The sequence below is a fragment of the Pungitius pungitius genome, chromosome 21, assembly GCF_949316345.1.
Source record: "Pungitius pungitius chromosome 21, fPunPun2.1, whole genome shotgun sequence".
Taxonomy (NCBI): Eukaryota; Metazoa; Chordata; class Actinopteri; order Perciformes; family Gasterosteidae; genus Pungitius; species Pungitius pungitius.
In genome coordinates this window covers 12,335,525-12,582,210 of record NC_084920.1, presented here as the reverse complement: position 1 = coordinate 12,582,210, position 246,686 = coordinate 12,335,525, and the positions used below count along the sequence as shown (strand labels likewise).

General features: G+C 45.8%; 14 protein-coding genes and 1 long non-coding RNA gene across 25 annotated transcripts; 5 read left to right on the top strand and 10 right to left on the bottom strand.

Moving 5' to 3' along the window:
• Nucleotides 1–7,036: 7,036 nt before the first annotated feature.
• LOC134107888 (uncharacterized) lies at nucleotides 7,037–9,107 on the bottom strand. Its single transcript, XR_009942869.1, has 3 exons — nucleotides 7,704–9,107; nucleotides 7,456–7,575; nucleotides 7,037–7,257 (listed from the first exon to the last, which is right to left on the bottom strand). It is a non-coding gene; the product is annotated as an uncharacterized LOC134107888 (long non-coding RNA).
• Nucleotides 9,108–9,272: 165 nt separating this feature from the next.
• spata20 (spermatogenesis associated 20) lies at nucleotides 9,273–31,796 on the bottom strand. 2 transcript variants are annotated; one of them, XM_037464104.2, is made up of 16 exons: nucleotides 31,422–31,702; nucleotides 30,470–30,648; nucleotides 30,329–30,393; nucleotides 29,958–30,112; nucleotides 29,699–29,842; nucleotides 29,322–29,523; nucleotides 29,100–29,230; nucleotides 28,781–28,885; nucleotides 28,412–28,486; nucleotides 26,942–27,154; nucleotides 26,634–26,826; nucleotides 25,029–25,197; nucleotides 22,832–23,040; nucleotides 18,464–18,663; nucleotides 17,568–17,648; nucleotides 9,273–10,228 (listed from the first exon to the last, which is right to left on the bottom strand). In XM_037464104.2, exons 2-16 carry the CDS (start codon nucleotides 30,577–30,579, stop codon nucleotides 10,034–10,036), a joined length of 2,247 nt encoding a protein of 748 aa, XP_037320001.2. In that variant the 5' UTR covers nucleotides 30,580–30,648; nucleotides 31,422–31,702; the 3' UTR covers nucleotides 9,273–10,033. The 2 variants fall into 2 exon arrangements, with proteins under 2 accessions (XP_037320001.2, XP_037320000.2); XM_037464103.2 differs by having other exon boundaries at nucleotides 9,274–10,228; nucleotides 30,470–30,592; nucleotides 31,422–31,796.
• Nucleotides 31,797–31,884: 88 nt separating this feature from the next.
• Nucleotides 31,885–34,617, bottom strand: LOC119213077 (PI-PLC X domain-containing protein 1-like). The gene is made up of 7 exons (XM_037464107.2): nucleotides 34,376–34,617; nucleotides 34,177–34,284; nucleotides 33,831–33,955; nucleotides 33,567–33,698; nucleotides 33,062–33,229; nucleotides 32,220–32,403; nucleotides 31,885–32,121 (listed from the first exon to the last, which is right to left on the bottom strand). Exons 2-7 carry the CDS (start codon nucleotides 34,274–34,276, stop codon nucleotides 31,889–31,891), a joined length of 942 nt encoding a protein of 313 aa, XP_037320004.2. The 5' UTR covers nucleotides 34,277–34,284; nucleotides 34,376–34,617; the 3' UTR covers nucleotides 31,885–31,888.
• Nucleotides 34,618–35,084: 467 nt separating this feature from the next.
• LOC119213076 (pepsin A-like) lies at nucleotides 35,085–37,365 on the bottom strand. The gene is made up of 9 exons (XM_037464105.2): nucleotides 37,282–37,365; nucleotides 36,995–37,145; nucleotides 36,783–36,900; nucleotides 36,554–36,672; nucleotides 36,133–36,329; nucleotides 35,924–36,040; nucleotides 35,683–35,824; nucleotides 35,453–35,551; nucleotides 35,085–35,361 (listed from the first exon to the last, which is right to left on the bottom strand). Exons 1-9 carry the CDS (start codon nucleotides 37,335–37,337, stop codon nucleotides 35,224–35,226), a joined length of 1,137 nt encoding a protein of 378 aa, XP_037320002.1. The 5' UTR covers nucleotides 37,338–37,365; the 3' UTR covers nucleotides 35,085–35,223.
• A 747-nt stretch (nucleotides 37,366–38,112) lies between these two features.
• Nucleotides 38,113–61,387, bottom strand: pkd1b (polycystic kidney disease 1b). Its single transcript, XM_037464415.2, has 42 exons — nucleotides 61,197–61,387; nucleotides 59,649–59,829; nucleotides 59,370–59,566; nucleotides 59,123–59,241; nucleotides 58,538–58,685; nucleotides 58,190–58,455; nucleotides 57,340–58,092; nucleotides 56,431–56,562; nucleotides 56,138–56,283; nucleotides 55,888–56,021; nucleotides 51,744–55,399; nucleotides 51,458–51,610; nucleotides 51,094–51,234; nucleotides 50,405–50,687; nucleotides 50,185–50,287; nucleotides 49,937–50,065; nucleotides 49,614–49,764; nucleotides 49,283–49,420; nucleotides 48,650–48,794; nucleotides 47,850–48,566; nucleotides 47,213–47,366; nucleotides 46,859–47,117; nucleotides 46,525–46,720; nucleotides 46,251–46,418; nucleotides 45,678–45,818; nucleotides 45,395–45,605; nucleotides 44,964–45,087; nucleotides 44,425–44,568; nucleotides 43,978–44,335; nucleotides 43,624–43,732; nucleotides 43,324–43,532; nucleotides 43,035–43,237; nucleotides 42,761–42,958; nucleotides 42,527–42,681; nucleotides 41,708–41,908; nucleotides 41,453–41,627; nucleotides 41,160–41,342; nucleotides 40,567–40,705; nucleotides 40,372–40,506; nucleotides 40,090–40,276; nucleotides 39,583–39,694; nucleotides 38,113–39,504 (listed from the first exon to the last, which is right to left on the bottom strand). The coding sequence occupies exons 1-42, from the start codon at nucleotides 61,267–61,269 to the stop codon at nucleotides 38,611–38,613; spliced, it is 12,420 nt and encodes a 4,139-aa protein (XP_037320312.2). The 5' UTR covers nucleotides 61,270–61,387; the 3' UTR covers nucleotides 38,113–38,610.
• Nucleotides 61,388–62,420: 1,033 nt separating this feature from the next.
• Nucleotides 62,421–64,972, top strand: asb12a (ankyrin repeat and SOCS box-containing 12a). 2 transcript variants are annotated; one of them, XM_037463974.2, is made up of 3 exons: nucleotides 62,421–62,503; nucleotides 63,349–64,119; nucleotides 64,698–64,972. In XM_037463974.2, the coding sequence occupies exons 2-3, from the start codon at nucleotides 63,357–63,359 to the stop codon at nucleotides 64,892–64,894; spliced, it is 960 nt and encodes a 319-aa protein (XP_037319871.1). In that variant the 5' UTR covers nucleotides 62,421–62,503; nucleotides 63,349–63,356; the 3' UTR covers nucleotides 64,895–64,972. The 2 variants fall into 2 exon arrangements, with proteins under 2 accessions (XP_037319871.1, XP_037319872.1); XM_037463975.2 differs by having other exon boundaries at nucleotides 62,427–62,503; nucleotides 63,352–64,119.
• Nucleotides 64,973–65,110: 138 nt separating this feature from the next.
• On the bottom strand, nucleotides 65,111–132,224 carry LOC119213002 (zinc transporter ZIP11-like). 2 transcript variants are annotated; one of them, XM_037463972.2, is made up of 10 exons: nucleotides 132,136–132,224; nucleotides 130,977–131,094; nucleotides 130,086–130,124; nucleotides 115,701–115,859; nucleotides 91,845–91,986; nucleotides 76,220–76,387; nucleotides 68,275–68,344; nucleotides 66,302–66,400; nucleotides 66,035–66,193; nucleotides 65,111–65,917 (listed from the first exon to the last, which is right to left on the bottom strand). In XM_037463972.2, exons 2-10 carry the CDS (start codon nucleotides 131,082–131,084, stop codon nucleotides 65,839–65,841), a joined length of 1,023 nt encoding a protein of 340 aa, XP_037319869.2. In that variant the 5' UTR covers nucleotides 131,085–131,094; nucleotides 132,136–132,224; the 3' UTR covers nucleotides 65,111–65,838. The 2 variants fall into 2 exon arrangements, with proteins under 2 accessions (XP_037319869.2, XP_037319870.2); XM_037463973.2 differs by having other exon boundaries at nucleotides 91,866–91,986.
• A 3,461-nt stretch (nucleotides 132,225–135,685) lies between these two features.
• LOC119213432 (somatostatin receptor type 2) lies at nucleotides 135,686–138,416 on the top strand. The gene has a single exon (XM_062560263.1). It carries the CDS (start codon nucleotides 136,005–136,007, stop codon nucleotides 137,037–137,039), a length of 1,035 nt encoding a protein of 344 aa, XP_062416247.1. The 5' UTR covers nucleotides 135,686–136,004; the 3' UTR covers nucleotides 137,040–138,416.
• Nucleotides 138,417–148,396: 9,980 nt separating this feature from the next.
• LOC119212787 (somatostatin receptor type 2) lies at nucleotides 148,397–158,738 on the top strand. 6 transcript variants are annotated; one of them, XM_037463536.2, is made up of 5 exons: nucleotides 148,397–148,800; nucleotides 149,103–149,449; nucleotides 151,431–152,111; nucleotides 152,953–153,278; nucleotides 153,915–158,738. In XM_037463536.2, the coding sequence occupies exons 3-5, from the start codon at nucleotides 151,724–151,726 to the stop codon at nucleotides 154,338–154,340; spliced, it is 1,140 nt and encodes a 379-aa protein (XP_037319433.2). In that variant the 5' UTR covers nucleotides 148,397–148,800; nucleotides 149,103–149,449; nucleotides 151,431–151,723; the 3' UTR covers nucleotides 154,341–158,738. The 6 variants fall into 6 exon arrangements, with proteins under 6 accessions (XP_037319433.2, XP_037319436.2, XP_037319437.2 ...); XM_037463540.2 differs by lacking the exon at nucleotides 148,397–148,800 and having other exon boundaries at nucleotides 148,809–149,449; nucleotides 151,431–151,582; nucleotides 151,682–152,111; XM_037463541.2 differs by lacking the exon at nucleotides 148,397–148,800 and having other exon boundaries at nucleotides 148,809–149,449; nucleotides 152,953–153,090; nucleotides 153,223–153,278.
• Nucleotides 158,739–161,375: 2,637 nt separating this feature from the next.
• Nucleotides 161,376–164,562, top strand: LOC119213031 (tumor necrosis factor receptor superfamily member 13B). Its single transcript, XM_062559871.1, has 5 exons — nucleotides 161,376–161,431; nucleotides 162,268–162,387; nucleotides 162,497–162,622; nucleotides 162,867–163,115; nucleotides 163,635–164,562. The coding sequence occupies exons 2-5, from the start codon at nucleotides 162,273–162,275 to the stop codon at nucleotides 163,892–163,894; spliced, it is 750 nt and encodes a 249-aa protein (XP_062415855.1). The 5' UTR covers nucleotides 161,376–161,431; nucleotides 162,268–162,272; the 3' UTR covers nucleotides 163,895–164,562.
• A 1,042-nt stretch (nucleotides 164,563–165,604) lies between these two features.
• On the bottom strand, nucleotides 165,605–176,962 carry usp22 (ubiquitin specific peptidase 22). Of its 3 annotated transcripts, XM_037463056.2 has the most exons (13): nucleotides 176,347–176,907; nucleotides 173,794–173,926; nucleotides 171,718–171,831; nucleotides 171,523–171,624; nucleotides 170,428–170,594; nucleotides 170,161–170,308; nucleotides 169,710–169,812; nucleotides 168,514–168,669; nucleotides 167,890–168,016; nucleotides 167,715–167,806; nucleotides 167,496–167,558; nucleotides 167,054–167,203; nucleotides 165,612–166,961 (listed from the first exon to the last, which is right to left on the bottom strand). In XM_037463056.2, the coding sequence occupies exons 1-13, from the start codon at nucleotides 176,464–176,466 to the stop codon at nucleotides 166,919–166,921; spliced, it is 1,518 nt and encodes a 505-aa protein (XP_037318953.2). In that variant the 5' UTR covers nucleotides 176,467–176,907; the 3' UTR covers nucleotides 165,612–166,918. The 3 variants fall into 3 exon arrangements, with proteins under 3 accessions (XP_062415854.1, XP_062415853.1, XP_037318953.2); XM_062559869.1 differs by having other exon boundaries at nucleotides 165,609–166,961; nucleotides 171,523–171,831; nucleotides 176,347–176,956; XM_062559870.1 differs by lacking the exon at nucleotides 168,514–168,669 and having other exon boundaries at nucleotides 165,605–166,961; nucleotides 171,523–171,831; nucleotides 176,347–176,962.
• Nucleotides 176,963–177,140: 178 nt separating this feature from the next.
• cops3 (COP9 signalosome subunit 3) lies at nucleotides 177,141–184,508 on the bottom strand. The gene is made up of 12 exons (XM_037463057.2): nucleotides 183,986–184,508; nucleotides 182,880–183,009; nucleotides 182,089–182,201; nucleotides 181,548–181,597; nucleotides 180,543–180,635; nucleotides 180,110–180,289; nucleotides 179,769–179,909; nucleotides 179,101–179,274; nucleotides 178,865–178,951; nucleotides 178,504–178,617; nucleotides 178,310–178,390; nucleotides 177,141–177,971 (listed from the first exon to the last, which is right to left on the bottom strand). Exons 1-12 carry the CDS (start codon nucleotides 184,038–184,040, stop codon nucleotides 177,918–177,920), a joined length of 1,272 nt encoding a protein of 423 aa, XP_037318954.2. The 5' UTR covers nucleotides 184,041–184,508; the 3' UTR covers nucleotides 177,141–177,917.
• A 381-nt stretch (nucleotides 184,509–184,889) lies between these two features.
• LOC119212546 (5'(3')-deoxyribonucleotidase, mitochondrial-like) lies at nucleotides 184,890–188,974 on the top strand. The gene is made up of 5 exons (XM_037463058.2): nucleotides 184,890–185,885; nucleotides 186,473–186,573; nucleotides 187,195–187,255; nucleotides 187,354–187,468; nucleotides 188,220–188,974. The coding sequence occupies exons 1-5, from the start codon at nucleotides 185,607–185,609 to the stop codon at nucleotides 188,357–188,359; spliced, it is 696 nt and encodes a 231-aa protein (XP_037318955.2). The 5' UTR covers nucleotides 184,890–185,606; the 3' UTR covers nucleotides 188,360–188,974.
• A 19,949-nt stretch (nucleotides 188,975–208,923) lies between these two features.
• Nucleotides 208,924–210,669, bottom strand: LOC119213423 (dexamethasone-induced Ras-related protein 1-like). Its single transcript, XM_037464706.2, has 2 exons — nucleotides 210,213–210,669; nucleotides 208,924–210,013 (listed from the first exon to the last, which is right to left on the bottom strand). Exons 1-2 carry the CDS (start codon nucleotides 210,652–210,654, stop codon nucleotides 209,484–209,486), a joined length of 972 nt encoding a protein of 323 aa, XP_037320603.1. The 5' UTR covers nucleotides 210,655–210,669; the 3' UTR covers nucleotides 208,924–209,483.
• Nucleotides 210,670–214,438: 3,769 nt separating this feature from the next.
• On the bottom strand, nucleotides 214,439–243,219 carry pemt (phosphatidylethanolamine N-methyltransferase). Its single transcript, XM_037464122.2, has 7 exons — nucleotides 243,005–243,219; nucleotides 240,814–240,921; nucleotides 229,652–229,767; nucleotides 225,980–226,125; nucleotides 223,064–223,175; nucleotides 216,961–217,035; nucleotides 214,439–215,338 (listed from the first exon to the last, which is right to left on the bottom strand). The coding sequence occupies exons 1-7, from the start codon at nucleotides 243,104–243,106 to the stop codon at nucleotides 215,284–215,286; spliced, it is 714 nt and encodes a 237-aa protein (XP_037320019.2). The 5' UTR covers nucleotides 243,107–243,219; the 3' UTR covers nucleotides 214,439–215,283.
• Nucleotides 243,220–246,686: the final 3,467 nt, after the last annotated feature.

The following is a 246,686-nucleotide window of genomic DNA, read 5'->3' as shown; positions in this document are numbered from 1 at the left end:
CCAGCAACGCCACTTGGGATAGGCCCAAGACCATTCTTATTAAGGCACGCAGAGCCGTTCACCAAATCAGGGGTCAGAGACCATAAGATAATTATAAAAATATAGTTTTATTTGTTTAATACTCTTTTAAAATGGCAATATGTTCAATGCGATAAGGAGTTTGAGGACTATAAAGAAAATAAACAAACAATTCAAATCAATAAACCAGCATGCATAATAAAGAAAATGCAAACAAAAAAAAGTAAAAAAACCCACATGTAATATGTCCAACCGTTCACCCAATATAGAGAGCCACATTTGTACCAGTTCTTTAGGTTTTTAGCCAGTATCAAGAACAGTCTCAGTGAGGGGGGGGGGGGGGGGGGGGGGGGGGGGGGAGCGCGCCGGGGAAGATTGGCCCATTAATTGGTCGTGGCACCAGGATAGCCCCACAACAGCATGTCCAAGGCTGCAGCCCGGTCCAGCTATGCGAATTACCGGTCAAGCTGCCCACAGACCCCGGCGGTGGCACCCACCCTGCGCACACACTCACAGACAGCGGCCTACACTATAACAATTAAGACAATTTAGATTTTTATAATAACGCCCAAATGTGTCGAAAAAGGGAGGCATGCATCGTACCGAGACACCGAACACCAGCAGTCCAGGCATTCATCCACCCACACGGGGACATCCATGACCCAGACAGGGTCGCTATATGAAAGGACGCACATTAGTGCCGCATACACGGCGACACAGGAGAATAAAAGCGCACGAAAGGTGGAAAAATTGCCCTTACCGCACCACAGCAGAATGTTGACCTAGGGCAGCGGCCAAAACGTAAAGCGCGCCTCCCGGAGACGTCTCCACAGACACCCAGCAGGAGAAGACAACAGGACGAGTCCACACACCAGAGGCTTAAGTAATATACCCGCCTCTCCCAATCAATTAGAATTAGCCCCAGGTGTGCTGGTCCACACCCCTGTGTACAGGAAAGAGGGAGGGGAAAACCCTCATCCGGTCACACTTGCAATGACACAGTTAGTTTAATAATAACAGCCTGATATAACAAGATACAACTACCAAGTAGTGGTGAGGCTCATTCGTCTCCCTGATCCCAAAGTTTTGACCTGAACAACAATGACACAAAACACTTGTTTAATTGTGCGTCTAACTATTTGCAGTTTTTAAGGATTTAGTTTATTTCTTTTGAAAGCATCTGGCCTTTTCAAGTTTGACATTTAGTCCGATGGTGGTGCCGGCTCACCAGCTACCCCCGAACATCGGGACCCATGTCTTCATGAGCCGTGCACTGACCCGTCTGACATGCTGCCACCAGTCAAACAGGCCCCGACATTCTTTACCCACACGAGCGACTTGGATCCAGAATTGGATTGTGTTTCTTGCTGGTCCAGCTATTTGGGGCGAGATTGAAATATTTCAATAACTATTTGATGGATTGTAGTGTTTTTTTTTTTTGCAGAGACCAGCTTCTGTCATCTGAGGTCATTTTTTGTGACCAGTGACTTTTTCGTCGAGCACCACAAAAAAATCATCAACCAATGGATGGATTCTAAAAGAAATGGACTCTGTATTTTTATTCTAGTTCATTTTTATAGCAGCTAAATAAAATATGTTACATTTGTTTAGCATACCGACATTAGCATTTGATTTAAAGAAAAACTGTTGGCTTGCTTCTCGCATTAAGAAAATTCCTTTCTGAACCATTAATATGCATAAGAATACTTAATTTCCCTAATAAATATCTTCACATACTTTATTGCACGTTAGCCTGAAGGTGCCTTTTTTCAACCTCAAAAAGATAGAAAGTCTCGGAGAGTTCAGAAAGGCATTCACAGTTCAAGTGGTTTCCCTTCGTTACACCGTCTCAGAGGTTCATTATGTAAATGAGGCCGCCTCATCCACCACGGGGCTGTGATGAAACTGGCCAGACAGGAATGTCATCTGGATGCAGATCAGAGGGAAGAAGCGCCGTGGTACCAGGGGAACAGATGTAGTCTCGTAGATGGGAGAACATTTCCATAAGCCACTGAACACACACACACACACACACACACACACACACTCACAGGTAACGCCATCAGATAGACTGAGTGGAGGAATGCCTGAGTGGGAATGTGTGTGTGTGTGTTTTATTTGGAAATATGGAGGGTGAAACCTCCTCAATGGGTTTTCTGAGCAAGTCCCTCCTGTCAGAATAAACACATTTCATGAACCTGGGAGAGCGGTAAGAGGGAGTCGGAGATGGTCTGTGTGTGTGTGTCCACAATTTGGCCGGCCTCGGGCTTTTTTTCTCAACAGTCTGGAGAGAGTTACGGCCACAATAGCGAGAAGCCACGGAAGGGTTGGCTCTCGGCGGCCAAACGTCCCGAAGAAAAATGATCTGCAGCTTTCATCCATGTTCTTTGTGGTCACAGCACTGAGTTTAGATGTCTCATCAAAAAAAAATTCCACTTCCCCTTCATCGATCTTACTCCTAGGGGCTGGGATGCTGTGCAGTAGGTCGCCGTTGCAGATGTCGGGTGAGGTCTAAGCCGTGGATACGTCATTGACTACAGCAGCTATTATGCCACGGGGTATCTGTGTAATTAAGGGTTTGTGTAACTTCCTGGAACAGTGTGGGTAACCCACTTACCCACCGGGATGCAAAAGGTTTAAAATATGAAAATAAATCAGGAGACATGTTAAATATGAGGAATGTTGCAGCTAAAGAGCACCAAAACAGAGCAAAAGGAGAGCAACCAAAATGTGTCTTAACTTAACTAAATGACGCTTCTTGATATTAAAACATAACATTTTATGGTCAATAACAACTTAATACATCGTGTCTTCTACCCGTTTCTTTGCTGCATCAAAAAATGCAAATGTTTCATGAAGGAATAACAGTTGCCTGTATCCACATTACCTGGAAGAGAAGACCCATTGTCTCCATTCCAGCCGTACAGCAGCACGGTGGATCACACAGGGGTTGAGATTCAACAAGCAGTCCGTTTGCATCCTGTGCACTGGAATCACGTGCACCAATAGCGATCCGGCCCCTGGGCTTACGGTTAACATCGTGCACTAAAGGCCGGACTTAGCAGAGGCGGCAACGTGGCACAACTCGATCCCGCTCGCTTCGCCGCGGCCAACTCCGGTGCATCCAAATGGACAGAAGGCCTTGAACTTGTAAAACCGCTCGCTCGATGTTAAAAGGTTTCAGTCAATGATGGAAACGATTTGGTTAACGCCCAACCTGATCCAGATCTCCATCCACCCATTCGACCATCCCTCTGCACTTTGATCAAGCCACATCCAGGATGTTGATCAGTTCCCTGCCTTTCTCCATATTATTATTGTATTTCATTTCTTAAACTGCAACTTATGTTCTGTTTATAGATTCTTTAATGTTTCAATCAACGTTCTCTTTTTTTTTTAAATGTCCTTTTGTCTGCCATCATGTTTTGATGCTTTGGATGGTTTTAATCAGAAGCACTTTGAACGCCTTCTTGTTGAAACGTGTTATAGGTTGGTCATCTGTAGCAACTTAAAGTCTTAAATAAATGGATGGACAGCCTGCCGGGTATATTCCACTACTGCTTTGGGGCGTTCAGCATCATTGTTTAGTGTGCCAGCATCCCGATATCAGCACTATACACAAACAATCTAGTCATAAAGTATTCACCCGATGAAGGTCCCGGCAGGAAAAATAAAGGGGCCAGAGTCAGAGTCGTCAACATACGTAGACTAGAACTATGAAAGATTGGAATTGGTCACAACTAGTTTGTCGCCTCTGTGTCTGTCACACTGTTACACGTCTCTCCATTTCAAAGCTCTACAGGTTCCTCAGCTGATCCACCATTGGTCCATCGCTCGGGCAGAGCACCACATGCTAACGATATTCATCGGTCCAGGCATCTGTCATATGAAATCTCCTAAAAGTGTTTCCATCCTGATCTGTTTGCAATTTCACTGACAGTGTGGGAGGAGCTTTTCCAAAGGAATGCAGCTGATAAGGAGCCTCGCATGAGGCTCGCATGCAAGGCTAAGCTGCATTAACTTCCCCCGCAATTAAAATTATTACAGCAATCAAAAGTTATAAATGGTGCCGGGGCCACATGTGTGTGTCCACGTGACATCTAGCTAGTTGTTATATTCTCAGGGCCCTTTACGAAATATTCTTCTGATTGTTCCTTCCTTCTGAATGTTCCACCTTCGACTCAGACCTAGTTTGGCTTCTAAGGCAAAGACCACTGGACAAAAGACAAAGACCCCCTTGATGTTGACGTCGCGTCCAGGTTCTTGGCTGCGTGGTGCAACCTCGGCGAGCAGCAGCGTGGGCCCTTCGGCTCGGCGCCGGAGCGCGGCGGCAGATGGCCGCCGCCCGCGGACATTTGGCCCACGCTGACGTCCTCGTTCCATTTTTGTGATAAACTGTTAAAAAAATGCAGTTTCACACGTGTTCGCGAATGTCATCAAATGTCAACGGAAATGTCAAGGGCTCGCACATAAAGATGGAGGGCGGTCACGTGGAGTTTGTGCGCGCGCAGCCAATCCGGCAATGTTTCGAAATCTTCCTCACCGACTATTTCCCAGTTTTTCGATTGGGCCGATTTCTGTTATTTAACCAGGTCTCAGTGAGAAAAGAGCCTTTTACAACAGTAAGAACAGTAAAAAGAAAAACCCAGAGGGACAATAAACCTGTCACGCAAGGCACAAGCAGTAGCTTCATTGATCACTCTGTTGACCCTCCGTCACAGTGTGACTCGCGTGAAATGATCCGCCGAACAGAACCCGTCGGGTTCAATGAACGGCAAAACCAGCGATCACACCCAAGACGCTAATGATGATAATTGAGCCTTTCACAACCATTGATAATCATTCCAATCGAATGCGGGGAGAGCAGCATTCAATTACCGGGTTTCTCTTGCCAAGCAGGGGCGCTAAAAAAAAAAAAAAAAAAAAAAAAAAAAGGTGACACTGCAGGGAAGAGGAAGGAAGAAGGAAGGAAAACAGAGGAGGGAAGGATTTAATGAGCATCCCTCTCCTTCTGCTTTCATCTAACTGGGCTAACATGATTAACCTGTTCCCCCCCCCCCCCCCCCCCTCAGCCGGCATCGCTCTAGTTACCTCCACAACTCCACCACACAAACTAGGTCCACCAACACATGATCAACCTGGAGAGAAGGAGAGGGGGGAGGGGGGGTCTTCCCCTGCTTCTTCTCCTCCCTTTCTCTGCGCCGTCGCCCATCAGCGACGAGGAGAGTGGGAGTGGAAGTGGCACCTTTTTTTTTTATTTTTTTTTTTTAGTGTGAACCAAAAGCTGAGCTACTCAAATCGCAATGACACTCGAGCGTTCTGTTGGTCACACATCAACAACAAAACCGACGGACTGAGAAAATATGAGGTGGATTTCCTCCATGACACACATCCCCCAAATGGACTTGCAGATTACATTCATTTAGCTTTCCCATCACTAACATTTTTACAGCAGCACTAATTAAACGAAAAATGCAAAGACAACTTATACGATATGTGTTAAAAGATGAAAGCCTTTCAGCAATTAGAGCCTGAACACCAGTTCTAACCGGACTAAAACGCGGTGGGACGTCTCTTCTGCTCAGTCTATGGACACGTGTGGGCTGTAGCAGATCCCGTTGGCGGTCGACTTAACAATAGATGGTCTCAAATGCCGCTTTAAGTCTTTCTCACACACACACACACACACACACACACACACACACACACACACACACACACACACACACACACACACACACACACACACACACACACACACACACACACACACACACACACCACAAAACACCAGCGGCGAGTGTGTTTCCTGCCTCTTTCCCTTTGTGGTACCAAGCCTCCCTCCAACGAGCCCAATGCCCTTTTGGAAACTCCACCTGTCCGAGAGAAATTCCGCTTCAAGGTGCAATTCATAGGCCTGCAAATCGCCTCCGAAATGGGTCTTTCTCGCTCTCGTGAGAGGCAAAGGGAACTTCACGTTGTTTAATAATACCTGTACTGGAGCGGTGCTTTATGTCCACCAGGCCGCCGAGCAGCTGGTAAAACGCAGCCTGACGACGCGCGGGCCGGCGATAACCTTCACACAAAGTGACTGATCGGGAGCAATAAGGCAAAGTTACAGGCCCCCCCCCCCCCCACTTCAAAAGGCCCTCAGCCAGCACACACAGCGCCGCAGCCCCAATACAACGTGTGCTGATGGACCACCAAGCTCATATTCCTCTGCTTCGCTCCGACAATGAGTGACCAGTGGACTATTTCTCCCTTCGTTTGCTCCACTCTCCTCACTCCATCCCATAGTCTCAGATGATTACTGTCACCTGCACCGGGCTCCAAAGGGAGGGGGGGGGGTGAGCTGAGCTGCTGTTAACTGGAGCTGTCCCATTCCGTGTTACTTCACCAGGGAGACAAGGGGACACGCTGTGACACACACTAACCCCCGAGGATGTTACAAAAGGGGGATTTCATTGGCTTTAAAAAAAACAGCAAAGATCCACGAATCAAACTGATCAGTGCAACAATTTGAGCCAAAACATTTGACAGATTTTGATATGTTGGTGCTGGATTAAAGAAAAGTCGAGGGGATCACCAAAGTCAGTAGATGTCGTCCTCTGGGGACCATGAATGTCGTTACGAAACTTAAATATTTAAGGTTTTTTTAAGGTAAATCAGTCTCCCCCGCCTTCACATGGACAAATACACACTATGTTTAATGGAGTCACCTTTCCTTTAGGGAAGTACTTACGGTGCCACCAGAACAGCAACTAGCCAAAGGTGGAGGTTGGTGTTGAAATGTCAAGGACCAAATCAGAGGTTCTTCCCTGCAGACTGCGAGGACAACTCCGTTACCCGCCCCGTCTCTGCTCCCGGGCCGCCGGGCCCGGACGCCCTCCGCTGCTCTCGACGCCGCCCCCGAGCCATGATCCAACACCCCCGCCTCTGTCGTGTTCCAGAGATTGAGACAGGTCACATGAGAGTGAGAGAGGGAGAGAGAGGGAGTGAGGAGAAAACGTACCTTCTCGGGAAAGTACCTTCTTTGCCATGTACTGGTGGGATGCTGGTGTTTTCAAAAGGACCCTGAAGCTCAGACACCAGAGGACAACGTCAGCCTCTAGTGGCCTCGGCAATGATGGCGCGAGCAGGAGGAGGAGAAGGCAGGCGTGGCACAAAGAGCAACTTTACTTCCACACCAAATTAAATAATAGGCATGCTGGTGATGGGAACTTGTGATGCTTGAGCTGCCTAATTTAAGAGTGATGGGGGGGGGAGAAAAAGGTTGAATTATGCCAGTGTTCTCTTCAGAAGGGTTTGTGATGACCAGCTCAAAGTGGGGTAGTTTATTTAAGTTAAGCATGAATCCATCGTTGCAAAAAAAAAAAAAAAAAAGGACTGAAGTGAGGTGTGGAAGTCCTCTGGACTGTATGGTACTGCATGGACTACCTCCTTTGTCTCGGTTTCAGGTGTGGGAGTTTCATCTGGGTGTAATCGCCAAGGTTCCACAGGGAGAGGTATTGATTTTTCTGTCTTGGGCTAATCAGTAGTGGGGATTCCACACAAAACCTACCACACACACACACACACACACACACAAATAAAAAGGATTATAAAACCGGTATATAAGTACATGTATCTTTGCCTGTTTATTACGATGAAAAAGACTAATTGTACACCTTGTACAAAGGGCTTACCACAAAATAAAGTTGATAGTCCTGAGAGCAGAGAGAAGCCTCTTTCCTCCGCTCTCCATGTTAGAGAGACGCTGTTCTCGGCACCCTGTGGCCTCATTACCACGGGGTCAGACTGAAACACAGCGGCCACGTAGCACACATGCAACCTGAGGCAGCCTTCCCTCCTCACAAACGCCGCGGCTTGGCTCAATGACGTAACCATCCCAGAAACACAAAGAACTACATCGTGAGATCAACATGCACAAACTCGCTAACGTGCGCTAACGTTGGTTCCATTTCAAATTGATGGAGATGTACACCATGCATGTGCATTTACAAACTTGCAAATACAAGCCTACTCATACTTAACAGATACATACAGCAGAAATTAAACGTGTGCAAAAAATGTGTAGCATTTCTAAATGGTTTATTAGTGCGTTTGAACCCTTCTATAGTTAAGGACTTTGAGTCCAGCCTGGCCTCATGGTTGCATTTAATACTGCTGATTTTATACAATTTCAATAGACTTTAGACAGAAAGAGTTAATGAGTCAATGCAGCTGCACATTAACCAAGAGCCATATAAATACTATTTACCACAAGAAATGTAAAATTCTACAAATCTAATATAATTCATTCTAAAAACAAGTAGGATTGTAGTCTGTATTCTATCCAGCACAACTGAGAGGAAAAGTTATTTCTTCTTCTCACAAACACTCATTTGAACAGACAATGCTTTCCTCACCCAAACCATGTGGTGTGGTTAGAATTCATGCTCGGCTGATGCCTTAAAAAGGGACCGGGAGGGGTCCTGACCCGAGATGGCCCATTCAAAGAGGAACACACTTCGGTCGGCAGAAATGGCTCCACTAAGGCTGTAATGGGAAAAAGAAATTCACAATTCTATCTGAAGAGCATTATATTGTTTAATTTTCTATTTCAGTAATATTAATTAATGTGTAAAACGTAGCCGTTTGAATTTTGCAATGAAAACAGCCACACGGATAAAGCCATCACTAATATCTTCTCTCATTCGTGGCACTTAAGATTACTTCACAATCAGCGGGTCAATAAGTTCGCCACCATTAATCTCAGTCAGCGCTAATTAAGGTTTGTGGAGCCCATTGGGACAATCAGAGCGGAACAATAACGAGAGCAGGGGGTGGGATTCCCAAAGGAAGGGGGATAACAAATGGTGCGCGTGAGGAGAAAGACTGAATACAACCGAGAAGACAGCGGTGCAGGCCCTCAGCGAGGCAGAGGTACTGCTGTGGAGAGACCCGTGAGTCTCTAAGCAAAGATGCAGGGGTCCCAATTAAAGGGTGACGTCAATGTGGAAGAATTTGGAAAGGCACAAGAAGGAGCCCCAAATATGTCAGAAAGTGTGACTGTTCGATCCTGACAGGTTAAGAAAAGTGGAACAGAGTGATCCCTCTCCTTCTGAACTACACCTGTCAATCTTCCCCTTCACCCACCCCTGTTTACGCTACCTTCATGCAGGGAAGAAAGAAACAGCATGTACAACAAGATATTCAACACGTGCCTTAAAACAGTGTGTTTGAGTAATCGCACTAAAGCCGCCGCTCCAAGACACCCAGAGGATCCGAACTGCAAACAGAAAAGAAGCATCCATTTCAAGAAATGTACCGGCACCGCATTAAAGGGAGAAATCCATTTATTATTCAGGGCAGTGCGTATACATGCTGTGCATTGCAGTAAAGCTCCAGAGAAAAGCCACGAGACCCAAGTCTCTGCAGCAGCGGAGAGGAGTCCTCTCCAACGCTGACTCCGAGACAGCGAGGGGGGGGGGGGAGCAGATGGTGGACGGGGGGGGGATCCTGGGAGAGCGCCTCCTTCACTGTGACGTTGCTTCGAGATTGAAATCAAATGCACACTGAAACTTTCGAAATTGATGCGCATGTACGCATACAAACCGGCTAACCAACCTTGATTCCTTTTGACACACACACACACACACAGCTTTTCCAAGTGCTCGTGTCTGTAGACTCCGGGGGCAACACAAGGATTTTTGGACATGTGTTGAATATATTCTCAGTAGACCGTCGCTGTTGCTGTACATATATCTTTACATATTTCTTTACATTAAGGATATTTAGATACCTGAATTGGAATATGGCTCCACTGAACGAAGGTCTCTAAAAAGCCACATAGGAGGTAAAAACTAGCTGGTATTTTACTGCTAAAGTGGGAGTTTGGATTGAGGAACAGAAGTCCAAGTGACCTCGTGGTACTGTATTGTTTTCTACCAATGTAGCACGTTGACATGCGTAGTCCACGGGCCAGAGAGCGCTCTGCGAAGCGCACAGCCCTCGCGGGGACAGTTCTGAGGGGTCACTCTGCCCGTCTCTCCGGGCTTCCGTCCAGCAGTAGCCTGCGTAGTTCCTGGGGGTCGGTGACGGGGGGGGAACAGGTGAAGTCCTGGCAGACGTAAGCGGTGGCCACGCCCCCTCGCCGGGACATGGAGGAGAGGACGGGCAGCCGCTCGCGCAGGAATCCGTCCGCATCGCCGTCGGTGTGCACCAGGAGCTGCCGGGGAGAGAGTGAGGACGGTTAGAAAGATCTATATGTCAAATAATATTGAATTGATTAAATTGACTTCTGGGTAACTGGTAACACATTTGTTACACTTCATTCGGTTACATTCTTCAAAGTAGTGGCTAATTATATGCTTTACTCACAACACTTCGAGATGATATTATTTAGCTTTTTCTGTAAAGAATATTTGAAAATCACATTGGTCAGGGCACCAAACCAATGATCCATGAACCTTTTACAACTCAATCATCCATAGTCCAAGAACTGGATTTCCATCCATACACAAAAAAAGTTTGAATAAAAATAATAATAATAATAATAAAAACTGTGAAGTAAATAAAATATTACTGCAAGTTACTTAATAAAGTATAATGTATATAAAGGATTTGACTTTTGTATTCATCAATCAGCTTGTTTTATTTTCCAGAAAAATTAGCTAGCTAAATTCGCCTTCTTAGTATAATGGAAGAAACATTAAGTGACACACATTAACAGATATCACTACCAGGTCTGAGACAGTTGTCCAATGACGTTCTTGATGGAAACAAGACCCAGCAGCTTGATAACATACCTTTAGACATACAGCATATGGAGTGACAGTTAGCTGTAGCTATAGCTAGCTGAAAATGCTAATGCTAGTCATTTCCTGTCAAGCTAACGATTCACAGTCCCTTTCAACTGATGGCCCACACACACACACACACACACACACACAAACTTCCACCCTGGGCTGACATCTATCGCATTATCTTCTCCACTACCAGGACCATTCTGTGGAGCATCCACTTCTCTCAGCGCAGGGTGGATCCCAGTTGTGAATCGCTTCCACTGCCACGGCCCGATGACTACAACTGGAGGGAGACAGTGGCGTGTGGATGGATATGCGATTCACGTGTCCCTGCAGAAGTGGTTCCCAAATGGCCCTCAACCTTGACGGCTGCTCCGGTATTGGCCTTTCAAGTCTCTGTATTGGCTAAAACGTGTGTGTGTGTGTGTGTGTGTGTGTGCGTTGGTGCTGTTGGACAGGCAGCGGAGCGAGACGTCGAAGCCCCGTTTGTCCCCAAGGCAGCGTCCCGTCAAGCACGTGTCACTTCCTCCTGGCCCGCCTACACCCCTGGTTCACAGCGGAGCGAGAAATAACAACGTCAACATCAGGCACAGACCGAGGTGATGCGACGGGGGAGAGAGGCGGGGGAGACAGGATGAGGAAAGATCTCCCGAGACACACCTCGCCCCAGGTGAAGCTTTGGTTGGAGAAGGGTGACATGTTTGACGGATGGCAGAGCGAAGGTCAAGCCGAATGCATCAGATGCTGAATACTGAGTGTGATGGATCTTTAGAGCTAGACACAACGCAGGAAATCCATCATTTCAATACACCTCGGGCTACACACACACACACACCTTCACAGCCATGAGCTACTGCCGTGGTTGCCCCGTGGCACTTGGGACCGACCGTAGATCCTTCTGTGTTTTCTGCACACAAACAAATTTAGCATCTTGCTTAAAACCGTAAAGCTTAACAACTATGCCACGACAACTCTTACTGCATGTGTTGCTCGTAATCGTAATGAAGCCACAGAATGAGTACGTAACAGCGCGGTGAAGTTTGGCGCGCCTCTGTAGTAGTCGAACCTTCTCCGCCTGTCAAATCGCTTCGTTGTCAGTCCAGACTGAAATGACCATTGATATAATAATAAGCGGCTTTGTGCTTAGTAGCTTTCTGCCTTGCTAAACTTACAAGTCCCCTGTTAACATGACATCTGGTGACATCTTTAAAATGCTACTAAGGATGTGGGTGCGCTTGGAGCCCGAAGTCAGCTAACCGTGTTATTTGTGGTTATTGGGGACCCTCCTCTTTCTGTCCACATTACTAAATGTGATGCATGGTAAACGGCCTCCTTAGGGGCTGACGGCGGGATGCTGCTCCATCTCCTCTTATTCTCCACAGGGATGCAGCGACACCACTGGACGCAGCTCGGGGCAGAAATAACACGAAACACTGGAAACTATGGGTTCAAACTGATTAGTGGGGACATTTTCAGTGCTTTAACACGCTCACTCTGTCGCGCGCGCGCACACACACACACAGGAGAAGACTGGCGAGGCATGTGATGAGGAATATGGTCATAACTGTATGACCGTTGCTATGGAGACGGGTGCTAACCACTTCCTCCGTCCTGACTCTTCTGTTGGGCCGTGGGCTTCATGCGGTCCCTCCGTGCCCAGAGCACGCCGTCAACCCAAAGGTAGCGCTGTAGTCGGCCCCGCGTGACCGCACTGGGGTGGGTGGGTGTGCGACAAATAAAGAGGGCAAATGGGAGACAGATTATGTGTGAATGTGATCAAATGAATGCAAAGTCGGTGGTCTTGAATTTGTGAAATGTGTGTGTGTGTGTGTGAGAGAGAGAAGCTTCAGCAGACTGTGCAGTTGGCTACACATGAGAGCACAATCAAACTCCCACTGGGTTAATCCCTTCATACACTGGGCAACACGTATAGGACTCCTCTCTCTCCTGCTCTTCTTCTCTCATTCTGCCAGAGCGTTCAAAGAACACAGCGCACCTGGGCTGGAAGTAACCCAAAGGAAACTGAAGCACACACACGCGCACACCGGCTTCATTTGTTAAGGTTGACATTATTTATCCCATTGATTGATCCAAAATCGGTCATGGTTTCAGATTTGGAGAAGACAGGCATTCATTATTCACTGGATTATTACTCTGCTTGTTCCTCACAACTATGTGTGTGTTCTCTTTGATGATTATTCATCTGAAAAGGAGCACTTGCATGCGGACTAATATTTATGACCATATAACCCATAGGGTCAGAAACCTGATGAAATTATTTTTGCGAACAAAATACACATTTTTGTGTATGTGTGTTACATCAGCACTTATTAAATGTGTATTATTTACATGATAGTAATCCTGGATTATTCTATACACGGCACAAAAGCCCCACGGAGAGGTGTGGAAATAATTTGGGTCTGTCTTTCCAACTCAAACTTAGGACCCCATATGAGCTGTCCTCTCATTATGCACGTCATATGGCATGTGACTTGATTGTGTGGTTTGCCACTGAAAAAAAACTAAACCGATGAAGAAAATGTCTTAATAATACGTAAATTCAACTACAAACACCTTTTTCATTGGCCCTTTACAAACAACAAATGAAGACACAGACACACACGTCCCTCATGTGTCTTCCGACCTGTCCCCTCTCTTCAATTCAAATGTCCAATCTTCAGGGACGTCAGTGGAACAGAGCCGAGTGATTTATTAAATGCATCTTGCGGTGCACCTGCACAGGGGACATTTAGTTTGGAGTAAACTCGGCCCCTCGGAAAGCGGATCGATCCCGGTTGAGTTTTATCAGTTTGGCTTTCCACCTGCATTGTGTTTATGTGCTTTACTATGTTTTATATTCATAATTATTTCAGAGCTGACCCCAAATGAGGGTACAAAATAACAAACTGGTGATTTAATGGCAGCCAGAATGTGACCCAAGCTGCCAACGGGATCATCGCTGTGACATAAATCACCGCGAACGCAGGTTAACCAAACCACACGCGCCGCGCGATTGACTGAATCAACACTAGATATGTGAACGCAGATGTAATAAACCAGATCGACTGGGGCCCCGTTCCATTTAGGAGCCCTGCATGCGGGCTCTACGGGTAAATAGGACCGATTCCTTCATTTCATTCATTTTATTAATTACACCTGCGTGCTATAACAAGTCCAAATGGCTGCTGGGAGAGCGCCGTGTGCAGGGCTCCCGCGTCAAGAGCCACAAGCTGCTCCAAAAAACAGGAAGCTCAGCAAAGAGCGGTGGCGTGTGTGACATCAAAGCCGGCTCCACTCCTCAAAAAGTTACAAGGTTAGAGTGAAACCGAGCAAGAAACCTGCAGGCATCTCAGGGGCCAACGGGCGTGAACGGGAGGGAGGGAGGGAGGGAGGTGGAGGAGCAGCAGGGCATTTCCCAGAACACAACACTGCATTAGCGGCCTTTGATGGGGGAACACAGGGGGGGGGGGGGGCGCAAGCTGGGAGTGCCGAAAGGGTCAAAAGGTCGCTGAGGATCTCTGAGATCGGATGGCTGTGATCCTGCTCTGTACAGATCCCCCCCCTCCGCCTCCTCCTCCTCCTCTCCAAGCTTGAGATCAAGCGAGGCGGAGAAAACATGTCCATTTACAGTCCCCCCCCCGCCCCAGTGTTGTTTATTAAAGCCTCCAAACAACTGTTTCTGCCTCCCCCTGGAATATTCCTCGGCATCTCGTGGTCCTCCTCGAAACGCGGCGCGGATGACTCCCCCCCCCCATCACATCCGCTCCATTTCCTCACTTAAGTGCACCCCAGAGGAAAAAAAAAAACCTAAGGTCACTCTGTGAGGCCTGACGCTTAAATTGCACCACGCGGACGGGGAGCGCTCTCTTTGGTAGTTTCAGGGGGGCAGAAAGATAAATAAAGTACAGGGCTGATTATTAACCAGCGCTGACATGCGGAGGAATCCACAGCGGGAATTAGAATCCTTGTCAAACACTCTTGGGGGTGGGGGGGGTGGGGGGCACACATGCAGGAATTTATACTTTGAACCAGGCTTCGGCCAAGATGCATTATGACCAGAACGACCTCGGAGAACACAGAAAAGTGCGCTGCGTGACTGTAAATCACTGAAGAGAAGGAGGAAACCAGATGGAAATCTCGTGTGTGGTGAGAATATTATTTTTTCAAGAATCGGAAATTTTGTGGTCCATTACTGAAATTGGATCGGCTACAATGCAGCTGTTTGTTCTCACCACATGGCCGAAGGATGAAGCAATAATACAAGAAAATGTAGTACTTTGTATTTGAAGAAGCAATTTGTGACAAATGTATTCTTAGTCATCCTGGAAAAAGAAGGTAATAGTATTAGAAGTATTATAGATGGTAACATTGGCTTTTACACCACAGCTAATTTCCCCCATTCAAGTCCCCCCCCCTCCCCGCCCCCACCGAAATAAAAACCGCAACCTCAGGAGAGAACCGCATTGTGTTCTGACCCCCCATCAGAACCCCGACGGCGCTCGACTGAATTCTAATCAAGCTACATTTCTGCTTAATAGAAAAATTAAGCCACAATTTATTCTCAATTACAATCCAGGAAACGATTGGCTGCGACTCAAAATGATTGATTACAACAAGCAAAAAGTGCCGGGGTGAGTTGAGCGAGCAGCACGCAGTCCTGTGGTGAAGTCAAATAGTAAATAACAGGAGTTGGGGCTCCGAGCACGTCATTCAGCGCAATTAAGAGGGCTGTTCCCCGCTCGTGGTAACACGGAGACACACTCCTCGCTCACTCTCCCCTTCTGCCCCCCCCCCCCCCCCAGTTATCTCCTTCCACATCCCTTAGTGGCCACAGGATCCAGCCTTGTGGCTCCCACCGTGCGCTGCGTTATCTTCCCCGTTCCCTCGGTTTTTCCTCAAATAATCTGATCCATCATCTCTATTTTCTGATTCCTACCAGGAATTAATCGCCGGCTAAATTCATCTCATCCAACGTGTTGCACCCCTCGTATGCGCATATGTTTGCGTGTTGCCTCTAGTGCTTGTGGACACACTGCATCTGTATATTTGTGCATGTGTGTGTGTGCCAGCTCATCACGTCTCAGTCCGGTCCAGGATAGCTGGTCCCGCCACGGTGCCAGCTGTTCACACATCTGGACAGGCGCACACAGACTCTCTCCTCCGTCTCCTTTTCTCTCCAGCTCCCTCTGAGACTCCGTGAGGCTCATTAGAACTAAATCTGGATCTGTCTCGTCACACTCTCAGACCTATTCAGAAGGCTCTTCTCTGGCTTCTGTCCCCCATTTTTAAGTGTGTGTCTCTTTCACCTTGACCATGTCATTGGTCCCAGGGGTAAAGACCAGTGCATCTCTCTCTCATCTCCTTTTTTCATCCTTTACTGGGGGGGTGTGTGACGCCCTCAATCAAGCAGAGGTCTCATCGCTTTGATGAATTTGATGCATACAACAGCTGGATGGAATAATAATTAAAATAACAACTTGGAATTGCATTGAACACCAATTTGAACTGGAGACCCTTTTCTAAGGCCAGACGGACTGCTCAAACATGAGATTAGCCCGACAGTGACAGGGCCCAGCATGGGACTGGTCTCAGCCGGGTGTGATAGCACACGGCACACCTCCCCTTTAATAATAGATCCATCCTGATAAAGGCTCTATCTGGCTCCTCTTCTTGGTCTCTGTCTCTCTGCAGGCCTGATACTGCTCAACTCATCTATATTTTAGTGTGTGTGTGTGTGTGTGCGTGTGTGTGTGTGTGTGCGAGAAGGAGAGAAACAGAAAGGTGGGCAATCACTGCTTTAATTCACTGATCTAATTTTGCTTCAGGGGGTCTGCTCCAATAAACAGCGAGGCTGTCTATCAAGGACGGCAAAAGTCAAAATCTCGATGAACCCTGAGCACCCTGAGTTTAAAAAAAAAAAAGTCAGTTTTACCTTTCAAGGTTTGTAGCGCAATAGTTTTGACTCAAACATGTAAAGGTTGTCTGTCCATATGGCTGATGAGGTATGATTGATGCCTCCTACCTGATGCCCTGACACCAAGAGCACCAGCAGCTTGTGAAGGTCCTTCTCACAGCGGTGAGTCGGTGCAAAATGACGTCGCATAGCAGCTGGCGCTAGTTGAGAGTACGGGGTCTCTTTAAAAGTGGACGTCACTACAGAATATCGGTTTGCTTTTAGATGCTTTAGAAACAGGACGTCTTAAAAATCTTCATTTGTGGTTATATTTTGGAGGCAAATCGTGTCGCCCGGCGGCTATTCAACCCTTCATTTCTTTTTTGTGCGCCCCTCTAGCATTTCGGAGAGTAACGCAACCAACAACGAATACAAAGCCAAACAAAACACACACAGCTGAAGTGAAGAAGAACCAACCATCTGGACGTGAGGAGGGCCTGTGAAGTCAGCTGATGCATGAAGAGAGATATAACTGGGATGTTAATACACGGGGGGGGGGGGGAGGAGACGACCTTTACACAACCACACCTAAACCAGCCAACACCCCGGGCATCGAGCTCGGCATCTGTGTGCGTCTGTGATCGTGTCCGTTATAAAAGGTTACTGGGAATCTGCTGCTACTGAAAAGCAATGTATTCAGAAAAAGGGGCTGATGTTGGATTTGATGAAACGCGCGTCTTTGCGCTGCAACTTGATCTTTCAGGGCGCCTTTTGGTTTCTGATGACACGTCGGTTTGTCAAGATGATGCATCGCTTCGTCACAGGAACACACACACACACACACACACACACACACACACGCTTTTTACCTTATGGGGTAGAAAGAGGGAGTGGACCGCTGCTAGCAGACTGCTGGTGTCCGGAGCATCCCTCTGGCCACAGATCACGATCTAAATAAAAAAAGAAAGAAAAAGAAACACAAAGTGACGGGCGGAGAGTGAACGAGATGAGTGAAGAGAGCGAGAGAAGAGGGCAAAGGTGACGCAGCGGCGGTGGATTCGCGGCAGTAACAAGCGGAGGCAGGTGTTTCCTCGGGGACTGCCTCGCCCCAGAGCTTGTTAGCCGCGCCCCGTAGCCCCCCCGAATTGTCCTCCGCGGGACATTTATGGCTGACAGAAAGCTCACGACCCTCCTCGCGGTGAGCCCACTCCTGAACTTTTGGGGGGTGGAATTCACTTCTGTGCAGGTTTCCGTGGTTTCAGGCAAACTGAGCGTGATGCTAATTCAAATACGATTAGGTAACTGGGGGGGGGGGGGGGGGATGAAAAGATATGGTGTGCATTATGTGGCGAGCTGAGACAATGCCACTGTCCTTTGACGGTCCTCCTTTTCCACCACTCGTATCACAGTGTTTTCAGCCTGTGACTCAAGTTAGAAGTCATAACCGTCATCAGAGATCCGAGCCCAGCGGTGGTTCTGTTCAGACATGCGACGGTTACTGATGCTTCTTGAATGCACGTTTATTTCCAATCGCTGTGAGACAGAATGTGGGGATGCTCGCGGTTTGGCCAGCCTCTTGCTGAGCTTTTTGAGCAGTTGCCGTGTATCGTTTGGTCCACTTCTTGGCAGTAATTTCTATCTCCACTGTGCTCGGGACGGGCCGGATACAATCGCCTTCAAACGCTTCGCCTGAACGGCACGGCACGCGAGGCGTGGGCCCGATACAGTAAATCCCCGCGAGCCGGTTGGTGGGTGGAAGACTAACCTGTTGAAGCTTGTAGTGCTCGGCCATGAGGGCCTGGACCATTTGAGGCAGCGCTATGGGCACCCGGGTCAGACGGTCGGAGAACGCTGCCAGCAGCTGCTGGGACCTCTGGTGCCACTCCAGCCGGCCGCAGTAGTGGGACAGACGCAGGAGATTGGACGCCGACACGGAGTTGGCGCTGGGCTCAGCGCCGTCCTGATCTGCGGGAGGGACACACACACACACAAACCCACTCGAGTTATATTCTGCTATAAGCTGCCTTCAGAACAATACGGCATCGCGCAGGGGTCACCGCGGTGATTTATGTGAATAGACTTGGAATGGGAAACGCTATTTGCTTAGTTAAGGCATGACTTAACTCAAAATGGGACCGATAAGTTTGGTTTGCCTTCCATCTACTTTGCCAAGTTGTACGGCCTAATGTGCATTGATTGGTGTAACTGGAACAACAATTTAAATATATCTCCGTCTTATTATAGCTTGGGCTAACGCGAAACATTAAGCAGATTCACATCAACAGTTGCCTTTTATATGACAACATATTCCCACACCATTTAGGATCAGGTTTGGTCTCCACTACTCTGTAGCTACTCAATTGGCTCATGGTGGATAGAACATTTGATTCATTTTGTGAACATGGATCAAATGCTACCTCAATCGTCTCACTGTTTGGGCAAATATTGGGTTTCTGACAGAAAACAAATAGAAAACAAAGCCAGTTTACTGCTTTCCTTTCCTCTTTTTATGTTGTGTGCGGATAACAATCAGCCACAGAACATGTGTTCTCGATGATGATCCCTGACTTCTCCTGAGTAAATAACCATGCCAGTCTATGAGAGGTGTGTGATGAGACTAACAGATGACCTCATGGCTTAGCCCTGTTAAGTGATCCGTCTTTAGCTCCTATCAGTGTCCAATGAGTGCCTGCAGGTGATCTTCTTATGACCCGTGACCTTGCTGCGTGTCTGCTTGCCAGCAATGCTGTGGTGCCAGAGTCTATCAATGTGTAAGTGTGTGTGTGTGTGTGTGTGAGAGAGACAGAGAGCGAGACAATCTCATCGATAGCAGACACAAGGTAGCCAGGTTTTAGGTCAAACTGCAATTTTAGATTGAAAATAATTAAAATAGCAGAGAACCCTCCTTAGAAACCGTCGTGTCCATTGAGCATACAGTGCGTTTCATGACAAGCACTCATTTGTAAACCCATACCGAGGGTTAGTGTGTTTCAGCTCTCCTTGAGCCCCATGGCAAGGACGCTTCAACATGCGCTGTATACTGAGCGAGCATCTCCACTATACACACATATTTATTCTGTTAAAGAGCCCCATGGAACGAGGTCATCTACACACAAACAACGGTGACAAGACTGCCTTCTAAACGCCTAAACGGTACAACAACCACATGTGGACTGCTGTTTCTATTAAAAGACTCTTCCAAGAACACTTCCATATTTCTAACAATAAACTGTTACTGCTGTTTCTTGTGAAATAAAGAACTTTAAAAAAAGAACAGAAAAGTGTTTTCTAATAAACACAATCACACGCACATAAATAAACAGACTCATTAGTCACCCAGAAACTGCACCGAAAGCACTACTGGGTTCCAAAGTGTTCACTATAAAGTAGATAAAGAATCCTGAAAAACACATCACCATAACATGGGTCTCTACACACACACACGTATCCCATTTCCTTTACTTCTGTCAAGTGGGGCTACATCTGAATCCACATTTATGGCAAAAAGCCACAATAAATATTTGCACATACAAAGCAGCGTTTAAATTTTCATTTTTTTTTAAAGCTATAAACCGCCAGCGAGGAAATTCCATATATTATCTTAACCATACTCCAAAAAGCTAAACACACAGAGGGGAGTACGGCGGGGGGGGCGGTAGAAGGCAGTGCGGTTGGGGTAATCCGTCTTGCGGTGACAGGCGTCCACGCTGCCGCGGCCGCAGCGTCACTAATGGGCTTCAGCGCCGCCGCCATAATGGCGCAGTCAATCCTCTCAGATGAGAAACCTCTCACACGTCAGCTCCGATAAACACACGCCGATGCAGGTGTGACGGCGCGCGCGGACGAGCACTCCCTTCCCAACAAGAACAACTATTAGCTCCCCCCCCCCCCGCCCTCGCTCCTGTCTCAACCACTTGCAGCGAGCTATCTGTCAGAGGCACATGAGGGCTGAAGTCTTCCCTTTTTGGGAGGGAGAAATATCGCACCGTGACAGCTGGGACATTACACCTGACAATCTACTCAGTTTAGAGTTTACACATCAGTGTTAGTGTGGTGAGTCATGAAGTGCGTTCAGTATTACTTCGATTATCCCAATGCATGCACTGTGGATGACAAGTTGCATGTGTGACGGAATGAATTTGTGTGTATAGTTAACGCTTTTGCTGCATGAAATGAACACCAAACGAAAAGAACTTAAAGATCGCTTGTCATTTACTTTAAGAAAATTAATTCAGTGTGTCTGCAGCTCAATTGGGGCTTAAAGTTGGCTTAAATAGACTTCTGTACAATGTGACATGTTTTTTGCCATCAGAGGAGTCGCCCCCCCCCGTTGGCCATTAGAGAGAAGCACATTAATTACCTGGAGGCCATCGCAGTTTCACAATCAACATGCGATATGTCTACACTTGTCAACATTTGAGGCAGTGATTTCTGTCCACTAGGCGGGTCAGGGATGGACCTCTTGACTTGCTCCATCTGGCTGAGAAGAGGCCCTGGGTTGAAGGGGGCTTTCTCCCCTGAATAAGGCCCAACAGTCGTCCTGGGTAGACGGGCTTCTGTGCCACTAAAGGTCAAAGTCCGAGTCAAAAAGGAGGACGGGAAAAATGGTGGGAGAATCAAAATAGACGGTCCCTTTTAGAGTGGCTCGGAGACAAAACCAAAAACAAGCTGCCAACACCTGGATCCAGATGGGAAACTTTGGCCTGACAGATCAAAAGGTAAACGCCTCTCTGAACTGCCAGCAGCCATCAGTTGAACAAGTGGCCCGGCAGATAAAGGAGAGCCATTTCTATTTATATCTCATCAATCCTTTCCTCCCTCATCAAAAACTAAAAAAAAAAGTCCACTTATAATAAAAATGGTTGCATCATTTATTTAACTTACTACCATTCCACTGTCTTATTTATACCTTTTATTCACATGGTGTATCGAACAACTGAGCTCAAAGCGGTGTTTTAAGGGCAACCAAAGGTCAAAAAAGAAGGAAAATAAAAGTTTTTAGACAAAAGGATCCAGGATGAAATAAAGGTGCTATTGAGACAAGGCAGGAAGTGGATTTCAGTTTGCCAGATGGAGTCCCAAGGGAGACAGATTGACATGTCGGGCAATAAAAGTAGCTGAAGAATCACAAAATCAGGCTTTGAGTGCTTAATGGTGGAGAAGTTCAGCTTGAGTGAGAGACAGTTGCACTTTACTGGAGGGAGATGGCTGTGTGTGAGGGGGGGGGGGGTGCTCTCTTCTATCCACTCCCTGTTCATCAGTCCATCCACACGCTCATCCTTGCTAATATTGATGAACTGTCTGCAGGCCTAAAACTCTGTATTTGTTCATCTGTCAGAGCTATCCATCCCTGTCTAAGCCACAGCGTTATGCTCCAGTGGCATCGTTAATCCGTCATCTGTCAATCAATCCATCCCCAAACCTCTCATCGGCAGCATCAAGGCCTCATTCATTTTATACAGGTGAATGATACGCTTTCTGTACGGAAATATCCCGACATATTATCATGGTGGACGGCGCTTATCTCTTGCACCACCATGAGGCGGACATTTGTTTTTTTGGTACAAATGTCTCGACAGCTACTGGATGGATTGCCACAGAATTCGTTAAGAGTGGGATGGCGTTGATGCTGGCTTAACGGTTCTTCTCACCGTCTTCAGCTTAAAATGTGTAATCGTTCCAAACTAAGGACTCAATCACTACCTACCACATTCAAAGCTGACTCAAATGTTTGAAAGCTTCAGCAGATGCCATGGTAATCAACGTCTAAGGTTTGTTTTTTTGTATTTCCCCAAAGTACCAAATAGCACTTCAAATAGGGGCCAGTAAGGTCACTAAGGTCACAGTAACATTATTTATTGTGAATTCTCAGGAAGAAGTGAGTTTTTATTTCTTATATTGGCATAGGCTACAGAAAAGCTATTTTATTCATCAATTCTAAATTGGCCTATATAAGACCAATTTGTCAATGTAGGCCATCCCTTTAAATAATTTGCACGTTTTCAAGCTTTTGTTCCAATAATAAAAAAAAACAAAATAGCGTATCAACAAAGTAAAGTCTAATGTGACTTGTGTCGTATTTTTTGATTAATTAATTAATTAAGGGCTGCGTGTTCAGCCTCCCTCCCCTCACCCTCTTTGAGCTGCAGCAGGACCGTGCCGTCGCTGGGATCGCTGCAGAAGTAGCCCCCGCCCTGCTGGTCCCAGAACAGCGCGTCCTGCCGGAGCTGCAGCTCCTCGGCCCACTGCAGCCACTCCGTCTGCAGCGTGGCCTCGTACAGGTGCAGCGCGCCGCAGACCACGAAGGCGTAGTCGTCGAGGAAGCCGGAGATAGGCGGAGATCTGGAGACGAGAGAAAGAGGGGGGGGGGGGGGGGGCGGCGAGTCAGCGATAAAGGAGGACGCTCGTCCCTAACGATGAGTCGATAGATCAGTTGAGACGGGTTACTGTTTCAGCTTCTTGTGCCCTGCCCAGAAGAATTGGCGTGGATAATAAAAAGCCCCCAGTAGTTGTGACAGTACGGGGGCTTCATCATGATGCGCGTGGAGGACCGAGTGTAATGTCTCCCTGCAGCATCTTTCTCAAAGTGAAATCACTCATCTGCATTCTCTTTGCTCGGCATGGATGAGACATTTACATAAGCGCACACTATAGTGTGTCTTGCCTGCACCGTATCGAGCGCCTGTGGACCGTCCAACCCCCCCCCCCCCCCCAGGACCCCCACTTTATCTGCATCTCTGACACTCTCAGGAAACTTTCTCACCCTCCGGTTCACCTCAAATTCTGCTTTTAGACAGTCAAATTCACAACCTGGTCACAGTAGCATTGATTGAAAGCGATTTACAACTCGATCACACCTACACCTCAAAAACAAGGCACATCAAGGTTCTTGTACACCCCACAATCCCTCCCACCATAGGGTTAACTCCTAACCCTAACCCGGCAGCAGAAACTCTGAATTTTAATAATAAATAAATAAAAGATTTATTTATTTAGGAGAACTGCGAAAAGGGGAAGAGATGACACAGAAACAGTCAGTAAGATTTCCCTATTTGAGCCATTAATCATGAATATGCTTCTTTCCTGTGACGCGCAGACCTTTGGATTCAACTCGCATTCCTGCGTTTCTCATCGACTTGCTCTCTGTGTGCGATGAAACCTAAAATATTTCATTTTTCTCTCGCTTGTCTTAAACGGGCTCAACAGTCGTCAGGTAGAACAAACCGGTTGAACTCCCACTGCTCCTCCACGACGGAATTCACCACATCAGTTTCTACAGCTGGCACCGGCTGAGCCAAACAAAAGCACCCGGCCAGCAAACAAGGAATCCCTAATGAGCACAATGCAGTACCACCAAACGTGTCGACAACTCGAGCCAAGGACGAGCGGAACATCACCGGCGTCCCACTGGTCCCAGAAGAGTTGCGAACATCCAGCTCCAGAGAGAATATCCCCAACACCTCCATTATTACCTCACTTGGTCTCAGCACCCGCCGTGCCCCCATGACGGAGGGGTTCGCCCCACAGGCGGCGGACCCTAAACCAGAGCCCCGTGAGGGCTCTACATGCCGGCGCCGGACACTTGAATGGGCCGAGATCTGCGGGAAGGAGGCCGCCCTGTCTTGGCAAAAGTGTAGCGTAGCACTTTAAAATGTAATCTGCTGAGTCGGTGGAATTTCACACCCCATCACACCCGGTCTACTGTGTGAGTTTATGTTCACAGGCTTCTAGCTTAGTCTGATCCACAGACCACTAGATGATCAGGGCTCTTTGCGCTGGGTTAAAAACAAAACAAAAAATATGAATACAGCACTAGGAAAACATTTAAATTCTGATCAAGGTTGATCAGGACGCTTTTCAAATGAAAATGCATGCCACCCTGCGTATTCTCTCCCGCCACAGAGCCTCTCCTCTCCATGTGCCTTGTGTCCAAAAAATCCCATATCATTCGACAGCTATCTATAATCCATTTAGAATCAGGCGCATCTCGTCTCTAATGAGGTTTGATGGAGGCTGGAGGAGGAATCTCATTACCGACATGTAAATGCAGATTTACACTAACCGGGTTACTGCAGTGCATGGGAACATGTTCTCGGATTTCCTGCCATAACCTGATTCCAAACCAATAGCCTCGTTTCCTGTTTGAGCATAAACAGCCAGCCGACCCCCGGCACAAAGTGCTCGGAGGTTGTTACACTTACAACGTTGTTTGTGCAGAAAGAAAGTCACAGAAAGATGTACCAACGCATTGCGTCGTTTCTAAACACATGAATGATGTGTCGACCCAGGGTGACCCGGGTGGTGCGAGCGCACGGCGGTCATTCGCTTACATCTGCTGCACCTCCATCTCGTCTCCCCGGTAACAGGACCTGAGGATCGTCTGCCGCTCGGCGTCCCATAGGTGCTCCCTGAGGAAGTTGCCCGCCCGCACCGCCCTCTCCAGCAAGGCCTTGTCCCCCAGCACGGCGCCCACAGTGGCGTAGGCTGACAGCATGAGACCTGAGGGGGGAGTAGTGAGGGAATCGTTCATTATAAAAAGACTTTGACTCATCCTAAAACATTGGGTCTTCTGTCGGCACAGGTTCAAGTGGGTGCTCCCCGCTCAGTTACTTCTCCCCAAGCTTTGAAGTTTCCCCTCTTCCCGCTCTATATTCATTCCTCCCCCCTTTTCCACGAACTCCTCTTTCATGTAGCGTATCAAAGCCTGGTTGACTGCACAGCCTGGTCTTCAAAGTGTTGGCAGGGAACAGGTGATTAATGGAGAGGGTTTCTTCATTAGAGAAGAGAAGGGGAGCCTCACGTCTAATTGGAAAGTTCTCTGTGTCGCAGAACATCATTTCCTCCTTAACGAACTCTGCCTCGAGACGTCAGCCCTTGGAGCAAAATGAGCTGGCTGCAGTGTGTGTGTGTGTGTGTGTGTGCGCGCGCGCCTCAGCTTTGTGTTGTAGAAATTATCACCTTTGAGATAATGTGATGGACCAACAATGTTCAGGAGGCTCCAAACTGGCATCACGATGATGACAAATCGAATGCAAATCTATCAAGATAGTTTGACTACTGTGTGTGTGTGTGTGTGTGTGTGTGTGTGTGTAATCACACACACACAGTTGATTTGTCAACTGGCAAGAAGGGTGAATAGCATCCAGGTGTCGTATTTATTCAGCCTATTTATCCTGCAGAATAGATGGACAAACTTCAAGGAGGTTTTTGGTTGTTGACACACAACTCAAAATATAAACCATTAAAAATGTACAGGGGAAACCAAAAGCAACCCCCTCTGATCAGAACCGGCAGGCCCCGTTCAGCATGAGCCGACATTCATTCACACTAAACTGAGCTGGCCCGTCAAGTAAAGCCTCAAGTTACCATTAAAGTATCGTTATTGGGGCAAGGATGGATCCCTGAGCGGGCCTAACGTGTCTGGAGCCCCTCTGTCACTCAAAGTGACTAATAAGCCTATGTATCAGGAAGAGATTCAAAATGACCATGAGGAATCTTTAAAGGGGACAAGGAATAACAACTAGAAAGATGCAATAGAGCTGCTATGAGACTCCCGAAAAGGGACAAACAACCACAAAGACACAACATGGCTAAAACTACGCAAAGAACACCTAGAAAGCAGCAAAACAGCTGCAAAGGGACACAAACAGACTCACTAATATAAAATGGAGGTAAAACCAAAAAGAACAAACAGTCCCAAAACAACTACAAAATAGACTCAAACAACTAGAGACCCAAAACAGCTGCCAAGAGAAAAAGTTGAAAAATAAATAATAAATAAAAAGTCATACAATATTCAATAAAAGATAATACCATAATGACCCTGAAGCAACACAAAACAAGAGACGCAACAGCACAGAGACACAGAACAACGTGTGCGTCTTCCTGCTACATGACGCCCCCCCCCTCACAACCCGCCCTCATCTGGGCCTCACCGTTCCAGGAGGCCAACATCTTGGTGTCCAGATGTGGGCGCGGCCGACCCGCCCTCGCCGTGGCCATTTTGCCCCGGGCCTCGGCCAGGAGCTCCTCGGCCCGCTCCGCGCGGAGGCCGAAGCGAGCGGCCGTCAGCTCCACCGAGTAGCGCACGATCAGCACGTTCTGGCCCTGCAGCTCGCCGTGGGGGTCCTGGCAACAAACGCATCACGGGATGGGAGGCAGTTGTGATGTAAAAGGATTTGACATCACTCAAACGTGGAGCCCGTCGGACGGACCAATGTGACGCGGCGCCACTCAAGCCGACCTGTTCCGGAGCGACGTTGCCTTGCTCCTTGACCCCGTAGTGGTGCGAGAAGATGTCCGCCTGCGTGGCGGCCCCCGTGGCGCCCTCCACCACGTCCGGCAGCAGCTCTCGCACTTCTGAGGCGGTCCAGACACAGAACGCCCCCTCGCGCTTCTCCGGGCCCCCCGACGCCGCGACGGAGTCGGCGTCCTCGGCACTGTAGAAGCCTCCGGACTGGGTCACAGGCGTGGAGAGGGATGGGGGAAGGGGGGGGGACCAGGTGCTTACTCAATCATTTCCTGCTCAGAGGTCTTTCGTAAACAATCCGTGGTCACATGGTTCATATATAAGATGGAGAAAACAATATTTGACCGTAATGGGGTGTATTGTAAAGGATAAAGTAAATTGGTTTTTAAAGTTTCAACTGCGTATTCCAGCGCTGCACATCTAACGGCTGAGTGAAGCAGGAACAGGGTTTTTTCGGGGGTGTGAAATTAAAATACATGAATCTCAAAAATAAAGAAATAAAATAAACTACATGATGACTCTTCATCTCTGGACTTAATTTTCACTGAACAGCTCACAAGAAACGGTTAATGTGAAGACCCAAAACGACAAATGTGACACTAATCAAGGAATCAATCAGCACCTGTGAAGGTTCTGACAGCTGTGGACCTCATCGGAGGCCCCTCTCAGGACTTGCATCACGGAGACAGCACATCAATACCTCTGAAGAACCTCATTATAAAAGTCGTCATGGGAGATCAGAGCATCTTTTACAGCCCTGCCGGAGCGGACATCCCGACACACGCACGGTCTGCAGGGAATAACCTTTGAGACGTTAATTCATTGCCGCATAATTACATAATAAATCTCGGGGAATATAACGATTATGAGGAGTGTGGTATTAATCGCGTGCTCCGTTCATGCTGTCGACTCATTAATTAAAGGGGAACACACAAAAAAAATAAAAAAAGTCACCAAGGGCGAGTTTGCTGACCCCCAGTGGCTTTACTCAGTGGGAGAAGATGTGCGGCACTGGAGATGAAACTAAAAACAAATACGATTCAAAAATCTTTACTGTAAACCTTTTCACAGGCCAACACACACACACACACACATAATCTTCCCATGAATTTATAGTGTACAGCAGATACAAATAAAAGCAGCATTTTCGACAGCTCAAGTTTTATTGACTTGCCCTTGAAGGGATAGTACGGATCTGTTTAATGGAGCCCAGCAAGTAAACAACAACATTTTACCTCTGTTGTTGTGTTCTGCGAGGTCAAGAGATTAAGAAATGAACAACATGTACACTCAACAGCAGCATATTGCTTTGTTTAAGTGCGGGTTCTTCTGGTTATCCAGTCAGGTTTCTACAAACCGGGAGCGTGATAACGGTCAACTAATGGACTGGAAAAGAAAGTACTTCAACCAGGCATCCTTAAAAAAAAATCTAAACTAACTGACATAACTCGGTAGGTAACTCACGTTGTCACTCAGGTCTCTGGAGACGTACAGCAGGATGTCCTTAGCCACGTCTGCAAAGAGCTGCTCACCGGATACCTGGAAGAGTTCAGATATCGGCTCATAGTGCTGCCTCATATTCAAAACGGTTCATTCAAGTGGAGATCGGGTTTTAATCTAATCGAATGGCCCTTTGAAACTTTTTTATTTTGGTAATAATTGAAAAAAAGAAAGAAAAAAAAAACTGACAACCTTACAAATGTGTGTATTGGCTCTTTCACTGTCATTATTTACCCAGGAGAAAAACTAAATGTCTCAAAACTACTGTTGACTACAGCAGACCGTATGATGGAGGGAAAAATCATATAAACAATAAGGAACACACACACACACCTGGGAGGCAGTTATGTAGGCTACAGCCAGCTGGGCCTGGTCGTACAACATCTTCTCAAAGTGGGGAACATGCCAGGAGGAATCTGTAGAGTAGCGATGAAAACCCTGCAGAAGAGGGACATAAAGAGAAATGCAGCATAACTTTTTCACACTAATACAATGTTCAAATGTATCTGGCCTGTCAGAACAGAATATGTCCTCACACGAGATAACCCTTGTTATCTATTATATTGATTTCACTTATTGTTTAACAGAGCAGTGATGGAGGCAGATTGTAAATTCTCCAAATTGTTTCTTTTAAAAAGAAAATGTCTAAGACCTGAGCCACGTGGTCGTGGATGCCGCCCAGCGCCATCATGCGGAGCGTGTGCAAAGCCATCCGGAGGGCCTCCACCCCTTCCGAGGTGGAGCGATTCACAGACCAGTAAGACATGAGGAACATCAGATTCACTGAAAACAGAGTCACATGATGAGTACTCGGCGGCGGCGGCAGCAGAAGCCCGACTCGTGCTCCCAGGGCGGCTCCTGCGGGGGGGCGTACCTGGCGTGGGGAACTTGGGAGCGTCTCTGAAGCCGCCGTACTCCTCCTCGTAGGAGTGCGCCAACTGCTGGAAGCAGCGCTTGGCCACATCCGGGGCCGGCGGGGGGCTCTCTCCTGGCTTGGCGGCCACGACCGTGCCTTTCTTCAGTTCTTCGAGGATCCTCGCTCCGGTGGACTCCAGAGCGGGGCGGTTATTCTGCCACTGGGGATCAGAAGGCACACGTGCTCTGTTTGAAGACTGGTTATTTCTACCCACAGATAGCTAATGGGCCCGAATTCATTTTGCTGATTTCTTGAGTAAATTCATCTTTAAATACCCCCCCCCCTCACTTGTAAAATGGAGCAGGGTACAGATTAAACAGGGTTGAAACTTTTACCTGTTCAATGATTCGGTTGAGAACCGTTTTGAGCCCGGGTCTTCTGGCATGGTCCGTGGGAGGGAAGTAGGTGCCGCCAATGAAAGGTCGGAGGTCAGGGGTCAGCCACACGCTCATGGGCCAACCTCCGCCGCCGCTCGTAGCCTGTGGACATCAGGAAGCAAATATCACAAGAGAGTAACAGCCGGGACGTGCTAATGCTTGAGCAGGAACACCCCAAAGTGGTGTGCACACGACTAACACACACACACACACACACCTGTACAAAGGTCATGTAGACCTTGTCCACATCAGGTCTCTCCTCTCGGTCCACTTTGATGCAGACAAAGTTATCACTGAGGATTTTGCCAATTTCCGTGTCTTCGAAAGACTCCCTCTCCATGACATGGCACCAGTGGCACGTTGAGTAGCCCACTGAGGGTCACACAGATGTACCGCGATCATATGAGCCATTTCCAAAAGGACAAGCAAAACTACTGCAAGTCAGCGTGAAAGCGTTGTATCCCATGTGTAAATGTTCGATCTACACGGCGTTGTTTCTCTTATTTTCCTCACTGAAAGCTTTATTCTGGGAGAGGAGGCCCCAGAATGAAATGCACAATACAGCCAGGGGTGAGAAGCGCTTTCTACCTGATAGAAAGATGGGTTTGTCTTCATTCTTTGCTCTGTCAAAAGCGTCTTGTCCCCATGGATACCTGAAACAAGGGCGACGTTGGTTTACCTGCGACAACATACCAGCTTTACAGAAATGTGTCTCGATCGGTTCTTCACCAGTCAACTGGGTTGTGAGCGTGTTGTAGCAGGTAGGGCGACCTCTCCTCGGCCAACCTGTTGGTGTGTTTGTGGGGGGTGGAGGGTGTCCCTTTGGACGCCATGCTCATGAAGACAGATGAGCTGGATGCAAAAAAAGCATACTTACAATTTGATGAAAACTGATTGACGGTAACTACCTGCAAAAGAAAAAAAGCTTACAAAAGGGTTATTTTAGTGTGCATTTAGTTACTCTAGGTGGCAGATTGATTATTGGTGCTTTAATATGTCTCTAAGCCTGGCTGCTCTTAAAAAGGTGCCATTGGTGTGACAAGGTGGACGCGAGTGGACTTTCATTTGATGTTTAAACCAGCGTGCATAATAGTCACACTCGGCTGCTGCAGCCGCGCGCTCTGGCGGTTAGCCCCGCCGACTTCCGCTTGAATATTATTCAATTTCATGTCCTATCGGTTGTAGTCGCAAGCTAATGCTCCATGACCAGTAACAGAAAACAGTATCCAATACAAGAAACTACGTCCTACAATTCGGCCGAAATAGCTGTGACGCACGGACACACAGTGGACTAGAAATGTACGTCATTTACGTTTAAGCTAGCTTAGATTTGTACACTGCGATTCTGGGGTTGCCAGGCAAACCTGATGGGAAACACGTAATGAGTGTCTTAACTTGTTCCACGGAATTAAAATAACAGTCACTTGGATCGCCATCAAATGTATTTTCTCACAGTGGCATGCCACCTGGTAGCAGTTCATGTAAGGGGCATATTAAATAGTGTAGTCTGTCACACATCTTCCGTGTGTCTAAAGCGGTGCTACAGCAGACGCAGCACGCAACATGACGTCCGTCGACGTGCCATTCATTTAACACGGCTAAATCAGACACGTTGGCCAGGACGTTAAGTACCGCACATCTAGTGTTAGCGTTAGCCACCTATTAGCCTCGGCGGCTTTACCTGAGGTAGCAGGCCGTCTGCGGATGGTGGTGGAGCGGTGACCTCTCGCCGGGTGGGTGGAGGACTCGTCTGAAACGCCTAACGTGACCCCCGGAGTTCAGCGGAGGACTCTCGGCTCTCAGAAAAGCCGCGTCGAAAAGGCGTGCGCGCTCCACGCGGCTATTTGTGGACGCCGACCGACGCCATGCTACTCTTATCATCCTAATCCTCCCAGGGTGTTGCTTGGGGACCAGCCGGGCTTTAGTAAAGTACGTTGTTGACGCGCACCAGCCAAAACTTTCAGGCAAGAGACGAAACATTCAGTTGCAATACCACAAGATGACGCATGGTGGCGCGCGTCAATCACATCAGTGTTTAATGAGGGAGCAGTACAGCAAAAAAAAAAAATATATATATATATATATATATAATATGATGAGAAATCACTTCTATAAATAACCAAATGAGATGTGTTTCCTCTCATGGTTTCACGCATTTGGATTATTGAGCTTGATAACGGTGGATACAAAGCCGTTACGGGTCACCACGTCCGAGGCCACAATGTTCATGGGCGTCTTGGCGGATTGCTGTTCCACCCACCGCAGCAGCCTCGGCAGACTCCTGCGGATGACTCCGACCAGGTGGTCAAATGGGCGGAGGATGTACAGGAGTACCCTGGCGCTCTCTGGCAGGGTCAGGTTCAGGCCGCACACGGAGAAAGCTGCAGGGCCACGGTGGGGGTCAGTCAATGGTTTCATGCAACGTGTTTTACAAGACCTCTTATTTCAGCCGCGTTGATCCGCGAAATGAGAAACTCACACTGGACGGGACTCGCCTTCTCCAAAATGTGACGCAGTTTGGATTCAACTTCGCTGGTGTCCATACTATCGCCGTAGTAATACGGTATTTTACTCCATATCTCGTTGGAATGTTGCGTCGAATGGTCATATGAGACTATGACGTTTCTGCCTTTGCCCCAGCAACTCTTCAGGCTAGGAGTTTCCTGTCAAAATACATTGAGAGCTTTTAATACCTTCAAATTAAAACTTTTGAAGGGATATTTCAGATGTTTAGCTGTGGGGTTGCATGAGGGAACTCCCCTAGTTTGGAGAAGCAGACAGGAGCAAGGTAAAGTACTGCCGTGTGCGCGATACTCCCCCCTTTTGACAGGGTATCCATTTAATGCTCTCAGACCACAAGACTCCTTTTACTTTTAAGTAAAGGTCATAGCTGGTCTACTTCAGCCTCAAACTGTTAGTCTAGTTTTTTTTTTGTGGGACTTGGGGGCTTTTTTTTAACTTCAGATTCACCAAAGTCCTCCGATTACACATTAGTAACCGGTTGAAGAACCGGGTCACCAGCAACTCGATGTAGAATTACTGGTTTTATCCGAGGAGTCTTGTAAGGCTTTGAAGAGAGCATAGACAAAGGAAATGCAAATATATAGACAATTAAACTATTGACTATATCATGTTGGTATTTTTTCAGGTTTTGCTGCTGACCTTCGTCCACAGCAGTACACCTACTTTCCATGCAGGTACTGCCGTCTGCTTCTCCAAAGTGGGGGCGAGCCAACAACAACCCCACTTAAAAAAAAGTGAAATTACAGTTTCATGACAAGATATGACTTGACACAAGCGGAAGCATTCTGTATACATCACCTTTGTATGGATGAGTTTGGCTCCAAACAAGGTCATGATGAAGCTGATGAGATGTCTGTGGAGGTGCTCGGCGATGTTTTTGTCGAACCCATGGAAGTGGGACAAAGCCAGGATGAGGATCTCCTTGGGGTGCCCCCCTGCCCAGTCATTTACCTCCTCCAGAACCGTCTGTCACAGTGGCAAGATGGAGGTTCAAATAAAGTACTCCACTGTACTCGTTTGATGTAGAGGCCCATTTTCATTTAGGATCAATTTTCCCCCAATTTTCATTGCTCACAGTAATACATGGTCAGATGTAAATTAAAAAAAAGCTTTTTTCAGGATATAGCCTTCTTTTATTCATTATTTTTTAGGTTTTAATTATTCGATATAGTGTTCAGTGACATTTTCTGTGAGTTATTTGTTCATTTATTCTCACAGCTATTATAATTTCCTCCTAAATATTTATTGATTTATTGCAAATAAGCAATGTTCTTACGGTAACGTAGGACTCCTCCCACTTTACCTCCACATCGGTCTTCGTGTACAGCCCATGGTGAAAGTAAAGCCTCGTGGGGTCAGGGTCATGTGCCTTGCGCGCAATCCTCAGATCAAAGTATCGAACTCCTGCATCCAGCTGCTTTGTGATGGTTTCCTCCTGCGGGCCGATCCATGTCAAGAGTTAAACAAATATCCCCCTTTATATATATAGATACAAATAAAACATATGTTTGTGTGTATACAGCAACATAGATAAAGTGCATACTGACAGGTTTTAAACACCATTTACCTGAGTGATGGCCCATTTTTGCACTATTTTACGCGCACAATAAATCTTGCTCAATTTTTTAAGTCTATCAGGTTCCATTATTGAGGAGTTGATGTCCAAGTCATAACTCATAGAGTCATGGCTACCTAAACAACACACACACACACACATAGGTGTCATAGACATGTCACAGATTTAATAAACGACCAATTGATCCCTTCTAGATAAAACCGTATGAACATATAAATGTATGCATGACAGCATAAATGAATTTAAACGTACTTAAACGGTTTAAAACTTGACAACGTGCTGTGTGTTAGCGTAATGCAGTAGCAGTGTGAGCGGCTACATCCTGTCAGCTTCATACCCGGTATGGCAAGTTTGAAGAGAGGAATGTCGTGGAGTTCAGGTGGTAGTTGCGACATCCAGTTGCAGTAGCTTTTGTCTTCGTTTGCAGTCATTGTCATCTCAAATTCTATGAAACAACAACTCAACCGTCACTCTCTAACTAATACAGCAAATTCTGGCAATAATAAATCGGTTGCCTTAAATAAAAACACACTTACACTGCCACGGTGATTCTCATCTTTGCTTGACCTCTTTCTTCCTTCAGATTTAGCAGTGCAGGAGAATACCAAGAACTGGGAGTCTCAAACACTGCCGCTGATTGGTAGGCTGCCTGAAGTTACTGCCTTAGCTTGCTCGTCAGAGACAGAAGTGTGTATCCAGCAAACTAAGTCGTTCGTCGTCAGGAAGCACGATCAGCAAGAAATCTAAAAATAGACACCATTCAAAGGGTGATAGAAAGTTCTTCCTCATTCCATCCCTGGATTTATAAAGCTGCACCCTTGAAGATGTGTTTGCTTCTCTCTGGCGCTGTCTGTGGCAATGAGCCGTAGTAGCTGCATGTTTGTGGAAGTTAGGGTAGTATTGTTCATGAGTTTCACTGAGATGTTAAGTATTCAGAACCAACGACGCAGTACGGTGCACAATATGTATCAGCGTGGTTGCATTTTAGTACATCCTTGTAAATTGGTATGGGACGTCTAAAAGACTGCTGATCCATCTTTGTTCTCTGTGATATTATGTTTGATTTCCCATACTATTTAGTGACTTCAGCAAAAGTCATTGTGAGGTCAGGAAGGTTCCATTTATCGGTGCATGTTTAGGTAACACAATGATGTTATATTCAGTCAGCATGTGTGCTGCTGCATCGCAGTGTGTTTCCATCTCAAATTGTCACGTGTTGCCCAGTTCAATAAAACACCAATTACATTGATTTGACTCTTTTTATTGGATGTGAATACATGTGATCAAGGAAGGAAAACAGTTTCAGGCATGTTGGAAATTTCCCAATCACCACAAGATGTGCACGTGATTGTCTAAAGGCTGTTTGGGATGGGTGACCTCCGACTTATCTAGCCTTGGCCAGACCCACCATGTTCTGGGCTCTGTTGAAGATGGAGTAGTACTGTCTGATGAAGACATCACCCAGGATCCACAGGCTGTCCCCTCCGTTGCCGAAGCCAGTACGGCAGCCATAGTACTTGGACTGTCGGAAGGATTTTAGAGAATCCTTTAATTTTTCAGTACGGAAAGATGAAGAATAAAAAACTAAATCTAGCTGGGAAACAAACACATACCTGACGAACGTAGGCAGAGGCTGGAATGGTGAATTCCTGTCCGTGGATGTGGAAGACCACAGCTGGCATTTCGCCAATGATGTTACAGTTGACAAGGTACTGACGCAGAGGAAGAGGAAGAGCGATAAGGAAGTGCAGGGGAAAAGGAAGTAAAGAGGGCTCAAATTGGTTCTACTTATCAATTTCTACGTTTTTGAAGCGACAGAAATCTCCCTCCCTCTCGCACTCACGTCTCCGTTCTGACTGACGGTTCCCACTTGGGCGTTGATGTTGCTGATGCTGCTCTGAGGTCCGACAATCAGAGAAGTGCCGGTGTCCACGATCGCCTGGCAGCCGCCATTACAAGCCACAACCTGACCATTGACCGTCACACTGAAAGGGGACGCACAGAACACCACGCATCAGAGGTGATTTGCAATTTGTCTCCGGTGCTGTTTGTGCGGGGGGGGGCGCAAGGCCACACGGTCATACCTGTCCACAGTGATCTGCCAGTACAGCTCATTGGACAGGGGGATCCAGGCGATGGAGCCAGAGTAATGGTTAGGGTCGACACCACCGAAGGTCACCACGCTGCCCTGCTGAGAGTTGCTGCAGAGGAAAGCGAGAACGGACTGAAAACCTCTCTAGGTATCAGGCTCCGTATCAGTATTGGCAGACTGCGAAGCCATGGCGGTCCTTACGAGCTCAGGTACACGGAGAAGAGGTCCTGGTTGACCAGGTCCTCCTTCATCATGTTGTCAAAGACGGGTGTGGCGCCGGATGCTGAGAGGCGTGGGTACGCCAAGCCCAGGATACCATCGGCACGCATGTACTGCATGAAGGGAGCCTCCGACTCGCTCAGGCCAAAGATCTGGTTGGTCACAGGGAGTCCACCCACCTGGATGACAAACACAAAGACGCCACTGTAAAACCCTCTCAAATCACAATAAAGTCGCAGTTCGAATAGCCTTTCCTCTTTCAACACACATCCAAGCCAACAGATTTGTAATTGCGAGGGAATGTAGGTGTTCCATCATGCCTCGAACATTTTGAGACACCATTATAATCAGTGGATTATGAGTATACACAGTTTCCATTGATACTACATTTTTTTACACTCACCGTCACGGTGTCGTATCCAAGGAAACCGGTCATGCTGCCAGTGCCGTATTTGATACTGAGAGCGCCGCCGTTGTTTCTGTAGGTGCTGCTGGTGCCAGGGTTGAACTTGGCATGGTTATCTATGAAGGAACAGGTGTGGAAAACAAACACAAATCCATGATTTCGAAATTTGACATTTGACATGAAATAAATGTCCTATTGCTGCAGGTTTGCAGTTAGTTTGACATACTGCAGGCTGGACTGTTGCAGTAGATGGAGGGCACCCACAGGTTAGACGAGCCGGAGTCAAAGACGACCTTGAAGGACTGAGGAGGAGTTCCAATGGAGATGATTCCGTAGTAAGCCAGCTGGAGATGAAGAGGAGACGGCAACGTCACTCATGGTTCAAAGGCGCTGTGAGTCACAACCCGGCCCGTTTGAGCTTTGGCAACTGATACTCACATCAGCGTCGTTGGTCATGGGCTCGCCACCCACGGCAAAGCGCTCGTCAAACTTGGCCATGGGGTTGTATGGGTACTTGAGTCTGTACTCGTCCCATTTACCCTGCTCCTCCAGGAACTCCCTGGCGGACTGACCTTTCTCCAGAGGGACCCTGGGTGTCACAAGAAGGAGCTGCCTGAATCCTGAAGTTTCTTCCAAAGGTTTTCACTGACCCTTAAGGTGAACCAAAGCTAAAATCTAAACGACGACAGGTGTAAGATGTTGTTTCAGTGGCGAGTCTGACTTACTGGAGGAGGCACTCGGACACTGCCACCATGGCGCACACAACAAAGGCCCACATCATTGTCTTGGATAGGCTCAACTGTGGAAGACAACAAGTGTCAGTCGCTAAAGTTAAAGAATTATACAAACTGCAGTAGTTATAGAATGATACAGCAGGTCTATGACCCTGTAGAGTACTCACCAGTCGAGTCCAAAAGAAGAGTAGCGACACACCGGCATGCACCCTCTTTTATACAGGTGGATTAAAACGTTACCGGTAAACAATGATAAGACAATGCACACACAAATTGATAAGATAAGTAATGGTCAAAGTGCCCATTGACCTCGGGTGAATGTCAATTATGTGATTAAGAAAAATAACACAGACTTGTTAGATAAAGCGGCCCTAATCAAAATATTTTCAAAGTCAAACAGTTATGCGAGATACTTTGATTTTATCAAGAACTTTTAGCTATTGCATATACACAACCCACATTAATGCTATCTATGCTTTGTTGTAATCATCTTTTTTAGTGTTAACATCCATGTTTGAGAAAGTCAAGCAGCTTTAATGTTTCATGTCATTTCATTTGAAACAGGCAATCACCCTTCAGTCTAGATCTTGAACTCCCTCTTGCACTAAAAGTGTTTGCTGCTGTGTTATCATGTGTTTACTCATACGTCAAGGTATTTTCCTTCCGGCAATAATGGGAATTACTGCTGATTAAATATTCATAGAGTTGTGTTATCATTTAAAGTAAACACAAGAACGAGAAGGCACGGTTGGAAGACAACACTGGTTTCATATTCCAAATAAAATGCTTAAAGAATTGAAATCCCTTTCAGACAATCTGTTCACTTTTCTTTAATTGTCTGCAGAGTAAAACCATCCAGTCTCATACAAACATGTAACAACATACAACCACATTTACAGATATGAAATGAAGTAAGGAACACAGTTATGTGTCAACTTTCCTAAAGTAAGATTACATTTTTTACAAACAGTACATTCATTATTATTATTATTCCTTCATCGCAGTATAAAGATCTGCCTGTCTCTCTTCTCCAGTCTAAGGTCATCAGGCTTTTTGGCCAAAATAATTGCGTCTTGCGGGTTTCTTTCAAAAAACTAACCAAAATCTTTCAGAACCACAACTCAAGTATCTTCAGCGGGCTGAACGCTTCTTCTCATGAATTCATACTTGTGTGCCACATGAGAGGCCCTTTAACCCTTTCCTGCATGGCCCATGCTAGCGAACAAAATGAACACATCCAACCAGATTTTAATCATGCAGCTCCAGAGAAGCAGAAAATACTGTAGATCCCGTCAGTCTTCTCCCTGTCCAAACCCAAAGTCAGCCTTGCTCAGTCCACGCCTTCCTCTTTACGGGGACTCCATCACTGAGATGCTGTCTTGCCCCTTCTTCGCTTCTGGGTCTGCTGTCATTGAATGCGAAACAGTCTCCTCTGTTGTCACATGGAACAACTTCACCGCGTGCACGGAGGATCCGCTGGGCTACGTCAGCTGAATGAGAGCTCCCAGAATGCCACGCTCTCCTGCGAGGGAACCCGCTGTCTGCAGAAGAATCGTCCAGATACGGACCAGAGATTCCAGATGCAAGCTTGGCTGCTTCAGAAGCAGGGTCGTTGCTGGCGGCGTAAGGCTTGAATGGCACCAATTCGGACTCAGAGTAGGTGCTACGTGTGCGGGTATTCCTGCAGACCGGGGCAGCAGAGCAGTGGGCCGTGGAGGGGCCGAAGCAGGATGGAAGGGAGATCCGCGGCTTGGGGTGAAAGGCGCTTTTCTTCCTGCGTCTAACTTCTCCCGTTTCGCGTCCTTCTTCCCTCAGTTCCTCTGGCCTGTCTGGTTGTCCCAACATTTCTCCCACTTTGTCCTTGCTACTGACCCACTTCTTCCTCCTGCTGGTCTGCGCCTCTTCTAGTTTCATTTCCAGGTTGTGAACGTCCTCCATCACCTGATTGACCTGGTCAAAACGAGAGAGCAGTGCACTGACGCAGGGCAGCAGGCGGTCCAGGTGGGGCCGGACGTCGAACCCGCCCTCGGACACTGACGAGTCGTCAGACCTCGCAGAGAGAGACGAGGACAGGGGACGGGGGGACGAGAATGAGGAGGACAGGAAAGGGGAACTGGAAGAAGGCAGGGTGGAAGACAGAGTGGAGAGGTGGGACTCTCGTGAAGACCTGGAAGGAGGGACGTCTATACCTTCGAACTTCACCCGGTGCCTGAACTTGAAAGGAGAAAGACGGGCGCGGGATCAGCAACGTGACCCCGGCTTTGGAAGCTATGCACCACAACTAATGCCTACCTCTTTGGCTTTGGTGAGTCCCATCCACAGTTTGAGCCTCTTAATGAAGAATTCCACCATCTCATAGTCCTGAGGTTCACTCGTTGGAGAGTACAGCTCAGCCTGCTCTTCCCTAAGGATACAGCAATAGCAGTATTACACAATGAAACTTACCTAATGTAACCTTTACCTTACCAAATATGAAGTCATTGTTGCCACTAGGAGAAAACGTGTGAAGCTTCCATGGTAATATCATGGATTGCCATGGAATTATGTTTAACCTTTCATGCCCCCAATTGGATGAACTGTAATCACCGGGGATCCCTTAATATTTCACAAAGGACCCTTATCAAGTAACATTTGTGTGCTTTCCTTTTGGTCTCCATCCAAAGATCTACAAAAGGAATGACCTCCCCGTGGGGTGGAGTTTGGTTGGTTGGAGTTTGGGTCACATCTGCCGATTGACAGTGCAGTGCCGCGTATCCACACGACCATGCAATGGTAATATTAGGCACCCACATAGCGCACCTGTATGCACGGATGAGAACAGCTCCCCAGAGTCTGGCTAAGAGCCAAACACTTCCCCCCTTCAGTAGCAGCCCATAGATGGGGCCCAGGACTGGGTGGAGCCTGCACAGTCTTTGGAGAGCCATTCGGCCACGCGGGATGGACAGCACTGACAGCCCAGTCTGACACGGGGACAGGAAGCCCTCCACTGAACGGGAGAAGAGCTGGAGGAAAGACACAGGCATGTGGAATACATTTTGTCTCAAGGAACCCTTGATTCAGCTGGACCCGTCCTTATCGTACCACGTTCCCGAGGTGAGTGCCGGACAGCAGCAGCAACAGCAGCAGGGCGCTCAGGGCCCACAACTCCCTCCAGGCCCTCTGCAGCACTCTGGCCAACACCACCGACCTCCGCGCAAACCTCAACGTTCCCAGCAGCTGGGGGACAGGGCAGCGGAGATGACGAGACATTTATCGGAGTGGGGAAACCACGGGAACCAGTGTGGAGATGTGTAAGGATGAGGGAGCTTACCTTTAGAACGAGGAGGGTGAGCAGGACAGCGGCGCACTGGGAACAGCGCTGCGCCAGGAGGGCGGCAGCGTGGAAGTCGATGAAGCTGTCCGGTTGGGATCGAAGCTGAGTGGCAGATAAAGGCCCTTGTCATGAAAAGCAACACATGTTTTTACTAAAGGGGTGGTTTTCTTTTATGATTGCCAGGGTTTGGGTTGCATCTACATGAGGGTTTTCTTTGTTTCCTTTTTATTATTTTCATGCTGAGTTTGGTTTGTTTAAATTAATCTATTTATATATAATATATTAAATCTAGTCTATTCTAGTCTAGTTTTGAATGTCAATACCCTTGTTTTGCGTAATGCCCTTTCCACCAATTAAACAAAACATTGCAGGGCACAAGGTTGGACGAATAAAGAAAATATCGTGCTAATTTGACAAGTGAAGTAACGATATGGCTTTTCAGACATAGTTTACCACCAATAGATCTAATGAGGACCCATGGGGTTATCACATAACAACGGCCTGCTCAGGTGACACTAATGTTGGAGGTAATGGATCTTCTGGTTTTTTTTGTTACCTTGGAAACACAGCAGGTGGCCTGGGACAAGGAGCAGAGCTGCATGATTGCCGTTGCCAGCGACAACAAGGCCAGGAGAAGCTGGGACCAGTGTCTGCACCGAGGAAGATACTGGGCATGCTTAGTGGCCATGGACCAAAGCTCTCCACACAGGATGAGGAGAGCAGAGATGAGAAGGAGAACCTGCGGTATAAAGCAAGTGGATTGTGGACACTGGAATTAATCCAGACTATTCTGCCACATAAATGTATCAAGTCTGATTTCTATTTTCATTTAATTGTGGTCTTTGTTACCGTGAGGGCCACCTGCAGGTCCAGTCCAGAGAGGGATGAAGGGATGTGGAGCGGAAGGATGGAGAGAAAGGGGATGACTCCCTGGGACTGAGCCCACTCTAGTTCCATGGACACGCACACAAACAAGCCAGACTCTCTGTGGTAGTGTGTGAAGTGCATTGAAAGGGTTTTAAACCTGAGAGGGAATGAAAGAAAATATCATAATATATGTATATACGTATATGCAAGCACCATTGCCGTCACTAATCCACCTACTGTTTCTTGCCCCGGTCAGCCATGTGCAAGTCAGCCAGGAGCTGTCGTGTTGCTGCACTGCTGTTTCCCAGGAAGACACTTTGCATGGGAATGAGGAGACGTGTGAACTGCAGCCGGGGCGATCCAACGAGGCGCAGTGTAGGGTTTTGGTGCAAGTGCTCCACCAAGGTGTGGTTGATCCACTGCTCTGCGTCTGACCAGCTGGATGGAGAGAGAATCAACAAAAGCTTTGGGTTTGTCTCCAGACGACTCAATTCAGTCAAATGGGTTGACTTCTTTATTCTTTTTCCATGTTAATATGCAGATATATTTTTCTGAGGACGGCAGATTAAAGACAAGCTGACTGCACAATGAATGTGAACTAAAAGAAAATCTGGTAGCTACCTCCACAATGTATATGACTAAAAGAGTTTTGCTGTGATAATTATTCCAGGTTCCCGTGGAACAGGTTTGATAAAAAGTTTCCCAGGGTGAAAAGCGTTTTTTTTCTTTAGACACTACATACATTTCTAGTACATTGAGAATAATACATAGTTCAATATAGTTGTATATTATGTTATTGTATAATATACTTGATCACGCAGGATCACAGCAGGATCTTGGCTATTATATGACACTGATAGTTACTGCTGTAATCAGTGATTCCGGCACCTCCTAATCTTAAAACAATGTGGTTCTCCCCCGCCCCTGGTGAAAAAGATACAAGGAGGCCTGACAGGGTCTTGTGTGCACTTGATGAAGACCTACTGTGTTTATGACGATGTCTAGAGGAACAAGCAGGGTGCTGTGGTGGTGTGTGGCTGAACTGGGTGCCCTTACCCTCTGAGGGAGGTGAGGTTAGGGACCCCCGAGGGCGCCGTGTACAGACGGCGTCTGACGGCGGAGTGCAACAGCCTGCCCTGCCTCTGCTCTGCGCCGTCCTGGTAGTTCACCATCAGCACCAGCAACAGGAAGAACAGCTGGCACACGCAGTGCTGCAGAAAGGATGCACATGACAATCGACAGAGAGCCGAAGCACCGATCGTCTCTGATAAAGTTCCCTGTGGTTCTCACCCTCATGAGTGATCCCAGAGCTCGGACCTTGCGGGCCTCCACTTTGGCCTGCAGCAGCCCGTAGCCACACGGCGGCCGGACCTTCCCCCCCGGCTCACCAAACGCCCTCACCACAGTGCCCTCCTGGGCCAGCTGCTCCTCCACCTCCGGGTCCACGGGCCTCCGCAGTGCTGTGTGGACCAACGCCTGCACACACACCTGAGCAAGACGAGGACGCTGAAATCACACCTAATATCCACTAAAGGCCCGCAAAGGGTTGAATAGAAGAACTCACCTTGAGGGGTTCAAGTAGCAGAGCTGAGGCCAGAAAGGCAGAGAGAGCAGACACGAGCCACATGAGCACCACTGTTCTGGACCAGAAGCTCCCGTAGAGTCCGACCACAGCCAGGCACGCTCCCAGCAGCAGGGCCACCAGGGGGTAAATCACACGCAGGGCCCAGGGAGGGAGCAGCCAACTGGGCTGAGCCCGGGCCACCCCTGGGACCGAGGGGATTGAGCAGCAGATATCTCAAACATATATATATATATACCAACTGTGCGTGTAATAGGCGTTATTATCGTACCTATGCGCGTGGTGAAGGAGGAGCGCGTGGATTCAGGGGAAGGGCTCGGCAGGAAGGTGCTGGCCACGGAGTCTATGGATAGCACAGAGGGACACTTGTAGAGTCCTGCGCCATGCAGGCCGGGACAGGACTGTGGACCCGGCTTGTAGACCTCTGCACCGTACTTGTCCTCACTCTGCTCTGACCAGCTGCTGCAGGAGGTACTGCGGCTGGAAAGGGGGGGGGGAATCACAGCGATGCAGGAGGAACACGGGAATGCGGGAAATAGTGAATTGCATGCCGCACAGAGGCACTCCTCACGTGCTAGAGAGCAAGGAGGTGGCTCTGGGGGAATCCCAGCCGCTGTCTGAGTTGCTGTTTGTTGTATCTGCCGTGTTCTCCGCCGCTATAGACATCAGTAGATCCTCCTCTGGCGTGAAGCACAAAAAACTAAGTTTACACAGAGCATCCACGAATGGATCCACCCTACTCTTTACATTATTACTCAAAGTGAGGGGTTTTGTGTGGTAAATCCCTTTAATTTTTCCAAAATCCTGCCTGCAATAAATTTGTTTGAGGCGATCATTTTGTATATGTGGAACCATACAAAATGGCATCATATAAACCGATGGCATGGGACGCAAGACTTTTCAGTTTATTTCAAGAGTTTCTCACCGGACAAAGTCAGAAACGTAGTGAGATTGTTGGAACTGGAAATTTCTTTTGAAAGGGAATATCTGCGCGAAAGAGCAGCAGGCGTGCCAGGGGAGGAGGGCGAGGCCAGCTGGAGCTGCATCAGGGCCTTTTTCCTCCTCAGCTGGCGTGCAGGACCCAGAACAGGGGAAGCCTTGCAGAGGTTGTGGGCGGGGGTCGTCGTGGTGAGGCCTGGGTCCGCTGGGAGGTTGAGGAGGCTGTCGCAGGACGGCCATGTGTCCATTCCCACCTCTCGACGGGCTCCATCCGCCCGAGGCGCTAAGCCGGACGCAGCCCAAAAGTCCAGAATACTGGAGTCAAGTGCCTTGCTCTCCAGTAACTACAGGAACAAGAAGGACCCTTTGTGAGACAGGGTGAGGAGAGGCCTTTATCCGTATTCTATGCGTGTGCATGTTTCTCTGCGCTCACAGATGAAGGGCTGTCTCGCACCCGGCCTGAGGAGTCTGACAGAGACAGGAAGGAGGATGCGGAGAGCGGCGATTGGCCGAGATACACGTCCATCTCCACAGAGTGACAGACGGGGGAGGGAGGAGCTGAGGTGTCCACGGTTACCTGTGTTACAACCGCACACAAACGCACACATAAACTGCTGCCTGAACATTTCCGAGGACACGTTCATGATACATGGAAAACTCTCACTTGCTCCGCTTCCACGCTGAGATAAGACTGTTTGACAAACAGACGCACGTCTAACACAGTCCTCAATGACCTCTAATGAGCAGCACGCAGGAGCACAAGAAAAGTCCAAACTGAGGTCAAACTAAGAAGCTCATATGAGGCAACACAATGACGTAGGTTAAGTGTGTGAAATAACTTGCTTTATGTTACATCACATCACGGAGGACAGAGGAACATTTTTGCATAAACTTGGATATTGTTTGCCCAGGCTGCCGTGTATTTGACGAGTTACATTGTATAATGAAAAGAAAGTATTAGGATTAAGTTACCGGACTGTGAGTTTTTCTAAACAGGAAACAGAGGAAACACTGGAGAGGAAACACTAGCACGGCGACAGTCATCCCCACGGCAACCGCCTCCACATCAACCAGCAGGCGGGCTGACACCGGCCCACTAGTGGGAGAGATACACAAATGAGGTTCCTGTCAACTCAATATACACAATATACTCACAGGCTGGTGCATGTCAGTAAAAAATTCATGAAAAGTGACATGATGATGCCTTTGAATAGTAGAAAACATTACATTTTGAATTTCATTGGGACACATAAATAACCAGTGACATTATAGTGAAATAGGTATACTAATTTCATTTGTTTTTAACTATTTTACATAATCAGGCATTTGTTAATCCAAATAATTGATTATGGAACTAATCCCAATGACATAGGCGTCATGTTCAGGCTCATAAACCCTCCTACCTGTGCCCCTCTGTGCCAACAGCCCCGTACCACAGAGCCCCCAGTGCCAGGTAGAGGTGCAGCACTAGCGCGCTGCATGTCACCCTCTGACCCCGGCTGAAACGGCTGTGGGCGGGGCGTTCCCATAGCGACAGCCACAGGTGGTGCTCGACCATCCCGAACGCCAGCTGGGAGGTGAAGACCCGTCGAAACTGAGAAAGCTCCTCGGGACCTGCCCAAGGGACAACACACACAGTAAGCAACAATGGAAAAGAAGTGATCTGTTGAAAGTGTGCACGCTTACATGAGGCCAGAACTTCTTTCTCCATCGAGCCGTTCTTCTGATTCTCCACAGAGAGCCAGTCCTCCAGCAGGAAGAAGAACATGTGGTCTGTCTGAAGGTCCCAAACCACAACGTGCTTAACGTACCACGATGGCTCCAGACCTACGATTACATGGAGGATCTTCGAATACATGCACATATATGGTCACCTCGTCTACTAACAGTGATGGACAGATTATGACAATGGGCCTCCTTTGTTTTTCTGTCTCTATGTAGTTACTTTGTGGTCTTTTTCTGTCTCAGTAAGCCAGGATTCCTTAAATGCTCAAATAGGGGACTTTGGTTTCATTTCTTAAAAGTGTCTCATCTTAATCACTATTTTTTATTGTACTGGAATATGTGTCCAATGCAGACATATATTCCAAAAATCTGAATTTCAACAAATCATTTGGTTTCGAACTACTACACTAGGATTCGAAATGTTATTTTTAGTAAAGCAGGAAGTAGTTCTAATTGCTTACAATATAATGTCCTATAATGAGGACATTGTTTCAGCATAATCAAAGAAATACCAATAACTATTTTTCCACATACCTGTGTTATCATGCCAGACCCGAATTTTCCAAACTTCTCCCAGGTTGTTGTCTGTCTCCAGGTGAAACTGGTCCAGGCTGCCACGCTGAAAAGCTCCATGCCTCTGCAGATGGCGAGAGCCGCTCTTGTTCACACCGTACAGGCTGATGCCAACATGTGCTGTGGTGCCTGATGGGTACATTCATCATGTCCATCATATGCAGTTAGAGGTTTCATCAGTGCAATCATGGTTCATTTTTCATTTCCCCATCACATTGACGTGTCCTTGGCTGACCTGCTCCCCGCCTCCAGCCGGTCTTGACCAGTACTCTGTACCGGTACAGCCCCGGTCGCCCACACAGAGGGACCTGGCTGAGTCTCAAGCTGTCCAAGTGGTCCAGTTTATGGGCGATGAGCCCCACCAGCACGTGAATCAGCACCAGGACAGCACACACAATCCCCACCACCATGTTACGCATGGGACCGCCTGGCTGCACAGATAAGAAACAGATGGAGGGAAGAGCCTGATCATGACTGCTCTCCTTCTCGTCCTGAATTTGCATTTGGGGAATGGATGACATATTTATATATTTTATCTAAATAACAGCTGCCTTTGGCTCCTCACGTACTGGAGGCAGCAGAACAACAGCCCCGGGACGAACGAATAGGCTGGCCCCAAACATGGTGAGGTGCCGGGTGAGACAGTGTGCCGAGTGGAGCGTGCTGCCCTCCAGGGGCTGCAGACCCCGGCTGCTCCAGCGCCTCTCCTCCACGCTGTAGTAGCGGCACAGCGAGCTGAACACACACACCGCCGCGCGCGCCGGGCCGCCGCCGCCGCCCAGAGACGAGGTCAGGTTGACAGAAAGGGTCTCGCCTGTTCCGTCCAAACTGTAGGCGAAGAAATGTCGGTCATGCGAAGCACTTCTTTGTGCGTCGAAAATGAGCAATCAGACTCCCGGTCACAGCAGAGAGCCACGACTTACAGTGGGGAGAGGAATATGGTTTCCTCCGAGGAAGTGGTTGGAGCAGAGAGAGTGAGAGGCCACACTCTGACCAGGGGATCCTGGGAGCCATTGGTCCCCGGCACTGTAGAGCTCACTTCTATCTTTACATGTCCCAGACTCACTGGAGTAGCTCCTAGATATGAACACAGCCTATTTTAATTCATCATTTAATGCAAAACCATATACAGTAAGGTTAATTCATTATTATGTAGGCTCTGCATGATCAACCTTAAAGCTACAGTCGTTCACTTTCATTACTAAAACCCTATGTCAAACTAGGCAGCGCTGATTAAAGGTTTTAACACATTTTTACTGATGGAGAGAATAATTATTTAATTAAATGTACCAACTGAAGCTTAAAGATAATTCACTCATTATTTACAGATGACTTGAGGGATGAACACATGAAGACAAGAAGTTGGTTGTGACCAGAAACAGAGCTGATAGAAGAATGAGTTGGTTACTTTAACAGGTTTTAATAATCACATGGACGTCCTACACCTATGAGCTTTAGATAGCAAATTATCAGCTTTGTATCCATTCGAAGTGTGTTCATCGATTAAGCAATTATGGTCAAATGGAATATGAGTTGTGAAAGAAATGAAGTTTACTGTACCTGGTTCCAGACTGAAGTTGAAGGAAATATAAAGACCTGCATTTTCATGGAGTCCATCCACAGCTTTGACTGTGAGGTTCAAACTCCCTCTGTTTGGTAGGGCCACAGTAAGACACGTCCCATTCCCGGCTTCACCCACCCTCCCATCCCCCCGCCTATCGCCATGTCCCAAAGGGTATTTGTTGGGCAGGGTGACCCGAATGGCCTGTTTGGGTTCCAGGTCCTGGATGGGTATGAGTTGGCCCTGAGGGGTGGTGAGCTCCATGCCAAGCAGAGCGGTGGAAATCGGGGGCTCGGCCGCAGCCAGTAACGAGCTGGATCCCAACTCTGCACCCACACCAAACAGCACTTGCACCACCTCGGTCTTCTGACCCTTCAGGTGATCGGTGAGGGAGGCGGGGATTTGGAACTCACACGGGCGAGGAGTCGTCGATCCGCCATTTGCTGATGACTGAAAGGGGATAATGTGGTTTTGGTCGGACCTTTGCATGCAGAGGAGGTCGGAGGGGTCGCCATGGAAACCCACCGCGTTGATATAAGCAGTGGAAAGCGAAAGGGGGGCCTTGCCATGAACATGCAAATGCACCAGAGAGCGCATTAGGGCCCTGGCGTGACCCAGCGCCGTCAGGGTGATCTTGGGAGCCGACTGCAGACCGCCGGATGCTGGGGGAGACCTGGAAGCACTGGCAGACTGGGACACAGCCGCCAGGGTGCCACCTGGAAGAGAGGAGAACGCTAAATATCCAGCAAAGTTCACCAGAGTACTGTTTTCCATGCAGGAGACGGTGGTGGACAGGCACCTATGATGCTGAGAATGTTCCTCCCAGTTTCCAGAGCTGAGAAAACACCAGGACTCATCTGCTCCTCCATGACATGGATCATCTTCCCCACAGCTTCCAGAACCTTCTGCTGGCTCTTTTCACATATCAGTTCACTGGGAACTGCCTGGTGAAAACAAAGCAAATACGACGGTGTAAGATGAGTAAAAGTCTCCATCCCTTTAAAAGCAGACCGTTTTTTTCACTTCTATATTAACAACCAAAGTCATCCATTCATTTTGAAAATCAAAACCTTTAAATACCATCTGATTGTCTCAAACAATAAAATCTATGATTTAATGCTTCATTTTGGAATTTAAAACTGCCGTTTTAATGGGCTTCAATGGGAACTTTTATAGTGTCTACATTTTGGCTGGATAATTTATTATTAAAAATACACTATTTATTATGTTCAAAAAATTGCACCCACACACCTACCCATTCTTAGGCCATATTCGTTAACACGACCAAAAGAAAAAGTCAACACTGTCTAAACATTGGGGCATATTTCACATCTTTTTGGTCTCATTGTGTATGTGTTTGCTAAAGCATTTCTAACATACCAATCTTCACTGATCTAGTAGCTGATAATGGTGAGGAAACCGATTTACTCACAGTAGACTGTGACAACGCAGAGCTGATTTGATCAACGTTCAGCAAGGAGGTCACTGGGAGGGAGGCCAGGGCTTGAGTCACGTTTTCTCGCATCTCCCTTCTGTCCATGAGCTCCGAGGCAGTCCGTCCGGACTCCATCTGAGGACCGGGGGTTGAAACTCTCTAGACCCGATTCTTAACAAATACAAACCTTCAGAGATTCTTACTTCCACCGTGCTTTTAACTTTGAGTTTTTATAGTTATTGGTATCTTATTTTCTACTATATTGGTATAACTAGTCACAAGGGTAATTTCATGCATTGGTTAATGAGATTTGATGCTGACACACAACCTGATTGAGCTGGCTGGTGAGGGCAATGGAATAAGGGATGATCTCCTGAGGGTTGCCATGTTGGACCAAAGCCCACAGCTGAGTCCGGCTCTTGTTCCTCAGCCGCCGACTGGCAACTTCGTCCCTTTGAGGAGTTTTAACCGTCAACTTCCTGGAGAGAGAGAAGCCATCAGGGAAACATGAGATGTTTACTGTGATTTGTAGTAACCTAAATGATCATTCTAACATTTGACTGAAGAATAATGTATGGTGGCAGTTGATAAGATTACATAATTGTGCTGCATGATATTTTGATTCCTCTGCATCGAATCGTGGTAGCTTACCTGTTTAGAGCAATGACCTTTGCCCCCAGGTAGTCCTCTATTAGCAGTGTAACGGTGATCACTGACTCATTTCGTTCTCGCCCGGGGCTTCCCATTGGAACCAGACTGCCAAATGTTGAACGAGTACCCCTGGGGAGAGAAACGAAGGCATCCAATATAAAGCAACTGTGAATAATGACTTCCTAATATTCAGGGAAGCCCCGTATTTCCTAGTTTAAAAATAGCTGTAGGTCGAGGCTCGTGTTCACCTGTATAAAGTGAGCAGGGGGCACGGGGTGCCAGTGGACCTGCATGGTGCTGCTTGGAAGGTATAGATCAGCTGAGAGGCCCCGGCTCCTCTCCCTCGCCACCCTGCCGAGAAGGAGCAGATTTTAATGGAACGCGGTTCTTGTCGAAGAAGTTGTCATTATTATTGCTCAATTGGAAAGAGAAATAAATTGGTCCTCGTGGGAAGACCACAGCGTTAACCTGAGCAGCTGTAGGTGACCACTGTCTCCAGCAGACGTATATCTGACTCTGGACTGAGATCACACAGGCCTCCTTGTGGTGGATAGTGGGGTCGTATCGTCAGGCTGCCGCTGCCCCACAGCTCTGTGCCAGGCTGGGACGCATTGAGAGTGAAGGTATAAGTCTGGCCTGCCTGCAGGACACCCGAACGCACCACCAAGTTAGGAGAATGTCTCCCTGTAGAGGTGGACGCCTCGTTAAGGTCAAGGGTCATGCCAGTCTGGTCCTCTGCACGCCATTTGAACTGAGAGAAGAAACATGAACAATATTAATGCAATAATAAATGTCTTACTGTCTGTGAATATTTGTTTCTTGGCCGCAAATGATGAATCATTCCACTGATTGAATCTATATTAAACTCGGCATTTATGAATGAATTATTGAAGCCAATTAATACTAAGATTGGAAAGACTTCAGAAGGGGGAGCACAATATGTTGTGATCTTTCAATCGTCAATCAAGTTCTGAAGGGCTCATTTAAAGTCTGTAAATTAGTCAATGTCTTTGTTTTAAAACTTTCGCAGTATTTCTTGAGCACCGAAGCGGCCTTTCTAAATAAAGTAGAAAAGGAAATCTCACATTCTACAATATGGGACCTTTGCTTTCAAAATGTAACACATGTAACCTGAGAGTATTTAAAAGAATCATTACCTGAGTCTGGTCATCACACTGTGCACATTGACCAGACAGAATAATGGGGCTGTTGTAATTAATGTAGTGATGGGAGGACAGGACAGCGCAGGACACACACTCCACAATCACAGGAAGCACTGGGTCTTCACACACAGTAACCTTAGGATTAAAAAAAGGACAAAGTATGTATGATAAGCCACTTCTTTCTTAAAATGTGTACAGTAAATTCTTCCTGTTTTACCTTAGCTCTTAAAAACTAGCAAGAGATATTCAAAATAACTCGAGTCATTTCTGCCAACGGAACGGCTGGTAGAAGTAAAAGAAGAGAAACTAAGTGAAAAAGTAATCTTTTGCGAGCTAATGGATTATGGGTAATCCCCACCGTCTGATTGACAAAGGCAGGCTTCCTCCCTGCCTTGTGTACAGTGAGGGTGAAAACATAGCTGGTGCCTGGTTGTAGCTGAGTGCTCAGTACAGTCATTCTGCTGCTGTTACTCCCAATGGGTTGCTTCACCAAATCAGAACCCGTGGAGTTCTGAAAACAGAAGCAGCCAGGTGCTGGTACCACGTAAAACAGAAGATGTATGACACATGCATACATACAAATTCATAATAACAGCAGTTAACAGCACTACATTCAGATTGCTTCAACATCAAGAGGTCTTTACTGCTGTCATGAAGGTCCAGTGGTACTGCAATGTGTCTTCCACCCCAGGCTCCACATCAGGGTCTTGGGAATCAGATCCTTCCAGGATGAGGTCACTGAGGCTGGGCCACATTCTGTGTGCTCCTCCCTTAATTACAGCTACGAGCATTGAGTGGACCACTGCGACGCTGGTTTTTCGTCTGACAACTAGAGGAGTTCCCTGAAGTGCAACTGTGAATACCAGACAATACTGTCCCATACCCAGAGTATGCTTCGGGAGGAAGAGAAAAGGGGAGGTTGCATCTACCTGACTTCTAAGAGCCACTCTGTTAACAGGGGAGTCTAAACTAGTGCAATCCGACCCTTTGACTATCTCCCATAGGTATGTGGCTTTGTAGGCGGAGCAGTTTATGTCCACGCTTGCCTCAAAGAAATTCTGTCTGGAGCTGAAGATAGTAGACTGGCTCTGAACTATGGAAGCTTCAGGGCTTGGACACTTGAGCTCCTCCACATCTATGTGTATTTGCGCGGACACATTGCTGACACTGTTCAGAACTTCGACCGTAACACTGTATTTCTCCGGACTATAATAAGTATGACTGACCGTGCTCAAGTCGGTCACCAATGCTTCAACGGAGTCTCCAAAAGACCAGAGGTACCTGGGACTGTTACCTCCAATCACTTTTGCAGTAAACCTGACAGCATGTCTAACAAATATTCTTTCTGAATGGCAGACGAGTTTGACCTCCTTAACAGGCCACTGGACTGTGGCAGTACTATTTAAAGTCTTTGAGCAGATTCCATTGGTTGCCAGCACGCTGAAAGACAATACACCACTCTGTGGTGGTGTAAAGATCACTTTTTGTCCTGTGAGCCAGGCGGGGTTAGACCCAGTCAAGTGAAATATCCAGGTGTAGTTGACCGGAAAACCACTTTCAACCTCTGCCTTGAACTGGAATCCTTTCTGAGCCTCTAGAGGATCAGAACAAGAGTTCACAAGTCGCAGACCTTGAATATGCTCAGTCACCAGAATGCTGGATGATACCTGCGCACTACTGATGTGGTTCCAACCTTTGACCGTAGCTACATGCGTCCCTGCTGGAAGGCTCGACGTGGTGAACCTACCTCCAAGAACGCCCTGACTATGGATCCAGTCGTTTGTAAATGTTATGGCAAAGCTCACATTGCTTCCTTTGGAGATTGTTGGAATAAAAGTCACTTCTTCTTCGGTGCAGAAAGAAGACTCAGAAACTCTCAGCGTTAGTCCTTCGATCGGATCCTCCACCGAGACACTGTGTGAAACCGTCTGCCAATTTATACCATTGGAGACATTCAAAGACAGCTGAAAGATGCCTTCACATGGAAACGTATAGCTAAAGACTTGATTAGAAGCATTAAAGAGTGTAGCAGCTCTAATTTTCCAGTTCCAGTGCAAATCACTACCTTTCTGTGTGAGCCCGCGGAGTTGAACGGCAGCACTTGTGGGGACATAAAAGGGATGAGCCTTTCCTTCAATTTCAAAGTCCACCTCTTGGACCTCCTCTTGCACATTAAACTCTTTGGTGACATTGACGCAACCGAGGGCATTGTGAACCGAAACTTTAAAAAGACAACGACCAACACTTGCAAAAGTGTGGAGTAGAAAGGGCGCCTGGGTCTGCAGGGGTGGAAGATCAGATTTCACGTACCAATGGTATTGTAGGTCTGAACCGGTAACCACGGCTACAGATATATTCACTAATTTCCCTAATGCCACGATGTTTGATTGTGCTGTAACGTGTGCGCCTGTTACAGGCTGTACGGCCACTAAAGAAGCAATGCTTGTGGCCTCCCCCAACTTGTTGCAAGCTCTCAGCTGAACTGAAATCCCACCAGGAGTTTCAGCGGACATATGGAAAAGCTCTCCATCCCCAGAGATCTGTTGGTTTACTCCGCTCAGTGTAGCAAACCAGTGATAAGTGACATTGGAGCCCTTGGCGATGGAAGCAGTGAAGAGCAGTTCCTCTTGGGTTGGTATGTATTTCATGTTCGTTAGACTCTGACATTTGATCTGAAGACCTTCTATTCTTATGAAGACCTCAATCAAAACAGCTGCTTCCTTTCTACTGACCAGGTTCTGTGCAATAACCCTCACTTGATAAACCCCTGGTTTCCGGAAAACAAATCTAAATTGATAAGTCCCCTGTTTCGTCGAGGTTATACCGTCAACAGTCCAGTAGTAGTTTGTGCTACTGATGGCACTGCTAACTGCTGAGATAATGATTTCTTCTCCCGCAACAGCATACGGCTTGTTGGTGTAAAGGGAAATGTCTGAAATAGGAAGTAAAACGCTGACATTAAGTGTTACAAAATCACGACTAATGGCATTAAAAGCTGTGGCAGTGACTCTAAACTGACCCGCCAATGTAAAGGCGTGTGAGACATTTAGCCCGCGTTCTGCCGGGGATCCGTCTCCAAAGTCCCACAGTACGGACACATTACTGCCAGTGCAAGTGGAAACCCAAAATGACACCACTGTATTTGCTGTCAGCGTGCCACTTTCACTGTCATGCGCCACTGACAGCTTGCTCACGGGGTTTAGAACGGTCACAAAGGCCCTGGCGGTTTTGTTACTGACTTTGTTACTTACTAGTACCGACACTTCCTCAACACCTTCGTCGTCAAAGATAAAACACTTTTGAGCGCCTTCTGCTTTGGCAATGACGCTTGATGTGCTGCTAAACCATTGAAAGTGGTAAGCGTTCATGTGTACAGGTGAGACTAACACCCTGAAGCATGCCTCTCCTCCTGATGCTACCACTTCCTGTGACGGCAGCACTGTCACGTTGGTTATTGGCACTTCAACACAGATAGTTGAATTAAAAGACACAGATGCAACAGAGCTAAACACAGTCAGGCTGATTTGAGAAATCCCTTGGCTTTGAAATGTGTGCGTGGCCGTCGACCGTCCCGTCACTACGGTGGGCGGGGATCCATCTCCAAACGTCCAATGGAAAGTCAGATCGGATACGTTGCCATTCACACAGGCGCTAAGCTGTGCGTCTCTTCCGCGCGTGACGCATTCTGCAGGCAGAACTCCACAGACTGTCAATCTGTAGACTTCCACACCAACGGACTGATGAGCTTGGCTGAGACAATTGGAGACAGTGACATGTGCTGTATAGTTCCCCGGCAATTTGTAGACGTGGGAGATGGTACCCTCTGTACGGTTTCCCTGTACGGACCCATCACCAAAGTCAAATTTCCACACGAGACTCGTACCGGTGGCCGCTGTCGCTCGGAAATCTGCTGCAGAGCCCAGCTCAACGGGTCCGTCGCTGCCCAGTGTTAATCCAGAGATTTCCTCCACCACTTCCACCTTGAGCCAGGTGGTCATGGCGGTAAGGGTGTTGTTGGCGCACACCGTGACGTTGTATGCTCCCGCAGATGCGAAAGCGTGGCCGACCCTACGGTGGGTGCCTTGGACGGCTCCGGAGCCGTCGGCGAAGTCCCACGTGTAGAGAGCAGCGAAGGGGGAGGGCTCTGCGGAGGCCTCCAGAAAGAGAGTTTGTCCGACGAGGGCGGCGGGAGCGGAAGAGGAAAGGAGGAGGTGGTTTAATTGCGGCCGGACGCTTATCTTCAGCGACGCATAAGTGACGTCGCTTTGGTCCGAGACTTGGACTTGAAGCGTGTAGTCGTCTGCATAAAACAAAGACGGTTGAAGAATGAATACGAAGCAACTGCGTTTAAAAAAAAAATGAAACGTATGTTTCTGAATGGCTGAATGTTGAGGTGTAAAATTCTTTGCATGTTCATTTTAGTTTTTTTTATCACACTGACGTTAACATTTTAAAACTTCCAAGTGCAACATACACACTCCCTTTTACTTTCGGTCTGCTGTGAAGCCAGAGGGCAAGCGCCTTTTACGAGGTGAAAACACAGTCTAAAGCCGCAGTAAATTGAAGTAAAGACATGCTTTCCAGGAATTTAAATGCAGTAAATGCAGTTTTGGGAGCTGTCAATTCTGCCACTCCTTCAGGGCAAATATGTGGTTGCTAACTTCACCATGTTAATAGTGCTGACTAAGGATCCGGTGCTGGGCGGGTAGCATGCAGTGGGCTTCCCTCTCTCATAAAATGCATTTGATCCCATGTACATGAAAACAAGTTGTAATCGTTTGTGTTTACCTGGGATGAGATAGGTATAGTTCACCGAGTCCTGTACATATACTTGCTTATCTCCCCTCGTAAGCCCCCCTACGCTCTGACACGGAGCAGAGTGGTGGTGGATCACCTCGCCGCCGCCATCCCCAAAATCCCACCTACGTGACACACAGCGCATGGAAGTTTAGAATAACATTACTCTTGGTAGTCGTTTTAAGGTCAAGCATCTAAACTAAAGCATGCCATCCCGAGGATTGCCTCTGCGGCGCCTTACCTGATGCTGACTGGCAGGGAGACGTGCACTTTGACCCTCACGCTGTAGCCGTGTGCGGCGTCCACAGCTACGACCGCGCTGGCTAACAGGAACTCCGGCTCAGCCAGCGGGGTGAGGTCATCACAAGTCACGAGGACTTGTTGGCTCTGGGAGCTCACAGGGTTAGAAGCTGTCACCTAGCAGAGAGAGAAATGGTTGTGTTTTGGGGGGTAGAGGCTCAGAATGTTATTAAATGTAATTAATCGTGGGTTTAAACGAAATAACTCATTACAGAGAGCAATAAACTGTCTCACCCGGAGCTTATAATCAGCTGGCTTCTTGAACACAACACTGTAAGATTGTCCTTCATGGGAAAACTCCTCCAAGTTGTCGATCACCCATGTGAACTTCACTGAGGAACCACTCTCCACTTTGGCTGTAAAAGTCTAAAATGTCAAAAAGAAATACTTGTATAATCCTCTCACACTATAAAAAGCAAAAAAAAAACTTTTAGGTTCACAGGTCAACATTCCTTTATGAAAGAGGAAGGACCATTAATGCTTTGCATTACAAACATTTGCAATGTCAGCACGATAAAAATTAGCCACAAGTCAAAACGGGTCAGTCTTACAAAAGAATTTGTTCTTTATAGTTCAAGAGTTGCAGGAGTTTTGACCTCCTCAAGGCTTACCGGTTTGCGAACCTTTGCAAAGCGTAACCAAGTCCAAAATAAACCTTTGTAGGAATTTGGCCATGAGCCAAAGCATAGAATATACAGAAAAAAAGTTCTGACCTGATCATTGCATCAATTGAAAAGAGGGACACCAAAGTTATTACAAATTATCCTGTCGAGAACACATATATTTATATTTTCAAACTTTTCCAGATATTCATCCAATAGTTATGAATACATTTCACTGAAAAATACAAATTTCCACCTCTTGCCTAACCCCTAACCCTAACCCAAAATCATAAAGATAGCTTTATCATTGTTTGTACCAATTGCCTTGCCAATGCCTCTAGATCACGTGCGTATATTTTACATGAGGAGTGAGTCATTGACCTCATGGTTCACACATCATCAATGGAAATCCGTCCAATAGTTTTTGAGGTATTTTAGGTAGGCCTGGAGCAACAGAGCCGTGCTGCGGACATGCACACTTCGTGTTGACATGTTGACTAGCAGAATGTGTTTTTTGTTTGATTCCCTTTTGCATTCTCACCTGTGGAGTGTCGCAGAGCGCCCTCCAGCATCCATGTGGCTCGACACTAAGCCCCGTCACTGCCTCGTAGCCACAAACCCCCACACTCACAGTCTGAGAGCGCAGCGCATCCGTCACACTGATGTTGAGCGTTCGAAGGCCGACTGAGGGCAACACCAGGATCGCAGAGGAGAACCAGGCATCCGGGGGCCCTCTCTTACAGCCATCCCAAGACTGGGCCACCTCTTCTGGGCAAGATGGCAGGAAGGGGACCCCGGTCTGGAGAACTGGAGCTGACCATGAGCTGCTGGCCTTCCCTCCATACAGGACCTTGATAACAATCAGTTTTGGGACGTAGACCTGTAAATGAATCTGGTTCTTTGCATCCGGCGCGGGGTGGATGACGTGAAGGCCGAGTGGGGATGTCGGGGTAGGACCAGTCGCCAGGGCCCGGGTCTGCGGGGCCGCCGTCGTCTCTTTGTGGGCGGAGCCGAAGCGGCCATCATGATCGGTGTGGAGATTGTCCACGTACAGCATCCTCAGATCACACACCACCCCGTCCACCCACTGCGCCCCCTGGGGCAGGGAGGTGAGGCCCCCCTCCCACCAGCCTCCCCACTCTGGCCTCCTCAGGGACACGTAACTCTGGCGCCAGGAGGAGTTTGAAGAGGCTTCACTGTTCAGGCAATGTAGGAATGTACCCGGGTCGCGAGTGTGCTGTATAGCAACGACATCATCAGGGTAGACCGTGATCGCTCCATCCGGAAGGAGCAGCTGTTACCACAGAAAAGCAACAACAGGAAAAACATGTGAGGAATACACTCAGATGCTGCGTTAAAAGCTCATTCATCTCGGCTACAGGTGGACTCACACTTAGACTGTTGAGTTCGGAGCTCGGGTTCATTCTCAGGGGCAGGTCGGCAACCAGGTGGTAAAAGGGGGGCATCGCGAGGTATCTGGGGGGCAAAGCGAAGCCGCGGGCCCCCGCTGCAGAGTCGTACGGGCTGCACGGACTGGTGTGGGGCGCACAGCCCTCCAGCAGGTGGCACCAGTACTGGCCCACGCTGCAGCCCCCTGTGGTGTTACACAGCGGTACGGCCGAGCAGCAGCTGAACGGGTTGAGGAGAGAGCTGCATCCTGGGAAGAAAAGAAGAGGAGACGGTTACCGGGCGGTGAAAGGCGCTCCCAGGACACCCCCATAGTGACCGGCATACTGTACCCGGAGGCACCAGGTGTTGGTCGGGGTTGCAGTAGGGTCGGAGGATCTGGACCCGGGCCAGAGAGGATGCCGGGCTGGGCCGGACCACCAGCTCCACTGACAGCAACTGCCCTGCGTGGCTGAACCACATCCCCGGGAACAGCTGCATCTTCGGGGGTTAAAGGAGGATTTAGCTTTTCACATCTCTCTCCAGCCAGTCAACCATTGGTATCAACAAGCGAATTCAACTTTTATTAAAGAATTAAAGATGACTTTGGCTGACCCAATTTGCATGGTCTGTTTCATGTTCCATTATCTTTTAGTGATGTGCAAACTATTTTTCACTCACTTTCGTTTCTCCTGCTACTGTTCAGACGTTACAGCAGACTCAATTTGTGGGTTTTTCTAAAAATCCTATTATTCATTACAACTTATTTATAATTAGTTTAGTTGTCTACCATTTTCCGGCAGAAACAACCAGTCATCATTGTAACATCATTCTGAGTTGCTGATGTCTTTATTCTTTATTTTTCCGTTGGACATCTGGCAACCCATAGGGATCGATCCCCTTGGTGGGGAGGCAGCATTTCACCAGCAGTCACTGACCTCCACTGAGAGCTGCCCGGCGTCTGGGACGCTTGGGGACGGGGGCATGTGGGTTTGAGCATAGATGCCGCTCATGAGAGCCAATCCAGCCAGGTAACTGTCCGCCGGAGGTAGAGAGTCTGCATGAAGACGGATTGACTCAAATCACCCCGTTGCACTTTCAAGACCCCTTTCTAGTAATGGGAGCCACACACGAGGATCAGATAAAAGAGCCAAAGGTCAAGCTCGGGGGAATATTAAGTCTTACCAGTTAGTTCTTTTTCACAGAGGAAACGGTGGCGTCCAACGCACTGAGACTCTCTCCACTGTCCCCGCGTCCCCAGGGCCATCTGAGGACACGCCCCCTGCTCCTCGCCGCGTCCGGCCGCCAACGCGGGACGAACCGGCCCCACCGCCCGGTCGGACCCTCTCTCTCTCCTCAGCCATATCCACACCGGGGTCTCCCTAAACCAACGCAGAAGAGAGCATCAGTACAGACAAGCAATGACAGAAGGAAGAAAGAAGGACGTTGGTGTGTAGCACTCACACTGGAAAGGAGTAATGGAGGAAGTTGAGCAGCTTGAGACCACCGGCGGACGCCAGCTCGCCTCCCGGAGTCTCCCGGCATGAAGCGTGAGCCTCGGCCCACGGAGACGTCCTCTCAGAGAGCCAATAGCATCGCAGGCTGGCCAGGTGGATCCGGCTACCTTTTGGACAAGGAAGGTCCCCTGGAGGACAGCGAGCCCACAGACCTGGAGTCAGAGCAGTTCAGTGTATTCCACTTTTATTGTTTGCACGTTTTTGTTTGTCGCTGCGCAGTGACTAATTTTTCATTTGTTTTGTCTACCTTGTTCATTAAGTGTGTGCCACTCTGCACCTTTTTAGGGAGCCTGGTGTGAAACGGGGGACAGGAGGACCTCGACACAGTTGTGACCAGTGGGATTTTTAGATGCTTTTAGAAATCTGTCATCCATTTAGTGTCAGGTGTCGAGGGTGCAGGTTGAAGGCAGGCAGGCAGGACTCAAATGCAGGATTCAGATTTCCGGAATGTGCTCTTTATTTTGCACCAAAATGAACACGAGCCAAAAGAACGTGCACCAACAATGACTGACATTAGACAATGACGCGACAAGGGACAACAGGCACACAGGGCTTAAATACACAAGGGAGGTGCAGGTGATTGGACACAGGTGGAAACACTCAGGCAATCACAGGACAAGGCAGGAAGTGAAGTTAACCCAAGACCACAAGGAACATGAAACTTCAAACTAAAACAGGAAGAGAGACCAAACCGTGACATTTAGCTTTTTATATACGCTTGGTAAGCAAAATGTCCTCGGGTCTTAATTACCCAATTGAGCCCTGTCCGTGCTGGCCCAATCTGGTGCCCCTTTGTTTTATTTGTCCTTTTCAAATAGAGATGCATCTCTTTTACTGGGTTTTTATGGTGGGGCAGAACCTCTGGGACTACTTTTAAACATTGGTTTATCTTGAGCTTGACTGTTTTTAATTCGTAGTCTGTGATTCAGAGTGCAATAAAATGTATTGTAAATTCACTTGAGTGGTTACCTACTGTGGCGCACACACACACCACCTCACTAAGAAACCCACCTTTTGGTTACAGAAACACTGGAAGGCTGAAACCCCCAGATGTTAATTACTCCCGATGTGACACGGTGCAAAAGAAGTCAAGTTTTAGATTTAATAGAGTCTGTGGCACCAAATTGCAAAGGTGTTATCAGAAAAACATGTTAATGTACCAAAAGTACTCCCTATGCAATGACTGATACAGTATGTGGGGAAAAAAGTGCTGGAATTTTGTGCCACAATAATGGCCAGACTAATGTTTGCTGTTATTTGTGGAAATATGGAGAAATCACTCATGGAAACTATTGAGTTGTTGTACTTGTATGACATCACCTGCATAACCACAATAGCCTGTCTTCACTTCTGCAGTCATGACCATGTGACACATCTACACTGAAATAATGACGCTATGGCAGCAGTCCATTATGACTGACTTCCCATCACTCTGAACCCAAACCACTGTTTTTTTTTTTTTCCCCTTCATCGAATTCAAAGAGGAGCTTCTCACCTGCCGAGGCCGCGATCCAAACCACACAAAGAATCCACAGCGCCTGCCTTTGTGGCGCAAGTGTACCTGTCATGGCGCAGAGCAAATCACATCGTTCAGAAGAGAGAAAGCAAAGCCTCGGCCACAATCACCACGCGGCATCGCCAAAGTCACCCATTAGGAATCACGCAGATTTTTCGCTTCTTCGTCCTTCCGTCAGCTCCACGAGGCTCTCCGCGGACCTTCCGCAGCGCTCTTGCACAAGTCAAAAGTTGTCCCCTTAATCCCTCTGCCATGCCCTAACTCCCCTTCACTCAACCCCCCTCACCCCAACCTCCCCTCGTCTGACAAACGGACCGTGAGTTATGGTGCTGGGGCGGTTTTAAAGGCCTCCTCTAAACCCTCTGTGAGCGCCTGGGTGACTTCTGCTCTGTATCACGGCAACGGCCATAGAAGCAAAGTGGACCGAGGAGGCCGCCGCCGCTCATTACCATGTTGTAAACCCCCGGGCAGCTCAATAGACACAGTCAGACTGACGCAGCTACGGATCCTGACAGAAACCAGGACTCGGAGACCACTGAGGCATTCAAGCGTCAGCGTGGTTTAGGTACAAATTGTGTCTTTCTGTTGGTTTTAGGAATATAAAGGGATCATCCTTTATCTTTTTGTTGTGGTGGATCCACACCTGAAACTTCTCCCTTCAGCATTGTCTCGTTGGCCGTGAGCTAACTCAAAGAACTCATCACTAACCAAACAAAGGCTCAGCTTTAAAGGAAAGGTTGCCTGGAGAGGGACAGATGAAGTTGAAGTCAGTGATAAGGCAACCATAGCTGAGTATTGTATGGTCCATTGCCATGGATACGATTGGATTTCTCTTTGTGAGGAGCATCTTCCCTCACGAGAGAAGCAAACTCAGCAAGTGGCAGTCGTATTGGTAACTTAAAAAACAGTACCAAATGCAATAGTGGACGTATTTACCTCTAGAAGTGTACTTGGTACACTTTGAAACAACTCTGTTTCCTAAAAAAGGTGTAGTGTTTTTTTGGTGTTTAAAACAACCAACAACATTTAGTCAAATCACCCTTTAATTCCTAGTTTGGTTGGTTTGTATGGTTATTTAAGAACATTCTCTGAATTCAAATTAAACATTTTTATTCCATTTGTTCTTCCGTGTTATTACAGAAGGAGGACACATGGGGGCGCCAGTGCGACATGAACGTGAGCCACAACACCGAACACCACGAGGAAGAAGAAGAAGAGGAAGAAGAGGAAGAAGAAGGAGAAACAGGAAGATGGAGAGGGCAGCTGATGGTGACACATCTTAGAAGGTACCCTCTTATTATTACACTTCGGAAACACGGTTACACGCTTCTTTTGGATCGACACGACTCAACAAACCAGGATAACGCGAGATTTGCGACTGAGCGTGCAGTGTGACACCTCGCTCCGCGTCTCCGCGCCTCGAGAACCAGCGGAGCCCTTCCTGCCGTTAGCATGACGTCACCGTGAACGTTACCGTGAACACCGGAGCTCCTGGACGGTTCGGCATTTATTCAGTGACGTTACAACAAGTTATATCCGGTTTATTCCGCCCATCACGTCACACATGGTCCCTAAAGGTTGATTCCAACATTATCGAGATGATTAAACGTTATATGCGAATTTTCCGGTAAACCGTGATCCTCCTTCCACGAGAGTAGGTTCTGTCCAGCTCGTTGATACGCCATTAAAGCTCAGTTTGTGAAACATCTTGAAGGCAGTTCTGTTGATGCAGCGATACGGTGACCCAATCGGCCCCTAAACCCAAACCCGTGGCACCCAGTAGATTCTTATCAAAGTAGCTTCAATGAAAACATGAGTAAATATACTCTGATTTCATTATATTGTTTGTGTGTAAATGTAATGCTCAGTGGGCCGTCCTCCTCGTTTTCTTTGATGTCTCCATACTTTCACTGGTTATAACGTCGCATTGCAACGACTTCCGGGTAGTTTCCTTTAGCACCTGATGGGGTTTTGGGGCATTGGGCCTAAATCCTCCAAATCTGCAGCCACCTCATTCTCCCTCTGATATCCTCCTACCGAGCAAACTGTTCCAAGAAGTCCCTGCACATAGTTTAAATCCAGCCTTCACGCTAACCGGTGCTTTGGGTTCATTCTTCTCTCTGGCTTCCAGCAGGTTCTATGCTGCGACTCAGGACCTCTGCAGAAGAACGAAGCAGCTGTGAGATCGCCCGGCTCAGACAAGCGGTTTTACAAAACGATGACCGACTCCTCGATGAGATGCTCTGCCAAGAAGTCTACAAGAAGGTCATCAACTGCAGAGGCGGCTGGGGCATCGCCGGCACGCCCCTGCACGCCGCCGTGTCCAAAGGCCACCTGGGCTGCCTGCAGGTGCTGCTGGGCCACGGCGCCCTGGTAGACTGCGTGGACGTGAAGGCCCAGACCCCCCTGTTCGCGGCCGTGCGCGGCAAATACCTGGACTGCGTCTTAGCGCTCCTCGGAGCCGGCGCCGACCCCAACGGGAACGCGTCCAACAACTGCTCCCCGGTCCTCACCGCCGCCCGGGAGGGCGACGTGGAGATCCTGAAGGAGCTGCTGCGACGCGGCGCCGAGGTGAACTCGCGCTCCAAGGTCTTGCTGTGGACTTGCAGCGCCCGGGTGTCCAGCGGGCCGCTGTACCTGGCCGCCGTTTACGGACACATGGAGTGCTTCAAGCTGCTGCTCCTCTACGGGGCCGACCCGGATTACAACTGCACGGACGCAAAGCTGCTGGGTTCCATCAAGCAGCCCAAAACGGTGCTGGAGATGTGCCTGAGGCACGGCTGCGGCGTGGAGTACATCCAGCTGCTGATCGACTTTGGCGCCAACGTCTACCTCCCCACGCTGATCATCGAGAAGTCCACCAAGCAGAACGAAGCCGTGGAGCTGCTTCTGGAGGAAAGAGGTGCGCCGTAGTTGGGCCTCAGAGACGGGGGGGGGGGATGGGAAGTCTCTGCTCAGGCTTAAATATAGTAATAAAATACCTGCTCTTATGTGTAATGTTTGAATAATGGAATAGAAAAGTTTCCAAGGAAGGGCAATAGAATGTGCTTCTAATTTGTTGGGACGTTTTCTTAAACTTAATCTGGACAACCGATGTGATCAAATGAAAACAAGTCTACATATATTAGTTTTAGAGCCAAATAATGACCAAATTATTCACTGTGTTTAAATCATGTCGCTTTCATGAACAGGTGGGACACCCGGGGAGAAATAAAGGACCAAATTACAACCGCAAGACACGGGCAATGTTGTCTTCCTCTGATAATGAAATCTACTGAATAATCCCCCATTAATCAGGCACGCTACCCTACTGCTACCCAGGATTCGATTTACACATTGGCCCCTGAACGTGGACATGACTACTGTCTCCTTAATGACACACTGAAGATCAGATTGTCTAAAGAATGTGTTTTTTTTTTCTTTCCTTCATGATGGCTGTGTTTGTGTTCACCTCCTGACTCTCCTCCTGTCGTCCCTCAGGGAATCCAAAGGCCTTGACTTCACAGTGCCGACTCTCCGTCCGAAGATACCTCAAAAAGATCAACAGGATCCACCGAATCGACCAGCTGGACCTGCCGACGCGTCTCATTAACTTCCTGCAACACAGGGCGGCCCCCGTCACGCTCCCGTGGCCCGCCGAGCCGCAGGCCCCCCGCTGTGAATTAATTGTTATTTAACTGTGTGACTTAACTCTGTGAAACGCGTTTGTTTTAGATTCCGCCAGAGGGAGCATTAAATGTGTGTGTGTGGATACACGGCGTGCTCCCGTGTCTTATTCTTATTAGCACCTCCCCCCTGGAGCTGCAGTTCTTCTTTGTCACATGTCTGTTGTTTCAGGAGAGATTCAGGGTTGGCATCAATAACCCTCTGTGTGTCGATGACATTCAACGAGCCGTCGGATTCCAAACACACAGTAGTTCTGTTGTTTTGTTTTGCTGCGAACCTCAGCATGTGACTACGATGCTGCATGCACCAACAAGAGAGACACAAGAGAGAATCACTGTGTTTAATTGTGTAGAAACTTCTTATGTTATTCAGCTTTTAAATAATTAGACATGAACCACAACATGTGCCTCCTCACACTGGCCAGTGGGGGGCAGTAGATTATTGCAAGAAGAAGGCACTGCGTTTTCAAAGAGGATAATGAACTATCAACAAGTAAACGAGTTACTGTAATCCTAATGAAACTCAAATTGTGTAGACACACAAACACAAAAGAATCACAAGGAGAAAATCAAATCATTTGTTAGCAATCCCATAATTCACCAAATTAACCACACATCACGTATCGCCATCATGAATGCAAAAAGCTGGAAGAAATAATTATTTCACGTTCATGACTGGGAATGTTTTCAAATGAAAAGCCGTATTCTCAAACTTTGGAACCAAGAGGATTTTCATTAAATAGTCATACATTCATTCCTAAATTGGATATGAAAAAGAAAATAAAAATGATTAATGTTTCAAGTAGACTCCTCCTCTGCTTTGCTAAACGACATGTTTCTGTCTTCATTTCAAGTAGCAACAATTCAAACTAACCGGATAGTGTTTCACAATAAAACACTTTAGCCCCTTTTTAAAAAGTAATTATCAGCAGCACAGCGACGACGTCACCGCGAGGTCAGCCCAGCCCGACGTCCAGTGACATCATCACTACGAAGCCCAGGATGGACGTCCAGGATGCCAGCTTCCCGTTGCCACTGGCAACACCGGGTCGGAGCGAAAAAAACAGAGAGATTAGTTCAGCATCGATGCTGAAAGCCCGCTCATGTGTGATTGGCTCTTTGACCCGCCTGTCCTCCCTCCCCCCCTCTCACCTGAGCTGGGCCTCGGGGATGATGTCATCAACCACCACGTACACCATGGCCCCGGCGGCGAACGCCAGCGCGTATGGCAGGAGCGGCTCTGCCAGCACGACGGCGACGGCGCCTAGCAACCCGGCGATGGGCTCCACCATGCCGCTCATCTGGCCGTACCTGGGGGGGGGAAACAAAAATGGGTCGGGGGAGATGGGGGGGGGTGTAGACGGTTTGAAACGGCCCGCTGACTCAGCACCAGCCTCTGCAAAAAGTGCCCCTTCTTACCAGAAGGCTCTCCATGTCGACATCCCCGCACCCCGCAGCGGAAGGCTCACCGCTAGGCCTTCTGGGAAATTCTGGATGCCGATACCGATGGCCAAGTTTCTGAAGGGGACAACAAAAAGAAAAGACTCTTTATGACAAACAGCACCCTGCTTCTTGAAGTTTCTTGATTTAGTTCAATTACTAACCAACTGATCACTCAATGTATGATGCGAGAAAATGTCATGGAAATCCAGACAATTCACTAGAAAAATAAACTGTCATACTCGAGTGAACCACAGAGACATCCTCAGGGCACCATGAATGCCTTTGCAAATCCATCCAGACCCAGATCCAGATCCACATCAGGAGGGGATCAGAAATCCAGTGGACCACTTTGTGGTCCTGCAGCTTCTACTCATTAAAAGGAACCAATGACCACAGACCACGTTGCTGCTTGATGTTCCGTTTCCACGAGGTGAGTTATGACCCACGAATGGTTTGCCACTCTTTTGTTGATGTTTTTTGTGTTCATTGTCCCTCGGTCGTCTCACAGAAAGACAGCGAAGCAGCAAATGGGCCAAGCAGTGTCCCCCGAGCGGCGATTAGTGGAACTCAACAAGTCCTCGGTTTTTCAATTTGGAAAACATCTGAAAACATCTTTATACATTAGAGTAATGCTATAAAAATCTTTTCTTTTGTTCGGACCGGCCTTCCACACCCAGATGCTGATCCATCAGGCCCATGTGGAGGAGCCATGCAGGCAGCAGCTCAACCTTCTTCTGGGGAAGCACAAGAGCTTCGTGGAAACGGTTGTATTCCTGAGTGATGGCGGTTTGACGGGTCACTGTTGGGGATGTTTCTACTGTTGCCTGTATTACTTCCAGAACCTAGTATCATCCGGGCTAGTCGAGTGTTTCACCTGGGAGGAATCTTTCAAGTGTGCCCCTGAAAGGGAATTAATTGAATTTGTTCCAACTCTCGTGAGCCAAAACGGAACCTTTAGCGTCCGCACATGGCATTAAACACATGTTTTTGAGCTGTGAGGACAGCGGAATTGAAGCTCTGGAGTGGTTGACATTCATCGCACACACTATATTTTAACTTCAGATTACTGAAGTGATTACTGACTGAATTTTGTTTAAATAAAAGTTTTTAATAAAGTCTTATATTGGCCATTAGCTTCAAAAAAGTGTGAACAAACACCTGCCACCTCTCTCAATACCACTATCCAACCACTAGATGGCGGCAGCATACGTCACCTGACAGCTGTCCATGTGGCAAAACCTTGGATAAGACCTCCTCAATCAGAGTTGTCCATTAAACAATTAGAAAGATGAATCCTGGTTACTCTGTTTACTGTGTTATGTTTCATACAAATGTGTTGTGGTGTATGACTAAAGACTAATGACATTCTCAGAATGCGTAACATGAGAGATGAACAAGAAGAGAACACAGAGACGTGTTTACCCCTGCAATGATGATTACACTGTAAATCATGGGCTGTGTTGTTGTGTTACGAATTATTTTTAATCCAATGTTTCTTTTTTGTTCAAATGACAACCCTGCTCACTTTGAGTCTCTCTAATGGGTCCAAGGGGAGAGCAGCCCGTCAGTCTGCTCACATTGGCCGAGCGCTCCAACCAACACGCCGTCACGTGCTCCTCTTTCTGTAGTAACACAATGTGGCCACTAGATGCCACACGCACATCACACCAGCGTCCAGCTGTGAAACCTGACCACAACCCTCAAACACACCAAGCCATTACCACATCTCAACCCCAGTATTCACAGGTTTATAAACCTCATGAAACAAAAACACATTTTATAAACGACCACTAAACGTCCACGGTTTTTGGGAAACCAATTACGGCGCTGCTAAACGGGTCATCTTGGTGCTTTGCTGTGCAAAATGACAGCAAGTGTCTGTTCCACATTCAAAAGTGACAACTCATGTGCACTCTGTGCATGTTTCTTCCCGTCTATACTAATCTTACCTGGCGCTTTCAAAGGTAGCCGATGAAGTCTTTCCAATGGCTCCGAATCCAACCCCCACCGCCAAACCCTCTGCAGGGAGAAACAGAGGCAATTGATCCTTTGGCTTCACGGGAGCACGCCGTTACAGAGGAAAAACAAGCAGTCTGTGAAGAGGAGGGAACCAACCAAGCGTGGACAGTAAATAAGTAAGTCACCGAGAAGATATGGGGTGAAACTGGGTTTAAAGATACAAAATGGTGCCCAGAAGATTTAGTTCACACAACACCAATGTGATCTTCTGACAGCAGCAGTCTGCATGGATCTCTCAGAGGAATTCGATTATTTTTTTCTTTATTGTAAAGCGGGTTACGACTCATGCAACCCGCTCCTGAGGTTTCATCAGTAGAAGCCTGAGGCCTCCCTCGAGGACTACCGGACAAAAACATATTTGCTGAAGTATGGATCCATCACCGAGGATGGATTTGACCTTAAGGTCTACATAAGAGTGGTACAACAGTCAGTCAGAGGGATCTTACAGTATGCAGCTCTGATCCCTCTTTACATGCTCTGTGCATCGTGACCACCATCCCAAATTGAATGTGAAAAGGGCACACAGTGCTAGATGTATCTACGGTATGAGTGTAATCCTGTGTGCGTGGGCCTGTGTGCACACGCAGCCGGATCCGCGGCCCGTATTGCATTTCACACCGAAAACAGCCGTTGACAGCTACGGCGGGTTATTAAAATGCTAAAACATGCTAATTTACACCACACAACAGCACGCTCAAAGGCGACGTGTCACTAATAGTTGAGTGGTTTAATCCCCAGCCTCTGGAATTAACGCAGTGAAAAATCCCCATTAAAGGTTTCCATGAAGCAGGAGCTTATCTTCTAGTAATGTAGTTGAGCCCATTAGCATGCTAACTGTGATTACCTTTCGAACATGTGACCTCTGAAGCAACCCTAAGTCACTTTGTAGCTTCATGTAGCCACTGATTAGCGAACACCTTTCACAAAAAAGCTTTGCAATTCCCGTGTGGCATATTTACTGACATATTTTATATTGTAGAACAGACAAGCTAAAAACCATCCCAGCGTTAGCAAAAATGCTAACCAAATTGGAGGTAGTCAGCCCCAACCCCAACACGCTCGCCAGATGTTCCCCCGGTTCGTTATTTGTGGTGGTAGCACTATAAAAATGTCCTATTTTAAATTCTACATTGCAAAAGGCCATGTGAAAAATTCAGAGGCAATTTGGCACGGATTCATTAGCTTAAAAAACCCCAGGCGTTTGTCCCTGGTGTTCTTCACCGGCTTTAAAAGTGATTTTATTTATTATTTTATATTGTGCTTTGAGGTGGTTCTAACCTATGCTCATGTTAAGAGTGATTTGTGTGGTCACGTGACCAATAAAAGGAGTTTTAGTGTTGTATTAGTCTTAATTTGGAGTTGTGCTAGAGGGAGTGTCTAACTGGGTTAGTCCCATTAAGCTTCAGTTTAAAAGCCTGGGGAGGTGTCTTTACAACCACAAACTTTAACTTTCTCTCAAACTATTCCTCGTTCCCTTTGCGAATGGAGTTAGCAGTGGACCCTTTAAGCCTCCAAAGTGTGTCCATCACATCGTAGACATGTACCTGTCCTCTTTTATGCTAGAACAACTGATCTCTTTCAGCACTTTCCTGTGGATTCTCGTCTCTCTCTCTCTCTCTCTCTCTCTCTCTCTCTCTCTCTCTCTCTCTCTCTCTCTCTCTCTCTCTCTCTCTCTCTCTCTCTCTCCCTCTCCCTCTCCCTCTCCCTCTCCCTCTCCCTCTCTCTCTCTCTCTCTCTCTCTCTCTCCCTCTCCCTCTCTCTCCCTCTCTCTCCCTCTCTCTCCCTCTCTCTCTCTCCCTCTCTCTCCCTCTCTCTCCCTCCCTCTCCCTCCCTCCCCCCCACATATGAATCAGGCTCTATTGCCTTTAGCAGAGGACAGAAGGCAAAGGTAGAGATGAGGTTACGAGCAAATGAGAGAATTAAGAAGAGGCAAAACGGATGAAAGAAAGCACTGAGAGAAAATGCCAAGTAAAGTCTACCCAGATGGCCCGGCAGCTGCAGACTTGAAAAGCCCCCCGAGCACTTTTCCGTGTAATCCAGCGCCCGCCACGACCTCCGATAACAACGCGCCAATCAGCTTCCAAACACACCAGACAGGCTGTGGAGCATCAGGGGCAAAAACACCCTTCAGTTACACTGCGTGTCCCCTTTACAATATTCATCTCGATCCCGTGGAACTGTCTGTGATGCTGGGGGGGGTGACGGGGGGGTGCGTTAGAAACTCTATCTGCGCTGAAAAACCTTCAGCTGCTCATGAATAAAAACCCGAGCCGAGGGCGAGTGCGTGTTTGCCGCCCGGCGCAGCTGGTGCGGGGCTTCGGGGGGGGCGCCGACAGGTTTTTAGCTGATTAGAAGACACAAGACCTCCACGAGGAATTTTCCCGGTGAATGTTCACCCAGGTCACGCATCGTCGTTTCATCTGCTCAAGGACACCTCAAGGGGGTGGGTTTTTATTTTTTTTATTTTTTTATATTCCGACAACAGCTGCTCACCTGTGGTACCGCTCCACAGCTGGAAACGCGAGCTGGGTGTTTGGGAGCAGAAAAAAATGTATATTGTTATATCCTCATGAATAGTATTAGAATATTATTGATAGTATTGTTGTTTGCTCCTTATATACTCAATTCCCACAGCATAATGTGGCAGCTCTCTCTCTCTCTCTATGTGTAAATTATAGCACGGACAGTTCCACCATCCTGACTCCCAGCCATGCTTTCACTCCCATATGAGAAACCAAAATGCCACCTGTCAGAGTCTTGCTCTGCTATCGTGACATGATGACCTTGTCATGTGGATTGTGTAGCAGGGGTGTGCACGCCCCTGGTGTTTCTCTATCGGTTATATTACACAGCACGATGCATCACCATTGAAGCTACTTTGCAAAGAATAACGCTTTAAAAGCTTATGAACTCACGCTGGTGGGATTGGCAATTGGTGGCGGCGGAGACGTGGCTGGACCGCAAAGTGGTTCTACAGCGGGGGCCCAGAAAAATGTCGAGTGACGTTATAGACTTGACCCAGAACCTTTGTGAACACTCTAGTGTACGGCTTAGCCATTATGGCTGGATTGGCATTAGCTGCTATAACATGCAGGTTGCCCAGAGGGTGAACCCGGCAGTCTTTGGGGATCCCATGACCTCTGCTCTGGCCCCTCCACCTGGTTGGAATCTTTGCTTTTTTTTCGGTGAGACATGTCAACAGTGGCCGGACGGATTGCTGAAAGAAATCCACGGTCCTCCCAGGTTCAATTGCTTTGGTGATCTCCTGATCTTCTGTGTCCAGGGAAATTATCATGGAGATGATGTCAAACAAATACATTTCAGATGGATGGTGTTCAGCCAGTAGAGATTTGGACAATCTTTTCCGAGGAAGGTGGAGGCTTTTGTGGGGCAACACCTCACCGAAACGTCATCCCGGTTGGAATGTGCTGGGGTTATTTAAAAAAAAAACTAAAGGGCAACCATTCGTTCATGAAATGTGTCTGAGGGTTTTTCAACCAGCTCCTGCATTAAAGAAATGGGCGAGACTGTTGAAGATGTGGTTCACCATGGAGTCAATAGAAATGTTTATGTGAGCGCCTCTCCATCTTTTCTTCTTCTCCACTTGGTACGGGTTGTTGGTGTGTGTTGGTGTGCGTGCGTGTTTGTACCTGCAGGGCAGCTAATCCTACTTGATGTTGCATGCCGCTGACATCTCTTTGTCGCTTTGTCCATTCTGCTCTCCTTTGACCTCGTCTCCTCGCACGTCCACGCCAGCTGTTTTTTTCCCCCCCCGCCGCGGCGCCTCCTCTCGCCTATCCCCGAGGTTCAGTCCATTCTCCCATGTGCGAGATGTCTCCCCCCGTGCTCTCCTGGCTGTCTACAGGAGTCCGCTTTCAAGAGGCACAATAACCTGCATCGTGAAATACATGTGACGTCTAAAGGGATATTGCTCTAAGTCCTCACTTAGCAATCCAAAAGTTGCCGCTCAACTCCTATGTTATTCTCCTTTTGCCACAAAGACTTTGCATATTTTAAATACGGTACGCCAAACGCCGCCGCCTGGTTTCTGTGAGTCATCAGTAGAAAAAGGTCCTTGTCAACAAAAGAATATCAGAAAATGAAGAAAAAGGCTTATTACAGTCTCCCTTTGGCTTGTTGCCTTTCTGGATCATCTCTCACCCTCTCCTTCAGTAATCCGATAACACGGATGCTTCTCTCTTATTCGGCTCGGAGCAACTCGTGGCGCTGGCTTTCGGCGACCTCGCTCCATCGATCACGCTAACAGGGATCCAGTGTAATGGGGGGGGGGGCGAGCGCAGCAATCAATCTCCTGCTCGGTCGGGGCTGGAGACACAACTTTGTGCGGCAGTTCTCTCTCCTCGGGGTCCCGGAAAAGACCGGTAAATTGTTACAAAGCAGCAGATTGCGGTGGATAACAATGCACTTAGGCCGCCGTGCTAAGGGCTCATTTTTGCACACCAAAGGTCTAAAAAAAATTAAATAAATGGCACTCCAGGGGGAAAAAGCACTCACTCGACAGCCCATTTGTCTCTACAGAAGCAATTACAAGAGTGAGTGTTAAAGTCAAACACTTTGCGTGTAAAACTGACCTCTTCTTATCGGCCTCATCACAGGGTGCAGCCACTAAAAGCTGTCTCCAGCTGATGTTAAATTGCATGATGGCTGGGTGAGGAAGCCCTTCATATCCCTCTGCTCTCAGGAAGTGAGAAAAAAAGCAGCAGGACGGTTCCCATGCCATGCCAACGCGTGGGGAATAGTACTTTTTTTTAATCATTAATCACACAAATTGAGAAATTAGCATGAAAAACGTATCCCCTTAAAAGGCACAGCGTGAAACATCTTGGAGGCTTCTATCGGCAGAAATAGAATATAATAATTAATACGGCTGTCAATCGATTAAAAGAAATAACACATTTTGAAGTTCATTCATCTCGATTAATGTTTTTTTTAATGAATGTTTGTTTTCTTCTAGACTAAATCTTACAAGTAATGAGTAATCAATAACTAAATGTATTTTAGACACCGTTCATTGTTAATGTTATTTTAAACACAAAAATACACATCATTATCTTCGAGGCAGAACATGTTTAACTTGCAACTCAACGCATAGTGGTGCCTAAAGTGGTCTGTTGGCCTTCTGTTTGACACGTGGAGGAATCCCTCTGCACAGTTCTGTACGTCGCGCCTCTGCTTGTTTGACTTCCAATGCAATTTAAACAGCGCAAAGCGCCAATCTTACGCCCTTCCTTAATATGCTTTTAAGTCAGGGCTCGCCCGTCCTTGTGTAGGTCCAAGTTTAGAAATACTACCGTATTCGAGTGACGGAATGTCATTTTTGGACTTTTTCAGACGAGAAATTAGTTGTTCAGGCAACATTTCTGCGGTCGGTTTGTCAACATTCAGCCTTGGTAACAATCTGCTGCGAGGATGTCGGAGACGTGAGGTGTAGTTAACGGGACCATCTGACGCCTCCAGCACCGGGTCGTCAGCCTCTTCTCACGCCGCAGACAGCAGCCTGTTCTCGGCCAGACTTCTGTGAAATGTACCACTTCGATCCACTTAAAAGCTTGGCGCTTTGCGCGGTTCAAAATGTCACATTTTTTTTTGTCACATTAATCTCGGTCACGTTAATCGCATGAATTAACGCGCTTATGTTGACAGCCCTAATGATGAGTAAGTATTAAAAATACAGAATATTGAATACCTGTCCAATCAATTCAATGTGTTGCAGTCTGTGCTCAGAGTGCATTGGTGCGTATGCATGCATGTGTCTGACCTGAAGAATAGAAATCAGAGTGGTTTTCACACAATGTGACATTTATGAGAACTTGAATACAGTGCCCTGTAAACCGTTCTACCAGTGGCCTTTACATTCATATTATGATATATATATATATATATAGCACCACCGTCTATTCTCCTCCTACACCCAACATGTGTCCATAATTTGCTTTGTATCCACACTTCCTGTTGCTAATGATAGCGCCGCCCCCCCCTGTATGAACCCATTGATGCTGTTACTCACTGAATTAAAGGAAGTCACTCCAAAGTGTGTGTCATTGTGAAACCAGTGAACTGCATTTTGTCTTGATGTGTGAAATGGATAATCTCCATAGCTCCATGCTCTGCTTGTGGCACATATAATAAATAATATAATCCCTAATTTGATCAAACATCATGTGAATGTAGCAGAGTAGACGATGCAGCGGTTTCCTCAAAGGCTGCAGCAGTAACAATAGTTTGGATGTTAAAAACATGCAATTATCATCAAATGTTTTAATAATTTAAAGGCTTGCAAATCAGCCGTTCCTTGGTAGGATTTCATTGTATTGCATAGACCTGAATCTTATGGATCCCTTATTCAATTAATTTAGCATTCAATATCTCTAAGAAAGTCACAAATAATTAAATCTCAAAACTCATTAGAGATCCGTACTCATGATGCATTTATTGTTTTTAGTAGTAAATAAGAAGCAATAATGAGCCTGTATTGTGATGACAAGTTGACAGCATTTCACATTTTAAATTAAGAGAGGAGAAAGACATGTGGGACTTTTTATAAGAAAAAAAGTTTCACCAAGATATTCTGCTGCAAAGCCAAAGCCATATCGTGTTAAACGGAGGCTCCAGTGAAACATAGAGCTTCCCACAGAGATGAAACAAAACAGAAGGGAATCAAGTTTGATACAAGAGGGAAGTCGGTGTGAACCTTTTGGACGAGCTCACACTCCACCACCGGATCAAAGGCAAGCCCATCGCTCTGAGAAATGACCGCCCGGTTAATTGCTTTCCGGTTGTTGGTCATTTAAAAAAAAAAAAAATCGAAAGGTCTTTACTACCGGACTCAAATGTGTTGAGCTGTGTGGCGCTCTCCTGTGGGCGTGGCCGCCTGACGTCTGATTGACGCGCCATTAGTTTGCTGCGGCTCATTAGTCTGGACAGCGCGGCGGGCGGTCGATAACGCGGTGCCTTCTGTGAGGGGGAAACGCGCCCACTATGCGGGGAAGTTATCCAGACAACTTATTTTTCTGGGACATTTAGTGATCCTTTCAGCCTGAACTCTGAGCAAAACAACCCGAGCGGAAAAAAAGAGCTTTAGTGCAGCATTGGTTGCTGTCCCCAGCAGCAGGTGAGACTATATAAAGAAACTGGAGATGGTTTGGCCTCGATCGAGTTGTTTTTGGTTATGATTTAGTGTATTCGATGTAGGAACATATTTGTAATATTATAAATGGAAAACATGAACAACATGTTCTTCTTTGCCCATGACTAACATTGCGTTTCTGTTGTGCAAATTTACAAAAGTTCTAGGCTACAACCTTACGTACTCATTAGAAGCCCTTACTCGTCATTTTTGCAGTTATTCTTCATTTACTGAGTGGCACGTGAGCGTTTAAAGCGAAAGCTCACGGCCATCAATCCAACGGCTGTGGAGGCGTTTTACTCAAAGCCTCACGGCGACTGAAGAGCAAAAGAAGAAGGATCCACGACATGATTCAGAGAAATCATCTTATCATTTCTGTACAATGTTTTGTCCCAATCCACCAGATTTAAGCGGTGATATCCCCCTGGATAAGTAAAAATACTGATGACGAGCGGTGCATCTCGACGCTGAATTGGCTTTTGCGACAGCGCTGGCCAAATTTTGGGGCGACGCCGCCCGTTGAAAACGGGCCTCCTCCGCAACCAGTCAGGTCCGTGCATCGACTAGTGACTTGTGAGCGCAGCATTGGCCTTAACAAGGCCTCACCGTTAGGCGCTGGCAATTTCTGCACACTGGCCCTTTAAATCCAAGGGGATTTCAAGAATGGGTTTAACCGGGCAACTGCGCTCAGCCGCCACTTGAGGCCGCGCGGCGTGGCTCCGACTCACCTGGGATGTTGTGGATGGTGATGGCGAGGATGAGGAGAACGATTCGTCGCCAGCTGCTAGTCGCCTGGCCGACGCCTTCCTGTTGTCTACTTCCCGTTTCCTGTCCATCTGAGGCGGCCGAATGAGGTCCTCTCCTCCGCTGGTACACGTCACCGTTATCGATTTTATCTGCACGAGAAGGGGAAAGTGCGGCGTGAAAAGAACGGAATGCAAAGATTGTTGAATACTTGTACAGACACAGCGACATGGATCCGACGTCAACAGACAAGGCTCCAACCACGGAACAAATATAGTTTGAGATTCTCCTTCGATCTCTCTGGCTTTTGGGTACCACAACAAGAATATCGTCAAAGAGAGGAGCCTTTGGGGGGGGCCACTGTCAAACACAGTGTTATTGCACCGATCACCATCACTTCTTCATCTTCTTTGAGAACACTTCACCTGTCTGACACACCGACAGGAAGGCGCTTTGAAGGGGATGTGAGTTCGCACAAGGACTAAAGTGTCAAGAGTTGCAACCAATGAAAGAAGCCTCTCAACAATCTAACTGTCTGTGACACGATGACAAGATATTTCAATCAAAGAACTCACGGGGACAAATGGGTTTGTGATGGATTCAAAGAGAGGCCCCCGAAGGCCGCCTTGAGTCTGAGTACGATGTCTTTGAAAGCAGCCCGAGGGAACAAAAAAGCTACAATAAATAAATGTATGATGTCTTGTATAAATGGATCTTTTGTACCCTTCTCATTCCAAAGGAAAAAAACAGGAAGCAACCAAATACACAACATCTGCTTCACATCTAATTATTTTGTTCATCGCCTCGAAATTAATAAAACATTTATGGATGCTAAATTCAATTTCCCCACACCGCAGACTAGTGGGCCAATCACACGTCACATGGAATCACAAACGCTCGAAGTAAAATATACTAATAGAAAGGACTGAATGCATGTCGTGTTTTAGATTCTGTCTGATGCTACTCTGATATTCAGTGATTTCATCAAGATTCACCAAGTTCCTCCTCTTTTTGATTACAGCACAGCTAATAATGTGATACATTTCTTAATATATTTAATTGGAGGCACTTATAAAACAATGCAAAAAAAACTTTCAGTTCTTAAAATCCAATCAGTTCTAATTGCCTTTTAAAGGTATCCTTTTCCTAATTGACCATAATTAAACATCTCATCATCGCGGTGGAACCACTGCGGACTCTTTTACCTGAAACCTGACCGATCTAAACACCGTCTGCCTCCAAACACCCCCCCCCTTTCTATTCTCCTCACAAGCATCAACCTCTATCACCACATTCCAATTGTCTCCTTTTACCGTGTAAGCAGCTATAAATTGGAATAATCTAATTATAGCAAAGGTTACATGATGTGGATTATTGCTATTATTGCGGGGAGGCACTCATCAAAGACTACCACAGTCCGCTTCCTCTCTCACAGGTACTCATTATCAGGCGGACTTAAATCGGTGGGCAGCCGCACCAATATTTTCATTTCTTGCTCATAAGTAACTTTTATCAAGTTGTATGGATCTTGAGGTCAACTCATCCCAGTCTACTGAATACGTTGGTCCCGAAGTCTGTGCACCCACAACACGTTTCATAATCAGCTGCAGAGGCAAAACAATGCCTCGAACAACGCCTCCATTGGGAATGGATTTAAAGGTGTTTAGCCATCGGACGGGTTATGGGTGGAGAAAACACATTGGTATTGATGTATTCACTGACTTGGCACCCTGTGGCAGTGGTTTAACTTTAAACGATAAATAGTCAAGGACTTAGATGTGTCGTCCACCAAACTGTGAAAACATTTAATCAACAAGTTGTCGCTTCATAAAATAAAATCCCAAGAATTAATTCGTCTCGAGTCAAAGGCCAGGCCTGTGCCAGAGGAAGCCCCTGGTGGCGTTTCTGAGACACTGCGCTCGCAAAAACAACGGCGCAGACATTTAGGCAGAAGGGCAGAGCGACACATAATCCCTCCCGTCACGGCTGCTGCCGGCGCGGAGGGACGACGGTGTAAAGGTGGACTGGAGACGCAGCGAATCCTGATGAGACGCCACACACACACACACACACACACAGCGGTGGGGGACACACCACCTGAGCTCGGGACATCGGTTGGGACTCTCTGAATGTCAACAGATCAGCGTTGTGTCCTGAGGAAAGTCAATATTACCACGGCTACTGAGCCTGTTCCAAGGCTCCTGCTGGGGGGGAGGGGGGGGGTTAAAAACAGGGAAGACGTGTCAAAGGACAACAATGGAGCTCAAGGATACAGTGGGATTGGACGTACCGGGCACTGGCCTCGTTATTTTTTCTTCTATTATCTCTAAACCTGGCATGGTAAAATAAAAAAATTAGCTCCTAAAGTCTCCGTAGCTTTAAACGGCATCCAGGGTAATTATTTTAAATTGTTTTTCCAGGTTGTTAAGATAACAGAGATATTGTCCCACCACCGTATCTAAATAATGATTCAATTAGTCTTGTACCCCCCATTTGTAAAGTCAGTAATTTTAGCAGCATTTGCAAAAACACTGCAATAAAAATCACTTGAGCTAAGGTTTATCGACATTGTCCACCTCCACTGTTTTTTAAATCCAGATTTCTTATTTGATGAAAGCACAAGGCTGCTTGCTTGGGGGACCTTTAAGGTTCATTAAACCTTCGTTAGGGGGCTATTTGATGAAAGAGAGATGGCACAATACTGCAGGTAAGATCCTTTTTCCAGCCTCTCCATCAACGCTAAACTATTCAAAGTCCATCTACTTCACCTTGTCAATAACAGCAGCACGTGTTTGCTTTCATTTGTATAGTAGTCGTTCTTCTCCCCCTTGGGATTTGGTGAATTTGCCTCATGTTTGTCTGGCTTCTTCTCACTAGGCCGGTGAATGGAGCGTGGATGGCTGACAGACTCGTGCTTTCGACCCGCGCTTGGTGTATAACGTCAATGGCGGCCTCCTCCTCCTCGCCATCAAGCAAAGTCGGTGAACGAATGTCATCTGCAATCTCAGGAAGTTAATTACTACAAGGGGGTCGAGGCAGTAGCTGGGATTTACATTACTGACACACTTTGATGAAGACAGGATGGAAGGTACATCCATGTTGCTTGCACGCGCGCACACACACACACACACACACACACACACACACACAGGAGCTTATTTTTCGGTCGCCTCCAAAAAACAGCACAGCCCGTTACTTTGATTGACAGGTGGGTGGAAACACTCTGTTGAGATGATTAACATTCTGAAGTGGAAGCATCTCACTGACCTTGGAGTCGCGCACGTTCTCCTTGACAGGGATTATTTTCATGGAATATTTCATGTCTTCCTACTTATCTATTAAAGGAAGCATCCTCATCCACTTTCCTGCCACGTCCCCCCCATGCGTTCTCTCCCTCACACACACTCTCTGACTCAGTGTCTCTTCCTCTCTCTCCCCATAGCCGCCACCCCCCCCCCCAAAGTGCTGATTAGGATTTGCACCTCCAGAATACCCAAGTGAAAGGCTTTCCTGCCTCTCTCTGGCACAGGCCTGCTGACCCTAAATCCATCATTTCCTTCTCCTCAACACCCCTCAATAATCCCCCGTCCCCCGTCCCCCCCTCCATGTCCTCCTTCTTCATCTCGGGTTCTTGTCGGTCACGTTTCTCCCACACAGCTCTGTCCTCGCTTTCTGCGTCATTCTTATTATTGAACACGTTGGGCTCCCGAGGAGAGGTACAATCGATTCTAGCGAACGTAGAATCAATTCCAAACAAACAAAGAGGGAACAAGCGTATGTGGACATCCTGTCTGGGGCTTTTTGTGGCCAATTGTGTTTTTTGGACCAGGACAATTATATGCATTTTAGTCCCTTTTGCTGTATCAGACATCCAATAATTTGCATGTGTGAATGCGCTCTCCCACATGGACACCGTCAGGAGCAGCGGCCCGCGACATCGGCTCTGCTAATGAACAGCAGTGTCAACAGTCACAGATTTATCACCAGCCAAACACTGTCAAATTAGTCCTGGACTCGAGCTCCAGCCACTCATGTCGGCTGCGGTTACCTTGACAACACAAAAAACATTGAATCGGTGGAATGAGATTGGCTCGGGTGACCCTGCCTGACAACAGGCCGCGGTGAGACAGAGGTGGCGGCTCCGCTCATGCCGCCTCTCCAGCTTTATTCTCCTTTTATGTGGATCTCTAACTTGCCTCAGCAATGCCCTTTCGACGACACTGGTCATCCGACACGAAGAACTTTGATTGGTCGATCTGTTCCGTTTCTTTATTTGTTCTAGCGGATCTTTTGTAACTCATCACACAGTAAATATGTGGGGATGACTTAGACTGTAATGTCTAACTGCAGAGCGCAGTAGATTTAGGGACACGTCCTGCATGGCGTCGTGTCCTCCTGAGTGTTTCCTCTGGGTGAGAACGCGTCGGACGCAGACAATCTCCTGCTGTGTGACACGTGTGCAAAGGGCAAACCTGTGAGACACAATGTTCCCGTCTGCTTGGTAACGAGTGCACCAAAAAGGCTTCTCTGCCAATTTCCCACTGCACACCTGACACGTGGCAACACCTGAGCCCATTCCACTTGGCAAACCTGACAAAGCAGACCTCGGGACGCGCTTCCTCTTTTTAGCCGGTGACCCCCAGCCGCCCGTCGGCGGCGACCCGGGGGGCTGCCAGGTGTAATCAGAGCGGCCCCCGACGACCTGCCGCGACCCGAGCAGCTCTGGGGCGCGAGAGTCATGTTAAAAAGGTCACTCCGCACAGGCTCCTCCCACCGATTTGTTGTGCTCAGTGGAGCAGCCGAAAGCACGTTCTGTCGAGAAAAAAAAGAAGAAGCACAGCCAGACGCGGTGCGGAGGGATCCGACGACGCGCCTTAATGAAGTTCAGACGAGAGGGGCGGCAGAGAGACTGCGGAGGGGGGGGGGGGGGGGGGGGGGGGAAGGTGAGAGAGAAAGATGAACTTCTGCTGCGCTGCGAAATCAAAAGAAGACGGAGCAATTAGAAGGAAGACGGAGGAGCAGCGTGGGGTTCTTTGCTCGGAGGAAAGATACTGAAGGAGGAGGAAGGGAACAGCACTCTAGCTGCTCGAGTGACCCCCGGCTGATACTCACTCACTGGCCAATGACAGAGCCAATAGAGCCATCATTTCATGGTGGTTTGTGGTCTCATCCCGTTCCAAGCTACTTCCTTTGAATGCATATTCTCCCATTAGTTTATGGTGCTGCCATTATTCAACCTGAGAAAATACCAAATCCAACAGCGGTCACACACCCATTCAAGTCCAACACATGTAAATGTCATTTTGAAATGAATTCAATGCACTCGTTTTGTAAAGGCACGGCTCGATCTGGGCATGAACACACAGATTCATGGCGTACAACACGAGGGCTGCCGGCACTCGTCTCATTCAAGACCAAAAGGAGGAGAAAAGAACCTGAGCCTCCATAGCAAGAACACAGCAGAGCAACATGCGCTTGGTTTGTACACCTCGAAACTGACTTTACAATCCCTCCGCATCGTCGTGGAAGTTGGCTTATGGCATTTTGCAGGGTTACGCTTGTTGTCAGTTCTTGTTGCTTTTGTACGTGCCTCGGATAGTTATGCAGTAAAAAAAAAAAACTCCTGAGTGCCAGTCAGCTCTAATTGGTTGTTCTTTTTTGGGCTTAGGATGGTGGAATCACACTAATTCCACCATTAGCCCTAAAAGCACTTAGAGACACTTAGTTAGCTTCAGACCAAAAGTGACAGTTCGACAACACTGACAAACAACGAACTTGGAGACGGTAAACAACAGCAGATAGCCGCCGTCAAAACAATTCTAAATCCCGTCTAAAATGGATTTCGAGCTCGCTCTGTGCGGGAGCCCAAACAGCGGCACTTTTGTATGAACTGCTTTGCAGCACAAAGGCGGAAAGGCACGATTACTTTTTGTCAGTTCATCCTCCTGCTTCCGTTGTTGTAGCAACGGCAGAGGTAAACGTTCACATGAGACGGGACGCAGAAACACATGTTGTGAGAAAATGCGGGCAGTACCATTTGTCATTTGTCAATCGCTTTGAGTGTAATGGTCGAACCCAGCGTCCCAAACCCGCACACTGCCAAGCTGCTTGTTCCTCCCTCACCGAGATCGCGACTCTTCGCTGTCCCGGCTCCTAAATGGCGTGAACGAGCTCTCTGATGACATCAGGACCGCAGAGAGCCTTCACACCTTCAAACTAGAGACACACCGCTTCAGACTGGACCTGGACTAGAGAAAACACTAACAAATTGTAGCACTCTAATTGTTCTTATAATGGCAAGTGGTAAATTGGCTTATTTGATGAAATTGCACTTTTGTGATTAGTGTTTTCTTTGGCACACGCAGACCACAGAGGGAGAAACTAGATGCAACTCGGATGGCATCGACAGATGCACGGCCCTGGCGTGTGATCCCTTCGTTAAGTTGGGGCGGTGGTGGCAAACATCCAGCGCTGCCATCACGGTGGGGCGGTGTTTCTGGATTAAACCAGTAATCTCTTTAAGCTCGGATCTTCGCCGGCTTTTGTACTAGCAAACAACGTGGGGTTTTATGGGTTCATCCCTACCGAGGAGTGGAGTGGCAAAAAAAAAAAGGCTCCATATAGCGCAGACTTTTGCGGTGTCATAGACTATGCATCCCCTGCCGTGTCTGTCTAGTTATTGTAACAACGTTGAATATGTCGATGCAAAGTCCACTCAGAGAAGGAGCCATCAGTCTTCCTCCTGTGATCCAATACCAGTAACACGCACTAACAGGCCGGCAGCCTGTGAGCGGCAGACAGTGGCAGCGTGTGAACGATAAGGGGCCGCTAGCCACAGCCAGAGAGAGGCAGAGAGTCGACGGCAAAGCGTCCACGCGTCCGTCCACCGGTGTTGCCGAGTAACTGTCAGACCCTGATCATGGCGGTGTGAAACACACACACACACACATACACAGTCCTGTTTGACTTAAAATGAGCCAATCTTTCCCGTTCATGCAGCAGAGCTTCCTCTTGTGCTGCCGGCCCCGATCTGGCCGTTATTTAAAAGTGGCTCCAAAGCCCGGGGCTCTCTCGTGGGGGGGGGTTCGCCTACAGCAAGCTGCCGCCAGAGACCACTGGTCCATCGAGGCTTCAAAACGTCACATTCTGGATCCTTTTGTGATCTCGCCCCTCTCCGAAAATGGCATACCATGATGAAAAAAAGTCTAATAACTGGAACTACTTTGTCTATCTGGACCATTTCTTTACTGTCAGGATGAAGGGGAAACCCTGCGAGTGTTTTGATGTATAAAAATCTGTTCATATGTTACTGGTGAAGAAATAAACCAATATTACACACAAAAAAAACCTTCGAATTTTAAGAAAAATCATTAAAAAGGTATAAAGCCCTATAAGACATTGAGATACCATTCTGAAAACACATTTTACTTTGAAAGAGTGGGGACAAAGTGGGAGAGGCCTCAAGGAGGAGAAACTGAAGATCTGAATTTTTTTCCTAGGTCGGTTGGCCGATTTGCACGTTTCAACCACCTTTTAGAATCGTCTGATCCCATTGGCTCCGACTAGGAGGGTAGGGCGTAAAATGACGCTCGAGAGTGACGATTGGCTTAAAAAAGAAACTCATGACCACACAAATCTGCACGGAAGGCGCTGAAATTGTCTGTGAGGGCGTATCTGGAAAAAAAAGGCGGATTGATTCCATAATTTTGTATAAAACGTCAAAGGTAAGGGACATTTATGATTCATAGGCTCGGATGCTTATTTTGTGATGAGTACGGGATATTCCTGTTGGAAGTTCGGACTCGGTTCTGGCTGGGGTTTTTTTTACCCGTGTGAGTCATGTCATGTCTCCTTGGATACCTCTCTGCTATTAATATCAACTGATCTCAGACATACATTATTATTTCTCTGACAGCAACACGCAGTGCTTGATAATTGCTTTGAAACTGGGATGACAAAGGACAATTTGATCTCAAACCATGTTCATTATAGGCCTGATAATAGACTGGAGCCACTGTGTGATGTATGGAGCTTACTCATATCATTTAGAGCTAAAGTTAATCTGAATGTTTTGCAACTTTTTATTAGATAGATGGTAATGTTGTTCAGTTGCACTGAGCCACTGGTTCCCATTACATTTGTGTTTTTTATGGAAAGTTAAGGAATAGTTTGACTTTGAGTCAACTCTCTTTTATGTCCTCTCTCTATTTGGTGTTTAGTGGGAATTTGTTCAGTTGATTGTTTTTTTTCTCATTCCTTATTACGCCCTAACAAATCCCATTTTATCATTTTATGGTCCACATTTTGCTAACGTATAAAAATAAAAAAAAGTTTAAAACCTACCAACCATGCAAAAACCCGTTTAAAATGACAACCTATCCACTTATCACTCACTACAAAAGAATACTGAGAGATGGTGTCTTCATGACCACGTGCACATCTAGAATATTCAATCTATTTGAAAGCATGTGATGTTTATTGTGTCCCTCGTTCGTCTCCCCCGGTACCCGGATGTAACCTCAGTGCACGTGTGAGTGAAGACCTAAACATACCTACGCCGAGAGCAGATTGAGTGTCTGATGTCATCCACCCGGCCTTCGTTGCCCACATATTCTGGACGTGACAGTTTAAGCAGTCACCAGATTTGGTCTCGCATTTGATTCATTATTTAGGTTTTTTTGTTGTTGCTGCTTTTGAAATGTCCATCTGCAGCACAGTCTGTTGCTCACTCTGTAATCCTCCCTAACTCTTACGCTCGCTGTGTTTTACCCCCGTCTTTTAAAAAGCACCAAATTGCAAATGCCAATTACTGGGCATGCAAACACGGACAAGAAAGCAAAATGCTGCCGGGGAGAATTACTATCTGGCAACGAGCGGTTTTTCGATGTCAGTGAAGGTTGATTTAATTTCGTGTCCCTTTGAAGACCAAAAGGATTTTGATTTCAGAGAAATAAATAAGGACGTGGACCCGAAGCATTGCACTCTCATCGCTGACCTTTATAGTAGATAAAGCACCAGTGTTAATGATACCATTAAGAATGAATCCCTTGATTTGAATTGAACAAGTAACCCTGACACGGTGAAACTGAAGCAGTTAAAAGCGGTTTAGCCTTTATTCTTTTCATTATTATTTACTTCTCCTGGAAATCCTGGATCTACAAGATGCACAATGGAACCTATGAATAATGATGAAGCGTAATTTGCATAACATGTTATGCACACTGGTCGCTTTGTAGGATATGTGTAAGAAAAGAACAACAGTAGGACGTTTAGAAGAACACCGTTAAATCCTCCATGCTTCCTATCCGGCCTCATGTCTACATTGCCTCTCACCTTCCTCCTAAGCCACAGCCGCTCACTGGACCCCAGCTGCAGCGTCTGTGTGTTCTGTTGCCGCCTGCTTTGCTCTCTCGTACCCAGTGAACAGAGGAAACACAACGGATATCTACAGAAAAAAGCCCCCGAAGACAACGCGCATTCGGCGGTCCTTTTGTTTCTACCGATGCTTCTCTGCCCCCTGCGCAGCAATTGTTTCTCTCTCACAACGAAATCTAAGAAACGTACCATTTCTGTCGAGAAGACAGATTAGGGCTTAAACCGTTTTATGAAAAGCTCCCTCCCGCTTTTGGCCAAGATCTAGAAAATACGCTGCTCGTGATAAGAATCCACCAAACCCCCAACCACCGATGTGAATAATTTAAATAAAGCCTTTGGGGGCCAGACCATTCAACCATTCACTGGCCGATGCTGTTCTCGCCTGCCTCAGTGCCGTTGTAAGTATATCAGGTTGAAATGTCAGCATGCAACATGTACTCAGACTAGAATGCGAGCAGCAGTAACACTTGTGGTGCTGATCCCTACAACTGCATCTTGAGAGAAAAGGTCTTTCTACCACTGAATAAAATCATACATTTCAGCCGTCTCTGTAGCAGATGAGCTGGACCTTCTTAGAATGTTTATTGTCTTCAACCATCTAATTTGAACGCCAGGGCAGGGATCCTTCGAGTAGCCTCGATGCATGCCTTGTATGTGCGTCAACTCTGCTCCTGCTCCAACAATTTGAGAAATGTCCCGTTTAATAATTGGGTGTCGAGTAAAGTTCTCCTACAATAACTTGAGGTGGTTTCTTACTCAGACCTGTGATCATACAAATCGGAAAAAAACCCAATCCAGCCAGGGATGTCCAGTGGGGTCGAATGGCCCCCGCACACCCGTAAAGCTCTGGGACGGTAACTTATGATGGCATTATATTAGTACTATATTAACTGAATATCACATATGAGGAGAAGACCCTCCAAGCAACGACGTTCATCAAACTGCAGCTGATTTACAGATATAATAAAGAATATACTATCATTTACTATCATTTATTATTACTATACGATTATTATCTATAATGTTAAATTGATAGGGCCACCCGTGGCTATAAAATACGTATAAAAAGTAGTGAGCGAGACATAATGCTGTGCAGAAACCAGCGAACTATATTGGATAAAAGTACAAAAACAAGAGCACGGTTTTAAGTGTCTCTTTAAATCTGTGTGGCAGCTTGAATCAGAGGAATCATAACAAAAAAGGAGTCTCAGAACAAGGGGCATCAATAATACAGGACAACAGATGCACATTTGGGGCAACACGAATCAGTCAGAGAGATTTCAAACCAGCCTCCCCAGATCTTATGGGTCTGAGGAGAAGATGACGCAGCGATAACCTCCCTCATCAAAAAGCAATGACGTGGAGTGAAACGCACCGGCAGGAAATTAGACGGCAGCCCGGGGTTTGGAGGACTCTCCTGGGAAAGAGAGGGCTGTTTGTTTGAGTCTCCGACCGGTGGAAAGATTCACAGCCCGTCGCCGACGACACGGAACGCAAAAGTACCCGTCGTCCGCACGGCACCGCGAGTGCCGCCATCTCCTACCTTCAAAAGCACAATTACGTTCCTTCGCCAAACTGTTACGCTCGCTGAAAAAAAGGGGAAATAATGTCTACGAAATGAATTCAACAGCAAAGGGCTTGGCGCCCGACCCCAGTGCAAGCGTACGATGGAAGAACTTCTACAAAGGGATGCTCCACTGCTGTAGCCGCGTCTTATGCTTCTTACAAAGATCTGATCCAATTGGGATATTTCTTCCGATTTAAAATGTTAAAGTTGTGGTTATACGTGAAATATAAAATCTTTACCGGCCCCCTTATTTTGACGCGTGTCATTAATGGCGGTGGCGGCTTTAACAGATCCAGAAGAAGTTAAGCTTCTGGACTCACTGCGGCCGTGATGAACACTTTAGGTCACCAGTGAAACAAACTTGCTTTTGTTTTTCATTTGTCATCAAAGAAAAGCCATAAAGGAGTAGACAATAGAGCCCAAACAAGCCAAACAGCCTTCAATATGTGAAGGAACCCCGCTGGGAGTCTAGTGCCGCCTTGACATACGACCCCTTCCCTTATTAAACCCAACACAGCATTGAGGTTTGACACAGCGGGCATGTAAAAAAAAAAAAAATAGTTAAGAAACACTGTTGCCATGAACACATCAGTTCCTCTGCAGCAGAAACACATGTTTTTTTTTTTTTGCCATTTTCAGTACGGAACCCCGTGTAATGCAATCATCTTCAATCATCTTCAAAAATGTACCCACGAAAGATTATTTCCTTGTCAGTGTGACGTCTGAGGCTCAAAACCCAGCAGCTGGATGCCACAGTTAGGATTTTTCCTGTTGGCAGCTCTGATCAAAAGCCCGGCTACTGACGGTTCGCTGACGTGTCCGTACGAAGGGGAAGAGCTTCACTCAAACCAGAAGAGAATTACTGCCATCCCAACCAGTCAGGTTTCAGGTAATCTGAATATCATCGCTACATCATTGAGTCCTACTAGGCATCGGTGTGACATTGTCAGACCCAGCATAGGAATTCTTTTGATTAAGTTAGTTTGCCTCCAATGTTCCTATATCAATAAACTGGAGCTTGACAGAAACCACAGCCTTTAACAATGGATGGATATTATCAAACCAGGTCTCAAATTCATCCAATAATATCCTCTGCAAATGTTTCCTGAGGAACTTCTTTGGTGAGATGAACTGGTAGATCGGTGCATCCTTTATGATACTAAATCCAACCTGACAAACACATGTCCTACTCCACTTTGGGTTAGCGCTTTCTAGACTAATGGTCGTAGAGAAGCAACTGGGCCACAATGTAACATTGTGCATTGGACGTTCTCTGCACTTTCCATCTCAAGTACTGCTTACACAGCTCTTTAATGAAAAGGAACATAACATCCCCGTTATCTGCCCTCCTCGAGGTGGGTCAAAACAAAGCCAAAGTGTGTATGCAAGCAGGGAAGCGCGTGTAGATATCTGCTGCTGAATGAGCCCTTTTTTCTTTTTAGATCAAACAGATCTTTAAAGATCAAATCCATAGGTAGTTAATTATTTGTAAAGCTCACACACAGATTTACAAATTGAGCTAGAAACCATCCCTCCAATTCCTTCCAGTGTGTCGGATTCCTGCCTTCCTCGTCTTAATAAAACGATTCCAGATATATGATGTGAGGTGCTCATCACAAAGATAGGTCATGTGATCTTTGCCTCAAAGCCTGGAAAACAACCCCAGATGAATTATTGAATTCCACTAGGTGACATACGTAGTAATATGGAGACTGGTATTCGGCACAGTATCGGTCTGCTCAGCATGCACTGAGAAATTCCAATCCATTCTCTTTTGTCACTTTATGCTTGTGAAAAATCAGTCTGAGGACATAAGTGAACAGAACGCCTAAAGGCACGCTTTGATTCCTCCTAATGCTGACTGAATGATTTAAGACGCCGTGCATTAAGTATGAGAAGGAACCGGAATGCTTTGGAGCGTGCGCGTGTGAATCCATGCTTCACTACAAGCTCGTCACTTCAAATAGCCGGAGAGCAGCAGGAGGGAAAGCACTCATTTATTCAACATTAATGAAATAATGATATTGGAAATAACAAACAGATCCTGTTTAAATGTTAGCTTACAAAACACGTATAGAACAGACTAGAAGGACTATAGTGTGTTTAATGTATGAATGTATGTTTTTTTTTTTTTACATAAAAGAATCTATTTAAAGACAATTACTTGATCGTCAATTTTCAGCTCATCACCTACTCCTCGCCGATGGCCAGGAGCACTCAAACCGAACCAGGGCCAGAGTCCTTTTTTTCCCCTCTTCCCTTTAATAAAAGCTTTTCTATTCAACATTCAAAGCTCAATATAGCCCCTATAGCTGCGCTCCACCACTCACATGTCGACGAACGAGCACCATCTCCAGCAGCAGCTGGAACCAAATAAGACCATTTCTTTTGCATCTCGGGTTGCACGTGAACATCGTATTTGCTCGTGAAAATGGCAGTTCGTGACCTTTTTCCATGGATTGAGCTGAGAAGGACTCCTTTAGAGCTGTTTTGTAGGAACAGAAAGGCAGAAAAAGAAGGCAACACAAAACATCCACATTCATATACCACACATCTGAAGGTCCAAAATAATGGGAGTTTTACTTTAATCTTCTGTGATGGCTGGGAAAGCAACGACTGCTGCTTGAGAGCAAAGCATTCCAACCCCAGAGAGCACTTGAAAAGGAGGACGGGGAAAGGAAATAACCCCAAATTAATCCAGCATTTTGAAATCAACAACCAACCACCAATTATTGAGAATAATTTGAAGGCAGAAATATATTAAAACAGGAATTAAATCTGAAATACATTGAGGGAAAGAGAATACTAGAAGATTTGTGTTCATGTGAAGTGGTCATTGTGAATATTAGTTTGAAGGCTTTAAAGTGATGCAAATGAGAAAGAAAAGCCTCATAAAGATGGACGACACCATGCAAATATTTTTTTTACGATATGATGGATGATGACAATTGCAATACTTTACGAACAAAAAATAAAATTGGTCAAGTGCATTTGCAGGAACCTTTAACAGAAAAAAAGCCAGCTGGAGACATGTTGACATCTGAAAAACGTGTCCTTGCACCAATTATATTCCGCTTCTACAATTAAGGTTGGGTTAAGACTTGATTTTCCTCTGTTGAAAATCACCAGCCCATTGTTAAAATAAATGACAAGAGCGGTAAAGTTTCACCTATATATGCCAAGCTATAACCTGAATAACCCCTACCTCTTCAGATGGACACATGCACTAACTGCAGGCACGTAAAAAGATAAATGACCTTCTGGCGAAATGCTGTTTATGTTGAACTATACCAGCACATATGTACATTGTATTGGGTCTGTTTGCCGCGTTGCCTCTGCCCTCCGGCGCGCCACGGGGGGAGCCCATGAATTTGTAACGTATCCGTGGAAGCCAGAGTGAATTCAACGTGTGGTCGGCAGGAGGTGTCTAACATCCCAGTAAACACACCTATTCCTCCGCAGGCAACTGGTTCTTTTTGTCAATGTTTGAGTTGAAGCTTATTTGGAAGAATCCACATCTATCTGCTCGTGACCACCGCCTTTCAGTCCTTTTCTGTGTGACCAAACGGTCCGTAAGCTTTGTTTTCCTCATTTCAAAATCTCAGGATAAAAACGTCTCAGACACCAGCCTTTTGTACACGGACGCGGAGAAATTAAAAACCCAGTCCTCGGGCTGTGTTGTTTGATTAGCCTTGTTTCGGGTTGCTATGAAACTGTCCCGTGTCTGCATGAATTAACCTTTACACAAAGTTGCTACCGCGTGTGCTGGATCACTAACGTGGCTTTGGGAACACTTTACTGGAACGGAGCCATCGTTAATTCCACTGGGCCTGCTGTGTTCATGTTTTACTCCTGGGACGGGCCAAAAAACATACTTTACATAAGTGTGAGACAACAACGCAGGAGGGGCGCTGGTGGGACACAGAAACTGGTTTCCACAGTCTGTGATTGTATGGTAAAGGGCTTTTACCGACGTTACTCCATGGTCACTCATCATTGTGTATTTAAATTCCCATAATAGTAATACATTCAGAGATGTTGTATGAGGTATCATCACCATCATTGATACAACTATTTATATTACAATAATAAAACTGAAATGGATTGTTGTTTTCTTCAAATGCCATTTTATATTTTGTGTGTTCTCTCGTATGTTCTTGAATAGATTTCTTTCGTTTATCTGCCCATTGGGACCTTTTCCACGAGTGATGCAATAATAAATCATCTGCATACATGAGGAGGTGTACCCATCTCGCTGTAACATCCTCCTCCTCCTCAGCGTCACCGTTAGTCATGTGTCAAATCTTACGGACGGATGACTTCTATCCAGGGCAGCCGAAGTCTAAACAAGCGATCATTACGGTGTGTGTGTGTGTGTGTGTGTGTCACTAAGCAGCCGAAAATTAATATGAAGGAGAACACGCTTGCAAGCATCCAGATCGAAAGACCCAATTAAGTGTCGCAGGTGGACAGGCAGTGACAGAAAGGGACCACAGACAGATGTGAAGAGTGGAAAGAAGCCATCGGAGAAGCTCCACGTGAGTTGGCGGGAGCCAATGCAGTCCCCCCTTCGTGCCTACAACTGGAAAGAGGGACTACAGTGCCCCCCCCCCCCCCGTGGTACACGGCCAGCTTTCGTCGATGTGGGTATATGAAGGGAGGCTTGCCTGAGAGAGGTGCAGCTCTACCTATCCGGATGGTCATCTCATCAGAGTCCAGCAGCTGGAACGACGGCTCGTCCGCTCTCTCTTTGTCCAGCTTGGATTGGGGGGGGAGGGCCAGCGCGATGTGGGGGTCCGCCCCTACGCCCTGTGGAGAGAGACGACGGGGGGGGGGGGGGGGGGGGGGTTTCAATCAAGCTCATCGTATGGTTCCCCTGGTTTCCTGCTTAGTCGTGACAGTTGTCCTCTTTACTTTACATTACATTACGCGCCATTTAGCAGACGCTTTTATGCAAAGCGACTTGTTTGTTCTCAGATTTGCACTCAAAGAAGAAGAATGGGAGCTAAAACCTTTGTGTAAAAACACTCGCCTTAACTTGAGAAACAATTTAATATTGGAATCGATTTGGATTCTTGCACCTCGTGAGCACAGCAGCAGCAGCTTTTTTTTTTTTTTGTACAATGCAATGCTTTAAAAAGTTTGTTTAATTTCCTGGGGAGAACAAAAACAGAAAATCAGTTCCGTCCCAAAGCACAACACCATTAGGTGACCAAACAAGCAGCCGCAACAAATTAAAAGATCCTATCAGCATGATTTCATGTCCGCCAGTATCTGAGGAAAACAGACACACAGCAACACGGGCGATGAACCAGCGGCTCAGAAAATGGGCAGCCGGATGAAAACACAGTGCATTCCACAGCAAACCAGTGGCTGAGTAATGCCTTACATGTAATGGACTTAAAAAAAACAAAAACATTCCCCCATTTCCTCCCAGTCGTGGGTTGCAACATCTCCATTCCTGCAGGGGTCACAGGTTAAGTGCCGGGGGAGCTGGTGTGCGTCACAGCGCACAGAATGTTCTCCCCGTGTATTCTTGGAAATCAATTCAAGCTTTCTGAATAGTAGGTACACTTGATTCATTTTTCACATGCGACAAGACGATTCCAGGGGGAAAAGGAACGACGTAGGTTTCCAGTTTTTTTTTTACTGATTTCCCAATTGCAGTAGTTGCAAACAATTAAGGGTTGTCGCAAACTAATATTTGGGGTTTTGTTATTTCAAAAATTCTGTTGAGGCCCGTTTACCATCCTGATACATTTTCATATCAGGATGTGGGTGCATTGAGACAAACAAGGACTGTGTAGAAATCATGTAAATATGACAAAAATCAAATCCAAAAGTGCTTCTTAACATAATTTATCAACCACCTCCAAGATAGATTTTGAATAGATGGAGCTTGGGCAGACATTACAGCCTCCAGTCTGAGCCGATGCGTCTCTACGAGCTTTTTTTTCTTCTTCTCCTCAACAGATTAAGTCTTTAAATGCAACTTGAGGGGCGGAATCACTTTAGCAGAGAAGAAGATGCAGCTGCACACCCAATGTGATTGACATCTGGACCCCCTCCTACGTCCCTCCAGGACATCAACATATTGTTTTGAGGCAATTCCTTTGTAGCTGAGGCCTCATACTGGGGCTGAGTCTATTCCAAAGTCACAGGTTTTGCTGGCAGAAAGCATCCAGGTTTTCCTCCACGATTACCCGGTTCCATCATAAGCCGGTAAATCCGTGCAAAACTCCACCGTGTGGAGGGAATGTAAATGAAGACGGCTTCTGGCCAAAAAAGGTCAATTTTGGTCTCATCGGAGCGAAGAAGCGCCCTCCGGCTTCCCCTTGGCTTTTAAGACTCCTCTCTTGGCCGTTGATGGTCTCTCGCATCCGAGTCCCCCCTCCCAAAGCTGCCATATGCGTGCGTCCTCTTCCTCGCAGACTCAATCAGTGAGATTTGACCCCTCAGTTCACTACGAACAAACGGAACCCAGGTGATCCTCATTTGACGGCTGCAACAGCGGGGATTTGGGTGTGTCACTCATCTTATTCTGGGGCGGAATCGTTTCAAACATCAAGCATGACATCACAAAAGCAGGGAAAACGTTTTCAATGATGCATTTTCTTTGAATCACAAATTATATGAACTTCTATAAATAAATAGGCCATTGAAATTAATACTGGAATAAATAACTGAGGAAACAAATACATGTAAATATGAAGATATGAATGAATCAATACATACAATAGGTCTTCTATTTTCACACCAGCGAGCTCGGTGGAGCGTGACACTTGAACTCAGCCTTCAGTCCCAAACACACACGCGCTGCACATTGCCCAAGAATATTGTTCAAACAGCCTGCATGTATTTTACAAGCTGCTGGAAGAGCAGTAAATACTTAATAATTATTACACTAACACTTAACACTAATACTAATTATTGGATGATCTCATCATTGTCCGCTTCCACTATTTTCATGATCATTGCATGCACTTGTTATTGAGAGAAGAAGACACCATCCCTGTGTACTGTGTGCTGATACGTGTGTAGTTGGATGTGTGTGTGTGTGTGTGTCTTTGACCCCGTATCATCTGGCAGGGACCTTTGCTAACGAACCGTGACCCGGTTTCATCAGCGGGTCCAAGCTCACCATTAAAAAAGCGCTCCAGCAGCGGTTTGGCTCTGGTGGTCACACAAAGTCGCTCCCTCTCTCTTCAATTCAAGTCTACTTAATCAAACTTTCACATCTGAGACGTTCCATTATCTTACTTCAGATGGTGCAGGTGCAACGAGCAGGCTTCCAATACCTTGGATTTTATCCCTTAACGTATCAGAGAGAGAGACACACGTCTATACGTGATTATCATCAGATGAAAAGCTGATTACTGCTCATTATTTATTCCAAATCCTTCTCGTGAAGACAAATAAAATGTGTTCAGAGAATTCCATTGATGAGGGGAAAACGCTTTGCCACAATTTCTTGGGTTTACAGGTCCTTCTCCTTTCTTCACCTGAGGGCCCGAGCCCTCGCACACAGACGTACAGCAGCAGGGCACCACTCGGGTTCAGAGTCTCCCAATCCTCAGGGGCTTCCCATGGTCGCACACGTGAGGTGTGACAACTTCAGAGAAAACACCAGTCACAGGGACGTTGGTTCCAGAAGCTCCGTGGGTACCGATCCACACCCCCGCCAGAGAGGGTGACATTCCTGGCCAAGAGTCACGCAGCTGGGTCCCGGGCCGCCGCGATCCCACGCCAAGGCCTCCAACATTCGCCAGGTGTGTGCAGTGAACTACGATTGGGTTCAAATGAACCAGAAAAACTATTTAGAAATGCGATAACAAGCAAAATCACAAACTATTTACTTTACCAGATCACGGATTTACACAATGTCCCAGCTGGAGGTGAAATAAAAAAACAATGCCAACATTTTTATTGGCCGCTGTCTTAAACTGTTTCTCTGATAACATTGTGCTGATTTTTACCTCGAAAATATGAAACAGCCCACAGAGAAATGGTTAAAATATATTCAAGTAATCCAATTTTGGTGCGTTTTACTTAAATTTTCACCGGCCAACTGATTCATGTTTTCTCCCACACTTCTTGGTGCCTGAAGAAATAACGCCCATAGTGCAGATCTTCACGCTTTCAGCTTTAGCCCAAAAACATTTAAGGGCTGAATCCATCTGATGTTTCTGCGATTCATTCCGTGTGAACGCTGCGGCGGCAGAGACGTCTCTGAGGACCCGTCTCTGAGGACCCGTCTCTGAGGACACGTCGCAGTTTGACGAGGAAGGCGGGAGTTGAAAAAGAGGCAAAAAATTAGAGTCGATGTGGCAACTGCTTAGCATCTGTCAAAACTCACTTTCAAACACTAAAGCTTATAGTGCGCACACACACACACGCACACACACACACACACAATCTGACAGTTGACCGAGAGCTCAATCTATTTGATCTCGGAGGAAAACTAACCTAACTAATATTCTATTTTACAATCAAAATAGTTTTATTCTAGGATAAAGGGAAGGCAGTGTTTGGAGACCTTCTTTAGCTCCGATACCACGATGCAGCCATGTCTTCCATCTCACCTCTTCCCTCCACATGTGATGAAATCTGATCTGATGCCCTGGATCGGCACTAAATTGCTGTCTGTTTGTGTCAGACTCTGTTAATCCGTCTATCAAAAGGACATCTCATATTGATCCCGTGGACATTTGGCTTTCTGACATTTCGAAACAAGTTGGCAGTCGTGTTATGAAGACAAATGCCGATTCACCGGGTCGGTGTGGCGTCAAAGCCGGTTCACGCTCACACTCACCGGACCGGAGCAACAATGGATGGATCCAGGGTGAGCTATTCAGAAGGCATGAGGAACGAGGCTGCGGTCTCAACCTCCAAAAGTATCGCCCCGTGCAGGCCGAAGCCTGACTATGAAGACACAGATGAGCCGCGGTGTTGCACAGCGCGTCGCTCGAGTGTCGGGTCGACCCCAATTTTCTTGTTGCCTGGCAGGTGCAGATCGGCAAACAGGAGGACTGTGAAATCTATTCTCCAAATAGCCACTGAGAATCTTAGCTCAGATTAACGGATATACAAAGCTCTGTGTAACCTGGATGTAGCAATATGCTTTTATACATTGCACCTCAGGCTTCCTCTGTAAAAAGTATTTGTTTTTCACTCAGTTTAGAGTTTTGCTTGAGAGGGTGAGGAATAAGACTCTAGTGCCGGAACCATACCAGAGAATTAAGTTGCCTAGAAAGAACTTTTAATGAGCTTTGTCTCAAATGAAGGCAAATCAGGCTTCCAGCTGAAGTTAACGTAACAAGCTTTGGGGAGGAAGTGAAAGAAAAGAAAAGTCTGAAAAACATGGGGACTAAGTTGGGCATCGCTGGGAAAGAAAAACTGATGAACAAGCCGACAATGTGACGGGGGGACACACATGGCTGAAATACACCGGGAGCTCCAAGCACAGGAGGATTCAATCGAGGGCGCTCAATCACACGGGAAGGAAAACATCCAAGGAAGGGAAGTGAAGTGAATATGGGACACAAGAGCCAGGGGAATACGAAATATAACCAAAGCAACGAAAAACCACCCGAGAGCGCGGCGTTCCTGGGATTGGATCAGGCTGCCGTTGCTTTCCACAAAGCGCTTTTTGTTCGAGCTCTTAATGGTAGTGTATTAAGTGAGCACCTCTTATCCAATTTCCTGCTCCCCGCCGAGAGAGGTCACCACGACTGTTATTAGAGCCGCCAATCACCACGGAAATTCAGCCCCTCACAACAAGTGCATCCCAGGAACATCAAGCGTCAGGACCTGTGATGCACTGAATTGAATGAACTCATTTGCATCTGAATGGAGGGTGAACGTCACTTTGTTTCACCCGGTAGACTACTCGTCCACGCTGTCCCCCGCTCGCAGGCCGCCGGCGGACATTCGAGCCCGTGGCGTTGGGCACCGAGGCGCGTCGGCTCGATGGCCTTTTCAGCGCCGACTGGACAGCTGACATTTAGGGATAATCAATGGGAGGCCACGCTGAGACAGGAGGGTCCGTTTACCTTCGGGTAGCTTCAGAATGCTGCAGCAGATTTGACTCATCAACACATCTGGGGGGTCAGCTGTGGATCGCTTCTTAATTTAAACGATCATCCCCGGGATGGCATTATGATCTTAATTAGTCAGTTACTAGACTGCTGGTACAGTATTGTTTGACATTAACACCAAACACACACACACACACACTCACAATTACACGAACATTGACGTGTGTGTAATGAGCTGTGAATCCTGTTGACATCGGAGTGAGGATGGAGATAATGATGATGACGATGATGTCGAACTGACATCCTGCAAAGCAACGGATGTGATGACAGGCACACGTTTCACGGAATATAAAAGATACTCCACCAAACAAATCAAAGATATTTGTGGGAAAACTTATCAAGCTAACATGCAGCGTGTGTGTGTGTGTGTGTGACTTAAAAGACAAGACTCAGTGGACTTTTCTTTTAGAGAATAAGGGAATTTTTCCTTAATAAATCTGCATGAAATTAAGATGATTCCAACTACAACAACAATATTAATACCAATCAACTTCCTAACTGCTTTAATGCCATAAAAATGCTCTACAATAAATGTCATTACAGATTACTAGAGGTCCTGAGCTAATTCTAGTCTGGGTGAATAGGGCTGTAGTGCAACATTATATATATATATATTACACAAAAGAGGGTGGACCTTTCACTGACGTTTGTATAAATTACGTTATTCCACCGTAGGAGGAGAAAAGGATGTCTTTTGTACTTTTGCTCTCAAATGATTTTCAGATTTGGCGAGTCCTTCCATCCTGCCCCGGGCTAAAGTGCAGTCATCAGTAGGACCTCTTCACGCCAATGCTGGTCAGGTTCTATTCACGAGAGCGATGGTGACCAGTTGGAAAAGTAAAAGGGTGCAGACGCTGTGTGATGACTCATCACGCGCCTTGTATGACAAACCCTCCCCAGGTCTCTGCACTATAAAATGCTCCATATCTTTGATCTGCCACTTAAAGGCCTCTGGTCTGCCAAAGAGAGAGCCTCGCAGCAATATGAAGGTCAAGCTTCAGATGGCATGAAACCATTACATTAAAAAGGAAGTACGGCCTTTTGACAAACACACACAAATTAAATGGCCCCAACGTGCACGGGGGACCGGCAGGAACAACGAATAAGCTTCAGGAGGTCTGTGTCTTCTGGAGTCCAATCTTCCTTCTATTTCTCCTATGATAAGAGATTAGGAGATTGCAACATTTATTCCGGTCAAAGAGCCTTTAAACTGTCTGAAGTAAAACTGTTTTTCCCCAGCAACAACTAAACATGAATAGTTTCCCCTCCACAGTTTCACTCGGAGGTCGAAAGCAACAACAACGTCTTTCTCAACGCACACAGATTGTCCCCGGAGGAGTGATCTCACACACACAGGCACAGCTAAAACAAACACACACACACACACACATGGTGGTGCAATCCTCTTGGCTCCGGAGAAAAGAGAAAGATCAAGAAACACAGTTGGTACGGAGCCCAACGGAGTTCACACGTGGGGTTTTATCCTTTGATGAACCGGTTACCGATGTGTGCTGCATGAGGTAAGTGGGGTCCAGAGATAGACACGCAGCTGGGAAGCATCACAAGCTGGGGGGGCGGGCCTCTGGGGCGGGGCGGGCCTCTGGGGCGGGGCGGGCCTCTGGGGCGCGGCCCCACCGGCGCTCCGTGAGGTGAACGGGCCGCTGACAGAAGCCCCCGTGGCTTCGTCCTTTCCCGCTCAGAAGGCGCTCAGAGCGACGAAGCTTCACTTCTACAAGCTACACGATTACCCATCAGTCATTGCGCCTCGCCGCAGCCTTCCACTGTGTATGGCCAGGACCAACATTGAAGGTGAAGCTTGCTTTTTTGCCATTTCACATCACGACTACATAGAGCAAGTTTAGGGGGGGGGGGGGAGGATTAGGAGAATGCAAAGGGACACGTCAGCGCTCTAGGACATCAACTACAGCCGAACCGCGGCACGCTGCAACACACCTTTTTCTCACCTCACTTTTGACTTGTTTCTATTCCTGCGGCCTCCAATTGAAGAATTGACAAAGACATCCTTGACAATGCTCACAATGCGGCCCGCTCTCTCCTCGATGGAGAAGGACATCTCACCCACGTGGAGGGGCTGGAGCGAGGAACGCACCTTTTGATGTCCCACTTTTGCATTGGCTAGAATTCGGTTAGCGCTGCAGTAAAAAAGCATGCCAACAAATGGCTGTTATTGCTTTTCACAACACAGCCAGGAACAAGGTTTTGAAAACAAGGGAAAGGGCCTGAGAAGAGTGCCAGGTCTCCTGAATTCTTATGAGGCATACACCTCAAGACTTTTTTGTTGCTGCATTTTTCTATTTCAATATGACTCACGAGTGCCTGGAAAACACAATTAAGAAGGCGGTGAAAGAAGCTTGTTGATGTTCTTATGTTAATTGGATGGGTATTCCATTAAATTACCACGGGCTGGGCAGAGTGGGAAGAGGCAGAGACTAGACAGATCTCCACTCCGCCACATAAATTGGTTCTCGGTTGATCCCATTCTGTCAGGGCCCTCGCTTGAGCTCCCTTTTACATCGAAACTGCGTAAAGGGAAGAAAATCAAATGTCAAACGATTTTGAACACAGTTATATCATTATAAATAAATAAAAGTCCTTTTCCTTTTGTTTTTAGCTCGGTGCATAATCATGTCTTCTTTCGGATTTCTTTGTTTGGGCTCGTGAAGTACCAGGTAAAGTACAAAATGAATAATAAATTATACAAAACAAACACAATTGCATGGGAAAATGATTAAAGATGAAAAAAAAACCCCACAAGATTTAAGTTCACAACAGAACAAGTCGGGCAGTGGAACAGTTTCTCCAGACATATGGCAACGCTCCAGTTCATTCCTACATTTGCCCTTTTTGTATCCTTCGTCCCGCACTTATCCATCCTTCCTCGTACAGAGTGGGCCCCTTTCAGTGAGCTCATTTCATCCATATATGTGATAAACGGTCATTACGATGATCAATACATGTTGCCATGTCTTCAAAGGGGTTACTGACATCTTTATTCCGCAACTTACTCCGGCTCTGCGTTCGCCGCTCGACAGTTTGTGTTCCTACGCGTTTGGACCGGGTGGAGCACAACTCGCGGCCCGCGGGGCGACATCCAGCCCGCCGGGGGGGGGTCACCATGTTGATGACAAAGGTCACGGGTTTGCAAACTTCAACGAGAGCGAGCGCGAGTGGAGAGGCCTCAGGGAAAAGCCTTGATCCGACAAGTCCGTAAGGGCCAAACCGCCGCCGAGGGGCGTCCGCTCGGAGCGCCGGCGTGCGGCCTCCACCACGGGGAGCCGCCGTGCCGCCGTGGACTAGTCTGAAAGGGGGAACCGCTGAGTGAGTCACACTACTCTGCGATGCACATACCGCGCCTCGGGTGCTGCATTTTGAGACGAGAGCGGAACATCTGAAGCCAAGTAGCTGGTCGCCGCGGGCGAGAAAACAACCATCCTGTCCGGACGCCACTATGCCTTGATCTCCCCCGCCGGTCTGGGGGGGGGGGGTCGAGGGGGGGGGGGGGGGGGGGGGTTTGCATAAACAGTGTCCTGAATTGACAGCGGCGGATTTGTGACAGGAAAATAAACTGCCAGGATCGCAGACGCCTCAAACTAATGAAGCACTTAACGGCGCTCAGTGTCGTCCTGAAGGAGGTGTCTCACTTTAAGGGTCATAAACAGAACCCCATGTACATTTAAGTCAGCCCCGTTTCCTACATAATAAAATCCACGTACTTTGGTGTGGATTTGACTTACCATAAAGATGTATTGAGTTGGTGAGAGTCATGGATGGGTGAAAAAAACACACTGACACTGGCACAGCTGGTTCTTATTTTATGGTAAAATAAAAACATGATGGTCTTCTTTTGCCATCTGCCTTCCATTTCTTTTCAATCCACAACGCTAATCACGTAATTCCAATGGTTTTGTGGAAGACAGACTTCGAAATTAAGTTGGGAGCTGGTTGTTATACCATAAATAGCACCGTTTTAATTGGGGCGGTGAAGTACTGACAATGTCATTTTGGAAGAGTGACAGAGGAAGTGTGATGTTTTATTATCTACAATTTCGTTCCTGAAATTTACAGACACCCGTTTTGCTTTTGAATTATTGAGCAAATTAGATTCCCAGGAGGAGACAATAAGTCCTGCAATGCCTTTTTTCTCTCTTGTTGGATAAATAAATGATGGGACATTTCCGCACAAATGTATTTAGTTTTCTATTATAGTTTTCTATTATACGATACATTTCGCTCTCTTATCTTTCTCAATATTTATAAAGGAACCATAGACGAAATTAATAAGATTCTTGGAATAATACAACGTGCCTGAAAGAAAATGTATAATGTGCTGAGCTGGTGCCCTATAATAAGCGCACTGGTTGGTAAAATGAAATTTCGAGGACACTTCAGAGGGGTGGATTGCAAAGAAATGTATTTCTTTCATGGGCAGACAGATATTTATTCACTCTCATCCTGGTCTTTGCAATGGGTTGAATCTAGAGGTCAAATGTCATGGATGAAGGGCGTTTACAGTTTGTGTGGATTTCATCCGACTTGGTACAACCGTGACAGAAACAGTCCGAGGTATGAAACTTTCTCACAGCAGATTATAGTTTTAGTTCAAATCTATTATTATTTTAGTACATTAGTTTATTTGTGTTCTAAAAAGAAGCAATTATGAAATGACGTCCCTTGAGTATTGAAGCAATTTGCAGTATAAAGCACTTAATAGGAAATGACTGCGTCCATTTTGGCATCGTTAATGAAAGGGATAACATCCTGCACCAACAATGCGACGCCACAGAGAGGACCATTGGTTTTAAATTACGTTTCCATGGCAACGGGGGCCCCTCAGAGACATGTGAGAATATAGTTTGTAATAATGGTTATTGAGATTCACCTGGTTTCCACACGCACGCACGCACACACACACACAGACACACCCATAAGAAGCTTGTTTCTGTCTCAAGTATTTTCAGCTCATCGCCAATGGTTTCTCTCATTATTACAGTCGGGGTTGAGGCCCTCTCTTTTGTTTGCATGCATGCACACTCACACACACACACACACCTACCTCCACACACACACATATGTAAACACGGACACACACACACACGCTCACCACGGCCCCTCCACAGCGAACCGCTTGGGGGGCCACTGAGTTTGGAAGGTGACATTTCAAAGGGGAATGATTATTCAAAAAGGAAAGCCGGACAGCAGCCAGCTCAGTAGGAACAACACACACACACACACAAACACACACACGCTTGTCATGAGATATTCAGCATGGAGAATGAGCGCCGTGTCCATGTGGTGAATAAATGAGGTGGAGAACCGCTGTTGGCTGCATGAATCATCGGCCTCTGCTGGACCTTTGTTACATCCGAGGACTGTCTGCTAAAACCGCTGGGAAAACACCACAGCTTCAGCACACACACGCACACACACACACACACACACACACACACACAGTTTCTACCGTCACCCATTGGGATCAATTCATCCAGATCCTGCGTAACCAGTGAAGGCCGCTTATGTTGCAAGGATGAAGAACGCTATTGATTGTGACACTGAGGAGATAAGCAATGAATGGCAGAGAGTTCATTGTGCCTACTGATGAACTTCTTTCCTCAGACTCACATCATGGAGCAGTAACAACAACAAGCTGTCTTTGTAATACTTCTTATAATACTAGCAAAGCCCTCCATGCGTATCACATTCTTTTGTCTGTTTCAGTACAGGAAAGACATCACTGGTCAATGTATTTCACAGTCTCCCTTTCTGAAGGACATGGTTGGTGAGGCGTCATTACCGATGTAACGTAACAGTGTAACAAGGTAACAATGGCATATAACAATGTCACAAAGTAACAAAAGAATGCAATGATGAAACAACGAAACGTTGCAAGGTCATTTAGCAACGTGGCGTAGCAAAGTAGCGTAACAACGCTGTGCAAAAAGGTGACAATCTCCCTATCATGAATAAATAACGCCAGAGGCAGACTTTCTTTAGGTGAGATTTTGGAAAAAGCAGCGTAACATTTTTGGGGTTTCTTTCAATGTGAGTATAGCACAGCACTTGCTTTGCATGTCACTTGTTGTTCTACCGCCAAATGCAAGACATTGCATTTAACAATTCAGTTGACATAACTGTAGTGTTAAAAAATGTAATTAAAGTCCAGTCAATTAGAGTCGGTCCAGTCGGTTAGATTTGTCATCCGAGTCATGGGAGAAGACGTTTGCCTCCAGGGTTTCTACCAGAAAAGATTGATTTGAACCCAACACGTGCTATTTTCAATAACTCAACCAAGTAATTACCTTAATTTAAGGCAATCTGTCATCCGGCATTCTGTCAATAAGGCCTGACAGCAAACTTCTCTCACATGTGCAAAACAAACTGACTTGTGTGTACATTGCATTCGCGTGAACACACAATGTCGCTGCCTTAACTATTTGACCTTCAGAAAAGCATAACGTTAGACCATGAGTGGCACACTGGCACATCTAGAAACTCTCTCTGAGTGCGACTACATCTAGTCTCTCCGGCACACCTGAGCCAAGAGAAAACACCTTCACGTATCTCATACTGTAAAACAACACATAATTACTTCACACAACAGGCGGCGGCAACGGCACAGCCAGCCGCCATTGAGCGCCGCGCCGACGCCTTCGACTTTCTACAAACGACGCATCGAGGAGCAAAATGCAGGGGCAATACGACTTTGACCGTTGACAGCCGCCTCAAATTTGTCTTTTCTTGCCATTCCAAACAATTGATACAATAACACGACAATCATGAGAAGATCCAGTTGCAACGGTAATTGAAAACCGATGGGCGTGACAGCGCGTGGTGCCGTTCGTGCCGGCTCCCCCCCCACGCTGACAAGTGAAAAGTGGCAAATCAATCGCAGCGATTGTCATCTCTTTTGTCCCTATTTTTATCTCCATGTTTTTGGTCTCCGTTACACACGCAGACTCTGCGGGGGGGGGGGGGGATGAGCCCGCTGTCTAATGACGTGAGCACGCCGCGTGGCGGTCGTGATGCGAGACAAAGGGTCATTACTGACGCATCGGCGACCATCGGCGTCCTCCTCTGCTGACGAAGCCGCTCGCCCTGACGCCGGCAGGACGAGCCACGCGGAGCTTCCTGTGGCTTCTGTTTTATCAACTCTTCAGTTGGCCATTATGTGCATCATTTGTTGGAGAAAAGGGCCATACACCATTCACAGGATGTAAAAGCCAGGGGCAGACGACGCCATCGCAACACTCTAAAATGAGCTGCACTGCACTACTTTTGTGATTTTATTGATTCTTCGTCTGTAGGAAGTTGGACAAAATCATGAACTATTTCACCAACAGGCCAAAAGCCTAAATATTTAGTTAATTATCAATATGATGCAGAAAAACATAAAACCCTGAGTGAATCCGACAAATGTTTGGCGCTGAAACATGACTGAGAGAATGAATCGATCCTCTTCCTTTCCGCCGATGACTCGACTTAGAAGCACTCGACAGGAGATTTTTGCCCCCAAGCCGTCACACCGCCAATTTTGTTTCCCGCGAATCAATGAGCCTTCAAAGTTTAAACGAGCAGGCCGACAACTTTGACCGGACCGCCCCCGGGAAGGCTCAGCAATCAGCCCGCGCTGCGGAACAGTCGGAGCCACCTGCCGGCATGGCGCTGTATGCAATCACACGCCGATGCTGACTGAATGAACACTGAAAGAAATCCCCGTGGGTTTCCTCTGCAATGCCCACGTCATTTTAAAACACACCTGCAATCACACACACTCGAGTGAAAGAGAGAAAAAAAAAGATAACATTTGCCTGGCCTAAGTGATGGATTGGGACACGGCCGCCGGGAATAAGGGCAGCCACAATGAATGGCCGAGCTCGGTGTGACTCGGCCATTCATTGTGGCAGGTAGTCAATAACTGTTCTTTCTTTCTCAATCAGGCGGCCTCTTGTCACTCACTGGTTGTGTGGAGGGCTGCCGGATTCAAATACCCGAGTCTGAAGAAATAACTTTCAAACTGAACAAACTAATCTTATTTGGTAGAGGCTTAACCTTTAAAGCCAAGTTTAGCTAGAAAAAAAAAAGCTTTTCAAGGCCTCGACAACATAAACACGCCGAGTTGGCGCTATTGTTTGCAATGGTCGTTAATGCTGTAGCTGCTATAGGAAGTTATCTTGGTTTTGTAAATCTGCTATATGTTAATATACAGTATATTTTTATTATAATCTTTGGTGGTGCATTTTAATCCTATCCCCATTGTTTTTACGCCATTGTCAATTTTGGGAATTCTTTTTTGAGACTTGTGGAAAGAAAGCATCCAAACATAGAACTATTTACAACTCTAAACTTCTCCTAAATTCACCAATAGTTAGTAGCAAAAAATTACTCAATTGGATATTTTAAATAAAATATGATTAACTTGTAATGCAAATGTTTTTATTCAGATGGTGAGGTTTGATGGTGATATTCATTGGTTACCATTTCAACCCTGTTAAACTTCAGGTCAACTAAATGAGTCACATTTTAAAAATGTAATCATCTTTTCTAAAAGACACCTTTTTGGTTTCATTTCTATGTATTTTCTGAAAGTTGGCTCATTGGACATTCACAGTCTGACTGATAGAACCTTTTGTTCCTAACGTGGCAAAAGCAATTGTAAAACTGCTGACCATATTTTGTGATCAACGTGATATCCAAAGTTCCCTTTGATTCTCACACAAAAGGCTTCATTCAATTCTCCGAGCGCAGAGTGAATATACCTGGTTACAGATCAAAAAACACTTAGAAAGGGTCAGAATAAAAAATCAAATCCACACGAGGCAGCTCCCTTGCGTCTTTAAGCCGCACTCTTTAAGCAAAGCCTTCTCGTGTCGTGTCTGCTTTCAAATACCTGAAAAACTCACATATTGTCCACCGGATTTTGATGATGCATAGCGACACGTTCCTCCTCGTGAGGAATGGAAAACAACAATCAGCGACAACAAGCAATTTCCTTGATGGAGATGAAGCCGAAATGATACTCCTCGAAACCTCCTCCGATAGAAAATGCCTAAATGCCTCAGGAGGAGCGTGCAGTGTGGAGGTGGCGTCCCACTGTTCCACCGGCATCCTTTGCAACGCAGAGCGGCGCTGGACAAACGCAGACAGGGCCAATAAGGCAAATCACAGGCCGACATGCATCTCCATAACATCGGGGGGGCGGGGGGGGACAACAAGGCGACGTGTGCTCATTTAACGGCCAGCGTGCCGCAGCATGCGCCGGGCCGAGAGCTTGCCTCGGGGGGGGAGGGGGGATGTAATGATGGTTCACAGACGCAATTACTGGGGGCTCCACTTCAAAAATGCAGGTTGAAAAGTGAGTTGAGAGGAGACGGAGACAAAGGCATCTCTTCTGCATAGAACAACTAAAACGAAGAAAGGTGAACGCCCACACACACACTATTTACGTTTGATTAATAAATGCTTTGTAGAAGACTGATTGCAACAGCAGCTTTAGTTACATTTAAATATATATTTAAATTAACCTCCTCCAGCTATGGACTCCATTGCTCTAGAAGAGAGTTGGACTATTTCCGGATCCATGAGTTCGACTGCAACTTAAGGGAGAGTCACTTGATTGTAAGTTGGAAGCAGAGGTGGACAGTGCTAACCGAGACCACAAGAACCACACCAAAGCACACAAACAAAAACCACAACAATTCCTTGTTGAGTTGGGTCACTTTGATCCGGTTTCCAGATGAATCAACTTCATTTGAGGTTGAAAAGTGTGTCGCCGAATGTAGGTCAATGCAGCAGTGTCCGGTACTTGTTTTTTATGCAGGCATATAAATATTTCCCAATTTACATTGCAATCTCTTCTGTCGTGCAACTGCACACACACACACACACACACGCACAAGTGATGAGAACCGTTCTCTGCGGCTCAGTTTGTCAGAGGCTTGGCGGCCTTACTCCTAGTGGCAGCACTCACGTTAAATATGCATGTTCCCGTGATAGAATAGAGCTCATCAAACTGCACAAGCCACACTATCAAAGCACTGTTTGGTTGAAATGGGTCAGATAATAAGAAGCCAGACGCGTCGGACGCTGGAAGAAGCCCTTATCGCTCTTGTGGGACTCTTGGTGTCAGCGATTCGGCAGTGGGAGAGAGCAGGAAAGCTCGCTGCAGTTTTTAAAGGGAGGGAAAAAGTTTGCTGGTAAAACCCATCTGATAGATTACTGCCTGCAGCTCACAGGGCTGTCAGAGCTCTTTGGATTGATCTCTTGAGGTAAAATATAGCTTTTGTAAGTGTTTCATGATTCTCGTCGGTCTACTCGCACTTCATACTGGCTTAATGTTGGCCTCTGGTAGGCAGAACATCGAACCGCTAGGTAGAAATGACAACAACTGCAGAATCTACTAAGAGTTCCTAAAATTGGTCCAGTCATTGATCGCTCAACTGCCTTCCAAAGAGTTCTTACCAAAGTGGCACTGCTGAGGTCGATCCAATGGTCCAAGGGGGAGTGGATTGTCTCCGTGGCTTTAGAGGGCTTCCACGTGCCTGCAAAAAGGACCCTATGCCGTGCTGGTGATGACAGAATCACAACGATAACTGCATGGAAGGGGACAGAGCGCCTCGGCTATTGGTCGGCATTATTGCTTGACTGCCAGTTCACACGCCAGCCCCAACCAACCAGGCTTGCTTAAATTGCTTATATTTGAACAAAATGGCAAGAAGGCTGGTAATCAGAGGTTTGCTGGACCCATACTAGGGACCTAAAGGCAGGGTATCTTAGCTTATGGAAGAAATTACAGGCCGACGTAACTGAATGACCCCGTTTCATATAAGAGTGCATCGTCGTTCTCTAGAGCCGACCATGTAAACAACTCTACGCTGCTCTTCCTCGGGCCTGAGATCAGTTTACTAGGCCTTCCGGGCACTGGCAGCAGGTTTTGGCAAACACAAGAAGGAGGTCTCCATAATTGCTGTTTCCATCTTAATACAATCAGATGAGTGGTTGTGGGGAGAAGGGCAGAATCCTTCCATCCAGAGTTAAATAGGGTGTAAGTATTGTAACGGTATTTAATGTACCAAGAGCATTTTTGTAATTGTATTTTAATGTCAGACTGCCTGAGGTTCCCTTTAAAAGCTCATTTAGAACCTCTTCTTTTTTCTTACAATAACACTATTGTCTGGTCCGGCATTCAACCAGGTTCTGTACGAAATTCTAATACCAAAGTCTGTGAACATGTCCTCAAAGAAAGAAGACAATCAGTGGTGAAGACAAAATGAGCAACACACATAAAAAATCTTGACTGAAAAAAAACTAGACTGTGCTTAATTAAATTCCCTTGTCTCGGTTAATCACGTTCAATCAAAGCTTAGTGAATCATTACAATGATGATGGAGCGTGTCAATAATAAAAAATAAAAAAAACGACTTGAATTCGAAATCATTGTTCCTTCATTATGCAGCAACACAACAGAGCACGGTGAAGAATTCCATTACAAATGTAAGTTTGCATTCCTTGTGTCTCGGTGAACGTTTTTCCCCAAATTCAAAGAAATGCCCTCCAAACGGTCTTCAAGGACCTCGTTAAAATGCATTGAACAACCCAAGAAACAAATTATTAAAGTATTATTATTAAAGTGTTATGTGCTTTAGACATAGAGCCTAAAGAACACAACCCCCGAGAGAACATCCAGCGTTCTGATTGGTCGAGAGCGAGTCACGGGGGGTGCATTATTCAGCGGTAACGTACGGTTGCTGTACACATTGACCGGAGGGTTCCATATCACTCAAAGTAACAAGTTAGATTTTAGCTCAGTGGCGATGGCCGGAAACCCCAGTTAATCCCACCTAAATCCCACAAATGATCCAATGAGGCAATTCATTAAAACCGGACAATTAAGGTAGACGTCATGAGCGATGTGAATGAATGAGATGGTGTGGGTCCCAATGCTGTTTACCTGCACGTACAGGGACTATTTTTCCTCTCGGCTGATGAAATGCGAAACAAAACGTTTGGTGGCTACAACAATGTTGTGCTGAAAGGCAGCTTTTTACTTACAATTTATAATTTTGCTGGTGACCGTGTTATAAATGTAAAAAGGCACTTGAGGCAGCACTATATCGTCCAATAATGTAACGTCGGGCCCAACTACACCCTCAAACTGTTACATTATTGGACGATAAACTACAGCCTCTCGTACCTTATTGCATTAATAATGCCTACAGAACATTACGCCTAGAGGACATAATACTAGAGAACATAACGCCTACAGAACATAATACTAAAGAACATAATACTAGAGAACATAACGCCTAGAGAACATAATACTAAAGAACATAATACTAGAGAACATAACGCCTAGAGAACATAACGCCTACAATCATATCACTAACATAATACTAAACATTATACTAGAGAACATAACTATGGAATGCCGTTTTAGTCAAAATTAAATAAATGACCAAATACACCGTAATGCATAATGACACTGCATTTCATGATAAATAAATGAATAAATACACGGTAATGCATAATGACACTGCATTTCATAATAAATAAATGAATAAATACACGGTAATGCATAATGACACGGTACTCGGTAATGCATAATGACACGGTACTCGGTAATGCATAATGACACGGTACTCGGTAATGCATAATGACACTGCATTTCATTTCACGTTCTTATATGCAAATCAGGGGGCGTGGCTATCTATCACATTCAGAACAGACGACAGAGCCGTGTGCCGTCGACACCGCTAGCGAACGCGGAAGCACCCCCCCCCCCCCCCCTAGCATGCTAGCATTAGCGGATCAAATCGATCAACATGGGTTATCTGCAGATACTATTTTGACACATATTGAGGGTTTTTTGGAAATACTAGGGCTTGCGGTTCCCACTTCGGCAGCTCTAGACTGCGGTCAACTCAGGCGACACTCGGATATCCGTGGTCAACTCAGCCGACACTTGAATTTCAGTGCACGTTTATGCTGACATTTACGGTATTGAGCAAGTAACCGGACCAAACTTTGAGAAATTGTACCGTAAATGTCAGCATAAACGTGCACTAAAATTCAAGTGTCGGCTGAGTTGACCACGGATATCCGAGTGTCGCCTGAGTTGACCGCAGTCTAGAGCTGCCGAAGTGGGAACCGCAAGCCCTAGTATTTCCAAAAAACCCTCAATATGTGTCAAAATAGTATCTGCAGATAACCCATGTTGATCGATTTGATCCGCTAATGCTAGCATGCTAGGGGGGGGGGGTGCTTCCGCGTTCGCTAGCGGTGTCGACGGCACACGGCTCTGTCGTCTGTTCTGAATGTGATAGATAGCCACGCCCCCTGATTTGCATATAAGAACGTGAAATGAAATGCAGTGTCATTATGCATTACCGAGTACCGTGTCATTATGCATTACCGAGTACCGTGTCATTATGCATTACCGAGTACCGTGTCATTATGCATTACCGTGTATTTATTCATTTATTTATCATGAAATGCAGTGTCATTATGCATTACCGTGTATTTGGTCATTTATTTAATTTTGACTAAAACGGCATTCCATACATAACAGCTACATTGATATTAATGGGTTACCACACGCTGCACAACACACACAGTATTGTGAAAGCGCCGACTACACACTCACAGTACACACTCAGTTATTGCCTTTATGGGAGCTCTGAAAGAAGTACATCAATAATTGAATCCCTTATAATGGAACTAAGGCTGAATATGCGGCAAATTAAATAGCATATTAATGGCGGCCTCTGTGTTTTCCAAAGGCAGTCATGTGTGAAGAGCTCAGAGTCAGGTGCGTGAGGTGCAAGGAGCACCTTGTCTGCTTCACAAAGAGACATTCCATCACTGGAGGGATCCTCGGGGGCTGTCACTGACTACAAATCCACCCATCTCAGCAACGCGCCTGGTCATGACTGCAGACACTAGTTATCCTGAAGTCACATTGCGAGATGGAGACAATGGTCCCACAGTTGATAGCATAGTTTAAATGGGCGATCACGACTTGTTTTTCCATGTCACGGTTAAATAAACTGACGGAGTGTAGTTCGCCGCGCTGAAAGGAGCTTCTCAAAACAAGCTTGCCCTTATTTCCTAGATGGCCGGTCCCAACCGTGGAGACCTTCCCCCTGGGTAACCCATGCTAATCACCCCCACGCACTCAGTCCAGTGAGACAGCCATTCCTCTGGACTGTTAACATTCAAGATGTCATGTGTTTGCTGTGCCCTGGTCATTGTTGCAGCCTCTTGTGCTGCTGTGGACAGGAAACACAGACCTGGTGATATACTGGATAAAGATGCCAGGCTGCCAACCCTGCCTCAGCCCCCACCCCCCCCCCCACCCCCGCCCTTTCCCATCACCATCTGTTGTTATGGTGAATGGCTGGCTGGGTGGGACACAGAGGATAATACGTCTAGAAAATAGTACATTTCAACCAAGTGAGAGCCGACAAATCAGTCTCTGCGGAAAAACAAGCACGCAATGCATCTTCACATGTACTTAAAAAAAAATAGGAGAGAAATTGGAACTTCCCCTATCACTTCACTCCCTCTCTTTTATTACTCTATCTGACACCGCTAGCTCCACTTGTGGAATTCTTCCTTCCTTAAACCACTTTAACCTGCAACAGCTTGGCTCCTTATCTGCCTCAACCTGATGCGTGGTGCTATGCTTTTACTTAAGTCCTCTCAGACAAGAGAGTGGCATTTAAAAAAACTCCCAAAACTTTTCTGTGTATTTCATGCCCTTCCAGTGGGAGAGCCCGGTTTCATTTGGATAAGAAAACCGTTTAGCAGAGGGTGTCAGATTGGTGCTATTTTGAAACCCATTTGTGCACTTGCTCCCCGACTTCCGCACACCCCACAGACACAGAGATTATCTTCCTGCTCGGAGGGGCCTCTCCACTCCACTCCACTCCGCGATAGGCGCGCCGCTGTCCAGAGTTAATGAGGCTGGTTGAGAATGTAACCATCAATCAAAACACGGCCCGGCGGTATCGACCGAGTGCGAACGGGTCGCTCCTGTTTGCCCGATTTGCCGAGCCCCATTTAACCCGATGGCCCGCCACGATTGTCATGTTAAATCACGGTCATTCTACACGATGAATGGAACTGGGCGAATGCGATGTTGTTCCGTGGATCCCCGAGAGCAGATATGCTCTGGCGCAAATTGCTTGGCGCATTGTACCGGCTCCATCTCATCTGTTTTAATACGGAAGCCAATTGCTCCACAATTACTGTGCCAGGTGTGACGCTTCGTGGCTTTCAGTGCTCCAGCTCATATTGTTGGAATAACTGGATCCGCATTACGTGGTCCTAAAAAGATACATTTGTTTAATTTACCGTTTGTAACACATTTGGAAGGCGTTAATTGAAAGCCCCGTAGGTGTGCTCAGTGCGAGAGGTAAAAAGGCATCGCTGTGTGGGAAGGGACAGCAAAGCAGGAGTGGTGATAAAATGGCTTATTGAAACCGTGACACATGACAGCGTCATGGTTACCTGGTTTTCATCACCAGGCCGCGGAAGCTTCCCGAGCTCCTCTGTGCTCCCCGTGCCAACCTCTCGCCTTCTCTTGTCCTCCAGTGTGTCCTTATCGCTGCCATCCTTCTCTCCCTGTCAACCCCAGCTCTCCCTCTCTGTCCGCCTCGCCCTTCCTCAACCCTTCTTCTCATTCAGTTGCACTGTTTGTTGAGGAGCCAGTAAAAGTGGCACTAGCAGCTGGCCAAACACCGATGCCCCCTCCTCCTCTCCTCCCACCCCACCCCACACACACACACACACACATTCCCAGTGGATTTTGTGTTGGCTTTTATCACAAGCTCACAGCCCGACGTTGTCCACCACTGTCGCCATGGCACCAAGGAGTGAAAGGGCAGAAGAGGAGGAAGAAGAAGACAGTGGGAATATGTTGAAAGGAAAAATAAAGCAAGGCCGTGGGAAAAACCGCGAGATGAGGGGATGAGGCAGAGATGAAAGTGGAGGAGTGACGTAGTTGGAGAGTCAAAAGAAATACATGAGGAAAGATGAGGGACAAGAACCCGATGAAGTTTTTTTCAAGTTTTCTCTTCTCTATTGCATCCCCCTGATCTTGTGTGCTCATGTACTACAGGAGTCGTGGGTTGCTATTCTTTACTCAAATGCCAAAAAAGCAAAGAGTTCCAACAGAGGGAGGTTAACAGGGTTTCCTGACTATTACCTCCAGGTGAAACCCTGTGTGAGGAACTCCTGGGGGCACCTCTCCCCAGCACTGGCTGGCCACTCAGAGGGCACATTTCCTCCCTCCGTGAGTCGGCCCACCAAGACCCCCGTCTGCGACGCTTTGTGGGTGACATTTTATTTTTGCCCTGTCGTCGTCATCATCATCATTTCTGTCCGTGCAACCGGTGGGCTTGTTCTTACAAGAACATGATGTTCTTCATAGATGTAACCCCTTCATTCTTCTGTCAAAGTGCAACAGCTTGACTTTCAATCGTTCAACCTCGTCAGTCACGTACACAGTCCGGCTGCAGGGGGAAAAGCACTTGCTCAAAATGTACTTTCAATGTTCAGAAATGGAACTAGTACAGTTAAATTAAAGTGGGACAACGAGGGCTCCAACACTTCCTGGATGGTTCAAACTGGATTGTTTTTTCCTTTAGCGGGGCAAGGTTTTATATTTAATATTTCTTTTTCTGGAGGGCGGGTGGAGGGGGGGTAGTACATAGAACATTGATGGAAATCATTATGGTAGCTGTACTTCATTGGGTAATTGTTCAACTGAGGTGGTGAGGGCGGCCTGACAAAAAAAGCGTAGTGTTAAAATTCTCTTTCGGTCAATTATATTGTCTATTCTTGGCGTGTACAATGACTTCCAAGTATTAATTCACTTTCATTTATTATACCCAAGTGACCCTGCTGCTCCACACAAAGGGCTCGCCTGAAGGCTTGACAGATGAAACCAACCGGACCCGAAAGTGCTTCAGCAACGATACGAGTGCTCTTTTCATGGCATTTTCTCTGCAAAACTTGAAATTAGGGAAGAGATAAAAGTATAAACAGTGGTTTGGGAGGTTCAAGTTTCACTATTGCAACCGAGGAAGACGAGCAACTTCCTGGTGAGGCGGAGGGGGAGGCAGAGATACGACCCTATCGAGTCCCAAACTGGGACATTCGACTTCTAGGGGTTTAGTGTAACATCACATTTTAAAAAATGTGAGTTTAAAATAAAAACGAAGTGGAAGAATACAAGTCTGCCATATCACTTCGGGAAAATACATATTTTTTTATAAATGTTGACGTTTTATTCACTTCCAGTTGCTTCGAGTAGCATTCTCTAGTTTTCTATATTCAGAGCCATGTTCGTTTGACTTGTGTTCCTTACACTTAAAAATGAGGAGTACAAGGAACTACAATTTTCCAAAAACACTTTTGAGGTTTAACATTTTCAAAACTTAGCACACAGTTCCAAACTAATTATTTAAATTCAGTCAAGGCCAACACCTCAGAATGATGTAGTGTAGCCATGTGTGTAGGATCTAAAACACGTGTAATATTTGTTGCAAAGGCTAATATTTCGGCATAAACATGGATGGAGTTTGAGTTCACAGATCATATGCTCTCGTGAGTGTGTCGTCTTGCATGAGTGTGCAGGACGGTGGTGTCTCAGCCGCCCCTTCACCCGGATTGGTGCTCTGCTGCCACTTGTGGAGCTTCAGGCGACAGCTGTTCTCTCCTCCCTTCCTCCCTTCCTCCCTCTCTCTCTCTCTCTCCGTCGGTCTCTCCCTCCTTCTCTCTCTCTGTCCCTTCACGTCTTTCTCACCCCTTTCTCACTGTGTCTCCTTCTCTCTCTGTCCCTTCACGTCTCTCTCACTGTCTCTCTCCACTATGTCTCCCTGTCCCTCCATCTCTTTCTCACTGGGTAAGTCTCGGTCTGTCTCTCTCTCTCTGTGGCTGTTTGTCACACTTTGTCCGTCTCTTGTGTGTGTGTGTGTGCGGCCCACACACACACACACACACACAAAAGAGACGCACACACACACAAGCGCGCTTCCCACCAGCGGTCAGAGAGCGCGCTTTGGAAAAATGAAAAGCCCAATCTTACTCAGAATCACCTGAGGCAATATCCTGTCTCTGCCACCTGCTCAGAGAATCTGTGCCCTGGATTGTAAAGCTTTACTTACTTCACACACGCGAGCCCTCCTAGATTCATCATCATCTTCTTCTTCAGTTCATCCATTAATCGGCTGCTAGTTTTCCCTGCTACGATGTCCCTGAGTACCTGTGTCTACATGTCCTTCTCGCTCTATAGACATGACAACAGAAAGAGCGTCGCGGTAGCACTGCGCCTCTATCCGCCACATTCGTACCGCTGCAAACAGAGTCTTCCGTACAAGAGTGTACGGTGTGTGCAGGAGCGCCTACCAGCAGGGGCATGGCCAGGTCGGCGAAGTAAACGAAGGCCGCTCCGAGTGTGAAGCCCACAGCCACAGGCAAGAAAGCGAATGAGCCGTACTTCCCGGATTCCTCGGCCATGTTGATTGCCGGGGCCAGCAGTGACCAATAGGAAGCAGCCAGCATCACCTGAGAGAGGAGAGGACAGAAGAGAGTAAGTGCAAAAAAGGTCAATGTAAACAAGTTGCTCATCTTTTCTCTCATCCATCAATTAGGAAGCACTGGTGGTACTTGTTCTTGACTTGCACATTTAGGCGATTTAAAGGATTTCCTCTATTTTAGGATGTTCTCTTGCGTGTGGACGAAATGTCGAGACGAGACTGTCGGATCGGAACAACTCTCGTTCAGACAGTGTGGATTGTGGCTGCTTAAATGATTCAGTAAAAAAAAAAATGCTCCCACCTCAACACCTGTTACGATGTTACATCGTGTTGTGGACTTTTAGATTCTCTCATCCATGAGTGTCACTACCGCCCCCCGTCTAAAAGCAACAGTACATTGGGTTAAGAGGACAGAATACCCCATTGCTCACTTTTTCCTTTACAACCATTTTGGGGAACTACGGCCCCATCGAGCCACTGTCAAGCTTGACCTTCCTGGGGGGAAAATCCAAGTTAAAGATTCGGGAAATTGACATGCAAATAGCGAGCCAAAACTCTTCACAGCTAAATTTAATTCCATTCAAAGGTTGTACACACAAGCACAATGCAAAAGCAGATGCAGCAATAACACACGCTGTCTTTAGGAAAAATACTGACAAGCCAGTTAACCCTGACAGCATTTTTTTGTGAGACAGCTGTCAACGTGAGAAGACAGAAGGCCGGGTCATGTACGTCCGAACGCACTCGTTTGTCTTGCAGGCTTTGTGTATGGACACAAAGTATCTGCAGCGTCAGTTGTTTATCACAATTACATGTCAATCTTTCATCCGCAGTGGAGATCGAAAGCAGCCCTGCCAATCAAATGTAATGGAGGGGAGTCGTTAGGCTGCGGCACTCAAGAGAGATTTGCAGCGAGCATCAATTCGGCCTCGGCTTCATCGGTCGGAAAAAGAGAGCGAGAGAACAACAAGGCCAGAAGAACCAACCATGGTGGCTCAAAGTGTCATCACTTCTTAATGTAATCATGTTAGAAATGGATTTGAAATTCTAGTAACTAGCACATGGATTTCTTAGTTATTGCCATAAACGTGTGTGTGGGAAAGCATTTGTAGGGGTAAAACGGAGCTGGATTCAAAATATATATCACAATATGGGTAATAAAAACCTGGCATCTTCATCTCTCCACAGAAGTTGGGAGAATATATTGACAAGAACCCACGAAAACATCCAATATGATGGACAACATTATATTCTAGACCTTTGCAAATAAATGTACAGTCTAATTGATATAAACCAAATTTAAAAATGTTTTTATTTAAATATGGAGAAAAAAAAAATTGTACGGTCTAGTGTTTTATGGAAAATTGTGTGTTGGAGGCTCACACATCTCTGCACTGACTGAAGCTCCCACATCAGTTTTTTTTTCTTCTTACTTTTATTTACAATACAATAATGTTTATTTTGCAAAAATCAAGAAACCATTTCACACCATTGCAACATTTAGGTGGAAAGAGGAGAAAATAGGCAGATTTGTTTATATTCATTCATTTTTAGCTGCCGGTGTGTTTTACGGTTGTGATGTGGCTTCACACGCACACACACACACACACACACACACACACACACACACACACCCACACCCCCACACACACACACACACACACACACACACACACACACACACACACACACACCCACACACACACACACAGCGTTACCAAGCCAAACTTCCCACTTTGCTCACACTAAACAAAATGGTGGCACTCTGGAGCTGTGTGTACATGCATTTGTATTGACTCGCAGACTTGTTGGAGACTCTGCTCACACCTTGCCATACAACCCATAAATCGGGGGGGAGAAAGAACACCCTAGAGGTGATTCTGTTGTTATCTTCAGCACCAGCTGCATGTTCCATTTCCACGCTTTACCAATCAAGGTTGGAATTGCCGCGATCCGGAGAACACAATGTACTTCGAGGCCGTTGGAGCTGTCTACGAGTTAATTAGCAACCAGCCAGGAACCACAGGAGGCGGGCAGCTTCACTTCACAGCCGCCAAGCCTCCCAGGTGCACAACGTGGAAACGCGTGATGAACATGACTTTGTATGTGTTCAGCCTTCTAACGGACTGATTTACCAAGTCAGCTCCAGCATCGTCATTCATCTTATTAGCAAATGGGAGTACTGACTTTATCTGGCATGACAGGACCTCCTGATGTATTTACAGTATTCAATTACATTCAATTAAGTTTCCAAGACATTTACACCAACTGTTTTAAGATGTGTAAAAAGAGAAACACTGGTAATAGCACATACATGCCTCCTTGCCGAGAGTTAGAAGAGGAGATCAGAAGCCCGTCTGATGTCTGTAAAAAGCTGCATGAGTGGGTGAAGAAACACGGCTCTGCAGGTAAAACTAATAATAAAAAAAGAAATCTGCCCCCCAGGGCCTTTAAAGCTCAACCTAAACCTTAAAATGTTTTCTTTAGTTTGGTGAAGAAAAAAAATAACTGTAAAACATTTGGGGTTTTGTGCGGTGGTTTGTGACTGAAGGCATCTTGAAATAGCAAACTAACTGGCCTCTGGCTGCACAGAGGGAAGTTATTAATTGTTGAATTTAACTGTCAGCTAGAGAGCGTAAACATCATTTGGGAGAAAAATCCATAGCCTGAAACACAGCAAATCAAACCACAGTTAACATGTGTGATAATGATATTATTTGTATCATAATGTTGACCTCTGTGCAATAGCTCGATCATTTTGTGACTCTTGTAATTAATGGCAGTGCCGTTGTATTTTAATTCATCCCTTCACGCTCATTTGAAGAGAGACGGACGAGAGATGAAGCTCAGGAAGCATCCGTGAGCCCAGTTATGAGTGACAAAGCTAGGCTTATTGCATTTCTGCTCTATTGTGGTTATGCCTCGCCAACCAGAATGCTCACTAAAACACCTTCGTCTTTGATCCAGATGTACAGCTGCACAGCTGGATCAGACTCTAAACCCTGTTGCATATCCTCATTTCAATGCATTACTAATATTCTTTCTCTTTAGCCTTTCTACCTAAATGACTTTTGATCTTTGTTTTGTTTGGGCTTTTCTCTCATTTCCATTTGCAAAAGCCCTAGGTCCATTTCACAATGTCTCAAGATTCTCAAAGGCTTTTCAAACACCATTGAAAGAATGAGAGAATCCTGCGTTGAGGCTTGAGTGAGACCGGAGACTGTGGAATAGAGAGGCGCCCAATTACTGCTTTGTTATCCAACTCAGAGCTGAATGTGAATCCGTCTGCAGCTTCTTTTAGCTGGAGGTACAGAGCATTGTGCCCTGGTGATAGCTCTGTTGGCAAATGAACATGTGAGCAGAGCTGCTGTGCTCATGCTCATTCACGCGTTGGCACGCGCACGCGGTGAAATCAGCGTTGTTTTTCGTCCTCGCTCCCCTGCTTTTCAAAATCTGTCGTCGGTTTTGACACTTGCACGGGGGCGCTTGAGCCATAAAAGCCGAAGGCACCACACGCGGAAAAACACTAGGATCCTCCACATTCTGTAAAGCCCACAGAGGGATTGAGAGTAAGGCTGCACGGTATGGCCAGAAATCCATATCACGGTATTGAGATTTTTTTTTTTTTTTTTTTTTACTTTTTCAAGTAAACACATTAATTCATTGACCCTGAAAGTAGGTCCGCTGGTGCAAGCATCACGTACGCACACACACGGACATATTTGCAAACGCAACAGTGCGGAACTACAGTGCGTGGGATTTTTTTTTAATTCCAGACATTTTCTTTTGATGGTAGGGGAAACACTGACAACACTGAAGTAAATCAAAAAACTTTGTAAATTGTAAACCAGATAGCATTGTGACCTTGAAAAAGTTAGAAGGTGGAATGGCGTGAAGCGCTTTAAACAGAATTTCTTTAAGTATTGGTATATATCGAAATATCATTAAAAAAAAAGTAATTCCCCAAACCACAATTTTTCATATTCAATTTGTGATCTCTTTTTAATATTCTAAAAGTTTACTTTCCTGACATTTTTAACACTTGGAAACTTTTAAGTGTGACGCCTGAAGGAGATCCACCAATAAACAAGGAGCGGAGGATCGTGGAGGACACCACTCGAATGGAACGCGAGCTGACTGGCGGCAGGAGGCGAAGATGAAGTGAAAGTCGTTGACAGTCGAACGCAGGGACCAAAGAGTGAGATCTATGGAGCCCGGATGAGAGAGAGATGAAGTGGGAGTGAGTGGACGACAGCTTGGAACCTTATTAGCTCAGACGCAGACCGCGTCGGGATGGATGCAATGGAAGAGATGTCAGGAAGGAAGATGAATTGATCCGAGGGGGGGGGAAATTGATGAAGGCGTCTACTTACTGAGGGATTTTGCCTCAATGTTGGGGGTGGAGGGGGCAGGCCGTTAAAAAAAAAAAAAGCTAAGAAACTGACACACGCGTTGAGAGCAAAAATCCAGGCGCAACCCACTTGAGGCTCAATTTAGTCTAATCTCTGTCTTGAAAGCCAGTAGTGTACGAGGGGACGAGGAGATATCAGGAGGTATTCATGCACAATATCGCCGTACTGAAGCCTCACCAGGCAAGTACCTCCCGAGGCCAGTTGGCGCTCCTTTTTCATTAAGCGCACTCACAGAGTTGTTGTTTTGCCGGTCTTTATCATCGCAATCAATCAAAAACGATCTTACATCCATCTCTTTTCGCAATTTGCCAAGACGGCCGCGATCAGACGATAGAGCCGCTAAACTCAAGCATTAAAGAGGCGATGAGTGGGTTTTTGGAAGGACTAAAAGTATCTACAGGAGGGAGAAAAAAGGGGCATAATTCATCTTGGACGCAGGTCCGTTATGTTACTCTGTGCGAGACTGTGGGCTTGTCCCTGCTCTACGTGATCTACTTCAGGTTCGGCATATTTTCTGCGTAGGCTGCAAATGATCTTTTATGACAAGAGCACAGTTCTACAAACACTAAAGGCCCTTCAACACCAATCAATTCAATGCAACCAATTCACGCTGGTGAGGGTTATAGCAGTACATGCTATACAGAGAATGTGAATATTATGCAGCAAAAATAAATCATTTCCTTGTCAGACCATTTTTGAATGGCAGGTGACGATACAAAGGTGAAAAGGTGTATCCCAAAACTTTGATCTCATTCTTATGAAACTAGTAAAAAAAATTATCTGCTGGCTTCTCAAATCGCCGTAACTTGCTTTTCGCGGAAGTCCGGACTCAGCGGGGCGATCGCTGATTGCGGGATTGATTGCAGGGAGACGTGCATCGAGATGATTGCCCCGAAGCGTGGTGAGATCGCAGCAAACATGACTCGAGTCCTTAATGATGAGGAACCTTGTGAGACTGGGTCGCGAGCAGCTTGATTGAGCTACTACTCACCGTCTTCCTGTTTATCGAGGAAGGGGATCATTAAAATGGAACAGCTGTCCATTCTGTTTGTTGCAAGGAGGGATATGATCATTAATGAATGACCTGAAAATGAAGGGCTTTTTTTTTGGGCTCACACTCTCAGGTCAAAGAATTTTGCACCCGGTGAAACACAAAGCGAAGAAGTTCAGTGTTTCCACACATCAGAAACCTATGCAGAACAAAATCCCCAGTGGCTTTAGGAGGCGCAGTTCATGGAGAGTCGGGGGGGTGGGGCGGGGGGGGGGGGGGGGGGGTGCGGTTCACTTTGCCCGTTCAAGAGCCTTCCACTAATGCTCGGTGAGGAGAAAGCTTGGTAATTGTAATTCTACAGCGGTACAAAGCAGTTTCATGAAGGCCTACCATACAATCACTGAAGAAAACTTAAAAAGAAAACTTTTTAAAAACTGAAAATAAAAATAAATAACGAGAGGCGCTCTAATTCTAACCCCGTGTTCGAATGTTTTTAGCTCAAGTTAAATAGGAAGTCACGTAGTCCATAACAAAAAAGAAATGATTTAACAGTGTCGTCAAGGCTTCCAAGAACACCTTGTGTCAGTCAGTATTATCTCAATGCTGCAGCACCAATAGTAGCCCGCAGTTAAAAAAAAACAAAAGGTATGATTTACCATGACATGCCCGCAGTGAGAAAACATTCATGCTGGTGCATATCTTTTGGTTTTCCATAGTTAGAATGTCTAATGGGCATACAAACTTTTTTCCCTGGAAAGTATCCCAAAAAAGTACTTTAAATTGTATTTGCATTGAAAGCAACCTTCCCTGAATGCTAATTGAGAATTCAGTTTAGTTTTAAGGGAATGCAATTATGGCTCTATTCGATGGGACGAGTGGAAACAGTGGACAAGCTTTTATTTCACAATTTGCAAATTACAAAACTATTCCAAGGTATCCTGGGGCCCTTTGTGTAATTTAGAAATGCTACTTGTGTGAACAATAAAAACCGAAGGCCGTGAGACAAATAATTACAGGACCAGTCAAAAGGTTTGGAACAAGTTCTCATTCAATTCAATGAGAAAGTATGTCCAACCTTTGACTGGTACTCGATATCAGCTATTCTTTTCTTTATAAATAACTTAAATGACCAATATTCTCACTGATAGTCTAATATAAGTCGTACAGAGCCCTCCAGTATTTCATTCAAACCACTTCACGAAGAGGAAAAAGCTAAATGCAGGTACTCTAACTTAGTGCCCATTAGCATGCTAACACATGCTAATTAGCACCAAACAATGACAAAGTGATTCTACGCCGGCGTTTTTTTCGAAATTGAATTGAAGCTACATTTTTGACACTATGGTGGCGCTGGATTGTCATAAGACTTCCTGAGGGGACCATGAAAGCCGGTTTCCAATTCCCAAGCCATACCTCTGGGAGAATAGCAACCCCCCCCCACCCCACCCCACCCCACTGAAGGGTTTCCATACAAAAGGGGCAGCTTTTACCGGTAACCTTCCTACTTCAAACAATCACACTCCTCCTTCGCAGCTTGACATCTCCTCTAGCGAGATGCAAATAGGGATTTTATGCCTCTCCAAAGTGCTGCTCCAGATGAGTGGAGGGACAAGGGAAGATCTCGCAATACTTTTTCCTGTAAAGATTTTTTACATACAATTATCCTGCACCCACCGACGCTCTTCTGTGACCGAGTGGCCTTCCTGCCTGCCTGTGTGTGAAGGTGCTAACGTGAGAAGGGCCCACGAACACAGATGGAAATGATGAACAGAGATGGCAGTCTCTAGAGGCCACGCTGCTATTGGCTTTAACGAGTGTTTATCTAGTTATTAACTAGATTCAAGCATAAAGTTTCACAGTTGGACAGCAAATGTCTGAGCATAATGAAATGGGTAATGCTGTTTTTTTCCCTCATAAGAAGAGTGGGTCCCACAAGAAATGACTATGCTTTAATTTGTTTGACTTGCAAACAAACTCAAATCCTGCTCATTCACACAGGAGCACAAACAAAAATTAACTCGTATTCCCATCATTGCACACAGTTTGCTCTTCACTTCACTAGTACCCACCATTCTATCTTCAAACTGACGACTCAAATCAGCCACTGCCTTCTTGTTCTCTTGTCCACTCACGTCGGACCAACTCAATCCTGTGAGAGAGGAAAAATAACCCAACCACATCTGAACCTGAGCAAGGATGAGCCCTCTTGTTAGATGCAATTCATTCCAATTCTTGAGGAACTTTGGGTTCTGATTACATCGGGTCTGCAGGCTGCTTTTTTACCCCCAACCGAATGAAATGACCTGCAATTAAGGGGAAGTGTCTATTCCTCATTCCATTCCCAGCTCAGCAGCTATGTGTATTCTGGGAGCATCAATCACTTCATAAGACGAGACGAGAAAAAACCCACGCCGCTCTTACAAAGTGTTCTTGACAGGTAGTGTCTGCCCCTCGGGGTGCTCGCTCACCTCCCACACACAGAACACGCGTCAGGCAGTGACATGGCGATTTAATTAATGCCCATATGGACGAATGCCTGGACCTCTGTTCCAGCTTCTTCAGGCTCGTTTTCAAACTCGGCGCACGGAATGCCAAAAATCCCAACAAAGGTGTGGGCTGATTTTTCTGTGAAATACAACACCGTTAAAAGTAAATAAATAAGTGAAAAAATTTCAGTTTTTGGCCTTTCCTTCACACTGACTTGCATTGTTTGGTTTGCATTCATCTACATGTCCACACTGTCCATACGGGTGGGCAGTCAAGAGAACAGCATTAGCTGTGCTCAATACAAAACACGTTTATTTTTTAGCAATGGCGCCCATGTAAAAAGTTCCTCATTCATATTTAAACATGTCCTGGTTGAAATAAATGGGGTGACGAGAAATTGGTCCCTTTGTATTGGCTTTGTATTTAATCTGGATGGATTACACATCACAATGTTATCCGTTTCAAGTGATGAGTTTGTGTCCGGCTAGCCAGTACCCCGACGTGTGTGTGTGTGTGTGTGTGTGTGTGTGTGTGGCATAACACAGAGGTGACTGTCCATTCTAAAGGCTGGCGGCTCCCGAGGCTGCTGGCACAGAAGCTGCAATCGGCTAATAGTGTCATTATAAGTGTCCATCACTACGGAAAGAAATCCTACAGAGAAATAACACCTCTTTGTTGGCCATTCCCGTCATCCGTTCGGTCTGTTTGCCAGGTCCGGTTACCAGAAGTCACATCCACATTGGGGAAAATCTGCTCAAATAAGTCAGCCATGACATTGCAAATGTTTCATATAACCCTATTCATGCTTTCCGCCCCCCCCCCCCATGAAGGTGGAGTTGATTGCATTTTCTATACAGCGCCGGATGACCCCATTGAAGGTTATGTTTCCTATAGAACAGAATGAAGCCGTTCTTTTATTAGACAAACTAAATGCCCGTGTGTTATTTATCTCTTTTACTCCTAATAAAAAACTGATTGGTGGTTTTATTGTTTGCACGCTGACGGTGAGGAGTTGCCGCGCTTTAATTCCATAACACACCAATTACGAAAGAAAGAAATTTTAGTCGCTTACACACTGAATAGGGTCACACTTTAAAAAGTCCTCCTAAACGGCATTGTGTTCAGTTAAAGCTGTGGGAGTAATTGCTTTGATTCTGTATGTGTGAAACAACACGCATTATGAGGATCAGAGTGAAACCTATGATTAAAAATCACACGTTACTCAGGAGCAGACAGCATGAATAACTGCTCACTCCAAGCACTCGGTATATTTTACATGAAATGAAATGAGTGGAGTTGAAGGCAGGTTTTGTTAATGATTACGCATGGTTCAGTGTGACAGGCAGAGACTTTAGTCTCTATGGTCTTGGCACATCCAAGCCATCAACAACATCGATAAAGTGTTCTGCTGAACCACTCAGAAGATCTTTAAGCATCTTTCTGATGTCGGCCATGTTTGATGAGGGATCTTCTGGTTTGGTTTATTTCTTCTAAGGTGTTTCCTGTCTCGATGAAATTGTTTGTAAATGATTGTAATTCTTGCGTTGCCCTCATAAACTCGGTGAAGAATATGACTGACATGTTGTATCAAACGGAAAACAGATCTTTCCGGAGGAGGAACTTAAAAGAATCAGAAAACTTAGTAGCTGTAATTTCCATCCTCCTACACTTCCTTCCCAGAGGAAAAACAGCAGCAATGTCTAAAACAAGGACACATGAGGGGTGGGACTTCAAATGATATCAACAAGCGATACATAGAGATGTATAGTAATATAGAAATAATAACAAATCCTTCAATAAACCATGGCAGCAGTCGTGTGGGGGGACACGGTGACCTGATTTTCTGCCGTGACATGTCTGTGCGTTCAGAGGGTGTGAATCAGTGGACAGATGCAAAGCACGGTAACAGGATGGCATCGGAAATCACGTGAAAAGAATGACGGATGCATGTGATGAGACACCCCTCACACACGCGCAGGCCTGTACACGATTCGTTTTTCATGTTAGTCACGAGGACCCGTTCAATAGAAGATTCTGATTTGATCAGAACTGAGCAGGATTATGAATTGACAGCCAGATTTCAAATGAAGTAAAGCTCTGATTCTCAATCAAAAACTGGAAATTCCGAGTTCAAACCAAAACTAAATGGAGCATAATCCATCTGGAGATGCTTAATTACCCATATCGAACAAATTATATTTGCTGTGTAGCCATAGTAAGAGTGTGGAATGGGTGTTGGAAGAGAAGCCAAACTGTAAGGACAAAATGTTTTTCCAAGTACTCATCAAAAATATGTATAGACGCAGATACAATGAATATCAATAACGGTTAAAGTGGATTAACTGATGCAGAAGAGGGAGCAGCAGCAGCGTACTTGAACTTAAGGACACATTCTCTACCCGGGAGCAGGCCGTCCATCGCTTCCCTGCTGAGAACCATGGCCTCGGATTTGGAGGCGCTAATTCTCATCCCAACCGCTTCACACTCGGCTGCCAACCGCTCCAGTGAGAGTTGGAGGCCGCAGAACGAAGATGCCACCAGGACCACGTCGTCTGCAAAAAGCAGCCATCAGATCCACGCCACCCCAAACTGGATGGCCCCAAGAAAGGACCCCCCTCACCCCCTGCTCCCGCAGCACCTCCCACAGTACCTCTCTGGAGCTTCTATTGTAAAAGGATTGAGTGGATCTGGTATGCGTGGTCTTTGGTTGACGTTAGAAGAAGTCTTTGTACCAAGCAGCATATGTGTTGCTGCTGTTGTTGTAATTTAGTGTGTTTGCACAACTCCAGCAGGTGATGCCTTTATTAAGCTGAGAAAATTCAGCTGCCCAGCTGAGAGGAATGAGGCTGATTGCCCTGACGAGAGCTCCTGGGTTGAAGAGCAGAGATGGAGAGGCGTCGAGAGAAGAAGGGGGGGGGGGGGGGGGGGGGGGTGAAGGTTGCAGAGGAGGAACGCGCACCCACGCCTCACTTTAAGATCCCAACCTCTCGAGACATCACAAATTGCTTTTTGCAGCACGGTATTATTATATCGACAAACAACTGTTTAAAGGAAAATATTGACATGCACCTTGACTGCATGTATAATTGCTATTCCAAATTGCACCTAAAAAGATAACCAATAATTATTCACATTAAAAGTTGGGAGCAGAAGTTACATTGGTATTTAAAGAAGTTTAAACTCTATTGTGCAGGACATGACCCTGACTGTATTACGTGGAGGTTTAACTTAAGTGCAGATACTTAGAATTGATATTTTCATACAGTGTGAACGTGTCACATCAGCCCTGTTCCTGAGTTATGACAAAGTCTATTTCACTGTGGGCTTTGTCAAACCTGCAGGAGCGTGACCGACCAAAATCTCACTTTTTAATGATTAGACAATTATTGTGAAGGTCACAGTCTGTCCTAGAAGCCAATATCTTCACCTCGAGATTCTTTACCCACAGTGACATTTGGCAGACAAATTGAATTCTCTTCCGTATGTGTGTCGATATGAAAGTATAACACGCTTACATCCACTCATCTGTTCTTCCCTTTAGTGACAGAGAAGGTGTGAGGTTCCCTCGGTGCATTCTAATTGACCAAAAGACATTGTTTCCATCTTCAGACTTCTCCATAAACTTAATGCTTACATTAGGTAACGTCTGGCTTCTCTGATGAGAACATGAACTACATCACATTCCGTGTGTTTGCCCCTTTCACATCCGGGGTCAACACTGGATGAATTGAAACCCATTTCACACGGTTAGCCCAGCTTTAACGCATCATCTCTGATCAGGGAGATGGAAATTGACGGCCATAACGTCAATGGTGTTGTTAAATGATCCATAAGACTTAAAAGACCTTTTAGGAGGAGTATTGATTACATCGATAAAATAAACCATTAAACCGTGAATATATAGTTTGGAAAAATACTATTAACGTGTTGAGCGCCTTTCTAGTTCACTCAAGGTGTTGGACGTTATTCCCCCATTCCTTCGCTGACGCCATGCAAGGTGCCCCCATCGGGGCTTCACTCAGCAGAGGTACTGAGCTCGTCAGCCTGTCGTGTGAGTAATAGCTATGCTCAGCACAGTAACAAAAAGGAATTAGGGAGTAAACAGGCTGCAAAAAGATAAACAGAAGGAATGATGACAGCCTATTTCTGCTTCTACAGGCTGAGGAACAAACCAGCACACTGGATGATCGTCCCTACTGTAAACCGGCTACTATCTGACCTTCTTTCATTCTCCGTCTGAAGCCAGAAAGAAATCCCAAGGCCTTCCCCAATCAACCGGGCACGGAGGGAGAAACAATCCTCTTGCCTCCTCTTTCCATCTCAGCTCGACTCCCTCTGTGAAGTTCTCTCTTTTTTCCTCAGACCTTTTATTGCTCAGGTTATGAAACAACAAAGTCAAAAGGTGCAGCAGTCTTGTCACTTGGCACAGCCACATCTATGATGTACAACATCTGTGAGTGTGGGGGGGGGGGGGGGGGGGTTTACCGCAGTGGAGAAACAAATTGTATAATTTGGCTACCTTGAGCGGCAGCACTTAGTCTCCCTCCATCCACATATCCTGTATTAGCAGCTTTTGTTCCAAGCACACAGTAAAAAAAAGAAGCTTATATTCCTCATTATAGTTGTTATGAACCATTTCCTGTACTTGTGATGTCCATTGAATGACATTTACAGGAATAGCAACCAAACTGGAGCCGAGCAATATTCCAACGTGAATGAAACAGCTTAAAGTGCTTCTACCAGTCCAGCATCCACCTATATTTGATATAGAACTCACATGACCTAATGCCCCCCCCCCCCCAGTTCATCTCCATCTTATCGCGTTGCATTGGAACGTGGAAGAGCATCAGGCTGGGACGTAATTGAAAAGCTGTTCAGATTGAAGTACAGATAAGTGGGATGAGAGCTGATCGAGATTGGATGGGCGTCTTTCACATGGAATCTCTCCTCGTTGGGCATTAGTCTTATCGGCTCACTCGTCTGGGCCGGTTATTATCAACAACCTCGCTATCAATATAAGGAATCGCAATTAAGTTTCAGCGGGATTAAAAGAATGAATCCATTTCACACGGGCATGCGATAGCTGTGTGCAAAGCGGCCTCCGTGAAAGTTAATGTCTAAAGTGGCAATCTAGAGGATAATTTAATTAGAATAAATGCCTGTTAGGTCACCTTCTGTTGTGATGGTAGAGTATTGCAAAATGCATATATTTGCACCATTTACAAAATGGGCGGCTGTGGTGACATTATTGCAGTGTTTCCCCTACCATTATAACATGAGGAGGGGGGGGCATCACACCCACACCCCGGACCGTTTGCCCAACTACTCCACCCCCCGAAGTTGTAAACCTAGGGGAACACTGTATTGTTTAACTCTGCATTGCATGAGCACAAAAATGGAAATTCCTGCATTTTGTGGTGTCGGGAAATTATGCAGGTACAGTTCATTGGCCCCAGCTTGATCCAGCACTTATTCAGCCTGAACAGTTCTGTAAGTGTGTCATATGTCAGAAATGCAATGCAATATTCATTACTATGTCCTTAGCTTTGAGTCTAGCTACACGTGACTAAGAATTGTCAGCCGCCCCCTACCCCCCCTTTATGGACTCCACTGTGGTTCACCAACAGAGCGAAAGGAACAAACCAAACACTTGTTTTTACGCCACGCGAAGGAAAAACTCTCCAACGTGCTCGACGGGAGGTCTGCGGCGCCCTGCTGTTAACCATCTATTTTGTCTTTGCTTGAATGTGCGCACTAGAGGGTCAGTATTTGAAAATCAAACGCACACTTATCATTCTGAACTTCTTCCCTCGAACACTACGCGTTTCTCTCTTTTATGAACCTCTAATTAAAAACTGCGACGGGGCATTCCTCATTCGTAGCAGAGATATACTAAAAGATTGTATTATAGTAATATGCATCAATAATCTTTCCTTTGTGTTTCAGTTCAGACATGCTCTCGATTCTCTGCACTCAGACACCTGATAAGTATCATCCGTGAACTGCTTCCCCCTGAGGAAATCATGAAATGTAATGGTGTGAGTCAGTTATTGAGCTTTGGGGCTGTAGTTCATATTGCAGCGTGATGCATCTTTTGACAAGATACAAGCCAGGAATTTCCTCATCATCTCAAACTTTTTTGAATGGACACGGTGTCTGGAAGAAACTCAGCCTGCAAAAACTCCATTACATAGCAGCATCTTCCTACTTGAAAAGTGTGTGTGTGTGTGTGTGTGTGTGTGTGTGTGTGTGTGTGTGTGTGTGTGTGTGTGTGTGTGTGTGTGTGTGTGTGTGTGTGTTTGTGTGTGTGTGTGTGTGTGTGTGTGTGTGTGTGAGAGAGAGAGAGGTTGAAAAGAAAACTCACCCCAGCTGCAAAGCCTAAACTTCCATCCAAGATGCGCTTCTGAAAAGGTCAGACAAGAAGAGAGATGGTGTGAGTCAGTCAAATCGATGATATCTTTTAATCAGTTTTGTGTATTGATTTTCTACTTGACTTGTGTTAATAGGAACAGAAACACTGTTTAAATCAATCAAATTGTCAGTGTTAACATGGGGGCCCTACACTCTTAAAACACACATACTGTGTCAGACTGGTTTGTTAGAAAGAAGTTCCCATACAACTCCACTGAAATGGGAAACATGACAAATGCAAATTTGATCATTGTCCGTGGAAGTCCACGTAAAGGGGTTGGGGGGGTTGGTCAAACAAACACACAAGACTGCTGCTCGTGTCCCATGCAACGTTGATCTACTTTTATTACGTAAAACATGATAACGGTTTACAGCGTTCATCCGGTGGTTAACACTGTGCGCTTTGTGGGAGCATTACCTACATGGGTTGTGTGGACATTGTACAACGTGCAGAACATCGCTGTTTAAATAAAAGGTTGGGCATTTCGGGAAATTGGCTTATTTGCTCAGTAGCTAACAATGGCGTGACAAGATCTATATCCCTCTATGTGTGTCTGCGTCTGATGTTATAGCCAGGAGACCGTTGTCTTTGCCTAGCATGGACATTCACACACAGTGGGACCACTAGCCTCTGGGGGTGCCCTATCCACACTAGTATGACCAGCTAGGCTAACCAGCTGCTAGCCTCATCTGCATATTTGCCATACAAATGGTGAGTCGTATCAACTCGTGAGATCATTTCCAAGACAGTGGCAAAGTTTATTTACCAAAATGCCAATGGTTCCTGCACATTGTTTGGACTCAAGCTCTGTAAGTGTCTGTACGCTCTGGGTTGGTACGATACCTGTCGGCTGGAGAAGACAAACACCAGGGCAGCTCCAGCAGCAGTCAGAGCCCAGGTGAACAGGGTCCCCAGCAGAGCCTGGGTCACAGGGCTGTAGCCTTTCAGCATGGTGCCAGACCTGGACAGACAACACACCGTTCACGTTTAAATGGACATGGATGGAAATCTTCCAGTTACTGCCCCGGCTCTAAATGAGCCCACCCCAACGAGAATTCATTAAATATTACCCCCCATCATTTACTTTGTGACACGAGAAAGCAGCATAACTAAACTTTGATGACAAAATATAGATAATAATTGACAAGAGAACCAATAACTGATCCAAGCGAAGGTGCCTCGGTTGACTCCTCTGGATTGTTTGCCTTTACGCATTACCTGTCTGTCTCTGACGTACACACCCATGGCTTGGGTTTCAGCACACATAAAACTAATGAGTCAAGATGTTTGATCACACCCCGAATATCCTGGAATTCACGTTGCATCTGGCAGCCAAACCCGTTGGGTTCGCCCCGTCACTTTTCAACGGAGTGCAGCTAAGAACATGTGATGATTCATTCCCACATGACAAACGGAAGGTCCGGTGGGTGATGTTACACCAATTCAATCTTATTATTCTTTAACGATTGATCATCAGTTAAGTCACATTCCTTCAAAGAACGTGGCCACTGAGATCCCAGTTAATATTACAGGCCGGGTAATAAAATGTTAAAACACTGTAAATAAACTTGTGTGTAACTGAGCAATATCTACATATTACCAGTTTGCTTGCATCGCTGCTTGTCACACCGACACAGACTGAAGGTTACAGGCAAAAACATCATTATTCATTCATTAGTTTGGACTGTGGACATAAACCTTTTACATAAAAAGGTGTTTGTGTCTACGTCTTTTTCGATGTAGGTATTGTTGCTCTGCATAAACAGCTTGACCCTGTACCTGAGTTACACACACGGACACACAGGACATGACGTGTGCAGGTAAACTACAACCCACCGGCTCCCGTTAAATGCTCGCTCGCTTCATACGGTTAAAAAGCGCCGTTACATTTCCCCCAAACTCCATTTCGGTTATTTAATCAAACACATTATTCCGGCGAAGTTTAATTTAGGCGAGTTTTGCGTACACGGGATTTTTTTTGTTACAGGTTGAAGTTACTCACTTCTTTCCAGCGGCAGCTCGCCTCCTCCTCTGTATTTACTTCCTACTTCCCGATACACGTGTCTATGACAGAGGAAGTCCCGCCTCTCATCGCAGGCTATTGGTCAATAAGCTCGACAGAAGAAGTCCAAGCATCGGTGGGAGCGTCCTTATTCCTTCATCAAAATCTTATGAAAACGCCACTGAACTCTGAAATAGTTAAATTATATTATATTCTATTGTATGCTTCCTTTCCTTTTTTTTCTAATTCAGTTTAATCCACGAAGCATGAAGAAAGAACATTTTACTGCATGACAATTTCGCTGTGTTATATATAGCACTGTTGTGTTCATTCAGTACACATGACACATGACATTGCACTTGTGGACATCATTTGTGAGGGATCTCTCCTTTGTTCTCCTTAAAGTTTCTTGTCTCCTGTTGTTTTCTCTGTTCGTAACTCTGCATCAGTTTCTTCTGGATATAAAATATGTAATTAGCTCCCCTTTGACCACAATAATAAAAGACTACTTACAAATTGATTATTCTTTTACATAATATGTAATTATGTAACAATAGGGGACTTACTGCATTTGTTATACACGTCACTTATGTAGCATTTCAAAGCTAGACTATACATCACTGTATATTTACACGTTGGCAGGACATTATGTATGTGTGTAAGACCACTGGCCTTTAGTTGCACATCTGTGGACTTTCTGCCTGCTGACAAGAAACAGATTCTGGGGATGTTGCTGTGGAATTTTGCCTTCGCAGTGGTTGTTTCCCAGGATGTTCTCAGTCACTTTTCGCTGATAATTCCCTGGAATGATGACCTTTGACACAAAGACGATCATTAACGTGTTCAAGCCCTGAATCGAAAGCACCATCCAAACCTAAACAATAATCACAATTTTTCTTATGCGAGTATTCGTAGTCTAAACTAGCCAATTACAGCAGGATACCATATCTTTGAGTTTGACCCTGAGGCAAGTTGAACTTCTTTTCATTTTGAAAACTAAACCAAGCAAGGGAATTCTTTCAAATCTGTAAATTCTTAGCAGACTCAAAATATAAATAATCTTTCTTTTGCTTTATGTCTTTGTCATTTCTATGCTTGCAGGCTTATTTAACAGCGGTGAGTATTGGTGGCTTAAGAAGGAAGGAGTTACTCTGCTGTTGCGTAAAACATCTAAACCGAAATATCTAAACATGACGACAGGCCGCATATTTTTTTCAGCAGTATAAGAGATAAAACAGCACCAGATTGCCTCGACTTTTTTCATTTTCACATTTCAAAGTATATGTTGTCCACTACATGTTAACATGCCACTTCTGATACGATACATTAATGCATTTAGATTACGCAATGACAGATTTCTATATTTTATTACCGAAACACAGATGTTACAGAGCAATTGGGATAATTGTTCTGCACTCCTTTAAATATTTCACATTTTATATCTGGCAATTGCAGTAAACTTGCATAGCTCATAAGCAATCAGGGTTTATAGGCACGGTTGCTGGGAAACAAAGAAAAGAGAATACGCTGATACCCAAATAACAAAAGAACAAGACAAAACAGCATACTGAGTTTCCAGATTCCTTCTGTCGCTTCCTCCTACTTTCAGGTATGCTGAAAGCAGTTACTGCATATTTTGCTGAAATGATATTATTGCAAGCAAACTGCGGATCTTGGGTCTCGGTTTTTCATTCACACAGCACTGCTCTAAACATTTCTCCTCCCCATTGGATGGATTGCCATGCATTTTGGTACCGATTTGCATGGTCCCCAAAGGATGCGAAATGCGGACATTGGAAATTCCTTGACATCCCTTGAACGAATGGTATATTAAACATTCAAACATTTTGACATGTATTTAATGTCCCTTGAGGATAAACCCTAATGACCGGTGATAGTGTGACTTGGACTCTATTTGTGAAATGAATTGAAATGAGTGGGAGAATATTGCCCAGAAATTTGCAACACCGCTGTTTTACTAGCATTTTTCATTCATTCAGTCCAACGCCTTGAGGCACCAAATGGATTTGCACAACAGTTAGTGAGGTGGATATTTTTGGCGTTGAAAGTAATATCTGTGAGGTTTTTCAAGACTCTTCATTGAGCGCCATCATATGGTTATTCTAACTTCCGTGCAGTACATTATGAGTTCATCAGAGGGAGGTAGATGCACTCATTTGGAATGTTATCAGCTGATTGAATGGACGTCATCTGTAGCTGCCACTGTCCTTTTAGTGCTTCAGACGCGCACTCTTCTGAAGCTTCATTACTTCATTCCAAGTATCGGCCCTTGATTGTGGCAATGTGAACGATCCACACGGCTCGCGCTTTTCATGTCGGCGGCTCTTGCAGCGGTTGAACATCGATGACAGCATGTCTGTCAGAACTCCAAAGTAAAAGAGTGCCCGTGAAACCCGAAGCTGTCAAACGTCTCCAGATTTAGCACCATAAAAAACAGTAACGGGGCCGGGGAGGCGGGCCTGGTGTCTCCAGGGAGGAATAAATCCACAGCCTGATCGCGAGCTCACACTACAAAGGCATTTTTCCCCGTGATCCGGAACCAGTCAAAAGGTACGTCTTGAGCTGACACCGAGGAAAAGTGTGGCCCGGGATGAACGAGCTCTCAGATCTGGTCTTTAGAAAAACAATCAATGGACGGGGGGGGGGGGGTGGATGTGATGGGAGGAACGGACTGTTCAGTGTGGAGGGTGGGGGGCGGAACAGAACTGAGGTTTTCTGGGGGGGGGGGGGGGGGGGGGGGGGACGAGCCTGCTATGCGTGTCAGAGCGGCAACAGGGCGGAGGTCATCGCTCATCCAGAGTCGTCGTCGTCCCCCCCCCCCCCCCCCCCACACACACACACTTTGTCCAATCTACCCGTCTCCTCCCCGCTCCACTGTTTTATCTGATGTGCCTTTTTGCTCTTTGTCTACTTTATCTTTTACTCTTTCACCTCTGCTTTTGGTGAAGTGAGGAAAAACAAGGTGGAAGGGTTGGAGGAGGAGGAGGAGGAGGAGGGAAGGAAAAGCATCTCTTGTCAAATGTGAAGAAAAAAAAAGCTCTCTTTCCTCTCTGTAGATTTTCTCAATCGAGATTGTAAAGGGTGAGTGGCCCCAGCTACGAGATAGTGCTATTATCTGTGTGTGTGTGTCTGTGTGTACGTGACCCCCCAGTGAACTGTGGTGAGACAAAATGGATGATGCCGAGGTTGGGTGAAGTGAACAGAAGCACAGGGGCGAGAAGAAAGAGTGGAGGGAGAAAAAAAAAGAAGTTATGAAAACAAAAGTATTGCAGCAGATGGTGCCAGAGTTTACCCTGGAAACCGCATAACGGCAGAGGAACTGGGGGAGTGCCGAGGAGGGGCGTGAGCCAAGCTGGAGTTTGTCTCTTGAGACTGATGACTGTGCGTGTGTGTGTGTGTGTGTGTGTGTGTGTGTTGTTGCACACTGTGGGGGGGGGAAACATATAAAAGGGCTCCCAGGGAGAAAGAGCGGTCAGGGAAGCGAGTGACCGTCCTGCTCTTTTCCACACTGCTGTGCACCTCAGTGTGTGAAGGGTGTGTGTGACTGTGTGTGTTTGTGTGTGTGTGTGGGTGTGTGTGTGCACATGTGGATCAGAGAGAAGCGTGCCGTCTACCCCGCCACAAAGGATTACGCTTTTTCTTTCTTTCATTCTTCGAGGTAAAAAGAGGTAACGAATGAGCGGACGCGGTGGGAGGGGCTTGACGTGCTGCAGAAGCTTCGGTTCGACCTGACCGCCGCGTCGGAGTTTTGGCTTATTGAGCTGCTTGCAGAGGAATCTGAACCAAAGCAACGACTTGGTCCCGCTGAGCTACCACTCCTCTAGCTCCTCCTTTTTGTAAAATATTGGATGCTCAACGGCAGCATGGACGCCTCCTCTCTATCAGACATTGACAATCAGACCTATGTGAACGGCCACTATTTCCTTGGGGACAGCGTCGATGGCTTCGGCGTCTCCATGGCCGTGCTCTACCTGGTGGTTTGCATCCTGGGCCTAGCTGGGAACTCCCTCGTCATTGTCGCCATTTTGAAGTTGGACAAAATGTCCTCCTCCACGACGGTGTACATTTTCAACCTGGCCCTGGCCGACGGGCTCTTCATGGTCGGCCTCCCCTTCGTGGCGAGCCAGAACTTCCAGAACCACTGGGTGTTTGGCGACGCGCTGTGCAAGGCGGTGATGGCGCTGGACGGCATCAACCAGTTCACCAGCGTCTTTTGCCTGACGGCGATGAGCGTGGACCGCTACCTGGCGCTGGTCGACCCGCTGCGCTTCGCCCGCTGGAGGACGCCGCGCCGCGCCAAGGCCGTCTCGGCCTTCCTCTGGCTGTTCTCGCTGCTCACCATCCTCCCCATGGCGCTTCACTTCGCCGACCGGGGCCTGTGCGTGCCGCACCTGGTTCCTCACGACTGGTGGCTCGGCATCCTGTGGTACACCTTCGCCGTGGGGTTCGCCTTGCCATTCGTCGTCATGACGGCGTCCTACGCGGCGCTGCTGCGCCACCTGAGGGCCCAGCGCCGCCGCGCGCCGCCACCGCCGCCCAACCGGGAGGGCCAGCGGCTGGAGCGGCAGGTGGCCGAGATGGTGGGGGCAGTGGTGGTGGTGTTCGGGGTGTGCTGGCTGCCCTTTTACACCTTCAACTTTTGCTCCCAGTATCAGAGCGGCGTGGCCCAGGCCTTCGCCAGGGCTTTTGAGTTGGCGGTGCTGCTGTCGTACTCCTGGAGCTGCGCCAACCCCATCCTCTACGCCTGCTTCTCCGATACCTTCAGGAGGCACTTCCGCACCCTCCTCTGCCCCGCCGCCAAGTCATCTCCCAGCATGCAGTGCAACACTGAATGGTATGACTTAAATGACACAGGTGTGCGGGAGGTGACGATTCTGGCGTAAAGAGGCCACCATTTAACTCCTTTCCCTTTCTTTAGACTTACTCATTTGACTGCTTGTAGGTATGTGGTACATTTGATATGTTTGGAATCTATAACTTGTACATATTGTCTTGCCCTTGGCGATCCGATATGTTTGATTTTATTTTTTTATTTTTTTTGTTCACCGCTTTCTCAAATGCAGATGAATCTTTAAGTTCAACCTCTCCCCCACTGGGAGAATTCAAACGCGGTACTTTCTCACGCCTTTCTGAGCCAAAGTGGAAGAGGAAGAAATGTGAAGAGCATACTTCCTTTTGGAGTAGGATCCCGCCTCCTGCTCCGTACGACACAAACTGTGCTCTAAGTGAATCTGCTCCACTGCACATCCTGTTGTGCGACATCTCAGCAGAACTAATGACATGAGAGACAAGAGGGATGACTCGTGGACAGGTGGCGGGAAAACAGAAGAACGCGGTTCACATGGCTTTGGTCAAACACAAATGCAGACGCACACACGCTTCGTCAACCCCCACAGCTGGATTATGTCAAACGTCTCCGTGTGTGTGTGTGTGTGTGTGTGTGTGTGGTAGGCCGTATTCCTGCACCCGCACACATGCATGTAGGGAACCTTGTGTCCCGCAGGCGCACTGCGGTGTTCTGCTTGAGTGGGATTTGGCTAAAAGCATAAGGACAGGTGAACACACCCAGTGACACATTTACTCTATGGATTTTGGCACATCAGTTCATCTTTTATTGTAAAATGTCACTAGTTGAGGAATGTCAGTCTTGGGATTTGCTTGATTGAAAATAAATTGTGACAAAACCCAAGGCTTTCATAAAGTCACGCAGAGGCATGTCACCCACTAAGTTAAGATGTCCATGTACGGCAATAGCAGCCCCATGCTTCTCAGGGACGTGACTTTGGTTTTAAGACTCCAATATGCAGGCATAATGCATTGTGGGTGATTTGATTCGAAAGGGGTCAAAAACGCATCCAACGGGGAATAAACAGACACTAAACATATTCAATCACAGCTTGTCAAGTCAATCACAGCACAAAGTGAACAAACAGAAACATCTTTTTGGGTACAAATGCAAAGAAGCAGATCATTGAAAACATCCTTGTAAAAAGTACATTTGAAGTTTGTTAATTATCAGTGATGTAAATCGACAGTATATAGATGAGAAAATGGCATTTGTGTGCGAGACAATCTGTATTTTCCTTTTATACACTCAATGTGATCCATTAACACCACGTCTTAAACACACAAAAACACAACTTGGCCCTACATATACTATATATTATATAGTATATATGTATACTATATATATAAATATGACATTTTTTCTCAGATGGTGTTGCCGTATAAACTGTAAATAAATTGTTTCTTGTGTTTTATTTGCGTCTGTTGCAGTATTTCAAAGCAAAAGAATGAACCAAACACAAACACAAATGTTATGAAAAGATTCACAAGCTAAGACCATGAGTGCTGCTTATTTCTGACAAACGTGTCCCTCTTGAATCATAGCTGTGGTGTAAATTAAGGTTAGTCAAGTATTACACATTGGTAGCCCACAACTATGAAGTAAGTTACTTAAATATTTCGATTGCACTACATTACTGAGAGACTTTGAACAAAGTATTTTCACATCTCTGTGCTTTCATTCAAGTGAAATACATCTCCCACCACTGTAATAGCTAGTTTCTGTATGACAGATCAATAAAAAAAAAAGAAGCATGTTGCTGAATAACTGAAATTCTTAAAGGCCTTTAGTTCTGTAGGATGAAGAAGTGAACTCTCCTCAGTTCTGTAAACTGGAAAGACTGTAAATGTCAGGCCCGCTTACTGAGACCCACACGCGTCTTCGGGCTTTTTATTTTTTTTTCAGAGCTAGTAAACCTGGGCCCATCTCCTAAGAAGTTAAGCTCATGTGCCTGGGGCATGGACCGGACGGAAACCGAGTTCAGGGTTTAGCCCAAAAGATCAGAACACTCACAAACATCCTAATTAGTTCCTCATGGTTCAATATTCTGAAGGAGTTTACGACATCTATTAATGAATGCATGTAGATGTTGGCGCAACAAATGAACATCTGTCTCTTGTCAAGGTTCAAGTCATTATTTCCCCACTGCTACTACTAACTCTTCTCCTATGAAGAATATTCATGTAATCACTGTAACCATGTTCAAATTCTAACTCTGGGTTTAAATCTGAAGCCTTTTGTATAGCAGAGTGCAAATTGGCCTCAGAAGGCTGCGTGGAGTTCAGGTTTACCAGAGGGTGTCATTGGGTTCTCGGTGATGTTATTTGTCTGGGAACACTGTAGGTGGAGGGAGGGATGAGGTGGGGGAGTTCACTATGGATAGAGGTTAGGGGATGGGGGCTGTACACAGTCATTGTCCCCATGAGAAGCAACAAAGTAGGGTGGATGACGAAGTGGATTCACGGGTCACAGGAAAAGGAACATTTTCCTAGATCCTTCCTCTAATAATTAACTTTTGGAAAAATAAATATGTATTGCGACCTGAAGCCTGGAACTAGTAAACAGGAAACCTCGTATATGCAGGCAAAAGAGATCTCCTTTTATCTATACGAATAGAATTTAATAAATCTTGAGGAGAGTTTGAATGAGGCGGCAGTAGCTAATAGAACAAATGGTAGTATTCATCAAGAATTGTGCTGTAGCAGGGTACTATACCTTGATGTCAGGTGCGATTACGTGGCAACACCAAACGCTTTACATGGCTCCGAGGTCAGGTATGAGGGCCACTGGGCAGAATCCCCCCCACCCCACCCCTGAGGGGTGTCAGGACCTGCTCTTGACTAAAGCAGGAAATACCAGCCAGAAGAACCGCATGTGGTGGATTGTTCACTTACACTGTCCAATCGATTTTGCAGAAAGGTTCAAGATTTACAATGTAGTGCCACAATCCAAAAGGTCACCCTAATAAATAGGTTGGGAGTGTGTGCGCGTGTGTGTGTGTGTGTGTGTGTGTGTGTTGGTCCTAATGAATGCACTGGCAGACAGCAGTAACATCCGATGGTCTTTTACCTCTTACTGATTCTACCATCAGTCTACGTGATTAAGACCAGATGCAAACTTCCTGAGAGGTGTCTCAGCAAGGAATATCAATAGTACCCCTGAGAGACAGTGTGTGTGTGTGTATTTATCCATGACCTGATTAGACCAAGAGATCAATAAAGGTCAATTAGGAAACGCACACGGTCCACTCGCTGCTGGGCATCTCTTCATTTGTTTTTTACGCCTCTATTTGTTTCTTTCTCCTTCTCCGTTCCTGTCATTCCCTCATTTCTCATCCAGGAATTGCAATCAGTTTGCTGTGTTCTTGGAAGGCACAAAAATGTGTATAAAGTATAATGTGTTTTGAAAATGTTTGATGACTTTGATGTGTGCTTAAAGCAGAGGGTTCAATCGCTTTTTGTATTGTTGTTGCAAAGCACACGAAGCCTGAAGCTTTATGCAACTCATCCTTAGACCTAAAAAACACACACTTTATATGACTTTCAAATCCCGTGCATAGCATTTGGAAAGGACCATAAACAGGCGTTATTTGTTGTTAGTGGTTAACTTACATTAATTGAACAAAATGACTGGGTAAGATTCAGGCAACATTTGTTATGTTTAGATTAAAATACAGTACATGATGTTTCATCATATACCCACGAAGCTACCTCATGTTCTGTTTTTTTTTGTTTTTTTAAAAGCTCTGTGAATCTGAAAAAGAGTTCACTGAGAAATACCAGTTGTATTTTAGAATGCACTCATTTGTTCATAATTCAGTGATGTAGATCATTTATTTACTACTAATGGTGTTATCTGCTGTACTAATGCAATAGAAGGCGGCTCAGAGAACCACGGTGCTCATCTAGACAGGCTGCTTCTGGGGCTCAGGCTCAGAATCTGTAAAGTCAACACGATACAACAGGAGAAGACCTTTTGAACTCATGCGAAGCCAAACTCATTTTTAATTAAAGTAAAATTACAGGATTTGTACAGAGACATGTCTGCGATAGCTGCCCTGTGAATTATATTGACATGCGATACGTATGAATTGTCTCTTTGACTTTTTGTCTGTTGTTAAGCTGGATCACCCCAGAAAGGTTAAAAATACATTTTAACACAAATCACGTAACATAACCAAGTAGTTTCGTTTAAATCCATTAACTACATGTTTGAAACTACAATTCCCCCGAAATCGTATTATCACCGTGGTAACGGCCATTTAATGGGCTGAAAACCTTCCACGAGGATGCTTTAATATGCAGTTTGAAGAAAAAATAATCTAGGGATGTAATTACATTTGCTGCTTAATTAAAAGCCTTAATTGGCTATCTATTCATTAATCAAGGATTCTTTTTAAATGTTGCAATCTTGAAGATTTCAGTCCTGGTTAAAATGCTCGCCATCAGGGTGTAGTCTATTACTTTAGGTCCAAACAGCTGACTTATTTGATTTTGTCTGTTTTTGTAGTGTAGTGTGCAGATATGCTGTGTACTTCATGGCCATGCACGCACAATGATTCGACCACATTAGTCATTTGTGCATAAGGTCCCTCTTGCAACCGGCTGTCATGTAACTAACCTTGTCTTTTAAAACGGCTTCAAAGAGAGCAAAGAGGTTTGCAGATCATGAAGAGAGGAACGATCAAACAGGTAGTAGGTCAATTATTGTGTTTGAACGAAGGTCCATTTCAAGTATTGCTTTTCAAAACCATATGTTATGAGCAGAATGAATCCTCCCCCTCCTTCTCGATTGCTATCTAAAAGCAACCCGTTGCATAATTTACGCTCATAACACACATTTCCCACATGAGCCCGTCTTATATGCTGGACTTTATTTTACGACACATGAGTCCATATAAAAAGACAAATGCAACATCATTTGTCATTTGATGATTCAAAAAACACCATGTAGCACTGTGTCAGATCAGTTAAGGCCTTCATAAATACACTTTCTGATTCCATTCAATCAACATTTGAATTTGTGAATAAAACGTGGGAACATTACGAGTCACATTCATTTAACTCGCACTCAACCATCTTGGGAGCATGAGCAAGATTCTCGGAGCATTATTCAAAACCACCTGAATCATTTGCATTGTTTGCCTTGCTGTTACTGCACCAACAAGTGGGCCGTCTAAAGGGAGCTCTTTTAACACCATCTGCACGCACAGGCCACTTACGAGCCAGCATACCGGCCTGTGCATACAGTTTGCCCCACTGGGGGCTGCGCAGCAGAGAGATCACACAAAGGGACGCCTCGGCCAGTAGGAAGGGGTGCCGAGACACTGTTTCCCCATCTAGTCACCCTGGCCTGAGGCAAATACCGAAAAAGGCTAAATCCTATGAGGCATAATAACCCATTTACCACATGTATGGCAAAGCCACGAACAAGAATAGGCATTGGTTTAGGATTCTGGTCTGATTCATGTGCTTCTGAAATGTTCATAACATGCCAGACACGTCGTAGCAAAAACACCTATATATATATATATATATATATATATATATATATATAAGCCTGGACTAAGTAGTAGTTCACGCTAGTGAGTCATTTCGGCAGTCCCCTCAGCTGCAGACACAATTTTTTATGGTAAACTCAAGTGGACCCGGGCCATTCTACTATTCCAGCATTTAGATAGGCATGACAAAATAAATTATTGTTAACTGAGTCGTGGCGCTACTTTTTTTTTCCACAGATCAGACAGGCTCAGTGCGTTGCCCGAGGATCTATTTCCTTTTCTGTGTTCGCGGTCTAAAAAACCCCCACATCTTTCCACTTCACTCTGAATCTCAAACCATCCATCTTAATTAATGCACTTCTCGGGAGCGAGACCCCATGATCCCGATCGCTACTTGAAATTGTCCCGGGATCTGGCAGGGGGCAGGACACACACACACACACACACACACAGGACTCCACGGGGCTGATCAATGAGCCGTTTTTAGGTGCCGTGGGGATCCCAGGATGGGCTGACTCTCACAGTGATATGGTACCGAGTCTTCTCCAACATGGCCCCTCGAGGCTCGACTGGCTCTTCGGTTCAGGCTAAATACGGAAACAGCAGCGGAAAAAAACAAATATATTTTGCTGCAAATGACCCTGAAAAAGTCGCCTCTTGATTCGGCTGTCAGACGACACAGTGCAGAACATGCGGTAAATATAGTGGATGGATCCCTCATCGGGTCTTTTCTCTCTTGCTGTCGCTGTCACTGCGTGCTGTTGACGCGCCGCCCTTCCCACGGATCGCTCTGTGCATGAAAATCTGATCTGAGGGTGGTTGGTTTTGTCAGAATTAGCTGGAAAACGTCGCCATCGCTTCATGTGCTGGAGGTTTTCTCTTCCCTCCGAACCAATCAGCTCACTAAACACCGTCTTCCTCGTCGGAAGTATCTGCATCAAATGGAGCAATACACGCTTGAAGGTGTTTTTATAATCAGCGATCCTTTGTCTTGACTCGATGACATTCGATCTGCCCAGGCCTCGCTGCGACGCTAAACCAATTTTCACGCGGATTCTCTCGAATCCTTTCAAATCGTAAGCATCAAAGTAACATGTCCAGGCCAGCTAACATCAAACAAAATAATTAAACTCCAGATTATTTAGATGCTCTTGTTTTTGAGCTGTCTAAATCGTCTCTAATTGAATCTCCCAGGCTTGTAGGCATCAATAATAACTCGGCTATGGTTGCGGCACCGTGTCTGCAGATGAACTGCACTTTCAACATCAATTCAACATCTGAATATTGGCTGGGTGCTTTCAGGGGGCATGGGAAAGATTTCAACTATTGACTAAACTGTTGCAAATGACCGCATGTTTGGGTTTGACTTCAAGTCACACCTACGTAACCAAAGCGTGCCCGGAAAAAAACACATGTGTGGAGTGTTATTTCTCATTCGCGTCGTGACAACTCAAACACGTGTTGTCTTCTGTGGTCTTTTGTAGACCTGGAAGGGAATGGAATCACTTTGACAAAGTGACAATGTTATTCTTTGTTTTAGACAATAGACAATACAAAGTGAACACAAATCGACCTGGCTGTTCTGTTGGTGTCTGCCAGGTCCTCTCCACTGTGTCAATACGCTGTCAATGATTTGACACTTTTCCTTTTGTTAAAATCGGCTCCGTCTGTTGGGCTCAACCAAAAGTCTAGTGTGTATTGAACCAGATTGTTTATATATATATATACAGTATATAAGTCCATTCCCTTCCATGTCTACAAAAGTCCACAGAAGAGAACAAATAAAGCTGCTGTGTTTGAGTTCTGTCACGAAGCGGATGAGAAATAACCCTCCAAATGACACAAAAAGTGTCAGTTGTTTTCCACGTGTATCTGTCACTTGCTCCGGGAGCACAAACACGGCATTTGATCCTTTGACTAATGTGTGATGCCTTTGAATCTACCAGCCATTAGGTGGCTTGTTATTGGAAAACTGAAATAGTTTCAAAAAACTATTTGTGGACCCAAGACCGACAGTCGCTGGTCCCTTTGTCCTGAAAAACAAAAGCCCAGAACCCTTCTGGGCTTTTGTTGAAGTTTTTATTGAAGTTAGATATCAGCCAATATTAATGTGAAATTCATGGTTAACAGTATGATTGATTCGCCCTCTGTTCAAAGAATCAATGTGTCCAATGGGGGTCCGCGGTTGGTCCAAAGGCCCATAACTCTAATGCAACTTGGATATTGTTACCTTCATCATTGGGGTTGGTTTCAAGTGGCGGAAGCCTGAACGGGCTCTTCAAAGTCTGGCTCCAATATTAGCTTGCTGCTCAAATCCCCCATCTACTAAACGTGGGATTTGGACCTTTCAAAGCTCTGTAGTGTCATCTTAGGATTCTCTCCACGTTCTCTTTGGTAAACATTATTGAAAGGACAATGAAGCGCTACTTAGACTAGCGGCGGGGAACTTGAGAAGGAGAACAGGTGTGCGTCACATGGAGCTCACGTTGCCGCCTTGGTAATGCCCTTCACTGAGGGCCCAAACATTGTGCCGAGGACCCGATAAGGAGAGGGAAGAAGTGTGCCAGTGCGCCAAAGAGCAAAGTGTGTGCAACGGCCCACAGGACCATCGATCAAAAGAGACAATTCAATCCATCAATGACAGTTGAATCTTAAAAATGAGAATACAGCAGAGTGTGAACCGTTGCCTTCTAACATTCCGGGTCCTGTTAATGACGGAAAAGACGGAAAGTATTTGTCTGACCACTGGCCCTTAGTCTAAAAGGCCACATCCCCCAAAAGCACCATATCTCAGTAGATAGATGTTCTCTGTTATCAACATGGAGCTTTTAAAGGCTTTATATGCTCCAGGAATCAATCTATTGATCTTCTAATTCACAGCCAATATCGTAGTGTTGTGACAACGTTCCAGATGGATTCTGGATGTGGATCATTATAGTGTTCCATCCGAGCGATGGCCCATGCCCTTTATTCAGCTAAGTGATCCTTCACATCAATGCAATGAGCATTTACCCATGCAGGCCGCTGGGAAACATGTGTCAGCTGACGCGCTCAGCCCACTATTTGGACCACAGCGACAACACAGTAGGGTGTCATCTCAGGATGATTCACGTCCTCAGCCCTCGGGGGGTTTGTGCTCGGAAACTATTTCAGTGGGCATTGTATCATAATAGGGTGTCTGGGTGAGTGGAGATTTCTTATGCAAGCTCACAATTCGCCTATCGAGTGCAGGGATAAGAATGTTCTTTGCTATTGATACTGCCGGCTCATCCTGAGTCATCCTACTGGAGTCCCACCCCACGCTGCCACCATCCCTAACCCTAATCTTGAGGAGAAAATGTCATTAATATCCCAAATCAGTTTTGTTTGTTTTTAAAGGCAGATTTGTCATGTTCTTGTATTGTTTCATTGTTATCCAACAGCGAAGGCAGCTGCTCCGGCCTCCAGAGCCGTGGAAGCCCCGCACTCCCCTGCGTGCAGTTGATTGAACATCCCCGTCCGCTCTCAAGTCCCCGTGGTGGCCGGTTTGGACCGAGGCTGTTCTCTGTGACGTGTGAATGAACTCTCCTCTAAAAACAAAACAGCAGAGTCCCTTTTCATCACCAGCTACAATTTTTCTAGACAACATGCCAGAGAAATCCCAAACAAAACAAACGCACATACACACATGTACCAAGAGTATTATTCAGGTATTTTACTGCGAGTACTTGAGTGTCTCTCTGCACTGATGTGTGGCTAAAATGTTCTCGACTCCATTTTACTTCCATTTATTTCTTTTTTTTTTTCAGCCTGGGACTCGGACAAAGGTGGAATTTGACCTTTAGACTGCAAATAATGAAAAACTCTTCCAGCGTGACATGATGTTCACCTTTAGATCTCTCCCCTTTGACCCCGGTCTACGCTTCTCTGTCAAGCGGCATTGTCAGCAGGTGACACTCACACACACAATAAATGCAGGTTGGACCAGTAAACTTGAAAGGACATAATAATGGTGACCTGACACTATGAATGTCTACTGCTCTTCTGTGTGCTTACAATCCCGACAGATATGATCTGTACGAGCAACATCACCAGTAATGGTTAATGCTAAATGCAAGCCTCTGATAGGCTCGGAAGACAAATGGCCTTTCAAAATCAGCCGGTACAAAGTGTGCTGCAAAACCAAATATTTAACAACAAAACAACGAGTAAATGGGGGAAAAGAACTAGCCTGCAGCCTACTTGCACAAACACACATACAGTATGTGTTGGCTATTCATCTTGGCACCTTGGCATTTTGGCATCTAAAAGTCTGGACCAACAGTACATGCAAATTGTTGCAAACAGGCCATAATCTTTCATCCTGTGGTCCTGGGATGGGCAGAGTCGAGGTTGGATGTCTCTCCTAACTGTCGTTTTTAAGAACATTTTTATGTCTTCAAAAATGTTTGTGAAGCAGGAGAGGCTGAGGGCCGGCAGGTTAAACATATCTGCGTAGCATCTGCATAAGAGTGGACTGGATCTCCGGTCTGAACTGTTGTGTAAAAGAACTTGCTGAGCCAAAAGCAGCACCTGAACTACTAAAAGATATTAGCGAACAACAACAAAAAAGGGCACAAGAGGACACAAAACGGCCTACGAAGAGTCCCAATTCGGATTCCCAAATGTCGTCCTGTCGAGATCCTAAAGCCTCGTGCAGATATCTGTTTATAGAGATTGCAAAACGACTACCAATGCCCCGGTTGTGTCCTTTACCCCGGGGCAGCATCATGTCACAATCGACCCATATAGGCCTGGCCCTTCTACACCCCGTGTGCAAGAAAATGAACTCATGTAAACTTTAATGTGAGGCAGAAAATGCATGTATAGTATAATGCTCCGCCACCAGTTGTCAAGGCGATAAACAAGGAATAAATGATGGCACTATGAATGCTTAAAGTCTCCCTGGAAGACTTTCACAACAAGTGCCATGTCAAGGTTCCTCCTTTGGCAGCAGCATCGCATCGCTTACTACGCCATTGACCGAGGAAATGTATGTGAAGCCTGCCGAGGGAAGAAAGCCAAAGAATAACACATGACAACATCGAAAAGAGGGTATACGAGAATTGGGCCTGACACTTTTCTCTTGCTGTTTCACTCTTGCAAGTAACACCTCGTCCACACAGCGAACCAAGACCGCACAGCGGCACGTCAGCAGCTCCAGTCGGTGGCGCCCCCCCCGGATCACTTCAAACGGATCTGACCAAAACCTCACGTCCCAAAGTCCGCGATCATTAACTCGATCGTCTAATTGAGAAGAAAGAGAGCAAAAAAAAAAGAGCATTTGCTGCCACAGGAGCATTTCTGTGGTTCGGCCTTGTTTGCTCTACGTAGGGAAGGAGTAAGATGGGACATAACTGTAAGACTGCTTTCGATCCTTTACGGCTTATCATTAGTGGACCTTTACCCTTCAATTTGGATTCATGTTGACTTAGACCGGTGTCACAGTTTGAGGGGCATATGGAGATGTTGACCGATGACGTTCAAAGCTATGTAGTAATATGACATCGTGTTGACTTGCGTCAACACGATGCGTACGGCAAATGAAATCACTAACTTCATTTGCACGGCCGCAAAGCCGCTGGGCGTTGCAGAGTGAGTTTCAGAGCATGGAGGAAACTCAATAAACATGGAGAATGAATTGGGAGAATGAAACCCCGTCTCCCCGAGTCTCCTCTGCTCCTTGTCCGATACCTTTTTGTGGTTTTTGGGGATTTTTTTCCTTTGGCTTTTCAGCATCCACTGTTGCCGGGATGTTGATTGTTTCCCAACCTTGTTCTGAACAACAAAGTCCTTATCTCAGGTCGAATTCTAGGGCAAACAAAGTCAACGTGAACACATGATTAGTCCCAAATTTTCCTTTGGTAGTGGACAGTGTTGAACGTGTGGAAAACCACAGCATGCACCCAACCTATTACCCAGATCGGGATCCACTGAAGACATCGCAATGTTAACCCTCTTGAGAAGTTTCAGTTCTCATATAGAACATAAATAGAACTATTCATCTTTGATATGACAACAGCTGGTCGTAATAATAGCTGCACTTTTGTGCTGCTATGTTGGGAGAAGTCGTGGAAGATACCAACCATTTTATTTACTCCTCCTCTATAAAGGTTGGAATAAAAGGGCTGCGACTTGGCTTCGTCTTGCAGATTGCGCATCACTGACTGAGCTGGATGTGGAAGGCCTCGTTCAGTTGGTTTTTCTGCATTTCTTTTGCTCTCCAAACTGCAGTAATAACTACATCTTGGGTTAATGAGGAGCTGATGTCGAAGTTCAGGTAAGATGTGTCGACATTCCACCCCTAACTTGGTTTACAGCGCACATTGTAAAAACAGTTTGCAGGCCGTGCACAGTTTGCAGCGAAATAAGAGGCTCAATTCATGGCATATGGCGCAAAAAAAAGAGCCAACTCCGCATGATTCCATATCAGCAGAACGACGGACGCCGACGCACACGGGGTGACGCGCTCAACGCCTCTACTGATCCATCTCGCTCTCCTTCTCTCTCTCTCTCTCTCTCCCTCTCTCCCTCTCTGGTGTGGTCGTGCGTCTTGCTGATCTGAGTGATGACTCGTCACAGGGGATTCGCAATCAAGACTTTGTCCGTGGACGCATCACGCTGAGAGCCCACAGCGGCTTTTTTTCCACCCCCCCCCCCCCTATCCCCGATCTGTCCAAGGTTTCGGTTTCCAAACGCGGATTACTTATCAGAAGACCTGAGGGACGCAGCACAGGCAACAAGCTCTGCCTCAGCGGGTGCGAGTGGGCAGCTGAACGCCGGCACCGTGCGTAATACTCGGGGAGCAGGTGGATGGAGAGGCAGTTGAGTGCCGCTGCGCAGCGGCTCGACTCCACATTCTCTGCTGATTGAATCTCTGTCACGGTGGACTTGATATGAAGGGCACGTTTTCCGTTTTCAATTTAAAAGTAAGTGACGCTATTGACACTTTGTGGACATTCTTCTTTATGGTTCTCGTTAAATGTGTCCTCGTCGATTGACACGACTGTGTGGACTTTTGCTGTTGCACGCGTTGATACGATTCCCGTAGAGTCGGGTCTTTATCGCCATCTGATAAAAGTAACTAATAACTCCCTCACACGTTGATTTATGGCGCAGCGGTTATTGCAATTAACGGATTCAAAGGAACAGCCAACACGGCGTGCGCAACCTGAGATCTAGCAAGAGGTGGGGCGATGTATGCTCATCCATCCCCGCACAGGTAATAAACCACAGTGGATAACACGGATTAACGGGGGGATTTGGTTAACAATTTGTTTAACAATGAGTGAGTGGCGGGGGTCCCCATCCAATCGAAAGTCTCCTGTTGAGGCTGCAGGTCAACGTGAGGCTGCTACTGCTTTCCCCACTGGCCCCACTTCACTTCATCGGCTCACGCAGTTGGCGTGGAGATCAAATGCGCCGCGTGACACCATCCTGCAGTGTGTGTGTTCAGGCAGGTCTCTGTGAGAGTTTTAATAGACCTGCGATTCCCTCACCCGCCCCCTCCCCCCCAAATCATTAGCGCAGGTTGAATTCTGTGCGCTCACACACACACACACACACATTCACATAAGTGCAAAGGTCTATAATGGGGCCCCACTGGAGTGTGTTAAAAGGAGTGTCTTTTTTTTTTGTGGACTTAAAATAGTTTGAAAATCAATTTGAGATCACTAAACACTCCCGAAGTGGATTGCCTAATGCCTCATGCATGGACAAATATATAGAGTTCCCCAGTGCAGTGCTGAGATTGTTTGACAGGCTTAAAAACGATGATATTATAATATTTGAATGTTTTTAGTCTTTTCATTGAAAATAATTTTGTTTTGAATGACAATCCGATTAGAAAGTATTATGTTCAAATACATTTCTTTTGGTTCTGGCATTACTGTTGCTTGTTTGTGAATACGAGATTAGAAAAATAAATCCCCAATAATCCTCAGGAGTCCCGTTGTGTGCACACACATTCACACAGGTATATTGTGCCTCATCTTTAACAAGAGTACCCAACAATATCAGTGGCACAAGGAGGACAGTCCAAAGTGGGCCTACAATCAAACGTAATTCAGATAAATAGTCACTGCGGTGAAACGGGGGTGATCCTCCCACAGGGCCAGAGCTGTTTGTCCCCAAAATCAATTGAATAAACATTTGTCTTCTGCAGCGCGGGGCCGTCGTCGTGTTCCCGCCTAGGCGTTCCTCTTCTTTTTTTTTTGCATGTATGCACGCACACACTCGTACATGCACGCCTGACCTGGATGACTCGGCTCTGCGTAGCATTGGTGGGATTATGGGCTCAGTGGTAAAAAGTGAGTAAAGAGAGCAATAAGACCAGGTGAGAGCCGGCTGATGGATTGTCATTCGACACAGACACAATATCTGCTCGTCATGCAGTTTTTTCGTCGCCCACGCCTGATCTAGATATTGCAATCAGTGCAAAAGCGTTCAGCAGATTGCCATGGAATTGAAACTGTGTTTTGGTTGCGTACAGCGTAATTGGTGTATTTGTACTTCTCGCGTATGAGCCTTTTCTGTTTTCTGTCTCCCTTTGCTATGTGAGAAAAAGTCCATATTTTTTTAGAATGCTGCACTTTTGTGTGAGATTTGGACATGGCGGAATGCCGCCTAAGCGTCTCCTCTGGGTCTGTCTGCCAAATGATTGTCGTGAGAGGAATTGTGAGTTTTGAGGATAACAAGAATTACTGTAAATGTGTAAAGAGCCAGAGTCCTGAGTATTCTCTAGAGAGAATATTACAAATGTTACTCTGATTGAAGACGTGGAAGCAGCTATATAAAGTAACCTCGCAACCGTTTCCATGGATCTTGGGATCCATGGGCTATTGTTATTTGTTGAATAAATATTCCGTTTTTCATCCAATCTTGCTGTTATTTCTGTATCCCTCTCCATAGATCTATCCTGCTCCTTTTCTCCACAGCTGGGATGTGATACTTGTGGTTCCACAATAATTAAAATCCCCAGTAATCCAATCCCCTGAGGCCCAAACTCTTAGACGGCAAACTACTCCGTATATCTAACAACTTGAAGTCCCTTTTCAGTCTGGGTAACAAATATTCTTTTAAGCCTGTAATCTGAAACCCTAAAATATCTCCCTTTCCCCAACTCCTTAATGACACACATCTTCATCCGTTGCCACCTTTAGACACTTGGAACCCCTAGAGAGCCTCAACCCCCGTCAGCCATCATGGCTTTGGACCAGTGGCCCTTTTTCCCAAACACCCCAAACATCTCCATCCCGGAGCCTCTTCTGTACGACAGCTACCTCCAGGGAAACGAGTCCGACCTGGACCTGAACATCTCCAAGAGCCGGGAGCATCACCAGGATAAGACTAGCTCCGTGGTCATCACCTTAATCTACTTCATGGTGTGTGGCGTGGGGCTGTGCGGCAACGCCCTGGTCATATACGTCATCCTGCGCTACGCCAAAATGAAGACGGTGACCAACATCTACATCCTGAACCTGGCGGTGGCGGATGTTCTGTGCATGATGAGCCTGCCATTCATCGCCCTGCAGCTGGCCCTGGTGCACTGGCCCTTTGGAGAGGTGCTGTGCAGGGTGATCATGACTGTTGGTAGGTGTCAAGCAGAGGAAATATGTTTGGCTACATCAAAAAGAAAATGATTAAGAATTCATGATAATTTCAATTGGTTGCAATTTACAGAAAACACAGATAACCAGCTGCAACGCAAACGTTTTTTAAACCAGTAATTACTTCAAAATCTTAGGGAATACTGCAGGCTATAGCTTCATCTTTATACAAGCATGTTTCATTAAGGATAGAAGTGTTGTACTACTCAGCCGAGACCAAGTCATGACCCAGACCAGAGTGTAACGAGAAGTAGACTAAGACCCCAAGGAGAACAAGACCAAGACCCTAAGGAGACCCAGTCATGACCAGACAAGTGCAATGAACTGTGGCTCATGCTAATCATAATTCATTCAATCTTAAACATGAACCTTGCAATAAAATACAGCCTCAGGAAACAATATCTGTATTTACCTGTTGCATCCCCATATACACTGTACATATGTAAGTGCACTATGAAAGCCGTCTCAATAAAATAATCAAAAGGCAGCGCAGAAGAAGAAGTGTGGGAATTTTCATCCGTTTTCTATGAGCCACTGCAGTAATGATGACACAATGACAGTAACACACAAGTCATCTTTTTCAGAGACCAAGACAAGACCAAGCAAAAATGGACCAATATCGATATTGAGTACTACAACAATTACGTGAAGATTACAGATATTTAGACCATTCAAACAGTGTCGGCCAACGTAGCTGTCTAACTAACGCCTCTATGTCCCTTAATACACCTTCTGTTAAAATAATTAGAAAGAGGATTAGCAATGACTGCAAGTGTTACATTGTACAAGTCCTCATTTTCTATTTCCTCTCTCCCCTCTCCCAGACTCTCTCAATCAGTTCACCAGCATCTTCTGTCTGATGGTGATGAGCATCGATCGGTATCTGGCTGTGGTCCACCCTATTAAGTCCACGAGATGGCGTAAGCCCCGCCTGGCCAAGATGATCAACCTGACAGTATGGGGTGTGTCCCTGTTAGTTGTCCTGCCTACTTTGATCTTTAGCGGCCTTGACAAGGTGCCGGTTTGTGGGATTGTGTGGCCGGAGCCCCAGGATGTCTATTACACGGCCTTCATAATATACACCTTCTTCATAGGGTTCTTCATGCCGCTGGCAGTCATATGTCTGTGCTACCTGCTCATTATAGTCAAGGTAAGAACCCGCTTATTACACTTATTACTGGCTACCAGACTAGAATTGCTTGTTTAAAGATTGTGAAAATATTTTGCTGCTTCGAGTTCATTTGTTGATTCAGATAAGTCTTTTAATTGATATTGACTTTTACATTAGCACACAAGGGTAGTTTGAGCACACTCACTGCACGCCAAAACTTGCTTTCAACGGAATTAGTTCAAACTATTTGTAAGAAATTATCTCTAATAGAGACTTTTTCTGGCATTGCCAGAAGCCATATAGATAAATATAAAGCTTTAATCAGGCTGAACACATTGGTCTCGCAACCAAAGGACGTCTGGGGTGATTTTGTATATTCAACATTTCTTCCATAAATTCTTGCCTGAGTAACTCAAAGGTTTGGGGTCCCCCTAATTTGCTAACAATAAATCTCTACTTACAGCCGTAGCGTTTGAGCTTGAAAATCCTTTCCCCAATGTTATTGCCGGTTTCCAAAGATCTCAAAAGGAACAGCTTGGCATTTCGGTTACAAAACACTTCTCTGCTCTCTTGCCAGACTTTGATAAGAAATAACATATAAAGTCCACAAATTTACAAAATCTCAATTTTTAGCCCAAGTAATGGCTGCCACTGACAAGTGCCTTCCTTTGCCAGGTGAAGTCATCTGGGATGCGAGTGGGTTCCACCAAGCGTAAGCGCTCTGAACGCAAGGTGACCCGGATGGTGTCCATCGTGGTGGCGGTTTTCGTGCTCTGTTGGCTGCCTTTTTACATATTCAACGTCACCTCCGTCGCCAGCTCCATCAATCCCACATCTGCTATGAAGAGCACTTTCGACTTTGTGGTGGTGCTCGGCTACGCCAACAGCTGCGCCAACCCCATCCTGTACGCCTTTCTGTCCGACAACTTCAAGAAGAGCTTTCAGAATGTCCTGTGCCTGAAAAAGGTGGCGGGCCTGGACGAAATCGAGCGCAGCGACAGCAGGGCGGACCGGAGCAGGATGGTGAACGACGCTATGATCATCAACTTGGAGACTCACAATGCTGCCTTGCTCAATGGCGAGCTGCAGACCAGCATCTAAGGGGCGCCAGGCACATGCAGGGAGGCCAGAGACTTGTGCCTTCGAGGACCGATGAGCCGGCGGTACATTGCCAGTGACCCCTGTTCGAAGATGCGAGGTCGGGATGCTGATGGACGTTGGCACATGAACAAAGTCGAAGTAAAGACTATGAATGAGTTACTGAGACAACTTTTGTTGGTTGAAGCGATTTTTACCAATGCATTCACTTGATGTTACATGAAAAAGAAATAGTTATGGTGTTCTCGAGAAAAAGAAAACAAGACCCAGGATCAGAGAATGGACTGGTGTGTATAGTTCACTGATGGTAGAGAGAGAGATCTGAGGGGATCGAGCTCCACCAGTATTCTCCTTGATAGAGTTTTTTAGAACTATAAAGGGGTTGGCCTTGATTTCTCTGAATGTGGGAATACCGCTTAGGAAGTCCGGCAAACAATGTGGTGAAAACAGTCAGCACTGTACAGATATGGAGCCTTTGAAAGATTAAAACCGTAAGCCGGAGGCCAGAGATGAAAAGCTGCATGGTCGTGACGAAGCCCTCCAGGCATAACAAGGAAGGAGGCTCCTTTCTCCCTCCCTCCGCCATCTCAGCGGGAGGAAGTGCACCGGTCCGTAAACCCACAAACTGATCATCCTGGATTATTGATTGTGGTCAAAGGATGGGGATCTCTGGGGCAGCTCTGACCCAACCCTAACCCTAACCCCATTAAAACAGCTTAACACTGTATATAGCCCACAAAACGGTTTCCCGGAGACTCCTGGGGGAAAGGTCCTAACGTGGACCTGTCTCATTTCAATTCTGTATTATTGTAATGCAGTGAGGAATGTTCTGAAACTATGTTTGTGAACTATGATTGCTCTCTGTGCCAGCGGTGCCCATTTCTATTCGTAGAGTTCTGTGTTTTGAGTACTTAGTGAAATGTGCGCACTGCACTCAGCTTCACGCTTGGTTCAGTCCGTCCGAGCACTGAGTCCAATCATTCTTTCAGAGTCCAATAATTCTTTCAGTGGAAAATATGCTCAAAATCGAAACAGCAGGCAGGGTGAAGCTCAACGATGGAGCCGACGTTTCCCAAGATACACCTGTACAGCATCTTTTGTCGCACCCACGCTGTACGTCAAATGCTTTCAAACCTTACACCCTGGGTACCTTTTCATTTAATGTACTGACTCGGGCAGGGATTTAGTGTCAACCGGTCTTCAATGCCAAGCACATTTATTGTTGTATATTCTCATAAAAAATTCCACAAAAAAGCTCTCCAACCCCATGTAACTCACCTGTCAGGTAAACTTGACTCCATAAACCTCACACCCCTCAGTCACACTTATTATATTGTATTTATATGCTCTTCATAATCAGTGTTGGGAAGGATACTTTCAGAAGGGAATACAGAATACGTGCTCAAGTAGTCCCGAACTGCATACTAGAAAAATCGAACCGCAGTTTAGGCGAACACGAGCTCATTTTAGCTAACGCTAGCTAGCATGTCAAACGGGGCTAATCTGACTAGTAAATCAGCACATAGGAGAATGTAAAGTCGCACATCTGGCAGATAGAACTATAAAATAGCAAGTTGACCAGTAAAACTACAGCAAATGACTACCCTTGGCTAATTAAAAAATGAACTTACTTACAAGCAGAAGTTGCACTGCAGTTCTATTCCGTTGTCCCTTCTCGTTCTTTAACATTAAATGCTTATTGAATTTCCAGGGTAGAAAAGCATTCCTGCCGTAGCTCTTTTTTGCCGGCTCTGGCACCTGCTCCTCTTCAGAATCCATTAGCAGCTACTGATCACGCAAATAGAATTTTCATTCGTTTTCATGTTGGGGCTTCTGGGAAAAGCATCAAATTACCTTTATTTATTTAGAGAGCGGAAAAAACCTGTGATGCAGAGGAATACCGTCATGTAATCTATTGATTTCAACAATGTAACTTTATTCTAAATACCATCTATTTACATTGTAACTAACGGAATACAGTTACTCCTAATTTGTATTCTAAATACGTAACGCCGGTACATGTATTCCGTTACTCCCCAACACTGTTCATAATTACTGTTTCTTGAGCAATGCAGGACTGTCAGGGTGCCAGATTGATTAACGGAATTATCAATCAATGGAGCATCCTGAAGGTTATAATGCGGTTGTTTCTTTAGCAGGAATAGCGTCACAGCAATGGTTGTCCATGCCTCATCACTTCGGGCTGTGTCTCGAACAAGTATCGGGTCATTCAAACAGGTACAAACATCCCCGAGCCTGCAGAGGAGGAACTGTAAACCTAAGTTCTAGCATAACGAAACTTGTAGGGCTATGATCAGCTCACATTTGTTTGGCACTTTAGGACCAATTAAATGACAAAACTCCCACAAGCCTTGGCTGCACTTTGTGTGAAAAGTGATGATTAGGAAATGTTAGCTTTCTGAGACTGAAAGATTACAGTGGACAAGAGGACAATTTGAGCTGCTGAATATGCCCATTATTGTCAATATGAGCATGTTAGCATACAGATGTTGGACTATAGAAGGGAGCTGACTAACTAATAGTTGGTGCTGTAAATTGGATGAATGTCTGTTCAAAGCTCAAATGAAGCCATGTTTTTTTTTGTTTTGTTATCTTGCTAGTTTAATTAATTAAGTGGGCTGACTCCACTGGGCAACATGTTCCTGAGCCAAACAAGCTACAACTAAAGACTATGTCACAATAACTGGCATTTGGGAACCTTATCACTCCCTTTATGGTGACAGAATGAGCTTTTAATCCATAGCGGTTTGAGCCACCAGGCTGTCCGTGCACAGGGATGTGCCACATCTTGTAGCAAGGAGAATTGTCACGTAACTGCAAAGCCTGCATGGCTAAAAGGTCATTCACCATATCCTGCAGGGTCAGATTCACTTCATCCAAGTATGTCAGCCAAGTTAGTAACCGTCAATCAGTTCAATCAGAAGAGATGAGGAGCAGAGGGCTTTTCCCTGGAAGGTACTGCAGAAAATGATCTAGCAAGGTCGGTCACTTCTTCACCCACACGTCCCAATGGGAACACACACTCACAGCTATTTGCAGTCATACGTGAAGGTACAATCCCAAGTAATGTAAATGAAGACAAAGACAATTAGCGGCTATGCTCACAGCGTTGTGTCCAAAGCTCCTAGCACTCCTTCCCAAGTAACCCCGAAGGTGATGAGAGTGACCAATTCTGCATCAACGAGTCATACTGAACCAGTGAACTGTGTGTAATAATGTGACTCATCACCATACCAAAGGCTATTTGGGTTAAACGCACAACCCGAATTTTCTTGTGGAAAATATGTGAGTGACCTGAAACATGCTTCATGTTCTCCCGATACAAACCTTGTTTTTCTGAAAAATATTTTAACTTGAATGACCAGACAACAATGTACTTAGTGGACCATTCTGGTCCTGGTTTAGTAGATGATTGGGGGGTTTGTGCCAAAACCAGAGTAAAGGTAGCGCTAATAGGGCCGATGAGGCGGGACCCGCGTTGCTGCTTCGTTTGTTATTTCTCAAATTAGGTGATTTTCTGAAAAAAATATTCATATTGTGTCCTGGCTCTTTGTCTGCTGGACACAATTCAGAGCCCAATGTGGCATTTGTTTGGATTTCCGTGGCGTTTCCTCCACTGTAAAGTGTACAGAAGACAGGAAGAAGCGGAGGAATGGGGGAAATCTCGGTTTCTTTTTTCAGAGACACACAATCATTTGCAAAGGGCTAGAACACGCACTCCAGAGTATGCACTGTTCAATGTTGACAAAGTGTTTGTTTGTGCATGGGGAGGGCTGTGTGTCCCACTTGTGTGTCCTCTCGCTAACCAAAACCAGTGTTACACTTACTGGGTGGTCACATTTTTTTTTTGCAAGCTACAGTCTTTACTTGAGTTTCAATGGATTCAGTCTTGTAGATGTTTTATTTGTGATCAGTTGCAAATGTAACATTCTATTTAGTAAAAAAAAATGAAATAAGATATGGGTTTCCCACAATGCCGATTTCCCATTTTCTTGACTTCACATGTCAGCTTATTGTAACTTAGCTTTTTTTTCTGACAATGTAAAACCCTGGATTTGTTCTTTTCTGTTCAGTGACTTTTATCTATGTGCCTTGGAACTTCATGTAAACTGATGTGATGAAATCAATGTACAGCAAAACAACATTACGACCAGTTTCTCCCAAAAGCCAAACAACCAAAGGCCTTTGTAGTGTACAGACATATTGGTAACTTCAACATAACGGAGTAAATCATTTTTTTGGTCGATATTTGTCAACCTATAGCTTATGTTTGTGTGATATAATGTCAAAAGCAGATGTTTATTTGTGACAGTTGCATAGAATATAATGTGCAGATTGATTGTCCTCGTCTCTGCAATTAAAGCGCAGGTTCTGCTCACATGGTCAAACCTTTGTATTTTTGTGTCAATGGATGTGCATGTGTAGCATTTGTTATTAATGATGTTAACTATGATGTGCAAACCTGAATATCCTTTCCACTGTGTAGCCATGCAATCCTCGCAGGAAGTCCAGTCTTTCTCTGACCCCTGCACACATTAGGCAGAGAACACTGTGATATATACAGACGACACTCAAGGGAATTCCAACATTTATCAAAGGGATTTGAAGTCCCAAACACAAAAATAGGAGCAAAAAGGACAGGCCACATACCCACATTTATGTAGAAAGTGGAAGACAATCGGTCTAGTAGACAGAATGTGGCCTCTCATCCTGTGATGGAACATGTTCATCCACTTGTCACTTGTCATTACCTTCTTTATTCCATCCACTCCAAATCCTTTCCTTTGGTACCAGTTTCACCCCAACATCCGTATCTTTTGCCTCCCAGACTGGACCTCCATGCATTAAGCATCAAGGATTAAGGGATTCATACCAGAAAAAGAAGGTTTTCAGAACCAAAAGCGGTGAGTGAAAGCTTTAGATTTCAATCTGTGACAAGTACACCGGGAACACGTTGAAGTTGAATGTTGGTCCTGCACTGAGCAGATTGTCTTTACATATAGCTGAGCTGTCTCCATCTACTGGTGTGAATCCAGTATTGATGGAGTGGATGTGGCCACTCTGACTACTGGATATATGAACAACATAGTTTAGAGCTGCTATTAGTGCCAGAGTGTGTGTGACATGATCTGCACCCATTCATACTTACTTGTGCTTTGATACTCACATCAAATCTTGGAACATTTGTTGTGTATGTGTTTACCATGTATTTTTAATATACCTTATATATATGTCTAGCATTCTATTCTACATTTCATCTCAACGAACCCACTGTTCATCAAAGCATGTTTGAGTAAACGCATTAGGCGAAGAAGCTTTTGGTGTCACTGCGACGAGTCATAACTGTATCCATACTTCCTCAAATCTTAATTTGCTCTCTGACTCAAAGTTGTTTTCAGATCATTTACATACAGAAGTCTCACTTATTAACATCCTACCTGCTCAGCTAGTCCTGTAACGTGTTAAAGTTGGTTCTTCACATGGTGCTCTACCTGACCTGCATCCACGATGCCGCTGTAAATGTCGAAGTCAACATGGACTCATTTTAAACGCTAAATTTAACATTAAGTCACTTTGGTGACTTAAAAGGTTTTTCATGCTTAGTCAATTTAAGAAAGTAGTTGTAGTGAGCGTTTGTTTTGTTTAAATTTTAAAAAGACTTTCCTGAAACCGGGTTCTGCAGAGACCCAGGGTCAGTTTCTAAAACCTGCAATCTTTAACTCATTAAGGGGTCACGTCCCCATCAATGCATTTCTACTCATTGATCATTGAAGTCAAGTTACATGTTACACGCGCACATCACACGCCGCATCATCCACGTCCATCACTCTTCTTCAGTACAGCACGACTGCATGCGGTGATAACGGTTTGAATTGTTTACTTGGCAGAACCAAATTCCCATGCTGCGAAACTAAACTAACACCTTTAGTGACTCGTCAGCACAGAGGTTTCCGGTGGCTTCGAACAGCTGCACGGTGGCTCCTGCGGTGCGTCGTTTGAAACCAGAAGGCTTTGCAGTCGAGTGTTTTTAACGATCTGCCACCATGGTCATCGTTGTTTAGTTCTAATCCGAAGAACCAAAATAAATCGGTGTTTCACGGTTTCACATCGATAACAAAGTGGCTTTTGGTGTCGCATACTCCGAGCGCGATAATCACTGTGGTCTCTGTTCAGTTTGACTCTTATGTTAAACACAAACAACAGTTATCACTGTATGGCGCGGTTTGTGAAATGTATTTATTTATTTGAATCCCCCCCCCCTCCGTAAGGTGGACTAACAAAGTCAACTGTGTGAAATCAAGTGGTGGCAGTGATTTCAATTCAATATACGGCCCTCTCTGAAAAGGACTGGTTTTAAACACTGCTAGATATTTAGACACGCGTTAAGCGCTTCAGCGAAACCTTCTTGCTCGATGACATGAAACTGGAACGGGCAAGCATTGACGGCATGCAGCTGTTGTTAAAATATGCACCATGTAACAAAGGATCAAATATCTGACCCAAATATTTAAGCAAATAGGCAAGAATTAATACATTCATGTGTTCCCTTCCTTTCAAGGTGGACAGTTAGAAAAACTGCCACTCAGGAGGAAAGATATTCTAAAAGTAATCTATTGAAGATTTTCAACTCAGCAAGGACACAACCTCAAAACTCAAAGCGGTAGCTTCAATACAAAAAGATGTTTTTTAGATTTAGAGTATTATTATTTTCCTGTAAAAGAATAAATGAGCAAACTCTCAACTGCAGAAGGTCAAGCGTGTCATTGTGAAAAAGCAAGTGCCCAAGGGGCTGTGTCTCTCTGTGTGTGTGTGTGTGTGTGTGTGTGTGTGTGTGTGTGTGTGTGTGTGTGTGTGTGTGTGTGTGTGTGCTGGGTAGGTGGGAGTCTCCCCACACACAGGGGTGGGGGGGTGGAGGGGGGAAGTCCCGCACGAGGCGGTGCGTGCGTAACCAAATGAGCTACCAATGCTGAAATACAGGCCTAGCCCCCCTCTCCCTCCTCCACCACCCTCACCACAACCACCACCCCCAGCTTCAGACCAAGGAATCTCCCAGCGCACCTCCATCTCCGCAGGTGAGTGCTCCCTCTAAGCACCCTTTTCATCCCCCTCAGTGGGTCCCAAAGGGACGTTGTGTTTTGACCGTGGTGAGGAGAGAAGCCTCCTCTTCTGGTTCGGCAACCGCGAGGGTAGAAGCTGGTGGAGGCTACACGGCTGGAGCCTCCTCTTAGAGCAACAGGAACCACAACGGACATAACAGGTGCCACACAGGCACCCCTATAAGCTCTTCTCAAACTACAGGGGAAGAAAAAAAGCACAAAAGACCCAACATCGAAGCTAAATGAGTCAACTCAACTTCATCAGGGTTCACGTGGAAACAATCACACGTTGTGTTTTAACAACAGGAGATGCGTTGCATGTGTTTGACGACAACGGCGCGCTAGGCAGATGATCGCACTGTGAGAACCACCCGGTGGTTTACTGCAGGGCGGAGAGGGTTCGAGTCTGTGTGTGGTTCACACTCCGCTGACTCAGCGCTCAGCGGAGCGAAGACGACTGTGTTCAAGAACTAAACACATGATTTGTGAAAGGTTGGTGTTTTGTAGCACCAGCACGCCGACGGTCCTCTATCTTTGAGTCCCTCCACTTTTAACAGAAGAATCATTTTCAAAAAGCAAAGCGCAAAAGAGGCAGGATGTGGGACGCCTACGGCAGATGAAATGTACAATATGCTTCCGATACTCATCCCATGTATACATGCACAGTGTGGTGGACTGTCATTTCCCACCAGCTTCCTGTACAGCAGGAGGTCGTTACGAATCACTACATGAGCAGAACGTGGATTATTGTACGTCTTCTCTGAGCACTCTCTTCCCCCCCCCCCCCCCATCTCTCTCTCTATGTACCTCAGGGCTAATGGGTGAACGCTGCCGTCCGGGTTATTACTGGGATGCTTTGATCAGAGAATGTATCGGTTGTCAGGCGGTATGCGAGCCACCACAAGTCGTCGCCAGATGCGCCGGTTACTGTGGTGAGTACGCACCTAGACGGAGGGACACCCGCGTTCAACTCCACGGTTTGTGCAAGGTGAAGTTCAAAGTTCACAGAACAATTAGTCAAATGTGCTTCTTCTGCGTCAGAGTCGGCACATTGTAAAGCACGGGGCGGGCACTACTACGACATGCTGCTGAAGAAATGTGTGCGGTGCGCTGAGGTGTGTGGCGGACATCCTGCAGAGTGCTCCCAGCACTGCCACAGTATTAGCAGTGAGTATTGACCCCCCCCCCGGACCCTCAAACTCTTGTTAGACCCGCTGCCTGATGACCTTACGTAACCGCGAACGTTCCTAAACCCGACCATCTCGCCAGCCTCAATGATCCTTTGTGTCCTGTCACCTCCCTTCCCTTAGCTTCCCAACAAAGGAACAAAATGCCCTGAAAAATACCTGCTGTTTTGCCATGAAAGGTCTTTCAAAGCTATTCCTCACTTGCACCCCCTCCTCCTCCCCAGCGCCAACACCCCGTGTGACCACCAAAACGCTACTGGTTCAAGGTGGTGCGCCGTCAGCCTCGGAGGACTCCACCATCGTGCTCTACTCCCTGCTGGCCCTGAGCATGATGCTGCTGTGCACCAGCTTGTCTCTAGCCTTTGTAGTCTTAATGAGGCGAGCAAGGGCCAAAACCTCCGATCCAGGGCCGAAGGGGGCCAACCACCAACAGCCGGGCCAGGACGTTGGCCAAGCAGAGGGAAGGCCCAAAGGTTTGTCTAACCCTAACCCCTAACCCTAACCCAACCACCAACAGCCGGGCCAGGACGTTGGCCACCAGAGGGAAGGCCCAAAGGTTTGTCTAACCCTAACCCCTAACCCAAGCTGCAGGTCTCTGAGCCCCACCTCCAGCATCCGGAGGCAAGGAGCTTCGTCTTCGAGGACTGGCGGGCTCATCGCTCACACTTTAGTTGGCCAAGTGGAGACGCAAGCGTGCAGTTGGAGACAGTGTTAGCGAACGAGTTGTTTCACGAATAGCCTTCACGGGCTAACCGGTCCCCAGGGGACAGCTAGCTCGTCAGACGATAGCAGGTGGCTTCGGCGGGTGGGTCTCCAGGCGGAGAGTTTAGCTGCAGTCCACCAATACCAAAGCCTGCTCATTAATGTACAGTGGTCCCCCATCTGTCCCCCTCAGACACGTCTTTTCTTTCATTCTCTTTTGCATTTCCAAGCTGCTATGTCTCCAAATCGAATTGAAAAATAATGCGGCGTGTTGCTCTTGGTTTCCCCAGATCTGGTTACAAATTCCACAAGGGCCACCACAGACCGGGAGCCACCATATGACCCCAGCCCCACAGAGACCTGCGCGTGTGTCCACTGCTTCCCCGACCTGAAGTCTCTAAGCCAGGGCAACGACCGGCCACCAGCAGGACCCTTCTCATTCTACCAGCAGGCGGTCCTCCACCAATCCGCTGTCTCCCAGCGAGGGCCTGTGTGGACCGAGGACAACCTGTGGAGCTCTCGGCTGGAGGTACAGGAGGAGGCTGTATGAGGCTCAGTCAGAGCCTCGCGGGACAACTACACACGTGTCCTCAGCTCACAGGAGAAGATAGTCCTCAGTCGCAGTAAAACGCACACTCACGAAAATGGGAGATTGAGTTGACTTCAGATGTTGTCCTATCCTTAATGGCGAGGGCCCTTGTGTGTCCATCGGCCTCTCGTGAGGTTGACACACCATGAACGTGTGACTGCCCGGTCCTGTAGGATTGCAGCCGCCGCTTCACTGAATCGACGGGCCAGAGATCACTGACCCCCCAACGAGAGGCCGATGATCGCATTTTCATAAGCGATACTTTCAGAAACCAGATCGCAGGAAGGAGGCTCTGATCTCTCTGCCTCTCTCTAAATGGATGTTGCTTTTCCACATGAATAAGTTCAACACCACACGTTTTTTTTTTTTATAATTCTATAAGTAATTAGCAAATACTGGCTCAACTATGTTATGTGTACTGGCCCAACTGTTATATGTATGTGTGTGTGTGGGGAGGAAGGGGGGGGGGGGGGTTATGGATGAATCAGATTCCCCTTATACTTGTATTGACCACAATGAGGAAAAATAAAAGCTTGACACGAGGAACATCAGGGGTCTGTTTCAAGAAGGAGCTTCCACAAACCGAGTCAAACCTAAACTCTGAGTTGATTTACCCGGAGATGGGAGTTTTGGACCGTGATTAGAGCCAGAGCAACACGCTACTGCAGCAAAAAGACAGAAACGTGGGAGAAAACTGCCGCTCTGGTCAACACTTACGTTCCAATATAGTGCTGTCAGTTAATATTTAATGTACACACCAATCATAATCTATACGTTTTACTAATTCCCAGTGGGAAAATTACACTTTTTACACTCTGAATGCACTACACACAGGCTTGAAATACACACCATGCTCCTATTTAATCACAAGAATAATATCGCTGGTAAAAATTGGTACAATAGTATTGGACCTATAATTTATTTTATTCAGGTGCATCCTGTGGAACTCCTCTTTACTCTCACTGGTTTGTATCCAGGGAATAAACACGTTTAAAAGACGTTTCACCCCTTTCTCACGGCTCTGCATACAGTAGCTTTACTAATATTGTATCACCGATGTTGTAAAGGTAAAAATGTGCTCGGATGTGAGAGCATGTCCACGACGGGTGACTTTAGTTATATGAGGACGGGTGAGGTCAGGGACATATTTGATGGACTGTGAAGAAAAACAATACCGTTCAAACAAAAGTAGTCATCTGGAAACGACAATATATCTAATCGGGGCCTCAATATTCTCTTCACACCCTGCGAAGTAGAACCGCTTTATCAACAGGATCGTCCAGAAAGGGACGTGCCATGTTCCATAAAACACTTTTGTGTTTAACAGAACAGGATCTTATTTTGTTCATATGTGGAAACTGCGCTAAAATCCGCCTGATTCAGAGTGTGAATGAATGAGGAAATGAAAGCGAGCTGTGTCATTGGCTGACTGCTGTCAGAGGGAGGAGCCTGTGAAAGAAACTCAAGGTTTCTTTAAGAAAACCTGCTCCCGACCAGGTTAGGTTCACAGGCTCAGTTACCATAGCAACTGACCCTCATCTCAGGGTTAACAAACTGAGTTTCCACTAAACACGCTTCTTAAAACTGACCCCTGGGGAGAAGCTGATGAAATGTCGGGCCAGTAGTTCATAGTATATATAATATAATATATATGTATAATATATATTTAGTTTGAGTGTCTTTCCATCACTGTGTCCAGTTCTTGCAGTAGTTACGTGTGTGTGTGTGAGGAATGACTGACTGGGTTGAGTTTCTTCTGAATACGACCCGTGTTTCGGATCCAGCGATATATAGAAGAACAAAAATCCAATTTGAGGTTTCACCATTTAGTCTCTTATACATACAAAGTGCACATACTTGTCAACATGTGGAAAAGAAATCCCAACAAACTGCGATACCCAGCTCAGACGGCATGCTGAACGTAAGTACTGATTCAGTACAGGAACATACGATACATACGTGTGCATACACACACGCACAATAGATTTTTTTTGTCTCTCATTTTATCGCGTAATAACACATTTTATACAAACACACCTACACTGAGCTCTCTCTCTCTCACTCTCTCACACACACACACACACCTGAAATAGCATCACAACAAAGTATATGCAACATGAAAAATATGCCTATTGAACACCAAAACATTTGACAAATTGAAGACAAACTAAACAGAAAAAAAACGACAAGTGAAACGAAGCCGTGGCGACAGGTTGAACACCATCAGCACCGTATTGGGTGTTTAAAAATTAATTTAAAAAAATGCAGACGGCACAATATAACAAGGAGAGAGATTACAGTTACACATGTATAAAAATAGAGAATTCACTGTCATTTATTTCCTTGTGACTGTCGGAAGCAGCACGAGAGGCAGAAGAGAACAGATCCTGTGCGTACTTTTTTGTAGAAGTATTCCACTGACAACCACAAGCCCACAGTCAATGAGTGGAATCAACTGTCCCTTTATCTGATGCTCATAACCCCCCCTCCTCAACAGAAATGCATAATAAGACAACTTGAAAAATTTGGTCATTTGCAGGAGTGTGGTTGTGTTAGATGAGTGTGTTTGTGCCCATCAGGAAACGGCTTCAGGTGAATGGGGGTGAGAGAGGGGGGGGGGGGGGGGGGGGGAACCCCCGTGACTTACTAGACGCAGCTGTGCGAGCACAAAACGTGGTGAAGAACAGCATTCGTGATCGAGTAAACCTCAACAAAAAAGGCGGAAAACAGCCTCGCTGCCCCTTTGTGTGTCTCTGAAACAGAGGGACGCGCCGCTGTGCCAAGCAGGCGGTCAATCCTTCTTCAGCCCCCCCCCCCCCCCGACTTCAAGCAGACCAAAGACAAATCTCCCACTTAAAGCTCTTGCATTCAGGTTTTGTCCCCTCTGATGTGGGATTAGCATGTAGGGAGGGTGAGGGATTGTGTGTCTGTGTCCACGCCTCCCTCAGCACGCCGTTTACCTTTCCTCGTGCAACTAACCCTCGCTCACTCGTACTCCAGGAACTGTTTGTGATAAAACAAAAGATACCTGGGGAGAAAAAAAAAGGGAGGCCGAAAGGTCACATTGCAGCATCGCTAATAAGACAAAAAAAAATTTAAAAAGGGCAAACTGTCGCTCACCCTTCACTGTCCAGCACGTCCTTGATGCTGGCCTTCGTTATGATGGCGTCGTCACATTTGAACCACTGGTCCTTGTGTTGCCGAATGAAGGTGGTGTAGTGGCCGCTCTCCAGCGTCCCCTGGTGGTTCACCACTGCAAACAGACTGTACCTGGAACAGGCAGGAAGAGAGGCTCAACCAACGGCACGAGCGCTGGGGCGACACACACCTCGTGCACGGCCAGGATGAACATGAACACCTATAATAGTTGCATTTATGCCAGATGGAACAGGTTTGATACTCGTCTTGTCAGAAGTTGAAATTAATTCAGTTCAGAATCAGCATCTGTTGCTACCCAAGACCCCCCGCTGTGTTCCGGTGAGGCCTGCTGTCAGTGGAGTCACTCATATGACCCCCCCCCCGGACTGTGGGAGGGGTGTACTGGTTCTCCTGTTGGCCTTACTTGTTGTCATTGTTGAAGGGTTCCAGGCTCTGCTGGTACTGCCCGTTCATCCTGCTTTCTTTGCTGAAACACACGTTAAGAAGTCAGTCAGTGACGGTTTCAAGCAAGAGTGTTTCCTTTTTTTTTTGGCGCCACAAACCCAACCAAACAAGGAGGTGGCATTTACTGCGGTGTGCTCCTGCTCTTCCTCGGCACTGAGCGGATGGAGTTCACGCTCACCTGGAGGCCATGAACGGCGTCATGTCCAGCTCCAGCGGGAAGGACACGTAAGTCGTGATCTTGCGCCGCAGTTTGGCCGAATGCTCGAACCTCTGAGAAGGAACAAGGAAACGAGAACACCGCTCTCATAACCGACGTCCCCCAAAATGGATCCGGGGCGAGGGCGGAGTCTTACTTTGACGTGAAAGCAGGCCACGATGGGCAGCTTCTTCATGGTCAGCTGCTTGGTGGACTCCTGGTAACTATGGCAACCGCTGCACTTGATCTTGGCGCTGCTGCCAAGGTGCTCTGGCCGGGTGAACCTGGAATGGAGAGGATGAGATTTAGTGTGTGTGTGTGTGTGTGTGTGTGTGTGTAGGCTCATTGATGATGCTGCTGCCTGGGGTCTCTGGCGGATTAGTTTGCAGGGAACTGTGTTTAACTTGAGCACTTTGATGTGTTAATTCTGGGAACTAGCTTTAGATCGTCTCTTAAGGGCCCGACGCACTAGTGTGGGTCTGCTGCCCTACTTTTTGCGCCGTGTCTGCATCATCGTCAGCTTTTCGGTCAAAAATAACTGCTTCTCATTTCAGCTAAAATCAAGTAAAGAAGCAGAGCGCAGGTCTTTATACGTCTTTGAATGCTGCTCTCTGGCCAGGTGTCAGGACGTTGTCATGTTGTCATTGCATATACACGCATGATTTATTCTGGATGGGGGGGGGGGGTGAGACTGCACTTGTTTCTTCCTTTTCTGAACTGTACGGCAGAAAGAAGATGACAGACACAAAGTATTGCATTTCTCTCTAAAGTGATCATCCACCTGCGCAGGCAGTCCGTGAGTGTCGTGGCTCCGGTGGCGTGACTCTCCCCGTTAAGCGCCGAACTGTCTCCGGGGCTGAGGGGCCAGAACGGAGTGGAGGAGCCGGGCAGGTCCAGGCTGATGTCCCAGAAGGGGTCTATGGTGGTGGAGACGCCACTGGGGAGGGAGACCGACGGACACACATATCTCAGCTTGGAGGCGCCGCAGTGGCCCGACTGCGCGGTGACAAGAGTTCACGTCATTGCTTTCATTCAGACAGACATGCAACGTCGTCAGCTGACACATCTGGGATGTGAAGATAACTCTGCTGAACGTCCCTTGGAGATTCACACTGCAGCTTAGCTCTAGCCATTTAAAACTAAGAATATGAGCCAAAATGGTCTCCTCTTCAAATAATAACCTCTCTACCATGGTAAAAAAGGTAGAAAGATGTTGACTACTGACCGTCTGACCCGGAGTGAGTGACTCAGAAATAGTGCGGTTACATCTGCTTGGAGTATATCTGCAGTGTTTTTCCTTTGGGTGGAGCTGGCACCATGTTTGGCTTACATTTTAAATGGAGTGAATAATGTATGAATCAGCAGAAGCTTTGCAGCAATAGGGTTTCCTTTAGAGGCCCGGTCTCAGGAAGAACTCCCCTCAACATCCAAACACAAACTAAAAAATGTGACACAAATATCATAAAATCGGCTCTACACTTCTGCAAGAAATACAATTTAGACTTGAAGCAAAAGCACAGTGCTTCTTGTAGCAGTTCAAATGTAGGGGCGTTTTTTTAATTAACTAAAAGGGAGTGTTTTGAATTGGGGCGACAGATTATTCTTAAGAGCATCTCCACACACGGCGAGGCATTTGACCACCAGGTGGCACTAGCGATCAGCTCTGCACTTTGTGTGGCTCTTAAGCTTAAGGCTTTTCTCACTGTTGCTGCAGTGGAGCCGGTCGGCTGTGCACGTGAGGGACGCACTGACGGCGCCCTGCGAGGCCGAGGGGGTCGCGTCAGGGCAGGGAATCAGCGAGCTGACCGAGACAGTACGAGTGGCGGCTCGCTGTTAACACGACGCCACAGTACCGCCGAGACAATGGAGTAGTGTACGCGCCCGTGGCTCCGTTCCATTGCGCTTTAATCCCTTCGTTACGGCAGGACCGAGGACTCCATGATTGACGTTGGGTCTCTTCCGAAGAAGCGCACTTACTGGCAGACTTGACAGGTGACGTCAGACTGCAGGCCCCCCGTGAAGATTTGGTCGATGATGCAGTTGCAGTGGTTGGGGTTGTTGGCTTTCTTCCCGTTGTCGTCTGTGTGGAGTCAGACACACACACACACACACACAGTTAGTGTACCGTAGCATCTCAGAAAGTCGTTGCATCCCTCTTTCTTCTCTTACTCCTCGATCCGCCTCTATGACACACTCGCCGCGTTACACCCCGCGTCCTTCACAGCTATGTCTCTAAACAGCGCGTGTGGCCTTCAATAATGAAATTGCTGTTTCGCTTCATCCGATTAAAAATGTGACCGAAACAGTTGGAACAGCCCTGCTTTGAAAGAAGGATGCTTTCTGATGTAATGTGTCGAAGATGACAGACACATGCCGCCACTTCCGGACCCGTGCGTGCGTGCGTGCGTTGTGCCCGTGTGCGTCCGACCTTTGCAGTGTCTGTGCAGCACATCCAGCGCCGCGATGAGGAACTCGTGGGCGTCCTGCTGCTCGTAGCCGGCCAGGTGGCGGGCGTGGGTCCACACTAGGTGGAGGAGTCGGAACGGGATGTGCGGCGACCGGTGGCCTGAGTAGAACTTGGGGAAACGAGGCGTGTGAGTGTGTGCGGGGTGGGGGGGGAATATTGCACTCATCCAATCGCTCTTCTGGTAGCCAAAGAGTTCTTTGCGAAAGCCCAAAAAAGGGGAAGGGCTACCTCTTGGAAGAGCTGCGACATCTCGCACACCAAACAGGAGTTGCTCTGCATCTCGCATTTGTGTCGGTCGGACAGGAAGAAGTCGCGCAACAGCGGGGTGTGCGTCAGCGCCTGGACGATGCAGTTCATGAAGCACGTGTTGCCCAGGTTTATCAGCCCCCGCAGGCCTAGAGGGTCAACGGGAGAGACATGAGAAGCGAGAAATGGATGAGTGGGTGGAGAGGAAAGAGAGAACGAGCTGAAGAGATAGATCTTATTTTATTCTTTACAGCTACAGCGAGGCATCTAAGCTGCAATGCTGTTAACTGTCCAAGTCACACACACTTCAGTGAAAAATGATGTCCTGAGGCAGCGTTGGCAGCACCGTATGCGGGGAAACCCTTGTGAGATTACTGCAGACAACCCCCCCCCCCCTAAACACACACACAAAGGGAGAGGGAGGAATAGGGCTGAAGGGGAGACGGTCATGTTTCCAGCCCATAGTCTCCACCGTCCTAGAGACAGTGACAGCTAGCACAGTTACACGCACACGCGCACACACACACACACTCCTAGTAGTTGCTGTCGCTTCAAATGCGGCTTTTCTCCAAAGGCGCTATTTGCCTAATTGCCGTCACCGTAGGTCACCGCGGACGTTTCAGTGGTCGAGTTGCTAGGAAACAGCTTAGGTCCGTGTCAGCTGATGTCATTCACATCCACTGCTCGGGGAAACAAACCTGGGCTCGTCTGGAATGTTCAGAACTGTGACGTGGTGCTCAGGATGTTGTTGTCGTTCTTACCTTGTGAAACATTAATCTCTCTGAAAAATGCCAATCACATTTTTGCATAGCTTGGAAATTGTTTTATTTGAAAGTGTGGAACGTTTCGAAACTGCATTGACACATCTTTCGTCAAGATGACCCGATTCCACAAAGGTTTAAAGAGGTGCTTTCAGGTTCATTTCTGGCACTTTGAAGTACATTTGGTTTTTAACTGACCTAAAAAGTCTGCTTTCACTAAAAGTGCAACCCAGATTGACTTTCAGCTCTTTGCAGCAACACAACCATCCTACATGATCCTGGTGCGTGTGTGTGTGAGAGAGAAAGTTATACGAACCAATAGTACAGTTGGAGGTGATCCTCCTTCTTTTGGGATTGTGGCGGAGCAGCTCCAGTTCCCGCTTGGTGGGCTCCCAAGTGGAGTACTTCTCCCCTACACCTGGAACACACACACGCGCTGTAACACTCACCAGAGACATCATTCGGCTTTCACATAAAGTGTACACAACGGTGTGTGTGGTATGTGCCGTACCTTGCATTTTCCAGGCTTTCCTCTGTTCGTCTTTGGCAATCTGCTCCATGTCTTTGTCATAAATGTAGTCTTGGCACACAAAACAGTAAATCCCTCCATAGAGCAGGTCAATAGCTAGAAGGACAGGAGAGGGGGAGGGAAAGAACAGATAATGCATAAGAAAGTGTGTTCGACAGGGAGCCAGTCTGTGTAACTACTCAGGCATCCCACGTTGCCATGACGCCTTGATGCCAGGAATCCTGGCTTATCTGCTGACAGCGATTTGTTAAAACCGTCCAGGAACATTGGGGAGACTCCCCCACAGAGCCGCAGAGAGCCTTAAGGAGTCAACTCCTTCCACTGCCTACTCTCCTCACCTGCAGCTACCTGTTTGCTGTTGCCATGACAACCCGCCTGTCTGCATTTCCCGGGCTGACATCCTCCACAGGAACTGAAAAACTAAAAAAGGAAGCAAGGGGGAGGGAAGAGGGGAACCGAGAAGAGCCGGAGACGAGCCCAGTGCTACGGGTGCAAACAGCATTCAGCAAATAGCTGCAAGTGGATGGAACAGGAGAGGAGGAGGGGAAGCAGGAAGGAGGAGCCGTGTAACTAGTGGAGGATAATTCCACTGGGTTCATTGAAGACAATTTAATTACCTCCTCACCAGACTGCCGAGATCTGTCCCTTTGTCACCCTGCGTTTCTCACTCAACGATTTGTCTTTTTGCACCATTTGATTGATTGAGCAGTTAACCTAATTAAACACACCATTACATGAGGAGGAAGGGGGGGGGGGCTAATGCTGAGCAAAAGAGGCTCCCTCACACAAACAAACTTCACGGCAGAGCGCCGCAATGCATCCGCAGTGCATCCGCAGTGCATCGCGCTTCACTTCGCTCAGAGCAGCCTAGTTCTACCATGAGGGGGGGGGGGGGGGGGGGGTCTGCTTTCCGTCCAGTGGTCTTAAAGACAACACGAGGTTGCACAGATGATGGACTTCTGCATCTGTATGCATCTTCCACCTAAAAGATGCTGTGCCTTTTCACCCTGGCCAGCCCAACTTCTTAGCATGACTGAAGTGATATGCATTGGAATCCATGTTATTATGACACCGTATATATTGTGCAATTTATCCACCTGTATAGACATCAATGCAGCAGCGATAACTCCCCTCACAGCGTGAATACAGTGATCTACCTTGTTTGCGATTCCATCGGCATCCCTCTGCACCCTGTGCCGCTCTGCTGAATATCCGCCCCCCCCCCTGCGCCCGAGGCACCCCCAGACGCACTGAGGCGCTTGTGTTCGTCGATTCTCTCGTCACCCAACTGTAAAAATCCACCCTTCTCTGGTTCAGACAACACACATCTCTCCCACTCGCCAACGAGGAGCGACCTCGCTAAGAGCTGTGGTGAGAAACGCCTTCTTTATGTTGTCTTTTAAAAAGGAAGGTATTATATTTGTGTGACAGTATTGAGAGGCTGGCAGTAGAAATGGGGAAGGGGTGGGGTGGGGTGGGGGGGTATGAGAGAGAGAGACAGAGGATATGCAACGCATCGCAGACACAGGAGGCATTTTCTAGGAGAGAATGTCTCAACAAACACAGAGCAGATTATTCCTGTGAGTCCCGTATGTGCATCGTTTCACCTCGTCTCACCTGGAATAGTAATAATCCCATTGAAACACGGGGCGGGGGCCCAACTCATTTCTGCTTCCCCCCCACCACCCTGAATGTTTCAGAAGAATCCAAAAACAGGGAGAAAAACAAATGATTAAAAATTGGCGACCATCCCCCCCAGCCCTCAACTCTAATGGGCCCCGTGACACTGAGTGACCGAGTGGCCCCCAAATCCTCCGCCTGCAAGTTGCAGCAGGTCGCACGATGGCCGCGCTCTCTGTTGCGTTCGATATTTCGCCGCTTGTTTGGAAGCATCTCCTTTGGTCCTTCAAGCCGCCTTTGTTCTGAGAGGAGTGCGTTGGCTTGGTATCTGTTTAGTGGGCAGGACCAGCTCATGGGGGGGGCTAATTGCAGGTGTGGGGGCCCGGTGTGGCCCTGGAGCTACGTCTGCACCAGAGTGTGTGTGTGTGTGTGTCGTACCCAGGTTATGCCTTTTGCTCTTGGCGTGTTCGTGGATGTGTTTTTTGGCAAAGCAGGCGAAGAAGACGCAGGAGAGGCAGGAGTGGAGTCTGTTGAGGTGGGCACCACACATGTGGCAGATACACGACTTGGCCTGTGAGGAAAGAAGGAGGGGGGGGACAAGAGGACATTATCACAATTGTATTTTACTTCTCAGATATTTGTATTTAGAAAATATAAAACTCCCTTAAACATGTTACGATAATATTCATGTTGTATCTCAACAGCTTAATGTACAAGAATAAAATTATTATAAATTATATTTATTTATTTTAGCATGACGACATGGACTTGATTCTTATTCCAGGCACATGCATCCCTCCGTGCACAAGAGCTTGGATTGTACATGAATTATGAAAATGTATCAATATGCAACACTGGTTTCTCACTCATTCTTCCAAATGCCAGTGTTACAGTTCTATTCCCGGAGACGGTAATGTCCGTCCATCGTCCACGGTCAGTGCACATACGGAGGCGTTATGGACACAGTCGTTCTGCTTAAACAGACGTGTAAGTAACTACAATGGGCCCCCGGCCCAAGCCCTGTTCATGTCACATTTCTGCAGGGCGCTGAGATGACAGCGACGTCCCATCTGTCGGCAGGACGATACGGGAGAAGAGCAGCGGGAGGTAATGGGCCGGAAAGATCCCGCTTCGTAGTATTAGTGAGGATATTATCTGCCCGGCCGGATGCAACAACATCCGTCTCGCCCGATGGAGGCAAAGGCTTTCCCTTTGTCCAGCGGAGGGGGATTAAAGGGGACATTCCATCAAAAATACTGTGCCGTCATAACGGAAATAGGACAAGTGACGTTTGAACAACTTGCACGTTGTTCTGGGCTATCCCTGCAGCCACAACATCAACCCCCCCGACTTTGGATTTGATCTTCACAGAAAGCGAATGGGAAGTCGTTCATTGACCTTCTGGCTTTTTGCCAGCGCTCGGGGTGCGAGATCCATCGGGCCGCTCCTGCAAGGGTCCCACTTTTGTGTTGCTGAACCGAGTGGAGTCAACAGCCGTGGCGCAGAACAACAGGAGACCGTCTCTACAGGACTTGGAGAGGAAACAGTGCTGATTCTGTCAGCTCAAGAGTGCTATTGGGAAAACATGTGGACCTTTACACGGTTTCTCGTGGTGATCCGGACATATTTTCCTGCAAAGACCAACTATGCGGCCAAAGACTAACACCATTTCAAGTCGATCCTACAAGGTAGCCCAATAGGTCAGCAGAGAGTGAAGTGAATGATGATATTTCTCCTTCAAAATGATAGGACAGAACTGTCGGATGCCCTCTTTTTCCCCCCGCTTGGTGTAGTGAGAGATGCACCATGTTTCACATTTGTCCTCTGTAGCCAGTTAACCGGAGGGAATACAATCGTGGAAGCAGCAACAATAAAAGAAGGGTTAACACATGTTGCCCCTGAGGATATTAATGCACAGTAAGCTTATGGGTCCTGGGATTTGCTCCCATTCTAACTCTAACACACACACACACACACACACACAAATGAATGCATATGCTGGGTGGTAATGAGCCTCCCATTTGAATGGGCTTTCTGTGAGACGCATGCCTACATTGTACGAACATGGCCCCGGGCAATGAAAATATGGTACCAAGGAGCATGTAAAGCACTGTAGGGAACGTGAGCCCATCTGCCAGCATTGTCTGTGGAGTTGGGGGGTGGGGGCGGGGGCAGAAAATCAGGCAATCACAACAGAAGGAGACACTGCAAATATTGAACACCATTTATTTCAGTAAACACGCCCCCTGGGCTTCTAGCTTCCCCTGATCCCATGGCAGATGACAGGGGACAGGGAGCTGTCCCAGAGCACATTAAAATGCCTGCGTGCATGCATCTTGCGCGCAGACACACACACACACACAAACTCACAATAATGATACGAGCATAACCGGCTAATATTTCGCACATCTGCGCTTTATCCGCGTGTTTTGTGGATGTTTGTAGTATGCATGACTCGATAAATTGTGTTGCATTCTCTAGAAGAAAAAACACAAAAGGACATTTTGCGAAGAAAAAGCAGGCTGCCTGGGCACACATCCTGCTGCTATTGATGCATCCGTTGTTTTTTGTTTGAGGGGTTGAATGATAACACGCCGAGAGTATGCTTAAGTCAATTCCCCCCCCCCCCCAAACGAGGGAATGCCACCGTGAAAGGCAGACCTGCGGTGTGCTGGTGCAAGGAAGTGGAGCCAATGCAAATAGATGCTTTCTAATGTTTTATGCGGTCTCTTCGTTTCTTCTAAGCTAACGTCCGGCTGTGCGGGGTTAAGCGGGGAGTTCGGTTCAGTAACGAGCCAGTCATGTGTTGTTTGTTCTGCACTCTGGACAGTGCTCAGATTTAGTATTTGACTGGGTCGAAACTACTTGGGCATTCAGCGTGTTGTTTCGAAAGGGCTCGGCTCACACACTAACAAGCGCGCGTGCACACGCACACACACACACACACACAAAAACGCGTTAGGATCCACGGGTCCGTGCGTCCCTCGTTACCTTGCGTTTTCTGGTCTCGGCTGAACCGCTCCACACGAAACACTGATAAATGACCCTCAGGTTCTGCTTCCAGTTGTCCACTTTGAAGCCGTTGACATGAGGGCAGCCCGCGGGACTCATGGTGGTCACAGCACCCGGCTTTGGTGTCCTCCGGGCGACGAAACCTGCTCAAACCCCTCAGCGCGGACCCAGTCGAAACGGGCTGGCGGGCTAGCTTGCCCGGTTCGTTATCCACCGATTGCGTCGTTCCGGCTAACTGGTCATGGTTGCAGTAACGGATACAGGCGCAGTAGAAAACTAGAATACTATTTGTCATATATCGCTCTGTTGCAAATAAATGCTAATTTACTCATGTCAACAGTAACGCTGTAAATGAAGCTCTTCGCGTTCGATTAATTAACCGGTAGATGTTAGCAAGCCGGCTAAAGTTGATTAGCACTGGAATTTCAACAGTAGCTTCCACGGTGAGTGTCGTCAAGACCCACCTCATTCATAACGAGCGAACCAATGAGGAACGAGGGCTGCGCATGAGTGGCGTGTGCCAGCTTTCTTTCTGCAATGAAGTCCCGCCCCAATGAAGGGGACGCTGCGAAGTTATTGGCGCGATAGTCCAGCAACCCGCATCCGTCTGTGAGAGGACGGTCATTGGCTGAAACATAAACCAGCTTCATCGCATCAATCAGATACGTTAGGGTTATAATGAGAAAATAAAAACTAGAAGGAAATTCCAATTCACCTTGTGCGTGGAACCAAAGGAGAGAATATTTTCACATAAAGCATAAAACGCAGAACTATATTCTTAAACAATTTATTATTAACAGATCCACAATCGCAAAGCTCAGGCTCCCAAATTACATGACAGTTTGGTTTCATCTGTTGACTTCACCTCTTGTAATAACAAGCTGTCAAAACGGTTTTCTATACAGTGCTTTAGCGACCTCTAGTGGATCCAACCTAAAAAAACAAAAAAAGGAAAACAAAAAACAAAAAACAGAAAAAACAGTGCACCAGATTGTAAACCACTCCTCCACTGTGCCAAGTTTGGTCAAGGGTGTGTCCATGTGTACAGAGTTGCTATTGATGATATCAACATTCTAACCAAAAGGTGCGAGAGGGGACACGATCAAATACGTCTTTACATTGGAAAATATGTCAGATGTATTCTTCTCCAGCCTTGGATGTTTTCCTCATGTAATGCCCTCTTGTTACAGCCATCATGCAGCAGAACCAAATCAAACAGTGAGATTATTCACACACGTTTGGAACAAATGAGTCCAGTTTTTATTTTTGTGGTTTCTGTTAATGTAGCAGTGGCGCTCCAACCTGAACATTGATAAATAAAACACTGACAAAAATTGTAATTTTTTTTCTTCCTTTTCTGTAAGGACCATGTTATCCTCAGGAAGAAAGAATAACCAAATTTATCATCATTCAACACAATTAGATTTTCCTTGACCAAAGTCCTTATGCAATAGAATGTTTGTTTGTTTTTCCTCTTTTAAAAAAAATCCAACTCATCCTGGGAAGAACGTGTTGGGTGGCTGCAGCGTTCTCTCCCTGTCCAAGGCCCCTCAGGAGTAACTTGACGTTTTGCTACCAACATCGTCCTCCTGCGATCCCATACTCTGAAAAACACACAAAGGGTCACAGTTTAAAAGGCCACCAGACAAACAACTCAGAAAACTGGGGACAGAAATATTTCCTAAAACAGAGGCTGGCATTTTGGTAATCTCTTGTCTTTTTTTCAGCAAAGCAGTTCAATTTCACTGGGAAACCCTTAATTGATCCCGTTATATATTTTCTTCTCAATAAACACCCTGGGAGTTTTAACCATTGACATCTCAATTGGCGATGCATTCGCTGTATTATTGTCTATTTATTTATTGAATTTAAACCACATGAAAAGCCTCTCAGAACCACAAACAAATGAACAAAACCAAACAAGAATATTTGATTGCCTCACCTTCTGCACAAATTGTGGGTTTACTGTGATTTCTTGATCCATAGACTTTAGTTTCTCATCCAGCTCTATACATTTCAACATCTGAAAAGAGAAATGAGGACGTCGGCTTCGCTGTACAGGCAGCAGACATATTTCCAGGTTTCATACGTGCATACAGACAGGACTACGCTGTTAACGGAGAGGAACCGACTCACCTCTTGGTCAATTTTGTGGAGCATTGCTGGGTTGTTGTACTTTTCGGGGTTATCGTGGAAGCAGACCATGCCGTCCTTTTGGTTAATGCTAGCGTAGATCTCACCATCTTCAATCTGCACAGACGTGCGGGGAGGAGAGTGATAAGAGAATTGAGAAAAGGATTAATGAGGAATAACAAGGGTAAACTGCTGTTTGGTAGAAAGTTGGATAGAAAACCTTTAAAAATCGACCGGGAATTTGATTATAGATGATTAATTGAATATGTTCTATGAAGCAGATGGAATACAACTAACATATTGTGTATTTCCATGTATTGGCTCAATGTGCAGAGAAGGAGATGACATATGTGGACCAGCTCACCATGTGTAAGACGTATTTCTCTGCTTCCAGCGGGCCCGACAGCTGCACTCGACTCGCCATGTCTTGCAAGGACAGTGTCAGAAAGGTCTGCGGGAGGAAAACAAAACAACTTAATATCGTAACAGATTTTAATAGCACCATTCTTAGGAGGTTTACAAAATGCAGTAGACTATAGGAGGAACGTCACTTTTTTTTTTAAGCACTTGGCTCAAACTCACATAGAAGCACACACCCACCTTCGTTAGCCTCTGGATGTTCTTCTTGTAGAGTGACGAGAGGCACTGCTTGACCAGGCCCGTGTTGTTGTCTCTCGTGAAGGTCTCGCCGTGTTTGTTGACCACGCCGCGCAACTCGGCCGGGTTGTTGGTGGTGTAAATCTGAGCCAACTCGTGGTACGCGTTGCTCAGGGGCTAACAGGAGACACAACCAATCACTTTACAGCACGAGAAGTGATGGACTGCATGAGAACACGCCGTGAGAACCTCGATGCAATGATCTCTAGGATACGGCCAGCACACCCTTTCCTCCAGAGCCTAGTTACAAAATTGTCATAATTCATTTACTTTGGAATCATTTTACTATCATATTGTGATAAGGTGATAAACAACCCTCGAGCCTACTCATATTTGATGTTAATAGCGTGGACAAAATAGTCATGAGTAGTATTATCTGTAATGCAATACAATTTCAACGGCACCACGTACATCCTCCTCAATGACTAGACAGTCCTACCTAGACCTGTCTAAAACGGACTCCATAAAAGGGAGGATTTATTAGACAGCATTCATTTGAACTAGATTTACACTTCCAGGACAACTTTTGTTATAATAATGTGAAGACGAGCTACACTACATCAGATACAAATGAGGTGATTTAAATATCTTCCCGTACGACTTGTCCTTACCTTGATGAACCTCCCTACTATTTGCGAGGTGTACTTGGGCAGTGGCTGCACTTTGCCGTGGAGAATGAGTGACACCAGGATGTATTTCTTATAGGCTTCCAACATGATGTGGCTCACTGCCATGGCTGGAGTGGTTATTGCCTGACAAGAGACACGCACAATCGTATAAATATGTATACATCCATCACAGAAAAAGGAATCGAGTGCTTATTCGGGGGCACTGATGACAGAAACGTAGAGAAGAACTCATTGTCACATTTGAAGATTTCTATGCTGTTGCAAACGAATGGCAGTACATTTAGTTGAGTGCGTATTTGGGTATTTCAGAAGTGCAACAGTACCTGTTCATAAAAATACAGTGCTCTTTCGAAGTTTTTCAGGCCTGTGTAGATCATGCCACCATAGTAGTAGTAACATAAAAAGTGCTTTGCGTCGTAAGCCCCGTTCTCCTTACAGATGTCCATCATGTCCAGTTCCAAGAAGGGCAGGGCGGGTTTGAAGCACTTTGCTAACAAGCACAGCTGCAAAGAGACAGAAGGAACATAGTGAAGACAACATGGAGGGTTACACCGGGTAACGCCCAAAAGAAACAGCACTGCGACTTAAGGCTCTGTTATTATTATGAACTATGTAATGGGACCCTTTAAATGGCCCTTTAAAGCGAGTATGAGATCAAAAACATTGGAAAGGACTGGCGTGACTTTGACGGCGACCTGAAATAGATGCATCAGAGTATAGGTGCATGTTCAGGGGGCGGATGCAGCGGCCACTTACCTGACACAGGTCTGCATGAACTGAGGTAAGTTGGTTTGTGTTCATCTGCATTTTGTCTATTGCCTGCTTTAGGACGACAACGCCCCTCAATGGCTGTCAGAGAAGGAAGAAAGTATATTCTGTTATTTTTTCCACTCATAGTTTTCCTGAGACTGCAACCGCATTTTAAAATACACTGAAATATTTAGATCAGGGCAGAAGAGAGGAAAACATGCTGCATCCTAGATGCAGAGACTCAGCGGATGTTCAAAGGACATTTGGAAGATGGTGTGGTGAAGTCTGAAACATTTCAAAAAACACACCGAGGACCACCACTAACACAGATTCAGGTGGGGGGAAGTGGATAGTGTTTTCCTGTCGTCGCTTTCAAAAAACCAAGACGAGTGACCTCATTCTACTGCTGAAGTGCTGTAGCAAGTAGCATTGGGAGTGTCTGAAGATATGCAAACATTTTTGAGGAAGTCCTTAAGTCCCGTCAGCACACACAGTACATTCTGTAAGGGAAGTGGGGCTTAAGTGTGAACATTACAGAGAAAGAGATCAACTGCTAAAGGGATTAAAGAGACCGTTGTCCTTCCGCTTTTGGAGCTAGTAGTTTTCCTGCAGGACGAAAACAGCACTCTGTCTATGCAAATAGACATAGCAAATAAATAAATAAACTGCATTTCTTTTGGGTATTCTCAAAATGATATCTAAACCACTCAGTATTCATTAGCAACTGCAAAACTTGCTCGGGAACCATCAAAACAACATGCGCAACCATAAAGGCATTATAAATGGCATAATCTCCGTAGAAGCAAAAAACGAAAATAATCTGAAAGCATACTGCAAGAGTGGCTTTTCTCTGTATCACATTTCCTTTTTTAAACTTAATACACTAAATTAGTGAATTTCAAGTGGATTGACAAACATTGACAGATCGCGCTGTAGACGGTCTTAAGTTAGGACTCTGTAATGAACACTATTTGGGCATTTGCCCCCCAAAGTCAGAATTAACAGTCTTACCTGTTTCCGCTCCACAAGGGCGTTTGTCAGCTGGTGGCAGAGACCAGCAACTGTGAGAGGAAACAGACGGGAGGGAAGGCCTCTAGTTATTGATTCACTCTTTAGGTGGTTACTTAAGGCTAAAGCACCGCTCGCCCCGATGTGTCCAAGATGCATCTACACCTCATTACAATATATGCATCACAAATATAATCCTGGAAAAGAACAAACATACATTCACACATTTTTCTCAAATGATCACGTGTGCCGTAGAGCTATTATAGTACTGCATCTGACATTAAGACACAATTATACCTGACCATTACACTCTACAGATGTCACACCCTCTTAAAAATGCATCATGTTCTTCATCTATTAAAAATCTTGACAAATCTCATATCTCCAACTGCCAACTGAGTAAAGTATGTGTATGAGAAACAGTGGGCATAACAGTGCACGTTTGCAGAATACATGCTTTACTCCAAACAGGATCTTATGGTAATAACATGTTAAAAACATAACAACCACCGGTACTGATACAAAACATGCCTATTAAACTTACAAGTGTCTGTTGCATATCTAATGTGCTCTCCATTGCAAGTACTGATGAAGAGCTGGACTTGGGAGAAGAGCGTCTCAAAGTCAGGGATGTTTGGCATGGAGAACTTCACAAATCTGCAAGTACAGAGAAGGAGGTGAGCAAACATCTTCCTTAGAACCATGGACCATGTTTGTGAAGTGGATGTTTCTGATGTGAAACCCATGACATTGTTTTTTTATGAGTACAACTCAATAAATGCCAATGCCAATTATCCAATGCCATTGGATAACAATATAAATAGTAATTCTGGCCGACACCAGGTGACGTTTAGCTGCATCGTGTTTCCCTCACATTAATAACATTAATAATACTACCTACAACGCATAGCCTATGAAAACAAAAAAACATAAGAAAAAAAATTGCAGTCTTCATTTGAGATACAAACACTGGGTCATGTAATAATTTAAATTTTAACCAACTTGTCACTTATGTTTTTGACTTAAATGCAGGCTTTACTATCTCCTCATTAACGTTTTTTCTCTGAGGGTTAACCTCCTCTATCCTGACAAAAATAGAGTATGACCTTCAAAAGTCACAATAACCTTATAGCAGAATTTCTTTACCAAAATCAGAAATATATTGATCAGAAACCAGCAGCTTCTCAAAGTTAGGACAGAAATACATGATTGACCTTGAAAATCAAACAAGGGGGGAAAAAACAGATGGCGACTTTACTAGACACTAAGGGAGAGTTCTGAATGGTGCTGGAAACAGTAATCCTGGAAAGAGTGAGGACAGAGCAGGCTACTTACAGCACAGCCAGCACGCCGAGGGAGTGCTCCTGGATGTCCAGGGCCCCCAGCACTGTGTCCAGGTGGGACAGGTTTTTGGCCAGCAGCTCCCCACTCTTGTTGATCAACTCGCACAGCTGAGTCATCTGGCCTGAAGGGTCAGGAGAACAGAAAGGAATTAGAAATCCATTTTGACGCTCTTCCATTCCATAGAGATCTTTAGAAGGACACATATCTAATTTCTAGGACAGTTTACTTTGCAATCCCTGATGCGGATCCATTTTTAAATATGACTATTTCAGGCAGGCCTGCTGTGTCTGTAATTAGGTTGTTATACAGCAAGTTAAATTTCATACATCTTATAACTTCAAGATAACTTGAAATGTCAAATGTTCTATCACATGTAGCAGCATAAAAGAGGAATCTATTAAAAAAAGATGTAACTGTACTGACAATTATTGGTGTTATTGGCCCTCGAAAATGACGAGGTTGACTTAATAAAATCCACAAAGGAGAAGACAGCAATGCATTTCGCAGGGTTGCCAAAGCATTTTTCGAAATTGTTTTAGTTGTCGAATAAATGATAAAACGGCACATTTCTAGTCTACAAATATCAAGGGGCATTTCCTCAGAAATGTAAAAAACAATTGAAAGGATATAAGTAACAAATCATCATGCCGTGGCGTAGTATTTCAATATAAATAGGCCGGTCAACTGTCCTGTCAAGGCCTCGCAAGTAATTTAAGTGAGATTGATTTATGTATAAACCAATGACTTTCGCCAAATCCGTTAGCCAACCAATCACGTTGGGCTAGGGCGGGACTACCGGCAGGCAGTCCTGGTAAATTATTTTCTAGATCAAAAACAAAAAGTAGAATTGTTACATTTTGCTTGATTAACCACCCGGTTCGCGGATATCCTAGAGATCCCTGTGTAACAGCGCATCTTTTTGTGGCACTTTACAGAACTCTCGCTGCCAGAGAAAGTCATTTTTGCGGCGTGTTTACATGATAAAGCAAAAAAAGGGCTCTGACCAGTTTGGCAGCCTAGCTATCGGCAAGGCATTGGATAGCATATGCTGGCTAACTAGCTAACACTTCCTACTTGAATGAGTTTAGCAACCCTACCTTGAGCGGAGAGCTGCCGCACATTGTTCACAAACTGCTCCAAGGCTGAAGCCATTATTTCTTGGGTCCAAAGTGGAGGTAATATGCACTGTTTTTCATTCAAACGTCAGAAACAACTCCGTCCGGACTGAGACAGGGGGCCACACAGCCGCCACTGAGTAAAGCTATCGCGAGATTATAAAAACTGAACAGACTGCAACGAGAATAACGGACCGACCATTGGATTCTTAAAGGGACAGACACATAATTGGATCATAGTATTGCAGTGTTAAATAACATGTTCTATATTATTATTATATTTCTTTTACGGAATTTTTAACCCATAGTTCTTGTCACTCAAAGTGAAGAAGTTGTCCAGTTCTGAATACAGTTCCTCCTTGAGGGAAAAGGAAAGTAGGGGAAGTGACGTACAATTTACTGTGTTTTAGCAAAGATGTTATAAGCTATAAGAGCTCCTGCCTAATATACATTAAAGCATTATCCAATTGAACTGGATAATCCAAGCTTTGTGTCCTTGAAAAATACAAATATTTTAAGTAATCTTGTGAATTACTTGTACTTGTATTAGTTTGAGCATGACAATTCAGAAGAGATGTCTGAAAAGTCCTTTAAATGTAGTAGATAACAGCACACTCATTTGCTGTTGGCCCTCAGCCCATAGCTATTCATTAAGCCTTTCAATATGGCTGCTTATCGGGTTCTTCACCATTTATGAACTTAATATGAATTTGGTTATCTTTGATGATTGCTGCCCGCTTAGTGTACCAGGTATTGTTGGTTTTGTTACTGTACCACCATATCTTCCATTAGCCTACCCAAGTGCGATTGTGGTAAATAAAATGTCCGAAACAAATGAACAATCTCTGAGGGACAACCAACGAATGAAAAAAATACAATTTTACATATCATGGACAGCTCCCCAAAAGAATCACTGTAGAAGGCTTTTTTGGTCGCATGCAGACATAGTTAACCTGTAACTATAATAATAACGGTTTTGGGAGGAGGTTTTCTTTCTCTATTGTTTCTAAATCAGCAATGTGCATCTGCAAATTGTGCCACAAGTGGTTTTCATCCAAAAAGAACGGAGTGAGTCCTCCGTCTCATAGAAAAATCTTTGCTTGGCGTACAGTTTGTCCTCACTGCCTGGGCCCTCTCTCTCTACCTCCCCCCGCTTGGTTGCGCAGTACTAATTGTGTACTAACGGTACCCGCATTTTGCTCAGGTAACTCCGGCAGCCGGGCGCCACTGAGGCCGTGGTGGGATTGAACGCGGTGTTGAGTTCTCCCGGGCAGTAAATACACACTGACAAACAGCTGCCATTACACTGTGTCCAAAGGCACGTCACCGGTGACCAGTCTGCTGCTCTGCGGCTAGCGCCGTCGGCTAACACGCTAGCTAGCGGGCGTTAGCATCAACGGCTGACTGAATGAATAAAGTTAAGCTGACAAGTTAGCGAAACATTTCCCGAAACGACGTAATAACCACACATGCAACAAAAAAAACGCCGCAGTATTTAGAAAGCTTTCGACCCCCTATGCGGACTCCGGGCACCGTGTTCGTCGTCGCTGTGAGAGGGCTTTAGCGGCGGGGACAACGACGGCCGCTCACTCGAGAGGCGACAATGATTTCACTGCTGGCTGCTTCACGCCTACTCAGAAGAGGGAAGAGTCCGCTGCGTGATCCTTTTAAGAGGATTTGCGTGAACATGTCGTCCTCCTCCCTTCGCTCGGGTAAGAGGCTGCGGGTTCTGGTGGACATGGACGGGGTGCTGGTGGACTTCGAGGGGGGGTTCCTGAAGAAGTACCGGACCCGGTACCCGGACGACCCCCACATCCCCCTGGAGGACAGGAGAGGGTTCTGGGTGTCCACGCAGTACGGCCAGCTGAGGAGCGACCTGTGTGTAAGTGACGTTTTGTATCATGTGTGTGTCTTATATCGTGCTTTTACGGTTAATGGGACCCCCCCACAATGCAGGCCCCGAGCCCACCCCCCCCCCCCCCCCCCCTCCCCCGGGCTGGCTCCCCAGGGTTCCCTGTCAGATAGTTACATTTGAACTGAATGTAGTTAATATACTACATTGACAGACAGTGAATGAATGACAGCGGGTCTCAGTCTGTGGAGGTTGCAGTTGAAGCTTCATATTGATTACCAACATATGCCCTCAAATGCCCCATGCATGGATCCGCACAGTGTATTTAAGACACTTTAAAAAATATATTTAGTTCATGAATTTCAGTGGATATCCGAGGGGACGTATTTCTCACTCGTGATATAACCCTCAGATGAAATAGCTGTGTCATCGTAATCTACAGCTGGCGTCCAAGGTCCGCGTTGAACTTGAGCACACGTGAAGAAATGGAACATGAATGTGTCTTTCTCAGTTACTGCAGCGTCATCATTCAAAACATACAAAGTGTGCTGACGTTGATGCCTGCATACACCTCAGCAATAAGCTACACACTTCTTCTTTTTTTTCTGATACTCCAGGAGAAGGCCATCAGCATCTGGCAGTCCAAGGACTTCTTCATGGAGCTGGAGCCGCTGCCAGGAGGAGTCGAGGCGCTCAAGGAGATGGCCAAGATGGACGAGTAGGTCGTGGAGATGCACGTTCCCTCGCGTTAAGTGTCAGCTGGTTTGGCGGCTGCTGACGTATCGTTGTCCGTTGTCTCAGCAACTCGACGACGATGACGCGCGCGCGTGTGCGAGCTCACGGGGAGAAGAAAACACTGCGATGGCGTGGGAGGGGATATTAGACCCTACATTAGAGTATTTCACCTCCTGCCATCTAACATCCGCAGCCCACCTTATTGCGGTGCTACTTGAACCTAATTTCTAATTGTGACAAACATGGTCTCCTTTGCATCTGCGGCTTCTTGGATTCACTTGAGTCGGCGTGGGGGAGCATTCTCGGAAGCATTCAACACAATGGAAGAACTCCCAGAAATAGCCCTCCTTGTTATGAAACTGCGTGTTTACATTTCCTCCCCTGGTGGAAATGAATGGCTCTCTTTTACCGCCCGTGTCTGTGTGAGTGTGTTTTCTTATCAGTGAAATCTGATCTCCTATTACTCACATTAGTTCTTCACCTCCCTTGTTTTCCTTCCAGGGAGGTGTTCCACTGACTGTCTCCAAACAAGTTATTGTCTCCATCTGTCATTCAGATGGAATGGATTACATATTTTTGCTATGTTGTCCCTTTCTCTCTGCAGCACAGATGTCTTTCTTTGCACCAGCCCAATAAAACATTACGAACACTGCCCATATGAGAAGGTAGGCCTTCTGAAAATCCACATGGATTCTGTTCCTTTTGGAAATTACAGCTGTGTCCTTTTTCCAATTAAATTTGTTGTGTGTGTGCGTGTTTCCAGTATGCATGGGTGGAGAAGCATTTGGGTCATGACTTTCTGGAGCAGGTCATCCTGACCAGAGACAAGACGGTGATCACCGGAGACCTCCTCATAGACGACAAGCCTGACATTTTAGGTGAGGACTGTTTGCGTTCAGCACGTCACAACAACCAAAAAGGCTTGTTAGTCCGAATAAACATACATACAGTGTAGCAATTGTATTACCCCAGATGGTGGTGACGACAATGCAAAGCCCATTTCAATAGCTGAACATTTTGCTAAGCTCCGCCCCTACAGCAGGCAACGTAGGCCTTGGTTACACATGTCTTTTGTGTGGGACGAATGTCCTCGGATGGGGACGCTTTAACCGCCGCAGTCCGTCCGCTCGGAGGAATCGGATTCTCGCTCGGGATCCGATCAGCCGGACCACCTGTCTCACTTTGAGCTCATTATCCCCCCACCTCCTCCCTCTCTGAGAGGAGAGCCCTGGTAGCAGAAACCTGGGCCGGGGGCCAGCTGTTCAATTATATCAGTGTATATATTGTATATTTATGTACATACAAAAAGACAATCTCCCAACAATCGCAGATTTACAGCATGAAACTGTGTGAAACATTTTAAAAGGAATAAAGGAAGAAAGACGACGAAACCCGAATGCGAGCAGCTGGCCTCACCCCGTCCCTGTAGTGTCACGTGGGTGTTGTTATTATTTGCATGCGTCTTCTCCGGTGCCTCTTTCACACCTTTCAATGACAGCTGCCGCAGAGCCGTTAGTCAGGATCTGCCGGGGGCCCTCTAAAGCAGTGGTGTGTGGAGGCCTCGCGCACAGAAGCGCGCGCGGTTTGCTAGGCATGTGATGTTTGTGCTTTACCGTGTGCCCCGATCAGGCGTGGAGCCAGAACCGACGTGGGAGCACATCCTGTTCACCGCCTGCCACAACAGGCACCTCTCCGTCAGCCCCTCCCAGAGACGGCTCCTGTCATGGGCCGACGACTGGAGGGCCGTCCTGGACAGCAAGCGGCAGTGAGCTGGCCCCCTCGACCAGAGAGCCCGCCCACTTTTCCCGGGCTGGCGGGTGGTCATCACCACATCGGCGGGGGGGTAGGAGGGGGGTTTCGAGGCTCTGAGGAAAAAAAGCTAACTTGCAAAAGGAGTTTGGTAAACATATGTGTGATCAGCCACATTCACAATAACACACAGGTTGAAAGTTTTACACACTTGTTGCACTTTGCTGGGAGAAGACGTGCACTTGTTTGACCACAAGGGGGCGCTCAGAGACTAAGTGCGACGTTTACCGCCACTCACCGAGGAAACTGACAACAAAACAGTGAATTCAAAACGGACACGTGGTGAGTCTGAAGGCAGATTGGAGCTGCATACTCTGTCTTTTGACTGTGGACATTTCTCTTCAGTTGAGTATGCGATACGTAAATGTACCGCAAGAAAGTCAACCTGGACTCGCTAACACTCTAATGTCATATCATTCAGGGAGAATACAGCGATGCAACACGGGGTCACTGAGTAGCACTGTCATTTCTGCAATCACACATGTACAAAGATTTGTCTGAGGGCGCAAAGAGCCGGGATGGTGCTTTTTTTCAACAATGACCGATACTGAAAAATAAAACTTCACTCATACATATATGAATTTTGCCAAAACCATCTCTTGTGTTAGTGACTGGAAAAGGTGTGAACTATATTAAAGGAGGTGTTTTCTTAAAAAACGTGATGATTTATATATCGACACATCTCATTTTGGCTTTACTTTCATACAGCCAGTCAAACTATTACCCGTTAACCACATTGTATTCATTTATTTTCAAAATCTTGCAAACCACTGCAAATACACTAAAACGACCTAAAAATAATCAAAGGCCAATACACTACCCTACCCTCTGTTTTAGGACACTCTTCAACACACGTGTGTTAGCAGTGGTCAATAAGATCTTATTACAATTTACTCCTTTATAATATATTTTCTTACATTTTATCCGACGAAGTTATTGCTCAAACAAAACTTACGTCGTTGAGTCACAAAGGTCACCGAACTGCATCTGCCTGTGCGAGTGATTTCTGAAACGCACTCGCGCTGCATCGTTCCGTTTCCCGGTGGGTGAGTACGTTTGAATCCACTTATTTCTGGCAGGTCACAGTCTCTACTTTGCGCTATGCTGTTGATGTGCTTTTTGTAAAACAGAGCGCTGGATGCTACGCATGTGTTATGACCGATGCACTTAGTGCTGAAGGGTCACCGGGGCTCGTCAATAGTTTTCTGCCTTGATAACAAGGAATAACATTATGGCCATTACGTGCCTTCTCATTTTATTCTCGTTGCAATTCAGTTGGTTTTTCTCTGATAGCTCGGCTTTGAAGCTACAAACAGCTGAGCATCTACACGGTCAGTGTTGCGCAAGGCCTCAATGTCGGAGTCGTCTTTAGGTATCTCGTGGAACTAGATACTGGGATAGGGTTTTAGAACAGGACCAGAACTTGTAATTGGTGGAGTTAGCAGCCCGTTGCCATGTCGATTGGGGTGTGAACGTAGAGCATTAGGCCGACGCTGTCAGAGGTCACATGAACTCCCGAATAGCAGAAACCCCCATTTCCTGTGTTGACAGCCTGCCAACATGAGACCGTTCAAACAAACACCATGAACAGTGTCTTTGTTGCTTTTGTCATTTCCTCTCCACTGCTCATCTGTGAAGTTAAGGACACAAAAAACACCAGCCGAGTATGAGTGAATAATCCTGTCACATCAGTGTCCACATCTGCCTCGTTATCATTTAACCTGCCATCGAGGTCCGAGCTAGCAGTCAGTCATGATTCCGAAGTGGCCCATTGGAGGAGGCAGAGGCGACTGTGAACAGGAGGATTTAGGAGGGCTAGTCAGATCTCTCTTTGGTATTAGACCCCGTCGAGCTGCACCCCAGACCACCGCGTTCAAAGTCACGCATTCCCCTTTCCGCTGCATACTTCTGGTCGACCAGGTTAGCTCCCAAGTGCCCGGAGCTTCTTCTGCGGAGGAAGTCATCGGTTCCATGTGACCACCCAACCGGGGGCCATGTTGTTGTTAAAACGACGCTGCGTGACGGCAACAAGCCAGTGGGGTGGGAAGGTCACAGGTTTGCGGTGCCGATTAGCATTTCTGCAGCATCAACAGCTGTTGCGTTTACAGGAGAGAAAGCTGAGAAACCACCACGCAGAAGTAATATATATTCAATAAAACACTAAGTATAATTCATCTGATGCTGTCTCTAACCCGTCTTCCTCCGGTTTGGATTTTTGCACCATTTGTGTACCAAAGATGAGATGTGTACGCGTCCGTGAAGTCAGACAATCTCTCAGCTCTGAGGTTTGAGGTTTGAGGCGTGTACCCGAGGGCTGTGGTGCCGCTCACCTTGGCTGTGACTTGGGAGTTGTGATGTTGAATGGAAACAAAACCGCGCCGGTTCCCTACATGCGGCCTGGTATGAGGAGCCCGGGGCCTTCTCCCAGCAGGCAGGACCAGTGAACGGTTGACTGTCTACGAGAGCAGGGTGAATATAATGAGTTTATTTTTGTATTTCCCCGTTTAGGGCTGAAGGCTCCAAATCCCATTTCCAACAAGCCGTTTCCTTCATTTATTTTGGGACCGTGTTGTCGGCGTCCTAGCAAAGAGGTAACAAACAATATCCGACTACCAAGGGCTCTGCTGTATTTTGGGTTCAATTAAAATGGAAAAAGCAATGAACAAAGACTTGCTTTTGTCAAGCATTTCCTGTCATTACTGGGTCCTCTTAATGGCTCCACATTATCCAAATGTTGCACTCGCCAAGAATAATGTTTACAAAACATAATTGGAGTTGCAGTAAATGATGTTTGGCAGGCGACGAGTATTCGGCCTTTGAGCCAAGTTCTCTCAGCTCTGTTTGTCTGGCTCGGATACCGAGCAAATGACCCAACTTCAAACCAGAAACTCGTTGCTTTAAGTCTGAAGCCAATTTTCAGTACTGTTCTCTTTTTGGTCCCAGACGATGGACATCTAGCGGGTCTGAGTGTCGTTGTGTGTTAAGCCTTCGATAGGACGTTCTGTTCAAATGCTGGAACTTTGCATTCATTTACATTGATATTGATGTAGGTAAGCGGTTCAGAGGCTGCTTAGAGGAGGTGTTGTGTGTGAGTGTTTCATCTCAACGTACCAGAAACAAACAAAAAAAACATGTTTGCGTACCACAGAGTGCAAGTGCAAGCATTTGTACCTTAACATAAGTTAAGTTAATAATTGAGGAACGTCCAGTGGTGAAAGTAAGCCGTCGGGAAGAAATTACGACACACGCACAGGCCCGTCGCGACAAGGCAAGCAAAACAAGCAACTGCTTGCTACTGGTTAAGAATAAAATGCAACGACAAACTGTGTGAGCGCCCCTTTGATAGTCAATGCAGTGCAATGACACCGTTATCTGGATCCCCCTCAAGGGGTCCCTATCATGATCTGTGCTGCTGGCAAAATACAAAACCTCGTCGGTCGAATTATGCTTCAGGAAGCCAGAAAAATTAAGAAGAGAAAGGAACAGGAGGATAATAAAAAACAAGATAGTGGTAAGTGATAAATTACACTGGATAAAAAAAGCTCTACTTGTCTTGGTGTACTTTTGCAGCAGGGAGGCTAGCAAAAATATGTTTATGTTAGTCTGTTAGACAGAGACTTGTGACATATCGTGACGTATCATAGTACCACCAAGAAATAAAAACTACTTTCCCCCCTGGGAGCGTCTCAGCTGTAACCATACAGTTGCAAAAGGGACAAACAGTAGGGGAACTGGCCAGGCTTTTTCATCTTGTACTAAACATGTGGGATCGGAACTATAATAACCAGCATGCTCATCTCCCCTGAGGGGATTGTGTGTGGCCATTTATTTGGAATTGCCCTCTGGAGCTGCCCTCAACCAAGACGTGTCGTCGGCCTTCAGATGAAGAGCACGGCCTGGAGCCGAAGTGCAGGCTCGTCACGATTGGACGAATGCGTCAAGAGTCCCGAAGACAATCCCCCCCCCCCCCAGCAGACTGAGAGAGAATTTCTTACCAACATGACGGCGAGGAGCCGTGTACTCACACAAGGGGCCAAGGGAAATGCTGGAGACGGATCGCTTTGTTTGTGCAGCGGGGGTATAATGTACAAGATGTCCTCGCTGTGACACAGGGGCCACGAAGGTCAACGCGGCGTTTAGAACAGACTGAAGACCCCGCTAATGACGTCGGAGGTTAATAATTAGGGACGGCCGATGGGATTGTGCCTGTGACGATGATTTATTACCACAGAGAGAGAGGACATCCCAGGACAGTAGAACAGTACAAACGGATGTCAGGTGGAGACGCCGACGTCCTCCCTCTCCCCCTCCCTCTCTCCCTCTCTCTCTCTCTCTGTTGATGAATGTTGGATCGCTCTCCTTCCGTTGGTCCGATTGCGTAACAGCCGAGGATGCAAGGGACACGCTGGGAGTTTGACGCCAAAGTGTTCCAGGCGGGATCAATATTAAAACTCTTACAGCCTGCCGTGTGCGAGTCTTTTTTTTTTGGAGCCAGATGACGTGTACAGCAAGGTCCCCTCATGATAATTCATGCTTTTGTTTACACAAATGACTCACAGCACAGCTGCAGCAGTGCCGTGAGTTGAATCAGTAAACTTCTATATTTTAAATGATGATCTTTTTTGGAACAACAAAAACCACGCAAAAGGCATGCGGCACCTCACAGGGTCACCGGCACATGGGAGTGGGTTTAAGCTGTGACGTCGGCAGGCCAAAAGTTCACCAAAGTTGACAAAGCAAATTTGCGTTCCCACCGGAAGGGAATGTGTTATTCTCCCTCGTCTCTCACAGAGATTAGAAAGGGTTAGCGCTCGTGTTATTGTCTCCATGTAGTCGAGTGCCGTCCCATCCGTTTGTGACGCAGCCGCCCGAGCGCCCCGTGGCAGGCGGAGACACGGCCCAAGGGTTGGCGCGTGGAGACGGTGGAGCCTTCAGGGAGAGGAGCCCGGGGACAGTGGTGAATAAACCAGGCAGGATTAGGTGAGGAGGGCACGGCTCTCTCTCTCATGGGGGCGCACACGTGCATGAGACGCGTCCCAGGTGCTGGTATGTGATGTCTGAGTCGGTGGTGATTCATCCACAGGCACCACCAACACGGTCTGTTGGGATGGTTCATTGTCGCCTGTCACTCTTCATCGGTCCCCTCTCTCGGTCTGTGTGTGGATGTTGGAATGCTGTGTTCTGCTGAGCTGGTGGTTGGAAGTCAAACGCTGCGAGTAAGTGGTGAGAAAAGCGCAGCTGCACTCGACGACTGTAACATCGATAAGCCTGATTTATGGTGTGTGGTGTTGTTGCCCTCGTGCCTTCTCTCAGTCCTCTGTATCAGTAAAAAAAGTATTTCTGCATTATTTTCAATGCTCAAACTCCACACTGAAGCTTGTTGGATCGGTGAAAGAAGTACGGTAACAAGGTGGTGTTGTTTCCTTCCCAAGCTCCTCGGACCACCGCTAGCGTTCATTTGTCATCGTGTTTCATGAACCCTTCACCCCAGCTTTCGTTTTTTTATATTGAACAGCACAACACTTCTGTGACGAGGCCGTTTTATTTCCAAAGCTTGCGTCAATGTTCCCGCCGAGAAAAAAGGGGGGGGGGGGGGGGGATCCGAGCTTCTGCTCCTCAGCCACGGCAATGGCTTGGCGACGTGAATTCAGATGAAGCAAACCTACAAGGAAAGTGGGTCGAGCGAGAAGAGAAGCACGAGAATGTGGAACAATCTGTTAATGAAGCAAAGGTTTATCGTCCTCATCTCATCTGTTAGTCTGTGCGGCTCATTGAGGACTTTAAGGACTCGGCTATATTTTCTGTGAAAAGCCGGCGTTGATAAACCACTTAGACATGTCAGGCTTACAGAGGATAGGACATCGTCCTCCTTTCACGGAGGCATAATGGAATTGGCAGTGGTATCTGTGCGGAACACGCCGTTATGCGCAGAATTGAATCCAAAGTACTTAATTTCAAAAGGCCTTTCTCTCTCCTTTCTGAGCAAGCAAGGCCATGCACTTTAAACACATCACCTCTAATTGCAAATAGGTCCTGTTCTGCTGACGTTTTCCTGGAAATGTATTTAGTCCAAGTGAGGCATGAGTTCTGGAGACAAGGGTAGAACGAGGAGGCCAGGGCCAAGGAGTTTATTGCATAAGCGAGATTGTTGAGGCCTGTGTGTGTCTTGCTTGTGCTTTCCGCCATGTGTCTCAGCTTGTGTGTGTGTGTTTGTGTGTATGTGTGTGTATGTGAAAAGGAAAGCAGAAGTAGGTACATTTCCATAAGTTGTCCCCTGGAAAATATTCAGGTCAGGCTGCACACGTCTCTCACAAACACACACACACACACACACACACACACACACACACACACATACATCCCATCCTGCTGCTGATTGGGTTTTAGTGTGCTATGATCCTCTGTGTTGCAATATGTTTTTAACCTTATTAAACCTGACACATAATTACCAAACACCTGCTCACCAGCAACTAACCCAATGTAATGTTACCTTCCCTAGCGTGTCTCTTTAAGATGCAGGAGAAAAGATAAGAGCTTTTCAAAATAGCACGCTGGGGGGAAAAACAGACCTGCTGTGATGTGCTGCCACACAGTCATCTATTTGCACATCCGAGATTAGCCCTGATTCAATATTAATCTCACCGCTAACTTTGTCGAGAGGTTGTTGTGTGCTGGTCTGGCAGAGCGCAGTGGGTTGATCGGAGCTTTTCTGGTGGAAAATGCATTTGATATAAAAGCAGACCCTGAAAAACGGAGCCATGCTGAGGAGAACATTTAGTTTGTTTCATTGCGACAGATATATATACAGATATATAACTAGAAACAAATGGCATCATGTCGTTTTCTACATTATTTACATGCTGGCAGTACCAACAAATAATTGATACCTCTCAAGTTTGTGATTACTCGTGACAAATTACAACAACGCTGAGCGGCTTGCAAGCACCGTGAGTGTAAAAAAAAGCACACGGCGATATGTCAGTTATATAGTGTCATCAGACCTGCTGTTTCTTATTTGTTTTAACCGCGGGGATCCTCACACCAAGGCTCCACCGAAGCAGAACGTCAGAGTGAAAAGTGATTGGAGAACTTGATCGGAGATGTGTTCAGCTGCAGTGTTTCTCTCATATGCTGCTCCGTGTGGAGGTCAGCGGGCTGATTCTCAGGCTTTTCGCATCTTGTGCCTTAAGAGAAGCTTTCCAACGAACACGCGAGGACGAATAATGCAGCGGGCTCGGAGGCGAAGCAAAGTGCTGTGGAAATAGCAGGATGACGCAAATGACACAGTGCTCTCGGGTAGCTTTATGTGTGTGTGTGTGTGTGTGTGTGTGTGGCCTAAGAAGAGAAGGCTGCCAGTGCACCGTACAGACGGACCCACAGAGTCCCCTCTGCAGAGTACGGTTCGCAGAGTACGCCCCCCCCCGAGGATCCTCCCGCTAGAGTGAGGAACAAAGGTGCGACAATGAAGACTGGGACCAATTGAAAACTAAAAGGGAGAAGATGACAAAAATAGATTTTTTTTCTTTTACGAGTAGAAAGATGAATCACGTATATGGGTGTGAAAGATGAGTGTATTTCACAGGGTTGGAAGCAAAAATAGCAGCTTTGTGTGATGTTGGCTGCAAGCCTTTGTGCGGTCGGCTGCTCTAGTGCTCCAAAACACGCCGTGGAATCACTAAAAGAGGTCAATATTTGCAGTTTAGTTAGCAGTTCTAAAAGGTGAAGCCAAACTTTAACTCGCATCCTTCTTCAAAAGGCCAGTCCGTGGCGAATTCCTCAAGTGGTCAAAAATAAGTCTGATTGTATAGAAGTCAATGAGAAAAGTTCTCACTCAATGTATTTATCTATTGCAAACATGAGCTCATGGGCTCAATTTCTAATTCGACCTTTCATTTGAATTTAAATTTCATTTAGTGAATGATGGGCCCATTTAGATTAAAACCACACACTAAAGGAGGGTATGCTTTAGGGCGGGAAAAGAATCCTAGATGGAGCTGACCGTAATTGAAAATGGCCTGGACGCCAAACTCTGTGCTTTATGGTTTCAACCAGCGCCCACCCTCTCATGAATATTGAATATGACGTTCATGAGTGTGCACGTGGAAGAGAGCGTGATGATCAACCGCGATGCCGTCTGCACTTTGGTTGCCAGGAAAACTTCACACGTTGACGTCTTTGCCCAACAGATGGATGCTTGCTCCATTGAGGAAGGCTCACATAGTAATGTCTGCCGTGCCAAGTGTGTGTGTGTGTGTGTGTGTGTGCATTCCACTCGTCAAAGAAAGTATGTTCCCACCATTCCCCTGGTGTTTGGTTGTTTTTAGGCACAAGGGAGACCTAAAGCAACAACACCCACTCTGTGGATACATACTTATACATACATACCTACTACAACAATAGGTAATAATAATAAATACTGACTGAGGTCCCTGTGTAATATGATTTCATCCAAACCACACTAGTGGTTTACATTCGATTCGTCAGCTGATGAGACTTCATTTGTGCATCATTTAGCGTGACTAACCTATAAATGGATATTGTTAGATACGTCACAAATGTGATTTTTGTGTTGTCCACACAGATGCAGGATACATTTTTATATGGGCAGTTTGGTAAATATGACCTTGAAATAATTCCATTTGAATCTAGTGACGGGTAGATGTGTACGCAGTCTCAGCCATAGTACATGTTTTTAGATTGTTGCTTTTTTACTTGATTTCTATGGGTGATAAAAAAAAGGACTCTGGTGCGGAGATTTCCAAAAACAAAAACAGACTTTAATAGTTCAAAAGCAAAATTCAAAATTCCAAAAGGCCGGGGGGGACCAGGAACTAACAAGACGCGAGGTTGAACATATGACATGACCTGACATCCCATGCCATGCCATGACGCTTACAGACTACGCAGACTACAGACGGGTACGAACCACAATGACACAACAAGGGACAAGAGACTCACAGGGCAAGAGAATACACAGGGAAGGTGCAGGTGATTGGACACAGGTGGAAACAATCATGGACATGGCAGACAATCACAGGGGGTGACAAGGCAGGAACCCAGGGACACAAGAGGCCTGACACTACAAAGTAAAACAGGACATGAATCCAAACCGTGACACGACGAGGTAATGCAAGTCGTAGGCAAGGCTCATGGCACCGGGAGGCTGGCGTACGTCTTGTGCAGTCCCTCATCGTTTCCACCAAGGTTTCAAATGCAAAAATCTTCAGTCAGCCTTGGACGAACCAGAATCAGTCGAAGGTTCCTGACGGCCCCATAAACCCCATTTCTCTCAGCAGAATGGGGCCATCTACATCCATTGATTTCCTCGGAATCACACTCGACACAAAATCATTAGAGGCGTCTCTGCCAACCAAAAACCTTCTACCACATCAGCCTTCTAAGCTCAAACTTCTGCACCAAGCGCCAACTTCTATCTCTTTTGGGCCACCTAAACTTCGGCCTACGTTTCGTCCCTCGAGGAAGACCATTCATCTTTTGCCTCTTTGCATTAGCCGCATTCGTCCCATTCCTCCTGGATTTCATCCCCCTGGGCAGTCCAAGCCGCGCCGAACACTGTCTGAATGGCAGAATCTGCTCTCCAGTTGGAACGGGATCACCTTTTTCTGTAACGACATACAATCTAAATTTGTATATACGGACGCTGCTCCTTCTGTCGGTTTTGGGGGCTTCTACAATGGAAGGTGAAGTTCAGACGCTTGGCCCCTCATGCAGACACCCATCCCCGACGTTCAACCTGTAAACCCTGCCCTTCTACTGCATGATCGCCAGCTCGCAAAACTCCATACTCAACAGCCTATCAGCATCCACCCTTCTGGTCTTACTGGACAGCTTGGAAGGGCTTCCACAACTTCCACAACCGATGGCAAGAAACCTTCCCGTCGTCCGACCTGGTGTCCATGACGCGCTTCGTCACCTTTGCCCATGCCATCAAAACCTACCGTAGTGGCAGGAACTTCTTCTGCAAACTCTTAGCCGGGAAACCACGTGCAGCTCCGAAAACCGCCCCCCCTCCCGACCCTCCTGTAGCAGCAGCTGCTCTTCTGGCTGCTTTTGCGTGCAGGCCCGGCAATCTGTCCGATCACTTCCCTCATGGGCAGGATTATGGCCCTCGATACCAACCTTTCTCTCACAGCAGAATGCAGTCTGTATGATAACGGATATCTCTCATCCACTCACTTGCTGCAAAGTGCACATCTGTTCATGCTGCGCAGCGTGAAAGAAACAATCTAAATGGTTAGATTACTGTCCACATCCACAGTGGATTATTGTTTAATACAACCAGAAAGGAATATCTGTGGGAGGTGGGAGGTTTAAAGCAGACTCATCTCAATTCATGAGTTTACACAGTGGCTGGGAATACAAACAACTTCTGTGTGTTTAATCTCATGTGAGCAGCGATATAATTCATTATTGCCATATGGTATAAAGGCCAATAAAAAGGGCTTTCACATGTGTGTGTTGGTGTGTGTGTGCCCAGTGGGAGGCTGAACACTGTGGGAAGGTCACGGTGGAGGGGAGAGAATGCTGGCAGGGAGCGTGCTGTGCCGGCAGCTGGGTTACACGGAGAAAGGCCGTGACCTTTAATCATCAATGTACTTTCACTAACACATTCACATTAAATCGTATGGCTCATGGAGTGCTGCCAGGTCTCCTCAATGCACACACTCTGACGGCTGTAATTGAGAAAAAAAAGCAAGCACGTAAACATTTTTAATGCACTGGTCCCGGAGTATGACACCGCTCACCGCATCCCTGGGGAGGGTTGGGTGTTGTGATGTGCTCCGCTAATGTGATGCGCACGAACACGCGTGAATCATTTGAATGAATAACTTCTCCAGGGCTGCGCTGTCGCTGATGAGCAGACACGGGTCTCAGACATGTCATGTCACAGACGGATGCCACCAAAAGAGATCTCAAGGTATTAATGCTCAGAGGCACTGAGCCAAAAGTTGAGGAACCAGCTCACGTGAAGCCGCTCGCTGCTCCATTTCATGTGCTGAAACTGTCAAGATGGCGTGAAACATGTCGCTCCAAGGCACTTCTGTAATTTGACAAAAATGAGGACAGGACAGGTTGATGACTGAGGAGGGATCTGCTGCCAGTCACCTGGTTACCGTAGAAACACCTCGTTCTAATTGAACGCATTAGACATAACATGTGTTTGAATCCATGAACATAGTTTGAGGAAAATTCTATTAAGTGTTTTTCAGGCCTCGTTCTCAAAGTTCTTGTCCTTCCTATATTCAATCTTGCGTTACTTCTTCGGGGGGCTTGTTGATTGTATCCAGTGAATTTCAAGGCTGCTGATTATGTATCTTAACCTACTTACCGCCACTACTTACTGGCTGTAATCTCTATGAGGTGTGGGTTTTAACTTGATTTGTTTCATAATTGAGACTAGCACAAGTCACTATTTAATTCATTTCACAGACTTGTTTTTCTTCAACCTTGTCTGACATAACTCGGTTTTTCACCACATGATGGTCACATGATGGCCGAGCAATGAGCGGAGCTGAATGGACACATGAACTCAGGTAACCTGGTAACTTCCAGCTTCAGTAACCTTATTTCTTACAGGTCAGGTTAACAAAAAGACAGACGGGTCATAGACTCGTGCTTATGATACGTTTTAATGTGCATGCAGCATTGTATGTTCTTAGTAATATGATAATGCACCCAATCGTCATGCATTCACAAGCTTCGTCATCATCATCATTATGCATCTGCTGCTAAGGGCAGACGTCCCTTGAATAAACATCTTCTGTAGACGTTCTGTCGGGACTTTGTGGATCATCACACATCATCTGCGCCGATTTGGTGACATACAGGAAGTAGCTCAAGATGCTACTTTTTTTTTTAAAACCAGCATCGGGAGATGTGGAGTAAAGTCAAATTCAAAATAAATGTTTTTGTCCCGTAATGACATATGCTTTTTCTATTTAGCCATTGACCATATGCCACATATCATTTGTCCCCCTTAAGATCTTTGCTTTTATTTAAATCTCTTCATCTCTTCTCTGAATTGAAATTTTAAATGACCATAACCACAGTGATTATAATATAAACTTTTAGATTGATGGACTGTATTTCTCCACAATTCATTACTTCTCTAGACAATACTGATAGCCGAGTTTGCCGTTCCTAATTCCTATTCACAGGAAACAATGCATGCACACAAGCAAGCGCTACCCAGTGATATTTAACTCTTTCATGTGTGTAATAATGCACATCTGGATTCTGTTCACGTCGTGTGTGCTGCAATGTAATCAATGATATAAGCCATGCACACTCACATTGTGTTAAGTCTACTCCATGGCGACTGAATGGCGCCAGGATCAAAGTGTTTCCCGTGCGGCGTTGGCAGTCGTTTTGTCTTCATCACACAACAAAGATCCTTTTTTTTCATGCACCTTCTCAACTGTGTGGCAACATATTTTGATTTGGAGTTGCAATTTAACCCCACGTGATATTTGTTTGGTCCTTTAAGCTGCCGTGGGGCGGTACTTGGTTTGTTTCCCCCCCCCCGAGTGTGTTTTCACCGTTGCAGCTGCGTCACAAACAAGGCAATCAGAATCTCGATTGACGTTTGATTGACTCTGCCTTGTGTGTCTGCTCGATGGGAGTACGCTACGTTTTGCGAGGGCACAGGGGAACGAGCCTCCCCTTGCATTTGTCTTATATTGAATCAACATGTTCTTGAACTCTACAGCTTTTTTTTATTACCGAGCAGGCAGGATTATGTCCCTGGTGGCTGAGGGCTTCCACGAGCTGAGCGATCATGTGAGATCGTTGCACACAGATTACGGGCTGATCTGATTGCAAAGGTCAAATAAGAGGAGTGGCTTTGTTTCTAGGAAAAATGAATAGTTTGAGCTCTTGGTACACTTGATTTGGCGTGAGCTTGTCAGCTGCTAATATTCGGTGTGGAACACAACAGGTCCTACACAAAAAAGCAAGTAGTACAGCCGAATAAAACTGCAAAACAGGATTTTCAATAAGTACGATACTGCTGCAGTGGATTATAAGAAAATAAATTCATCGATGAGTTGTCCAATTCTTTACAGAAACATCGTTGTTGAAGGATGTCCTGTCTGCGCCTGTAAAACCATCCCGCTGCAGATATTTGCTGAGGGAGGAATACCAACCTAGAGTACTGAACAACCATAAACGGTCCTTGAGTAATGGACCACTACACTGGAGGAGGAGTAACTGGGTAACACATGTACCTGTGCAAACAGAGAGAATAACAACATCCTGTCACTTCACTGGGAATCTGGGAAAATCTACATTACATCAACACTTCACCTGGACTTAGACTAAGTATATGTTTACCTGTGAGAAATATATAATTGTTTAATTTATTTCAGATGCAACAGAAGAAAAAAGTTTGATGTGCCACGCCATAAATAAAGTGTATAATGATCCCGGTCTGAATGTTTATTTTCGTGATAATATTTCTTTAATGAATAATATTAAAATAATACCTTATTTAGAACTTTGTTATATGATGAATCCTGCAGACTGAATACTTCAATGCCCTGGTGTGCTTAGTTGGTTTTATATCAATATAAACTATTGTTTACACCGGTGTCAAACTGCTAATACAATGGTTGAGAATGAACAGTCACATCCATAAAAAAAACAAAAAACATTTCATATTGTTCTATTCACTAAAAATATTCCAGAGTAAGCATTTTTAAAAAGCACCCTGATAACATCACTGAGTAGCTGCCCCTTCCCTGAATAGCCAAGAAGCTAACGTGTAGCTTAGCTAACGTGTAGCTTCAGCTTGCTAACCGTCTGCCTGCTCTCAGGCCCATTTTTCTCTCCAGAACTTGCTCCAAACATCTCGTCCCCTCTCGGCTCAGCAGCAGAGCAGCAGGCACGAGACAAACGGGGCCTATGTGACGCTGGAGCTTTTTATGAGAAACACATGATTTGTGTGTGTCTGTGTGTGTGTGTGTGTGTGTCCAGCGTGCGACGATAATCTGCTCCTACAAAGGCTTTAGATTGGAGCAGACAAGACGCAGGGTTGAAGATTCAATTACGGATGACATCAGAAGCTTTCATCTGCGCTCCTTCTGATGGCCGTTTTGTGTGTGTGTGTTGAGGCTGATCCTGTGACGCACACCATCGCCACAGACAATATAGCAGGCGTCTTGTGGCCCTGCTAACCCGCCAGGTGTGCTAATGGATTTGATGTACCGTGTGGTGGTGGGGGGGGGTGACGACCCGGAGGGTTTGAAGGACTTAATTGTCTCGTGCCGAGTGTCCAGCGTGTCATTGCCGTCCTTCATCTGAGACATTATGATGATTATGAAATGCAGATCCCCTGAATGGACAATGAACCCTGATGACGTTCTCGCTCATCAGAACAATTACACAAACATCGACTGGAAGTGTTGCAGCTCTGGTTGTCAGGTCTGCAGGGAGCTGGGGCACAGCGCACACTTCATGCACGTTAGGAGAAGGTCCACTTCAGGGTGTTCAGGATCCGGGAAAATCTTGCTTTCATTCAATTGGAACCTTTATTTGGACTGCTAAGGAGTGGACACAGGAGAGACACACACATCCCTGCTTTTTACAAGGATTGGTGGATGGATGACATACTTTAGGTCGAAATTAGCTAACGGAAGCACAGTTCTCGTTCGATTTCATAAGAGGAAAAGATCTGAGAAAGAAAAAAACAAATGAGGTAAACATAGATGGGAACAAAGTTAGTTTTTCTTGACACCAGGTTAGGATGTTAACAGAGCAATGAAAGCAAACAACGCACTCTGACTGCGGCCAAATGTTACATTAAGATGCCATTGCTTGGTCTTGAGTTTGAGGCGATCAGAACACACAGCATTCATGTGGATGCACTAGCACGAGATGGGTGAGAGATCTCCACATTTGTTTGTATTGTGTGTGTTTTTGTCTGGTCCACTGCTTGTGTTAAGGCCCGTCTCTGAATGAGGGAGGGTGACAGAAGTAATAAAAAAGGAGTATCATTCAACGCGCAACCCCAAAATGTATCTCTACTTTTCCTTTTAGCGTGATATTTCCTACAGTCTGAGCTTAAACCGATGTCCTAAATGTTCAATGACATAATTGAAATCACATCTGTTTGCAGTCATTTTCATTTTAACCCGTTCTCTAGGGGTCCACAATTTTTCTTGGAACTTGGTTATTTATCTCAGAAAACAAAAGGTCTTTTTCTCAGGAGAATAACACACATAAAACACATCTCTGGAAAGTCCAGCGATAATCGGTCCGCAAAAACAAGATTTTTATCCTCAACTTGTGATTCGTATTTTATTGAATTATTGCACAACTGAAGCCGCGAAGCTTTGACTCCGTTCAGCACGGTGACATAAATGCATGAAATTAATGAAATGTAGTCACAGATCGCATTAATCTGTGGAGGTATTTCCTTCTGAAAAGCCAGCAAACAACAAGCCTTGTCTGAAGGAGGTAGAAAGGACTGCTTCCTCCAGTTACCGTTTAACTAGAGATCTTTGAATCACACGCTGGCCTTGACTCCTGGAGAACTTTCTTCCTGTTTGTAATTGAATCAGTTAGTAGTTTGTTCAAAAGCTCCGTTTCTCACTCACTACTTTGGAGGAACAAGGTTTAGTATGTGTCTGAAGAGCATCTCTAACATGTAAAGTGTGGGACCGTTGATGGAACACCACAAAAGGTTTTGTATATTAGCTGTGGATCATCCAAAAGAAACATTTATTATCAACATGTTATACATTGCTGAGAAACCTGTAAATTACAGTTTAGTCTCTGTGAGGATATGCACATTATCGCATAGTCCCTGATATTAAAAATAGCTTTAATAGTTGTTACAACCTCAACACTTCATAAAGTTCACCAATTCTTTGCAGACTACACGGGACCAGCACAGTGAGAAAAGGCAACGAATGAGTGACTAACATGGATGATTATATAACTTGTTGTACATAACAAAAACAGAGGAAAGTCAATATTTAAACCTATTGCAGCTGCAATCAATGGACTGATAAAACTACCAACTGTTTTTCTTATTAATAAATCCACTATTTATGTTCTTGATTATTCATAGAAAGTTAGAGCATGGCGCTGTATGTCTCCTTTAAACGGAGTTGACTGCAGTAGGCAGACCTTGGGTCACTATCCAGGCCTGTGTGTGCCATCATGTCTGAGTCTGCTGCAACATAAATACATTACGGATTAAGACTGATGTGGCCAGAGACCGGGCCACTCATCATCCCTGAATCAGTAAATCATTTTGTGTATAAGGGGGAGGTTTCTATGGAGAAGCAAACGTCTGTGCATTGAGTAATATAAGTCTGAAAGGACAAGATTATTTCCCCATTTTGGATAAAATGTCAATGTGAATCCAGTATGTAGGGAAAAAGTACTACAAGCCATACCTATTATAAGTTTACTCATTAGGGTGAGGGCTCAAAGGTCAGGGACCATTCTGGACAAGTTTTCATTTAATAATGTCGTTGTGACATATTAGGTTGTATATTCTTCCAGTTGACCTGACCTTCATTAGATGATTAATTTGAGGAGGTTGTTGAGGAATACAAGGCAGCGGGGCTCCCATCTCAGAGGGAAACGGTGAATAGGGATGTTCCAATTGTTGTAATTGGATTCTAATTTAGTAAAGGATCCTTGAAAGTGAAGTGATGTTGTATTATTTTCTGTTAAATGACGCACTGCAGTAAGCTCCAGCAATGAGAGAAATCATCAACAAAACAGCTGCCTTTTTAATTGCTTACTTTCAACTCACAGCAGAAATTGTCATCGTCTTTCTTTTCTTTATTATATCAAAGCTAAAACATATACTGTAAAAATAATGTCAAGTAAGGTTTGTTTGTTATCACACAAAAAGAAACAAAACACATTTTCACATTTTCCTTTTCTTTTATAAGTGGTGCATTAAAAACCAGAAAGTATACCTACGGTGAATATCGTGTTTCCATTTGCCAGTTAGCCAGAGACACGTTACTCCAAGTATGATGTGACGTGTCAACAGGCCAACTGCAACACGTAAGCATGCCGACATGCTGTTGTTACTTCCGCTTCCATAAAGTGCACAAAGAAACCCTTTTTTTACAGGTTTGAATCAGAGGACTATTTGGTTTATTTGGTTCAAATTAAAGTGTAAACAGTGACGGCAGTGAGGGTGGTGAGGGTTTCCTTTCAGGAGCGACATAAGATGCAGCTGTCGACCATGACAGACAATGCAGAGTGCTCCGAATCAAGGGCATTAGGTGACACCAATTCATAACCGGACCAAATGAAAATAGGTCAAATGATGAAAGAGATGAAAACACACCGCTAAGCGGAAAACAGCGGGACAGGTTGACCTGGATGTGCAGGAAGTCCACCGAATTTGGTTTGGCGGAAAGGGAGAACACTTAGGGTGAGGTAATCACAAAAGCACTCTTGGGATGCACAGAACCACGAGAAATGACTCTCTCCTCAGACTCCTTCCGTAGCATTTTCTCTGTACCCCGATCACTCCCAGAATAACGCTGGTGTGCATTAGGGATGCGCTGGCTAACCTCCCGATGGCCCCCAGCCTCGGACTTAAAGCCAATTACGACAGCACGGATCATCCTACGTCCTACTTCAGAACATCCGCAGCATTCTCAGAGTCTTTAATGACCTCCATCAGCGTGACCCGTGGCATTTGCTTCAACAAATCGCTGCTTGTGTGGTGCAGTGTTTCTTAAAGTGTGGTTTTGTAGAATCGTAGAACGTTTACGGAAGCCGAATACATTGGTACACAGGTGTTTGCACAAACAGTGTCTCACTCTCCCATTGGTTCTCCTGCAGGACCAGTTCCAACCTCATCATCGAGACTTGATCTTGACTTAGCGTCTGCTGCAGTCGTGGCCAATATGACGAAGGAATTCCGGGACAACTGGGGTCCCGCGAACATTCTGCGGATGGAAGGCCTGAAAAGTAACGAGACAAGGGCCGTCGTAGTTGAAGGAATACATTTAGACATTTTGAGAGATATGAAGTAGAAGTAAATATGAGGCGTAAAATCACTGCCACGCAACCAGCTAAGCAACCAACTCAGCTATATCTTGTATATTTAGTTTATTGGCTTAATTTGGCAGCTTAAACACAAAACCACAAAGGCTGCGAGCTAGCAAGCTAACTAGCAAGCAAGCTAACAGCGGCGAATTGCCACATGTGAGCGCAACAGTGCAGTTTGACACGACACGGAGCTGTGGTAGACTCTCTTCTTTCTAACTCCACAGCCTCAGACCTTTTGGGGTTTTCAAACTTGTAGTATGTAGCTGACACGGATTCAAGTGACATTCCTTGAGACAATCATTCAGACTTCAATACGGCTCCGAAGCCACACAAATGGAGGAGTTTCCTTTACGCAAGACAGGTGTACAAAGATTTAATGAATCTTATATTTCACTACCATCTGTTATTCGTTTACAATAATGTTGTGCCGTGATAGCGATGACTAAATAGTGGGACTAATGTCACAAATCTTTGCAATACCATTCTAGTACAACACAGCTTTTCTTGGCATTTCTCGTATTATGCGGCTCCGACTTGTTGTCAAAGCGGCCTTTTTTTTAATCTCACCTTGAGATATTCCAACTGAAACTTTTTGGAGGACGATATCTAGTGCGACCTTCCGAGTTTCGGATTTCGTCACCGCGAACCCCCACCAGCCGTCTCCTTCTTCTGCGCTATTCGGCACACCGTGTACTTACTCACGCGGTAACACTGGCCTTCCTCTGTCCCATGCCAGTGGCGCCTGTACAAATGTTGACCCTTTGTTATCAGGGTGATGTCGGTAAAAGACGCATGCTCTTACTGGTTTGACAATTGCCCCCTGTTTGTAAACCCAGTTCGCTCTGATCTTATGTAACACGTTTAGCAGAGATGAGAGGTGAACACACGCAAGGGTATTGAGGCCAAACACGACGATGTTGCTCCTCCCGACGGAGACGATTCTATGATGACGGCGACGCGCACGGTGGCACTGATTAGCGGCAGCGCGGCGTCACAGTCTGTGCGTCCCGGACTCCCCACACACACAGCACGAGCAGGGTGATGCAGGATGTTCTGTGAGCGGGTGCGCCGACGCAGAGGGTACAGCATGCAGGATCACCGCTGATAGAGCCGTTTCAGGCACAGAGAGAGAGAGAGAGAGAGGGAGAGAGACAACCGCACACAGTGTTTCTGATCTATCTCAAAGCGTTGTGCTGAGACTGTGAGGTTTGTTAGGTCCATCTTTGTTTTTACGTTGGCCGGCCTCTTATTAAAGTTCATTTTGAAAGAAAAGGTGGGTTTTAGCGGGGACATGCTTGTGTTTAAGAGGCTCACATGACACTAGACGAGTGGCAGTTCTGTGAATGAAAATTGGGTAATCGAGAGACTCCTCCATTATAACCCTAATAAGGTCGCCATTTTTGCATGCAATATAAATGTATTGATTTTTTCCCATATCGTTGTCAATGGTGTTTGGATATTGCTGCATGCTTGTGTCCCTACGCAGGCATCTAATTGCATGAATTGGGTATGACTGGAAAATTGGGACTGACGAGAGAGAGCTTAATTCTTTTGACGATTTGTGACGATGTTAGTCCCCATGGAAACCATTTTACGCATTCAAAACCAATCACAAGTTTGGACACACTTCAAATGGATGAGAAAGTGTGTCCAAACTGTTGATAAACTTCTATTTACCTTTGTCCAAGGACAGTCTCATAAAACAAGCACAGAAGAGGGACAATACATTCAGGGACGGCTTTCCTTGATAAATTGACGATTATGGGAGTTTATGAGCAGTTCTTTTCAAGACCTTGGGATTTTCTGAGGGATTTCTGTTAAAATTAAATAGTAATAAATATGTCAAATTAACCAACAAATCTGTACAACAAATTTCCAAAATTGTTGCAAACTTTATGAGACATAGAGCGTGAGGCTTCATACTTCTATTAGAATTTTCGAAGGCCTTTTAGACTTTCAAAATGTGTTTTTCATTGAATAATTCCTTTGAGTCGGGATCATAACTAAAAAAGTGACATGATCTTCCATGTGGCATCTACAGATGACCTGCTCTATCCACCCTAAAAAAAAGACAACACAAGTGTAAGGGTTAAAGTGGCACAATCTGCCTTTCATGTTACACCTCAACACATGTTTTACATATTATTTTAAGCGTGTTTGAATATATACACAAATTCAGAATGTAGTTGACTCTTGTGCGCAACCGCACTTCTCCGGTCCTATTTGAATGACAGGTCCACTTCATACAGGTGGGGGAGAGGGGGGGGGGGGGATTGAAATGTGGGTTGTTTTGGTTTTACAACATGATTTCACACATAATAATCCAAACTGGATCAGGATGTGAACCAGCTCATCTAGTCCACCGATGCTGGTCCCTCAGAAGTGGGGTTGAATGTGTGTGTGCGTGTGTGTGTGTGTGATCACTGTATAAAGTCAAGAGAAGGAAAGTAACAACGGAGAAGAAATATATGTTCAAGTTCATTTCTTTTATTTCAAGAATTCTTTGCGAAAAATGACATTCACAATAAATATACATTCATAATAAAAGTAACTCTTTTGATTGCAACAAAACATTCAAGTGTATTAGCCATTGCAAAATACATGATGAGATGTAAACAAAGTTCCTTTCCCTCCCGAAACATTACACCTCCTGAGCATAGAGTCTTTTTCCTCTCCCCACTGGCAACTGTGAAAGGCATGAATTCAACTGGACACATTTTACGCGTAGCTGTGCGGGTCTCACGAGGTATGAAGCCAGGGCGCGTGCTGCGCTCTGATCCACAGGACAAGCAACAATTCTCACACGTATTTTTTTTTTTTTAATGTATTTATATTTTGGCAGTTGAAGACGACCATTGTGTCCAGTAAAGTGTCTTTGGAGACGGCGCCGCGCCAGAGCTGGTGGCTGCGGCATCCCCACACCTCCCAGGTCAGTTTGAGCACAACCGGGTGCGCACAGCGCGCGCGCCGGGCGCGCACCGGGCTCCCTCTGCTTCCAAAGATTTGCATTGAGTTCGTGCCGCGCCGCTCCGCTTAGCTGATCACACACCTCTCCTTGTCTTTTCCCTGGCCGCCTCCTATGGCCTTCTCCTTGATGTACATGAGGTCGCTGTGCACGCTTGGTCTCCGCGCGCACGGAGTGACCATCCCGAACGCTTCGCCGATGTCCTTCACCTTCTTGTTTTTCAGTGACTTTCTGTGCAGCATGTCGCAGAACTGCACGGAGACCTTGCGGTGAAGGTCGGGGCTCATCTCGTGAGGGAGTTTGGCCAAGGTAAACAGAGTCTGGAACATCTTATCCACGTTCTCGTTGCGCTTGGCGGAGATCTCGAAGTACGCGCACTTCTCGTCGCCGGCCACCAGCTGATCGATCTCCTCCTGCTGCACCTCCCGGTAAAACTCTCGGTCGCCCTTGTTGCCGCAGATGACCAGAGGCACGTCGATGTTCTCTTTGATCTTGTTTTTGAGGCACGACTTGGTCTCGAAAATCTGCCGCTTTAGCCGCTGCACCTCCTGGAAGGAGTCCCGGTTGTCCAGACTGAAGACGAGGATGAACACGTCACCTGGGGGGGAGAGAGAAGAGAACTTTGGTTAACTTGGCCTGCTTTAGATGCACGCTAAGAGCACGAGACGCAACGTTCCATTTGCGCCGCATCCACGCGTTAAAAGGCGCACGGTGCCCTCGCGTTTGCACCAATTCAAATGCGCTCCACGACTATTCTTCACGCAACACAACGCACAGAAACCAATGTGGATAAGTACCTGTCAGTATGGAAAGTCTCCTCATGGCGGGGAAAGGGTGGTTCCCCGATGTATCCAGTATGTCCAGCTGGTAGACGTCTCCCTTGATGCTGTACAGTTTCCTGTGAAAGTCCTCGATGGTTGGCGTGTACTGCTCGTCGAACCTCCCGTTCAGGAAACGCGACACGATGGCCGTCTTCCCGACTTTGGTGGATCCCAAAATCACCATCCTGTAGCAGTTCTTTGCTGGGATGTCAAAGTCGCTGTCGGAAGGCGACATTTTCTTGATCATGATTCTGTGCGTAAAAGGCTTCTCTCGGTGCGCGCGGATGCTGTCGGTGGCTCTGCTGTGAGCTTCTGTGTCTTCAGTCCGGACTGGACTCGCGTATTTAAGGTTCCCGGCGGCGCGCTCCTCCTCCCGCGCCGCGTCACAGCTCCGTGAGTTGGAACTCGGGCGCCTCATTGAGCGCCGGGACAAGTGGGCCAATCTCAGGCCGATGCGTCAGTTGGCCATTTCTTACGAAGACACCAGAACATGTGGGAACCAGTGGCACAAACAAAAATTGTTTGCCACAAAGTAATGACTTCCAGAGAGCTGTGAATGATCGACGCGTCTTCCGGCGTCTAACCCGGCTTGGCACACTGTTGACCATTAGGTTGACCTTTTGGACACAACTTCAGGCAGCGGATGTGAGTTCTTGCAGAACGAGTAAATGTGTTGCTAGACAGTCCCTTTTCAAAGTGTGGTTATTATATATCCAGTTTTATTTCAACAGAATGCATCTGACTGACCCCCCCCCCCCCCTTCACGCGTGCAACATCACAGTGGGCACATACAGTACCCGAGACTATTGCATTGAATTTCGCATTTCCGTGGCTGCAGTTCCGTGGTATCGACCAGGCAGGAGCAAAGCTGGTTCCAGTGACTGAGAGCTTGAGAGACTGCAGTTACCGAAGTGGGCATAAGGGGGCACTCTAGATGCGATTGCAAATGTGGACAGCACGACCCACCTGAGGATAAAAACCCCCACGGTGGAGTAGCTTTGGGTGCGCGGCTGAGAACAGAACCAGTTGGGTCTCTTTGTTTAGCTGCCTTCGAAATATATATATATATATATATTTGTAATCACAGCTGACAAATGCCATGAAGCTTGCATCGATCATGAATGGAAGGACATTCTTTACAGAATAATAAGTCAAATGGAAAACGATGTGTGTATGAAGGGTGGATTGTTTAATGTGAAGGGGAGGAGGTGGTTACCGGGCCAACCAAGCGCCACAACAACAGTCGATTTGTGCCTAAATCTTTGCTGCTTTAATTTGCACATTTATTCCATCGGGTGGGAAGAACTACTAACATAGAAAACGGGACATCTCTGACAAAGTCCAAGACACTTGTAACTAATCGGTTCATAATGAGTGAATCCTAGGGTTCCGGCACCAAATGTTTCGTCAAAAGCACGGAATCACTTTTGTTGCTTCTGTGCTAATTAGAAACAAAACACAAGAGTTAATCATGAATTAACCAATTCATTAGTTATCGCGAAATAAAGACCACATTTACTTGGCTTGTGATGCAACTTAAGATGAGTAAAATCACTGGTTTTACCCTAGAACGAGTCCTCCTCCATATGCCTTGTGCTGAGAGATGAGCCAGTTGGAAGATGAAAGATGTGATGGAAGCTCTACAGAATGATTCACTCAACATAAATAAAAAACTTCTGCCCCACTGAAAAAAATAAAACCTGTGTGTAGTAATGTAACCTTCCTCAAATGAATCAATGAGTTCACTGTTACCAGTTCGAAAACCACTGTCTCACCGTTTAACCACAAAAACCCTCGACACAGGTCTGAACACCCAGAGAGCCACGCTGCTTCCAGAAGAAGGCTTTCCCCCCCCCCGAGCTTCTGACAATAGGCGTATTGTTGTGTCCGCGTCGGATCAGCTCCAGGGCTGGAGCTCACGTCCCCGTGAGCGTGCTGCCGAGATAAACAAGATGGCCGCACTGACCCGCTACGTCCCATGACCTGTGCACCTGGGGGGATTACCTGCGCAGTAAGAGGTAATGATGGGTTCTCATTTGGGAGAAAAGGTTCCCACCAGCGTGTATTGTCAAGTTACATACTGTTATGTTCAGAAAAACACCTCACGGACAGAAGACATCTTGGAATGAACAGTTAAAATAAAAAGTTTTTGATAAAAGGAAAGGTTGTTGTGCTAAAAAGAACATCTCAGCTGAGGAGGCGCTGGTCTCCACAAACCAACAGGCCACAGGGAGTGCTTTGAGCATCCCTAGTGAAGGTCTGCTGTCTCCACCAGCGAACTCGAGAACAATGGCTGCCTACAAGCATTTATACAGATCAGTAAAGGTGTGAAAGTTAGTGGCCACGCCCCCTGGGAGTGGTCTCCTGGTGAGTTCAATGTAGCTTGGATTTCGAAGGCCTCTCAGTCAACATCAGTTGATGGTGCTATGTAACTGTTACATGAATGCATTTCGGTTGATTACATTAAATACAATCAGAACTGTTAGTATTATTTTATTGATTACAGTTTCAAAATTACAGTGGGGTTACATTATTCTTATTGCTTTATTAATCATGGCTGTATTCTGGTGTACATTTAATGGATTTTATTAATAGTAATAATTATTTCTAATATCCTAAAATACTCTACAATGTAAAAGGGAAAAATGAGACTGTCCTATTTGCTTTTATTCTGCCCACTTTGTAAAAATAAAAGGTACACCATGGACGCAGTCACAACAAAGTACACACGTGGCATCTGTTTTCGGAGAAATACACATTGGGTGTGCCGATCCAACCAGGAAGCAGATGCATCCTCCATCTTTCCCATAACGGGAACACAACCTTTTGGAAAAAAAACCTTTCTGACCAAGAGGAAAAAGGTCACGGTCTCTCACGTGTAGCTTGGACACAGGACCAAACAGAAACAGCCTGAAAGGAACTTCCAGGAAGCTGGTCCCAGCGGAAACACGTTGCTTCATCTCTAAGTGTTTTTTACAGTTTGGTTTTGGTAGAGATAATACAAACCGAATGTAACTCATTAGTTAGGAGGGAGGGTTACTGACGGGTCTGGACTTTAGGTTTGGATGAATTCATCATCCCGCTGCAGCATCTCCTCTTGCTACTATTTTCCCAACACTTGTTTTCTTTTTTATATTGGTCAAAGCCAATGGAAACCAACGGTGTTTTCATGCGGGCAGCAAAATCTTCACCTGGGACTCTGTTAAAGACCTTTTCCTCTGTACCGCCCTCCCATCACGGAAAGGACTGGAAAAATGACTCAGTGGATAAAAAGTCGAGCCGTGGAAATGTCAAAATTAATTATTGGACAAACTGCACTTTTTCTAGAATTATTCCACAGAGGGAGGTTCACTAATAAAACTATAACAATTAAAACAGTTAAACCTCACCTTTAACTATAAAGCATACGGATTCGTACTCTTCATACATTACATATTGGATGATAAATCTGAATGTGCTGATGGTGTTTTTGAGACCTGTTAATGGCGTACAGACAGTAAAGCAGTTGCTGTGAGGTCCACTGTGTTTCTTACTCATTCCATCAAGCGCTTAAAGTGCAGTCACGTGAGCTTTCTTTAATCACAGTGCACCGCACTGAGCCGGGGAATTGCAGTGCAGAAACAGGGGAGAGTAATCATACAGTACATTTTTGAGTGTATGAGAGTAATGACACACTGCTGCAATGACAAAGAACCTGTTTGAAAGCTCCCGAGAAGATATGCTGGAAGTGATTTGTTAGCGAACCGCTGTTTCAATTTCCTGTACACGTCAAAGTTGAAGAAAGGTAAACTGAAACAAGAAGATCTGAAAACAAAGTCAAAAAGTACACCCATTAACTTTATATCATGGCCCTCAAATTTGAGAATGCAGGCCATTAGCAGCTTGGATCTACGGTTGGTAATGTGGAAAAGCTAGTAAAAGCATCCTTGATTTAAGTTAGTTTGCTTCATTGCTCCCTCAGAAGCTGAAGAGATGATTGGACGCGCTTGTTAAAGTCCTGCGACCACCAGACATGACAGATTCAGAATCAGAATCCATTTTCTTCTGATTTGATTCATTGATCGGGCTCCACAATGCAGAAGTTCCTGAACCTGTCACAAGTGTATCACGGCGCCTGCTTTAGCAGCGCGTGCTGAGAGACGTGTCCACATATCCTTGTCTCGTTCAACGAGATCATCATCCAAGTGCTTCAATGAGTAGTCGTGGGACACACACAGAGAGACATTACTTTATTGTTATTACATAACAAACATTTCAACAGGCAGTGTGTGTTAAGTTCGGAATAGTTTGCATAGGTACAGTCGGTACATCTCGACATTTAAAAGGGTTCATTTATCACATGTACAACACTTACAAAAACGCTGGCAGTATCGAAGGCTATGTGAGACACATTTATGTTTCTCTGAACACAAAAAGTTTGCAAAAGTCTTCGTGCAGCACCAGGATTTGGTCGTTTTGCAGTATTTTGAATGAACACGCTGCTTCATGTTTTTATGAACTATAGAAGAGAATTGCTGGGAGCGTGTGGCAGTGATGAACCAGTGAAAAAACAATTTGGAACATGCACTAAACTCGTACCTTAAGCTCAGAACTTCTGAATATCCCTTTATAGCAACTTTGCCAAGAGATGGAGGAGAAGAAAAATTCAAGTAAGAGGATCGAGGGTATAAAGTCTGGAGAGTGTAACTAGTTCCAGATTCATCCTTCTCTGTAACTCTTCACAGTGGCTAAGCTAAGCTAAGCTAATCAGCCCCTAGTTCTAGCTCCTTACAGATCCTCATATTGTATCAATCTTCTCATGGAATCTTTAGCAGGAAAGAATGTTTCTTCTTCACAATACCAAACTATTTCTTCTCCATTCTATGTAAAAAGAACATGAGGAAAACGGCTCAATGTTGAATCCACGTTAATTAGGAGGCCATGAATCGACATGAAAAAAAAATGGATCTCTTGCAGCTGCAGTGTGAGCGCGGCCCGTGGATCCCTGCTGGAGGAGGACGACTGATGGCCTGTCAGAATCCTCAGAGCGCCCAGGAGCCGGAAGGGATTATTCACGCTTGCGTCTCTGACTCCTCTCCTGATAGATCAGCTCAGTGAACGGTCTGTAAAATGCAACAGAACAAACAAATCACGGGGCAATAACTCAGGGGCTTGAACGCCGTACCACTCTGTGCCAGGGTCCCTTCTGTGTGTGTGTGATGAACCGCGAGGGAACCACAGCGCCGCGCGTGTGTGTGTGTGTGTGTGTGTGTGACAGGATGCTCTCCACATGTTCCTCCACTCTGCACACGGATGCTCTGACGCTTTTACACCACTGAGCCCCACCAGGAATCAAACAGCTGTACTGGACTCTACTATTTCGGATTAAAGGATGAGCTGTGAGGCCCGTAGGGAGTGGAGGCCCGAGAGTAAGCGTGAAATGAATGCGTTTTTTACGATTTTGTGAGTGCGGCAGAGACTACGTGAGCACATAGGGAACGCGACACTTAGGGGAGGACAGGCCTCACGCTGCTTGGCTTTTTTTTTTGTGCTTGGCGGTTTTGTGGTATTTATGTATTTGACCGATTGTTTAGTGCTTTAAAACCTACCGAAGCTTGCCGTGCTCAACTGTCGGGTGTGATTGATTTTAAAATAATTTTTAAAATGAATGCGATTCACATAACCTGGTCGGGACATCCCCAGGGGATTGTTTAGACACCTCAGGGAATGCTAACAGGAAATGTGGATCTTTCTCATCAAACCCTGAATGGCATTAAAAGGCATATTGAGACTGACATACAGGGTGCACGAATCCTCCCAGAAGCCACTTGAGAAACTCTATCCTCATTCGAGTTAATTTCCGGGCTCTATTATTAGATTGTCACTATTCTCCGTTGTCAGCTGTGTCTCACGCTGCATCGCGGGGGGTGGGGGGGAAGGGGGGGGGGGGGGTTGTGAGCGACACGAGCAGAACTCAATAGAGATGGATTTCCAGTCGCAGCGAGGTTGCATCATCGATGCCTGGGCTGCTTTTGCCCCTTTTCAGTCACTGCGTGTGGCAATATCCATCAGGTCGCCTCGCTACACCTTCCAGAGTTCAGCCCAATTAGATCATTCAGAGTCTGTGCCGGAGGCGGCGGATAAATATACCAAAGTGAGCATCCTATCCCAGTCACAGTTGGTGTTAATATCTGTCTCCCGCCTTCCATTCAAGTCACAGGCCTCGGGCTCAATTGTACGAACCCCTGCTCTGCCATTCACGTCGGGTATTAATGTGGGACATTTGCAGAAAGGCCTTTTCCTGACGCAGTGTTTTCCTTTGACATGTTGAGGTCCTTCTCAGCCACGTTGTAATAAAACCAAAATAACTTTCAGGGCCCAGAATAGTAGACATGATTGGAATAAAACACAAAATGCCAAAAAGTGTGTGTGGTGTGTGTGTGTGTGTGTGTCGGCCATTTTCTATCTATTGCACTGCTGCCGGCGCCATCACTTTGTTTGTGTATTAGTTTCAGGGTCCTCAACTTAATAGGTTGTGAAATATGGTGTGTTCAGGTGCATCCGTGTGGTTTCACGAGCTGTTATGATTCCAGTGAGCAGTTGTGTCTCCGTGACTTTAGAGGACGTTACATTGATTTACTTCCACTTGTCTGAGGACTTACTTCCTTTATCGAAACGTATCCTCAGACATACATTCATTCCGCTGTCATTTCATGGACTGACCAAAATGCATTTGAAGACTCACCCCTCGAATCGTATGGCCACCTTGTAAACCACGGCTACCATGGCGGTGAGGACGAGGCCGACGGGACTCGCCCCGCTGGAGAAAGAGAGAGAGAGAGCGTCACATATGATGTGCGATGGAGACGTGAGGCACTCAACAGTGGTCCCCGCCTCAGGTGAGGACAGAAGATCTTGATTTGCATCTAAAATCTTTATGGATACCCGATAACTTTGCTCAAAATATACCATATTCAGAAAGAAATATTTGGAGGATAGATTCAGGGAGTAAATGTAACTTGGTACAAAAAAAACAAGAATTGTTGATAAGCGATACATCTTTTTTTCTGATGTGGTTCATCTTTGTGTACAAAAATACACCCACTGACCTACATACACCTGATCAGAAGGATGCACAGGGACACACGTTCATCTGGTCATATAAGCCCATTCTAATTCATGCTGCAACCCTTTCATTCAGAGCACACGATGTTGGTACGGACATAATTAGCGAAAGAATCAAAAAGAAAAGAAAAGAGTGCTGGACTAAGAGCACTCATGTGAGCAGCGGTGTGAGGTTACAAAAGGCTCTATTCTCAACGTTAAACCCAGGTTCAATATTTACGCCATGTCCGCTCTGGTTGCTTTTCTTCCCCCCTCTATTGAAGCTCACAATTGCCAACCTTGAAATAAAAAAAGAAAACCCAATGACTCAAACCAGAGACAAATTGCCACTGCCCGCTGAGCTCGATGGGGCTGTCCATAATCAGGTGTTATGGAGGCGGACAAAGAAGTTTCACGCGGCACCTTTCTGGACTTTTCGAAGCCAATTAGGAAAGTATATGAAAGGTGTTCCTTCTAATATAGAATCTCTGTAGCTTCCCTTTTGTCCGACCCAGTAGTTTCGAAAGAGATATGTTTAAATGCACGGTCAGGGTGACTAGTCCACCCACACACACACACACAAAAAAACCCATGCAGTTCTGTTACATCAGATGTGAAGCCGAGTCAAACAGAGTCCACGAGGACATCAGCACCAATGACTTGTGCCTCCTTGCGTGTGCAAGGCCGTAAATTAGCACAATCAGTACAGCTATACAGTACAAGGCTACATTATGTGTGAGGTGTTCAGGCATTGACATGGCACCAGAGAATAAAAAGGAGTGGACATTTTAGTCCTGCTTTTCCAGATTCTGAGAGGAAAACCTATTTTTTAAATTCTTGGAAATAAAGGAGCTACTGAAGCTACTAGATGGGAAGATAAGAGGACCATCAGACTGTCTCTGGAACAGGAAAATTGGCTATCCACCACATATGGTACCAAATATGTACTTGGATAAAGCTCACAGGAGGATTCACAACAAAAGGATGACTCTTCAATAATAAAAATGAAAAGAGTAATAAGGAAATATATGGAGAGGCTTTGAGTAGCTGCTGGATGAACCTCACTAAAGCCCCACCCCCAATGCAGGGAGGTTTAATTTAATCTGTTTTAGATGAAGTACCCAAACTCTAGCGTTTGTGACTGACAGCACTGTGCCAGGGAAGAACTAAATCACCACAGAGTGTCGTTCTCCACCTCTCTTAAGAGGATTCTTGCAACCTGATTGGCCGAGAGGGGAACTCCACCAAGCTGCGGCCTAAATCAGGAGTCTGTCCCGCCCCCTTGCACCGCAGCTGATCTCAATAGGCCACCAATCGGGACAAGGGAAATGACAATAAGCAGCTAATGAGGAACATGCCAATTAGCACTCAAAGGGAAGTTGAGCTCAAACTGATGAGAAAGGCTTTAGTTTTGACGGTATTTGGATTTGAATGAAAGTTTTAGACCAATTTAAATTTAGTTATTGATTGGTTTGAAAACGTCCTGACTGAATGAGGGGACATTGTTGGCACTTCAAACACAGCCGTTAGATGATGGCGAGATGACAGCAGGAAGATGGTTCAACCAGGTGGAATTCTGCCTCCAGGATGATCATATGGGTGTAGTTTTGTGTTTAAAATAAAATGAACAATTAAAACAACAGTGTGTGAAACACACGCTTTCTAAAGTGATTACTCATTACTTTTAAGATTTAGTCTTTAGAAGAAAAACAACATTGTAACAACAAACAAATTCATTAATCGCCATTAATCGAGATGTGCGATTAATTCGTAAATTTTTTTAAATCTATTGACAGCCCTACTTTTTATACTTCCGTATCGTGACCTTTTTATGAGATCACGTGATCCGCAGAAAACTCTCACGTGTTGGCTTGGACACGTACATAGAGCAGACATGTGAGACAGACAAATAAACAACAACATCCACCCAACAACTCTGAAACCCCACCATGTGTGTGTTGTTGTTGTTTGTTGGCTTGGGGGTCCACTGTTTTTGTGTATTGGCCCATTCGGTGCACTGTGACGCACGCTTGTTGCTGCCGCGTTAGTGTCGCTCCGCACTGCTGAGCCGTGCGTTTTACTTCACTGATGTGGTTTTGACCTACTTTTCTTTAAGCGCTGTCCTTTCTTTTGAAACTAGCCGGCGCACACATCCGCACGGCATCATCCGCCCTGTTGCTCTTTTATATGAATGTGATGTGTCATAGTTCAGCCTCCATTCAGTCACATTTCCCCTGTTTAATAATCCCAGCATGAGCATTGAAATGACTAGGTGGCTATGACAGGTTGACTTCAATAAGACACAAATTCACATGCCTGCTGCAAGCGATAGAGCTCCAACACACACACACACACACACACACACACACACACACACACACACACACACACACACACACACACACACACACCATCATTGGGAGGATGTCTCCGTGTGTGAAAGAGTCAGGTGACTAAAACTATCAAACTCAACTGGTTAAAACTAATTATCTGATTCTTTGGCCAAAACTCTGGCATCTGTCACAAAGGTAGTGGGGGGGGGGGAATATTTCCACATCCAGCAGACACAGAGCATCACATGCAGTCACGGCAGATGCCAAATATTTTAGATATTTCTTTTATAGCTTATACAAAGCTCTTCACTAGCCTTGTCCGTCTGTAACGTGGCGCTGGACAGGTGGTTAAAGTGGGGAACAAGGTCACCTGACAGGGACCTCACTTTGGATGAAATAAGACTTGAGGCTAACAAAGCAAAGAAAGATACCAAGACAGAGATGAACAGAACATAACTATGTGTTCAGGAAACTAATCTAATATCGACAAAATAATGATTTAGAAACATAGACTGTCTAATTATGATTGAGTCCATGCACAGAAAAAAAAATCCTTTTCTTGGCCATTGATCAACAAGTCCATGGAATACTGAGATTACCTGGTCGTTTATTATTGATTACCTGATACCTGACTACCTCATATGAGAGAAGTAGCAACATTCCAAACGTTATGTAGTGTTGAAAAGTGCATCAAATATTGTGGGAAATTAAAATGTTCTACCATTGGCAATGCTCCATCATGCCATTTGTTTTAAACAATTCAAAAGTATAATCGACCAAAAGGACCTATTGCTTGTGAAAGTTAAAATGTTAGCAGCCCCTCAATAGATGCTTTAGGCCGAAGACATCGCTGTTTCCGTGAATACAAGTTCCTGGAGGGATGTTTTCCCGAGAAAAAAAGTTTTGTTTTTTTGGGAGGAACAAATTCCTTCTACTGAAATGTAATAAAAACGGTAGCCGATTCTTCTACTTTGGATTCAGGTGCCACATGACCTGGCCTGCCCAATGTAATCCAGAGATCTGGGGTTATATCACTTGTTGTTACAGTGCAAGAAAAAAAACAAACCCTGACTCATACTTCACCACAGGAGCTGTGATCACGCTGTAGCAAACATAGCCATGAATGTATGCTTTGTCCAGGAAGCCGTGACGCGAGATGCATTCGACCCCGCTGCATGTAAACACTGAGCCCAGGTTCGAGCAGAGCAGTGCGGCGTCGGGCCCTTTCGGGAAAGTCAGAGCCTCACTGTTCAAAGATGCTGCTCTCACCCACAAACACACTACTACGTAGACAAAGCGCGAGAAAAGGTGCATGCAAAAGATGAATTGCACATTAATGCATGTGAAGAATCATTAAAGGGCCAGTTCCCTCCAAAAGGAAAAATGCACATTTGTGCACTGTGGTGCTGTTTAATCACGCTAGATTGTTTAGGAGTGAGTTGCCCTTGCATCCATTGAGCGGCATGTGTTTGGCTCCTTATGTATAATGTGTGGCTGAGAATGTCTGGCACAGCACTGGGCTTGTGGGAGTGAACAGGGTGTGACTGAGGAGCTTTTTCTTCATTTATTTCTGCAATGAGTGTTTGTTTTTTTGTGTGCGAGAGAGTTTGACCGAGATGTTTGAGGACCTTTGAAGGATCTCTCAGTCACAGCGAAGCACCTCCATCAAGCGTTGCGGGGCTTTGACATGTGACTCGTTTTATCACATGAGTCTATTAAATATATTAAATACCAACTCTTCAACGTTTTGAGGGAATAATGACACTTCAGGCTGTGTGGTGTTGAGGATAATAACAGAATATCCCCGTAGTTAGAATGTTAGAATTGGTTTTACCCCAAAAACGTCCATGCATTTCATTCTATGAGAGAACAGCAAGGTTTTACAGTGTATAGAATGTGATTATAGAGCTGTAGGTTTTAGAACGTTCCAGGAAACAGGATTTCTAGAACAAACATTATATATATGTATGTATATATGTTTCATGGCCTGTAAATGTTAAAAAGTGAGTTAAAAGATTGGGTTAGTGTTGCTGGCGGAATGATCCTTAGGCCATTTAGGCAAGTAAACAACATTTAGACATTGAATTTAAACAGCATTAGAAAAATTTGAACTTGTTCCCCAAGATCTTTGGCTCTGAGCATGTAGCTCATCAAATAATAGTAATGAAAGGTCAAGACTGGGCTCATCCAGTAAAATCACTTGTATTTTTGTTTTTTTTCTTAATGATCTTATGACCTACTCTTTTCAGTGCATTAGCATATTACGTCCTTTATATATGACCACAGAAAACTTAAAACTTGAATTCAATAAGGGACTTTTATAAATGACTTTTGTGCAACTCTCCAACAAGGAAGATGTTAAAAAGCTCTGCAGAGTCAGATGATAACTCGGTGGGTTCTGATAAGCATCTAACCTTTTCACATACAAACATTCCATTGTTAGTAGGAAAAATATTGATTAGAATGGTTTTAAGTCCACAGGGATGAATTAACCCCTTAGTTACAAACTAATGCCATTTCATCTGCTGACCTTGTAATGCAGTCAAAAGCTCGGGAATAAAAAACCGGATGTGCAGCCTGATTGAACGGTTTGTTCAACTTCAGAGAAGGCAAGCATTAGATTCAAGGTCGGGTACAAAATGCAATTATTATGGATCCACAATCCAATTAATTTAAAACCAAAAATAGCAAGACACGTGTGGATGTTAGTCTGGGCCTCCATGCTTTTTGTGTTGACCCCAGAGGATAACAACAGACATGGGACGGAGGGAGGAGGGAGAGAGAAGGCAGCAGGAAAGTTTGAGGCTGCTGCTGTATCTCAACTGAGCAACAGAGGAGGTGAAAGGTTTGATCACTTGCAGTGCTGAGGATGCACGGCCCAAAGTGCACAGGGGGAAAGGGAGGCAAAATAGTCACAACAAAAAGAACTACAGCGGCGCTATAATTTGGATGGAAATGGGGACCCTAATAGCTTGCTCGACAACCCTGGAGCGCTCCGCGCACATGATTCAGTTGTCATAGAAACACACAGAAACGTTACCTTTCCACCTTTCGCTAAAAGGAAGTGATTTGCATTTTGCAGAAAACAATATTTTCTGTTTGCAGTCTTCATCTCATCATTCATGCCATAATGCATGACCACACTTCATGACAGCAGGCAGCGAGCCCTTTTCATTTGGTTGAATTTGGTGTGTTTATGGGGTTAACGCTATATGTATATGTCATACCATACCAGGGAAATAGACCTTGTTGTGTAGTATTAGACGTCTGCAGGAGACACTCAATTCAAATCGCATTCTTGTTGATCTCAGTCGTGGAAGAGACCTCTACTACACCACTACACACACACACACACACACACACACACACACACACACACACACACACACACACACACACACACACACTTACATAAGTGCCAGCCCGAGGTAGTTGGCAGTGCTGCCCCAGTACATTGGGTTCCCTGTGATGTTGAAAGGAAAGCCTGTCACCTTCTCATCCATCAGGATGCCAAAGTAATCACCTGGAAAACCATAGAAGACACACACAATGTGAGTTGGTTAGCGGGTGGAGATGGAATTTATTTGACGCAACATTCCATTTCACGAGTAAAACCCGTGTCACTTTTCACAGGCTTCTCCTTCAGTGATGCATTAGACTGATGCCAGTCCCAGCATGCACTGCTTTCTCCTCCAAGCACCAGTTGATGTGAAGAGATATGGCCGGACAAGGATGAAACCTGGTGGACAGTAGCACACTGTTGCCGTAGTTACAACCTTGATGTCTCATTTTGAACTCATCATTTGGTCCGCTCGTCACGCAGCAATCATTTTTGACACTTTTCTGAGAAAACAGCGGAGCCTGAAAGTCAGACCCAGGATCCACTGTCAGGGAGCATGACTTTGGCACCACACATACTCGTTAACGCTCCACCCTCCGCCTCCCCGGCAGCTACCGATGTCAACAATATGACCACATGGACAGGGCCTCGCGTCCAAACTTTGAAAACAAAAAGTTTAATTCCTGCTCCAGCTCTTAGAGAAACATTGAATTCTGCTCCTCTTTTGTGTTAAAAAAATATCATAGGTTAACACAATAACCTTATCTACATTTTTTTTTCAGAGAGGAAAAAGGGTTAAGCCTCTGAGTCGGTGTTTCTCAGGGCAACAGTTGATCAACATTCGAGGAGCAGGTGTTGCTAGGGAACCCGTTGTCAACTTAGTGCTGCAGACTGGAGAGTGGGTCACAAGTGTTCCTCACTCGCATGTCTCACACAACGGATCCACTCTCCTTTCAATCTGTGCAATCTATTCTTCTTCTCTCTCTAATAATTTGGTCCTTGGAAATAAAAAAAAAGGGTATCTGAGGTTAAGAAAGGTTGAGGTAACGTGGAAAGTCAATAAGTAAATTAGAGTTCAAATCACACACAGTGTGAAGCAATGGCCGACAACAGCCATCGGAGCTTGGAAGTGATATACAAACTATTTCCAGTGTAAATGGAGATAAAGCAAAGGTGGAGTTTCTTGCGCAATAAGCTTTAGCTCCTTGTAACCTCCGGTTGTTGCTTGCTTTGTAACACGTTCCCTGGATATTGTGTGCATACAAACACACAAAGACATGTTAATTTCCAACACACACAGGTAAAATGGACCTGCTGAATTAGGCATGGGGTGGTGCTGTCAAAGGGAGCTGTTATGTTCCAAGTTGTATAACAATTTACATTATGCATGCTCATTAAAGCACCACAGCTGTGGAAGGACAGAAGAGATTATACAAACAAACGGGTTTGCTTGTGATAGAAAACGGGCATGAGAACAAAACACTAACCTCATTTTTGACCTCAAAACAGCTTTTGGCAACCAATTCACTTTAAGGCCAGTTCTAAAACATGTCTTCTCGTGCTCCCGCTGTAACTGTTGTTTCATTGTGGTTACAAATAACGCCAATCTGGATTTGCTGAAGAGTAGCGAATGCACAGCGGTAGCCATGAGGTCAGGGAAGCGGGCCTGCAGTAGTGTGCGATGGCGGTTTACGTGAACCCTGTCTGCGTGATGTGGTTGTGCAGGGATTGCTTTTAATAAGTATGGAGTAAGTGAGACAAATCAAATTACAGTTCAAGCACAGTTCTAATCTGTATTTGTTAATGTTTAGGTAGGAAGAATGGTACAGGAAACTAAGAATCATCTTTTCATATTACTAGACACATACAAACCTGTAGTTTGTCAAATAACATGTGTTAAAATGAATAAATGAATGTCCAAAGCACCTCGAAGATCACCATATTGGAAAAGGCATATCCTCTGGGGAGCATGACGTAACCAATAGTCTTAGATAGGAACCTGAAGGAAACAAGCGCGGAATTTGCAACAACAACTTTTCTGGACCACCGTTATCTGCTCCTGTGTTCACAGGTCCCCTGGAAACTTTAGTCCGCCAATAACGGCTGCTGCTTCTCGTCAGTCACACTGTTGTGGAAGAAAGACTGTAGCCGACCCCTCTCACCCCGGACAAAAACAGTTTGTGCCCCCTCCCATCCGGCAGGAGGCTGAGGTCCATCAGGACTAAGACCTCACGCCACACAAACAGTTTCTTCCCTTCGGCAGTCGGGCTCATCAACAGAGCCCGGTTCCCCCCCCCTGACTGACTTCATACTCAACATGCACACACATGGTTATGTGTTCGCCTGTGTGCTATTTAAAAAAAATCTTGTCGTTTTTCCTACACTGTGTTATGTTATGCATGTGGTCAAATTCCTGTCTACGTGTCTTCCTTGCGTGAAATAATAAACGTTCCTGATTCCTGATTCGAATCAATATCTTAGGGGCGACAAAATAATTGACAACAAACATGGGGCCTTTGGAGGCAGATACGAAGATTTTTACATGTTCGGTTTTCATGCAAAAGAATGAGCAAGGTTTTTTTTTTTTAGAGATTGTATGTTTTACGGGTTGCAAAGCGCTCATATGTGGTTTAAATTTGTGATATTGGCCCACATATATTAAAGTTCTCCAAAGATTATTTCAAGTAAGTTATTGTAGATTAATTGTAAATTATTGTAGCATCCCTTCCCTCTCCATTCAAGCTAATTGAGATTTTAAAAAAGCACTTTAACTTGCTTGAGAAAGTTATCAAAAAGAGCCCGAAATATATTGATCAAGTCCCAATAGTGGGTTGAGCTCCATCACTGGATGGCAATTATCTTTCAAAACCTCAAATACCGCACAAAATGTGTACCGTACAAGACAAAGCTGGTTTTACTGTGGATTTCGTCAAACTACTATCAGTGGAATACACCTTTTAATATTCTACGCTTAATTTGATACCCACCAAGGAAGGTTCCAGTGAATCCCAGGACCAGGAAGCTGCTGACCACCAGCACAGTGCCCAGCACCATGAGGCCTACGCCGGCATAGAAAACATCCGTCCTGTCCATCACCTCCCACTTGGCCTGGGCCTTCATCGCCACCGTCATACTGCAGACAAGATCAAAATAACAGCCGTCTTTATTACTGCAGGCTGATTATTAGTGCCAAGGGCATGGAACACGTTGAAGCTCAATACCTTCACGGTAGATCTAAGAAATGACTGTGATAGATTCATGACGACAAAGAAAAAAGAAGTATCAGATAAGGAAAAGGAATACAACAAATGCAACAGCTCCATAGACCTTGCCAAATAAATTCACCTTCAAACGGCACACTTCTTTTTCCTGTCATTGTACCATTCTTACTAAAGCACTGCAGATTACAGACACACTCACTGAGCACTCAAGTGAAATACTGTGAGCTTTCCATGATCTTCACAAAATGGTCAATGGGAAATTGTAATAACGGGTTAATCATTTTATTTTCATCTCTTACTTTTATTTGCCACGATGAGCACACCTACAGATTGTGTGGACAAACAGGAGAGAAGTCTTCACACGCACTGAAGGTTCTGTGATGCGGGGAAAGGATACGGACTTGTTACCCTGTAGCACACTAGTCTACACTAATCCTATTAATCCATTCATGCTTATTCATACACAGCCTTTGGTTGTTGAGGGCCTGAGCACAATGTTTCCGTAGGCACGCTAACAAGTTCACAATGATAACGAGTTGATAATTAGAGGTTTTAAAGGGACAGTGCATGATTCAGAGGCTTGGTAAGCAGCAGTATCTGCACAGAGGGGATTAGGTGGTGAGAGGGACTCGGCACGCCATCGCTCCACCATCTCTTTACTGCTCTCCATGTCCAAATAAATCTTCTTTAAAGTTTACCGTGGTCAGGACCATATACGGTCGTACACAGATTTGGTCACGAACCCAAAGATTTGAACAAAATGTCATTTTGATCCGATCACGGCACAGGAAGAAAAAACAAAGCGGCCATTGAACATTCGGGTGGTAAATAGAGTTTATCCTCTGTGACCATGACTGTTTAAATGACCAATGTCAAAAGAAACTACATACAATAGTTGCTGAAGTAGGTTGGTCCAGAAATAGGTGCTTGATATGATGATCAAACGTGGGCCACCGGAGTGCAAAGACACATTAACTCGTATCAACTCTGCTCCAACACCATCTCCATGGGAGGAACTGACCATGACGTCATCCACGGGGGGAGTATAGACTAATGAACTATATTAGAGGGTAGTGTCATCATCTTCATTCTGTTCTTCAGAGTCACCAGGAGAATTTCACAACTTCACTGACTCCCTCGGTTTGATTTGACACCTCAGAGCCGACGTCCACTGCTCCAATCCCTGCAGACACAATCCATTATCCGTATGTTTGTAGACCCGTCTCTTCCCTTCCCGGCTCCCCCGACACCTCCCAATGCGTCCGCTGTCCGCGTGTTAGCTGCACTTCTCCCAGGCGTCGGACCAAAATGGCGCCCGCGCCGTCGGCGGTCTGAGGGTCGCTGTGCTATCTGGTGTTTGGATGAAGAGTTTTCGGGCCTGCCTTACAAGGTGCTCGGCTTGCTTTGCAGTGCGTGTAAAGGATGGTGCTTACAGAGTGTTGACACAAGGGAAGAATTTGCATTGAAATGTAAGAATTGATTGATGCGCTGGCTGCCTTGTTGCAGCACTGCTGGCTCTCTGAAAGACGGGGACACACATCGCAACGGAGCTTTGCTCTTAAAAGACTATATATACATACATATTGAAACATATTGAAAACGGGGGAAAGCCGCTGGGTCCAATGACAGGTCTGTAGCACTAAAGGTTATAACTTACAGCTGCTTACAAGCTCTAGATAACATTGAAATAGGGTCATTTCCAATAACTGTCATTATTGATTTTGATTTATTGATTTCAATAATATCAAATGTATAAATGTGGGATCATAACAATGACGCTTAACATCTTAACGTCCTGATATAATTGCTACAATCGCTCTAGTTTTGACGATTACTAAAAGTGATGACGCCATTATTGTCGTCAAACCGGCAGGTGCCCTCCCTCCCGACCTTGAGTGTATTGTATGATATTAACTCCCACTCCACGGCAGGCAGCCTCCTCCTGCTCCATTTTTTTCAGAATCACAAACATTTCTAATAAGAACTTGTGAATTAAACTATTAGGATGAATACACTGGAGCAGTTAGGGAGAGCTGTGTTGAGACAGTTGTGAATTACATGACTTATTTGGCTTCCTTTAATCCATTTGGATGACATTTTAAGTCCTTAAAATAGGGACCCGAGATACCAGTTATTGATTTTGGATTCCTTCTTTTGTAAGTGGCTGAAAAGTAAATAGAGCACAGCGTAATATACTTGAGTGATCTGTGGAGTTGAAGATTTAATATAATGGAACACAGGCACACTGGTACAGCTTTGAGCCTTAATATCTGTACCGTCTCCACACGGCGACTTCCCTGCACAAAAACATGGCTCCTGATTTAAAGCAAGGATTGGGGTTATGTAAAAAACTGGGTTACGGGGTCTGTGCTGCAAATCTAATGGTGTGACGCCATGCGGCTTCTCGTTATGACACACCGGACACAAAGAGGTGAGATGACTTGTGGAGGCACTCTGCGGGGATTGGGATTGGAAAAGAGACGCGAAAGGCGGTCAGTGGGACGGAGATGTGGGAAGGAGGTCAGTGCGTGCGCGAGTGTCAGCTGGACACACTGTTACAACTGACGCCTGCCGATCTCTCGCGCTTCCAGAACTAAAAGGAAAGTGGCGTTTATTAATGCTGGGTTTTGAGGTGTAGCGGTGCGCCTTCACGGAGTTTCATATCAGAGATGTTCCCGTCCATTTCCGCTTCAAATCCTCACTTCACGTTGATCACAAACAGGGCCAAAGATGTAATGTTCCCCGGGGACGGCTGCTCCCTCCTCCACCATTTCCTAGAAAGTCACAGGCTACTGCTTCTATTGCCTCTGCCACAACGTGTGCACCTGCTAAGGAGGTTCAACCTCCCTGAGGAGCTGCTGGTCATGTTCTACTCCGCCATCATCCACTCTTCTCTGCTCTTCCATCTCTGTGTGGCTTGCATCGGCCACTTTAGATCATCAGGTCCATTGGCTGCAGCCTGGACTTTGATCCCACATTTGTACACACACACACACACACACACACACACACACACACACACACACACACACACACACATATATATATATATATATATATATATATATATATATACTTTGGGATAGTATGATTCTGATCCCAGTGTTTCCCCAACATTTATATTGCATTCCAGGAATGACCTGCTAATGCAGTTCAAAGGCTGACATGGCATTCCCAGTCCGTCACGGTGGGTTTTGTGGTTGTCATGGTTGCACACGGAGCCACAGTGGAAAGTTGAAATACAAAATACACTTTTTAGGTTTAACTACTAGTGAACACGCACACACCCACCGCCCCAATGTGTAGGGCCTTCCCGACTAGTTCGCTCATGCAGGTTGATCAAAAGTGCTTTGGATTTCATTTGCATGAAGGAAAAGGGAGCTGAAGATGATGAGGATCAAAAAAGACTTGAATTGAGGAGGAGAGCGAGCGCTTCACCTGTGACTGCGGTACACGTTGAGGAGGATGATGACGAAGCCCAGGCAGTAACAGGCCAGGTGGGGGCTACCAAAGAGCCTGGAGAGAGAGCGTGTACGATGCTCCCATCTGGCCACCTGACGAAAGACAAAGAGACACAAAGCACGAGTCATGAGATGCAGGCGGAATCCATACTACGGTTATACGGGGGAGGGGGGGGTAGTCGACTTGACATGCAGGAGGGAAAGGATAGACTAAAATAACATCTGCTTAGACTGATTTATGTGGGAAACTGGAGGACCATCAGCGAGTCTTAATCGCAACAAATTGTCTCCGAAAAATTCAGCAACGGCCATTGTGTTTGTGAAAAGATGTTTGCATCGAGCAGATACATTTATTTAATGTTCTTTTTCTCTTCAAACTCATACATGTCACTCCAATATTCCCTCTTTTGGCCCTATTTTGGTCTCGACCAACTCTCTTCGGCTTAGCAAAATGAATCAAATAATAATAAGATGAATATATTATGTTATTTGTATGGGGCTTTTTACGTCAGACACTTTTAAAATCCTAAAATATTATATACATGATGTTGTTCCCCGATTGAAAACCAGGCTGTGAGCCCGTCCAACCCCCGAAAGTCCAAAGAACTATTATTCAAGGCCAAGTTTTAGCCCCAGTGAAAGCATATAATAAAACAGATATTTGTTACTAGGTTGAGATGATGTGGTTGTTGCCTTCACCCTCTGATTTAAGAATGTGAAGCATTCACAGAGAGCACGTACGTGACGGCTTACTTTCATTGACCGCTAACAGATGAATGTGTTGATGCTTGTGAAATTATTTAGCTATTCCTTTAAAACCTTGACCTAGAAACATCGGAATCTTTTCAAATATTTCCCTTCTTTTTTATCCCTCACCATGACGGAGGATTGTGTGATTGAGGCAGTCATTTCCGTTCCTTTCCTACTATTTGAAATTGCAAGAAACCACGTAGTACCACATTCCAGGAAATATGGACAGGAAGTCTGCACTCGCCTCTCATTTCAGTTTTCAGAGAAAAGTTAGTTTGAAACGCAGCGATTAGTGTGTGAACGCCTTCACTGTTTTAAGCGCCGCTGTGTCTGTTTTAGTTTTAGTACAGCAAGGGAGAAACAAAAGGGAGACCAGGCCTCCTGGCAGACAGCTCACAATGCATCCAGGAGTTAACAGCGTGTCTGAGTCAAACTAGAGGAGGCAAGAACTTTTCATTTTTGACCAAACCCTGCTAATAGACCAAAGAAAGCCAGTGGTTTCTAAGTTTCAAAGAGCTGTTATAATCCCAGAGGTCATTTGATGTATCAAAAATGGTCGCATGTCTCATGGTTTCTTTGGAGACTGACATCTTCACACAAAATCTGAGTTGGCTTCGTTGGACCCACAACGTTCATTCGCAGTTGTGCAATTCCAAGCGGTCGCTTCTGACGGACGAGAGGCTCGTATATCGATACGTTCGTACACTTTTAAGAACGTTTGCCCAGTTGAATAATGTACAATACTACATCTTAAAACCTCACTTTTTAGACTAACAAATACTATTTGTACTACGGGACTAAGAAGACAACTACCGTACACAATCAGATAATATTTCCCCTCAGAGGAAACCATCTGCTATTCTTGTTCTTATTTGTGCACATCCCTTAGATGGCTGGTCCATAAGGACTCATCGTACGGCTATAAAAAGCCTCTAATTGGCGATTGTTCCCTGTACAGCTCTTCAAGTCGCACTTCACGCTCAAAATAGAAACTATTACAAAATGTTCTGCGACCTAACAGGTGTTTGAACTGTCACCCGTCACCGGGCAAAAGTATCGTTGGTCCACTCCAAATTGTTGTCTAACCCGAACCGTGCGGGTGGACTGTAAAAGGACACGGATGTTGCCATGGTAACACCTTTTCAATGCTCACGGGAAGGAAGACGGATTTCGAGAATATGCACCAAAGTGAAAGGAAAACAAAGCGCGGCGTTTGACTATCAGTCGCTAGGCAGCCTGAGGCGGTGACAGGAGGGCGGAGGCGGGGCTTAAGCTTTACTTTGGTCAGATGATAAACCCGAGGGCACGCAGTGGGGCACAACTGCTTCACAGTCATTCTCCCTGGGCTCTCTGCCCCCCCCCTCCCCCCTCAACGTGTGCTCCTCCTTGATCGATCTTGGATCCTAATTTGGAGGCTTTGGAGGAAGGAGACTTCTGGGAAATGAAATCCCAACCATAATTTGGCTGCTCTGTGACTCACCCTGAGATTACATCCTAGCCTTGATTACGTTACAGTCTGCTCCTTGAGACACTGGGACACCAAGAGCCACAAGGTCAACAATAACAAAGGGCCGTTTGGTAGCGGGTTAGCCTTGCAGGTAACACATTTGTGCGTGCAGATATGACAAATATGACAAACGCATCGTAATGTTGTCGCTGTTAAATAATCATCCATTTGTGGATAAATGTTGACGGATTAATGGTTGCGTTCAACATTGCGATTTATTCGTTCTTCTGGGAAGTCCATGTTTGTACTGGATTTCCTTTGGAGAATCTAAGTAAAGAAGAAAAAAAAGAAAATGAACACACTTTCAGTCGTTCATTTCTTAAATGACCTGTTTTTCAGTCGTCGGCCATCGTTGCAGCAGCTTGTTTAAGCACTTATCTAGCACCCGACCCCCAGATCCCATCAGGGCGTCGGGGGCCTGTTAACCTAAAAACATGCCAGGTGGTCTCAGTGTGTCGATCTCCTCTCATTCATTAATATCCATCACAATAATCTTCAAACCAATCACATCCGTTCTATCCTTTTGGTGTTTGGTGCTGCAAAGTAAAAAAGAGAAGTTACGGTACATAAGGTTCATTCAACCCTCAACCAGAAGGCTCCTAAGGCTCCAACAGAAGATGGCATAATCAAGACAGCGGCTAGGAAGAAGTGGAAGTGAAAGACAGGAAGACGAAGCAGAAAAACATATGCTGTGTGAAAAGTTTTGAATCATTATTCAAATGCAAATCAAAAGAACGAAACGCAGTTCATTGGGAGATTGACTACTATCAGAGCTGGGTTGGGCATTACATCAATGGGAGTTCCATTAAATTCGATATTTATCAAATTCTGGTATTTTGATTCCTTTTATTTATATGTATTGATTTGTACATTTAAAAAAGTTAGAAAACAAATGTTAAAAAAAGAAGAGCAATAAGCAGTGGCACATGACAGAGGGATCCCAGTCCTTTCCACACAGTGGAGCATACGGCTGGACTAAACAAACCAGACAAACTGTTACTGTCTTCATGTCTATTTGGCAAAAGGCAACCCAAGAACCCATCTTAAACCCACGTGGGGGGGAAAAAAAGATTACAACGCCCCTCTACAGACCACTGGAGCATCGGTGGGACTGCACACTCATCTCAATCCGCAGGTTTGATGAACCTCTGGGCAAGCGAGTACACTCAAGTCACTCAGGTGTTGTGCAGACAGACTGCTGATGCTCTTATCAACTCGGAAGTGAAGCCAAAGGATGGGGGGGGGGGGGGGGGGGGGGAGAAACCAGGGAGTGGCACCAGCACGGCAGAACAAGCAGCACTCGAAGACAGATTCAATCAAGGCCTGGGTAACAGGCTCCCACAGCGTTCCCATCAGCCCAAATAAATCCCACGTACACACACTCGACTGGGCTTGAATGCAGGAAATAAGTGAGACATCCGAGGGGTAGGAACTTCTAAGTGACCCAAACAGGAAAAATAAAGCTGAAGTCCCCCAGATGGTTCCGTTAATTACCTTTTAGTCATGGTGTTTTTACACAATCTACCGGGTTGCTCTGGTTTTTTGTCGCGATTGTCATTATCTTCTGTGGGTTCACGTTGGCCTGTTCCACAGTTTTAGAGTGGGAGCAACTCTTAGTGTGAGAACGAACACCTGGAAGAGGCAAAGTCTCCACAAAAGCCTCTCCTATCCACACTCCCTGCCATTCCAGTGTTTGGCTGTCACTCCATCAGACACACACACACACACACACACACAGCCGAGAGCATTTAACGCAGGGATGTGTGCTGTCGTGGAGTAACGAGGAGAAGGTAGAACAAGAACACGGATGGATCACATGCACATCAGCGACACCCTGATTAAAAGCACTGATTGGATATTTGAATATATTCGGAATTATGGAGATTTTTTCAACGGCAGATACGGGGGAGAACATGCACTTCCAAATAAACAGATTCATTTTTAGAGAAAGATGGATCGCCTTCAGGGGACAGGACACCTTCTTCTTTTGCCCCCCCCCCCCTCCCATCCCCTTAGCAGTGCGGCTCTAGGGAGGCTGCCAGTCCACCCCTTCGGTCCAGACTGAAGCAGATGGATTACCATGACGTTTTGTAACAGAGAAGACATTTTGGTTTCTCCGCTTGAACCTCTTGCGAGATTATTGAAGTTCCAATAGCTGGTTTTATGGCCAAGCACATGTTGACACTATACCTGCCATGTGTCATGATGTGGTAGAGCTCCCAGTATGCCAGAGGAAAAGGGGACCTGACACTTCATCAGCTTTACCAATAGAAATGAGGTTAGCGGATTTGTCATTGTCTAAAAGTTGGATTCCCATGAGTTGCTCATTGAATTGCACAACAGATCAAGCGTTTTCTTTGAGTAGTTTTACTGTTTTGGTTATACACAGTAAGTGTGGCATCCTGCTATTCATATAATTAAACTGGGCCCTAAAACACCCCTTGCATGCAAGTTAAAGCCATATGAAATTGGGATCGGTGTTGTGATCCGCCTCCAGGCAGAGGCAGCAGGTCAACCCTATTATATCACCCCAATTATATCAGTAACGATGATTCAGCTCTTATGATTTCAGCCTGCGTAATAGCAAAATGGATCTATGCCGATGTCAAGGTTGTGGCCCCTAACGGTCGCCATGTAGCAATTTTGACATAGAAAATCAAAGTGAAATAGGCCGAACGAAAATATATGAAAGGAAATCATTGGTGGAAAGGCTGAAAAGGCTGAAAATGCACTGTGGCCACACTAAGGGTTCAGAGCCTGTGGCTTGTGTGTAATGCACAGAGTAATGTGACTATAATCATTGACGGGTGATCATCGGACTTCATTAACCCTTTGAGCGACCTGTGGCCTGTGGGACGAGACGGATCCGATATGTGATGAGGCTCCATGTGTATGTTTTTTAGTTTTTTATTTAGAAAATAGATTTGATTGTAATATAATAAATATTACTTGTATTATTTGTCTTTCTAAGATCACAGTCGACAAAACTGTTGCTCTGTTTGGGCCATGTGAACCATCTCAAGAACGGAAAAACATGAATGTAAAGTGAAATAATTGAATTAAACCTTAAAACGATCGTGTATATTAAATTATTACAGCCTTTTACTTAAATATGAAAAAGACAGCAGGGATAAAGGCATCTCTCTTAATATATACCTATACAAATACAGTTTACCTTAAATGACCTTTCCTATCAAATCTTTTTTTTAAATGCCTTAACAGAGTCAATCAAATGTAACTTCTTAACTTTAATCAAACATTGATTTCTTGTTGTTGTGTTTACATGCCCATTGAGTTTAATGAGCATCTGATTCTCTACCGTGCACACACACACACACACACACACACACACACACACACACACACACACACACACACACACACAGTCCCGGAGTTATGGGGACGTTTGAGGTCAGATCACCATTGCAATCAGTGTAATTGAAATGTTTGATGAATGATCTGAACCTTTAGTTCCTCACTGATGACATGAATATCCAGCTGACTGAAGTCAATACGTACAGCGTGTACAGTGAAGAGTTTGATTATTGAAAAGCTGCTATTGCCTTGATCTTATCTGCAGTATCACAGTCATCCAAGGTCAAGCCGCATTAAAGGATACACCTTTTCAGGTGTGTACATTTACTAGGAGTTTCTCCAAGAACATGTTTCATTCCTCAATGTTAAAAAAAATACTGAGGGAATGGGAGCCTGAAACCAGGAGGACATCACCAACACGGGAAGCCAGGACTTTCCTGGGTCCAGACCTTTAAATCCTTCTGTTCTCTTCCCTTCTCTTCCTCACAACGTCCCTCCCTACAATACGGTGTGAATCTTCAACCCTCACACGTAACCTTTGGCCTCCAAACAGTTTGGGATTTGAGTAACTGTTACTACTGCGACCTCTGGGGTTCCATCGAAACCCAGGTGAGGCTTAAACCATTACATCTAATATATTATTTGGAGACGGGCAGTTTCACCTCCACGACATGGGCAGCGGCTGCAGAAAGTGCTGCGGCAGCACGAGCCGTGGCACGTCTGGTCCCAGTAGATGCAGGTCACTGGGCAGCACGGACCTGATGACTGGAGACCCGACTCCATATGCAGGCTGCGGATCAGGTGACGGGGAATTCGTTGTTCGCTCCGCCGCCACACGAAAGGCAGCTTGGTTATGCATGCATCGGGTGGCCTCTTTTTGCTCACCTGAGGCTGACCTTTGCTGGTACGTGCACAGTCAGTTGTTGTTTCTGCGGTTACTGAAAAAATGAAGATGCAATCAGGATCTGATTGATTCCGGATGAAGCCAAAAGGAAAAAGCTGTGAATAGACGCCGTTGGGTCAACTGCTGTGTGGCTGTTTCTTTGTGAGTTTCCGCCACTAAAAACACAAACAAAAGTGTAATAAATGTATTGAAGAGAGCTTTATTCTCCTTACCCTGACCCTAACACAGCATGCAGTGCATACGTGGCCGCCTCAGAGGAGACCACCATGGCCAATCACATTTGTCACATTCATCCTCGCATTCAAACCCATTGCTCTCCCATGTCACGGCACCGACATTCCCCTCAGAGAAAACATGTTATCTATCAAATGCACTGCCAAGAACGGAGGGAGTCATTGTTTCAGGTGAAAGACAAGTCGATACACTAGGAATAATAAATAAAACCAAATAAGGTGAGGTCACAGTAATGTAATGTGATCGTAGAAGGATCCCAAAAAGAGATGCCACGTGCGTACAATGAACAACATAACAGAGTCGCGACGTATTAAAATGCAAATGACAGTAATGATTCATATGCTAAGCAGAATAACAACAGAGGAATGACAGCCGATAACAATGACAGCATCAGTGGATACAGTGGAATAACTTTGATCTGGGCCTTTGAATCAACCGTTAAGTGCATATTTTTCTCTGGTTAAAAGTGGAAAAAAAATGGACAAGACAGAACTCAAGGTGTTTGTGTGATGTTAGAGAGGCTCCTTCTCTAAAAGAAGCGGAAAATGTCTGGCAAAACATTAGACGACCTTCGCACACACACACACGCACACACCAGCAGCTTTCAAGCCCTGACACTTTAATGCACAGTAATCAGCCCATATAGTCCTGCTAATAATGATCCTTAATATATAACTGTCAATAAGACAAAGACTGCTATGTGCGTCAGAAACTACAATGTATATTTGGTAAATGCCGTAGATGGTTTTCAGGTAAATGTTGCAGAGCTGTGCGAGGCCATCTCTTTTATTTTTTGGTTTTACTATTTTTTTTTTGCTTTTTAGAGTCCATTTTCAGGTAATGATTGTGTTTTATTCCAGCCTGCTCATTTGTCCCCTCAGTTTTCTCCCTCCTGTTTTGCCTTCAGTTTTTACCCTTTTATTTTTAGTTTATAAATATTAAGAATTAGCCGGACACGTTTTTCTTTAAATAATTCCTTTGACTTTTTTTTTTACACCATTACAGTTCCTCCTCTTTTATTTCCAATGGCCCTGGTGATGAAATGACACCTATCCGTCCTCAGATGATGGTTGGGACGCTTCCACAGCCCGTGAAATGGACGCGTGCACAACTAAAAGGACAATTATTGCAACTTGGGCCTCCCATAAATAAATCGGCAACAACAGCAGAGAGCAGTTTTCCCACAGTGTGTTATCTCAAGGCCTGTCCAGCGCAGTGATGTAAAACTAAAGAGAGCAGGCCGACCCCTCTCCTCCCGGCGCGCTGTGTCAGCGTGACATCTGCCTCTAATCTAATCGTATTCACGCCGCCGCTGCTTCTTCTTCTTCTTCTTTCTTGGCGCGTTAACACTCGTCGCTCAGGGGAACCGATGGCGGAGATGGTCCTCGGGTCGACCTCACGACCTCGACCCGGCGCGGGGTTTCTCCCAGATGGGGACCCACGACATGTCATGTTTACACTAATGTGCCGCGTTTCGCTTGAATGTTGACACAGAGCGGCACAGATTGCAACGTCACACACACACACACACACACACACACACACACACACACACACACACACACACACACACACACACACAGACACACAGACAATGTCAGTGTAAAAGTTCATCAGCCGACTGAAGAGGACTCATGTCTATTATTTATTTATTTAACTTAATTCTTTAAACTTTCAGAAGCATTTGGATCGGCTAAAATAATGTCATTTGTTATTAATTCTCGCACTGACTGGTTTGTGTCTGGCCAGCACAGTCCTCCTTATTACGGAGGTGTCGACACTATGGGATGCATCGTGATGCGTTCACCAGTTCTTAGTAAAAACGAGCGTTGCGTAAACAGGGTCAAATGTAATCCTACAAGGTGTATTTTTGTTGGCGATACACTAAAATGAATGTAGTTGTTTGATGGGGAAGTTTTCACAGCAACTAGGGATGGATATAAGAGAAAAAACACAAATAACACAAAATAGAAAATAAAGTAAAAGATTTTCGGTAAAGTTGTTGAATCTCTTGGCCCGCTGTTTCTCGGAGCTAAAAAGAACAAAACAAGTTGAGTAAGTGTTCAGCATCTCAGTGCAATCCTCTGCACACATCCAGCGGCTCACACCAGTCATTCTCCATGGAAACTAAATGTCCAGCCCCACAAGGTTATAATGCCGAACACACTCTTAACAGGAAGTCAAAAAGTGAAGCTGCACAATCTGCCCACACACGTCACTAGACGGGCACACTGTGTGCACAACGAAAGGCCCACACATGTTGTGCCTATTGTATCAAAGTACTGCGGAGGCATTTAATGGTTTCCAAGTCTGCAGAGAAAAGTGAACAGAACAAAAGAAGCAGAAGAGTAACTCGCTGGAGTTGCAACTTCACCGAGGTTAGGTTAGGTGTTTCTTAATATTATTATACTTTCTTCAATAACTCACTGAAATATACAAATATTTCTTCTTGCTTCAGTCTGTCTCCTTCGCTCTCTAAGCTCGTGCAGTCGGCCCCTTGAGAAGTTCAATAAAAGATACTGGGCACTGCACAAAAGTTGCCCTGGTCCTGCTCTTATTTCTGTTGCATCAGTTGAGCCTGAATGTACATTCGGACGAATGCATCAATCCCAGTCACAGTGAAATGCTTCCTGGGAGGAGTTTGTGTTGCACCGGAGGTTGATCCCCCGAGTGAAAGCTGCTGGGCTGTTTCCTTCTGCGGAGCATCTCCTGGTCACAACGTCCGCAGCGCGCACGGTCACACCAACCATGTCTTATTACTCCGGGCACACGACTGAGCCGGGCAGCGTGCACCTCACACGGCTGCTTTTACAAAAAAGACAAAGAAAGCGACTCCGTCCTCGCTCACCAGGCTACAGACGGAGTGGTGGACCGGACCACAGGAGACACACTTTGATTCTGTGCGGGTACAAAATGTCAGGTCACGGCAAACAGTAGTCGTGAGACACAACTCTGTAGAATGCGTGAGGACGTTTGTAGGTTAATGGCACTAGGCTGCAAATAGCAATAATGGTTTTATTGACTAACCCATTGATTTTTTTTACGATTGATGGATTTTCTGCTAAACGGTTTTCTTTTTTTGTTCCACACACACACACACAGCAGAGGCGAGAATGGAATGATGAGAACTTCAAGTTGAAATATTTCAGCCCTTTGTAGCACTGAAAATGCTAACCCTTCAGCAGCATCAAGGGGCACAGCACATTGGGGACGCAGTGTGCCAGGCAACAATGGTGGGTGAGAGGGGGTCTTCAGAGATCCCATCGCCATCAAAGAGAACGCTCCCTGGACCAGCTGGGCAGCTACGGCGGCACAAGTCAGCCCAACAGTGAAAGAATACTTCCAATAAGAGATCGGCACGTGTCCGAGCCTTGGAGTGCGGCAGAAACGTGATCAATGGCTTGCTTCCTTTAAGAGACGTCGGTCCGTTGAAACCAAATGAAACCTCGTGCCTGACACCCGCAGCGTGTCATCTTTTATCACAAGCCTCTCTAAATGAGTTCCATCATTCCCTATTACAGCCACTTACAGGTGATCTTTGAGCGTAATGCACAAAAACAGGCTGATTTGGGACCACGTGCTGGAGGGAGGGGGGGGGGGAGCGCAGACCGCCTCACTGACATTTGCCGCTATGCAAATTATTGTCATCTCGTTTGTAACGTGAGAGATGCACAGACGGGATGAGGCGATGCTTTTAACGGATAGTGAAACACAAAATCCTGATGGGAAACGTATGCAACAGTAGCAAAAAAACTGTATTTTATTGAAGTTGTATTATTTTTATGAACATTTAGAGCTTGGACAATCCTTATCACTGTGTCTGATGGATGTTTTAGGCTCAAAGCATAAACGTATTGGCTGGTTCGAATGACTCAAGTCTGCAAACACTCGACATGTCGAACTGATTGAAAATAAAAGAGATCCTTCTCTTCCTACGTCTTAGGATCATTAAGCTATCATCACCCCCAACACCCGACATCATTCATAGCCCGATAACTGTGACGCAATATTATGTAACGTACAGCCCATTAGATATGGAGTACAATCCGTCCTGATTGCCCTATCCTTATGCTGAACAATTAGGATTAAGTCTGTGAAGCGTAGCCCTGTCTAAGAGCCCGAAGGTGCAGTTTGATCGCCCTGATTAGACCAGCAGCCTATCGGTGCCAGTTGGTTTCTTCCACTACATTGAAGGCGTTACTGGGAGTCCGGTGTGCTGGTGCCGAATGTACAGCGCGTCAGGGCCTCGTCCCAGCTGGGATTCCGGCCTTTGGGGCCTTGTGTTGCGCGTCTAACCCTCTCGAGACGACAACATAGAACAAAGACTGATACCAACGTGAAAATGGAGCGCGAACGAGACAACGTCTGAGTCATGCAAGGCGACAAACAGAACTATTTTAGTGGCTCCAACATCCGCGGCATCTCTTACCACGTTCCAGAAGAAAGGGTTGAAAATGATGGCGGCCACAGCGACGCAGAAGCTGGAGTCTTGGAAATTGGTGAGTTTCAGCAGCCCTTCTATAAGCGACAAATCCATCTGAAAGAAAGCACAACAAAACAATATTATGGTTGCTGCTTATGAAAATGAGATTAGGATACTGTCATATGGAAACATTAACCAGCCTTTCATCCGAGTTTAGCGCAAAAGATCTTTTGAAAAGATAATTCTGAGTGGATGTTTCTCATCCACTGCTGGCATGTGAACATCAGCTGATCAGGATTAACAGTTCGTGGCCCCGGTTCTCCAGTCGGATACCAGGAAACCAGCGAAGAAGAAGACGCAACAACAAGGTGTCGTCAAAAGGGAAAACCAAAACGGGATGGAAATAAGACATTTATGCTGGAAACACACAAACACACAGTAAGAAGCTATTATGATATCATCATAGGTAACATCTGCACTGACCAATTACTGCCTAACACACCTGCTCCTGCTATAAAAATGGAGAAGGGTGGATAACTCTTTCCTGGTCATTTTCCTTTCAAATCTTTTCCAGCCGGAGGAGTGGACAGAAGCAACGTTTTTTAAAAGAAAGGCAGTACAAATATGGACTTCACAGACTAACAGGTCCCTGCACAGTAAATGACAGCTGAGTCCTCAGTGCTGAACATAGATTATTGATGGATAGATCAATTATTGATAGACTGTTTATGCTGCTCTCTGACCAATGACATGCAAAAGAAGGCAGATTAATGAATGTGAACGTGCCTGCTGTGATGTTATGATTGTTGATGGTTTCTTGTTTTTCTATAAAAATGTAGATACAATTGGAATGCCCTGGCAGTGGCAGTGGTTTCATCCTCGATAATAAAAGTGTGCAGTACACTACTCGTGAATTTATTATTGAACATTGCGCATTACAATGTGTTTAATTGCAGAGATTTTGTGGGATTAAGAGTCTGACCGGGGTGGGATTGGCTTTTTTTTAATGACGCTTCAGCTTTTCGTCGGCTCCTCTTCTCACAAAAACCACAGTTAAATCACATGCTCTCATGCACACAATATTTGTACTGTTAAGGCAATGGATGACGTGTGGCACATTGGCGTGAATAAACGAAGCGCAGCGCCGCTGACTGATGTTCCTTCTTCGGCACACGCCGGACGGCTCAGTGCGGCTTTTCCGGGTTCGTAGCTGCTGACGCAAGAGATGAAAAGCAACAACGTGCTTGTGTCATGTGCTTCATTCGATTAGTTCATGCCATCTTAATGTTAGATCTCCCTGTGTGATAATGATCGCTAAGCTGTGATAAAAAAACTTAGCACTCTCTTTTACAAAGTAGTGCTAGCCACCATTACTGTTCCTAGAGAATTTGCCCCGAGGGGACACCAAGGACTTGCCGTACACAGATAATGAACAAGGGAGGTCAAGGCTACAAATGAGTGGGTTAAGTTAACAATAACAATAATCCTCTACATCAAGCTATGATTATGTTACCGTTAGACGCAAACTTGTTTTAATTGTTGTTGTTTTAATTGTTGTTTATGATATTTTTATCTGCATGCTTTTAATTCCATCTTCATTACTCTCTGAAAATATTTACAATATTAATGAAGTTTGGTGTTCATAAGCGTTACTAAAGTGAAGATTGATAAAAGCTTGTGAAAGGTTGCAGGTGAAAATGTCAGCTAACTCTATGACACGGATCTCGCTCTTATCTTTTTCAAATGGAATTTAAAGGGTAAAAAGTCAAGAGTAATCGGGATGGTTTGCTATTAAGCTGTTTGCTGTTTGAATTAAAGAGAATTAATAACAGATTGTATGAAAAATGGAAAGTGCAGAAGGTTTTTTGTTTATTCTTTTCAACATACTAAAACAGTGACATAAAAAGAAGGGATTGAAAATATTATTTGTGTTACAAAATCTACTACTTTATAAATGAAATATGTTTCCTCTTGCCTTTGTTTACAGTCGGTTTGAACAACATGCTCTTACTTTGAAAAATGTTTTTTATTTTTTTTTATTTCCGCCGTTAGGAGCTCAGTCCCGCCGTGACGCGGACTGCTCCGGTCCAACCGGGACCTTTGCAGCGTGTCCCAGCGGCCTCGCGGTCTCCTGGGAACGTGACACACACACGCGGCCCGGCTTCAGCACCGAAGCTTTCATCATTCGTAACGTTACCTTGGAGTAGTCCACGTTGTTGAGTCCTCCGCAGCAGTCCAGCGGCACGGCTCGCTTCTCTTCCCCGGGATTCTGGTACCGAACCGCAGCCGCGTCACTCATACACCTCGCGCGCACGCTAACGGACCCCCGGCCCTGTATTACGCGAAAATAAAATGATTACACAATTTTTTGAGTGCAAAGTTCGTGTTTTTCAGAGGAGCTAGGGAGCAAACGTTATACACGTCCTCATAACCTCTAACCCGCGCTCAATGCATCTTGGGAAATGTAGTCCCTATTTCACATGCACTGGATAAAAGCATCTAATTGGGATTTTACGCGCATTGCGGCCCATATTTTCGCTTCATGTTTATGAGACATCTTTTAGATCATTGTGCCATAAAATCAAAACCAATGACTTGAGATGCAATTTAGTTCATTTAGAGGTATTTTAGTAGGATGCACATGAACTATGAGTTATTTGTAACGGATAGCTGGAAAACACACATTTTTAAATGTAATTGTATATTAAAAGCTAATTTTTACCGTCTCGATTTTTTACTTAGTTCTTTACCCCTCTTGTCCCTCCTTTTCCCCCGTCTTCCCTTCTGCTCTTTTATTTTATTTCTATTTCTCCTTTTTTCTTTGCTTCTCTATTCATTCCCCTTCTCCCCTCTTTCACTCCTGTGCCTGTTCTGTTTTTTCCTTTATCCTGCCTCAGTGTTCTTGATGTTCTTTTTATTTGCCAATTTTCAAAGCTCATTAGTCTACCATAATTTCCTGCCTCCCTTTTTACAATCTCGTTGTCCTCTTCCTATTTCCGGTCACTTTCTCTCCCCTTCACCGTGTCGGCTTTTTCCCCACTTTTTCACTTTCTCTTCTGTTCTTTCTCCTTCCTTGCCTCCCCCATCTTTCCTTTCTATTCCTCTCCTCGCCTCTCTCCTCCCGCTGTGCATTTGGGAGAGCGGATGGGTGAAGTAGAAGATGCCCCATATGGTGGGAGTGTTTAAAGCCTGGCTGCTCCCTGTCTGAGTAAACAGTCCGTTCATCAGTGGGAGGCGAGAGCTCCATCACGTCGGGTGAAACGATCCAGCCAGCAGGTGAAGATAATTCTGTATTCTCTTCTTCATCTGCTCTTCACCTTCTCCTGCTGCTTAAGCTGCAGATGCAAACAACACCAGGCATGTAGACACCTCAAAAGAAGAAGAAAAATAAAAAGTATAAGCCATTTGTTTCCAACCACTGATTCTATTGTTTTGGAGGTTAGAGAACTGTGTAATAATCTTATTATATTAAAATGACTCAAGGCTTTCCTCCCAGGCACTTTTGACTCTAAACATGCAGAAATGAGATGATGGTTTGGATTGAAGCTCATTCAGGCTGAATACAAGAGGGTAATTTTCATTCTTAAAAGAATAAACATGGCGGCAAAACTCACCGCTATAATACCGACCGTATAAATCTGACACTCCAGTTAGTGTTATGGGTCAATTTAGAGAAGGGGGAAGAAACGTCTCATGGCATAAGAGCTGCACACGACACACACAAACACAGATGTGCTCAAATACTTTACAAGACCTGTCGGTTCCACACAGTGTCTCTCCTCGGTTGACAGGACACACGAACGCACACATTTCCACACACTCTACAGTCACCATTCCCACAGCTGACTGTGTTTGCCTTTCCGTGGAATAGCAGGAAGCCGTGCGGGTTGTGTTTTCATATACTCAAGCGCACACACGCACACACACGCACACACACACACACACACACACACACACTGGAGTAAGACAGAATGTAATTGCACAGGCTACTGGTACAGAATGTTATTGAAGTATTAAAATAGAGGACGATCAAGAAAATAAAATAGCCATCCAATAAATTCACTATTGCAAAATCGTAATACTCCTAACAACAATGTTGATTAAATGTGTTTTTATTAAACAAAACATGTCACAAGTAAAAGAAGAAATGATAATATGAACATAAAGTAATGGATAAATTAGAGTAAACGGTAAATCAAACTCTTTAAAAGCACGGCAAAACCGGTCTGGACTTTTATTATGAAGCATTCACAGGAAATACTGTTTGTCACAGTGTCTACCACTGACTGACAGTTATCAAAAAATGGTGTTTGACGTGACATGGCAGGAAAATTGATCATTTCCTGACTTAGTGGCTCCTGACAAAGTAGCTGCTCCAGAAGCCATGAACCACCTTCCCTTCAATAGCAAAGTATTCTATATTTAATCCATCTGTTGTTGTTAGGCGTGTCATGGTCCACATAAGCAACATTTCACCCGCTCGCATCCTACAAGGCTCAAACCTATTGGACAGGAGGTTAAGCACGCACACACACACACACACACACACACACACACACACACACACACACGGTGGTCAGCACATGTAAACCTTGTCTGTCAAAACAGCGGCCCGGCGGCATCATTTCCTGCCGCTACGTCACTTGTTTGCGGTCTTTGCTCTGGTTTTCCCACAATCCCTCCGTCCCTGTGAAAGGGTTAAATGATCAGAGCCAAAATGAAAAATGAGCCTGTCGTCAAATGGAGGAGCAGGCAATGTGGTGGCCGCCCTGCTGAGAGACAAAGAGACAAGAGGCAATAACGGCAGCGACAATTCACACCGGGTAAGAAAAAGGTACTTGTATTACTTCCTTCTTCCAACTCTAAACTCCTGGCTAAGTGGCGAGGGCCCTTTGAGGTCACACGGCAGGTGGGGGACGTCGACTATGAGGGGGTGCGGTCTGACAGGGGCGGTGATATACACAAAGTGATAAAAAGACACAAATTGAGCGATATGGATGAAAACAATGGGCTGAAGCTCATGTTGAAAATTGTGTCATTGGAACATCAAATTGCTGCTTCAATGTGTGTCAGCAGCCCTGAAACAGACCAGTAACTTGTCATGCGACCTATTTAACACCAAATGGAAGACAGAAAAAGTAAAAAGCTGTCAAAAGTATGGCTTTTTTCATCTGCTTCAAGTGTGACATGAGATCATGAGATTATTTTTGCCTCCAAAAAACAAGGAGTCCTTTCTACAATGAGCTGTAAAAAGCAAATCAACCCTTCCATTCATGAGCCAAATTTAGCATCATAAATCAATTATCCAGCGCCCTGTCCATCAATCTCTCCTGTTCTCAGTAATCCATTCACCCATCCATCCACCCGATCACCCATTCATGCTTCCATCTACAGACTGTAATGATAACCGACTGCATCTGCTTTCTCCTTCCCACACACAGACCACTTCTACACATCTCGATACTGATTAGTCAAATAATGATAATCACAGCAACAGCTGAGATCAGCCTCTTGATGAGCTCGCTATTAACCGCTGGAGATGTTTTCAGCTCAACTAAATGAAATTAGCACAGCTGATGCTCCTAAAAGTCACCACTGTTTGGTTCTGTACGACCTGTGCTCTGGCTTGCTCTCTCCCTCCAGCTGTACTTCACACAAGGAGCTCATTCACACCAGTTATCTTACGCAAAGGACACCTTGATCCCTGCGTACTCGTTATAGCTTACAGTAACATTGCTCATGTAATATCAACAAACCCGATGATGAGCTTGAGCAACAGATGTGATAACATGTAGATGCTTTCTTTACGGGTTGTTGCATCTCCTGCGAGAAGACAAATTTCACCGTTTTCAAAATCATCCAAATCAATGCCAGAACGT

Coding starts and splice junctions, on each gene's coding strand:
- LOC119213002 (XM_037463972.2), bottom strand. CDS start 131,084: ATGCTGAAAGGCTACAGCCCTGTGACCCAGGCTCTGCTGGGGACCCTG. Junction 115,860..130,085: donor GTTTAGGCTTTGCAGCTGGG/GTGAGTTTTCTT, acceptor CTCCTCTCTCAG/GTGATGCTGGCTGCTTCCTA. Junction 68,345..76,219: donor CACCATCCACAACATCCCAG/GTGAGTCGGAGC, acceptor TTCTCCCTGCAG/AGGGTTTGGCGGTGGGGGTT.
- LOC119212787 (XM_037463539.2), top strand. CDS start 151,724: ATGGCTTTGGACCAGTGGCCCTTTTTCCCAAACACCCCAAACATCTCC. Junction 152,112..152,952: donor CAGGGTGATCATGACTGTTG/GTAGGTGTCAAG, acceptor CCCCTCTCCCAG/ACTCTCTCAATCAGTTCACC. Junction 153,279..153,914: donor ACCTGCTCATTATAGTCAAG/GTAAGAACCCGC, acceptor TTCCTTTGCCAG/GTGAAGTCATCTGGGATGCG.
- LOC119213077 (XM_037464107.2), bottom strand. CDS start 34,276: ATGACAATGACTGCAAACGAAGACAAAAGCTACTGCAACTGGATGTCG. Junction 33,230..33,566: donor ACACGAAGACCGATGTGGAG/GTAAAGTGGGAG, acceptor CCACTGTGACAG/ACGGTTCTGGAGGAGGTAAA. Junction 32,404..33,061: donor CCAAACTCATCCATACAAAG/GTGATGTATACA, acceptor GTATTTTGACAG/GAAACTCCTAGCCTGAAGAG.
- LOC119213076 (XM_037464105.2), bottom strand. CDS start 37,337: ATGATGTGGGCCTTTGTTGTGTGCGCCATGGTGGCAGTGTCCGAGTGC. Junction 36,673..36,782: donor CTGCAACAGTCCAGCCTGCA/GTATGTCAAACT, acceptor GTTCCTTCATAG/ATAACCATGCCAAGTTCAAC. Junction 35,825..35,923: donor TGGCAGATCACTGTGGACAG/GTATGACCGTGT, acceptor GTCCCCTTTCAG/TGTGACGGTCAATGGTCAGG.
- LOC119213423 (XM_037464706.2), bottom strand. CDS start 210,654: ATGAGGCGCCCGAGTTCCAACTCACGGAGCTGTGACGCGGCGCGGGAG. Junction 210,014..210,212: donor GAGACTTTCCATACTGACAG/GTACTTATCCAC, acceptor TCTCCCCCCCAG/GTGACGTGTTCATCCTCGTC.
- LOC119213031 (XM_062559871.1), top strand. CDS start 162,273: ATGGGTGAACGCTGCCGTCCGGGTTATTACTGGGATGCTTTGATCAGA. Junction 162,623..162,866: donor GCACTGCCACAGTATTAGCA/GTGAGTATTGAC, acceptor CCTCCTCCCCAG/CGCCAACACCCCGTGTGACC. Junction 163,116..163,634: donor AGCAGAGGGAAGGCCCAAAG/GTTTGTCTAACC, acceptor TGGTTTCCCCAG/ATCTGGTTACAAATTCCACA.
- usp22 (XM_062559869.1), bottom strand. CDS start 176,466: ATGAGTCCCGCGGGCTGCCCTCATGTCAACGGCTTCAAAGTGGACAAC. Junction 167,807..167,889: donor TGGCCTGCTTTCACGTCAAA/GTAAGACTCCGC, acceptor GTTCCTTCTCAG/AGGTTCGAGCATTCGGCCAA. Junction 167,559..167,714: donor ACGCCGTTCATGGCCTCCAG/GTGAGCGTGAAC, acceptor CGTGTGTTTCAG/CAAAGAAAGCAGGATGAACG.
- pemt (XM_037464122.2), bottom strand. CDS start 243,106: ATGAGTGACGCGGCTGCGGTTCGGTACCAGAATCCCGGGGAAGAGAAG. Junction 217,036..223,063: donor TACCTCGGGCTGGCACTTAT/GTAAGTGTGTGT, acceptor CTCTTTCTCCAG/CGGGGCGAGTCCCGTCGGCC. Junction 215,339..216,960: donor GTGGCCATACGATTCGAGGG/GTGAGTCTTCAA, acceptor TGCATTTTACAG/ACCGTTCACTGAGCTGATCT.
- LOC119213432 (XM_062560263.1), top strand. CDS start 136,005: ATGCTCAACGGCAGCATGGACGCCTCCTCTCTATCAGACATTGACAAT.
- asb12a (XM_037463974.2), top strand. CDS start 63,357: ATGCTGCGACTCAGGACCTCTGCAGAAGAACGAAGCAGCTGTGAGATC. Junction 64,120..64,697: donor GCTGCTTCTGGAGGAAAGAG/GTGCGCCGTAGT, acceptor GTCGTCCCTCAG/GGAATCCAAAGGCCTTGACT.
- spata20 (XM_037464103.2), bottom strand. CDS start 31,720: ATGTTTCGTCTCTTGCCTGAAAGTTTTGGCTGGTGCGCGTCAACAACG. Junction 30,394..30,469: donor GCTCACAACCCAGTTGACTG/GTGAAGAACCGA, acceptor CCCTTGTTTCAG/GTATCCATGGGGACAAGACG. Junction 29,231..29,321: donor TCCCAAGTTCCCCACGCCAG/GTACGCCCCCCC, acceptor CTCTGTTTTCAG/TGAATCTGATGTTCCTCATG.
- cops3 (XM_037463057.2), bottom strand. CDS start 184,040: ATGGCTTCAGCCTTGGAGCAGTTTGTGAACAATGTGCGGCAGCTCTCC. Junction 180,290..180,542: donor TTCATGCAGACCTGTGTCAG/GTAAGTGGCCGC, acceptor GTCTCTTTGCAG/CTGTGCTTGTTAGCAAAGTG. Junction 179,910..180,109: donor CACTGTATTTTTATGAACAG/GTACTGTTGCAC, acceptor GTCTCTTGTCAG/GCAATAACCACTCCAGCCAT.
- pkd1b (XM_037464415.2), bottom strand. CDS start 61,269: ATGACAGGTACACTTGCGCCACAAAGGCAGGCGCTGTGGATTCTTTGT. Junction 51,235..51,457: donor CTGCCTTTGTCAATCAGACG/GTGGGGATTACC, acceptor TTTAATCCTAAG/GTTACTGTGTGTGAAGACCC. Junction 42,682..42,760: donor CTCTGGGATCACTCATGAGG/GTGAGAACCACA, acceptor TCCTTTCTGCAG/CACTGCGTGTGCCAGCTGTT.
- LOC119212546 (XM_037463058.2), top strand. CDS start 185,607: ATGATTTCACTGCTGGCTGCTTCACGCCTACTCAGAAGAGGGAAGAGT. Junction 185,886..186,472: donor AGCTGAGGAGCGACCTGTGT/GTAAGTGACGTT, acceptor CTGATACTCCAG/GAGAAGGCCATCAGCATCTG. Junction 187,469..188,219: donor CGACAAGCCTGACATTTTAG/GTGAGGACTGTT, acceptor TGCCCCGATCAG/GCGTGGAGCCAGAACCGACG.